Source organism: Geotrypetes seraphini, chromosome 5 (genome assembly GCF_902459505.1).
Source record: "Geotrypetes seraphini chromosome 5, aGeoSer1.1, whole genome shotgun sequence".
Lineage (NCBI taxonomy): Eukaryota > Metazoa > Chordata > Amphibia > Gymnophiona > Dermophiidae > Geotrypetes > Geotrypetes seraphini.
Window position 1 is genome coordinate 41015187 of NC_047088.1, and position 246138 is coordinate 41261324.

Here is a 246138-nt window from a genome sequence, read left to right on the forward strand (position 1 = left end):
TGTCCGGGCGTCCGGATGGCTTTTCAAAACCCGGCCCTTTGTCCGGGTTTTGAACAGCAGATCACTTTGGGAGGGGGCATCCACGGATGCGTGAATGCAACATGGTGATGTCATTGTGTCGCATCCACGCATGCGTGAGATGCCCTCCCGTCCAAGATGAGCAGGCTGGGGGGGATAGGGGTGAGGCTGGGGGCGGGGTGTGGGCATAATGGGGCGGGGATGGGTAGAGCTGGGCGGGTCTATGGGACTGGATTTTACATACGTAAAATCTGGTATCCCTACTTCCGAAGAGCAGTGAAAATTCTCCTGCTAAAAAATGCATTCAACAGACAGACTTCCTGTGTATTCTCCTCTTTATAACTGCTCATGTCCTTAACTTACATTGTGAATGTCTTGTAACCAGTTCTGAGCTTCTGGGAGGATGGGATAAAAATGTGAATAAATAAATAATAAATTCAGGTGCCTGCAGGAAGAGTCAAATGTGCATGTGTTAACCGTGCGCAAAAAATTGCTTTTAATTTTATTTTTTTTTTGGGGGGGGAGGTATTTCCGGGGCAGAGAGGGGGGCACTCCAGCACCAATCAGCACAGCTATATTAATGTGTGCTAACTGGTTAGCACAGAAATAGCATGTGACCCCTAACCGCCTACAAAATGAGTGGTGATAAGTGTACATGTGATAATTTTTTAAATATCTGTGCACTAGTGGCAACATTAGCACATCATTTAATACAGAAAAAGGGTATTTTTACTGCTGCTGCTGCTGTTGCAGTAAAAATGGCCTAGAAAACAGAAAAAAAGCCCACATAAGGATGCACTAAGGTCACTTTTTACTGCAGCTTAATAAAAGGATCACTTAGGGCTCCTTTTATCAAGGCGCGCTATGGGGGTTAGCGCGTCGGACATTTCATCACGCACTAACCCCCGTGGCAGCCTAAAATCCTAACACCTCGTCAATGGAGGCATTAGGTACTAGCGCGGCAGGCGGTTTAACGCACGGTATTCCGCGCATTAAACCGCTACCGCGCCTTTGTAAAAGGACTCCTTAGTGTCAAGAGTATTGTTTTTCTGTACTGCTAATTATTGAAATATGTAGCAACCCAGACCTATCAAGTTCTGGGTAGCTCTGCACAAATAGGATGCACAGAGTAAAGCAGCATAATCCAGTGTAATTTGCAAGAAATGTCCTACAGCTCAAAAAGCGTGCATCTGATCTTCAAGAAATGAGACAGTTCTCCAAAGCCTGTTGAAACACATCAACTAAACAGAGAAGAGAGACACCTGCTGGACAATTGAGATATCTACCTTTACAGATGATTCTGAACTGATTAAAATGTTCAGCTACTTTATTGCTGCTTATTGTGCATTGTATTGTATTCTATTTCACCAGTAACAAGAAAAAAAAAAATTAAAAATCTCCTTTTGAGTTATTCTCACACAGATTTAATTGACTTCCTACTAAATTTTAAAAAGGTTAAATATAATTCCCTGAGGTTTACTGCTTGCATGTTTTTAATCTCATGGTTTCTAATGTCACTGGATGCTCTCAGTAGAATCAAGCATGTCCACCTTAGATTTACCTTTCTGAAGGGCCCTTTTACTAAGCAGTGCAGAAAGTGGCCAGTGCATATACAGGACCCAGTGTTAGTTTGGGATGCCGCATGAAAAGATTACTGCAAATGTTGCTAGAGGGAGAAAGTTTCAAGTTTAATAGGTATTTGATACATTGCCCAATTGGATCACCTTCCAGGTGGATTATACATATAAGTACTTGTAAAATTACTTTAAAAAATAGAAGTTACATTATTTCAGAAGAGAGGAAAGAATAAGAAACAGTAGATCTTGTCAGACAAATCTGAACAATTTCTATGACTGGGTGACCAGAGAATTGGATAGAGGATGTGCGCTAGATGTGGTGTATTTAGATTTTAGCAAAGCCTTTGACACTGTTCCACACAGACATCTAATAAATAAACTGAGTGCCCTTGGGATGGGTCCCAAAGCGACAGGTTGGGTCAAGAACTGGTTGACTGGAAGGCGACAGAGGGTAGTGATCAATGGAGATCGCTCTGAGGAAAGGGATGTTCACTGGCATACCAAGGGTATGTGACACCCGAGGCCCATCATTTTTTGATACCCCCCCCATGTAAAAAAAAATTTTTTGTAATAACCATGAAATGGAATAAATGGTCAGAATAGAAACAGGCAGTGAAAATGTTCTTTTATTGAACCTCATTTATGTAACCATTATTCCAAACATAACATAACATAAATTATGTCTGAATTGTCATGACATCAGAAGTACATATGGAGTAGTTGCAGGTGATGCTTGGGACAGTTCTAATTGTGTTTCAAGTTTCAAGTTTTATTAGGTTTTTATATACCGCCTATCAAGGTTATCTAAGCGGTTTTACAATCAGGTACTCAAGCATTTTCCCTGTCTGTCCCGGTGGGCTCACAATCTATCTAACATACTTGGGGCTATGGAGGACTGAGTAACTTGCCCAGGGTCACAAGGAGCAGCGCAGGATTTGAACCCACAACTCCAGGGTGCTGAGGCTGAAGCTCCAGCCACTGCACCACACAGTTCAGTTTTATGTGTTTTTTTTTTAATAGAAGGGTTTTTATTTCTTTTTTGAAGGTTTTGTAGTCTGTGGTTGAGGTCAATAGGTTGTAGAGTTGGGGGTCGAGTATTGCAGCTTGAATGGCTAGGAGGTTATCGAACAGATTTTTTCTTTTGACATTTTTGGTTGGAGGGTGTGTGAATGGTGCGTGAGTTCTCCTATGTCTAGTTGAGGTGGATTGAATTATTTAGCTGAAGAAATTAGTTACCCCCCATTCCACACACATTAATTCTCTTCCATTTTTGTTCCCATTATATAAAAACACTGATAAGTTCCCAGAAAAAAAAACCACATTAAAATAAGAAGTGAAAACATAGGCCCGTACAGATGAATAGCCTAACTGGGTCAGACCAATGGTCCATCGTGCCCAGTAGCCCATTCTCATGGTAGCCAATCCAGGTCACTAGTACCTGGTCAAAACCCAAAGAGTAGCAACATTCCATGCTACCGATCCAGGGCAAGCAGACACTTCCCCCATGTCTTAATAACAGACTATGGACTTTTCCTCCAGCAATTTGTCCAAATCTTACTTAAAACCAGCTACGCTATCTGCTTTTACCATAACTTCTGGCCACTTCATTTTTAAGCTTAGATCTTTCCTTCCAAACAGAGTCCTTGCTAGATGTCAAATACAGCACAAGGTAACTTCACATGGACTTAGCTGTGCAGGAAATGTGAATCTCCCCATACACCCACCATATAGTGCAAAAATGTGCAAAGGTCTGGTTTTTTCTTTCGATCACTACATAGCCTAATGCCACACAAGCAGCGTTATTACAAACATATTCTGAAGGTCAATGCTAAGGTTAACAAAGTTTCCTTCCTTGGACCACAAGGAGATACTGACAAACCACTGGAAGAGATCCCAAAACAACTACCCAGGCACAACACCCAAAGACCCACTCAGTGTGTGAACCAGTTGAGTGAAGTGGACTAACTGAGGGGTGGAAATGGGCCTAGAGTTTGCTCAGCAGAATTTCCAATACCACCTTTTCCTCTCAACACATTGACAAGCTGCCACCACCACCACCACTAGGAACACCTCACCGGGTAGGCCAGCAATGCTTATAAACTTTATAAAACACATTATTATATTTTCTTATAAAGCACATATTTTAACTGAACTCTCTGACATCCTCAGCCTTGCCATTCACAAAAATAGAAGGAAGAAAAGTGCCCGTTTCCTGCTGTCTCATGTCCCCGGCCTATACAATATTTTTCTTCTGCAGACCCTTCAAAAGTCTGACCAAATCCTCATTTCACTTGCATTATAAAGTACTGAGGATGCCATCTCTCCCCAATCCCAGGTCCTAAAGTCTAAAACAGTAGCGCAAACTAGTGCTGCCCGATTCAGGAAAAAAAAAATTTCGATTCGATTCAGCCTATTGAATTGGTTTTTCGATTCGATTTTCCTGCCCAATTGGGTGTTTTTTTCAAACATCCTTGTGGGTTTATTATAGCTTTTTCACCCCCCTTTGGCTTCTCCTAACCACACTGGCGCTGTGGTGTAAATAAAATAAAGAAACAAAAAGGACTTTTCCTCTCTCTGTTAACTCCTAGCTCACGTTTGCGGTCTAACACCAGCTCTGGCAGGATACACATTTCAAATATGACATATTGTAATCACAAAACAGAAAATAAAATTAGTTTTTCTACCTTTTGTTGTCTGATTATTTTTCAAATTTTGTTGGTCCAAGGCTCTGGTTGTCTTCTGATAACTTGCTTGCCAGGGTCTCCTTCTTTCTTCTTTCTGCATGCTAACCATCCATCTGCCATCTCTGTCCTCCGCTTCCGTTTCCCTTCCCTCCCCAGGAGGTCCGGCATCTTTCCTTTTTTTCATCTCCCTCCACAGATCCACCTTTTCTTAACTACCCTTTCATCCGGCATCTCTCCCTCCTTCCCCACCACCCCAGGGTCCACATCTCTCCCTTTCTTTTCTCAACTACCCTATCCAGTATCTCTATCCCCCCTCCACACGATCCTTTGTGTCCAACTTCTCTCCCTTTCTGTTCCTTCCCTCCCTAAATCCCATGTTCCATCATGTTGCACCCCAGGCGGACCGCCCCCCCCAGCCTCCCCCTTGGTACACCACTGTGGATATTACCAGTGGTGTGCCTCAAGGTTCTGTTCTTGGGCCTATTCTTTTTAACATTTTTATAAACGATATTGCTGAAGGGCTGTTGAGTAAAATTTGCTTCTTTGCAGATGATACCAAAATCTGCAATAGAGCAGACATACCAGATGGTGTGAATAACATGGAGAAAGACCTGGCAAAGCTTGAAGAATGGTCTGAAATTTGGCAGCTAAAATTTAATGCTAAGAAATGCAAGGTCATCCATTTGGGCTGCAAAAACCTGAGGGAACAGTACAGTTAAGGGGGTGAATAACTCATGTGCATGACAGAAGAGCAGGACTTGGATGTGATTGTATGGGATGATCTTAAGGTGGCCAAACAGGTTGAAATGGTGACGGTGAAAGCTGGAAGGATGCTAGTTTGCATAGGGAGAGGTATGGTCAGTAGGAAAAAGGAGGTATAAGACCTTTTTTTTTCAGGGATATTTTTATAAGAAATTAAATAGTATTCTTACTAAATTTATTTGGCTGGGGAAAGCTGCGAGTATTGATTTAGTATCTTTACAAAAAACAATTACAGCGTGGGAGGGGTAAATTTTCCCAATTTTTATAGGTACCATCAAGCCTATATTATGCGTCAGGGTATGTATTGGATCCTCCCTGAGCTCATGGAAAATCTTCCAGACTGGTTATGGTTGGAATGGCAACTCTTGTCTCCATTGAGATTGTGTCATGTTTTGAGTATCATGTTACCTAGGTTGTATAAGGACAATAGAATTTTATTGGACACTTAGGAGACGTTAAAATTTATTAATAATTTAACATCTATTCCAATTCATAAATCCACTTGTCAGTCCCCTTTGGTTGAACTCCAAGATTCAAATTGGCAGGTATAAGATCATCTGGAAGCACTGGATGAAGGCGGTCATACGTACTCTAGATCACTGTTCTTCAACCGCTGGTCCGTGAACTGGTGCCGATCCGCAGAAAATTCCTGCCGGTCCGTGCAGGGCCGGCGGGATTGACAGCTGCAATTTCCTGCTGGTCCACACAGGGCTGGCAAGATCGACGAGCTGCAGGACCAGCAATATCATGGGGAGCCTCAGACAGTGGCTTTCTCCCCTCCCAGCAGCTGTTGGTACTTACCAGCCAGCGATTCACTAAGGCAGCCTTGGGGCTTTTGCTGAGTTGCAGCCGCCTCTGATGATGCAACTTCCTCTTTCCTCAGAGGCGGCGCTGACCCATCAAACGACACAAGGCTGCCTTAGTGAAACTCTGTGCTGGCAAGTACGGAGAGCTGCTAGGAGGGGAGAAAGCCACTGTTGGAGGCTGGGAAGCTGCTGGGCAAGGGAAAAAAAGGGGACAGCTGCTACTGGACCTGGAGGGAGGAAGAAGGAGAGATGCTGCTGGGAAGGGAGGAGGAAAAGGAATCTGGGAAGCTGCTGGACAAGAGAAAAAAAGGGAGAGCTGCTACTGGACCTGGAGGGAAGGAGAAGGAGAGATGCTTCTGGGAGGGGAGGAGGGAAAGGAATCTGGGAAGTTGCTGGACAAGGGAAAAAAAGGGAGAGCTGCTACTGGACCTGGAGGGAAGGAGAAGGAGAGATGCTGCTGGGTGGGGAGGAGGGAGAGGGAAGGGAAGAGAGTTACTGCTGGACATGGGGAGGAGGGACGGGAGAAAGAAAAAGGAAGGAAACAGCTGGCAGGGAGATTAGAGGAGGGGAGAGATAGGAATGAGAAAGTAGAGAGATGTGAAGGTTCATAGTCAAATGCACGCGGACAAGAAATGAAAACTCACTGCAGCTAGACTGGGGGGTCATGCTTCTTTGATAGGACCATCATGAAAGATTTGCAACAGTTCATGAGCTTTGAGATGAAGAAGAGTCCTGGGAGGTCCCAGAAGTCCATGCACTGCAACATCTTCTCGTGGAGGTCCTTTAAAAGCTGTCACAGCCTAGAAAGACCCCAGTTTTTCCAGAATCAATAGAGCTACTAGACCTCTGCACAGCACTGAGACAAATAAAAACCATAGCCAGCTTCAGTTTTTCAGATATCTGCACTTTAGATTGGTTGAATCAATAAATCTTTTATCACCACTTCCAAAATACTCAGAGCACGATTGCATATTTTTCTTTGGTCACAAATTCAAAGGGAACCATAGATAAAGCAGACCATTCAATGGTGTCACCATGATTCAGGACCTTTATTCTCCTCTTCCCCTTCCTCCCACCTCCATCCTAACTTCCTAGGCAGCTGTGGCTAAAATATATTACTGACACATTTCGAATCCACAGTAGCCCCCTGACCAGCTGGGTTTAAGCTCTCTGGTAACAAAAGAGGAAGCAGCATTGTAGGGAAAAAAAAAGGACATTTTTATAGGTTAACTCCGTAAAAACAGTAAGCCTTCTTTGCATGGTCTAGAACTGCACGTAAATAAAAGAGAAAAGCCACCAGGTGGCAGTGGATACAATGTAGCCATCTGTAAAGAAAAATGATAATAAAATACAGGCTGCAAACTTGCAACTACGTACATGCGATTGACCTCGGTACAACATGAATTAAGTTCCATGCCTCGAACTGCAGTACAATCACCCAAATAAAATATCTACTATAACAAAACGCTAAGCGCGCATGCGCACTCTTACCTGCATGATTAGTGATCCATAGGTCCCTGGCCGACAGGAGTGCACATGTGCGCTTAGCTGTGCCAGTGGCCACAAGACAAATTGAAAAGCGATGACCTCCCTGCTCTCCTCCTCGCGCAGTCCTCCATCCAAGAAATGCGGCCCTACCGACCAAAGTTTATTTTTAAGTTAAAAGCCGCTGCGGCGGTTCCTCTCACGAGTCGCACCTGCGTCGGAGAAGGCTTCCGACACAGGCGGCGATCGTGAGAGGAGCCGCCGCGGCACCTTTAAACTTAAAAATAAACTCCAACTAGGACAAGTTGAACAAGCTGTGGTATGTATCGAGGCTCAAACTAATCCTGCAGGCTATATCACGGGAAGGGAAGGGAAGGGGGGACAGCAACGGACTAAGGGAGCAGGCCAGAACGCGGGAAGGGAAAGAGGGGGGTAGGGGGAAATGCTGCTGCTGCTGCTGTACAGGGGACGTGGAAGGGAAGGGAAATACCGCTGCTGCTGCTGCTGCACAGAGAAGTGAAGGGGGAGGGAAATACTGCTGCTGTTGCTGCACAGGGAAGTGGGATGGGGGAGAGAAATGCTGCTGCATAGGGAAATGGAGGGGGAGGGAATGCTTTTGCGGCTGCTGCACAGGGGAAGTGGGGAGGAAAATGCTGTTGCTGCTGCACAGGGAAGTGGGGGGGAAATGCTGCTGCACAGGAAAATGGAGGGGAAGGGAATGCTGCTGCAGCTGCTGCACAGGGAAGTGGGGGAGAGGGAAATGCTGCTGCTGCACAGGGAAGTGGCATGGGGAAAATGCTGCTGCACAGGGAAATTGAGGGGGAGGGAATGCAGCTGTGGCTGCTGCACAGGGAAGTGGAGGTGGGGGGGAAAGAAATGCTGCATAGGTGGCAGGGAGAGAGACAGATGGAAAGAAAGACAGACAGCGGGAGGGAGACAGAAAGAAAGGAAGAAAGACACAGGGGCATGGAGACAAAAAGACAGATAGACAAAGGGAGGGATGAAATTAACAGCAATAAGAGAAGTAGGAGTACGACATGTGGCCTCAATCACAACCTTCATCAGGCAATTACACTGGCTCCCAATATCATCCCGAATAATTTTCAAAACGTCTTGTATCCTACATCATATTCTATACGGAAACTCAGCAGCCCCTCTCATCCAATTATCCTCTACTGTTTGGTCGACATCAAAAAGAATCCAACTAAACCTGCCATCCACAAAATACCTCCACTACAAGCGGATTTTCCACCCTATGCTAACTTATCTGGGTGTAAAAACTTGGAATGACCTACCAGAAGCAATCAGGAAAGAGACAAACTACACCACATTCAGAAAAAAACCTGAAGACCCACCTCTTTGACAATTAACTGTTTCAGCTTCTGTATTGCACCCCCTACTTCTAGGTCCCTCCTCTTGCTTCTCCATGTCCCACCCCTACTACTTTCCCACTTCCTCTTTGATCTGTCGCCTTGAGCTTGTATAGGTTTGTGCGACTCACAAATGGAAGATTAGATTAAATTAGAAAAAGGAAAATGTTTTGTATCGCTGCCGTACATCTGTGGGGCAGTCTTCCTGGGCATTTGAGATTGTGCTCTGAAGGGGGTCAGCTTTAAGAAATGATTTAAAACTCAATTGTTTGCCGATACCTATATGCAAGAGATATAATTGATTCCAAGCTGCTTTGGATATGTGCTTGTCACGTGTGCGCGGCCTGTGAATGGTGGTCACGTTCATGTACTTATTGTAATGTAGATGATGTGTGACGTCGTGTTCATCTATTTTACGGAATTTTATGGCTGTTTTAATACTGGAAACCGCCTACACTTAAGGCAATATATAAATGTATTAAATAAATAAATAAAGTTAGAGGGGTACAAGGCTGATGATGCACCTCAGGAGTTCAGTGTTCCATGTTTTAATGTTGCCTCTTTACCAGCTTTCCATCTCCTCCTCTCAGCCTCCCCATCCCTCCCACTCCTTCCCCAGCCTCTTTCCTTCTGTTGTCTCTCTTCCACTCCCTAGATACCCATTTCCACCTTCTGAACTCAGTTTCCCTACTCCTCTTATCTACTTTCCCTCCATCTTGACCTTCCACTAACATAACTGCATTTCCTGTTGCTCAGCAGAGGCAGCATTTGGAAACATCAGATGCCAGAATAGGCGTAGTTTGGAAGGGCATAGGGAAAAACGCAGAAATGCCAAGTTACCCAGTTCCAAGCTGGAGGAGACTTTTTAGCCTCTTTGAGAGTTCTTTCGACTCCTAACTCCTCTCACCTTGGGCCCTGCATCCTCTACATTCTATGCCATGTCTTGTCTGTCTAAGATAGACTGTAAGCTCTTCCGAGCGGGGACCGTCAATAAATGTCAAAATGTACAGCGCTGCGTACGCCTTTCAGCGCTATATAAGCGATAAGTAGTAGTAGTCGTCTGGGTTTTGAACGTATATCCCAAAGCAGTGTGGGATGTATAGAAGCTGGCCCTGCTCATTGAAATCAGTGTTGAAAGTCCCATAATGCACCATGATGGGCCAGTCAGACATCCAGGACTGCCCACTGCTCAATCTGAAAATGAGCAGTGGGAAGAGCAGCGTCTCTTCGTTCCATATGTTATAAATGCAGAAGACAAGCAGCCGCATCAGGAAAGGACACTGGTGTCCTCTAATGCTTTGCGTTCTATGTCACTGCACAGATCACATCCTCCAGAACCTGTCCCCAGTTGTGACATAGTAACATAGTAGATGACGGCAGATAAAGACCCGAATGGTCCATCCAGTCTGCCCAACCTGATTCAATTTAAAAAATTTTTTTTTTTTTTTTTTTTCTTCTTAGCTATTTCTGGGCGAGAATCCAAAGCTTTACCCGGTACTGTGCTTGGGTTCCAACTGCCGAAATCTCTGTTAAGACTTACTCCAGCCCATCTACACCCTCCCAGCCATTGAAGCCCTCCCCTGCCCATCTTCCTCCAAACGGCCATACACAGACACAGACCGTACAAGTCTGCCCAGTAACTGGCCTAGTTCAATCTTTAATATTATTTTCTGATTCTAAATCTTCTGTGTTCATCCCACGCTTCTTTGAACTCAGTCACAGTTTTACTCTCCACCACCTCTCTCGGGAGCGCATTCCAGGCATCCACCACCCTCTCCGTAAAGTAGAATTTCCTAACATTGCCCCTGAATCTACCACCCCTCAACCTCAAATTATGTCCTCTGGTTTTACCATTTTCCTTTCTCTGGAAAAGATTTTGTTCTACGTTAATACCCTTTAAGTATTTGAACGTCTGAATCATATCTCCCCTGTCTCTCCTTTCCTCTAGGGTATACATATTCAGGGCTTCCAGTCTCTCCTCATATGTCTTCTGGTGCAAGCCTCCTATCATTTTCGTCGCCCTCCTCTGGACCGCCTCAAGTCTTCTTACGTCTTTCGCCAGATACGGTCTCCAAAACTGAACACAATACTCCAAGTGGGGCCTCACCAATGACCTGTACAGGGGCATCAACACCTTATTTCTTCTACTGACTACGCCTCTCTTTATACAGCCCAGAATCCTTCTGGCAGCAGCCACTGCCTTGTCACACTGTTTTTTCGCCTTTAGATCTTCGGACACTATCACCCCAAGGTCCCTCTCCCCGTCCGTGCATATCAGCTTCTCTCCTCCCAGCATATACGGTTCCTTCCTATTATTAATCCCCAAATGCATTACTCTGCATTTCTTTGCATTGAATTTTAGTTGCCAGGCATTAGACCATTCCTCTAACTTTTGCAGATCCTTTTTCATATTTTCCACTCCCTCTTCGGTGTCTACTCTGTTACAAATCTTGGTATCATCTGCAAAAAGGCACACTTTTCCTTCTAACCCTTCAGCAATGTCACTTACATACATATTGAACAGGATTGGCCCCAGCACCGAACCCTGAGGGACTCCACTAGTCACCTTTCCTTCCTTCGAGCGACTTCCATTAACCACCACCCTCTGGCGTCTGTCCGACAGCCAGTTTCTGACCCAGTTCACCACTTTGGGTCCTAACTTCAGCCCTTCAAGTTTGTTCAACAGCCTCCTATGAGGAACTGTATCAAAGGCTTTGCTGAAATCCAAATAAATTACATCTAGCATATGTCCTCGATCCAGCTCTCTGGTCACCCAATCAAAAAATTCAATCAGGTTCGTTTGGCACGATTTACCTTTTGTAAAGCCATGTTGCCTCGGATCCTGTAACCCATTAGATTCAAGGAAATACACTATCCTTTCTTTCAGCAACACTTCCATTATTTTTCCAACAACTGAAGTGAGGCTCACCGGCCTGTAGTTTCCTGCTTCATCCCTGTGACCACTTTTATGAATAGGGACCACATCCGCTCTCCTCCAATCCCCAGGAATCACTCCCGTCTCCAGAGATTTGTTGAACAAGTCTTTAATAGGACTCGCCAGAACCTCTCTGAGTTCCCTTAGTATCCTGGGATGGATCCCGTCTGGTCCCATCGCTTTGTCCACCTTCAGTTTTTCAAGTTGCTCATAAACACCCTCCTCCGTGAACGGCGCAGAATCTACTCCATTTTCTCGTGTAACTTTGCCGGACAATCTCGGTCCTTCTCCAGGATTTTCTTCTGTGAACACAGAACAGAAGTATTTGTTTAGCACATTTGCTTTCTCCTCATCACTCTCCACATATTTGTTCCCAGCATCTTTTAGCCTAGCAATTCCATTTTTTATCTTCCTCCTTTCACTAATATATCTGAAAAAATTTTTATCTCCCTTTTTTACATTTTTAGCCATTTGTTCTTCCGCCTGTGCCTTCGCCAAACGTATCTCTCTCTTGGCTTCTTTCAGTTTCACCCTGTAGTCCTTTCTGCTCTCCTCTTCTTGGGTTTTTTTATATTTCATGAACGCCAACTCTTTCGCCTTTATTTTCTCAGCCACTAGGTTGGAGAACCAATTCGGCTTCCTTTTTCTTTTGTTTTTATTGATTTTCTTCACATAAAGGTCCGTAGCCATTTTTATCACTCCTTTCAGCTTAGACCACTGTCTTTCCACTTCTCTTATGTCCTCCCATCCTAACAGCTCTTTCTTCAGGTACTTTCCCATTGCATTAAAGTCCGTACGTTTGAAATCTAGGACTTTAAGTATCGTGCGGCCGCTCTCCACTTTAGCCGTTATATCAAACCAAACCGTTTGATGATCGCTACTACCCAGGTGAGCACCCACTCGAACATTAGAGATACTCTCTCCATTTGTGAGGACCAGATCCAATATCGCTTTTTCCCTTGTGGGTTCCGTCACCATTTGTCTGAGCAGAGCCTCTTGAAAGGCATCCACAATCTCCCTACTTCTTTCCGATTCCGCAGACGGAACATTCCAGTCCGCATCCGGCAGGTTGAAATCTCCCAACAGCAGAACCTCCTCTTTCCTTCCAAACTTTTGGATATCCACAATCAGATCCTTATCAATTTGCTGCGATTGAGTCGGAGGTCTGTAGACTACACCCACGTAGATAGAAGTTCCATCTTCTCTTTTCAGAGCAATCCATATCGCTTCTTCCTCTCCCCAGGTCCCTTGCATTTCGGTCGCTTGGATATTGATCTTTACTTAATACCAAGTCTACATATAAATGTCTATATATTTAAAATGCATGTTTCCATAGTTTCTACTTCCTATCACTCCAATTCTATATTTGAATCAGGATCATCAACCAGCTGATTCTTTCCTATCTCTGGCTCAGGTTTTCTTTTTTCAGTCAAAATTTTTCACTTAAATCCAAAATACAGGATAAAAAAGAAGTTACAGCACACTATCAAGCATTAAGAAATATTGCAAAGGTAAATACCAGGATATTGGAAAATAGGGGTCTTATAGTCCCTGTAATGAGATGAGAGGATGGTTTTCACACAAAAATAGGCTGGAAGATAATGGGTCACAGAAGATGGAAGGAGCTCAACATAGCCAGAAGGAGTGCCATGGCTGTTGCCAGCAACCTTTGCTTTAACTAAGGGGAAGTGTGTTTTCAGAATCCTCCTTAGTCACTACCTCTGAAGCAGCCCAAAACAGACAAAACAAGGCTACTGTGGGCTATCTTAAGTAAAAGTGTACTACACTTCCCCCTCCCCATTCATGGTTTCAACACTCGCAGTTTCACATATTTGCGATTTTTTTGGGAGGGGGTAAACCCCCCCCCCATAGTTTACCAAGTTCCCGCCTCCCTCCAGCCTTCCTCCCGGCATCCCAGCCTTACCTGGTGGTCTAGCGGACTTTCGGGGCAGGAGCGATCTTCCTACGCTCCTGCCCCGTGTAGATCGCCAATAGGAAATGGCTGCTGTGAGCTCCCGTCGTAGTCTCGAGAGACTACGGAAACTCACGGCAGTCATTTCCTATTGGCGATCTGCACGGGGCAGGAGCGTAGGAAGATCGCTCCTGCCCCGAAAGCCTGCTACACCACCAGGTAAGGCTGGGATGCCGGGGGGAAGGCGGGAGGGAAGTGGGGGTGGGTCAGAGCCGGACGAGAAGTTATTTGCAGTTTTTCTCAATTCGCGGTCCGGCTCTGCCCCTATCCCCCGCGAATACCGAGGGAGAAGTGTATACTTTATTTTCTGTGATCCACTATCTTCCTTCATCAATGAGAACAAAGGAGACATAACACAAGAAAAAATAAGAATATATATCAGCAATCAATTAAGATTCATAAATACATCTAAACTATAAGTGGACCTAACTTAAGCCCCTAAGCTCTTAGGGAAATTATGAGGTAATCTTGTCAAAAACAACCCCACTCCCACCCCCTTTTAATAAAACCACGCTACGGTTTTGTAAAAGGAGGGGGGTAAACGAGGCAGATCAAAAAGACAAACTCTTTCCCGTGCCAAGAGAACAAAAATTTTACATGTGCACCTTATAAAGAAAGGACCTCTCACTTTCAGTACCTTAAGTTTTGATTCAAGAAACATGCTCCTTCTTAATTGTGCGCAATGAGCCACATCCTGGAACATCTGAAATTTCTGACCACAAAAAAAAGAAAATCTTATTTCTGAAATAAGATTTCAGAACTTGACTAGGAGCATAGCCCTAGAGGAAATTATATCCACAGAAATGTCTTAAAATTAGAGCTATTTATATACCACTTATTATACTGTATATAGCATAAGTGGTTTACTTTCAGGGACTCAAGCATTTTCCCCTATCTGTCCCAGTGGGCTCACAATCTATCTAATGTACCTGGGGCAATGGGGGATTAAGGCCTAGATTCACTAACAATAGCGACTCAATCACTGTTGGCCAATTCTCTGGCTGATTTTCCAACAGCGATTGATTCACTATTAAGTTTGCATGCAAATCATTTGCACGGAGGTGCAAATCATTTGCAAGCAAACCCACCGACTCAATTGTTCAGTGAGCAATTGAGACATGCGCAGAGCCCTAACAGTAGTGACAGGGAAAGCAGCCTCCTGTCACTACTGTCAGTGCTTCTGCCTGGTTGTTGGTTATTTTTCTTTCTTTTTTTTTTTATGGCACAGATATTTTGTGTGTATTACACATGCAAAATATCTGTCCAATAAAAAAAAAAAGCAAAAAAAGCCTACCAACAGTGCCTCCCCCCTCCCGACAAAGCACCCCCTCCCTCCCTGACAAAGCGCCTCCTCCCTCCCTCCCCGACAAAGCGCCTCCTCCCTCCTCAAACCATAAAAAATGGCCCCCCCTGCGCCGAACCTAAGTATGGAAGGAGGGATGCACACTCCCTCTTGCCCCTCCCCATCCTGGTGTCCATACCTCTTCTATTGGGAGCAGGAGGAACTGCAAACATCTCCTGTTCCTCCGCCCGGCCTCCTATGCCACTGAAATTTTTTATTTCTTGTGGAGTGTTCATTGTCCGTTCCCACTGCTTTTTGTATGTTTTTGAACTCGTGGGTTCTTGTCCTGTTGGACTTTTGCTTTTTGGTTTGTTCCTGCAAAGGGCCCATAACTAAAGACCCAATCTGAAATTTGGATGCTTGATGTTTATCCATGGGACCTTGTTGTGGGGTACTTAATATTAGAGAGCCTTTCAAGTTTGCTCTCCTCATCTCCGTATTGAGTGGACTCACAGTTACCTGAAGAAAATAGAGCAGCTCTTCAAACTCATGTGGCTCCCTCAGTGCTCCAAGAGGCTTCCAAGGAGCCTGGCATGCTCCTTAGTACACACCCTGCAGCTGTGTCACATGCTGTAAGATGGTTCAGGTGCATAATGCACTGTCAGTAGTGACATCAGCAGTTGGGTAGCTCCCTCCAGTGCCAATATTTGGATGCTTTGATTTTAATAGTTCACTCATGACTCGAATGTCTCCTCCTATCTTTTTCTGCACTATAATTGAGGTTTTCCTGTGAGTTAAAGCTTGTCTATTTATTCTCTGCAGCAGAACATAACATAGAAACATGATGGCAGATAAAGGCCAAATGGCCCATCTAGTCTGCCCATCCGCAGTAACCATTATCTCTTTCTCTCTCCAAGAGATCCCACATGCCTATCCCAGGCCCTTCTGAATACAGACAGTCTCTGTCTTCACCACCTCTTCAGGGAGACTGTTCCATGCAACTACCACCCTTTCTGTAAAAAAGTACCTGATTGTAAAAACCGCTTAGATAACCTTGATAGGCGGTATATAAAATCCTAATAATAAACTATGGAATAATAAACTTAGATTACTCCGGAGCCTATCACCTCTTAACTTCATCCTATGCCATCTCGTTGCAGTTTCCTTTCAAATGAAAGAGACTCGACTCATGCGCATTTACATTACGTAGGTATTCAAACATCTCAATCATATCTGCCCTCTCCCGCCTTTCCTCCAAAGTATGAACATAAGCATTGCTATACTGGGACAGAACAAAGGTTCAAGTCCAGTATCCTGTTTCCAACAGCAACCAATCCAGGTCACAAACACGAGTGCCTAGCAAGATTCTAAAATAGTAAAACATTTTATGCTGCTTATTTTAGAAATAAACAGGGAATTTTTCCAAGTCAATCTTAATAATGGCTTATTGACTTTTCTCATAGGAAATTATCCAAACCTTTTTTTAAACCCTGCTAAGCTAGCTGCTTTTACCACATTCTCTGGCAATGAATTCCAGAGTTTAATTACACATTAGCACTGGGTCTTACTAAATCGCAGAAGAGCTTCTTACCATGGGCCGGCAAGGTAAATGCTCCAATGTTCATAGGAACTGAATGAGCATCAGAGCATGTACCTCACTGGCCCATGGTAAGAAGGTCTTCTGCGGTTTAGTAAAAGGATCCCTAAGTAAAGAAATATTTTCTCTGGTTTGTTTTAAAAATGTACAACTTGGTAGCTTCATTGCGTGTCCCTTAATCCTAGTATTTTTGGAAAGCATACACATGTGATTCACTTCTACCCGTTCCACTACAGAATGAAACCAGCATTTACTGTACATCAACAAGTAAGATTGCCATCTGAATCCATGAAATAAGAGCAGACTAATTTAGTCCTGATTTTACCCTATTGCATGTATGGACTTGAAGTTCTGACTATCTCATTGAATTTCGCAAAAAAATCTAAACTACAATTCCACACATGCAACAGAAAATGGGAAAATCAGCCATTTTCTGGCCATAGTGAGAGTGGCCTCAGCGTGCAGGAAAGACACACGTAAAGGCCTTGCTAAGACCACTTGTGCCGCGGCTCTAGTAGAAGGACTTCCTAGATTCTTAAAAGGGCACTCCTATGCTGTTCCTCACAGCTAAGGACTCTCTCTCACAAGACTGTCAGCTCTGCTTTCAGATTCTGAACCCATTTAACCCCTACAGTTCCAGCTTTCAGTAGTGACCACTGACCAGCACAGCCCACACTGATTTAAGGGTGCCTATTTTGTTAGCATTTGTTTATTTATAGACATATTTTTTTTCTAAATAGCACTTCCTTATTACAGTGTTACCATATGGCTCCAGAAAAAGGAGGACGGATTGAGACATCCGTGTTTTACTTTCATTGAAAGCGGTGGAAGTAAGGAGGACAGATAGAGACATCTGGGCTTTACTTCTATTGAAAGCAATGTAAGTAAAACCCAGATGTCTCAATCCGTCCTCCTTTTTCTGGAGCCATATGGTAACCCTAAATCCTAAACGCACCCCCCGCCCCTAACTGCCTCAAGGCCATTTTAAAGATGCAAAGGCTCCTAATACAAAAAAGTATTTTAAGCAAGGATTACAGAAATATAGAATTCTAAGACATGTGTTTGCTGGGGGGGGGGGGAAATATCAAAAGACATAACTAGGGAAGGATTGGTGTCTCAAAGAATGGATCTATTAGACTGCACGGTGCTGCACCGAGAGAGCTCCCTCTGCGGCTCTGCCTGTGCAACGCAAAGAGCTCCCGAGCTTCTACAGAAAAGGAGGAGGGAGAAAGAGAGAGAGAGGTTTGGGGCTGATTTCTCTCCATTAGCAGTGAGTCGTTGAAATCGCAGAAATGAGGGGAAAAAATACCAGAAAGGGGAAGGGACGACAAATCCGTCGCTTTATTTACATCTCGAGGAAACAGCAACTCAGTGAACGTCAGCAGGTAAATGCATTTATGTGTTACTGAGCTGTCCGTTCCGAAATGTTTATTTCCCACATCATAAGTGTGAGAGGAAAGAGTGAGTCCTGCTTAGCCCTGGGAAAATATTGAATATGCAGGATGAATGGTTCTAGTGCATGTTTGCTGGCGTGTGTTTTTGTATGTGGCATGCATCTCCGACAGTATATAATTCAAATTGGAGAACCTATTCTGAATGGGTTTTGGTGTGTTGTTTTTTTTTTAACTGTATAGGGCCTCTGCATGGCAGAGGGATAACTACCTCCATGTAAAGTAGAAGATATTCCTACAGATGTGCCTGGATCTGAAGGACAGATGGAAGGATGAGTGATTCCTGGACACATCATAATTCTCTCTCCGGGTATCACGGAGAAAATGTGAACTGACTCAGCATCCCTCTCTTGAAGAGCCCCTGCTGCCTCTGCACAGCCAGTGAGGCAGATGTGCGTTCGATGTTGAATTGAAGCTGATGTGCGAGCCAGGGTTTCCAATGGCCCTGCTCAGCCGACTGCCTGATCGCAGGGGCCCGGGAAATGGCAGTCACTTGGCTGACGAGCCCAACAGCGGCAGCAGCAGCATCAGCAGCAACGGCAACACCTCTCTTCCAGACTCCATCCTCAGGATCGCCCTCGTCGCCGCTCTCCTCTGCCTCTCCCTCTTTGGAAACGTAGTGCTCCTGATCGTATTCCATCGCAAGCCGCAGCTCCTGCAAGTAGCAAACCGGTTCATTTTCAACCTGCTGGTAGCAGATCTCCTGCAGACGGTCCTGGTGATGCCGTGCATTATTGTCACCTCCCTGCCTGGGATCTGGCCCTTGGGTTATCGGCTCTGCCAGGTTGTGGTGGTTCTGACGCACATCTTTGCTTTCACAGGGGTCAACACGATTACAGTGGTCTCCGTTGACAAATACCTGGCCATTATACATCCTTTATCATATCCTACTATGATGACACCCAAAAGGGGGAGCATATTGATCAGTTGCACCTGGTTTCTCAGTATCCTTCAGAGCACCCCTCCGCTATATGGCTGGGGAAAGATTGACTTTGACCAAGCCAGTCATTTTTGCACTGTATTTTGGGCTTCGAGTTATTCCTATACCATTCTGTGTGCTTTATTCTCCTTCATCTTACCAGCAAGTATTATGTTGGGGTGCTACGGGATGGTATTTCGTGCAGCCAGGAGGCAAAATGCGTTAGTACATCCTGTGCAAGTGATTGGATCTTCCCGACCTCCTGATGAATCCTCCAACCCAACTGAGAAAATAAGCCACCTGCGCCCACTATATCATTGTAAAGCTGCCAAGGTTATTTTCATTATCCTGGCATCCTACATCCTAAGCATGGGCCCCTACAGTATTCTTAGCATTGTGTCTTCAAGCGCTAAAGTAGTCGTTCCTCAGTGGATAACATCACTAGTTCTAATTCTGTTCTTTTTGCAGTGTTGTATCCACCCTTACATATATGGTTATATGCACAAAAGTTTGAAGAAAGAGTTCCTCTTGTTGCTGTATGGTTTTTTATGCAAGCAAGTGCATCCACAAAACTCAACTGCTGATAGCTACCTTATACTTACAGACGGGAGAATTTTCCCGTCTCACTTTTCAGTGCCAGCCGCGAAGTTCGTGGAAGAAGAGACCACTATATCCGTCATCACCGGGAAAAGCTCAAACAATTTAAAAGCGCGAGAGAACGGGAAGGAAAGCAGCCCTCATACTCTAACCCCTCAAAAGGAGCTTCATTTGCTAAGCAAAGTCCTGTAAAGAACTCAAGCGATTTATGTGAGGCTCGATCTTCCCCAAAGAGGAATTTATTTGCTTTGGTTTCTGTTATGATGTAAGAAGCAACCAGGGATAAGAAGTGGATAATTGACAGATGAGCTCTTATACCCATTTATGACGTCGGTCACGGATATACCAGCTTATCTGTCAACCAGATATCACAACATAACCTCTCTTTAAGATAAGTAACAAGAAAATATTGCACAAAACAAAGGTTTGTTCCGTCATCTTGTGGGGTTCAGCTAACAGGGAAAGTGCCCTCATGGTAGGACAACCTTCATTTCAGCACTTTCCTACCCAATATTCAGTATGCAGGTTATAATATTTATATGGCCAAAAGTGATCTCAGTGTCTCAACAGGATCTTGGTTGCATCAACTGTTGTATTTTTCTTATACTATAAACAAGGGCTACAGATTTTAGGATATTGCTTTTTATGTGTCTTTGGCTAGCTTGTTTTTGGAGGTGTAATATATCTGAATGGTAAAACCAGTTATGTGGAAACTAGATGAAAATTTGTAGTGAAATTTTATCCAATCCATTGAATCGTAAGTTTTCCTCATTTTTCATGTAGATATTATTACCTTAATTCAGCACATATATATGTAATCCTCTTCTGATTTGCTCTGTCTGAAGAAGCAAACAGTAAGAGAGGTTAAGCAATGGATCAGCAGCATAAGTATGTTAGGTGCCATACCAAAATTTGAAATATTGTGGAGTTATAGGACTCTGTTGGTGGAATATGAAATAAGTACTTTGATTGTAAGAGCATAGACATCTAGGTTTAAGAGGAACTGGTTTGACAGAACACCAACCTGTTTACAATGTCTAGAGTTTGACATTTTCTGATAAGGAAGTTAATAGGCAGCCAACACCTTCATCTTCATCTCTATCCTCCCCTCCCTCCCTCCCGACCCCATCTCAACATTTGAATCAAATAACATTTGTGAAATACAAGGGAAAACTGTTCAAAAATTAAAGACTCCATTAATAAAAATAGAGCTCCTAAATTTAGGAATTTAAGTTACATTCCTAAATGTGCCCATATGTAGCCAAACTTAGAAACCTAAGGGACCCCTTTTATTAAAGGGCATTAAGCCCTTAACACAGGGGTGTCAAAGTCCCTCCTCGAGGGCCACAATCCAGTCGGGTTTTCAGGATTTCCCCAATGAATATGCATGAGATCTATTTGCATGCACTGCTTTCATAGTATGCTAATAGATCTCATGCATATTCATTGGGGAATTCCTGAAAACCCGACTGGATTGCAGCCCTCAGGAGGGACTTTGACACTCCTCCCTTAACCCATGATTAAAGTGCAAAAGGAGGCTATTACACATACATACACCGTACATCATTTTGCAGTGTTTTTCCTTTTTCTACATGCTAAACCATGCATTATTTAAATGTTAAGAATTTTTCTCCGAGGGGCGTGGCATGGACACCGAAGCAGGAACCAGCTAGCGCATTATGATAAGCACATACGAACTGGCTATCGCTGAGTTAACACAGAAACACTTAGGCCTGGATTCCACGTCGTTCGTCACAAGTTGCGCGTGCAGATCTGTTTAACAAGCTACTGTAATCGGTATCAATATGTAATTGGCAATCAACACATCATAATTGATGTTATGCACACAACTCTCTAAGTGCAAAAGGGGCGTGGCCAGAGGAGGAGCATGGGCATTCCTAAACATTACATACGCTGTTATAAAATATGCCACCCAATCTGCGCAATACTTAGATCAGACATGGGCTGATCCATGTCTGATCGGGTTTTCAGGATTTCCCCAATGAATAGTGCATGCAAATAAATCTCATGCATATTCATTGGGGAAATCCCGATAACCCGATTGGATTCCGGCCCTCGAGGACCGGAGTTGCCCATGTCTGACGTAGATGCAGGTTCTTAGGTCTGGTTTTCATTGGCTAAATGGGTGCGCCCAAATGTTAGTCACATGTTCAGGCACTAAGAATGATTCTATATATGGCACGTACCTTTTATAGAATTGCACTAAGTGCCACCGTGGTCAGTGCCAAGTTTTCAGGCGCCATATATAGAATTGGGGGGTTAGTGCCTCCTAAATAGGAGACATTAATTTTCTGCAGGTACCATGCGCTAATGGAACATTAGCACACAACCTGCAAATTTATTAAGAAACAGCCCTAAAAAAAAGTGCCACATTAAGTCTGGGCTTAGCACATGGGGGAGTCCCACTTTTTAGCACGTTAAGGCCAGATTGTTCCGCACTCTAGTAAAAGAGCCCCTGCTGTTTTCAACTGAAACTTGTGCTCTTAAAGTTAGGTCTGCCATTCATTGCCTACAATTAGGAGCCTAATTTAGGTGCCAGATGCTGAAATTCCCTGCCCTAAATCTGTCCCTGTTGTTATCCACTTTTAGAATCCTAAATTTAGGAGCCTAGGGAAGCTAGTCGGCTGCTACTGTACAATTGCGCCCTGTGTAGGGTTGCCAGATTTTCCAATTGGAAAATCCAGACCACAAGACCTGGCCCTAGGCCCGCCCAGTTCCATCCATCCCTCCCTTTAAATGCCCTAGTCCCATAATCGATGGGAAGAGTGGCACTGGCTGTTTTAAAATCAATTTGATTTTATGTGATAAAACAAAGAAAGATGGTTTCTTGCGGGTAATTTTCCTATTCTCCCGCAAACATAACAAAATTTAAAACTGTCATAATTATTCCCAGTGGGTTAATGGGAGCTGCGTGGCTGCAATAGCGTTCCTGCCCAAACATATTTGCTCCTACTCAAAGCTAGTTTAAGCGTAAGGGTTGCTAGAGATGAGTCAAAGACGCATGTGTGCTTGATCCAATGGGCCCTTCCTGTAGAAGGGGACAGAGCAGAGGGAATTAAGATAACATGGATGGTGTCTCTTTTTCTGTATGCTCTAGACCAGTGGGTCCCAACCCTATTCTGGAGGGCCACCAGCCAGTCAGGTTTTCAGGATAGCCCTAATGAATATGCATGAAAGAGATTTGCATGCAATGAAGATAATAGGAGTACAGACTTGCCCCATGCATATTCATTAGGGCTATCCCAGGACAGGGTTGGGGACCACTGCTCTAGCCATCTATTACCAGTTGATGTTTTTTTTCTGATGTTTGGGTTTCCCTGATTTTTGCCCTTGAGAATCTAAAAAGAATTTGAATGAATCAAAGCTCTTAGCCACAGGTGTCAAAGTCGGTCCTCGAGGGCCGGAATCCAGTCGGGTTTTCAGGATTTCCCCAATGAATATGCATGAGATCTATGTGCATGCACTGCTTTCAATGCATATTCATTGGGGAAATCCTGAAAACCCGACTGGATTACGGCCGAGGAGGGACTTTGACACCCCTGCTCTTAGCGGTTAGAGCTACAGCCTCAGCACCCTGAGGTTGTGGGTTCAAATCCTGCACTGCTCCTTGTGACCCTGGTCAAGTCACTCAGTCCTCCATTGCCCCAGGTATGTTAGATAGATTGTGAGCCGACCGGGACCGATAGGGAAAATGCCTCTGATTGTAAACCGCCTAGATAACCTTGATAAGTGGTATATAAATACCTAAATAAATAAAATAAAATTCATAAATAAAGGGAGATGAGGTTCACAATAATGTAGCACTGGATATATTTCAGGCCATGCAATGTTTTCTCATTTTTCTTCTAAAACCTCTGTTCCAGCTTTCAACATGCCAATTTGTTCTCTTCAAAGAAGGTTTTGAATTAGAAATGCTTATTGGCAGAAGGATCAGTCACACAGGATCTCAAACCATTTTACCTCTAAGATTTTTTATTTTTAGCCCATCAGTTTTCTCCTCCTTTAGCCATCCAGCTGAAATGGAACCATGCATGCCACTGTGAGGCCCTTTTACTAAACTATTTAACCAACGTTTATTCCTTAACCACTTCATTTTTACCCCCTCCTTTATAAAGCCACGCTAGCGTTTTTAGTGCTGGCCACCGCGGTAACAGTTCTGGTGCTCATAGAATTCCTATGAGCATCTGAGCTGTTACCGCCGCAGCCGACACTAAAAAACGCTAGCGTGGCTTTGTAACACTAGCGCGGCTTTGTAAATGAGGGGGTTAAACACGAACATAATCCCAGTTAATACCTTTCGGGGGTTTTTTTACGCTGACTTATCATTTGCCCCACAAGTTTCTTTTCTCTTTGACAATTATGCACGATCAGAAACCTACTAGATGTCATGACATTTTCTACTCTTATTCTCACTTTATTAACAACCGAGTTAGACTATTACAACATAATATACGCAGAAATTTCACCGGGTCTTATATGCAAGCTTCAAATGCTACAAAATTGTGCTATTCAACTTCTTTGTTAATGTCAACAGATATTTACAACTATTTCCCCATTACTTAAAGAACATCACTGGCTTCCAATACAAGCTAGAGTTAAATGCAACATTTTTTCCTCACCTTCAAAGCTCTTCGATTAGGATCCCGACTACCTTACTTCCTTGACTATACCTTACACGCCATCCAGAATTCTACATTCATTAAACTATCACCGTTACCCCATCACCACCACGTTGTGGTCTTCCCATTTAGAATCCACAAGACATAGCAACTTTTTCTTTCAAGCTCCAGCCGTCTGGAATTCATTGCCTCTAATCAATTGTGGTGAAGCTGAACTTTAAAACAGCAATCAAGACCTGACTTTTTAACCAGATTTTTCATAATTAAGATGGAGGTTCCTTTAGGCAACAAAAAGATTCACTTACCCCCGATTCCGTGTCCGATTTGTGCCCGATTGCATGCAGGCCGACAAATTCACAAAAGGCCTGCATCCAAATGGGGATGATCGTTGACACGCCCCTCCATCCACCGTACGGATCACTATACAGCGATCCCAACGCATGCACAGACCATCTGTAGATAGTCTGCACATGTGTCTAAGAGCCGTCAAAGCTGCAAATTTTTTTTTTTAGTTTTACTAACCCAGCGAGCCTGTGGTTTTAACCTGCGGTTTAAAGCCATAGGCTCGCAGTGCAGGGAAGGGCAGAAAAGTCGGGGGCAGGAGAGATTCGGGGCAGAGCATGGCGGCAATTGGGGGCGGCAAGCAGGAGAGATTCGGGACAGAGAGATAAATATTTGGGGCAGCCGAGAGCAGGGCGTGCAGAGAGCAGGGCGGCAATGGAGCTGGAGAGTCGGAAAGGACGTTTGCGACTGGTCCCCAGCAGTCGCTTCTTGGGTTGATCGGCGGCCAGCCCAGTCGGTTTGCTAGATTTCTTTAGTGAATCGGGTGCCTGTCTACTTTGCATGCCGTTCCCCTCATTTGCATGCACGGTTCGGAATTGGATTGGCAGAGAGGTAAGTGAATCGGGCCGGAGTACAATCGGGTCGCAAAGGGGTCGCAAACCAATCGGTACACGATCGGTTTGCTTAGTGAATCTAGCCTTTAGTCAGCCGGGTTCTGTTTTCCCCTTCCCTTACTGTGTCTGTCTATTGAATGATATTTGACTGTAGCTTTCCTATCAAACAATTGTAGTTCTTTTCTATTTAAAAATGCCTCATTTTAGATTGTAAACCGCTGTGCTCTGGTTTTTACAATTAATAGCAGTATAGTAAGTACTACATAAATAAATAATGTATGCTTAACACAGCGTAAAATGGTATGTCGCGGGATGTGCTTACAAATGTGTACATATGCTAACCAAGCACTAAATAATATTTTAATTTGAGGTGGCCAGTCAGGGGACAAAAAGTGGGTGTTTCTGTGCTAAATGGCACATCTGCATTACTGCGTGACTCTTTGCCACCTACAAAATGGGTTTTAGCCAAAAGAAAGAGGGGATTTAAGTTTGAAACCTGTTACTTGGGGGAAGGGGAGAGAATCAATACAGAACAAAAGCAAAAACCCCTTATCCACCAAATAATAAACTTTTTTTTTAGAACTTGCTGCAAAATTGTTGACTTAGCAATAAACTATTGAATTTCAAATGTGCTCATGAATCCCTCAGCAGGGCGCCAAACAGCGATACGAAGTCGCTGACACAATGCGTAAGTTTTTAATTGCGTCATATTTAATTGAGCGCTACAGTTTCCGTAAATATATGATATTATTCATATGGCTCTACAGCATGTAAAAAAGCCACTTATCTGAACAATTGTGTCTCTCGGTTCCTCAGGAAGCCGAATGAAATAGCATTTTTTTAGGAAATTTTCTGTTGCTTTGGTGCAGTGCTTGAGTCCTCTGACTTTGATACTCCTGGTTGGAAAAAAAAACTCAGGCACTGCACCAAAACGACAGAAAGGTTTCTAAAAAATGCTATTTCATTCAGCTTCCTGAGGAGCCGAGAGACACAATTTTTCATGCTGTAAAGCAGTGGTCTCAAACTTGCGGCCCAGGAGCCACATGCAGCCCAGCAGGTACTATTTTGAGGCCCTCGGTATTATAAAGAATGATACTTTATGAAAAACTTGTGCCTTATGTGTCCGGCTGTCGTGTCCGGTGGTCGCATTCTGGACCGTTGCCCGCCTCATTGCTGTAACCTCAAGCAAATGCTTTCCTGCATCTGTGATTGTTCTCTCCACTCAATCTCACAATCACATACAGACGCAGGAAACGCTTGTGTGAGATTATAGCAGTGATGCGGACAACATTCCAGAATGTAAGGTAACCATTGGAGGTAGTGCAGCTTTTGCATGTGTCCGGTGCTAGAGGAGGTGAGAGCTGAAGGCGCTTGCGGACACAACCACCGGTTACTTAAGGCACAAGTTTTCCATAAAAAATCATTATTTATAATACTGAAGGCCTCAAAATAGTTGGTCCAAAATCTTGTCTCTTGCAGTTGATACTTTGATAGTTTTTCACTTTCTGCATGTTCCACTGCTTTCAGCTGTGTATAGCTGAAATTATCAAAAGCAATTAAGGAAAGATTTATAAACTATAGTTTATAAATATTTCCTTAATTGCTTCTAATTTCAGATAATCAGCACAACAAAGAAAAATGGGGAGACCCAATGATCCACAGTGAAAACAATCCACCGATGAAAACAAAAACAAAAAACTGTGGATACAGATGTTCTGGAGATAATTTATTATACACTGACATATAAAAACATGAAAATACAATGATAAAAAATACAGTGGTAAAAATCCAACCGGACCGTAATTTCAGATAATCCACATTTTGGATTTGTAGGTACTTACCTCATGCAAAGTTGTCATTTCTATAATAAGACATTAACTATTTTTTTCTGCAGCCTTCCAAGTACCTACAAATCCAAAATGTGGCCCTGCAAATGGTTTGAGTTTTGAAACCACTGCTGTAGAGCTATATGAATAATATCATATATTTATGAAATATAGAAACATGACGGCAGATAAAGGCCAAACGGCCCATCTAGCTGTAGTGCTCAATTAAATGTGATGCAATTAAAAACTTACTCATTGTGTCAGCGACTTCGTATTGCTGTTTGGCGCCCTGCTGAGGGATTCATGAGCACATTTGAAATTCAATAGTTTATTGCTAAGTCATCAATTTTGCAGCACGTTCTAAAGAAAAGTTTATTATTTGGTGGATAAGGGGGTTTTGCATTTGATCGAGAAAATGGGTGGCAGTAAGTGCTCATGCAGTAATTTTTAAAATATGGCCACACACCTATGACAACATTAGTGTTGATGCAAAAAAGAAAATCAGCCAGTAAAAATGGCCTTAGCTCATTTAAGGACACACTACTGACTACTGCATTGGCTGCCGATGGAGGCACATGTGAAGTTTAAGTTTGGTTGTTTTTGCTTTAAGGTACTATTCGGTTTAGCCCCTAAATATATAACTGACCTTTTCTCTTTCTCAGCCAACAGACATAAGAGAAGCTCACACTTGAACTTTGTTTCCCCTCCAGTTAGAGGATGTAAACTTAAAAGACATCATCAATACCTTTTCTCACATCAGGCAGCATTATGGGGTAAAGATCTAGATCAGGGGTGTCCAACCTTTTGGCTTCCCTGGGCCGCATTGGCAGAAAAAAATGTTTCTGGGGCCGCCCATACACGCAAACGCTGCAGCAAGACAGAGGAGGGAGCCAGCAAGACGGTGAACACCAGGGGGCAGCAGAGGAAAACACTGCATCGTCCTCGACCGGGGACGTACAAAATATTTCACGGGGCCACATGCGGCTCTCGGGCCGCAGGTTGATCACCCCTGATCTAGATCAATTGCTTACGCCTACTACGTATGGGGAATTTAGGAAACGCCTAAAAACATATCTGTTCCTGAAGTATTTAGGCAGCTGACTTGTACAATTCTTACTCCAAAATAACTGTTAATCAATACCTATTAATCACTAGCTCTTAACTCTGTTTATTTCATCATTGTAAACTGCATAGAATTTCACGGTCCTGCGGTATATAAACTGTTGTTATTATTATTATTACTAAGACCACTTTTTGCTGCAGCTTCGTAATTGCACCCCAATGACCCTTCTGCTGCAGATACCTGGGTGTATCGTATTTTCTATTTCTCTCCTCTTCTTCCCATCTGGCTATTGCAGCAAATGTGCTCCACAACCTACAGTGAAACCCATTTTCCCATGAGATTACTGGGAATGCATGCCCAAGGAATTCATCCATCAATGGTCCACCTGGATTTTGATTAGGAATTCTCTCTCTCTTCCTTTATCTTTCTCTCTCTTTCTCTTATCCCTCCTGCTTCTCTGTCTTCTTCTGTTCCTTTTCTAAGCAGTTCCAGATACTCTGGATCCTTTTCATTAATCTAGTTTTATTCAAATGATTGTAGATACAAATATTTGATACATGATTTTTATTATGATTCTATATGTTTGAACTGCTTTCTGTTTATAATTCCTATAATATTCAATAAAATCATTGAACTAAAAAAAAAAAAAAAAAAAAAGGAATGCCTCCAAAAAGGGGATCCTTGACCCTTTTATTATGTGGTAACCATTGCATAACTTTATTTTTAACTAATAAAGAGTTGTTTCTGTACAAGGTCGAAGAAGGACCTGGAATTTAGTGAAGAGAAATTCTTTATGCATAGGTCCAAAGAAAGGGAATGAAGGTAAGGATTAAGCTGCTCCGGCATTGTTGTGGAAGGAAGCTTGCATTATAAAGCACAACACAATCCTTTGCACACAAACTATCTTGTTTTTGTTGGATTGAATCTGACAATTTAAAAATACTTTAGTGTTGCACACAGAAAGTATATAATGTAAAAAAAAATGTAATTGGACAGATAAAAATGTATACATTAAGAAATGCAATATTTATATTTTTAATATGAATATAGATGTGATATATCTATAGTAATTTAATGTTCAAGCATGACATACTACATGTCACTAATAACTGATAGATCTACAGTATTTTAGGGATAGCTTTTTCCTTAATGTGAAGGAACTGTTCACTTTTATCCCTAAAAATGGTAGGGTATAATTTCTAGCATATAAAACTGTTTTGTATTAAAAAAAAGTTCCTGGATCTAAATATTAAAGTAGAGAAAATATGTGTATGCACATAGCAAATCTGTAATTTTTCTTATAAACCCTTTTTATACCTCATAACTGTGTAAACATTTGATTTTCTAGTGATTCTGTGTAGTAACCGAGCTGTTTGTATATTTTGTGCCAATTAAAAATTCTAAAGCTCTATCAGCATTATTGCCACCTACTTATCGGCTCATTGAGTTTAAAGGCCAAAGCATTCTGAATCTCACTTTCCATCCAGTTACATTATCTTGTAGTTATAAAAATGGAAAGGTTTTGGCAGAATAACAAACAAAACAGTTGTGCAGTTTCTCTATGCATTTAAATGATCTCCGCAACATGACCAGAAACTAAGGGCTCCTTTTATTAAGCTGCGATAGCATTTTTAGCGCACGCAGGATTTTAGCGCGTGCTAAACCCACACTACGTGGCTAGAACTAACGCCAGCTCAATGCTGGTGTTAAGGTCTAGCGCGTGTGGCATTTCAGCGCGTACTAAAACCGCTATTGCAGCTTAGTAAAAGGAGCCCTAAGTATTTCTACTCTGTACAGAGCATTGAAACTAATACTTGACTTTTCAGCAAATGTTGATAGCTGGTTTAATTTATACACCAAAATGTTTACAGACAAAAATGTGAAATGTAACAGCTTTATTTTATTTATTTATTTATTTATTTTTTTGGGGGGGGGGGTTGTTTGAAAGATTTGTGCCTTTTGTTAAGTTTTCCTTTTAGGACAAGTTGTGGCATCCCATGTAGAGAATGACACGGGGACAAATTTTTCTCCGCCCCACAGGTACTCATTTTCCCATCCCATCCCGAGTTCTTTTCCTGTCCTTACCCCATTCTTGCACACTCCATCCTCATCTGCACAAGCCTCAAACACTTTAAAATCATAAGTAGCAACATTCTAGAGCTCAGATTGTGATGTCATAATGCCTCATTCCACCAATGCCTAAGCTCCGTCCTCATCTGCACAAGCCTCAAACACTTTAAAATCATGTGTTCGAGGCTTGTGCGATTAAGGCAGAGCTTACAGGAATGGGGCAGGAACAGCGACAAAACTCATGGGGATGGGATGGGGAAATTGGGTTCCTGTGGGGACGGGTCCCTGTGTCATTCTCTAATCCCATGCTCATCAGAAGCACACTGAATATGGTGATTGTCTTTTCTTGAGCACTCTACTGGAGATATACTAATGATCATCAGTGTTTGCCCATCACAGCACAATACCAGTGCCTTGGTCTTAAACACTATAGCAAGGCTGCCCTATCAGTCATCAAAACCTGCTCCACTCTTTACAGCATAGTGGTTCCTTCTTGTTCAGTGTTAAAGCTTCTCCTGATTTACACTTTCAGATTATGTGATAATATTAGAAGATTCTGCATATGAGCATATTTTAGTATTAAGTCAGAAAAACAACAGGGAATGTGAAACATACCACAAAGGTATGTCAATACAGAAGTGAGAATTCAATATATATATCGACCAAAAACACTTCCCTTCAATGTGATACACTATGATTTGACTAAAGCTATTACATATGGTAGGATTAGCTCAGAGACACAGAGGGGTCATAACAGGGGATGAATCCCACCACCACCCAATCATTGCTTAGTCCTCCACACTTTTTTTTTAGCTTTTTTTTAATATATATATTTGAGGTCAGTTGAAAGTGAAAAATCTTCTTAAAAACTCCAAAATAGCATTCAAGAATTAATTTTAAAAAGTCACTTAGCGATATAATGGATCCTTGGTTCCATTATATCGCTAAGTGACTTTTTAAAATTAATTGTTGAATGCTATTCTGGAGTTTTTAAAAAGATTTTTCACTTTCAACTGACACAAATATATATAAAAAAAAGTTTTAAAAAGCTAAAAAAAAAAAAAAAGAGTGCGGAGGACTAAGCAATGATTGGGTGGCGATGGGATTCATCCCGTTATGACCCCTCTGTGTCTCTGAGCTAATCCTACCATATGTAATAGCTTTAGTCAAATCATAGTGTATCACATTGAAGGGAAGTGTTGTTGGTCAATATATTATAGTATTAAGACTTACCTCTTGAAATATGTAGATAATGTCAAATTTTATTATAAAACTTTGATTTTCAGGTTTATTCACCCCGGATATCATGCATTCATAAACATAAATAGTAACCAAGTATCAGATTATACCATATAGCTACTGTGACATAGGGTACATTCAGTTATTCAGAATGTTATGGAATTTCCCAAAATGTAATGGACTGAGCCAAATTGGCCTATTCTCTCTATTATACTGCTCTCAGTCTGTTGCTGCCCACAAACACTTCTCCCTCATCATTACTTTCTAATCCTTTTACAGAAAGAACCATTTTCTCAAGGCAACAGGGCAGCTTGTTATGGGGGGGGGGGGATAAGGGATAGGGACACAACCAATGGTTTACATACAGGTACTCAAGCATTTGTCCTCTCTGTCCCGGTGGGCTCACAATTTATCTGTTGTACCTGGAGCAGTGGAAGATTAAGTGACTTGCCCAGGGTTACAAGGATCAGCGCAGTCTGAATCCACAACCTCAGGGTGTTGAGGCTGTAGCTCTAACCACTGTGCCACACTCTCCTCCAGTCCAATATCAGAAGTGAGCCAAGTATAGAAGAATGAAGCCATTGTGACATCACTGATGAGGTTGGCTTTTATTGGTGGAATGAGGCATTATGACATCAGGGAAAGAGATTGGTCTTGTAGGTTCATAGACAACGGCGCGAAAGACAAAGGCGCGGCTGGACAATTGAGCTCTGCGCAGAGACGCGCACCGCTCTAAATTAGTTTTTAGGGGCTCCAACGGGGGATTTTGTTGGGGAACTCCCCCACTTTACTTAATAGACATCGCGCCGGCGTTAGGGGGGATTTGGGGGGTTGTAACCCTCCACATTTCAGACATTGGTCTGACCCAGTAAGGCTATTCTTTGAAATCCAGGCCCAAGTCTCAGCCCGCATGGTCCGCCACCAGTTAAAACTGAACATTACCACCTAAAACTACCTCTCCCCCCTCTTTATCTCAGTGGATAACATTCATCCTCCCTGTCTCATCAGCTCTGAGCCGCAAGGCCATCTTTGACATCCCTCACTCTCTCTCTCTGCATAAATCCAACAGACCACCTAAACATGTAATTTCTTTCACTATATCATCTCCAAAACTTAATCCCTCTCTGAGCACACTATCCACACCCTTATCACCTCTCGTCTAGACTACTGCAATTTGCTTCTCACAGGTCTTCCACGTACCCAACTCTCTCCCCTTCAATTTGCTCAAAAATTCTGCTGCATGACATATTCCACCACAGTTGCTAAGCTCACATTACCCCTCTCCTCAAGTCACTTTGTTGGCTCCCTATTCAGGGAAAAGTTTTAGAGTCAATTCAGCCTATTGAATCGGGGGGAGGGGGGAGGTTATTCGATTTTCCAGCACAATTGGGTGGGTTTTTTTAAGCATCCTGGCTGGTTCATTTTGTAGCCTTTTCACCCATCCCACCTTGCTTTGCTTACTCCAACCCCATGCCAGCGCTATGGTGTAAACAAAATAAATTAAAACAAGACTTTTCCTCTCTGTTAGGTCCTAGCTCATGCTTGGTCTAACACCAGCTCAGGTATATTGTAATCACAAAACAGAAAATAAAATTATTTTTCTACCTTCCACTGCCCTATCCATTGTTTTTTTCCCCACTGTCCAGCATCAATCTCTCTCCCTGCCTTGTGCCCTGGGTCAAACCTCTCTATTCCCCTCCATGCAGCATCTTTCCCTTCCTTCTCTCCTTTATCATGTGCAACATTTTTCTCTCTCTCCATGCACCATCTCTTCCATGCCCTCCCCTTCCTATGTCCAACACGTCTCCCTCTCTCTTCACCATGCATGTCTCCCTCCCCTCCCCCATATGCAGGATTTCTCCCTCTCGCCCATTTATACCTCTGTTTCATATCTCCTTTCCTCTTCTCCACCCCAATTCTTCCTCTCCCCTCATTATGTGACAGAGGTCTTCAAGGCTGTCCACCACTGCTGTTGCAGCTTTAGGATGCCTGGAAGTCTGTCAGGTCTCACCGGAGGTGGTGGTGGGGGGGGGGGTTGATTGGTCACAATCAGTAAGTGATTTTTTTCAGACAGTGAATCGATTCAGATCGGCAAATTGGGCAGCAGTACTGAATACGGTTCACACCACTTATTGACTTACAAGTGCACTCACTCTGCAGCTCCTCAATCTCTCTCCTCTCTCTCCCTATATTCCTCCCCCAGCAATTCTGGTCATTGGGCAATTTCTCTTATCTATACCTTTCTTCTCTACTGCCAACTCGACTATGTTACTTCTCTCTTGCTGCAACATACACCTGGAACAGACCACCTGAGTCAGTACCTGGCAGTATTCAAAACCCAGGCTCCAGGCTAAAAGCCCACTTTTTCGAGGTTGCTTTTATGTCTAAGAGGCTCCCTAACCACCTACTTGTCCTATATGCCTATTTGACTAGATTGTGAGCTCTACAGAGCAGGGACTGTCTCTTGCATGTTTTAACTTACAGTGCTGCGTATGTCTTAGCAGTGCTCTAGAAATAAGTAGCAGTAGTAGTCTCCTAGGTCAGAAAGTGCTCAGGTCTAGTGGCATTTTAGGGCAGTGGTCCCCCAACCCTGTCCTGGAGAACCACCAGGCCAATCGAGTTTTCAAGCTAGCCCTAATGACTATGCACAGAGTAGATTTGCACGCCTACCACTTCCATTATATGCAAATCTCTCTCATGCATATTCATTAGGGTTGGCCTGAAAACCCAATTGGCTAGGTAGTCCTTCCGGGGGGGTGGGGGGGGAGGAGGGGAACCACTGTTTTAGGGGAAAGGCTCTGCATCGGCAAAGACTTTCTTAATTAGCTGCAGGAATGTCCATATATTTATTACGGAGTATAAGGAAAGGTACGATATGGTATATACAGTAAAACCTTGAATTGCAAGTAACTTGGTTTGTAAGACAATCAAAACATTTGATTAAATTTTAACTTGATATACAAGCAATGTCTTGCAATACAAGTACATACAGTATACACACTTCACATCATCACAACTGAGCCGATGGTTGTTCTCTCTCCGAAGCTGCAAGAGTGTAGTGACTGTTCTAAATGAGCGAGGTCTTGCAATACAAGTACATACGGTATACACACGTCACATCATCACAACTGAGCCGATGGTTCTAAACGAGCGAAGTCTTGCAATATGAGTACGTATAATACTGTATTCAAGTTTTAGGGTTGTGGAATGAATTGTCTGAATTTCCATTATTTCCTATGGGGAAATGTGCTTTGATATACTAGTGTTTTGGATTACAAGCATGCTTCTGGAACGAATTATGCTCGCAAACCAAGGTTTGACTGTATTCTCAAGCACAGAGTGGAACAGTCATTTTACAAACATAGAAATGAATAAAATGAACATCAAGGACCCAGCAGCTTCCATATAGCTGTCAACACTTCCACACAAACGGTTCCACTTCCATGTGTAGCTGCCCCATTTTCCAAACCTATGCTGTCAAGTAGTGAGGTCACAATTTTGAAGGAGGAAATAAACTATTTTGAACTCTGTCACAGTTTTCCCTCCACCACCTCCCTTGGGAGCGCATTCCAGGCATCCACCGCCTTCTTCTTTACGGAGTGGGTGGTGGATGCCTGGAATGCGCTCCCGAGAGAGGTGGTGGAGAGGAAAACGGTGACAGATTTAAAAAAATGTGTGGGATGAATACAGAGGATCTAGAATCAGAAAATAATAGTAAATATTGAAGAACTAAGGCCAGTACTGGGCAGACTTGCATGGTCTGTGTTTGTATATGGCTGTTTGGGGGAGGATGGGCTGGGGAGGGCTTCAATGGCTGGAAGGGTATAGATGAACTGGAGTGACTTCAGTAGTTGGAACCTAAGAACAGTATTGGGCAGAGCTTTAGATTCTTGCCCAGAAATAGCTAAGAAGAAGGAAAAAAAACACTCCAACAAATTTTTAGATTGAATCAGGTTGGGCAGACTAGATGGATCATTCAGGTCTTTATCTGCCGTCATCTACTATGTTACTATGAAGTAAGGAAAATGACTCAATTGTTTGTGTAAAGCCCTGGTCAAACGGAGCTCTATTTAAAAAGTTGTGTGTGCCTTTTTGCTGGTATAAAAGCCATTGTATTAAATTCCAATGAAAATTGCAAGATTTAAAGAGAAAGATCACATACTAGATGATTGAATGTGCCCATACCAACATCCTATCACTAAATATGAAAATGTACACATGCGCACTGCTTTGTGATTCATTTTCATTTTTGTCATGCCAGATTGACCAAGTGTGTTCGTTTCTCACCAGTTTGGGCAAAGTTTTTTTTAATGTGACTTCAGTACTTTGTTCTTTTATATGAAACAGAGTCTTTTTGACCCCCGATGAAATGATTTTTTTTTTTTTTTTTTTTACTCTTTCAAAAAGTACAAAGATTAGGGGACACAATGAAGTTACAAGAAAATACTTTTAACACAAGTAAGAGGAAATCTTTTTTCACTCTGAGTAGTTAAGTACTGGAACTCGTTAACATATCTGGGTTAAAAAAAATTGACTGGATAAGTTCTTGGAGGAAAAGTCCACAGTCTGCATTGAGAGAGACATGGAGGAAGACATTGCTTGTCACGGAACCGGTAGCATGGAATGGTGCTATTTGGGTTTCTGCCAGGTACTTGTGACCTAGAATGGTTACTGTTGGAAACAGGATACTGGGCTAAATGGACCATTGGTCTGACCCACTATGGTTATTCTTATGTCCATAATATGTGCTCACATCCTGTATTTCTAGGCTACTTGAACTCCCCATTTAAAACTACTCTCCAGTATGTTATGATTTCACAGATCAGTCCATGTTGTTTAATACTTAGATTTATTAATGTGCACTACTACTTCAGCATATGTTAACAGTTATCACAGTTTAAATTTTACTGCAAGACCCATTTTAGGCAATGAAACCCAGTAACGATATATTAACAGGCTACTGCATTGGTGCCTATTAGAACTATCCCTCCCATTTAAAAAACTGTAGCGTAGTTTTTAGCACCAACCATGGCAGTAACAGCTCCAACGCGCATAGAATTCTTATCAGTATCAGAGCTGTCATTGCCGCCGAGGGCGCTAAAAAACATGCTATGATTTTGTAAAAGGGGGGGGTATTTTAGTAGCTCTGACTGTAAATGGTTCTTAAATTTCTTTAATGCTATGCATTTAAACACTAAAGAAATTAACTTTAGTTTGCAAATAGATTTTATTACACACAGAAAGCCTTTATGAACCAAATATTTTAAGGATTATGTATTTTAAAGTAACATATAGAACACACACCAACATTGTAAAATAAAACTGGAAAAAAGCAAACATTTATTTTTGGAAGATAGATGCCGACAATTATGGAGATATTATATTCTTAATATTCTGCGCAAATTAAGATATCCTTTTAACATCAACAATATTCAGAAATTTGAAAAAAAAAAAAAAAAAAAGCACATAGATAATATACAACTTGTTAACAAAACTAGCTTCTATTTTATTGAAAGAAAACCACATCATCTTTGTTTGGTATTTTATAACAACCTCTATACTGCATTCATTGAATTTACACTTCAAATAAAACAAAAATACAAATAAGGTGCAGGATATAATGTACAAATTTTAGTTTTAAATTTAAAAAAAAAAAAAATTCGCACTGTGTAAGCCTTATCAGAACTTATATATTCTGATATGGTTTGTAATTTCATGGCTATGTCAAGTAATAAAACTAGATGAAAACTCCACTAGAAAACTGCATGATCTTTTATAACATTTTGCCTCATTCATGACTCATAAATGATACTTAAATAAAGGGGAGCTTCCATTTTGATTAGCAATATCAGTATGTCCAGTATAAACCACAAATTCTCCCACAGTGTTTCATTTTGTATAAAATCTGTATTTTGTGCCATATCAGCATGTTGCTCAGCATTTGCAGGGGTTCATTAAATAGTATATAATCCATCCAACAGCAAAGCAGGTATATTATAGCTTTCCTTGAAACATGTCAGTCCACCTTCACAACACTGTAAATCCTGATTACAAACCAGTAACAGGCAAAAAAGCCGATGGTCCCTGAAACAAATAAGCATTTAAAAAAATTAATCTTTAACATTTTTCTCCTTCGTTTAGTTTTCTCAGGACCACTTCTGTCTTTTTCTGGCCAAAAAGTCAGCACTTATGATTTATGCTACTTAAAGATGTGTTAACACAATCAAGAATTAAATACCCAGATTACTAGAGGATATTTTTCAGTAGAAATTAAGCACAACCAGCCATTTTCATCCTACTTTTGAAGGCAAGACAGCATATGAGTGCCTATTACTTTTTGGTTACTTTATAATCACTCATTTATTTATAAATTTTTCTTTAATTACATACCACAGAATATCTGTGATAATACAGAAAATGAAAAATTACAATAAGAATATCATTACATGGAAATAGCAAAAGTATCTTTTAGTCTACAATAAGAGGCCTGACAATGAAGTTTGTGAACTCATCCTAGAAAAAGTGCTACATACCTCATTGCTGAATATCACTATGGTCACCTTCGAAGTATTACCCTTGGGAAGCTATACACTGATGCCAGTGCCTAGTCCACCCTTCAAAGCAATTTTGGAACTCTCTTTCTGGAATGCCCATCAGAGCTGTCGTCGTATTACCCGTGATGTTCTGAATATCATCAAAATGTCTTCCTTTCAATATTTCCTTTTTCTTCAGGTAAAGAAAAAAGTCATTGGGAGCTAGATCAGGTGAGTAAGGAGAGTGTTCCAATTCAGTTATTTGTTTTCAGGCTAAAAACTCCCTCATAGACAGTGCCATGTGAGCTGGTGCATTGTTGTGATGCAAGAACCATGAGTTGTTGGCGAAAAGTTCAGGTTATTTTCGTCTAACTTTTATATGCGACCTTTTCAGCACTTCCAAATAGTAAACTTGGTTAACTATCCATTTGGTACAAATTCATAATGAACAATCCCTCGATATAAAAAAAGGTTAGCAACATCGTTTTGACTCTTGATTTGGACTGGTGGAAGTTTTTGTGGTTATGGAAAATTGGCTGACTTCCATTATGCGCTTTGATGCTTTGTTTCAGGGTCGTATTGGTACATCCATGTTTCATCACCAATGATAACAGGGCCCAAAACATTGTCTTGCCTCTCCAAAAGGTCTTGGCAAACTGACTCTCCTTTGCTTTTGTTCATCAGTGAGCTCCTTCGGGCCCTTTTTTTTGCACATACCTTTCTCATGCCAAGATTTTCCCATTTCTCTATCGATGTTTACTTGGTCTGCTATGCTTCCCACAGTCAGCTGACAATTTTGGTGCACAATTACAATTTGACAAATTTTTGCAATGTTTTTGTCAGTTCTACTTGTTACTGGCCACTCTGACTTTTCTTTATCGGTGGCACTCTCCCCTCTCAGAAAAATGTTTAATCCATTTGTACAATGCCATTTTCTTCATGACATTATCTACATAAGCTTGGTATAACATGTTCCTGATTTCACATCCACTCTTGCCAAGTTTAACAAGAAATTTAATGTTTGTTCGTTGCTCTAATTCAAGCTCCGACATTCGAGTGGATACACAAAAACACTCAACAATAATAATGGACACCATTTAACAAGACACTGCCACACGTCAATACGAACAAAGCTGTGAGATACTGATATACCAAAGTTATGAAACCTTGAGTTGTTCGTACAGTGCTGCCAACATAAGCTTACGGAAGCAAGTTCGCAAACTTAATTGTCAGACCTCATAAGGAAATACAATCCAAGATGTGAAGGAAATAATATTAACAAAGAAAAAATAAAATAAAACGAACCATTCTTTTATACAGAACGTTTAGTGTTTTCAAGTAGATCAGTAAAACAAACTCCTACTTTGCATCTTGGATTTTATTTTTCAGAGTGTGAAAAAAGTAGATGGGTATGAAGACTATAAGGTATTATAAAATGCAAATACTGTGTGGCCACATTAATAGAATCAAATATATAAACCACCATTAACCAGAATGATACTGAAAGGATTTTATATATATAAGGGAACAAGCCTTTCAGTGTCATTCTGGTTAATGGTGGTTTATATTTTTGATTTAATTAAGAGGTAACCACTGGGTCTTTTTTAGTTTATTGTTGTGCCACATTTAATAGACCATAGCAACGAACTGAAGTTCTCAACACTGCACATACCAGGAACTGGCACCCCCCCCAAAAACGTTTCCTGTTATTTTAGGTTGTAATTTTTTTTCTTGTTTCCCACATACATCAACAACAGTGCACCCTCTTGTTGAAGGGTGTGAATTATGTATACACACTTACTTGATAGGGTATGCATGCATAATGGTTTGCATATGTACCGAGGGGGGGGAGGGTGCACTCTAGTTCAGATTTTGTATAGTGTGGCCAAAATTGCACATGCAAATCTGTGTGCATTAATGATTTGCATGCACAACTTAATTTGCACACACAACTTAGTTAACAAGCCAATCAGCACCAATTGCCATGTAACATGCAATTAATAGTACTAGTTAGAATTTACATTCACAACTTTCTAAATATATTCTATGAAGTAGCATGCACAAATTCTAGTGTGCAGATCTCAAAAGTGGGCATGGCATGTCAAGAGTGTTCCTAAATGTTAGGCACACTTATAGAATATGCCAATCCATACATAGCTTAGGTGCAGGCATTTAGGCCTGATTTTCATTGGCATAAATGCCCACACCTAAATGTTAGTCATGTGGTCACCTTCAAAGTACTTCTCCCTTGGTAAGCTATAAACCGACGCCAGCACCTAGTCCACATGATTCCATAAACTGCATCCAACTCCAGAGGCAGTTTATAAAGTCACACCAAGCATTGACCTTTTCGGCACCAATTTTTTAGCCAACCTATAAAGAATTTGGGACTATATGCACAAAGTGTTCTCTGTTCTAAAAGAGGGAACATTATCAGATATTTGATTCAAATGACAGCCCATCTGTATGACATACCAGCAACAATCTAATATCGTCAATGCTGAATACAGACTACAGCAATGATCCATGATTATCAATATGATGCAAAACAAACAACAGAAGCTATAATACTACCCGGAATCTATAGTGAATCCTTAATGCAACAGGCAAGTATGACAGTATTGCCATTCAATTAAGTCCCAGCAGCAAAAAAAGAGATCATATTCCAAAGGTAGACAGATCTCTAAAAAGTGAGGAAAAGGCCCTGACAACCAGACCACGGGTCACACTCCCAAGTCTTTAATGGGGGCATGGATATTATCACTGGTCCAAAAAAACCTATTTTCTTGAAATTAACTTTAAATTATTTTTTTTTGCTGTCAAAAAATATAGATTGGATACTACTAACATTGAAGAATCACAGGAACTGAAACACTTAACTTATACTCCCAACAGAGAGTCCGCTGTTTCACTCAGATTGGCTTCGTCAGGGATTTGTGTTTCTTAAGTGTTCATTCAAAGGCAAATATCCAAAATCAAACCTTTACCATCTTTAGAACTTGTATTATCTTGGCTGTTCGCCTTTCACTGTACTGACAGCAAAATAATTATTTAATTTTGAGAAAACAGTGAGGTTTTTCAGGACCAGTGATAATATTCATGACCCCATTAAAGACTTGGGGAGTGTCCCATGGTTTTAGTGTCTTGAGGTCATTTTCCTCACTTTTTAGAGATCTGTCTACCTTAGGAGTATGATCTCTTTTTTGCTGCTGGGACTTAATTGAATTGTAATACTTTCATACTTGCCCATACCAATATGATGCCCAATCCTTAATACACTAAAGTAATGCCACCACAAATATTCATGTTCTGCAGGTCCCTTGCTTCTTACATTTCCCTTTTTACCCATATCAAAATTTGCCATCAGCTTCATAAAACACATATTGAAAACAATAATCTTTAATACTGTATATAGTTTTAATGTGTGTATTTTTCAACCTGTTTCTCATGGTAAAAACAAATTGGAAAACTTGGCCAGCATATAAAAGACATTTAAAGAGAGCACTAGACCAGTGGTCTCAAACTTGCAGCTCAGGATTGTCCTCTCCACCTCACAATCGCATACAAATGCAGGAAAGCACTTGCATGAGGTTACAGCAGTGAGGCGTGCAATGTTCCAGAACGTAAGGTAACCATTGGAGGCAGTGCAGCTTGTGCGTGTGTCCGGTGCTGGAGGAGGCAAGCTGAAGGCGGTTGCAGACGTGACCGCTGGACACATAAGGCACAAGTTTTCCATAAAGAATCATTCTTTATAATACTGAGGGCCTCAAAATAGTTGATCCAAAATCTTGTCTCTTGCAGTTGATACTTTGATAGTTTTTCACTTTCTACATGTTGCACTGCTTTCAGCTGTGTATAGCTGAAATTATCAGAAGCAATTAAGATTTATAAACTATAGTTTATAAATATTTCCTTAATTGCTTCTGATAATTTCAGATTTCAGATAATCCACATTTTGGATTTGTAGATACTTATCTCATGCAAAGTTGTCATTTCTTTAATAAGACATTAACTATTTTTTCTGCGGCTCTCCAAGTACCTACAAATCCAAAATGTGGCCCTGCAAAGGGTTTGAGTTTGAGACCACTGCACTAGACCAATCTACTCTGCCCCAAACAAACCAAATTGTGCAATTCTGCATTCATAATCTGTTAATGCCTCAATTTCTCCAGTATATAACAGACACCCTGAAAATCAATCCTCAGTTCCAAAAGCTGACTGACTAGTCAAATATACTGGAGAGAAATTCAGTATGTTCTGAGGGCAAAAGACTCATTTTACTGAATCCAGCATATGTAGCCACATTAGCCAATCTTATATATATTTATGGCCTTTTAACCTATTTATTGGAAATCTTTGCATTAAAGATCAAGATGTACTAATTATTTACAGAAAGCAGCATTTCTTGTTATACCAACCTGATTAATTGCTTGACAATTAAAGATTTTAGACTCAGCAGTACTTGCTTATCCCACGCTTTCCACTCTTGCTTGGTTACAGTACCAACTGCTTCAATTTATCAAAATATCCACAATATTACCAGGTGTTGCTATGGAATGACTTGTAACTGGTGCTTTAAACAGCACTAACACATGATCACAAAGATCTGGTGCTAAAGACAAATAAAATGCTGAAGTAGCTACAGTTTTGTTCGTTATATATTTTATCATGAGTTCACGGAGCTTGTAATTAATGTTCTGATTTTATAGCTAGGTTTCCATACTATAATATCTCAAACAAACTTTTATCTGCTGTAAAAGCCACCACTCAGTCATGTTAAATATATTACAGCAGCCAACATTCAAAAACATTTTTAGTCATGCTAAATATTCTTTCTATGGATATAAAAGGCAGAAAAGGCAAGTGCCTAGGGGCAGCCAAACCACCACTGGCATGGCCCCATCCTTTTAGGGATCAAACCAAACAGGGTCTTTTTAGGTTTGCCACAGCTTGCAGATTTGCAGGGGGCAGTCAGAATTTCTGATGCCTAGGCATTCAGATGGTTAAGGGGCTCATTTTCAAAGCACTAAGAAACACAAAGTACCATAGGTTACTGTGGTACATTGTATCTAAATGCTTTGAAAATGAACCCCTAAATCTACCACTGACTGTGTGCAACAAGTCACTTAGGTCCTGATTTAATAAGGGTTTTCTTTTCCTTCTCTGTGTCAGTTGCGGGGCGGGGGGCTCTGTTGTAATTCCCAGCTCTACCACAGGCTTATTATGTTCATACTTTTTCACTGGGGCAGATTTACCGATAGGCATAGTAGGCAAGCATCTATGGTCAGCCACACAGGGTGTTGTGGCACACAGATCTTCATGGAGGAAAAGGCAACTGGATTTAACTCATGCTAAGTTTCATTCAGGTACTATAAGAATGCAAAAGAAATTGATAGGTAAACAAATATGCTAATGCATGTTACTTTATCACTGCAGAGATTCACCTAACATACCGTATTTGCCGGCGTATAAGACGACTGGGCGTATAAGACGACCCCCCAACTTTTACAGTTAAAATATAGAGTTTGTTATACACTCGCCATATAAGACTACCCCTTCTTCCGCACACCTTCTGCACAACAAATAAAACTTAAAAGAACATCAGAATTTATTTCAACAATTTTAATTAATTCACTAAAGCTGAATAGAACAATAAACCCATGGGAGCTGCCATGCTATTTGTTTTCTAAACTGTTAACCAAACTGAAACTGTCAATGATAGAAGGAAGATAACACATAGAGGGAGAGAGCAAGTGCCGGGCAAGTCCCTAGCAAGTTTGCTGGCATGACAGTTTCCCTTTAAAAGCCTTCAAAAGCCTCCTGTTCGCCCCCACAACTTCCTTAAGGGCTAGACTCCACACACGGCCGCATGTGCGAGAGACGTAGTAAAGAGAAAAGGGGTGGGGCCAGAGCGCCGCTGCTTCCCGCTGCGCAGGATGAAGGAGCTGGCACCCTTGTCACACTGATGTCCCGCCATGGCCCCGCTGATGTCCCGGCAGGTTTACTAGTACCGTAAGCACCGTAAGGAGGTAAGGAAGGAGATGTTAGGGCATGTAAAGTAAGGGCATGTAAACAGTACCCGGCGTATAAGACGACCCCCGACTTTGGGGAGGATTTTAAGGTACTGAAAAGTCGTCTTATACGCCGGCAAATACGGTACATAGTAATATAGTAAACGACAGCAGATAAAGACCCACATGGTCCATCTCAGTCTGCCCAACAGTTGTTTGTTTGGTTTTTTTCTTTGATATTCCAGCCACAGAAGTCTGCTTGGCACTGTCATTAGGTTCCAACTACTGGAATTGCTGTCCAAGCTCACTCCAGCCTTTCTAAACCAATCCAAATTATTGTAGTTCCTGCCGAAGCCCTCCCCAACTGTATAGTCATATACAGTATACTGATCGTGCAAGCCTGTTCAGTTCCGGTCCCAGTTCTTCAATTTATATCCTTCACTTTCTGATTAGAGATCCTGTGTTCGTCCCACACTTTTTAGAATTCTGCCACCTCCCTCAGGAGAGCATTCCAGACATCCACTACCCTCTCCATGAAAAAGAATTTCCTAATGTTACTCATAAGTGTACTGCCCCGTAACCTCAATTTATGCCCTCTAGTTTTACAATATTCCCTTCTCTGGAAACGATTTGGTTCTGTTTTAATACCTTTAAACCAGGGATCTCAAAGTCCCTTCTTGAGGGCCGCAATCCAGTCGGGTTTTCAGGATTTCCCCAATGAATATGCATTGAAAGCAGTGCATGCACATAGATCTCATGCATATTCATTAGGGAAATCCTGAAAACCCAACTGGATTGTGGTCCTCAAGGAGGGACTTTGAAACCCCTGCTTTAAACTATTTAAACATCTGTATCATATTTCTCCTGTCCCTCCTCTCCTCCAGAGTATACATATTCAGATCTTCCAGTCTCTTCTTGTATGTCTTTTGGCTCAAACTCCTTACCATTTTTGTCACCTTTCTCTGGACTGCTTCAAGTCTTCTTATATCCTTCGCCATATATGGTCTCCAGAACTGAACACAATACTCCAACGACTTTTACAGGGGCATCAATACCTCCTTTCTTCTGCTGGTTATGCCTCTCACTATATAGCCTAGCATCCTTCTGGCTACAGCCACCACTTTGTCAAACTGTTTCTTTGCTTTCAGATCCTCTGATAATATCACCCAATAGGTCCCTCTCCCTATCTGTGCATATCAGCCTCTCACCTTCCAGTACATATGGCTCCCTCGGATTTCTGCTTCCCAAATGCATCACTCTGCATGTCTTTGCAATTAATTTTAGTTGCCAGATATTACACCATTCTTCTAACTTTTGCAGATCCTTTTTCATGTTGTCCACTCTGTTACAAATCTTGGTATCATCCACAAAGAGGCAAACCTTACCTTCTAAACTTTCAGCAACGTCGCCCACAAACATATTGAACAGAATCCTCAGCACCAATCCTTGAGGCACTCCACTACTCACCTTTCCTTCCTCCGAGCGAATTCCATTAACCACCACCCCCTGGCATCTGTCCATCAACCAATTTCAAATCCAGTTCACTACTTTGGGTCCTAACTTCATCCTGTCAAGTTTATTCAAGGACCTCTTATAAGGAACTGTGTCAAAAGCTGGCTTTGCTAAAATCTAAGTAAATTACACCTAGCACTTAGCAAGTTTTCTGGTTACTCAGTCAAATAATTCTATCAGTTTAATTTGGCACAATTTATCTTTAGTAAAGCCATGCTGCCTTGGATATTGTAATCAATTTGATTCTAAGAAATTTACTATCCTTTCCTTCAGCAACCTAGGTATAAGTTGGCATACTCTTCGCTTTAACATAAAATACATGCTTTCATTAAATGCAGAATGTCCATATATATCACTCACAAAATTGAAAAAGACTAAATATATTCTTGAAATATATATTTCTAGAGCAGCCAACTGCAGTGATTTAGTTACTTTCATTTTGGAATCTGTTGTCAACAGATGTTACTGAGGTTTTTAAAAGTGAGCTTTCAGAATAAGGCTCATTAACAATTATTAACCAGGCAGAATGCATCACCACTTTTTATTTCTAGGAATGAGCAAGATGCAAAAGATCTCCTAATTCAGAGCTATCAAGTTCTTGTGAACCAGACAGCACAGTTACTTACCGTAACAGGTGTTATCCAGGGACAGCAGGCAGATATTCTTGACTGATGGGTGACGGCACCGATGGAGCCCCGGTACGGACAATTTTAGAGTGATTGCACTCTAAGAACTTTAGAAAGTTCTAGCTAGGCCGCACCGCGCGTGCGCGAGTGCCTTCCCGCCCGACAGAGGCGCGCGGTCCCCAGTTAGGATAAGCCAGCTAAGAAGCCAACCCGGGGAGGTGGGTGGGACGCAAGAATATCTGCCTGCTGTCCCTGGATAACACCTGTTACGGTAAGTAACTGTGCTTTATCCCAGGACAAGCAGGCAGCATATTCTTGACTGATGGGTGACCTCCAAGCTAACAAAAAGAGGGATGGAGGGAAGGTTGGCCATTAGGAAAACAAATTTTGTAAAACAGATTGGCCGAAGTGTCCATCCCGTCTGGAGAATGCATCCAGACAATAGTGAGATGTAAAAGTATGAACTGAGGACCAAGTAGCAGCCTTGCAGATTTCCTCAATAGGAGTGGAACGGAGGAAAGCTACAGACGCTGCCATAGCTCTAATCTTGTGGCCTGTGACAGAACCTTCCAGTGTCAGGCCCGACTGAGCATAACAGAAGGAAACGCAAGCGGCAAGCCAATTGGACAGGGTGCGTTTAGATACAGGATGACCCAACTTGTTAGGATCAAAGGACAAAAACAGTTGAGGAGATGATCTGTGAGGTTTGGTGCGATCAAGATAGTAAGCCAGAGCACGTTTACAATCCAAGGTATGCAAAGCCTGTTCACCTGGATTAGAATGAGGCTTTGGGAAAAAAACAGGTAGAACGATGGATTGGTTAAGATGAAACTCAGACACAACCTTAGGAAGGAATTTTGGATGTGTACGGAGAACGACCTTATCATGGTGAAAAACAGTGAAAGGTGGATCAGCCACCAGTGCATGGAGCTCACTGACCCTCCTGGCAGAAGTGAGAGCTATAAGAAAGACCACTTTCCAAGTTAGAAATTTAAAATGCGCTGTGGCCAAAGGTTCGAAAGGAGGCTTCATTAACGCAGAAAGAACCACATTAAGATCCCATACAACAGGAGGGGCCTTAAGAGGTGGCTTCACATTGAAAAGGCCCTTCATGAACCTTGAAACTAAGGGATGAGCTGAGAGGGGTTTTCCTTGAATCGGCTCATGGAAAGCTGCAATAGCACTAAGGTGGACCCTTATCGAAGAGGATTTAAGACCAGAGTCAGATAAGGACAACAGATAGTCCAACACCAGTCCCACTGCTGTAGACATGGGATTATGGTGATGTAACAGGCACCAGGAAGAAAACCGAGACCACTTTTGTTGGTAACATTGAAGAGTAGACGGTTTCCTGGAGGCATCAATAATAGAACGGACAGGCTGAGAAAGGAGAGCGTGAGCCGAAGTCAGCCCGAGAGATACCAAGCTGTCAGGTGCAGAGACTGTAAGTTGGGATGAAGCAGTGTTTGCTGATGCTGTGTAAGCAGTGAAGGAAACAGAGGAAGAGGTATGGGTTCCCTGGAACTGAGTTGAAGTAGAAGGGAAAACCAATGCTGTCTGGGCCACCGTGGAGCGATGAGAATCATGGTGGCTTGTTCCCTCTTGAGCTTGAATAAGGTGCGCAGCATGAGCGGAAGAGGAGGGAATGCATAAAGGAAGAGATTGGTCCAATCCAGGAGAAATGCATCGGGTTCCAGACGGTGAGGAGAGTAAAGTCTGGAGCAAAACAGGGGCAGTTGATGATTGTGGGGAGCTGCAAAAAGATCCACTTGAGGTGTGCCCCATTGGGAGAAAATGGACTGGAGAGTCGAGGGGTCGAGAGTCCATTCGTGAGGTTGAAGAATTCTGCTGAGATTGTCTGCTAAGCAATTCTGTTCCCCTTGGATGTAGACTGCCTTCAGGAATAAGTGACGAGCAGTCGCCCAGGTCCAAATCCTTAGAGCTTCCTGACATAAGGGATGGGATCCCGTCCCTCCCTGTTTGTTGATGTAGTACATTGCAACTTGGTTGTCTGTGCATATGAGAAGAACCTGAGGAAACAGGAGATGTTGGAAAGCTTTGAGGGCGTAAAACATCGCTCTGAGTTCCAGGAAATTGATGTGGTGTTTCTTTTCCTGTGTGGTCCAAAATCCCTGAGTTTGGAACTCGTTCAAGTGAGCTCCCCATGCATAGGGGGAGGAATCCGTGGTGATGACCAGTTGATGAGGAGGTAGATGGAACAGTAGACCTCTGGATAGATTTGATGATTTCAACCACCAAAGAAGCGACTGTCGAAGAGACGAGGTCACAGATAGGTGTTGTGAACAAGGATCCGTCGCTTGTGACCACTGAGTCGCTAGGGTCCATTGAGGAGTACGCAGGTGGAGACGTGCGAAGGGAGTGACATGTACTGTGGAGGCCATGTGTCCCAAGAGCACCATCATGTGATTCGCAGAGATGGAAGGTTGCTGGAACACCTGCTGACAGAGATGAAGGATGGTGTGAAGGCGGTTTGGAGGGAGAAAAGCCCTCATCTGAACAGTATCCAGAATGGCTCCAATGAATTGAAGTCGCTGAGTTGGAATGAGGTGCGACTTGGGTAGATTGATTTCGAACCCCAACAGTCGAAGGAAGTAAATGGTCTGATCCGTGGCTTTGTGAACGGACTGAGGAGAAGGAGCCTTGATGAGCCAGTCGTCCAGGTAAGGGAAGACTTGAAAGTTATGGGAGCGGAGATAAGCTGCGACCACAATCAGACATTTGGTGAATACCCTGGGCGAGGAGGCTAGGCCGAAGGGTAGCACCTTGTATTGGTAATGATGTTGGTTGACAAGAAAGCGAAGATATTGTCTGGACATCAGATGAATTGGAATGTGAGTATACGCCTCCTTGAGATCGAGGGAACATAGCCAGTCTTCCTGAGAGAGAAGAGGATATAGGGTGGCAAGAGATAACATCTTGAACTTCTCCTTGACCAGACATTTGTTGAGATCTCTGAGATCTAATATTGGTCTGAGATCTCCGGTCTTTTTGGGTACAAGAAAGTACCGGGAGTAAAATCCCAGGCCTTGCTGGTCCAGAGGAACTGGTTCGATGGCATTGAGAAGAAGGAGGGAGTGAACCTCCTGAGCGAGGAGGAGGGACTGAGCCTTGGTGGAAGCTGACTCTTTTGGCAGACTTACAGGTGGAGGAGTCTGAAAATTTAGGGAGTAGCCGTGGGCGATGATAGCAAGTACCCACTGGTCGGAGGTGATTGCTTCCCATCGAGATAGAAAAACTTGTAGTCGACCTCCTATGGGCTGAGGTAGAGGACACGAGGGAGGAAGACTGGCAATGTCCTGGAGAAAGGAGTCAAAAGGGCTGCGTCGACTTAGGTTGAGTAGCCGGTTTGACAGCAGGCTGCTGTTGTTGACGAGCCTGTTGTAGCTGCTGACGCTGTCTGCGAGGTTGAGGAGGATGAGGCTGAGCCGGTCGAGCAGAAAACCTCCTTTGATATGAAGGTTGTTGCCTGAATGGACGAGGAGGAGGAGGTTTCTTCTTGTTTTTCAACAAGGTGTCCCACCTAGTTTCATGGGCGGAGAGCTTTTGTGTGGTGGTATCCATGGACTCCCCAAACAGCTCATCCCCTAGGCAAGGAGCATTGGCAAGCTGGTCCTGATGGTTTACGTCCAGTTCTGAGGCCCGTAGCCATGCCAACCTTCTCATTGCTACAGAGATAGCAGTAGCTCGAGATGTCAGTTCAAAAGTATCATAAATAGAACGGACCATAAACTTCCTGAGTTGCAGAAGACTAGAGGTACATTGCTGAAAAGCAGAAAGTTTACGGTCCGGAATATACTTTTGAAAAGAGGTCACCTGTTGAATGAGGTGCTTCAGGTAAAACGAGAAGTGGAAAGCGTAATTACTTGAACGGTTGGCCAGCATGGCATTTTGGTAAAGACGCTTTCCAAATTTGTCCATGGCCTTTCCTTCCCTACCAGGAGAGACAGAGGCATACATACTGGCTCCTGCAGTCTTCTTTAGGGTTGACTCTACCAACAGGGATTCATGGGGAAGTTGGGGTTTGTCAAATCCAGGGATTGGAATCACTTTATATAGAGATTCTAGTTTTCTTGGGGCTCCTGGGATTGTCAAAGGAGTTTCAAGATTCTTATAAAAAGTTTCCCTCAAGATGTCATGGAGGGGTAACTTTAAAAACTCTTTAGGAGGTTGGTCAAAATCCAAGGCATCCAAAAATGCCTTGGATTTTTTAGAGTCAGACTCTAAAGGAATAGACAGGGTGTCTGACATCTCCTTTAAAAATTTTGTGAAGGAGGAGTGCTCTGGCTTAGCAGTAGTATCCTGCACCGATGGTTCCTCCTCATCAGATGTGTAATCCTCCTCGGTACCGAGGGGATCATCCGAATCGTCCCACAAGTCAGGGTCCCGTACCGATTGTAAACGGCCCTGGGAAAGTGGAGTCGATGTATCAGTATGTTTAGTCTTGCGTACCGATTTACCAGACCGAGTGGAGACGGTACCAGGGGAATGTAGTACGGTACGGGGTTCAGAGAACAGTACCGGTTCCGACCCCGTAGGAGTAGCACGCCGTTTTGGTTCTGCTGACAGAACAGGCATGGACAAAGATTTTTGTGGTGCCGAAACAGTCGATGCCAATAACAGAGGCTGTTCGACAGACGGCACCGAAGGCTCAGTCGGTACCGACACTGGAAGGTTCGGAGACAATAGAGCCGGGAGCAACTGTTGGAGTTGCTGCTTAAGCTGGACCTGGAGGATAGAGGCAATGCGCTCATCCAACGTTGGTCCCGATGGCACCGGTACCGGTTTTTTCTTGCTCGGTACCTTCGGTGCCGCTCGACGCTCGGGTGAAGTCGATGCCGATGAAGAGGCCGAGACTTCAATGGGAGCGGAGCGTTTACGGGGCCGGCGCTCAGTCTGCAGGACTTGGCTCACTGCATGCTCGACTGGCTGGCCTAGAACAGTAGGGGAAGGCTTCTTAGCCGGCTTACCTACAGGAGTTGACACCGACGATGGATTTGGCGGTGCTGAGGTAGTCGGAGTCGATTTGGAGGAAGTCGTCGACGTCGAAACCGGTGCAACTTCCATAGCGGTACCGAAAAGGATCCGCTGCTGAATTTGTCTATTTTTTAAAGTTCTTTTTTGTAAAGAACTACAGCGGGTGCAGGTTTCAGCCCTATGGTCCGGACCCAGACACTGGAGGCACCACTTGTGTGGGTCGGAAAGGGAGATAGGGCGTGCACACCGCTGACACTTTTTGAAACCCGGTGACGGGGGCATGAAGGGAAATACTGCTGTAGCAAAATCGAAGCCCGAGGCTTCGATGGTGCCAACAGGCCCCGCCGGGTCAGATTCGACAAAAAAATGAAAAATAAGAATTTTTTTTTTTTTTTTTTTACACAAAAGGTAAAAAAAGAAGGAAAGAAATAAAATATGAAGAGAAAATTACGCGCGAGCGGGAAGGCAAGTGAAACAGAAAAAAACTTCCAACAGCCGTTGGAAACACGCGTCTTCTTAGCTCCGCGGAATTAAGAAAACTGGGGACCGCGCGCCTCTGTCGGGCGGGAAGGCACTCGCGCACGCGCGGTGCGGCCTAGCTAGAACTTTCTAAAGTTCTTAGAGTGCAATCACTCTAAAATTGTCCGTACCGGGGCTCCGTCGGTGCCGTCACCCATCAGTCAAGAATATGCTGCCTGCTTGTCCTGGGATAATGGCCACTATTAGAGACAGGATGCTGGGTTCACTATACCACTGGTCTAACCCTGCATGGCACATTATCTGTCCTATGTATCTACTTCCAAGATGCATATGCAATAAAAGACCTTGTTAAACAAACACACCACAAGATAATTTGGATATCTGTATTTAATGCCTTTTAAAAGAGAAAAGCTGTCTCTTAAAGTGGTGTGTATCCACATTAGTGCTCATGGCGTTCCTTAGTTACTAAGGCACACAGCAATGTAACATACATCTATTTGCTTTTCTCGTACTAGAGCATTAAAGGAGCTGCATTTATTAGTGGCATGATTATTTCCAGCCCAGCAATGTGCCTTTTAGATTAAGAGCTCATTAGGGCATGAAAAATACTCTAAAGAAACTGTATGAGCAACAGCCATATGTGAATACATAACCTGACTGGACTTCCAAGCTTATTTTCCACTTTAAAACCGAAGTGCTGTGTGTGTCTAGTAGCGCTATAGAAATAATTAACAGTAGTAGTAGAACTTTCTGGTGCTCTTTCTGATGATAAATGGTGACTGAAGAAAATAGAGACATGTAATGTAAATTGACTGAGCATCTGTACATTGGTTTGTTGATTACATTGATTAATGCATTAGCTAAACTTGCCATTTAAAACAGCCAAGACACCCGAGCACTGGAGACTGACTAGTGCATATCAATTTCTGAAAAGGGTTCCAGGGCTGCACATTGGGAAGAATAACCCAAATCAGTTACCAGATGCTAGGATCTACCTTGGGGGTCAGTGCCCAAGAAAAAAAATCAGGGGGGGTTCCGGAGTTGGGGAAGTGGCCAAGGTGGCGGCACTTACTACGCATTTGTAAGATCGTTCTCATGGAGTTGTTGGTTAGGAATCTACAGCTTGGAAAAGAGACAGCTAAGGGGAGATATAATTGAAGTCTACAAAATCCCGAGTGCTGTAGAATGGGTACAAGTGGATCAAATTTTTACTCCGTTAAAAATTACAAAGACTTGGTGACAAAGTTTCAGGGTAATACTTTTAAAACCAATAGGTAGAAGTAATTTTTCACTCATAGTTAAGCTCTGGAATGCGTTTGCCAAAGATTGTGTTAAGAACAGTTAACCTAGCTAGTTTTATGAAAGGTTTAGATAGTTTCCTGAAGGAAAGTGGACATTTCTGGACTCTGCGACTTGCTGGAGTCATACTTGGGCTTCCAGAGATTAGTTGTGGTGGTGATGGAACCCTCAACTCTGGGTTTAAAGAATGTTCTGTCCTCATGTTTCCGGCTGTTCTTCTAGCAAACCTCAGGTCTGACCCAGCAGAGGCATTGCTTATGTTCTTATGCTTCCAGAGGATGTAATAGGGCAGAGTACGGTACTGGGGTTTAAGAAAGGATTGGACAATTTCCTGTTGGAAAAGGGGATAGAGGGGTATAGATAGAGGATTACTACACAGGTCCTGGACCTGTTGGGCCGCCGCGTGAGCGGACTGCTGGGCACGATGGACCTCAGGTCTGACCCAGCAGAGGCATTGCTTATGTTCTTATGTCTGTTATTGAGACAGATATGGGAGAAGACACTTCTTGCCTTGGATTGGTAGCATAGAATGTTGCTACTTTTGGGGGGATTTCTAGGCACTAGTGACCTGGACTGGCCACCATGAAGCTGGGCTACTGGGCTAGATGGCCATTGGTCTGACCCAGTAAGGCTATTCTTATGTAATCTGAGGTGAATGTATGAACCGAGGACCAAGTAGCAGCTTTGCATATTTCATCAATGGGGGTAGATCGAAGGAAAGCTACAGAAGCTGCCATAGCTCGAACTTTATGCCTCAGAGTAAGCACCGGTACATGTGGCTTCATCGCCGGTACCACAGGTGCTGCAAAACGTTCCAGAGAGGATGACTCTGATGACAAAGCACCTCTTGTCAATGGAACTAGTCGTTGCAGGGATTTACACTTGGGTTGCATGAATTGTCTCGATGCCTTCATGACCTGCGACCCTAGCTGGGAAGGTGGTGGCTTCTTAACCGGCTTACCAGAGGGAGCAATGGATTGCAACACCGGAATCGATCCTGGTGTCTCTGGTAGTGTAGATGTCTTCGACGTCAGGAACCTCGAAGTATACGGTGTCATCGGCGCATCCTCGTCCATGCTGACACCGAAGAGCTTCTCCTGCTGAGGAATGCAATTTTTTATACTGCACTTCTCGAGCGAGGAGCAGCGTTTATAAGATTGAACACAGTGTTCAGGCACCAGCTATGAGGGTCCGTTAAAGAAATAGAACACCGATTGCACTTTTTTAAATCCCGTCAGCGGGTGTGACATTGATGGGAACACCATCTCAGACAAATTAAACTCAATGGCTAAGGCGTGAATGAAGTCGCCGCCGGGAAAAAACCTGTGGATTGCTAAAAGAAAAAAAGTTTAAACCAGCCCCAAATTATTTTTCTACTATGTTTCTGTTTAGGCAGAAAGGTTATTTTAATTTTCATCTTGAATATCAACTCTCCACAGTCTTTTGTTTTTCTTTCTTTCTTTCTTTCTTTTTTTTTTTTAAATTTTCAGCCATGCTTTCAGTTTTGGCTGAAAATGGCCATGGCGTGCTATTACAAAGGTGCGCTGCTGAGCAGTACACTTAGTACAACATTTCAGCTTCCATCAAAAACACATGTGGGCTGTTTTTCATTGTCCCATTTGTCTCCTCTTCCCCAGGACTATCTTACAATCCCCTGGTGGTCTAGGGGTGTTGTTGGGACAGGAGTAATCCCTTTTTACTCCTGCCCATTCTGGCTTCATTTTCAAAATAGTTGCTGCAACTGAGGCTTTGCTCCTAGTCTGACTACACCACTAGACTACCAGAGATTGCATAGGTGTCGTGAAATGCAGTTATGTTCTTACACAAAAGTTTATCATGATAAATATAGTGATTAAAGTAAGTGCTTTTAAAACAAAATTTTAGCAAGAATTTAAGTCTGTAAATTTGGGATAAGATTCTTAGGAATTAGCCTCTCGGTAATGTTATGGCATCAACTGTCACTCCAAGTGTAGTGCAAGTGTAAAAGCACTATGGCTTTTAGTTTTAGTTTTCATTATCTACAATTCCAAAAATACAGACTGCTCAGAGATTGAGTCGGTCCAGATTTTCCAAATTCATAGACAGAATTATTATTATTTTTTTTTTAATTCTTTATTCATTTTTCATCTTACAAACAAATACATATATATTAAACATTTGTCAATAAATACATCATTTGAAATTCTATCATTTATGATACTAATAGATAAAAATTTTATCCCATCCCTCCTTCCCTTTCAGTCTTACATTCAATCAAATATATCACATCAATAATCTTTCCTAGTGATCTAATCATTTAATAAATTCAAATCCCCCCTCCCATCCCTTCTTCCTTAAATTCCTTAAGTTCCTGACATCTAGATTTTTGGACTTCTACTGTATTTTAATTTAAATAATGAAAGACCATATTTTATTATATTCTAGCTTGGATACTGTGGGTTTCACAGAAGAATGCAGACTACAAGCTCTGACAATCTCCAGCAGACCTCACTGGTTCACATTTACACAACTAAACTTGAATTTTCAGGAAGGGCCTTTGGTGCCTGAGCCAATCAAGGCCTTGGCCCCCTCCCAGTGCATCCCAGAATGCACTGGGAAAGGGAAGGCCCACAATTTTGTTTTGGGGTTTTTTTTTTTAATTCTTATTGATTTTCAAACTACAAATGTGCCATAAATGAATCACATATATGTGCATTGTATAATAAACGCAGCAAACTTTCAAATATTACTGCAATAAAGAAATTTCCCCCTCCCTCCCAGCTAATATACAAACAAATAAATCAAACCTTCATGAAACCATTCATAAAATCATAAAATTCCATTCCCTCCCCTTATCCCTTCCCCCACCCCCAGGATGTGTACATTTACTTGCTTATAAAATAAAATAAATTAAAGTATTCCTCTTTACAGTATTTAGTCAATGACTCCCACACCTCTATAAAATTCTTCAATCTTCCCTGTTGTATATGTATAACACAGGGATTCCCACCAGAATGTATAGTTCAACCTATCCCAGTTTTTCCAATTTCTTAAAATAAGATGCATGGCAACCCTTTGTTATTATTCATTGACAGTTGACTTTTGGTCTTCATAAGAGTACTAAATAAAATGGTATCATATGATAAAGCCACTGGATTCTCTAACATGTTATTTACTTGATCCCAAATAGACCTCCAAAACTGCAGAATCTAAAGTTCCAGCATCAAGATGACAATGCCAACATCTATTTGACTTGGAACTATCTAATTTATGTAAAGAACAGGGGTCCAGAAAGCTCTATGTAATAAGAAAATCCAAGTTTGTCTCATCTTATCCTCCAAGACCAAATTCGTGGCCATTGAGATGCAGTAATCTGATGCTTAATCTCAATGCTCCAAATGTCACGAAGACCAGTTTTTGGCCCACCATTTTGAAAAAGCAAGATTCTGGCAGGATGAAATGGACATCCCTCCTGCCGAGCTTGAATTTTAAGATATGGAGTGAGATTGGGGAGTTGTCAAGGGTCCCAGCATGGATGAGCTTGACCTTTTTAAGTTCAAGGGTGTTGAGGGGTGTGGTCTCTGTACTGGAGGGCACACGGGCTCAGGTCTGTTGGATGCACCTGATGCCTACCTCTTCCTGTTGGCATGCCCACCTCTTCAAACTGCAAGTCTTCCTCTTCCCAGTGCAACCTGGGATGCAGTGGGAGGGGCCTAAAGCACTCATTGGTTCAGGTACCAAAGGCTCCTCCCAAAAATTCAAGTTTGGTTATGTAAATGAGAACCAGTGAGGGCCACTGAAGATTGTTAGAGCTGTAATCTACATTCTTCTGTAAAACCCAGTGTCCAAGCCAGAATATAATAAAATATGGTCTTTCATTATTTAAATTATCTCCAAGTAAAATACAGTGCAAGTCCAAAAATCTAGATGCCACAGCTGTGCTCATTAAAAAAAAAACCAAACACAACTAAAAACAACCCAGCCCCTGCCCTCCCTGTTCAGCTGATCGGGGCAGGGGACTCTCTGATCAAGAGAATGACACAGTGGCTGTTACCCGCAGCTAGTCGCGGGTAACCTGCCGAAACAGTGGGAGAATAAAGTGGTCGCCATGGGTACAGGGACAAGGCCATTCACCGGTGAATGGCCTTGTCTCCGCAGTTAAGTGAGGGAATGTGCGTGGTCATCAATCACACAGTCCAGCAGCCCCCTCCCCCTCCTTCCTAACGATCGCCGCCATCTGGACATCTCCCTCACTCCCCTAGCGATTTTTTTATTTTCTTTGAACAAGCAGCCGGAGCCTTGAAGTTGCATGTGGCTGCAAGAAAATTCTCCTCAGATGCAACTGGAAACAGGAAGTTGCGTCAGAGAACTTTCCAGCAGCCACACGCAACTTCAAGGCTCCGTCTGCTTGTTCAAATAAAAACAAATCACCAGTGAAGGTAAGGGGAAAGGAGGGAGATACTCAGACTGCAGCGAACAGGAGGGAGAAGGCTGCTGGACAATGCGAAGGGTGCTGAAGGGGGGTGGGGGGGTGGAGAGGAACAGACGCTGAAGGGAAATGGGGAAGAGAGAGTAGAGAGAAGACAGAAATGGGGAAGAGAATGGGGAGAAGACACTGAAGGGAAATGGGGAAGAGAGAAAGGAACAGACAGAGAGAGGGAACTGGATGGAAGGAGGGGATAAAGAAAAAGAAGGCACATGCTGGATTGGGGAGACAGATACCAGATCTGAGGGTAAGAAAGGAGGAGAGACTAAAAAATACTTGGGGGAGGGAAGGGAAGAATGCAGATATGCCAGACTATGGGGGGAGCAGAGGGAAGAAGATGGGTACCATATCAATGGGGGGGTGGAGGGAGAGATGGAAGGGAGAGGCACAGTAACAGAGCATATGGAAGAGGCAGAGAGAAGGCAGACAGTAGATGGAAGGAATTGAAAGAGGAGAAGATGAGGAAAGCAGAAACCAGACAACAAAAGTAGAAAAAAATATTTCTATTTTTTTTTTTTTTTTGCTTTAGGATAAAGTAGTATAATAGTTGTGTTGATAAACATTTATAGACAAAGCCCTACCAGCTTAAGATCTCTTTTTTTAGTTCGGCAGCCAGAACTTTGATTTATAAAATGACAAGTGTATAGAATATTGCTTCTTTTTATACTTTAACAAAATAAGTTCAGTATAAAACTATTCGAGCTTGTGTGGATGGGATCAGGGCGGGGACAGAGCTCACAGGGACGAGACAGGAACCAAGCTCACGGGGACGGGGGTGAAGACAGGGACAAATTTTTTCCCCGTTTCATTCTCTGCCCTGATCAGCTGAACCGGCAAGACTCCCCAAAGTTGTGGCGGCTTTGGAGAGTCCTGCTAGCTCAGCTTATCAGGGATTCCCATGGCTCGATCAGCTGAACAGGCAGGCAGGGAGAGCAGGGGCTGATTTTTTTTTGTGGGCAGGCAGAAGGATCTGTGCTAGCAATTGCTCCTCTGATCAAGCACTAGGCACAGTTCCTCCCCCTTTTATCAGCGATGTTCTGCACAACTAGCATGCATATAATGTGCATGCTATTGTGCTGAGCATCTGTGGTGTTGGAGCTTTGTGCATCATATCCCAAGTGCATTATGTGAGGTGAGTGCTTAGGCAAATGCATTGCGTAGGATGTGTGCTTGGGTCTTGGTATGAATACCGTATTTTCACGCATATAACGCGCGCGTTATACGCGTTTTTACCTACCGCGCATACCCCTCGCGCGTTATACGCATGAGCGCGGTATACAAAATTTTTTTTACATAGTTCCCACCCCGCCCGACGCCCGATTCACCCCCCCCAGCAGGACCGCTCGCACTCCCACCCCAAACGACCGCTCGCACGCGCTCCCACCCGCACCCGCATCCACGATCGGAGCAAGAGGGAGCCCAAGCCCTCTTGCCCGGCCGACTCCCCAACTCCCCGACAATATCGGGCCAGGAGGGAGCCCAAACCCTCCTGGCCACGGCGACCCCCTACCCCCACCCCGCACTACATTACGGGCAGGAGGGATCCCAGGCCCTCCTGCCCTCCAACGACCCCCCCCCCCCCAGAACCTCTGACCGCCCCCCAGCCGACCCGCGACCCCCCTGGCCGACCCCCACGACACCCCCACCCCCCTTCCCCGTACCTTTGGTAGTTGGCCGGACAGACGGGAGCCAAACCCGCCTGTCCGGCAGGCAGCCAACGACGGAATGAGGCCGGATTGGCCCATCCGTCCCAAAGCTCCGCCTACTGGTGGGGCCTAAGGCGCGTGGGCCAATCAGAATAGGCCCTGGAGCCTTAGGTCCCACCTGGGGGCGCGGCCTGAGGCACATGGGCCCAACCCGACCACACGGAGAGTCGGGGCAGTGCACGGAAAGTCAGGGCGGGTGAACGGAGAGTCGGGACAGCGCACAGAGTCGGGGCAGTGCACGGAAAGTCAGGGCGGGTGAACGGAGAGTCGGGACAGCGCACGGAGAGGCGGGGCAGTGCACAGAAAGTCAGGGAGGGTGAACGGAGAGTCGGGACAGCGCACGGAGAGGCGGGGAGGGTGAACGGAGAGTCGGGACAGCGCACGGAGAGTCGGGGCAGTGCACGGAAAGTCAGGGAGGGTGAACGGAGAGTCGGGACAGCACACAGAGAGTCGGGGAGGGCGAAAGGAGAGTCGGGGTGGCCAGAGGAGAGTCGGGGCGGGCGAAAGGACAGTCGGGCTGCATGTGCGGTATACCCGTGAGCGCGGTATACAAAAGTTTTTGTACATAAAATCGTAGTTTCTGCGCGCTATACCCGTGTGCGCGTTTTACACGGGTGCGCGTTATCTGCGTGAAAATACGGTACACTCTTGGGATGAAATGACACCCTCTATTCTTCCAAGTAGTACAAAAAATTTCAGCCACTAAGATGATGTCTCTTCCAGCCCTTAACCTATTACAACAAGGATATGTTGTGGAAGGTAGTGTGAGGAAACCGAAACAAAGGGAAGGGTAAATAAAGAATCAGCTTTCCTCTATAACGCATACTAATTAATCTAAAAAGGGTGATTTTGGGGAAATCATAAAATAGCAGCCAGCTGTTACCTTAAGAGATTTCCAATTTGTGTATGTACTGTATGCCCTGCAAAAGTAGCTGTATAAATATTTTAGAAGATATGCAAGTTATAATGAAACTTTACTTACCAGTGAAAAGGAAAAAGATTAAGACCATGATCATAGTGTAACCGAAGTACAAAATGGTGCTAGCAGTGCCTGTGATCAGGAGCTTAGAAAAGAAGTAGTGGACTGCATAGATAAACAGATACACTGCAGTAAAGCTGCTGGTAAGGAATGATCTCCACCACCAATGATAATCCTGAAAGAGGTTAAACAGGACAAACAATTTAATTTCACATGAACAAAATCATAGCATTCTAAATATTACATTTATAAAACCTAAGTAGTCATTTTTGAGTAAACTGAACCAATAATCTTATAATCCAACTAGCCAATGGCCAAGAAACAGGGCAGATTGTATGTATGTGTGTGTGTGGGGGGGGGGGTTCTTTCACTGTCTACTACAGAACAGTTTTTGCTTGCAGGGATGTTGGTTCTCTCTCTCTCTCTCTTTTTATGAAGCACCTTACAATTTTTCCATTTATAATCATGAGAACATTTGGCTTGAGCATTTTTTTTTTTATTCACTAGTGCCATATCACAATGAAGTCAAGCAATCTAATACAATAATGTATCTAAAAAGTGGTGGACGCAAGTGCGACATCTCTGTTCAATGGATACATTTTACTGTTTAACCATAGGATGCCACTTGTCCCATGGCAATACTACTGACATGCTTTATCACAAGGAACGAACCTTGAATCTTATGGAACTGAAATGGATGTTTGAGCTCCAAACTATGGCTCCGGAGGGTTTGAATGAAACTACAGACTGGATGGCCCAAGTTGATAGTTGATCAGGCCTCCTCAGTAGATCATGTGATGCTATGATGTCATAATTGGGGAGGGTATTTTAGTGCTGGTTTAGAAGGCCGCGGCCATTTTTGAATGGCTGGTTATACTAGGAGAAGCTATGCTGTAATGTCCAGGTAAAATAAAAAATATAAAGTATATAAAAAAGATAAGGTAGTATTGGAATATGAGGAGAAGCTGTAATGTCCAGGTAAAATACAAAATATAAAGCATATGAAAAAGATAAAGTAGCATTAGAGAATTAGAATAATAGTGGGATTTTAATGCTTGTAGAGTAATTTCCTCTTTTGCTAACCTTTATGTTTTAGTTCCCGCGATCTTGAGAAAGTTTGGCGAAACGCATCAGGAAGGGGAATGGACTTTGAATAAGCTAAGTTTATTATTTATATTTATTTTTTTTTTTTTTTTTTTTTTTTTATAATCTTTATTCATTTTCTTTTGTTACAACAAGTGTTTCATATAAACTTATTAGATACTTAAATATATACACTTGATATACATACTTATCATCTTCAAGTTTAACATTTTTTTAGAAAATTAATTTTATACAAATTTTATAATATTATGCAGTAAATCTAGATTTATATAATTTCTTTCGAATGTAGTATTCCCCCTCCCTCCCTCCCTCCCATTCAATCAATAATATTTCAAAACAACTTTATTATAAATTCATTCAACATTGATATAGTGTGTAAATCAGAAATAAAATCCCATCTCATTTCCCTCTAATCAATTTTTATCTTGGGAAAAGTTAATTATTCATTACAAAATTCTGTTAATGGTCTCCATATCTTTTGAAATTTATTAATATATCCTTTTTGTGTTGCTATGGTAAGTTCCATTTTATATATATGACAAACAGAATTCCACCAGAAAGTGTAATTTAATCTGTCATGATTTTTCCAATTCAATGTGATTTGTTGTACTGCTATTCCAGTTAAAATGTATAATAATTTGTTATTATTTGATGTTATTTGACTTTTTGTTCTCATTGTTGTTCCAAATAATATAGTATCATATGTCAAGGCTACTGGGTTTTCTAACATCCTATTAATTTGAGGCCAAATTGATTTCCAGAATGTTAAGATGAATGGACAAAAGAATAGAAGATGGTCTAATGTCCCAATTTCAATATGACAGTGCCAGCATCTATTAGATTTAGAGCTATCAATTCTATGTAAACGTGTAGGGGTCCATAAAGCTCTATGTAAAAGAAAAAACCAAGTTTGTCTCATAGATGCTGACACCGTACATTTTAACCTCCAAGACCAAAGTCGTGGCCATTGAGATGCACTAATTTGGTGCTTTATCTCAATGCTCCAAATGTCTCTAAGACCATTTTTTGGTTTTTTATTTATATATCCAGATATTAATTTATACCACTGTGCAGCTTCATGTCCTATTGAATTTATCTGGAAACACAAGAATTCCAAGTTGTGATAATTAGTAAGATTTTTCCATTCAGGGAACCCTTCTTGAATGGATTGCTTCAATTGCAACCATCTAAAATATTGTGTTTTATTAAGATCAAATTTATGTTGCAATTGTGAAAACTCCAGCATTTTACCATTTTTTATTATGTCGTCTAGAATACGAATACCTGCTGTCATCCAGTTTTTCCAGATTATTTTGAAACCGCCTATTTTGATCTTGGGGTTTAACCAAATTGTTTGAGTTGTTGATTTATTAATTGGAATAGGAGTTAGATTACTTATATATCTTAAAGTTTTCCATGTATCCATGAATATTTTATGTTCTTTGTATAGCCTTGGCATTTTGATACTAACTACATGACTAAGACGTAATGGAAACATAAGTCTCCATTCTAGCCAAAACCATTCTGGGATATTTACAGTGGGCTCTGGGAGGATCCAATACATACCTTGACGTAAAATATAGGCTTGATGATACCTATAGAAGTTGGGAAAATTTACCCCTCCCTCCGCAATTGGTCTTTGTAATGACATTAAAGCAATTCTGGGGTTTTTCCCAAGCCAAATAAACTTTGTCAATATTTTATTTAATTTTTTATAAAAAGAATTTTGGAAGAAAATTGGTATCATTCCCATTTGGTAACAGACTACAGGTAATATCATCATTTTAACAGTTTGTATTCTTCCCCACCAAGATAAGTGTAAAGGGTTCCATTGCTCACACATCTCTGTTATTTTTTGTAATAAATTTTTTTCATTAATTTTCATTGTGTCGTCTATATTTTTTGTAATCCAAATTCCAAGATATTTAATAGCATCCTCCTTCCAAACAAAAGAGAATGATTTAAATAAACCTTTTGTACAATGTATATTTAATGGAAGTACTTCTGATTTGTTCCAGTTTATTTTATATCCTGAAAATTTTCCAAATTTTTCAATTAGTTCAAGTAAATGTGGAATGGTAGATTTTGGGTTCCTCAAATATAATAATAAATCATCAGCATAAGCTGATATTTTATATTCTTTATCTGAATGAGGTATACCTTGTATCTCCTTTATTTGTTGGATTGCTAATATTAAGGGTTCTAAAACTATATCAAACAGTAAAGGAGACAAAGGACAACCTTGTCTAACTCCTCTTTGTAGATTGAATTTTTCTGAAAACATATTATTAATGTATAATCTAGCAGAAGGGGAGCTATATAATGTTTGTATCATTTGAGTGAATCCAGGACCTATACCAAACCATTCCATTGCTTGATACATAAATGTCCATTCTATTCTATCAAAAGCCTTTTCTGCATCTAAAGATACAGCAAAAGTGGGCTCGTTCATTTTCTTTGTTAAGTATAACATATGGAATGCTAGTCTAGTGTTATGAGATGAATGTCTTTGAGCAACGAATCCTGTTTGAGACATGCTTATAATATGTGGGAGAGCTTTAGCCAATCTTAACGCAAGAATTTTTGCTAATAATTTTCCATCTACATTTATTAAAGAGATTGGTCTATAGTTCGATACCAAAGTGGGATCTTTATTTGGCTTTGGTAAAACTATTGTTAATGATTCTGCCATAGTGCCATTTGTACAACCTTTATTAAGTTGATATTGAATAAGATTTAATAAATAGGGTAATAAAAAGTTTTGAAATGTTTTATAAAATTCAACTGTATATCCATCACCACCTGGAGCGGATCCAACTCTAAGGGATTTCAAAGCTGTTTCTAATTCTTTTAGTGATATTGGTTCTTCCATACTTCGTTTTATATGTTCAGGAACCTTTGGACCCTCTAATAAATTTAAGAATTCTAAACCTTCCTTTTCTTTATTTAAATAAGTCTCGGAAGAATAAAGAGATTTATAGAATTTTAGAAATTGTTTTAAGATTGGATCAATTTGTGTGAGTGTTTCGCCATTTTCATCTTTTATAGCAATTATTTTTGTTTTCTTTTTTTTCACTTTTAGATAATTTGCCAGTATTCTTCCCGACTTATTTGAGTTTCCATAATACAGTGCCTGCTGTGCAAATAAATCTTTTCTTATCATTTTTGATGATATTTCATTGTATTTACATTTGAGTTTTAACAGTTTTTGTTGTATAGAATATTCCCATTTTTTTATTAGTTTTAATTCTAAATTTTTAATTTCTTTTTCTAAATTAGAGTATTGTTTTTTATTTTGTTTGTTAAGATAAGCTGAATAAGAAATGATTTGTCCTCTTATTGATGCTTTAAATGCATCCCATAATATTTCTCTAGAGATCTCATCTTTATCATTTATTTGAAAAAAATCTTTCATTTTTATTTGAAAATTTTCACAAAATATTGGATCAGCAAGCAATGCATTATCAAACTTCCATATTGGTCTATTTGTATTTTGATCTGTAATCTTAATTTCAATCCATACCCCACCATGATCAGATAAAATAATTGGATCAATGGCAGCTTTTGTTACTTGATGTGCTAGGTGTTTTGATATAAAAATATAATCTATTCTTGAAAAGGAATTGTGAACATGAGAACAGAATGAAAATTCCCGTCCATTAAAATGAAGTATTCGCCAAATATCTATTAAATCACAAGTTTGTATTAAATTATCTAATCCCATTGATTTCATATATCTACTTGGGTTTTTGTCCAATAGAGGATCCATAACAGCATTAAAATCCCCAGCTACTATTAGATTTGAAGTAGCCAGTGGCAATATCAGTTGTTGAAGAGTTTTAAAAAATTCATTTTGGTTCGAATTAGGGGCGTATATATTAATCAACGTCATGGTAGTATTTCCCAGATTCATTTCCACAATTATCCATCTTCCATTAATATCTGTTGCCTTTAATTTGAATGTAGCAGTACATTTTTTATTTACCAGAATAGCAACACCTGCTTTTTTCTTTGTAGCTGGTGAGAAAAAACAATGTTTGACCCAACCTCCTTGTAGTTTATTAGATTCAATATTTGAGAGGTGGGTCTCTTGTATAAAGCATAAATCCGCATTTTGCCTTTTTAAAAATAATAGAGCTTTTTTCCTTTTTATCATATGATTTAGACCATTAACATTTAAGGATATTATTTTAAGATCCATTTATGTATTTTTGATATATTTTCCTTAAAATTATATGAATTGTTTTTCTTAATTTTTTCCCCCAGTATTTAAAATATTTTTGAATGTACACTTTTTCTTTTTTTTCCCATTTTCCATTATATTTTCCCATTCCCTTCCCTCCCTTCCCTCCCTTCCCTCCCCATTTTAATATGACCACTTGGATACGCATTTTGAGGTTAGGTGTATATAACTCCTACCAGCTATTAAAATATATAACTTTATTTACTACTATTATTATTTATTTTATTTTATTTTATTTTATTTTTTTTTTTAATTATATTTCTCCATTTAGAGATGTTTTAATTTATTTTATTCCATTATAAATTCCCAATATATAATTTATTTTTTGAGTTTTTTATTATTATGTTTTGGTTTGTATTGTATAATAAAGTACTTGTTTTCTAACAGTAAGTTCTAAGTGGTGTCAAGAAATGTTTTCATTTTTAAATAATAAGTATAAATTATATTATTTCCCTTTTCTTTAAGGAAATTATTGCATATGACAACAATGTATATCACTTATTCAGTTATATATGAATTAATTCAAAATGATATATAATTATAATTGAAATATTATAACTTATATTTTTAAGGCTTAGGTATATGTTTGAAGGCAGTCACAAAGGATGAACAGATTTCTCCTCAGTCCAACCTTTAGGAGATTACCTTTAACTTTTTCCCTTCAAAATAATTATTAGTTACATTTTAGAATATCAAATCAAAGAGTAGGAAACTATTATGTCCAGAAGAGCATTCCTTTTCTTTTCTTTTCAGAGCAAGCTGTGGTAATAACATCTCTGAGTGTCTGTTACTGTCTTGGTCGTCGCCACAAATCGTATCTTGGTTTTGTAAAAAGGGTTTAACAAACAAATGACATTCCGGTAATATCAGGAAATTATTCTCAGTTTTCATAAACCTCCTGTCTTATTTTGCGTCTCAAGTTTTTCATGTCCATTGCTATTTCAGTCAATTTTCAATCTATATTCATTTCATTTCTTTGTCTTTGATCTAAACCTTCGTTTGTCTCATGTTCGTTCATATCTTGTCTCTCATCAGCATGGCAAGACTGCATGTTGGATCCTTTTGACATGGAATCAATTTCGTTGTTTAGAATATTCCTGTAGTTTAAATCACAGTTCTATGTTCTTCTATTTCCTTTCAGTTGGATTTGAAAGATCTGTTTCTGTATCGAACTTTACATTTGTATTCCATATTTAATCTTTATGTTTTATTATTTTAAACATAATTATAAATATAAACACAAATATATTGTTCGATAATAAGTTCTTATTTAAGAGGACATTGGCTGTTCACATTGATCGAGGAACTCTTGAAGTTTTGTAGGATCTGAAAAATTTTGAGTCTTGTTAGCAATGGTAATTTTCATTACTGCTGGATACAGAAGGCCATATCTAGCCCCTAGAGCTCGCAGTTGGGGTCTCATGTCCAGGAATTGTTTTCTTCGTAGTGCAGTCTCTTTTGCAAAGTCAGGAACAATGTGGATTCTTGCATCCTGACATTTTAGGTTTTTGTTTTCCTTTGCTAGCTGGCAGATTTCTACTGCTTGTTGGTGTCTCAAAAGTTTAAATATTAAAGTTCTTGGTCTTGATTGAAGGTTTTTATTTTGTGTTGGTATTCTGTGTGCTCTTTCTATTTCTAATGCAGATTTGAATTTTAAAGGTAGTATTTTAGGTAGAAATTGTTCCAGGAATGTTATAGGGTCATTTTTTTCTACCCCTTCCGGAATCCCGATGATCCTTAAATTATTCCTTCTTTCTCTATTTCGGCTGTCTTCCAAGTCTCTTTTAATTTCTTCAACTTCTTTCCATATTATTTTAGATTTTCTCATGTCTGTATTTAGTTGTTCTGTATTGTTTTCTAGATCATTTATTTTATTTTCAACTATATCAACTCTTTTGGTGAGAATTGCAGCATCTTCAATTGCTTTTTTTAGTTTTTTATTGCTGTCTAATACTATTTCTTTAATTTGTCTCAATTCTTCCATGACGTCAGGGTTTTCATCTGATGGCAACGGAACTTTTGAGGGTGTGTTATTTGGCTCTGGTTTTGATCTTTTATTGCTGCTACTAATACCGGAACCACTTGCTTCTGAATCATTTTTGTTTTGTTTTTTAGATGTCATCTTCTGTTATTCTTTTCTTCTCTTTATTACAGCTTATCTTCACTGTCTCTTGGTATCAGTTTCAATATTTTTCCTCTTATCTTTTTTGTTTTGAGTATTCTATTTATGATGAGTGGTTTTCTTTCAGGATTTGTTTCTATACTTTTTAAAAATTTTTCTTTTTCCAGCCTTTTTCCTTTTTCTTCTTTTCTCCTTTCTTAATTATCTGTCTCAATCTTTTATTAGAACAGGTTCAAAACTTTTATTTCAATATTCTTAGAGCAACTGTCAGTTATTTCTCTCAAGTTCTATTGCTGTGAGTAAAAAAAAAAAAAAAAAAATGTCAGTAGTTCTTTTCTCTTCCTTCAAGCCTTATCTCAGCTATGAAGGCAATAACTTTCAAATTAGCAACCTTTCTTTCTTTAATTTTTTAGATATTGCTGTTTAATCTTTTACAGATTTATTTTGTTAAATCTGTTAGTCACCTTTTTTTTTTTTTTTTGTTGACACTTTGCATCAGCGTTGAAAAATTCAGTACCGGTAATCCTTTTTTCCCTTGCTTTCCTCTTATGAGCCCAATCGCAGCCCCTACTAAGGAGAGCAGTATTCCTTCCAGTATTTTTGAAATATATGTATATATGTATATATCCGTTTCCAGCGCCTCTCAGTTTCCTCGATATTATTTTCCAGGTTAAAAACCGTTGGTCTTTTATTCTGTCATCTTTCTCACAGCCCAAGAAAAAAATCTTTTATATCGGACTGTTTTCAATTTCAGAAGAGGAGAGGAGATGATATTATATTATATTATATTAGTCATTCACAATTTTTTTTTTAATTTGGCAGCAAGGAAATAGTAAAAAAAAACCGTTGTTTTATAGCATACTTTACTTCATCTCCGGCAGAGGAGAGCTATTTTAAAACAGCTTATCTCCACAGCACGACAGGCACAGCCTCCTCATTTATTATTTATAAAGAGAAATTTTCAAGCTTGTTGTTAGTTAGCTCACCAGCAGTTTTCAACTCCGTCAATCTCCTGCTTTTACACCTCGCTTCTCAGACTTTAAAAACGGCACTTTCACTTTTGATTTTTCGTATTCAATCGTTTCTCCGTCTCTGATGAGGATGCAGATTTCAATTTATCACATCAAGATCATGGGAATTTAATTTTTTTTTGTAGTAAATTTCGCAAAATAAGCTTGTTTGTACGGAGCTTCGCCTTCACCCGACCGTCATCATTCGCGTCCAAGCCACGCCCCCTCATTATTATTTATATTTATATAAAATAATTGAAATAAGTAAATAGTTGGGAAATAGTACTTGGAATCATGAAGAATCCTACCACCTGTATCTACTAATAAGGGTGGATATCTGAATTCCTAAGATGTACTGTTGTAAAGAAACTGGACTAAGAAAGAATTTATAAAGCATTGATATATTATCTAGCGTTACTACACTATCTAAGTTGGAGTGAACTGTTTTATCACAAGGAGGCCATACTCATTTCATATTTGTGATATGACATCTAAATCCTATTTTGGATGTTTTGCAAAAAAAAAAAATCTAAAACTCCAGTGCCAAATAAGGTCATTTTTGAACCAGAAAAATACCTATGTTTTTGGTTTGAAAATCACCCAGTTTTAGATGTTTGTGTGTTCAGTGTGTCTAAGGGCCATTCTCAAACAAAAAAACATCCAAGGGAAAAACATGCAAAAACAAGCTATTAGGATGTCTGGGGGGCCAGCAGTCTTACTAGACTGGCCACACAGAAACCCCAGCACTGCAGTGAACTTCACATAAAAGATTCCAAGTACATATCACATCGTAACCTTTCAGTTTCAAAAATGAGCCTCGTTAAACTGCACACTTCAGTCACTAGGTGTCACTATGCATAGCAACCCTTAAGAAAGCTATATTTATTAGGTGCACCTTAGAGGAATATGTGCAAACAACTTGAAAAATATGCAAAACTAAATATACATTTCTTATATAACATATTAAATAGAACATTATAAATCCCCTTTAAGATCAGGGACACTGTGTGTGTGCTGCTGCTGCAGGGATTATGGGCACACTGTGTGAACAGGTTGCTTTGTCCAACAGTATTGATATAATCCTAGGGTTACCCCATTGTATACAAAACTTGTAGCTTTGATTTCCCCGATTGTATTTCCTAAAATAAATAAGACTACAAATGCCTGGATGCAATTGAATTCCGGACAGATCAATCCTGTCAGCCAAATCTGGACCAGCAGACAAAATACAGTATATGTTTTGAAGGAATGAAGTGTTCAACATAAGAGGGAATGGAGATTTGTATAACACCTTTCTGTGGCTTTGGTATTCAAAGCGGTGGGCACTGGAAGATTAAGCGACTTGCCCAGGGTCACAAGAAGCAGCACTAGGATTTGATCTCACAATCTCTGGGTGCAGAGGCAGAAGCTCTAGCAGTGAACCACACAAGGCAAGTCCCTAACCACAGAGCTTTCCCTTTCCATTCCCCCCCCCCCCACCCCACCCATAAAATCATCCCTTTTCCATCAGAACTCCAACATCCTGTTTTTCCCAACAGGAATACTTCCTCTGCCCACTTTTTCCCATTCAGATTCCCTCTGCTCACATTTCTCATCAGTCTCCCCCTTTCCACTTGCATATTGTTGTCCATCAGGCACTTCCTGATCCCCCTTCTCTGTATTTTCCCATAAAAGGAAACCCCTTTTCCTACATCACAGAGCTTCCTTCTCCCCACATCCTATCAGGTCCTGATTCTTCCTAAGGTTTTCCCTCTTTTTCAGGTATTCCGCCTCCTCATGCTGGTCTCTAACTGGGATTGCCGTCCTTTCCCTTAACCCTTCTACTCTGGACAAACTCTATTGCACCTCTCAATCACTAATGCAGGTTGCCACCATGCACTGCAGCTAGAAGAGCTCAGGGAGTGTGTCCAAGCAGGGAACGGCTCCCTGCTGAAGATGAAGAACTCTCAGCACCTATCTTAAGGTAGGCTGCTATCCTTTTCCTCCTGGCACTTGCTCTACAGGTCTGAGCAGGTAGGCCTGGCTCAGCAGCAACCCTCCAGATGTTTCTCCCATTTCTTCCTCCTGCTGCTGACCTTAACACAAACAGGAACTGCCGCAAGCTAACTAGCTCAAGCTGACACTTCTGCCTGCTCCTGCTGTGTCTAACTGCAATATGCTTTCTCTCCGTGTAGCACCATTCTGCCATACAAAAGAACATCCCACCGTGCTGGCCCTCACACCTAGGTAATTATTAAGTTGTATGCAAATTATGTATGTGCTGATGCATATGCACAGACCATGTAAACCCATAATTTCACAATTCCCTGAGGTATAACTAGAATTCACAGAAAATTTTACAACAAAGAAAATAAAAAACAAAGAAAAGACTGCAGAGTGAAATGTACAAGATGAAGAATCTTTATTAAAAGGTCTATACAAAATTGTAATCCGTAAAAATCATTAGGAGCCTTGCCGCAGCAGCAGTGAAGAGAGGCTCTTGGAAGGGAAAACATTTGAATCATACTTTATGGACTTAATTCCAATCTGTGTATGCACATGTGTAGAATCAATTCTCTAAGTGCTATTTTTCAGCAATTCCAATTTTCTGTGCTGCAGAAGCTGAAATTGCTTCTCCCCAAAAATGTATTGGTCTTTTTTTTCCTTTTTTTTGGGGGGGGAGGCTTCATTTCTCTTTGTTAACCATTTCTGAATAAGTCATTTTATCACAAGTTTTTCCTGCACCCCAAATTTTGACCCATTCTGTTAAGATTTCTGAGAATTATTTTGTCTCCCACCTCCCTGCTAAAGATGGACAGACATTCTCAAACTCTGATGTATAAACTTCTTTCCAACACAATTAGGTTGGAAAGAATAAAAAGATATTATCACCAACACATTATTTGCGTTTTAAAAGATACATTTGAATGCTAGCTTCTCTTTAATCTTCCACAATCTAGTGTGATTCAAATTCAAGCAAAGCTTCTTGTATCCTGGAAAGGAATGGACTCGGCACACAACACAGCCCACCAATCCTTGTACAGGGGGTTACCCGTATCCACGGTTTCAATTATCCACAGTTTACCACCGCTTGAGCTCTGAGCACTCCCATCCTGTGCTCCACCCAATTGCACACGCAGTATATTTTCTATAAACTTCAACAGCAGCGAGCAGCATCTCCTGCTTGCTGTTCATGCCAGACTCAACTTTCTTCCTGGTCTTGCCAACTGGATGTGACATCAGAAGAGGGAGTTCAGGCCATTTGAATGGTTGCTCGAATCATCTTGAAGACCTGGCCGCTGCTGGCTTCTAGCATTTTCACTGGTTGCAGTTTTCAACAAGTCAGTGGTGGGAATAGCAACTTGACTGTGCATCTTAATGCCCCTTGCTATTTTTAATTTTCATATATTCTTTTAGATTGTGTAGGGAATTATAATTTAAAAGCTGGCTTCAGAATGGTCCCAAAGCATAAGAGTACAGATGCTGGTAGTGCTTCTAAGCCTAAGAGAAGTCGTGATGTACTTTCTATTACTGAGAAAGTGAAAATTCTGAAATTAAACATTTTAAAAAACGCATGTGGAGATATGCCAGGTTGTATGGCAAGAATGAATCTTCCATTAGTGAAGCGATGAAGAACAAAGAAAAAAATTTATGCTAGTTTTTTTTGGGGGAGCACCACAAATTGCGACAGTTACGGCTGTAATGCATGTTAATGAAGGTAGAAAAAGCCTTAAATTTGTGGTTGGAAGATATGAATATTAAGAAGGAACCTGTTGACGTAAAACATATTACAGCAAAAAGCCTTAAGCATATATAAGGACTTTCAAAAGAAAGACAGAACTGAAGAGGAAACCAAGGGCAAGATTCAATAAGCAAACCGATCGTGTACCGATCGGTTGCGACCTTTTTGCGACCAGATTTCCCTCCACCTGATTCACTAACCTCTCCTGCGATCTGCTTCCAATCCATGCATGGAAATGAGGGGAAATGCATGCAAAGTAGACAGGGACGCGATTCACCAAACAAATTTTTGAAACCGACTGGGCTGGCCAATCAACCCAAGAAGTGACTGCTGGGGACCAATCAAAAATGTCTTTCCAACTCCAGCTCCATTGAAGCCCTGCTCTCTGCTGCCCCAAATTTCTCCTGCCTGCCACCCCGATGCTCTTCCCTGGATCTCTCCTGCCTGCTCTGCCCCGAATTGCCACCCTGCTCTTCCCCAATATCTCTCCTGCTCTTCCCCGATCTCTTCTGCCTGCTCTGCCCCAAATCGCCATCTTGCTCATCCCTTGTTTTCTCCTGCCTTTCCCCGTACTGCGAGCCCCTGGTTTTAACCTGCGGATTTAAAGCGGGTTAAAACCAAGGGCTCGCTGGACTACAAATAAGTTTTTTTAATAGTTGTGGCTCAGAGGGGGTCTTGACGCATGTGCTGACCATCTACAGATGGTCTCTACATGCGTGGGATTGCACACTAGCAATCTGTGTTGGCCAGTTGATGGCGTTCCTCCGATCACCCTCATTTGAATTTTTTCCATTAGTGAATTTGTCGGGCCTGTTAGGATCGTCCACGGAAGAAAGGTTAGTGAATCTAGCCCCAAGTCTTTTACAACAAGTAGAGGATGACTGCATAAGTTTAGGAACAGATTTAATCTCAAAAACATTAAAATCGTAGGAGAAGCTGCATTGGCCAATGAGAAAGCAGCTACCGTGTTTTCATCTGAGTTTTAAAAAATAATCAAGGAGGGAAATTATGATTCTAGGCAAGTTTTCAACTGTGATGAAAGAGGCCCGTTTTGGAAAAAATAATCAACAGGACCTATATACACAAAAGTGCAAAACAGGACCAGGATTTAAAGCATGGACAGATAGACTTGACACTAGTACTATGTGGCAATGCAGCTGGACATATGATAAAGTCTGGCATGGTTTACCATGCAAAGAATCCTCATGCTCTCAAGAACAAAATCAAAAAATTTCTGCCTGTCTTCACGGCAATGCTATTCACCGAACATGTCCACCAATGCTTCATTCCCGAAGTCAAGGAATATTTGGAGAAGGAAGGTTTGCTATAAAACGTTTTACCGATAACATAAAATGCACCTGGCCATACTCAGCACTGAGGATGAAAATAAAAACAACCTCATTGCTTCACCCAATCAACCTATCATTAGGTGTGTCAAGGCCTTGTACACTTGCCGGGTCTTCAAAATGATTCAAGAAGCCATTGAAGCTGACCCTAACTTTCAAGTCATGAACTGCTGGAAATCCTTCACTTTTATCAAAGTAGCGATGGATGAATTAAAGCCAGAAACAGTCTATGCATGCTGGAGGAATTTATGGACTGAAGCCATCCATGATTTCAAAGTCTTCCCAGGAATCAACAGAAAAGTAAAGAAGATCATCCAGACAGCAAGAGAAGTTGGTGGCAAGGGATTCATCGGCATGAAAGATGAAGAATGGAAGAACATCAAGAAGTGTTGATGAACGAGGAGTTGAAAGACCTAATCAAGTTATCTACAGAAGACGAGGAGGAAGAATAAGAAGAAACTGAACTAGAACCAGCAATGTGGACAATGAAAAAATTTGGCAAAGTGTTTCAGATGGCACAAAACTTAAAGGAAACATGGCATTAAAATTACATGTATGATAATGGAAGCCTTGGAACCGCTCCAGCAAATGTTTAATGAATTGAAAAGCAACAACACCCTATCACGATGTTATTTCATAAGTTTGAGGAAGAAAACGTTTCCACTACTGAAGATCCTCAGCCATGAGCAGCATCTGTGCCCGACGTTATCCAGCAATCATCGTCATCTACTTAGCCTTCTTCAGTTTCCAAAGATGATAACCCTTCTGACAGCATCCAGCCATCATCATTTTCATCTGCTCTGCCTTCTTTACCTTCCGAAGATGATCCTTCTCCTGTTTCATCAGAAAGTCAAAAAGCAATGCACATAGTGCCAGCATCAGTCTAAGCTTTAAATCCTGGGGCCTGTCAGAAAGTCCATAGTGAAGCACAGCGTCACAAGAATGGAGAATTTGGCGAATACCCACAAATGTGTAACATCATCATGTTTTTCATTGCGTATGCAGTGCTTTGATGGAAAAGCAGGTCGGTAATATCTTACTGTGTATAATTTATCAATTACTGTAAACTAATAGCGTTCAGTATTGTCTGTGGTTTCATTTAACTGTAGTAGGTCTTGGAACATATTATCCATGTGCACTGTGTCTTCAATGCAATTACATCATTCCTTCAGAAAATACAATTGAGCTTCCTTTCAAACACCCTTCTAGCTTAAATACAATTAGGCGTTACCTTGAAGAATAATGCTAAAAACACAGGGTGGTGAAAAACTTATCTAGGTGTTTTCCAGTTTAGACATATGTTCTCACAAAGCAACCTTGTCTTCCAAGCCCCTACTGCTATACACACTCAGGCGTGTTGCTGCTCCCATATTCTCTGCAATTATGAATTAAGTGTTTCAGCTATGCAATAACTATACTTTTATATGTTATATAAATGATACAAATAACTTACCTCCGCACACAGGTGAAAATAGCATAGCAAGATGGTGGCTTCTGAACATGTAATAAGAAGAATTATAAATACTAAGAACAGAAAACCAAACATGTAATACATCTGGTGAGACCTAAAATGAAACAACAATAAAAAAAAGGTTTCAAAAGTATTCTGTAATAAAACCTGAGCAGAAACAACGAAAAAAGCAACTTATGGATTTTAGAAAACCTAAAAGCCTCATTTACAAAGTCTCTCCTCAAAATTTGTCTATGGCAAACAAATAAAGCTTAAAAAAAAAATCTGGATATTAGTCTATCTACTCATTATTTCTGAAAGAAAATAGTGTTAAAGTTTAAGTGCATGTTCATATTTGTAAGCCCTGTAGAATTGGAGAAAGAATACTTATAGTGGTCATGTTCTGAAACATATCCGCATCGCCAGGAATTACCTGCACAGCAACCACTTCACCAGTATACAAAACAGCATGAAAACAAAAACTGTATAATCCCTCTCTGGCAGACAAGGGAACTATCTTTGCACTGAAATCTGTGCCATCATGGCTTCCAGCAGAACCTGAAAAAAACCCACCATCACAAAAATGGGAAATACATGTAAGCAAGCAGTCTCAGCCAAATACCCTAATGTAGTTTCCTCCACCAGCAGAGTGTGAATTAAAAGCTCCATGGATAGAATAAATGGCAGATTTCCATTCAGTGCAAATATTAGTACTTGAGATACAAAATTATATTTTGTGGGCTTGCAGATAAGCAGAATTTGAGCAACAAATCAGTGGCATCAAGGCAGAGAAATAAGTTCAGCTGATACTTTATGCTATAGAAGTAAGTTGGTTCATATCAGGATAACATTATTGACTCAAATAGATTTTTGGCATGCTAGAGAGGTACGAAGAAATTGGACACAATATCTTTCATTTAATCTTTCTTAAAGTGGTCCTGCAGCCAGCTGATATTTTACCTAGATAAAGAAATGCAACCTGAGACTTACCTGAACATCACCTATTACCCAATGCCCAGGAACTAGACTATGCGGGTTTCCCACTCTTTTGCAGTAGACTGCAATCTGTGATTTTGTTTCCTTAGGTCAAGCCCTTCTCTTTGAATGCTGACATAGTTACAGGCCTTTTTAAAATAGAGAAATCTACTGTTCAGCTAATCCTTGCTTTGCCTTAGATATCAGAAAACTGCCAGGAGAGAATGAGAATCTTCTGTAAGTAGTAAGTCATTTTGGCTATTAGCCCATATGATCAGAACACAGAAGTAAGGGAGACTAGATACAGAAATGAAAGCAACAATTAAGATGCCTTTGTGGTATTCTATGACTAGATTAGTTCTTGAAAAGTCAGTGGTCATGGGTAAACTTGCATCTTCTGAATTAAATAATTTTGAGATGATTTATTAAATTTACAGTCAATATCAGATCAATGTAGTTTTGTCACCAGCTACTCTATAGTCATAGCTAGCCTGCAAACAGGCTCTTTAATAATGAAATGAGCACTCCGGTGGATTCTTAAAAATCACTGAGCCATTCTTCAAGAGCAGTGTCAGCGATTGGTCCAGGGGTGTCGGAACAGTGAAAGCACTGTTAAAAGTGCATCTTGTGGCATGTATTTTGACTGTGGCTAATGAAAAAAATAAAAAAAATTACATGAAGAATCAAATTGGAATGGAACAGTATTTCCTAGCCTGCCGGGTATAGGTTGCCGATATATGGTATGAGACTAGGTTTTATCTTTTCTAATTTAAAGAATTTGAGTAATACAATTCATAGTATGTAAGAAGTTTACAGTGGTAGGTGTAGTAAGTTATTCACTGTTTTAGTACTTCAAATTGAGATTTTGTTTTAACAGCGTCCCCTCCTGATGAAGAGCCGAAACTCGAGTCGGGGGGTCATGGATACTGATTCGGCAGTTTAGTGCATACTTTTAATATTGATCAGTACTTTCAAGCACTTGCCACTTTATCACAACTGCAGCCCAACCCTTCAGTGAACCCAGATAAGTGGTTATTTTTAATCTTTATATGTCTATGGGTTGGACTAGGGACTATAAAGATGCAATGATGGTCCCTATCTAAACTGCAGTTTGGTGTTATAACTAAATTAATGGTTATATGGTCTGAGCGCTTTATATTCACTTTTGATAATTTTTATAAGAGCTGTGATTGTTATATAGTTTTGTAATTTTGGTCACACCATCAGAAGAGAAAGATAATTGGAAAAGGACATTGTGTGTGGGAAGATCGAAGAACTAGGCAAAGAGGGCATCCTGCCATCAGATGGCTGGACATGTTGAAAACAACTATGGGGATAATGCTGGAGGAGCTTACCGGACTAGCACAAAACCGATCTCTTTTTAGATCTGTTAACTCAACAAATCGCTAGGACTCGAACATCAGTCAATGGCACCTAACTAAGAAGTTTGTAGGAAACATTTTGCTAGCATTTTGGATGTATGGTATTATTCATACATCACCATACATCCAAAATGCTAGCAAAAAGACTCCTTTACAAGCAGCATGATTATTCCATTTATAAAAGTTTGGTATCAGGCTAAGTCTAAATAATATTCTAATATCGATAGAACTCCATTCTGCACTCCACTTTAATAATGCACTAACAGTAAATTAAGTTGTTTCACAAGACCTTTTTAGTATTATCTATTTAATGATGTTAAGCGTCTTTCAGGGTGTTCAGCTGTCAAATTTCTCACATCTATTTTCAAATGGTTAAGTTTAAATTTGAGTATTCAGTCCTGAACATTTCATAGGTTTCTGTATACCATTTTCTTCTTAAACACAGTCAACATAAGAGCTTTTCATTCCTTTCAGACTTTGAGCAACCATAGCAACAAAGTCATATCCGGCTTTATTTATTTATAAAATAAGCAGATATATACATTAAGTTGTTCATTTTGGGAATCAAAAATTTTTTCATTCCAGTTGAATATATTTACCTACTAATTCAACACGTTGTCAATACCATCATCGCATGGATTCTACTCAGGATAGGCATTAATTGCACACAGTTTTTAATTTCTTTGATATACTGTATATTTTTAAATGACCCTTTTAACAACTTTTGTATGACCTCAATTTATTGCACAACCCTTATGATCAAATAATATGTCATGATAAGGTTTTATTGTTAACTTATTAATTTTGTGTTTTTTTTAAATCTTTCTAAAAATTGATTTCTATACAAAAAAAAAACGTTTTGGTATTATTAAATATTTAGTGTAAAAATATTTCATTGTTAGTCTTCTTTTATATATCAGTTTTCAAACCATATTTGAAAAGAAAAGTTTTCATCAGGGTAGCTCCACTGCCATCGGGAGCTGCCCTAATGAGGAAGATGCCATCGGCCACCAAGGCAGGAGTCGGGCTGGAGTGGGAGACGGGCTCTGCTCCTGACGGTCCTCAGCAGTGCAACGCGCTTCCATATCGGGTGACACACCTAGCGTTGTCTCACCGCTCAGTGCAATGTTGAAAACTGCTTCCATCACTACAGCTCGAATCCAGCCACCTCCACAAGAAACCTCCAACTCTCGCCATACTTCAACAAACTCCACTGGCTACCAATCAATGCTCGCATTAGATTCAAAATATCATGCATTATGTACCACATCTTTTATGCAAGCTCAGCCACACCTCTCAAACCTCTTCACCAATTTTCGATCCAATTCAACCGGAAACATCAAGAAACTTCTTATCCTTCCATCCCCTAAAGGAATAAAATATAAGCGCACATTCAGCACACTAATCACCTACCTCGGCGCAAAAACCTAGAACAACCTCCTGACAGCAATCAAAACCAGCTATCGAATCGAATCCAGCTATCTCAAATTTTGGAAAAAACTGAAGACTCTTCTCTTCAGGGCAACACATTCCATTGACAATCAGTAACCTGCATGGACTGAGATTTCAATTTCTTCAATGTAAAATGCTTTGTTAATTTCTCCTCTCTACCTCAATTTTAGAAGACCTTCCACCCTCTCTCTCCTCTCCCAGTATCTTCTCCTCTCCCCCCTTCTCTTCTCTGTATTACTCGAATTGTACATCGCCACAAACCTACTTAGAAATAGGGCTCCTTTTACAAAGGTGCGTAAGGGCCTCAACACACGGAATAGCGCGCGCTAAAATGCTGCATGTGCTAAAAACGCTAGCGCACCTTTATAAAAGGAACCCATAGAGCGACTCACAAATTTTAGAAAGGATCTGGTGCACATCCTTGCCATCAGTCCCTACAATGAGGTATGTAATGTCTGCTAGCTGAAAAGTGATCTTTTTCAAATCATACAAGATGATCTGGCAGAGGATTAAACATGGATCCTAATGAACAATTTTCTACTTGTTTTCCAGTAGCTCAACAAATTCTATGCAGCAATATAGAATTGTAAAATGAACTGAAATTCCAAAAACTGCTTGACCCTTTTTACCAGCTTTCTGTGCCTGATGAATTTTTTTCTCAGAAGGAAAGCTGGCTCCCAGGGGAATGGACCTAGAGTCCTGAAGACATACAGCAGGCTGGCTTCCTAGGTTCACTTGAAGGTTTGCTCTGCAGAACTACAGTCTGACTCAGCAGATTCTGTGTCTTTTCCCAGGCAGAGGATCCCTAAGAATAGGGTCTCAGGGCACCAAAGCCTCAGACAAAAAAAAACCAAACAACTTAGGTTGAAAAGAAAAACAAACCTAAGCAGAGCAGATCAGAACACCTCTGCACAGTTCACTTTCAGAAGAAAAACTGAAAGGGAACACTGGCCTCCACCTCCATGTGGGAGGTGCTCAAAACTAAGTATTCACACTTCTGCCAAGTCCAATTTGCGGGAACAGATTGATCACCATACGTACAGACTCCTGAGTGGATGTAACAGAAATAGAATTATTATTCCCCAACCAACATGTCCTAGGTGTCTGTGGAAGGTCTTTGGAGGGTAGAACTAGATGCCATTAACTCAAATCATGTTCTGGATTCTTCTGTACTAATGTGATCAAAATAATTCTACTAAAGGATCTGGCTATTTGTCAAAACTCTAAATGAAAAATATGGTAGGAGTATTTGCAATTTAACGATTCCCAGACTAGACAGTTACTATGGAAATCTGGCAGACACCAATCAAAGCTATTTGATAGCTGATGCTGTATGTGTAAATAGGGTAAAAGAAGCTAAACTCTAATTTGGAGAAAGACATTGATTATGCTCAATCAGCTCATAAGAGGACAGGCAATGCTTCTACATTTACAAAAGCTGTGTGATGAAAGGAAAGCTAAATAGGTTGCATAAAGAGATAACTGAATTTTTGATAAAGAAAATTGATTGAAAAGGATTTTCACTAGAGAGTTGAAGGGAAACAAGCAGGACACTGGTGAGCATCATTTTCTCCTGCTGTTTCCTTCTAAAGTCAGAAGGGCCCCATTTTTGGGAATTTTAAAGAGAGACTAAGGATGGTATGCAGAACCATAGGTCTAGCCATCTGTGCTCAGAAGCAAACTGCAGAAAATGTCAATCACAGCATTTCCAACTCCTCCTCCTCCTCCACAGTCTCTGCTGCCCACTTCAGTTCATGCCAAAGCTGGCAAAAGTCTTATAGAAGGAGGGATACAGGGAACTTCCTATAACCAGATGTCTGATCTGCTCAGATGAAGTTAAAACAATCAGTGAAGAAACAGTAATATAATTAAAACATTAACAAGCCTCTGAGTCAAATTTCTGCAAACAATAATAAGCTTTTACTTATTATGACAGGAGTTGCCATTCAGCAGATTACATTTAATTGGAAAAATTGGAATAGATTAAATTATAGTTTTTGGTGGAATTCATTATGTCAAATGTATAAGATGGAAAGAATGTTAGCCTTGCAGAAAGGTAATTTTAATAACTTTCAGGAGGTTTGGAGGCCATTAATAGAATATTGTAATGAGTAATTATTGGATTATCATTTTTCCCTAATAGGTATAATTGCAAAGTATGGGGGGGTGGGATTTCTGATTTGATATTTAATGATTAGATTAATAGGACAGAATATATAATATATTATATGATATATGTACTATATATGAATTAGTAGGGTTGGGAAGAAGGGTTTAAATATTATGATTTAAGTTAAATTGATAGAGAATCAAGTGATATTGTATAAGTTTAAATGTTATTTTATAATACACTTGTTGTAAGATGTAAAATGAATAAAGAAAAGAAAAAAAGAAAAAACAAGCCTCTGAGAGGAACAATAAATCCAAGGAAACAAACAACATGAACATTTATGGAGGTCAACCGTTCTTCCCTTGTAAACCTACATACAATCTCTTCCTACTACAACAAACTGACTGACAGTGAGATCTTAGCTATAGAGTTAACCATGAATCCTGAGTCAGAAAGTAGGTTTTCAGAAGGAATTGCTGGGCAGGGGGGGGTTCAGCATACCATCCCTATCTACTGGAAAAGATATTATCAAGGTACGAACCTAATCTCTTTTTCCAGTGCAATATGGATGGCATGCTGAACCATAGCGACATACCTAAGCAGTCCACAAGCCCTAGCCTGTTCAACATATTGAGGACCCAAAGCAGCAACATCCTCCTATGCTGCTATGTCCACCCTGCAGAACTTGGTGAAGGAATGGAGGGAGGTTCAGGTTGCTGATCTACAAATCTCCTCAGGTGGAATTGCCTGAGTGTCTGCCCAAGAGGAGGCCACTCCACTTTTAAAATGTGCTTTCAATGTACTAGGCGATTGTTTGCCACAGCCAATGTATGCAGAGGATATTGCTCTATGAATCCATCTAGAGATGGTGGCCTTGGAAGAGGGTGTGCCTCATTTTGCCACCGAGAGATGAAACTCATTCGTCGCCTCCAGGAAATGCAAGAGAACTCTCTGAATGTCCAAAATCCTTAAGGCCTTGTCTTTCTTCATGGACCCTGTGGGATGAAATGCTGGTAGTCTAACCTCTTGGTTGACATGAAATGCCAAGATGATCTTTAATAAGAAGGAGGGAACCATATTTAAAGTCATTCCCACTTCCGTGATTCTGAGGAATGGCTTTCTGCACAACAGTGCCTGCAATTCTGAGACTCTCCTATAGCAGATGTAATTGCAACCAAGAACACTGCTTTGACTGATAGATCCATGAGGGAGGCTTCCTGTAAGGGCTCATATATGGAGCCCTGCTGAGTCTTTCCAATACTATATTAAAATTCCTTAATGGAAATGGAACTTGAGCTGGCAGTCCTAGTCTAAGGGCACCTTTCAAGAACCTATGTCCAGATGGGCCGCTAGCAAAGCTCTCTTCTCTCAATCCAGAAAGCACGACAGCCCTGCTACTTTAAGGGACACCACTAATCCTTTGTTAGAGCCCTCTTTAAGGCATGCCAGAACCAACAAGTTTGGAGCTTTGCCCAGCTCCAACTTTTCTCTATTGCACCAGTGCTGAAACATCTCCCAAGCCTTGGCATATGCTTCTTGGATCTAATGAGAGCTGCAATGACTACTTCTGAATATCCTTTCTGGACAAACGCTGTGCGCACAAGAGCCATGCCATAAGACCAAAGCATCCCGGATCTTCTAGGGCAATCGGACCCTGCACGAGCAAGTCTGGGTGCACCTGAAGTCTGAGACTTTGCCCCTTCTGTAGGCGTTGGATATCCACATACCACGGGTGCCTGGGCCAATCTGGTGCTATGAAGACTACTGTTCCCAGGTGATTTGCTATTCAGCAGATCACTCGGCCTATCATGGGCCAGGGTGGGAACACATACAGTAAACTGGTCTCTGGCCATGGTTGAACCAATGCGTCTAGCCTTGCACTTCTGAGTTTACATTTTCAGCTGAATAACAAAGTTGCCTTTTTGTTCTTTGCAGTTGTTTTGAGGTCAAATGTTGGACAACCCCATCGTCTCACAATGGCCTGGAACGTATTCAGGGACAATGAGATGAAGGAATGTCACACTCGGGGGAAAGGGAGAAGGCAGAGTAAAAAGTTGAACTCATGGAAGGAGAGAGAGAAGTGTTGGTGGGGGAGGAAATGAGGACTGGAGGAGAGGAAGCCTGCAGGAGGCAGAGAGAAAAATGTTGAATTGGTGGAATGGAGGGAGACATGTTGGATGTGGCAGTAGAGGGAGTGGGAGAGAGGCACACTGGATCTCTCTCTCTTTCCCCACTCTCTTTGTAGCAAGGGAGGGAATGAAAGAAGGGCAGTGAGAGAGGGAGACACGCTGCCAATGGGGGTGGAGGAGAGAGGAAGAAAAGTTGGACTCATGGAGGGACAAAGAAAGATGTTGGTTGGGGTATGGAATGAAGTAAAGAGGAGAGGAAGCATGCAGGAGGCAGAAAGAAAGAAATATTGGATGCACAGTCAGAAGGAAGTGTAACCAGAGACTCATGAAATCAACAGACAACAAAGGTAGGAAAAATGATTTTGATTTTCGATTTAGTAATCAAAATGTGTCAGTTTTGAGAATTTATATATTTTGCACTATATTTGTCTATTTTTCTATAGTTGTTACTGAAGTAACATTGCATTTTTTTTCCATAATCTTTATTCATTTTTACATCTTACAACAAGTGTATCAATAAATTGACAATTGAAATTAAGTACATCACTTGAATTTCTTTCATATTTAACATAATACATAACATAATACATAATACATTTTTCATATTTAACATAATACATAATACATAAAATTTAACCCCTTCCCTCCCACCCTTACCATAACATATGTCTAATATATAAATATGAGAAAATGAATGCTGCCATATTAGGGAATAATGAAAATTTTAAATTAATTTGGGGCTCATTGACATCCTTTGTAGAATCTCTATAGTTATGGTTTGTCATAAGATAATATGCACATCCGGGGGGGAGGGATGGGAGGTAAATAAGGTTGGAAAATGGTTGGAAAAGTTTTGGTAGGTGAAGGGAGGGTATTAATAAGTATGAAGTTTTCAGAATTTTAAGTAATCTATATACAGTCAAACCTTGGTTTGCGAGTAACCCGGTTTGCAAGTGTTTTGCAAGACAAGCAAAACACTCAGCAAACTTTTGACTCGCAAACTGAGTGTTGACTCGATTTGCGAGCACCCCCCCCCCCCCTGATAACCGGCATCGCTCCCCCTCTCCCCCCCGCTCGCAAAGGCCCCCCCGCTCCAACTGGCACCCCCCCGAACAACTTAAACTTACCCCCACCCCCCGGTCTGGCACCGGCACGCAGGCACAAATCGTGCTGGTGCCTAGAAGATCTTCCGGCTTCTAGCTGCCTTGAGCATGCATCTGCGCATGCTCAAGGACTTCTAATTTTCCCTCTCACCAAGATTCTAAAATCTTATGGAAGAACTGGATTATTGCAGGTATTCGAACTCTGAATGATGTTATTTCAGATGGTAAACTGCTTGAATTTTCACAGCTGCAGCATAGATTTGGTCTTAATAAATCACAAGGTTTTAAATGGTTGCAGCTGAAGCAGGCTATTCAGGTGGGGTTCCCTGAATGGAAAACATTGAATAATCAGTATAGTCTAGAGTTCCTATGCTTTCAAGTGGACTTCCTGGGACATCAAGCCGCATTGTGGTATAAATTAATATCTGGATATATGATTAAAAAACCAAAAAACGGTCTTAGAGACATTTGGAGCATTGAGATTAAGCAGCAAATTTCTGCATCTCAATGGCCACGAATTTGGTCTTGGAGAATGAGATGTACATTATCAGCATCTATGAGGCAAACTTGGTTCTTTTTGTTGCATAGAGCATTTTGGACCCCTGTTCGTTTACAAAAATTAGATAGCTCTAAGTCTAATAAATGCTGGCATTGTAATCTGGAAGCGGGGACACTTGATCATTTAATTTACCATTGTCCCTGTATAAGATTATTTTGGAATTCAATTTGGACTCAAGTAAATTGTCTATTAGAAAACCATGTTGCATTATCCTATGATACCATTCTATTTGGCATGGCTATGAGGAAAAAAAGTCAAATATCAGCACATAATAACAAACTATTATTAATCTTGACTGGGGTTGCTATTCAGCATATCACCAATAACTGGAAAAATTATACTAATCTTAATTATACATTTTGGTAGAATTCGGTATGCCATATTTTTAAGATGGAAAGAGCAATTGCAATACAGAAAGGAAACTATAATAATTTTATAAAGATCTGGGGGCCACTGGAACGATATTGTAAGGAGTAAACATCATTTTCCTTGGATGAATATATGCACACATTGGGGGGTGGGAGGGAGTTTTTCTGGAAATTTCACTATATTATGTGTTTATATTGTATTTATGATATAATTGATTATAATATTTGAAAGAAGATGGGTGGGACGGGATATAATTTTTATGTTTGTAGAATTATATGAGAATTACAAGTGTTATTATTGTTACTAATGATATATTCCTGTACGCTTGCTGTAAGTTTTCAAAATGAATAAAGAATTTTTTTTAAAAAAAAAAACCAAAACTTATTGTATGTTTAAAAAAAATGAAAAAAAAAACCCCAAACATTGCATATTTTAAAGTCATCTGCCTTGACTTTTTTGGAAAAAGCCCCCAAATATAAGTAATAATTAACATTTTCTCTGCATACAGTGTGCTTTGTGGATTTTTTATTTTGTGATTACCAGAATGTATTAAGATTATATTGTGTGTATATGAAAAATGGATAGAAGAAATTGCACTACAATAAGTACCATTATTATGGTGGTAGGGTCAGGATCGGAGCTTGGGCGGGTCTGAGATGGAGCATAGGGTGGGTCTGGGGCAGAGCTTGGGTAGGGGTACTCGGTTGATATTAGACTTAGGGGGTACTTGGCTTGAAGAAGTTGAGAAACACTGTCCTAAGGTACAAGTATACTGGGCGCAGTTATGTGAAGACACAACATGTAAAACTGTCATGAAAGTTATGCTGGTCTGTCTTTTGAATCAGCTCTTAAGAGGGGCAATGACAGAAGTAAACTAAACTAACAGGACATTGTACAGCTGAAAGAAAGACACTGGCAGCAGCATGGAAGTAAAGATGTCCCAGATGAAGAAATTTATAGTAAAATATGACATGCCCATACTAAGGGTTCCTTTTACGAAGCCCCGGTAGCGGCTTTAACCCGCATGACTTTTAATCACGCGCTACCCTTGTGCTAGCCAAAAAACTACCGCTTGCTCAAGAGGAGGCGGTAGTGGCTAGCGCAGCCAGCGGTTTAGCGCATGTTATTACACGCGTTAAACCGCTACCGGAGCTTCTTAAAAAGAGTCCTAAATCAGCAGCTAAAGCAATGAAATAGAAAAAGATAGTCAATTTTAACAAAATATGGCAATATGGTATGAAAAAAATATATCTAAGGACTATTTGGTACAGGAAAGGAGAGGGGATTCCCTGAATAATAAAAAATGTTATGTTGCATTGATTGTAACATTTAAACTTGTGAGCACTGAAGAAACCACCACTGTGCATCACATTCTGTGGCACTAATTCAAAACATAAAGAGTTAAAAAAATTAATCCATCCCTGGTTTATTAGCTATGTATTACAGTTATTATCAAATCACCTCAAATATTCAAATCCAATGTTAACAGCAAATGTTTGTTAACCAAGTTTCAAAACAGAAATAAATGTAATCAAATGCTTACCAGATGCTGTTCAGAATGAAAAACAGCTGAATAAAAATACAACCAAAAGGCAAGATTCCTCCCATGATGATACCCGGAAAGGATTTTGTGAACAAAGACTGCTCTGGAATCTGACGAGGAATCTGGTTCGTACGAACTGGATGTTCAATAGGCTTAAAAAGAAATTAGTGTCAAACCACACTTATACCAAGCAAGAAAAGCAGAAATAGTAAATACAAAGTTTTATAATCTGTGCAGAAACAAATTGATTACAACGCAAAAGCACAGTTACTTACCTGTAACAGGTGTTATCCAAGGATAACAGGCAGATATTCTCACATGTAGGTGACATCATCCAAGGAGCCCAGTACAGACAGTGCAAAAGTGTACTGTCACTTTAAAAATGAAGTTTCAAGAATGCCTGCACTGCACATGTGCTGGTGCCTTCTTCCCCAACGTCGACAGCTCAGTACTAGAGAATGACACGGGGAAAAAATCTGTCCCCGTCACCGCCCCGTTACCGGCCCACCATCCTCTGCACCGCCCCGTCACCGCCGTTCCCTTCACCGCCCCGTCACCGTCACCGCCATCCCTTTCACCGCCCCGTCACCGCCACTGCCATCCCATTCACCGCCCCGTCACCGTCCCCGCTGCATCCATATAAGCCTTAGTACTGTAATATTTAGCTTATTCCTTTCTTATAAATCAAAGTTCCTGCTGCTGAACTAGAGAAAGAGATGTTCAGCTGGCAGGGCTTTGTTTATAAATTTTTATCAACACAACTAATATACTATTTTATCCTAAAGCAAAAAATAAATAAATAAATATAATTTTTTTTTCTACCTTTGTTGTCTGGTTTCTGCTTTCCACATCTTATCATTGAATTCCTTCCATCCACTGTGTGTCTTCTCTCTGCGTCTTCCATTTGCTGTTACTGTGCCTCTCCCTTAAACCCCCCCCCCCCCCCAATTGGTCTAGCACCCATCTTCTTCCCTCCGCTCCCGCATAGTCTGGCATCTGTCTTCTTCCCACTCTGTCTTCCACATTTCCCTTCGGGGTCTGTTCCTCTCCACCCTCCTTCAATGTCTGTCCTATTCCTTTCCACCACCACCCTTCCCTCCCTCCTTTACCATCTGTTCCTTTCTACTACCCTTCAGCTCCTCTCACGTGGCTTATCTATCTACCTTCCTCCCTCTTATTTTCATGGCACGTTACAATATAATTTGTGCAAGCCACTGGAGCCTGCGAGCTCGGTCCCTGTCCCATCCCCACAAACCATCTCGCTTCTGTGCTCCTATTTTCTCCATTTCTAATATCTCCCCTATGTATCTGTCATTGCCCCCCCTGTGTCCATATACCATCCCCCTTTATGTCTCTGTCCCTATGCCCCATGCACATAATTTCCCCTCTTTCTGTTACCTTCCTGTGTCCAGATTTCCCCTATCTTCCTCTTCCATACCAGTGTGTCTCTTCTTTTCAACCCCATCTAGCTTTTTTCCCTCTTTCTTCCCCCCCCCCCTGCTTCTAGCATCTGGCTCACCTGCCAGTCCTTCCCTTTCTTTCCTGCTGTGGGTTTTTCTTTCCGACTTCATCCCCTTGGCCCAGAATCCTTTTCCCTTTCACTCCCTCCTTCCAATTTGAGCCGGGAACACTAGCGATCGCACGGTCCCCGCAGCTCACACCCGCCTGCCCAATCGATTCTAGTGTTTAGCCAGCTCTCTCCCTTCTCCTCACCTTAGTTTGTAGATTTTCTTTTTCGGCTACCCGCACGCGCGGCTGCTCAGTGTTCAATCTTCTGCTCTGCTGCAACTTCCTGTTTCCGGTTGCGTCAGAGCAGAAGATTGAACACTGAGCAGCCGCGCGTGCGCGACTCTCTGATAGCGTGCGGGTTGCCGAAAAAGAAAATCTACAAACTAAGGTGAGGAGAAGGGAGAGAGCTGGCTAAACACTAGAATCGATTGGGCAGGCGGGTGTGAGCTGCGGGGACCGCGCGATCCTTCATGCCTCACTGCGGGGACTGCTAGTTTTCTTCCCCGTTTTCGGCGGGTGACCCGCGGCTAAAATGCGGTGGCCGCGGGTAAACCGCCACCGTGTCATTCTCTACTCAGTACAAAAGCTAAGAAGCCAACTAGTGGAAGTGGGAGGGTTGTGAGACTATCTGCTTGCTGTCCTCAAGATAACACCTGTTACAGGTAAGTACAGTATATACTCAAATATAAACAGAGATTTTTCTGTTTATATTTGAGTCTACACTTGAGTACTTTAATAAATAGTATTTAAAAAATATCAAAATTTAAACCTACCGGGAGTCTGGCTGTGGGGAATGGAGTAGAGGGTCAGGGGCAGGTTTAACATGCAAGACAGGCAGCTGATTCCTCCTGATGGTGGCTGTGGCAGTTGTCCATGCTATTTGCCGGCCACTGGGAGGAGGGGGGAAAGTGAGGAGTCAGTGGGGCTTTTGGATTGCGATCAGTCCTGCCTTCGATACCGCTAAATCGGTTGGCAATGATGAAGCCAGGTGCCGCATGGGCTTTCCCTCTTGCCAAGTCACAATAGGCCCTGCAGGTCTCGATCCCGCCCACCTCTGAAGTTGCTTCCTGATTTTGAGGGGCGTGATTGAGACCGGCAGAGCCTATAGCGATTTGGCAAGAGGAAAGGTATGTAGAACTGCTTGGCCAAACTGACTATCCCATCTGGAATAATTCTCCGAATGATTCTCCGAACAGTAGTGGAATCTAAATGTATGAATTAAGGATCTGGTGGGTGCTTTACAGAAGTCCTCAATGGAAATGTTTCATAAATGAGCTACTGAAGTCACCACTGCCCTTACTTTATGTGCAGTGATTTGACCTTCCAGTGTCAACCCAGCCTGAGTGTAGCAAAAGGAGATACAATCCACCAGCTATGTGGAGATGGTTCTCTTGGTGACAGGAAATCCAAGCTATTAGGATCAAATGAGAGGAACAGCTGAATGGAAGTCCTGTGAGGTTTAGTGCCATCCAAATAAGTGAGAGCATGTTTACAGTCCAATGTGTGAAGTGCAATTTCACCAGGGTGAGAATGTGGTCTTGAACTGGTTCAGATGAAATTCTGAGATGACTTTTGGTAGGAACTTCAGATAAGTGTGAAAAACCACCCTATCGTGACAGAATGTTGTATAAAGTGGGTTATATTGTGTATGTTAATCTGTAACCCATTCTGGGATTGTTGCTGAGAATGGGATAGAAAAGGAATTAAATAAATAAATCTAACACAAGCGCTTGAAGTTCACTGACTCGGCACGTAGATGTGATGCAGATGAGGAAGACTACTTTACAAGTTAGAAACTTGAGAAATCCGACAATGGTTCAAATGGAGGCTTAATTAGAATGTAAAGTACACATTAAGATCCCAAGCAACTGGAGGCTTGATTGGTGGTTTGGTATGAAACAGGCCTTTCATGAATTTGGAAACTAAAGGATGTACTGACAATGTCTTTTTATCCAGAAGTGTATGAAAATCTGTAATAACACTGAGATATACTCTAACTGAAGTAATCTTGAGACCAGAGTTTGAGATATGTAAGAGGTAGTCCAGAACTGATGGGAGAGGACAAGTTATTGGGTCCAGCGAGCGGAGACTACACCAGAAATGAGTCCACTTAAAGCAACAACAGCTTTCTGTAGAAGTTTTTCTAGAAGCTTCAATAATGGCTGACACTGATGCAGAAAGTGATGAAGCATCCAGTTGTTGAGAGAAAGATACCATGATGTGAAAGTTAGCGAATGTAGATTGGGATGAAAAGAGCCCTTGCTCTGTTAGTAGCGTTGGAAAGATCTGAAGCGTGATGGTGTCTCATACACTGGACTGTAGGAGAAGCAAAAACCATGGCTGACACAGCCACCAAGGCGCTATTAGAATCATAGTTGCCTGCACTTGGCAAAATCTGAATAAGGTCTTCCCAATTAGAGGTTGCCTGCAGTTGGTGAAATTTGAATAAGGTCTTCCCAAATAGAGATATTGGAGGGAAAGCATATAGAAATTTGTCTCCCCAGTCCAGAAAGAAGGCATCGAACTCTACACAATTGCAAGTGTAGATTCTGGAACAGAAGACTGGAAGTTTGTGATTGTGAGTGGATGCGACGAAATCTACTTCTGGAGTTCTCAAAGTTTTGAATATCTGACGTAACACATTTGAATTGAGTGACCACTCATGAGGTTGTAGGAGTCTATTCAACTTGTCTGCTAAGCCATTGTTTTCCTAAAAGAAAAACCACTTTCAGAAATATGTTGTGAGGAATCGCCCAAGACCAAATTCTGATTGCTTTTAGCACAGTGGATGAGATCCTATGCCTCCCTGTTTGTTCACTTAATACATGGCTACCTTCCAAGACAATCTTGGAATGTGTGTAGAGCATTGAAAATTACTTAGTGCTTGATAAACTTGATATTGAGGGATTTCTGCTGAGGTTTCCAGCTGCCTTGAGTTTGGAGGCCATCAAGATGGGCTCCCCAACCGAGCATGGAAGCATCTGTTGTCAATATCTTTTGATGTGGCGGAATGTGGAAGAGGTAGTCTTTGGACAGATTTGTTGGTGCTAACCACCACTGAAGGGATTGACGAAGTGCTGGGGTCACTTGCAATCTTTGGGATAGTATATCTGTGGCTTGAGACCATTATGTCAAAAGTGCCATGAGATGTAAATGGGCAAACAGAATTATGTGAACTGCAGATGCCATGTGACCTAGAAGACACATCATTTGATGTGCAGTAATGCATTGGAGAAGAGACCTTCTGGCAGATGTGAATCAGTAGATGTGAATCAGTGTGTTGAGACTGTTGTGGTAGTAAAGCACATGCTTGAGTAGTATCTAGAAGCGCTCCAGTGAATTTTAGAATCTGAGTGGGTTGTAAATTGAGACCTCATAATTGACTGCAAATCCAATATTGTTGAATTCATAGCCTGGTGAGCTTGAGGTGTTGGGGCCTTGATAAACCAGTCATCAGTAGGGGAGCACATGAAATCTACATCAGTGAAGGATTGCAGCAACTACCACTAAGCACTTTGTGAATACTCTAGGTGCGGATGCTAGTCCAAATGTGAGTACTTTGTACTGGAAGTGACATGTTCCCATTTGAAAGCGAAGATATTTCCTGTGGGCTGGGAGGATGGGTATGTAAGTGTAGGCTTCTTTGATATATAGAGAGCAGAGCCAGTCATTTATCTCCAAGAGCAGTAATAGGGTTCCAAGAGAGACCATATGAAACTTTTCCTTCACCAAGTATTTGTTGAGTCTTTTTCGGTACGAGGTATTTGTCCAGTCTTTTTCAGCATGAGGGAATATTTGGAGTAGAACCCCCAGCGCCTCTCCTGCAGAGGTATATGTTCGATGGCATTGAGATAGAGAAGGGCTGAGAGCTCTTGTTGAAGGAGGGTGGTCTGATGGGAGTTGAAAGAATAGTTTCTCAGAGGATGGTTGGGAGGTCTTGTTTATAGATGAAGGTTGCAACCATGTCTCACTACTTGTAAGACCCAGTGATCTGATGTTATAAGTGTCCAACGATAGTAAAAGTGAGTGAGATGACTCCCTATAGGAAGAGATTGAGGAATTGGCTGTATTACACTGGCTAAACTCTCTTGGATGAAGTAAAAAAGATTGTTGAGACTTCTGCTGTGTTTGAAGTTGAGACTTTTGAGTTCTTTGTTGTCTCTGAGGCCTATACGGTGGAGCTCTGGAAGATGTTGATTATGGTATATAGCTTCATTTGGGGTAATCGGAGGTGCATTTTGGATTAAAGAACTTCTTAGTAGTTTGAGACATAAATGACTTTGAAGATGATAATGTCATTGAGTTTTCATGCCTCTATTTTTTGAGTGGCCTTTTCAATCTTGTCCCCAAAGAGTTCCTCTCCTAGGCATAGTATATTTGCCAGTCTTCCTTGGACATTAGCATCCAAATCTGATACTCGTAACTATACCTGCCTTCTCACTGCAACAGAAATTGCTGATGCTCATGAGGTTATATCAAAGACATAAAAAACAGTGTTTGATGTATGTTCTAGTTTCCAGAAGATCATTAGAAATGTAATGAAAAGCATGCAACTGATCATCAGAAATATATTGTTCATAATATGCCAGCTTTTGAACCAGTGACTTCATATAGAAAGTCATATAGAAGTTGTAACAGTGTATTCTGTTGGTTAGCATGGTGTTCTGTAAGTCTTCGCTCAAATTAATCTAGGGTTCTTCCCTCTCTGCCAGTAGGAGTGCTGGCATATGTCCTGGAACTGCTGGCCTTCCTCAATGCTGACTCTACAAGAAGGGACTCATATTAGTTGAGGTTTATCGAACCCTGGGCAAGATTGCACCCTATTATAGTATATCCAACTTACATGGCGACACAGGCCTTATAAGAGGTGTTTCCTAATTTTTAAACATAGCATCCTTCATTAAATGGTGAAAAGGAAGTAGAAAATGATATGGTGATAAAATTTGTCACTGTCCCCTCGATAACTGTAGGAAACCATCCCATGTCATTCTTTAGTGTTTATCTCAACTTCAGTCCTTTTACATCAGCATTCTTCAATGCAAGGCTTGAGTGTTGGTGGATGTGCCCATTCATACTCTGATTCTTCCCTCTCTCCTTAAAGAATGCCATATGGGGATGGTTTCCTGTGGTTATCTGCCGGGACAGAGACAATGATAAATTCTGTCACCTTGTCATTCTCTAAGATGGGCAACTCTTTATAATCTAGTGCCTCAAAGAGTTCTGCCCTAAGCTCAGACTCCATTTTTAATCGGTAGAGCTTGCCTCATCTGCCTCATCAATTTTGTGAATGATAGACTCTCAGATGGTGACCTTCTGCATGATGGAAGTGGAGATGGATTTGATGGAATTCCATAAGATTCCTCAGCAGAAAAGTCTGTACAGTCAAAGGTAGAATAAGGAGATAATTGGATCATAATCCTCAATGTCTGTCTTGGTAAGCAAAAATGTCGAGAGTAATCATGATCGAGGAGAGTAATCATGAGAGTGTCAAGCCTGACGTCAAGGAGAATGGCCATGAGAGTGTCAAGCCTGACATCAAGGAGAATGGCCATAAGAGCATCAAGCCTGTCATTGAGAAGAATGCTATTGAGATTACTGTGTATGGTGCTCTGCGGTGTCAGTCCACTGAGTGCCTTGATCTGAAGAGCTCTGATGCTTTGATTATTCGGCTCTCTTAGACTTCAATCATTGACTCCATGGAGACAGATGGTAAAACAGTGTTGCTTGGATTGAGCTGGTACCACATGTGTTGAAGCAGGCACCTGAGGTGCTTGGGCTTGTAAGGTACCAGCCAATTCCCTCTGAACTAACTCCTTTGGTCTTGTATATACGGCATTGGTAGAGATTGGCACAGATGGTGCAGTGTGTGGTGTATCAAGGCATTGGAGACCTTGATGAGAAGGCATGCCCCAAACGTGACAACTTGAAGAGAATGTGATTTTATCTCAGTGTGTCAATGCCTGAGATCATCAATGGAGTAGACACTTGAGAAGAGATCGAATTATGAATGGAGGGGGAGGAATGCTTATGCATTTTAGCTGACTCCACCAACAGAGATGGCACCAACAATGCAGATATGGCATGCAGTATCAATGGGTGCACTGGTACCAACGCTGAACTAGGATGAATGGTATCCTAGATGTGCTTGAAGACTACCTAAAGAGTTTCTCAAACTGGAGTTGACGAGCCTTAAGTTACCTCTTTTGAATTTTAGAGCAGCGCATGCAGGAATCCAGTAGGTGTTCAGGAACAAGGCACTGGAAACACCAGTTGTGTGGATCGGTTACTGAGATGGTCCTGTTGCACCGAGTGAACCGCTTGAAGCCACTAGAAGGCTTGGACATTAAGGGAAAAATAACCAATTCAAAATCAAAGGACTCATTTGTCCTGGGAAGACAAGTAAAAGTTAATCTGAAAAACGATCGATGCTCCTGACCTGGAAACAGATTAAAATGAGCCCAAAGGCGAAACTCAGTAAAAATTCAACAAACATTTATTGGAATGCAGAAAACAGCAATAAAATGAAAATAATGAAGAAAAAAGCAAAAAGAACTGGGAAGACACTACAAAACAGTTTGGTGAGCTGAATCAAGAAACATAGCTTCTTAGCTCTGTGGAAAACTGAGAACTGATGGTCCTGCAAGCTGACGTCAGGTGAGAAGGCACCAGCGCATGTAGATTACAGGCCGTCTCACAACTTTTTAGGTTTTTTAAAGTGACAGTACACTTTTGCACTGTCTGTACCAGGCTTCATGGATGACATCACCCACATGTGAGAATATGCTGCCTGCTTGCCCTAAGATAAACACAAAATGTATATATAAAATTACATCCAGTGTTCATGCTGCATGTCTAGCACTAATGTTAGAACAAGTCTGAAACCATATGGTTTAGAAGTTTGTGAGTCATGCTTGGTTCAGTATATTGCTAAATTTTGTATGACCTAATCCAGAAAATAAAATAAATAAAATCTTGCTAGATCTACCTGCTACATAAAACCAGAGAAATACAGAAGCATGCAACTTCAAATGACTTACCAGAATTGTGTGCAAGCTTGGCCATCATTAGTTGTACAATAAGATTTCTTGATTTTGTGGTGGGAATCACCACAACTACCCATCCAGGTGCCAAGACCAGTTTTGCATTTAAAAACTACCCCTGGATACAAGAGGCCCGTGTAGACTAAAAATAGCTGGGAAATAGAATCTGATCTAAATATGTTAAGTACTGTATCTTTATGTAAACCGGGTCAAGCTTCCATTTTGGAAGAAGATTTGGTATATAAATCTAAGGATTAGATTAAAGACAGAGTTCACCCCAAGACCTTTTGCACCACCTGGCTGATTTTACTAACCACCCAGCTAACTTAACAATAAATTTTTATAATCCTGCACAGTACTTTGCCGCCCCTAAAACAGCTACTCCTTCATGCTACCCAGTTGCAAACATTTGGGGGGAGAAAACTGAAAGATCTGAAAGTCCGATGTATACACACTATTCTTACCACCACCCAAAATACCTCCATTTAATCCAGCTACGAATACGCATGCCGTAACACACCATATATATATTTTTTTTCTTGGTTAAATAATAAAAAAAGAGAAAAATGGAGACAAAGACCACATGGTCTATCCAGCCTATCCATCCATGCCATTTAACATCCCTTCTGCTCTCTTACCAATATTATGTACTTATCCCCAACCTTTCTTGCCTAAGTAAATTGGTATTTATCTGGATAAATGGCTTTTAAAAACATTCTTCTGTATGCAGAAGGAGCCAAGTTATGTGTGAACATGAAGCACTAAGCATACGTGAAGATCTGCTTGTTGTACAGAACAAAAGCAGTGCTAAGAAAATCCATCCAAAAGCATAGGTCTGAACTGCCATATCAATAGCCCATAAGCTTTCATTTCAAAATATATCTGAATTTTTAATTCTCATTTAGGTCACTTCATTTTCTCACATTTAAAAAAACAACACATTCCTCTAAATGTATACCAAAAAATGAACTACAACAAGATGTCAAAATCTTTTAATCTGACACATCAAGGAAATATTGGTGCTGTGGCAGCATTTGAACAAACAAACAACTGTAAAGGATTCTGACTAAATGGAAGAAGATTAGAAAAAATGATCACCTGGATGCCAGAGTGTTGATTCACTTTTTGATGGAGTCATTTATTTCTTATCAAAAAATAATGACAGCAATTTACAGAAAAGGGTTTTTCAGCACAAAAAATGTGCAAGGTCTACTTCCAATAGCAAGGTTAAAAAAACAGCTACAGTTTAAAATAATGGGCCGGATTAAACAGCTTCAGCCCAGTGCTGGGAAGGGGGTGAAGGGAAGATAAATCAAGTGCTACTCTAGCTAATGCACTGAAAAATCAAAAGAAAAACAGAGGAACTATAAATATATAAAAAGTAAAGTATTGAACTAGATACAAATATGAAAATGAAGTTAATGTAGATATTAAATGTAGGTGGACAAGCACAATTAGGTTCCTAAGCTTTCAGGAATTTTTTTGCATATTTTAGGATTTTTTTCCCATTTCAGGAGCAATGAAAGATTAGGTTCTTACCTTGCTAATCTTTTTTCTAATAGAAGACAGAAGCCTGTACAGTAGCTGCTGCTTTCCATTAATCACAAATCTGCAGAAGGTTGTCACTCAAACTCTGAATTTCTCCCCTTCTGCAGTGGAGAACAGTTCCCTCTTCAGTTGGTACCAAAGCTCAGATATCATCCGCTGCCCTTGAAGGGTCCTGCAGGTCCCCGAGACCCCCAGGTCCTCATCAGGTGACAAATCATCCAGGAACACATTGTCCTCCCAGGAAATACACAGCTGCTTAGGCGGGGTGGAGGCAGTGGAGGGGGCGGAGGAAGCGCTGGTGCCGACGAGGCCAAAGCCACTGAAGAGGAGATAGGGTGGTCACCAGCCATGTGCATGAAATACGCCTTGTACATGGCGAGAATAAAATCCAGGGAAAAATCTATAGGTGGGACAGAATCATGCTCCCCAGCAGAGGAAGAGGCCTGCAAGACCTGTTTCTGCCTCTCCAATCTAAGCAGGAGCTCCTGAGAAGACTCAGTCAAAATGGCGGAGTTTCCCCGCCAAAGAAGAAAAGCCCCCCAAAAAAGGCATCACCGAGGCTAAGGGAACTGAAGAGGCCTGAAAAAGCAAAGCTGCAATAAGGGAATCCCCAGAAAAGCCCAAAGCACCGGTAAGGGAATCCCCAGTACCTTCGGCAGAAAGGGAAGCCCAGTTTTTCTCCCCTCTCCGCCCCAGCCATGACAGCTGGGGAATCTCCAGGACTGTTGGCGGTTAGGGAACTTTGGGCCTCTCAATGCACCCTTTGCAGCTGTCAGGGAAACCCTTGAGCCGGCCAGCTCCGAAGTTAGGAAGGATTCCCCTTCCGGCTGTGAACAAAAACAAAGGCTAACCGCATTAAGCCTTCAGCGGGAACACACTAAGCACTTCTTCGGCTTGCAAGAAGTGCTCATTGTTAACCGCAAGGCAGGCTAAATGAAACCGACAGCTGAATGGGACAAAAAAAAAAATATGAATGAACACAGTCCCTGCAAACCAGCACAGAAAGAAATGTACTGCCTCAGGTCTGGGGGGTTTGTTTTGTTTTAGAAACTTTAAATTAAAAGGAGCAGACCCCACAGGCACTCAAAACTGTAGTCTCTCCCTAACCATGGCAAGGCATACAGTTGAGGCTCCTCTAAAGAAAAATGGGGAGGTGGAGGAAATGGGAAGGGGGGAAGACTCAACTACCTGAGTGTGACACCCCTTGAGGTGGTAATGGTCCCATGGGACTCCAGCTCAATCTGACCAGAAAATAGGGGTAGATAAAAAGGCCACTGCTTAACCCTGCCAAGGCCTAAAAAGACTACACAGGCTTACCACTCCACCTGGTGGAGACTGAGAACAGACTATGAAGGACTATGAGGGACTGCACAGCTGTACTATAAGAATTTAGTGTGAGGGACAGTATTAAGCTTTACAATTCAACACTAAAAAAAGCTAGGAAGAACTTCTTCGGAGACAAGATCTCTAAATCCAACAACCAGATCAGTGCACTATTTAACATCTGGCGCTCCTTAACTACAAAAAAAGACCCACCCTTGCTCCCACTGTCCATATCAGCTGATGCCCTTGCAATCTTCTTTAATGAAAAGGTTACCACCCTAAGACGCTCCTTCCCACCCACAGTCTCCTACAACTCCCTGGTCTCTACTGACCCCAACCCTACCTTACCTGTCTCCACCCCCATTCCAGCCGACAGATCCTGGACTGTCTTCGAACTCGTTTCTGAATTGCAAGTCCAAACTTTGCCTCAAACTAAAAACTTGCAAGTGCACCCTGGACCCTTTCCCCTCCTACCTATTCGAGAACACCTCTACACAGGCTATCGCCTCCCTCACCGAACTTATAAATTCAGCCCTAACATCGGGCCTCTTCTCCTCCGACATGGGACATATTTCATTGGCCCCTCTATTGAAAAAGGCCGACCTTGACCCTTCCATACCATCAAATTACCGCCCAATAGCAAATATCCCCCTCCTAACCAAGTTATTAGAATCCATCATATCCACTCAACTTTCATCCTACCTAGAAAGATTCTCTATCCTCCTACCCCACCAGTTCGACTTCAGACCCAACTTCAGCACCGAATCCCTTCTGGCCTCACTAATCTCTAAGGTGCAACAACTCCATTCTCGCAACAAATTCGCTGTTCTCCTACAATTCGACCTCTCCGCAGCTTTCGACGTCGTCCATCACGATATCCTTATCTTCCAACTCTCCGAAATAGGCATAAGCTCCACAGTCCTAGATTGGTTCTCGAAATTCCTACGCTTCCGCTCCTACACCGTTAACTTAAACGGTACTTCATCCCCCCCCCCTGGAAACTGAAATGCGGAGTCCCGCAAGGCTCCCCCCTCTCTCCTATCCTTTTCAACATCTACATGTCCTCTCTGAAACTCCTTCATCTATCCCCCCTGGAAACTCTCTACACCTACGCCGATGACATCCTCATCCTCCTCGAGACCGACTCGAACCTCTCGAACCTCGCTGAGAACATATCCACTTGTATTACGAATCTCCAATCCTGGGCCCAATCTGTCCAAATGAAACTGAACGAGTCCAAAACAAAACTACTTTGGCTCGGCCCAACATTAGATCATTTACCCACCTCCATCCCTTTACCTTCTGGACCCACTCTTCAGCTTGAGTTTTCAAGCAAAGTCCTAGGCATCGTCATAGACTCCTCTCTCTCCTTCAACGATCACCTCAACTCTTTGATAAAAAAATGCTTCTTTTGCCTTCATATGTTGAGGAAGGTGAGATCCTGCTTTCATCATTCTCAATTTACCGTCCTCGTTCAATCTACTATCCTCTCTAGACTGGATTACTGCAATTCCATCTATATAAGCCTTACTAAGAAAAACCTCCATAGACTTCAGCTAATTCAGAACGATCATGTCTCCCCACTCTTCTCCAAGCTTCACTGGCTCCCAGTATACTCCAGAGTCCTCTTTAAATGTGCCTGCTTAGCCTTCAAGATCCTACATGGCATCCTACCTCCCGTTATCCCACTCTTTTGGAATTCCTCAAAACCACACTTCACCAGACACTCCCAAAAACTGAAACTATCATTCCCCTCTATAAAAGGTATATCCCGCGCAGGAAAACTTGGAACATCTCTCCCCTTTAGAACCACAGAACTCTGGAACAACCTCTCATCCCCACTCAGAAACGCAAGCTCCTTCCAATCCTTCCGCAAACACTTGAAAACGTGGCTCTTTGCAAAAATCTAATCACATCCCATTCTCCAGTATTCTGTCCCTCTCTTTCCTCTTAGTCCCTCTCCTTTATCCCTTATTGTAGTTCCTTTCCTCTTAACTCTGTAAACCGTGCCGAGCTCTGCGCTTGCGGAGATGGCGCGGTATACAAACCTAAGGTTTAGTTTAGTTTAGTTTCTCAGTCTCCACCTGCTGGCAGAGGAGTGTCAACCCATCTGTCTGTGCCGATCTGGAGGGACGATAAAGAAAGGTCTTTACAGCTGCAGTAAAACTAGCCTTAATGCACAGGAAAAATCCATGCAATGACACACACTAAGGTCACTTTATCACAGCTTAGTAAAGGGATCCCTAAGTGAAATATTGCTCAGTATATGGCAATACAGTTTGAAGCATGCATAAATCTAGAATTAAACAGATAGGTCAATTTTGAATTTATGTATACATAAACTATCCTCTACAGTTTTGTTTAGGTTAAGGCCAAAGCCATTTTATTTCAAATCCACAAACCTGAATTAAAATACAAAATTACAATCACACACTACAAGAGTCAGTATCTCTGATTCTAATTTTAACTCATTAAACTTAGCTTATGTTTAAAAGCAAGTGGCTGCTTTGATCTGATTTTTTCTTGTACTGAATCCAAGACCTTACAACTGATGTACTAGACTGCAGCATTATTTCACAAAACAAGCCATTATATAAAACAAACATTGAAAATTTTGTTTTGTGTATTTTTCACCCAAGACCCCTTCACAAATAATTCTGCAAAATATTAAAAAGTTGTGTGAAAATAGTAATTTTTTATAACCAGGTTTGTTATGGAATTCATTAGATCTGTAGCAAATTTATACAGAAAGAAGGCTGCTAGACTGAGGAAATCATGTGAATTATCCCTTCAGCCATTTTTGTTCTAATTTCAATGCAGTCTGGACATCTCTCAGCTATGAATGATGCCAATTTATATTCCAAGAACACAAGTACAATTTTTTTTTAATTAAGTATGGAATAATCTAAAGCAGTCCTATAGTTTATTTTCAATGAATGAGCAACATAAGCCTTACATATGTAAATTAAATATATACCCGTTGCTTGAATCCAAAGTATGCCCCAATGAACGTTAATGGTACTGAAATTCCAAACCACATTGACAAGATAGCAACCAGAGTACCAAAAGGAATGGCAGCAGATGACTTTTCATTCCAAAGGATAAGATTCATAACAAAGAAATCCATAAAGATAACACTAAGAAGAAAAAAAGAGTTAATTAATGGATTAAGACAATATCAGCTATATTATCCAATTTACTGTTAAAAACTCTCAGGAAATTCATTAAGAGCACAATGATATTCTTGCACTGGAAGAATAGGGTAGTGATAATGTTATCACTATATCTGTGATGAGGTCTGCACCCCTCTGCTGTTTATGCCTCTCTCAGATATTTTCTGCAGTAGTCTAGAGTGCCTCTAGGGCACATGTGTCAAACACAAGGCCCACGGGCCGAATCCGGCCCACCTGGCCTTTTTATGTGGCCTGTGGCAATGTTCCCAATCTTCCCCTTTGAGCCGGCGTGTCCTCTCCTCCGTGCCGGTTCGACGCTGCCACACCAGAAAGTCCGCCTGCCTCGGCAGTGCTGTTCATGGCTCCCCCTCCTGCCCTCCATCCACCGCAATCCACTCGGGCGGAAACAGGAAGTTGCACGTCACTGGAGACAGACCACGGCAGGCAAAAAGCAGGAGGAGGAGCCACGCACAGCACTCCCGAATCGCTGAGGCCGGCAGATTCCCCGGCCCAGCAGAGACATCGGACCGGTGCCGGAGGGAAAGGCACGACGGGCTGTGAAGAGAGCGAGATGAAGGGAGAGAGGTTGGACCTGGGGCAGTGTAGAGAAAGAGGGAAAACCGTTGGGAAGAGAAAGGGAGAAATTTTGGACCTGGGGGGAGAGAGGCAGGCAAAGAGGGGGAGAGATGGGATGGGGGCAGTTGGGAAGAGAAAGGTATAGAAGTTGAATCTGGAGATGGAAGGGGATGGAGAAATGTTAGGCCTGAGGGTAGAAGGGAGAGAGAGATGCAGCATCTTTTTTTTTCCTTCCATCTCATTGTTCAGCATCAAGGAGGGAGGGAAGAACAACAGAAAAGAGACGGAGGAAAATGTTGGACCGAGAGGAGGAGAGATAGAAGGAAACAGGAGGTTGGGAAAGGAGTGAGATGGGAAATGGGAGAGCTACAGAATAAGAGAAGATGGAAAATTGATAGGTAGCTGAAAATTTAAAAAGAAGAAGGATGAGAAAGAGGGCGAGATTTGAGTGGACAGAAGCAGAAAAGAAAAAAGGAGAAAAGTTGAAAGGGAAAAATCAATATGTTGGAGACAGGAACCTGGAGCAAGAGAGAAGATTAAAAAAAATGGACAGCAGACACTGGAAAGAGAATTAGAAGATAGACAAAATCAGAAAGAGAAACTGGGACCAAAAGCAAAACAACCAGACAACAAAAGGTAGAAAAAATAATTTTCTATTTTGTGATTACAATATGTCAGATTTGAAATATGTATCCTGCCAGAGCTGGTGTTAGACAGCAAACGTGAATTAGGACCTATAAGAGAGGAAAAGCCTTTTTTATTTATTCTGTAGCCAGCATGGGGTTGGAGAGGTTGCATCCCTATACTTCTACTAAGACTAACCCCCTCCTTTGCTGGCGCACAGCGTGGGGTTTGGCGCCAGCGATTGATCCGACGTTCACAGAAGTCCTATGAGCATCGGAGCTGCCACCGGCACTGGGGTCCACATTGCGCGTCAGCAAAGGAGGGGGCAAGTATCGTAATAAAAAATCCGGCCCACGACTTAGCCTGCGTTTTAGATTTCGGCCCCTTATGTGATTTGAGTTTGACACACCTGCTCTAGGGGAAGCAAAAAATGGTTTTAAAAGTATAGCAAGGTCCAGAACAGAACTACAAAGCTTGAAAATCATAGCTTTTAATACCTATGTCATTTCCAATGAAGAAAAGACATGGTAGGTGGCAAGCAGCCAAAAAAAATTGCTTTCTACGTTGTATTACACCACACAACAAAGGTATATGAGAATGTGAACTCTCAGGCCTTGAGCATGCGCACATGCTCAAGACCCAGCACAGGAGGCAGATCTTCGGGCACTGGCAGGACTTGCTGGTGCCGGTGCGGAGGCTACACTGAAGTAAGAAGAGGGTTCGGGTGGGTTGGGGGACCTCCGGTCGCGGCGGGGGGTGCCCGATGGCGGCGGGGGGTGCCGGATCGCGGGGGGGAGGGTGCCGGTTAGCGGGGGGGGGGGCTCGCAAATCGAGGCGCGCTCGATTTCCGAGGTGCCGATTTTGCGAATGTTTTGCTCATCTTGCAAAACATTCGCAAACTGGTGCACTCGTAAACCGAGGTACCACTGTATTAACATATACCAGGCTCTGCACCCAGCCCCCCCCTGCCAGGCTCTGCACCCTGTCCCCCCTCTCCTAATTGTAATGCAATTTTTTTCCTTTCATTATTCATATACACACAGCAGATATAAATTCTCAAAACTGACACATTTTGATCACTAAATTGAAAATAAAATAATTTTTCCTACCTTTGTTGTGTGGTGATTTAATTAGTTTCTGGTTGGACTTCCTTCCGACTATGCATCCAACATTTCTTTCACAATCCAGCCCCATCCCCTTTGGGTCCAGGTGTCTATCACTTTTCCCTCTGCTTACCCTCCCCAGATCCAGTGTCAGTTCTCCTTTCTACCTACCACCACCTTTGTTCCAGGTCTCCCTCTCTCACCTCCTCTGTTATGATCTTGCATCTCTCTGTTCTTACTCAGGGTCTCTCCCCCTCCATCTCTTCTGTCTGCACCTCCCATAGTCCAGCATCTGCCTCCTGTCTTTCCCCTTTGGTCCAGGCCTCTTCTTTCTCTCTCCCTGATCCAGAATCTTTCTACCTCTCTGCAGTCTCTCTCTCTCTCTCTTCCCTCTATATACCCTCAAGTCCAACATCTGCCCCCCTCTCTTCTGCCTCCCCTTTGCTTCAGGTTTCCTTCTCTCTCTATCTTCCTTCTGCTAACATTTTGAGTCCTCCCCTCTCTCCCCCTCTCTAGTCCAGCATCTGCCCTGTCTTCAAATCTATTTCCCGCCACTCCTCAAGGTCCTTCTCTTTCTCCCCCCCCCCCCGTGTCCAGATCCAGCATCCTGCCGGGGCCCTCATGATGGGCGGGGCCATACCTTCGCTGCTTCCTGCGAGGTCACTGTCTCCGGCTCCCAGACAGTGCTGGGATGAGTGGCAGAAGCCCTCACAGTAGAGGGCTGCAGCTTTTGCCCGGGTCCGAATGCATGCTACAGATTTGGCAGGCTCTCATCGCCTCCCCAGCAGTTGCTCTTTCTTGCTTGCTACCTGGGGCAGGAGATCGGGGGAGACCCAGCCCTCCTTTTCTGTTGAGAAGTCGTTTTCTGCACTGTGACCGCCGCTGAGCTAATTATGACAGCCTGCAGAGTGAACCTAGCAGGCTGCCATTGGCCTCCGAAGCACATTTCCTCTACCGCGGTCTAGCCCCTTCTCTGACGTCAGGGGCGGGACCACGGCAAAGGCAACGTGCTTCGGAGGCCAATGGCAGCCTGCTAGGTTCACTCTGCAGGCTGTTGTAATTAGCTCAGCGGCTGTCACAGTGTGGAAGACGACCTCTCTCACTGGGTGCGGGAAGCAGCTTGGAGGTAAGGCCCCGCCTGTCACGAGCCTAACTAGCTTTAAAGGGGGGAATCTGGAGGATGCTGTTGGGGAAGCCAAGAAGACAGCTGGGTGCTCACCGACACTAGGGAGAGCTGTATTGGGTGCGGGCTTTTAAAAAGGTACAACGGGGTGGGAGTGGGGTGTTTAAAAAAAAAAAAAAAAAAGGTATCTTCGTTGCATAAGACGCACTGACATTTCCACCCACTTTTGGGTGGAAAAAAGTGTTTGAGTGTGTGTATATGTAAAGGTTGCAGAGGTAGGAGCATATTTGAGGAGCAGGAGTACACAGGATTGCTTCATTGCTAGTGGGGAAATTACACATATGGCGGTCAATGCAATAGGTATGTAACCTACAGTCCAGTGTGGATTTTTTTTTTTTTTTTTCAGAATGACAGTGGGGAAGAGGTCAGCATAGCTGGATAAACAGATCTGTAATAATGAGTATGCTGGCAACTAAAAGCTACAACACTAAAGATTGAAGACAGTCAGTGATACCTACCAGAGAAAAGGCAGAACAGAAATTAATGTATGTGCCTGATGAAATGCAATGCTGTTTACAGAACACATGAAACCAATGGTCATCAAAAGTTTCAGGATCCTTCTTGAGTGAAATGGTATGATGGCTGTGTTAGTCCACTTTCCAAGGTAATATCACCTTATTTCCTTTGTTTTTTGTTTTATTTCTTTATATTACCTAGGATCCTTCTTGAAGTGGTAGATTAAGCAAAAAGGATGTGCTGAATAAGAGCAGTACAAAAAAGAAGGAAGGAAACCTATTCTGGACTTAGGAATGGAAGGGGTTGTGCCAAGGTATAGGCTGGAAAATGGGTGGATTCAATTTGATGTATAATTTATTACATTTACAAGTAAGAGGGAAAAATTTGGAATAATTGGGGGTGATTCAAGGATGATTGCAAAATGTTTGCTTCTTAAGCTATGTATCTGAAGCATATTGTATTTTTGTGTTTGCAAAAATTATAAATTTTTTTTTTTTAAAGGTTGCAGAGATGGCCCACTGCAAGATCAGGTGTACTCTGCCAATCTTACAGCATCACGTCTGCTTATTGATTGCTCTGCAGGGAACAGAAAGGCAAAGTGAAAAAGGGCATTATATAAAAGGAAGCAAAGATAGAAAAAAAATGTACTAACCCAGGACAAAGAAGAGCAGTCAGTAACACATTCGTTTTCCACTTTTCTCCTCCAAATGCTGAGAAGTAAACAAAAATTATAAGGATAAATGTATTTCATCTGAAAAGGTAGTATTGTGTCAAGGATAAAAATAAGGGTCAGGATGCCCACAGAAAATAATTACTAAGGATCAAATTGGCATTTTGGTAGAGAGGAAGGCAAGATTGCTAGTAGATTATGATTGCTGTAGATTGCTAGTAATTATGATTTCTAATTTGAAAACAAATGCCTAATATAACTGGCTGCTATCTTTAATGCTCTGATGCATTAAAAACAAAACAAAGCTCTCTCATATCCTTTGTTTTTGTAGCACTGCATTAACTTCAACAGTACAAGAAATTATACTCAAGACCATCAATACATAATTTAAGAAATATAATTTTTCCAGCAACTTCTTACAGCTTCTGTGGACTTGCAGCTCAACTGGAACACAACTGAAGCTCAAGGTTAATGAGCTACCGAGCAGTGTTTCCACATTTTTATTACCCACTCTCTCCTCTTGTTCAGCTCAGCTACTCTGCTGCAGTGACAAGCTCTTGGCCTTTACATATAGAGATGCAGGAGTTCAGGCCTCAAATACCAAACACACCAGGTTTTCAGGATATTCCTAACAAATATGCAAGAGATAAAGTACAATTACGTACCGTAACAGATGTTATCCAGGGGCAGGAGGCAGATATTCTCACATGTGGGTGACATCAACCATGGAGCCCCAGTATGGACAGCTTTAAAAGTGCATTGCCACTTTTAAGAACTCAAGAAAGCTTACAAACTGCCTACACTGAGCAAGCGTGAGTGCCTTCCTGCTCGCAGCTCCTCAGTTCCGTAAGCAAGCTAAGAATCCAACCAGGGGAGGTGGGTGGATTGTGAGAATATCTGCTTGCTGTCCCTAGATAACACCTGTTACGATAAGTAACTGTGCTTTATCCCAGGACAAGCAGGCAGCATATTCTCAGATGTGGGACTCCCTAGCTTACTATAATGTGATGGGGGGAGTGTTGGTCATTAAGACAATAAATTTTGCAATACTGCTTGACCGAAGTGACCCTCCCATTTGGAACTGAGTTCCTGACAGTAGTGAGATGTGAATGTATGAGCTGAGAAACAAGTAGCAGCTTTACATATTTCATCAATAGGAGTTGACCCTGGGCAAGTCACTTAATCCTCCATAGCCCCAGGTACGTTAGATAGATTGTGAGCCCACCAGGACAGATAGGGAAAATGCTTGAGTACCTGATTGTAAAAACCGCTTAGATAACCTTGATAGGCGGTATATAAAATCCTAATAAACTTGAAACTTGATACAGCATCATGATGATGAAAAGTAGACAAAGTGGAAAACCCCATCCACTTCTGCTGGTAACACTGCTGCAAGAAATTACAGACAGGTAAGCCTCACTTCAGCCTCACTTCAAAATGGTAGAAATGATTATAAAAAATAAAATTGTGGAACACATAGACAAACATGATTTAATGAGACAGAGTCAACATGGGTTCAGCCGAGGGAGATCTTGTCTCACCAATTTGCTTGACTTCTTTGAAGGTGTGAATAAACATGTGGATAAAGGTGAGCCGGTTGATATAGTTTATTTAGATTTTCAGAAAGCTTTTGATAAAGTTCCTCACGAGAGGCTCCTGAGAAAATTAAAGTGTCATGGGATAGGTGGCAAAGTTCAGTTGTGGCTTAGGAATTGGTTATTGCATAGAAAACAGAGGGTAGGGTTAAATGGTCATTTTTCTCAATGGAGACGAGTAAACAGTGGAGTGCCACAGGGATCTGTACTGGGATTGATGCTATTTAACTTATTTATAAATGATCTAGAAATTGGAACGACGAGTGAGGTGATTAAATTTGCTGATGACACTAAACTGTTCAAAGTTGTTGAAACGCATGCGGATTGTGGAAAAACTGCAGGCGGACCTTAGGAAATTGGAAGACTGAGCGTCCAAATGGCAGATGAAATTTAATGTGGACAAATGCAAAGTTATTCACATTGGGAAGAATAACCTGAATCACAGTTATCAGATGCTAGGGTCCACCTTGGGAGTTAATGCCCAAGAAAAGGATCTGGGTGTCATTGTAGACAATACGATGAAACCTTCCACCCAATCTGCAGAGGCAGCCAAAAAAGCAAACAGGATGCTGGGAATTATTTAAAAAGGGATGGTTAACAAGACTAAGAATGTCACAATGCCCCTGTATCGATCCATGGTGCGACCTCATCTGGAGTATTGCGTTCAATTCTGATCTCCTTATTTCAAGAAAGATATAGTGGTGCTAGAAAAGGTTCAAAGAAGAGCGACCAAGATGGTAAAGGGGGTGGAACTCCTCTCGTATGAGGAAAAACAAACAGTTAGGGCTCTTCAGCTTGGAAAAAAGAAGGCTGTTTGAATTCTTTATTCATTTTTGCACATTACAACAAGTGTAGCAGATAAACTCATATGAACTTATAAATACACACTTGATTAATTCTCATATAACACTTTAAGTATAACATTTCATTACAAATTAATATTCTATAATATTTTGAATATTATGTAATAAACCTAATATTTAAACTATTCTTATTAAATAGAAAATCCTCCCCTCCCTCCCATCACAATATTACATACAAGTACCATTACAATGAAACTATTGATATAATCATATATTATGAAATACTCTAGGAAAAGAGAAGGCTGAAGAGAGACATGATTGAAGTCTACAAAATCCTGACTGGAGTAGAATGGGTATAAGTGAGTTGATTTTTCACTCCGACTCCGTCAAAAATTACAAAGACTAGGAGACACTCGAAGTTATAGGGAAATACCTTTAAAACCAATAGGAGGAAATTTTTTTCACTCAGAGAATAGTTAAGCTCTGGAACGCATTGCCAGAGGATGTGGTAAGAGCGGATAGCGTAGCTGGTTTTAAGAAAGGTTTGGACAAGTTCCTGGAGGAAAAGTCCATTGTCTGTTATTGAGAAAGACATGAGGGAAGCCACTGCTTGTCCTGTATTGGTAGCATGGAATGTTGCTACTCCTTGGATTTTAGCCAGGTACTAGTGACCTGGATTGGCCACCGTGGGAACGGGCTACTGGGCTTGATGGACCATTGGTCTGACCCAGTAAGGCTATTCTTATGTTCTAACTTAGTAAATGACGGCAGATAAAGACCCGAACGGTCCATCCAGTCTGCCCATAAGTTACACTCATAAATAAATACATGATTAGATTAACTTATCTCTTCTTTGATATTTCTGGGCCGTAGACTGTAAAGTCTGATATTGTCTTAGGTTCCAAATGCTGAAGTTGCCGTCCAAGCTCACTCCAGCCTATCCAACCATACCGTTGTTTTCAGGACATCTACTGTAAAGTCTGGCTAATAACATCCTCCTGTTCCATATTAGTGGAGTTCACATTGATGTCCATCCCAGCCCATCCTACACCGAATCACCATATATGGAACACAGACTGTGCAGATCTGTCCAATACCGGCCTTAGTTCTTTACTTTACATCCTTCATTTTCTAATTAGAGATCCTCTATTTTTATCCCATGCTTTTTTGAATTCCATCACCGTTTTCCTCTCCATCACTTCCCTCGGGAGGGCATTCAGGCATCTACCACCCTTTCCGTGAAGAAGAATTTCCTAACATTGCTCCTAGTCTTCCTCCCTGTAACCTCAAATAAAGTCCTCTAGTTTTACCATTTTTTCCCTCTAGAAAATATTTGTTTCTATATTAATGCCTTTCAAGTATTCAAACGTCTGTATAATATCTTCCCTGTCCCTCCTCTCCTCCAGAGTATACATATTTAGGTCTTCCAGTCTCTTTTCATACTTCTGTTGGTTCAAACCTCTTACAATTTTCGTCACCTTCCTCTGGACTGCTTCAAGTTTTTTTATATCCTTTGCCAGATACAGCCTCCAAAACTGAACACAATACTCCAAGTGCGGCCTCACCAACGATCTATACATGAAGCCGTCCACGCAATGTGTGGCGGCGGCGAAAAGAGCAAACAGAATGTTAGGAATGATTAAGAGGATCATGAACAGATCAGAGAATGTTATCATGCCACTGTACCAGACCATGGCATGCCCCCTCCTGGAGTACTACGTCCAGCACTGGTCGCCATACATGAAGAAGTACACGGTACTTCTCGAAAGGGTCCAGAGAAGAGCAACTAAAATGGTTAAGGGCCTGGAGGAGTTGCCGTACAGTGAGAGATTAGAGAAACTGGGCCTCTTCACCCTTGAAAAGAGGAGATAGAGGGGACATGATCGAAACATTCAAGATAATGAAGGGAATAGACTTAGTAGATAAAGACAGGTTGTTCACCCTCTACAAGGTAGGGAAAACGAGAGGGCATTCTCTAAAGTTAAAAGGGGATAGATTCCGTACAAACGTAAGGAAGTTCTTCTTCACCCAGAGAGTGGTGGAAAACTGGAATGCTCTTCCGGAAGCTGTTATAGGGGAAAACACTCTCCAGGGATTCAAGACAAAATTAGACAAGTTCCTGCTAAACCAGAATGTACGCAGGTAAGGCTAGACTCAGTTAGGGCACTGGTGTTTGACCTAAGGGCCGCCGCAGGAGCGGACTGCTGGGCACGATGGTCCACTGATCTGACCCAGCAGCGGCAATTCTTATGTTCTTATCAACACTTCCCCTCTGCTGGTTACTCCTCTTTCTATACAGCCTAGCATCCTTCTGGCTGCAGCCACCATGTTAAGATGCCTTTATATCCTCAAACAATCACCCCAAGATCCCTCTTTCCATCTGTCTTTATTAGCCTTTCACCTCCCAGCATATACGGTTCCCTCGGATTTCTATCCCCCAAATGCATCACTCTGCACTTCTTCACATTGAATTTTAGTTGTCAGATGCTAGACCATTCTTCTAACTTTTGCAGATCCTTTTTCATGTTTTCCACTCCCTCCGGGGTATCCACTCTGTTACAAATCTTGGTATCATCCGCAAAAAGGATAACCTTACCTTCTAACCCTTCAGCAATGTCACTCACAAACATATTGAACAGAACTGGTCTCTCTGAGCGACTGCCATTTACCACTACCCTCTGGCATCTGTCCGTCAACCAGTTTCTAATCCAGTTCACCAGTTTGGGCCCTAACTTCAGCCCACGGAGTTTAAGAGCCTCCTATGAGGAACCGTGTCAAAGGCTTTGCTGAAATCTAAGTAAATTACATCTAGCGCACGTCCTTGATCCAATTATCTGGTCACTCAGTCAAATAATTCAATCAGATTCATTTGGCATGATTTACCTTAAGTAAACCCATGTTGCCTCGGATCTTTTAATCCATTAGATTCTAAGAATTTCACTATCCTTTCCTTCAGCAAAGTTTCCATTATTTTTCAAATAACCAAAGTGAGGCTTACCAGCCTGTAGTTTCCCGCTTCATCTCTACAACCACTTTTGTGAAAAGGGATCATATCCACTCTTCTCCAGTCCCAGATAGTTTTCATGACGCTTCTAAAATATGTCTAACAGAATGAGAAAGATAAAACTCAGTCCATGTCAACCCGAGAGGTACCAAGCTGTCAGGTGTAAAACCTGTAGATTGAGAAGCAGAAGAGATGGAAAAGTCTGAAGAGGCATTGGTTTCTTGATACTGAGCTGAGATAGAAGGGAGAACCAAGGATGCCTGGGCCACCAAAATTATGGTGGCCAATTCCTGATTGAGCTTGACAAGAGTCTCAAAGATGAAAGGGATTGGAGTAAACGCATAAAGAAACTTGTGTGTCCAATCCAAAAGAAATGCATCAGGTTCCAGATGTTGGTGAGAATACTGCCTGGAGCAAAATTGAGGCAACTTGTGATTGTGGGGGGACACAAATAGGTCTATCTGAGGAGTACACCCAAAGAGAGAATATGTGATGCAGAACTGCAGAATTGAGTGTCCACGTGTGTGGCTGAAGAAACCTGCTGAATCCATCTGCAAGAGAATACTGCTTTCAAAATTATATTGCAAGCAATCGCCCAGTTCCAAGTCTTCTGGGCCTCCCGACAAAGAAGGGAAGAATCTCTGCCTCCTTGCTTGTTTATGTAATACATTGCAACTTGAACATCCATGTGGGTTAGGCTGACGTAGTTAGTCACAATGTGCTGAAATGTTTCAAGAGTATCGTAGATTGCTGAGTTCCAAAAGATATAGATAGAAAAACGGTTCTAGTAGACTAGCAACTTTGAGTGCAAAGACCGTCCAGATAAACCCCACAAACATAGGAGGACAAGTGCGTAGTCAGAACCTTCTGATGTGGAGGTGTGTGGAACAAAAAATCCCTAGAAAGCAAGGAAGAGCTCATCCACCACTTCAGAGATTGTCAAAGTGTAATGTGTTGAGACAAAGGGTCGCGAGCTTGAGACTGCCGACAGGCAAGAGTCTATTGAGGAGTCTTGAGATGAAGTCTCATAAATGGAGTAACATGCACCATGGAAGCCATGTGACCTAGGAGTACCATCAGATGACTGGCCAAGATTGATGAGAGAAGATAAGTCTGCTCACAAAGATGAGTCAAATTTTGTTGTCTGCTGAGGGAGAAACACTCTGCAATAAAAGGTGTGTAGCAGAGCACCGATAAATCTCAGATTTTTAGAAGGTCGAAGTTGGGATTTGGGAAAAAAGATTTCGAATCCCCACTGCTGAAAGAAGAGAATTGTGAACAGCGAAGACCCATTGTGTCTGTAACACTGCTGCCACTACAACAAGGCCCTTGATGAATACTCTGGAAGAGGATGCAAGGCCAAAAGGCAGGACTCTATATTGATAATGGCATTGTGCTATCTGAAATCTGAGTAATTTCCAGAAGGTCGTAAGCACTGGAATATGAGAAGAAAACTTCTTTTCAGATCTAGGGAGTATAGCCAGTCGTTGCGATCTGAGGGAATATAAAGTTATCAAAGGCAACACATGAAATGTTTCCCCCCCAGTGGAAATTTGTTCAGGCCCCTAAGGTCTAAAATTGGCCGTATACCTCCCTTCCCTTTTGGGATGAGGAAATACCAGAAGTAAAAACCCTGGTTCCTCTGCAAAGGTGAAACTTTTCTTTGAGAAGAAGTGATACCATCTCCTGAAGAAGAAGAGACGACTTGAACAGAGACTCTCTTGAAGATCTGGAGGCATAGTGATTAAGTGAAGAGAAAGTCATTCTCAAGAGAGAAAGTGCTTTCCTTTGTAGCATGGAGAGACGGGGAGCAGCTGCTCTGAAATATCACATTACCTGACTCTTCTGCGATTGGAGTGCTCCTACTAACATCGAAGTGCCACAGAACCATCAGGCACTGTGGAAGACACACTTTGACCATCGGGTCCTCAGCCTGGCAGTGAAGTACGCGCTCACTCCTGTGGTGTGCAGACGCAGGGTGTGGCCAAAGGGGCGTGCCCTAAGGGGCAGATCTGGCCCCTTGAGCAACCTTGGAGCCACGAGGAGCCACTGGATAGCAGAACTGGGAGATGTTACTTTTTCACTTTTATATAATTTTTTTCTCTATGGGTAAACATGAGGGTAAGACCCAGGTGTCGACCCCAATAACATCTGGTCTCTTGGATAAACATTTAATTATGACTGACTCATCAAAGTTTAAGAGTAACATTTATGAATCTATATCAGAAGCGTCTTTGAGCTCTCCTGAACATACCCTTCCTCTCCTTCTGGATCTTCCTGGAAGCTTGGGGCCAGAGATTGGGTCCAGACTGCTCCATTTGAAGCCTCAGATCCTCAGCTTGTTTTGAAGCTTGTATTTACTAATATGCTAGTGATGTATCTGATGATAATACCCAGGAAGTTACCTTAAAAGATTTATGGCCATTGAATATGAGAATGGAGGTTATGTTGAAATCAATAACTAATCAGGTGCAAGTTTTTTAGGATCTAAAGAGCCAGCGTATGTTCCTAAGTCCCCTGTCACAGGAGAAGCATCTACAGAAAACAAGGGATCATTAAAATGATTATCGGGATGTGCCAAATGCATTTGGGGCCTTATCGGCAGCCACAACTTTGTTAGGTTGTAAAATGAGTTTGGTAGCACGTAAGTGTATTTTGCAATTTGGAATGTCTACAGACCCACCCACATATTGGCACTGGCACAATTTGCTTCATCAATTGGCCTGTTGTGAGGCTGTTAATAAGAGGTTGTTGATAAGCTGGATAATGTGGATTCCAATCTGACAAGTTTAGATAAACGAATGTTAGTTGTAGAGAAACAGGCTAACTTTCAATTCTTTGCCACATCAGCAAGTAAAGACTGAGTATTCACCTAAAGATAGAAATGATAGAAAATCAGGCACGAGCTAGAAACCTGCGTCTAGTGAATTTTCCTCAAACCCATTTAACATCTCCTGAAATACTCTTTCAATGATATCTCAAGGAGATATTGGGTTTGCAGAACGCAGACACTATGATTTTTTTTTTTGCATTTATATTATATTCATCAAAAGAAGAAATCTACAACAGAACAGGGAATGGATCAGCTGGTAAATGTGGATTTAAATTTAACTCATTTCCTTGAAAATTCCCAGGACCTGATCCAGATGAGGGCTACATTGTTGGTTATTTGTTTAAAAGAAATTGATAAAACTTTGATAATGAAGCTCTTTTTCAAAAGTAAAGATTTAAAGTTTTGTGGAGATAAAATTTTGATTTTTTCCTGATGTAGCACAAGGCTACACAGCTCAGAAAAAAAGCCTCTTTGGCTTTAAGAACCAGAGTTGTGCAGTTAGGGGCAACCTTTTTCTTAAAATTCCCATGTAAGTGTCTTGTTCATTTGCATGACAAAGATTCTGTTTTTGGGGACCCACTGCAGCTAGAGTCATTTCTTCAAGTAAATCAGAAGTAAATCTGTACCTGTATAAATTTGGTTTTTGCAGGGTGATATTGGGGTAAAATATTGTTAATTTGTGTTTAAATAGTAGGGGGGGGGGTTATATATCTCTTTCCTCCAGAATTTACTTCTATATATTTCTTAAGAAAATGAAGTGCTTTTTCTCAATATAGTGGGCTAGATTGATTGACCTGAGATAGAATGTAAACATATAATTGTATGTTATGAATAATTGTTTCCTTGTATCCATATCCTGACTGTGTTATTTGCACTGTTAAAAGAGTTATTCAAAATATATATATATATATATTTTTTTTTTTTAAGATGTAGTGGCTTCCTCCTCCCCTACAGCTACTCCCAAACCTCTGGGCTTTTAGAATCAAAAAGACGATGGAGTAAAAGTGTGGCAAATGTTTATTAAGGAACAGATGTAAGGAAAAAGACAAAGTAAATGGTTGTCTTCTAGAAGGTACTGTATAAACATTGATGGAACAGTAGAAGACATGTTGCAAAAAAAAAAAAAAAAAAAAAAAACCCAAAAAACCACCTAGATGATCCTGCTTTGAGGATAAAATAGTGGAAGGTTCTAATATGGCGGGAATCTAACTTACAAGCTCTACACCCCTTTCATGTCTAATTGTATCGAAACAGGAAAGAGCCACCTTACAGGCTCTATTGCCCTATGGTGGAATTCTGAAGCAGTTGCAATTCGTTTGATGCATGTCAAGTTGCTTGCTGAATACCATGTGGAGGAATCTAACTTTACAGACTACGCCCATGTTAGATTCCTCTTTAGACCATGGATAAGCGTATCCAACCCAATACATTCTAGGTAGGGGAAAGGATTGAGAGATATGATGAAATTACTGTAGATATTGAGAAGGAAGGTATCCATCAAAAGAAGGCAATTTCCGAACAAGATGCTTCACATAGCAGGAGATATAGAAATTGTGATTTGGAACTCTGCGGGCCAAGTGCACATGGAATATGGCTTGCATCTGACAGCCATCCACTGCAAATGAGGCATGAATCTATAACATCCTGCCCTGCCCATCTATGTGGTTTTCTTTCAAAAATGAAGCTGGCAAGCATAAAAAGTAACTTTAAAATCAAATCTGCAAAAATCCAAAATGGCCACTGAAGGTCTGTTTAAACTAAAAATAGCCCGTGAAAACCACAGAGAACCATTAAAAAATGGCAATTTTTAGGGGTGGGGGCATAGGTCATGCAGGAAACCCAATTAAAAACCTCTTTTTAAAGACCCCCCCAAAATCTCTGATTCATGCTGTCAGCTGATACTCACAGAAACATGTGCTGACAGGAAAATACTGCATCAAAACCACACTCTCAAAAAAGTTTTCAGCATAGTAGACACAAAAACCATGTGAACCTACAGAGCTATCCGCAAGTGTGCCCTGAATCCCCGAGGTTGGGGCAAGCAAGGATTAACAAGCATCTGCTATAAAGGTAATGGCTGTGGAAATTACCCCGAGGTAGGAAAAAGCCTCATATCCCCTCCTCCATCCAGTCAACTGAATAAAGTTGCAGATAAATAGGAGGCTTAGTTGGGGTGGATGTAATCACTAGCATAAAAAACCTCCTCGCGTAATGTTACACTAAGCATAAACCTTATGCAATACAATATAATTCTCTAATTGCCCACAATATCTTGGGAGACTAAGGAATACTCAGTAGCTAATGTTTAATAAACCCCGCTAGAGCAGTATTCATTGTATTCATTTCTCATATTGGCTTAGGTGTGTTGTGCTATATTAGCAGGGAAATACTGCAGACAGAGTTGAAACAGCTCACAGGGAGATTCTCTGCTTCAACTTGCTGGAAAGCTGAACTTTGAATCTTCTGACTGCCCCTCCAGCCCGACATCCATGGCTTGTTGACTCTGCCACCCTTGAACATGTCACGCAGCATACCTAGCGGAGGAATGCAGTCTGGCTCTGATCCCAGGAACGCTTCCACAGAACCACGCAGCCTGCACTTGACCCACTAGCAGACAAACCTGAAGTGAGCTAGCTCCCAAGGGAATGTTCCCTGAGCCCTGATCTGATGTGCAGACTGTCCAGAGGGCTTACTGACAAGCACGGAACCCTCCAGAAACAGGACTTTTCTCAAAGATCTGAGGATCTCTCGCAGTCGGAGCTGTCCCCGTAGGGAACTTCCACAGCAAGAGGGCAAAAACCACAAAAACAAAGATTGAAATTATACAAAATAAAAAACAAGCAGAAAAGCCAAGCTTCTACAGCCTGGCTTGTAGAAAGAAAGATTGAGGTTACAGGGAGAGTGATGAGGTAAGAGGCGAGGGGTTTAAGTCTGAAGTTTGAGGCTTCCTACAAAGTCCTGGCTGGTAGACAAATAACCCGCTGGTCCTAGAATAAAGTGGGATTGTACAAGAATGTGTGCTAACGATTAGCACACACTGAATGGTACGTTAGATAGATTGTGAGCCCACCGGGACAGAGAGGGAAAATGCTTGAGTACCTGATTGTAAAAACCGCTTAGATAACCTTGATAGGCGGTATATAAAAATCCTAATAAACTTGAAACTTGAATGCCATGCAGACCGTCAAATTCCTATGGGCTGCATGACATTTAGCATGCACTACTCATTAGTGTGCCTTAGTAAAACAACCACACATTGAAGTAGAATATACGTTTGGATTTCAATCATCATTTTTTTTCGATACTTTCAATTAAAGCACTTTGCTTTAACTTCCCAAAATCAAAGATACTTCATTCATAAACCATACAATTTGGGAAACACCGTTTGAAAAACAAACCAACAAAATTTACATACAAAGCACTGAAAGAAGATCTGAATCTTGATTTAAAACAAGTATGGACAGTTGGCACAAAAACCTTCAACAGTCAATTATATGGTTTGACATGGCATCAAATATGATGGTCACATTTAAATGTTCAATTTTTCTTAATAAAATAAGCATTCAATATTAACATTATGTTGAGAATTTATCTTCATTCTCAAATACTGCATAAATTAAATCAAAGTGAAGCTCATTACTGCTGGCAAGGATGTTCAACTATTGGAACTTTTAACCATATATGGTGGAAATGCAGTGAAATGCAAAAAGTTTGGGAAAAGATTCACAATATGTTGTCATAATTTTAAAGATTCTTTTTTTCTTCAGATAGAACTCTGGGCCCCTTTTATCAAGCTGTGCTGGAGGTTTTAAGCGCGAGCCAGCACAGTAAATGCTCTGATGCTCATAGAATTACTATGAGCATCATAAGAACAAAAGAATAGCCTTACTGGGTCAGACCAATGGTCCATCAAGCCCAGTAGCCCGTTCTCACGGTGGCCAATCCAGGTCACTAGTACCTGGCCAAAACCCAAGGAGTAGCAATATTCCATGCTACTGATCCAGGGCAAGCAGTGGCTTCCCCCATGTCTTTCTCAATACCAGACTATGGACTTTCCCTCCAGGAACTTATCCAAACCTTTCTTAAAATCAGCTATGCTGTCCGCTCTTACCACATCCTCTGACAACGCGTTCCAGAGCTTAACTATTCTCCGAGTGAAAAAAATTTCCTCCTATTGGTTTTAAAAGTATTTCCCTATAACTTCATCGAGTGTCCCCTGGTCTTTGTAATTTTAGACAGAGTGAAAAATCGATCCACTTGTACCCGTTCTACTCCACTCAGGATTGTAGACTTCAATCATATCTCCCCTCAGCCATCTCTTTTCTAAGCTGAAGAGCCCTAACCGTTTTAGTCTTTCTGCATACGGTTGGAATTCCATCCCCTTTACCATCTTGGTCGCTCTTCTTTGAACCTTTTCTAGTGCCACTATATCTTTCTTGAGATAAGGAGTCCAGAATTAAATGCAATACTCCAGATAAGGTCGCACCATGGAGCAATACAGGGACATTATAGCATTCTTAGTCTTGTTAGCCATCCCTTTTTTAATAATTCCTAGCATCCTGTTTGCTTTTTTGGCTGCCGCCGCACATTGAATGAAAGATTTCATCGTATTGTCTACAATGACACCCAGATCCTTTTCTTGGGCACTAACTCCCAAGGTGGACACTAGCATCCGATAACTGTGATTCAGGTTATTCTTCCCAATATGCATCACTTTGCATTTGTCCACATAAAATTTCATCTGCCATTTGGACGCCCAGTCTTCCAATTTCCTAAGGTCCGCCTGCAGTTTTTCACAATCCGCATGCGTTTCAACAACTTTGAACAGTTTAGTGTCATCAGCAAATTTAATCACCTCACTCATCGTTCCAATTTCTAGATCATTTATAAATAAGTTAAATAGCATCGGTCCCAGTACAGACCCCTGTGGCACTCCACTGTTTACTCGTCTCCATTGAGAAAAATGACCATTTAACCCTACTCTCTGCTTTCTATCCAATAACCAATTCCTAATCCACAACTGAACTTTGTCACCTATCCCATGACACTTTAATTTTCTCAGGAGCCTCTCGTGAGGAACTTTATCAAAAGCTTTCTGAAAATCTAAATACACTATGGGCTCCTTTTATGCAGCCGCATTAGCAGTTTACCGCGCGTAATAGCTAATTTGCCGGCCGCGCTAGCCGCTACCGCCTCCTCTTGTGCAAGCGGTAGTTTTTTGGCTAGCGCGGGGATTAGCGCGTGCTAAATGCTCTAAAAACTCTAGCGCAGCTTCATAAAAGGAGCCCTATATCAACCGGCTCACCTTTATCTACATGTTTATTCATACCTTCAAAGAAGTCAAGCAAATTGGTGAGACACTATCTCCCTCGGCTAAACCCATGCTGACTCCATCTCATTAAATCATGTATGTCTACGTGTTCCACAATTTTATTTTTTTATATTTGTTTCTACCATTTTGCCCGGCATTGAAGTGAGGCTTACCGGACTGTAATGTCCCAGATTTTCCCTGGAGCCCTATTTAAAAATCAGCGTAACATTGGCCACCCTCCAATCTTCAGGTACTACAGATTATTTTAGCAGCAGGTTACAGATCCTGGCGATTTATCACTTTTTAACTTGTCGATTTGGCTAAGTACATCTTCCAGATTCACAGAGATTTCTTTCAGTTCCTCCGCATCATCACCTTTGAAAGCCATTTCCAGTTCAGGTAGATCTCTTACATCTTCTTTTGTAAAGACCAAAGAAAAGAATTCATTTAGTCTTTCCGCTATGGCCTTATCCTCCCTGAGCGCCCCTTTTGCTCCTTGATCATCCAACGGTCCCACAGGTTCCCTCATAGGTTTTCTGCTTCTGATGTACCTAAAAAAATTGCTATGAGTTTTTGCTCCTTTTGCAAATTTCTCTTCATATTCTTTCTTAGCTCCCTTTATCAATGCTTTGCATCCAACTTGCCAATGCTTGTGTTTCTTCTTATTTTCTTCATTCGGATCCTTTTTCCATTCTTTAAAAGATTGTTTTTGTCTCTAATAGCCTCTTTCACTTCACCTTTTAACCAAGATGGCTCTCGTTTCCTCTTCTTTCCACCTTTGCTGATACGTAGAATACATCTGGTCTGGGCTTTCACGATGGTATTTTTAAATAACATCCACGCCTGGTTTACAGTCCTAACCTTTGCAACTGATCTTTTTAGCTTCTTTTTAACCATTTTCCTCATTTTATCATAATGGCTGCACTTTTCAAGGCTGCATTGTTTGTTCCCCTGATGAGCCAAACATTGGTGAAACAAGGTCGCTTGTTGGGAAGATTGGAGATGATGTGACAGCGTTGGAGCTCAAGTCGTCTTTTGTCAGCTAAGTCCTTGAACATGCCTCCGGGTGACTTTGCCCTTTTCTAAACCAGAGCTGTTCTGTGAGGGAGTTTTTTGTCAGTGAAAGTATCAAAAGCAGTTTTGATTTGTAACTTTTGGTTCTATATTGATACATTAGTCTGAGGCTTTTTCTCCCTCTTTTTGTGTACATGTTGGGTTTGAAGAGGAGGCTACTTCGGTGCAACGATCACACATTTTGACTCATTATATGAACATATTATATGTTGTGCGTCCTCGTATAATTTGTCAAGTAAATTGAAATCACCCATTATTACAGTGTTGCCCATTTCTCCATCTTTCCTGATCTCTGAAAACATTTCTTCATCTAACTGCTCATTTTGTCCCGGGGGACGGTAGTATAACCCTACCTTTATATTCCTTCCCTTCATACATGGAATTTCTATCCTTAAGGATTCCACACTCCTATCTATGTCATGCAGAATTTTTATTTGATTGGATTCAATTCCCTCTTTAACATATAGCACCCCCCCCACGCCAATTTGATCTACTCTAGCCTTGCAATATAATTTGTACCCAGGTAACATAGTGTCCTATTGATTGCCCTCCTTCAACCAGGTCTCCGGGATGCCTATTATATCTATCTCATCATTCAGTGCTATATACTCTAACTCTCTTATTTTATTTTTTAGGCTTTTAGCATTTGTATACATCACATCAAATTGTATTTTTTTCCTTGCAACTACAGTCTGCTGAGAAGACAGGGAAAATTTGATTCTTTTACGCTGCCTTCCTCTTAAACCCTCCTTGCTTTCTTTCACCATTATTGGAACCTCTCTACCAGGACTCCCTAAATATGCTGTTTCAATAGTATCCTCCAAAGATACCTCACACCGAACCATCCGCTCCAGAGCACTTACCTCACCAGCCCGTACTAAAAACCTCTAGCACAGCTTGAAAAAAATGGGGGGGGGGGGAGTTGTTAGGTTAGGGTGATTTACTTCAGTTTTCTAAGAAATTCTCAATTTTAATTAAATCTTTGTAACTAACAACCTGTTGTACTAAGTGTCGAGCAGTTCCAGGTCAAGAAAGGATACAGCAGACATGGAAATTATTAATGATGGAAAAATTAATTTATGCTTTGTGTGGTAAAATTGTTTATTTGAAAAAGAAAAACATGGAACCCTGTATCATACCTAAAAAGAACACAGAATAAGTGACCTTATTCTTTTCATAATGCATTTATATTTTAAATCTATATATATATAAAATCGGAGGTATGTATGTGTGTGTGTATGTGTGTATGTGCCGCGATCACGCAAAAACGGCTTGACCGATTTGAACGAAACTTGGTATGCAGATCCCTCACTACCTGGGATGATATGTTCTGGGGGTCTCGCGGCCTACTTGCACACATGGGCGGAGCTACAAACAGAAAATCAGATTTCACCCATTCATGTCAATGGAAAAAATGTAAAAAGCTGCCATTCTCACAGTAATTCAAAAACGGCTTGACCGATTTGAACGAAACTTGGTATGCAGATCCCTCACTACCTGGGGTGATATGTTCTGGGGGTCTCGCGGCCCACTTGCACATGTGGGCGGAGCTACAAACAGAAAATCAGATTTCACCCATTCATGTCAATGGAAAAAATGTAAAAAGCTGCCATTCTCACAGTAATTCAAAAACGGCTTGACCGATTTGAACGAAACTTGGTATGCAGATCCCTCACTACCTGGGGTGATATGTTCTGGGGGTCTCGCGTCCCTCCTGCACACGTGGGCGGAGCTACAAACAGAAAATCATATTTCACCCATTCATGTCAATGGAAAAAATGTAAAAAGCTGCCATTCTCACAGTAATTCAAAAACGGCTTGACCGATTTGAACGAAACTTGGTATGCAGATCCCTCACTACCTGGGGTGATATGTTCTGGGGGTCTCGCAGCCCTCCTGCACACGTGGCCGGAGCTACAAACAGAAAATCAGATTTCACCCATTCATGTCAATGGAAAAAATGTAAGAAGCTGCCTTTCTCCCTGTAATTCAAAAACGGCTTGACCGATTTGAACGAAACTTGGGATGCAGATCCCTCACTACCTGGGGTGATATGTTCTGGGGGTCTCGCGGCCCACATGCACACGTGTGCGGAGCTACAAACAGAAAATCAGATTTCACCCATTCATGTCAATGGAAAAAATGTAAAAAAACTGCCACTCTCACAGTAATTCAAAAACAGCTTGACCGATTTGAACGAAACTTGGTATGCAGATCCCTCACTACCTGGGGTGATATGTTCTGGGGGTCTCACGGCCTACCTGCACACGTGGGAAGGGTGGGTTCACCCAAGAATGTATATGTTCTTGCTCCTGGAGGTGAAACTAAAAATGTTGTTTATAATCAATTTTTGTGTTAGTTGAATTGTATTCATTTTGTCAAATATTTCACATTATACTTTGAATATTTTTCTTTTTATAAAGCTGTAACAAAATTATTTCATTCACCACTATAAAGTATCTTTATTTAAATCCATTTACAGTGTTATTGCTATAATTAAATACCCGTGCAACGCCGGGGCATCAGCTAGTTATACATATGTAAACTTCATATATACATTTTAAATTGCATTATCATCTGTTGTACCTGAATATATGGATGAATTAGTTATTTGTTAATTTGAAAATGTAATAAAACATTTTGCTATAAGAGAACATGAGCCAAAAGGAGCAACCCCCCCCCCCCCCCAACCCAACAAAACCCTACTACTACTAAGGCCACCCAATTGTCTTAAAATGTTCACATTATCTACTGAAAAAAAACTTCCAATGGACATGGTCAGCAACTAGTTTACTTACTCTTATACATCCTGGCAGACACATAGCCAGCAGGCGTTCCCAGCAACACCCACAATACAACCGCACATGTCATTAAAGCTCCTCGATTGGCAGGGGAAAGGAAGCCGAGGCAGGCTAAAACTTGAGACATGAAATATTCAGTTATTACTTTAATGTCATCATTTATGTATACTTAAAAAAAGCATCTGTTTTTTGTCTTAATTTTAAACAGATAACAAAATAGGTTTCTTTAGAGAAGAGAAAGAACTCATAATTCACAATTTCACAAAACTGTTGAAGCCTATCCTTTATGAAAGAATTACTCAGAGTCCAACTAAGCAAAATGGCAACACAATACACTTCTTTAGTAGGGTTGTACATCGATTTAACATTTTTAATTGCACCATTAATTGCATAAAGAACCCCCTGTATAGTGCAATATAGAGATATCAGATTAACTTCTCAAAATTGACGTATTCAATTAAACTAAAAATAAAAGCATTTATCTTAACTTTGTTGTCTTGTGATTTTCTTTCTAATCTTCTCATATCCTGACTCTGGTTCTGCTTTCCTGTGCTCTCGGCATACTTCTGTGCAGCACTACTAGCAAATCATCAGGGGAATGGGGTCAGCGACATTAGTAGCTTACTTGGGGGGATGGGGGACAGCAACACCAGAAGCTCATTGGGGGAGAATAGCGGCACCAGCAGCTTACTGGGGAGGATGGGGGGACTGGGGCACCAGCAGCTCACTGGGGGGAATGGGGGCAGCAGTACTACCAGCAGCACTAGCAGCTCTCTGGAGGAAAGGAGACCAGATGTTGTGGTAAAGGGTAGTCAGGGGGATTAGACCTGCTGGGACCCAGAGCAGAAATTAAGGAGGGTATCCCTAAATTCCTTTCCTCCTGGCCCCTCCCCAATTTCTCCAACCACCAAAGCCCTTCCTTTAGGTATCTCTCTCTCCCTCCCCACCACCCCTGGGTTCACCATCTTTCCCCAACTGCCCTCCCATCCAGCATCTCTCCCTTCTTCCTCCTCTTTCTATACCTCCCACTACTCCCACCAACTCTCCTTTCCAGCATCTCTCCTTTCCTCCTCCTCCTTCCCTCCCTACCATCCCCAGGTCTACCATCCTCTTCCTAAACACCCTCCCATCCAGCATTTCACCCTTCCTTCTCTTCTAGGAACATTAGGGGGGGGTCAAGCAGGGCAGCTCTGGGGTAGGGGGGTAGCTGCGGACGGGATGTCCTTTTCCTCTTCCTCCCCCCCACTTGGTCCAAAGTTACCCCCTTGCTCACTGTTTAAAACTTAAGAGGATCGCCAGTGTGGCAGCTGTTGTCCAAGTGTTGTGCAAGCACCCAACACAAAGACAATAGCTGAGCCCATATAAATAAAACCAAAAGAGACCTTTGCAGCTGAGCTGGGATTTTTTGGGTTTTATTTTAATGGGTTCAGCTATTGTGCTGTGTTGTGTGCTTAAAAATCAGAAGGAATGCCTACTCCCTCCTGTCACAGTCCAGCCCCCCCAACACCCCCATACCTTTTACAGAAGACCCAGGTAGGAGGTATTCTTCAAAATAGCAGGTCTTCCCCTTTCCGGGATGCACTTGGATGGACCTAAGGCCTGAATGGCTCAGGCGCTTAAGGCCCCATCTAGTGCATCTCAGGATGTATCAGGCATGGGCTTATGGCCCTGCCTGATTCAGGTACCTAAGTCCTCTCCCAAGGGAGGGACCTTAGGAGCCTGAGCCAATCAGACTCCTCCCAGTACATCTCAGAATGCACTGGAAAGGGGAAAGCCTGCTATTTTCAAGAGGCGTGTCTGCTGGCAGGAGGGAGTGGGCATCCCTCCTGATGAGTCTTCTAAAAAAAGGTATGGAGGATGGGTTGGGGGTCATGTGGCCAGATGGGTGGGGCACAGAGGCAGGAGGGATTGTCAGGAGGTTCAAGAAGCTGGGCCAGATTTTTTTTTTGGGGGGGGGGATAGAGATTTGGGGAGCTTGGCCAGATTTGGGGGAGATTCAGGGAGCTGGGCCTGGTTGGGGGGGTTATCCACATGGAGGGAGGGAGGAATCGGGGGCTCTCCCTGCCAGCTGAGCTGATTGCGGTAGGGGAATCCGGCAAGACTCCTCCAAAGCCACTAGGAGGGATAGGAGTTAGGGGAGGGAGCAGTTGTGCCTAGCGTTCGCTATTCTGAGCAAGCGCCAGGCCAAGTTCCTCCCCACTTTTACCATCAATTATCTGCACAATAGAGTGCATATAATTTCATGCTATCACTAGTTTATTGTTTTTTTTATTTATTTATTTATCATTTTCATATTAACAATTCAAGTATAAACTTGTACAGATAGCAATATAGGTACAGAATGGTACATTAACAACAAATAAAATTGAAAAGAAAAGATGTCCCCTTATTGCTCTAGTCCTCAATAAATGAGATCCAAAAGGTGGATAGCGGAATAATAGAAAGAAAATACAATAACTGAAGATTAAAGAACGAATCGGGTTGATATCCAATTGACATATACACCTCAATAACTTAGTTAATTAGGGCATTAAATTATAGCTTTATCTTTCTCCAATCGCGACGTTGAAAGGAAAGCAGTCAATTGGAAAGGTTTTTGTGAGGAATAATGAATCACACATTTGCATGGATAACGTAAGAAAAAGGATGCCCCTAGTGCCAAAACCCCAGGCTTAAGTAAAAGAAATTCCTTCCTTCGTCTTTGGGTATCTCTAGCTAAATCTGGGTACATTTTTACTTTTAAACCCATAAATTCTTTCTGCATATGTTTAAAGAAATGTTTCATAAGTCAATTTTTATCAGGGGCTATAGCCATCGTCAATAATAATGTAGCAGGTGTAATCAGTTCCGTATCGTAAAGTTCAAGTAGCGCTGTTACATTCATGTCAGGAACTGTACGTTGCTGTCGTTGGGTCTGTGATTTTCCCAGAAGATAGTATACTTGAGATAAAGGAGGTAGTAACTCCCTCAGAAATTTCCAAAACTTCCAGGAAATATCTCTTCAATAATTCCCTTGAGTGTATAATGCACTCCTAGGGAAATTAATCAATCTAATATTATTAGAGCAGGGTATATTTTCCAAAGACTCCAATTTTCTTCGCAAGTTAATATTATCCTTTATCAATGTTTCTTGGATACTTTTAGAGGATTGTATTTCTTGATTCATATTAAACAAAGAAGTTTTAGAGTCTAACATTTCCATTTGTAAGACCTTAATATCTGTCTCTTGAACTTTCATTTTTCCTTCCAAATGCTGAAACTGTGGATTAATTAATGTAGGCAGAGTAGCCACCAGGTCCCAAATTGAGTCTAAAGTTACCTCCTGGGGCTTCTGTACTGGCGGCAGGCAAATTGTAGGCTGAAAAACCCCTCTAATTTCAGGCTTTCCCTCCAAGTCGTTCCCTTGGGTCTTCTCGCCTCCATGCAAGTTCCCAACTTTGGAGACCAATTCTGGACCACCCACAGACGACAGGGTGTCCAACTCAGCTCGATTTTCCTCGGTGTCTCCGGCCTCCTGGACTTGCTGCAGCTGCTGAATCCCTTCAGGCTGCTCCGTCTGTGGCGAGCGGGTGCTCCGAGGGCGTGGGGGCAGAGCCCTAGTATCGGGGCTCAGTATAGTATCCAATCCCAAGGAGATCGCCGCCGATCCGCTCGCTCACAGCGTCAACAGCGGGGGCACCTCTGATGGTGGCAGTGAGGCGGCTTGCATCTGACGTAAGAGATCCTCTATATTGCCGAAGTTAGCCACAGGAGAGCTCCGCAAGGCCCCAGCAGAGCTCTTCCCCCTCCATTTCGGCATCGCTGAAAACACAGGTAATTTAGCTGCTGGTAAAATTGTGCAGAGAGCTCCCAGTCGTGCTTCACAACCCGATCAGGTAGCGGCCATTTTGGATCCGAGTATCACTAGTTAAAAAAAAGATTGTTCCCACCACAGTATTTTTTACCTGTGGTGTAGGAGCTTTGAATATCAAGGCCCACGTTAATCACATTTTTAAAATGTTTTTACAGTGTTAACCAATTAACGTGTTAATCACGCTATTAACATGTTAAATGTTCAGCTCTATTCTTTAGACACTAAAGGAAAAAAATGTGTCACGTTAAATTTCTATAATTATTTTTTGTCTTGTTTTAGTTCCTTCCTGCAATTTTAGAGTTATGGAACTGTTTTGTTTTGCATTAACCTGAAAGAGACAGGCAGCTTTCCACTAGTTTTGTATCTTCTTTCAACTTACTTAGCCCAGTCATTGCAGTGAGTATCCTTGGCTGGCCTGAATTAAGCCATCATTTGACCTAATAATTTGAGCTTTATGGCAATTTTTAAACTATTCAGCAAAGATACATTTTAATAATGTTGGTCAATACATATTTTTCATAATAATGAAATTTTTAAAATTTTGAGTTGTTGACTGAGACAATGAGAGATGAGGTAAGAAAAAAGTGAAAGTTTAATCAGTCTCAACCTCTGAAGAGCAAATTATATCATATAAATAAGATGGAGAAAAGACACACTGCTATCAGAAAAACAGGCAAAATGGAGACAGATGTGGGTGGGGGTGGAGAAGGGATCTTTCAAATTCATAGACTGGGTTAGTTGGAAGTTGGCCACCCTACCTGGTATTTTTGTTGTTTTGGATCCAATAGTTTGGTAGGGGTGGACAGGTTTGGACTATGTTGGCTTGTGATTTTCATTGGATTTTTTAAAAAATTGCCATGTCTTGTTAGTTTCCTTCACTAACGATTAGGATCTAACATGGCTGCCATTCCACAGGCAGTGGGACCAGAGGTCCCAATACTGAAGTAGGAGCACCTTCATAAGGTCTTAAAGGAGACCTCTCCTCTCATTGCTGTTTCTGAAGTCAGAAAAAGCTCACTGCAAAAAAGGAATCAGCAGAGCAGCACCAGCATGTCTGACCACATGGCTGGTGCAAGCAGATCTGACATGCTTCTCTAGATCTGACTATTTCTGTGACCCTTTACCTGGTTAGATATGGAGTGGGGAGTTTTCTTTAGTTTTATTACCCTGCTAAGGGAATACAACCCAATCATTCATGATAGTGCAGTTTGACGCTAATAAAAAGTATAAATACTCCTGAGTGCACATGACTGTGCTAGAGATTTAATTAACACAGATCCAACTGAATTCACAAGAGCAAGGTTTTGGGTTGTTTTATTTTGTTTTTTTGTCTTCCAGCTCAATAAGAACAGATACTGGAATCTGGTATCATGAACCTTCAATTTGTAACTATCCAATAATTTTATTCTCCACTTTATGTCCCCTTTCATTGCAGCGGCCATCCTTTCTTAAAGACCAGGAAAACAAGGGCCCTGAACCAGGCCAATAGGTGCTGTCATTGCATGATAATAGGGGTTTTCTGAGGCTGTGAAATACCTACCTCTGCATCATTCCAGCATCAGCTCACGCAGATAATAGAATATCCCAGATCTTCTGCATAGCAGTGAACAGCACTACTACCAAGCTGACACTAGATATCTACAATTTTATATAGTATTTGCTGTAACATTTCTAAGCTTGTGTATTAAATTAGAACAAGAGTTGCCATACTGGGAAAGACCAAAGGTCCAACAAGCCCAGTATCCTGTTTCCACTAAACACTTGATAAAACGATAAGAGCTGTAGGATACTGGGAAGTATCAGTACAAAAATGACAACCTTCCCTTAAAAGGTCCTTAATTCAAATACAATATAATATGTAATCCTGATTTTATTTTTATTGATTGGGTTTGTTTTTTTTACAGTATTACATATTTAGGATTTTGTAATCTATCCTGCAAGCTTACTTAGCCAAAAGACTATGCAATAAAAGTGTTCTAAAATTAAATTAAGTTATAAATGTGACTTACATAGTGTAATAAATGTCATGATGAAAATTTGTGTTCCTTGGCCCAAAAAGACTGATAGCAGCATTCCCTTTTTTGGAGGTCTAAATATATCTCCATGTACCAGCTTCCAACCAAACTCTTCTTGGGCATCTTCCTATGTATAGAAATTAAGCAACAGTTAAGTACACACAAACCAAATAAACAAAGAACAGAGGCATGAAGGTAACACTGGAATCATTATTAGTATCTGATGGTTACCTCATGATAGAATCCTTATTGATTCAAAAAGTTCAGTGTAATTTTACTAAGAATGCACTAACCTCTACCAATATTATAATTAAAACAATACTTACACAAAACAAAATATTGTTTATATAAAGAGGGACTCTCAGAAAATCCATTCACCTATTATGCAACCAGTAAAGTAAAGTTGCTACTTTTTCATTCAGTGGTACTCTGTTGTGATGGACAGTGTGCTCCATAAAAAGTAATTAGTGCTAACTAAAAAATATACTAGAATGTCATGACACAAAATTTTGTCCAGGTCTTCTTCAGGTCTACCCAAAAGTAGTAAAAGATTTCAGGGAAATCAAACCACACAAATAAACCTACCTATCATTGAATCGGGACGTCCTCTGTGTTGTAGATGACAAATTAAAATCTTGCCTGTTTGAATTCCTAGTCCATGGAACATATCCAACACAGATATAGAAGTGGCCAACAGGCAAAGTGGTCAGCTCGGCTCATCCGTTTCCCCTATTTTATAGCCTGTTTTTGCTATTTTTGAGCCATTATAGGGCATCTAAATACTATTCTCAACGCATTTTACCTGGATATTTGGTGGAAGTCTGAAGGGGATTGCGGCTAAATCGACAAGGAGGGACAAGGAGCAGCCGCAGGGCAGAGAGACCAAAATGGCAGAACACGTGTCTCCTCTGAGCCCTTCCATCAGCTCCGCATGGACCTCAGAGAATGTATTGGAGGTTCAGACTGCAGTGGAAGAAGCTTTAGACAAGAAACTTCAACAGTTGCAGGACAAAATCGAATTTACCCAAGAGCGTCTTGACTGAATGGGCTTAGAAATAGATGCCCATTTGACACACACGGAGGGCCTTGAAGCTACAATAGAATCAACATTACAGGACCAGAAGAGACTTCACTAATGAGTCATCTTTATAGAACAGAAGCTGGATGACTTGTAAAAAAGGTCTCGCAGAAACAATTTGCATTTGATCGGCATTCTCGGAGTCGGTTAAAGACTCAAAGCTACAGGGAGATTTTGGAGGCCTTGTTTGACCAATTGTTACAGCCTGATGCCAACCTTGGTCCTCTAAAATTGGAGCATGCACACAGATTGGGCTCACGTACAGACTGGATAGGTCATTTGGCCTTTATCTGCAATCATGTTTCTATTCAGATGCCAAAACTCAGCCACAAGTTGTGATTGTCTCGGTGTTCAATGTTCTACATAAGCAAGTCCAAGAACAGAACCTTGAAGAACACCACTGGTAACATCCCTTTCCTCAGAACGATCTCCATTAAACACTATCCTCTATCATCTTCCACTCAACTAGTTCTTGACCTAGCCCGTCACTTTGGGGCCCATCCCGAGGGCACTCAGTTTATTTATTAGACGTCTGTGAGGAACACTGTCAAAGGCTTTGCTAAAATCTAATTACACCACATCTAGCGCACTCCCTCTACCCAGCAAAAAAGGGTGCTTTAAAAAAATATACATTTCTAATTTTGGAAAGCCAAAACAGTACTCCTTAACCTCTCTCAAATCTCATGGTTTGCCAATGGTGTTTGACAGGATGACCTAGCATAAGCAGTGGCCTAGAGGTTAGAGCAGCTGCCTAAGCACCCTGAGGTTTTGAGTTCAATTCCTACTGCAGCCATCGTGACTCTGAGCTAGTCATTTAACACTTTATTGCTTAATGTAAACCACTTTGATTGTGTAAACCACACAGAAAAAGTGGTATATCAAGTCCCATCCCCCCTTACTAAAGGCAATCTAATTGCCTTGTTTAAAGTCACCTGAATACAAGTGAGTTTGGCAATCAAAGCTACAAAACAGTACTTACAGATGAATCAATCTGGTTGTATCTTGCAATATCTTTATGAAGAGTTCTCAACATGATCATGGCAACCATGCCTGATAAGAACAGGACAATTACAAGTGAATTCATGATGCTGCAAAAAGAAAAAAAAGAAATGCAACCTTTTAGTTGTTAATGGTTTACTTGAGTGATACTATACATTACAAGAATCACCTTATGACTTCAAACAAATCTAAAATAATTACTATAATTAGAAATGTATGCACAAATTTCAGTCTACCTGCCTTCATTTTTCACTGTTTCTATAGCTTGGGACAAGTACATAGGATCTCAAAGGGTGTGAAAGGGAGAGTAGATAGCATAGATAGGTAGACTAGATAGGCCATATGGTCTTTATCTTCCTTCATTTTTCTGATTTTTGTGGCTTTGTGGGTTCTTAATATCTTAATTCCAGGCTGCTGCTGTTCTTATACGTGACAAAGGTATCAAGTTCATGCACTTCTTGGCTACTTGCTATTTGTATTTGCCCATACTAACACACATTGCCAAGTGAAAATGGAAGATGCCTCAGTTCCTTCTTACTCAGTGTGCCTCCATTATGTTCCAATTTAGAAAAAACAACAACATTCAATCTCATAGCAATATAGTTAATCCAATCCAATTTTAGTCTTACATACCGGGTCATTCCCCCCCAGAGGGAATCGAACCAGTTAACAAAAGTTTACTCAAAATAATATTAGGGAACAATAGTTGGACAGGAAAGTTCATCTATCAACATCTCTTATTTGTCATCTAAAAATTTATTGAACAGATATGTTTTCAGAGTTTTCTAAAACATGGCAAAGAGGAAAGAAGTCTGATTTCTGAAGGAAGATCATTCCAGATTTTCACCATGGTAAATGCAAGAGAATGGGAAAGTCTACTTAAAGTTTGAATCCCTCTAGTAGAAGGGAATACTAGTTTAAATTTATGTATGCCTCTAGTAGAAAGAAGTCGATAAGAGTTGCAAGAAAGGGGAAATAATGGAGGAAAGACTCCATATAGACTCTTAAATACTACATTGGCACATTGGAACTGAACCCTCCAATATATCGGGAGCCAATGCAACGCCCTCAGTAATGGGGTAACATGATAGTATCTGTTAAACATTTTCATCACAACTTCATCTCATGAAACATTATCTTTGTTAATCTTCTTTCTTGTAAATCCACACTCTGTTCCTGGACAAGTGGGTTATGCATCCCATGTCACGAGACTGCTTGTAGGAAGCTTAATTTACATAATTTTCAGGTCCTCCCCTCTTACCTCTGGTCTGCCTCCAGTTAGTTCAAAAGCAGACAGTAGAGGATACAGACAAAAGGAAACTCTCCAACAAACAAGTTTAATCTACTCATAACATGAAATTTTAGAATGATCATAAACAATGTAAACAGGTTAGCAAACAGTATAAACCTGAAAGGAACTGTGCTATAAGGAGCCGGCACTATCAGAAGGGGGCGCTACAACTACGTACCCTCAAGGCAAAGTGCACAACATGTTCAGATTGTACTCTTAGAAAAGCCTCTAGTGGAATGAGCCTTCACTGAAATAGAGGCCGTTTCTCAATTGAAACATAGGTGGAAGAAATAGTCATGCAGATCCACCTGGAAATGGTGACTTTGAAGCTGGCCTGTTTATACGGGCAGGACTCACTAGCATGAGCAAGTAGTTGGACATGCGAAACTCATTTGTGACTTCCAAGTACTTCAACAAAAGTCTGCGCACCTCCAAAGACTTCAAAACACAGTCATGCTTGCTCAATCCAGAGGGAGAAAGGATGGGCATCCGCACCTCCTGAATGATGTGGAAACTAGAGACCACCTTCAGGATAAAGGAGGGAACAGTGCGCAGAAGTACACAGGAGTATGTAATCCGAAGAAAATGATCCCTGCAGGTCAAAGCCTGAAGTACGGAGACCCTGCACGCTGAAGTGATGGCTACCAGGAAAACCATCTTGACAGTAAGATCCATTAAGGACACCTGGTCTAGAGGCTCATAGGGCAGACGCGCAAGTACCCAGAGAACCAGATTGAGATTCCAAGTCAGACTCTGGGATGGGTTCTATGGCCGAAATATCCAGCAACCTTCGAATATTGGCCTTTGCATAGGCCAACTTGTCTGGTCTCCCAACCAGGGAGTCCAGAAAGAGCTCTAAAATGGGCCGGCTTAAAACTCAAGCTTGTAACTGTCCTGAAGAATATCCAGGTCCAGCGATCAGAGGTGATGGTCATCCACTCCTCCAGGAAGGCCAAGAGCCGTCCCCTGATATGTGGAGGACTGGCTAGGGACCTGGCGTCATAATTGTTTCTTTGGGTAAGACACAGAGTGGCCTCCCGAAGACTGAGAACACCTGGTTCCACCAAGCCACTGTTTGGTTGGCTGACAGGATCTCTGACCCAAGAAGCATCCATAGTACTGATGGGAACATCTGGAGGAACAAAAGCTAGAATGTTTTTGTTTCAAGCTCTGCCCATAAGGGTGGGTAGAAAAGTGCTTGATTGGGTTCAGAGGGCACTTTGGCAGTTTATTTTTTTTGGGGGGAACCCCCAGAATCTACCTTTATCTTGGCACCTTTGGGGGTACCGCATTTACAAAATTATCAAGCTGCTCAACTACGAATGCTGATGAGTGGCAGGCACAGGATTGTAAATCATGGGTAGTCGTTGAGCAGGCAGGCCTCAGTCCCGACACTTTACTTTGTCTCCCTTGGATTCACCCAGGTGGGCCTAAATGGAGGGAACTGGAATCAGTCCATTTGATCCTTCGGATCTGGCGGGACACTCGGGCACTCTTATTATAAAGGCGAACCTATTCTTGCTTTACCCCACTGCTTTTTAATAGGGAATTTGGCCCAGGGAGGGAGAGAAACATGTTTGCTACTTGGAAGAAACTGGAATGTGTGGGACAGTTTTGGGATCTGGCTGGGAAAACTGTTAAGGGGTTTGGAGAATTGCAGGACCAATATGGCTTGGACCCTAGGGACCTTTATCCTTATCTCCAAGACAAGCATATCTAAAGCTCTGGGATGCTAGGAGATTTATTACAGGAGAAAACTAGGTTTGAGCGTCTCCTGGGTCTCGCCCTACAGAAGGGGGCTATCTCTGGGATTTATCAACATTTATCTGCTAGGTGGGGACCCCATCTCCCATATATGATTACGTGGGAGCAGGACTTGGGTAAAACCTTGTCCCTGGAAGACTGGACTGCCACTTGGTGTCATACAAAGTCTTTGGGTCTAGCCACGGTTATTGTGGAAAATAGGTTTAAAGTATTGATGCGGTAGTACTACCGTATTTTCATGCATATAACGCGCGCGTTATACGTGTTTTTACAAACCGTGCATAACCTTGCGCGGTATACGCGTGAGCGCGTTGTACAAAATTTTTTTTACATAGTTCCCCCCCCCCCCCGACGTCCGATTCACCCCCCCCCCCGCAGGACCGCTCGCACCCCCACCCCGAAGGACCGCTCGCACGCACCCGCACCCCCACCCCGAAGGACCGCTCGCACGCACTCCCACCCGCACCCGCACCCCCACCCTGAAGGACCGCTCGCACGCACTCCCGCCCTCTTGCCCCAGCCAACCGCGGCACCCCCGACACGATCGGGGCAAAAGGGAGCCCAAGCCCTCTTGCCCCGCCGACTCCCCAACTCCCCGACAATATCGGGCCAGGAGGGAGCCCAAACCCTTCTGGCCACGGCGACCCCCTACCCCCACCCCGCACTACATTACGGGCAGGAGGGATCCCAGGCCCTCCTGCCCTCGACGCAAACCCCCTCCCCCCAACGACCGCCCCCCCAAGAACCTCCGACCGCCCCCCCCAGCCGACCAGCGACCCCCCTGGCCTACTCCCATGACACCCCCACCCCCCCTTCCCCGTACCTTTGTGTAGTTGGCCGGACAGACGGGAGCCAAACCCACCTGTCCGGCAGGCAGCCAACGACGGAATGAGGCCGGATTGGCCCATCCGTCCCAAAGCTCCGCCTACTGGTGGGGCCTAAGGCGCCTGGGCCAATCAGAATAGGTCCGGGAGCCTTAGGTCCCTCCTGGGGGCGGGGCCTTGGGCACATGGTCAGGTTGGGCCCATGTGCCTCAGGCTCCGCCCCCAGGAGGGACCCAAGTCTCCCGGGCCTATTCTGATTGGCCCAGGTGCCTTAGGCCCCACCAGTAGGCGGAGCTTTGGGACGGATGGGCCAATCCGGCCTCATTCCGTCGTTGGCTGCCTGCCGGACAGGCGGGTTTGGCTCCCGTCTGTCCGGCCAACTACACAAAGGTACGTGGAAGGGGGGTGGGGGTGTCGTGGGGGTCGGCCAGGGGGGGACGCGGGTCGGCTGGGGGGGCGGTCGGAGGTTCTTGGGGGGGGGCGGGCGTTGGGGGGGGGGGGGTTTGCGTCGAGGGCAGGAGGGCCTGGGATCCCTCCTGCCCGTAATGTAGTGCGGGATGGGGGTAGGGGGTCGCCGTGGCCAGGAGGGTTTGGGCTCCCTCCTGGCCCGATATTGTCGGGGAGTTGGGGAGTCGGCGGGGCAAGAGGGCTTGGGCTCCCTTTTGCCCCGATCGTGTCGGGGGGGGCAAGAGGGCTTGAGCTCCCTCTTGCCCCGATCGTGTCGGGGGGTGCCGCGGTTGGCTGGGGCAAGAGGGCTTGAGCTCCCTCTTGCCCCGATCGTGTCGGGGGTGCCGCGGTTGGCTGGGGCAAGAGGGCTTGAGCTCCCTCTTGCCCCGATCGTGTCGGGGAGTCGGGGGGGCAAGAAGGCTTGACGTTAGAGAAAGGGCGAACCACTGGAAGAGGAAGCAGCGCAGGCGCAGGGCTCACGGAAGGGCCGGGACCGCCAAGAGAAAGCAGCAGGACACCGCTTCTGCATGATGGGGGGGGGGTCGGGAGGCTGTGGGGGTGCGAACGGTCCTTCAGGGTGCGGGTGCGGGTGGGAGTGCGTGCGAGCGGTCCTTCGGTGTGGGGGTGCGAGCGGTCCTGCGTTGGGGTGAATCGGACGTCGGGGGGGGGCATCAGGTTTTCAGGGTGGGGACAGGACTTCAAGGGGGAGAGGAGAGTCGGGGTGGCCAGAAGAGAGTCGGGGTGGGTGAAAGGAGAGTCGGGCAGCATGCGCGGTATACGGGTGTGCGTGGTATATAAAAATTTCTGTACATAAATTTGTGTTTTCCGCGCGCTATACCCGTGTGCGCGTTTTACACGGGTGCGCGTTATCTACGTGAAAATACGGTATATCCTAGTTCGCTTTACGAAATGGGGACGGAGAAGTGGTGGGGATGTGGGGAAAGAGGGACTTATTTCCATACGTGGTGGACATCCTGCTGTGCAGGGGTTTTGGAGCAAAGTATTTGAACGTCTATCTTCCATATTGGGAAAGGCGAGTTGAACCTCAGCCTGCACTGGTGTTTCTTCATCATTTTCCTCCCAACATTGTTATGGAAAAAGAAATATTCTGCAAGCTGCTGCTGACTGCAGCTCAGTTGGTATTAGCTGCCTGCTGGAAGCTAGCTCAGTTCCCAGAATATAATTTGGTGCTTTAAAAGATGGATGATTGGTATATTCTATCGTAATTCCACAGAAAGTTTGGTAAAGCATATGTGTATGAATATAGGAAAGTGAAAAGACTAATAAACCCAAACATTATGTTTAAAAAGAGGGGGGGAAAATATTGCACAAGATTCTTTAAAAGTGTATAATAATATTGGAAAGAAGAGAAGACCTCAGTATTGGGGGACTGCACCAAATCAAGCCTAGCAGTAAACAACATGGACAAACAACTCATGTAATTTTCTTCATAACAGATGAAGCCTAAAAGAGTTTGCCCAAGTGGTATACTGGTATATTCTATATCACCTTACTGCCTGCAAATATCACAGAATGGGGCTATTTGCCCAAGTCTGGCACTGTTTCGAACAGTGGAAACAACTTCATGGTATTTGAAGTTTATGCTGGGGGGGGGGGGGGGGGGTATCATTTGAATGTTTTCCAGCAGGGAGTGCTGCAGAACCACTGTACTCCTGTGAATATTGGTACTGTGTAAGTAGTCTAATGTGTAATTTGACTTTATGCTTTTGGTTTTCTTAAATAAAAATTGTCAATTAAAAAACAAAAACAAAACAAAACTATGTATTGCCAGATCTCACCAGGCACATTTATTTATTTAAAAAAACAACAACTTTATACCCCAACTATCCTTAGGTGGTTTACATAATAAAACATACATACAATGGGAAAAAAAAAACCAAACACTTTAAAATGACAATATATCAAAGAAAGCCTAGATTAATAAATTGCTATATAGAGACTCAAGGATTTCTCGTGTAGAAAAATCAAGACTGAACAAATGTGTTTGAATGCTGCTTTGAACTTAGCTTAAGATGGTTTTGCATGTAAAAGATTGACTCAGAGTTGCATAAAATGGGTGACAAAAAAACAAACCGCCGAATGAGTAGAATCTAACTGGACTTGAGAATGTGTGAGAAGGAAAAAAAATCATTTGAAGAGCAGAGGCGACAGGTTGGCTTATATGGAAATCGGTAAAGAGGACAGATATAATGGAATCCCTTAAAAAAAATGTCACCCCTGTGAAGCATGAGAATCAAATATAAAACAAAACTGCACAGGCAGCCAATGGTATTGTACTTATTTGTTACTCTATTGTATGTTTTAATATTATGCTTGTAGGAAACAAACTAATCCCACATCAGCCATCCCTTCAAATACTAACACCAACCAACAAAATCCCAACCCCACTACATTTTAAAAATAAATAAATAAATAGAAAAGGAGTAAAACACAATCTGACTTATAAGCACAACATAGGAGTAAACTGCCACATTTTGAATACATTTTAAACGTATGATAGAATACTGTGGAAGACCAGCTAGTCCAACATTACAGTAATCACATGAAAGTCTCAACAAATCCTAATTTACTGTTTTACTACCAGCAGTAATAAGTTGTGTTATCTAGCTAAAAATTCTTTATTGACCTGCCCTCCAGAAACTCTAAACTCTGATATATTGCTGCTATTGACAGTACCGTTCAACAAAAACTTCCACAGCTTAACTATTTGCTGCCCAAAAGGTGAACGATAGATCTACCTGTTCAAATTTCCTTTTCTCAACTCTTGCCAGACCAGTCCAGACAAATGAGTTCTGCCACTTGTCAGAGAAAATGAACTCGAAGTTCAGTCCCCTTAGAGGGGGCCAGTTCTGCCTTAAGCTTCTCAGTAATCTATGTCAAAGCTAAGACAACCGAAGTTTGGGGTTTCCAACCACCACCAAACTTGAATTTCACTATCACTAATCCAGGAGTGAGAATTCCATACACTATGGTATGGCAGAAATTTTAAAACCAGTCCTCGGGGTCCAGCTGGTTAGGTATGCCTGAAGAATGGAGTGAAAACCCTTGCACTATGGAAGCCACTATCTTCAGAATAGGCTAGAACATACTTGCTGTTGACTTTCTAAGTCTGTTAAGAGCCCTTGAGCATCAATGATTCTATGAATAGGTTCTGGATTGGTCTGGCAGGACTCAAGGAAAGAAATTAACAGACAAGTCCAAATTATAACTTCCTTATTACCTTTGAAAGAGCAATCCAGATAAGTGGATATATCAAAGTTCTACCCAGACTGGGCAAAAGTAAACCACAATAGCATTCAGGACTCCCATATCCTGAATAGGAGACCTCCAAGACTTGCATAACATTTAAGATCCTTTCTTTAATGCATAAAGCTATTCATGATGGGAAACGATTACCTGGTTGCTTTAACCATTCTCTAAACTCCTACTTGTCTTCACTTAGGAATGATCAAAAACTTGTCCCCCACCCATTATGTGCAAAATTGGAATCTACTCACAATAACATATTCTTTTTCTTCACTCCTTTCCTTTGGAATTCCTTAACCCATTCACTGAGATCTGAAAGTTATTCTTTCAATTTCCATTCAGCTCTGAAAACCTAATTTTATCACATCACATTTGAAGATAGATTCTCTTGTCTTCTGCTTCTGAATGAATGAGCTTGGGTAGGGAATAGATAACCCACAGCACTGCAAATTATTTGAATGATTCTTAAGTGGATTTTTTTGTATGATTCTAATTGTATTCCTTCCTTACTTTTATGACCATTATTTTAATAAGTTTTTGGAAACCACTTTGATTTGTCCTTAAAAAAAACACCCCACTACAGTAAGCTTTAATAAATGATCTGCTGAGGCATAAAGACAAGGGAGCGACTGGAGGTCGCCATCATCCTCTGAAAAGATAAAATTCTAACTCTGAGGGTTCACCAGCCCTCTAGGATTTGCCAGCTCTTGCTGGTGTGGTCTGAGGTGATCATTTCACTCACTCCTTGATCATGGAGGTCAGCTATGTTAGCCACCTCAGCGGATACCCCCGAGGTGTCCTGAGGAAGCAGAGGGATGGAAAGAGATGCGGATGTGATGGCAAGCATTGTTCGTCTGTGTTCCGGGGTTCCCATCTGTGAGCAGAAACAGACTGGACTCCAGCGGGGGGGAGAGAGGGGAAGAACTTCTGTGGTGGAACCACAGGCATGGACTTATTAACTAAGTATGCCTGATACAGCATATTCACAAATTCCACGGGGGGAGGGTGAAATCCCCCGCGGCAAGGGCCACTCTATGCACCTCAGATTTAGAGTGCTTAAATGATTTATGACTCTGTAACTAGCAATGAATATTAGCTACTATCTAGTTGGGCATTCGTTATATCAAACAGCATAAACCCAACAATTAAAGATTAATGATCTTCTTGATCCTCATCTGGCTTTGCAGTTTTTCAACAAATTGAAGTTGCTTAACACTTCAGCCACATATAAAATAGAAAAATATAGGATCCAATGACGAATGTGGCTGAAGCATTAAGCCTACAAAGCCAGCTGAGGATCAAGAAGATCATTAATCTTTAATTGTTGGGTTTATATTGAAAGAGGATAGAGGATTTATGAGACTGCACTTTTGTTTCACCGAAACACCACCATCACCCTTTTGAGGGTCTCCTGGCGCAATTTTCGCAGCGTGTGAAGTAGTAGATCCAAGAAGGACCTCTTCAGAGGTGGAAGGCACCAAATCCGTACACAGCTCGCCTCCCTTGCAGGCCGCAGCGCAAATGAAACATGACTGCGAATCTGACAGCCATCCACCGCAATCGAGGCATAAATCCATGCCATCATGTCCTGAGGAGGCCATCTGAGAAGTTTGGAGCACAAACGAAGCTCCTAAGTGCAAAAAATATACTTTTAAAAAGTTTTGAAAAAAATCCAAGATGGCCATTGCAGGTGCCGATTTTGCCCTAAAATAGCCAGGGAAAAATCACATGAATCCCTGGAAAACAGTGATTTAAAAAAAAAAAAATTTAGAGTGGGGGAGGAGGGTTACAGCATGCAGGGAAACCACTCAGAAACCCTTTTTAAGGGACCCCCAAAATCGCTAAACCAGGCAGGCAAGCAGCTTCTCACTGTGCTCTGTGCGGTAAGGAAGAAATGGCAGGCAATACTGAAACAGCATGCAGGGAGATCTCAAGCCTCAGGAAGCTGGAAAACTGGATTTCAAGTCTTCTGATTGCCTCAACTGCCCAGTCACCTTACAACACCTCCAGGTTACTCAGAGAAGGTATGCAGTCCGGTCCCGATCCCGGGCACGCCTCCAAAGAACTGCGCAGCCTGCGCTCCACCCACTAGTGAACGAACCTGGGGTGAGCTAGCTCCTGATCCCAGAGCCCCGATTTGACATGCAGGCTGTCTGGGGGGCTTACTGCAGTGGCAGGTAACCCCCCAGAGGCAGACTTTAGACCAAAGTTTGCGATCTCCTGCTGCAAGGATGTCCCCGCAGGGTATTTCCACAGCACAAGGGCAAACTCGCGAAAAAGGACAAAATAATACACTAAATTTCAGAAATGAAACACGAGCAGAAGATATGAGCTCCTACAGCATGGCTTGTAAGAATACAAAACTGATGTCCAGGGAGCATGCGCCAGCAGGTGAGAGCAAGGGGTGGAGCTGAAAATTCTATCAAGTGAAGTTCCTACAGACCTTGGCTGGCCAAGGTACGTAAAACCCATCTGTCCCCAGCATAAAGGGGGATTGTACAAGAATAGATTTTGTGTTTCAGGTTGGACCCACCCTTTATTGAAATGGTGTGAAGACCTGAATTGAACTGTTCATATGCAATCACACAATATCAGAGTTGAAAGTTTTTTTCAGAATGAACCACAATTCTAAAGGGCAACTTAAGAGATCGATTAGCAGTTACAAGAAATATCTAGTTTAAGTTATTGCTGCTCAAGGAAGCATCACCAGTTACAGAATGAAGGAATGATGTTTACCTACAAGGAGATTCATTACTAAATCCAAATGTTGAATTTTAAAAATGCACAACAGAATATGTTTTCTTGTCCAAGTTACTTATTTAGTTTCTCTCTATCTTGTCAGGGTTTAGATAAGGACGTAATCACAAACTAAGTCAAAATACATACATCCTACAATATTCACAACATCTCTTAGCACTATAAGTCCACAGCTACACAGTTTGTAACAACCATGCCTAGAGTCATTAATTCTCTGTGAAACAAGTCTCATGTCAGTGCTGTCAGATGACTTCAATTTTAGTGAGTTGTTTGTCATCAAAGAAACAATTATTTCCTGTGTACCTGTTCCATACCACTCATGATTTATAAACTGCCATCTGAAATCAATGCTAATATTTTATCTAATCTAATCTAATCCTTAGGTTTGTATACCGCATCATCTCCACGTTCGTAGAGCTCGACGCGGTTTACAGTAGGAGAAATAGGAAGGAACTACAACAGAGGGTTAGAGGTAGAAGTGTGAAGAAAATTTAGAGGACTTGGGATGCCAAGATATAAGAGTTTCCTTGATTCCTAAATTGGAGGGAGACTTACATTTAAAAAAGTTAACGTTCAAGTGTGAAGGATGTGCTCAACAGAATGTCATTCGATGAATAACAAAGTTAGTTGGTGTTGTTGTACAAAAGACAAATCAGAGTGCTCAACATGCTGCTCAATTAAAGAGCATGGAGCCTAAATAGCTTACCTAAACCACTGAATGTTTGTGTGTGGCATAGTCTCCAAAATATAATCCCATCTGGAAGCCCACTTAATGTTGTTGTTTTTCTAAAATCAAGGACAAATAAAAAGGTCAAATAAGTTGAAAGCAAAACTTTTTTTTTTTATTTATGTTTTCAATTTATACAATCAAGATAAAACTTATACAGAAAGATGATTCATGAAAAGAAAATTGTCGAAAGAGAATTAAACAAGTAATTAAAAATAACCTAACATAAATCTTCTCAAGTCCTCAAATGGATCTAAGGTGTACCGTATTTTCGCGGATATAACGCGCACCATTGTAAAACGCGCACAGGGGTATAGCGCGCAGAAATCACGATGATATGTACAAAAACTTTTCTATACCGCGCTCAGGCATATAACGCGCATGCTGCCCGACTCTCCTCTGGCCACCCCGACTCTCCTTTCGCCCTCCCCGACTCTCATCTGGTTGCCCCGACTCACCCTGACTTTCGGTGCACTGCCCCGACTCTCCTCTGGTTGCCCCGACTCACCGTTCACCCGCCCTGACTTTCGGTGCACTGCCCCGCCTCTCCGTGCCTGTCCCCCTTGAAGTCCTGTCCCCCCTTGAAGGTCTGCCTGTCCCCCCTTGAAGTCCTGTCCCCCTTGAAGGTCTGCCTGTCCCCCTTGAAGATCTGCCTGTCCCCCCTTGAAGTCCTGTCCCCATCCTGAAAGCCTGATGCCCCCCCTCGACGTCCGATTCTTCTCCCCCCTCGGCAGGACCACTCGCACCCCCACCCCGAAGGACCGCCGACTCCCCGACAATATTGGGCCAGGAGGGAGCCCAAATCCTCCTGGCCACGGCGACCCCCTAACCCCACCCCGCACTACATTACGGGCAGGAGGGATCCCAGGCCCTCCTGCCCTCGACGCAAACCCCCTCCCCCCAACGACCGCCCCCCCCCAAGAACCTCCGCCCGTCCCCCAGCCGACCCGCGACCCCCCTGGCCGACCCCCACGACACCCCCACCCGCCTTCCCCGTACTTTGTGTAGTTGGGCCAGAAGGGAGCCCAAACCCTCCTGGCCACGGCGACCCCCTAACCCCACCCCGCACTACATTACGGGCAGGAGGGATCCCAGGCCCTCCTGCCCTCGACGCAAACCCCCCTCCCTCCAACGACCGCCCCCCCCCCCCAAGAACCTCCGACCGACCCGCGACCCCCCTGGCCGACCCCCCCACCCCCCTTCCCCGTACCTTTGGAAGTTGGCCGGACAGACGGGAGCCAAACCCGCCTGTCCGGCAGGCAGCCAACGAAGGAATGAGGCCGGATTGGCCCACGCGCCTTAGGCCCCACCAGTAGGCGGAGCTTTAGGACGGATGGGCCAATCCGGCCTCATTCCTTCGTTGGCTGCCTGCCGGACAGGCGGGTTTGGCTCCCGTCTGTCCGGCCAACTTCCAAAGGTACGGGGAAGGGGGGTGGGGGGGTCGGCCAGGGGGGTCGCGGGTCGGTCGGAGGTTCTTGGGGGGGGGGGGCGGTCGTTGGAGGGAGGGGGGTTTGCGTCGAGGGCAGGAGGGCCTGGGATCCCTCCTGCCCGTAATGTAGTGCGGGGTGGGGTTAGGGGGTCGCCGTGGCCAGGAGGGTTTGGGCTCCCTTCTGGCCCAACTACACAAAGTACGGGGAAGGCGGGTGGGGGTGTCGTGGGGGTCGGCCAGGGGGGTCGCGGGTCGGCTGGGGGACGGGCGGAGGTTCTTGGGGGGGGGCGGTCGTTGGGGGGAGGGGGTTTGCGTCGAGGGCAGGAGGGCCTGGGATCCCTCCTGCCCGTAATGTAGTGCGGGGTGGGGTTAGGGGGTCGCCGTGGCCAGGAGGGTTTGGGCTCCCTCCTGGCCCGATATTGTTGGGGAGTCGGCGGTCCTTCGGGGTGAGGGTGCGAGTGGTCCTGCCGGGGGGGGGGGGATGTATCGGACGTCGGGGAGTCGGCCGGGCAAGAGGGCTTGGGCTCCCTCTTGCTCCGATCGTGGATGCGGGTGCGGGTGGGAGCGCGTGCGAGCGGTCGTTCGGGGTGGGGGTGCGAACGGTCCTGCTGGGGGGGGTGAATCGGGCGTCGGGCGGGGTGGGAACTATGTTTAAAAACTTTTGTATACCGCGCTCAGGCATATAACGCGCGAGGGGTATGCGCGGTACGTAAAATCACGTATAACGCGCGCGTTATATCCGCGAAAATACGGTAAATCAAATGCGAGTACATCAAAAAGAAACAATCTTTATAGAATCATAAGCTATCAGAGAGTAAGGACCTCTAATCTATTTAGCATTCTCCTTCTCTAATCGGGACAAGGACAGGAAGGTCGTCAGTTGGGGAGGATCAAAAAAGACATACTTCTGAGTTTTATAATGAATTACACATTTACAAGGATGTCTAAGGAAAAAAGTTGCCCCTAGGGCCAGAACACCAGGTTTTAACAAAAGAAATTCTCTTCTACGCTTTTGAGTCTCCCTTGCCAAGTCTGGAAACATTTGTATCTTATAACCAAGAAATTCTTTTTGTCTATGTTTATAGAACATTCTCATTAACCAACTCTTATCAGGGGTAAGTGCAAGCGTTAAAAGTAAATTAGATGGAACAGACATTTCTCTATCAGATAAATCTAATACAGCTGAAATGTTTATAGGGTCTTGATTTATTACTTGTTGGGTATCTCGAGTCTTAGTCGGTAAATAATACACTTGCGTAATAGGTGGTAATGCAGACTCAGGTATTTCCAATATTTCTTGAAGACATCGTTTCAACATATCTTTAGGTGTTACCATAGAAACATTTGGAAAGTTAATCAATCTTAAGCTATTATTCCTAGAAAAGTTCTCCAAAGAGAAAGCAAATCTATTTTAATTAAACTAATATATTAATTAATTCTATAGCACTAAGAACTGAGGGGTAGATTCACTAACCTTACCAATCATGTCCCGACCAGTTTGCAACCTCAACCCAATTCACTAACCTTCTGGCTGTTACGATCCGCACATGCAAATGAGGAGAAATGCATGCATAAGTAGGAAAGCAGCAATTCACTAAACCAACAAAGGAACACTGATTGTTTTTGGATCAGTTAGCCCAATCGACTGCTGAGGACCAGTCGCTCATGTCCCTGCCGACTCTCCTGCTCTTTGCCGCCCTTCCCTGCAGTGCGAGCCTGTGTTTTAAACCCGCAGTTTTAACCCACGGTTTAAAAAGGGGCTGCACTATGGCGTGTTCTGCTGTTCCAGTCTTAAGGAGAGAGATGGGACTTGTGAGAAATGATTTCTTGGCCGGGGTGCTTTCGGATCTGTGTAGCATTAAAAATGTCTGCGGTGCCAGGCGTTCTGACTCCAAAGTCTGTGGGACTGGCTTAGCTTATCCCGGGCATTCACTCGGCGCTTGGATCCTGCCCAGGCTGTTGCATGCCTCTAGCTCCTATTCCCTGCCCCAGGCTCTTCAGCTCCCCCTGTTTAGTTTCTCGATCCCCCCTGCCTTCCTCACTTATGCTGAGAGCAAGCACTTGCGCAGGCCATCTACAGGCAAAGAAGATGGTCTGTACTTGCGTTAGGATCGCTCTGGGGGTCGGTGTGGGGCATGCCTCCAATTGCATTAATTTGCATGAGGAGGTGTAGTGAATCGGTCGCCAGGGAAGACACAGCCAGGGATCGCCCAAAAAAGGTGAGCTTAGTGAATCTAGCCCTATGCAAGGTGGTTTACAACAATAGATACGTGGGCCAACTTTTGAAGGCTCATGTGTTAATGCAATAGACAAGAAAAAGTATCACTTTGTAAAACCTTCAACAATTATCTACTCACAAACCAGACACCTTTGAAATGCAGCATTAAAAACTATATAGTCCTTTATGTGATTTATTTGGATTAGTGCTATTTAATAAAAGTGTTATATTTCTGGATTTCATTGACTCACAAGCACTGTGGAATCATCCAACAAAAGATACAAAAACTTCACTTTTAAGCACTTTGTGCTTTTGGAGCTTTAAAAGTGATTTAATGATCTGAAGGTATGTCCCTTACAGACATTAATTTTTTTTAAATAAGCAGTAAAACTATTTATACACATATTAGCTATGCGAATCATAGTAAATTTATTGTTTGTTAAATTAGCAGGTCATCTGATCACAGTAGTAACAGGCAATGGAAGTTATATTAAAAACATTCAGGAAGAAACATGCAGGCAAATGCTGGATACAATAGCCCCTCTATGCTACCGCAACACAAGAACCACCAAACCCTCGCCTTGGTTTACTGAAAACCTAATAGCTGGAAACAATCTTGTTGAAGATTTGAGAGGCAATGGCAAAAATGCAACCTATCAGAACACAAAACAGCCTGGTGGGTTGCAATCAAATATAAGAATTGCCGCTGCTGGGTCAGACCAGTGGTCCATCATGCCCAGCAGTCTGTTCACGCGGCAGCCCCCAGGTCAAAGACCAGTGTTCTAAACGAGTCCAGCCTCACCTGTATACATTCCAGTTTAACAGGAACTTGTCCAACTTTGTCTTGAATCCCTAGAGGGTGTTTTCCCTTATAGCAGACTCTGGAAGAGCATTCCAGTTTTCTACCACTCTCTGGGTGAAGAAGAACTTTCTTACGTTTGTAAGGAATCTATCCCCTTTCAACTTTAGAGAGTGCCCTCTTGTTCTCTCTACCTTGGAGAGGGTGAACAATCTGTCTTTATCTGCTAAGTCTATTCCTTTCAGTATTTTGAATGTTTCGATCATGTCCCCTCTCAGTCTCCTCTTTTCAAGGGAGAAGAGGCCCAGTTTCTCCAATCTCTCACTGTACAGCAATTCAATTATCACTGAAACCAAAAATCCCACATGCTCGCAAAATAGAAAACAAAAATTTTGATATCAAAAAACTATTTAGTCTAATACGCACCATAACTACACCTCCAAAATTAGGTCTATCCAACATTAATTCTCAGCCAAATGCCAAATACTGCCCGACAACTTCTTAAATAAGATCAAAAATGTACAAATTGAGGTTGATAAGATAACCTTTATCACTAACACCAAAATACACACTACTTACTACATAAGGCGTATGGGGACACATTAAGAGATCTCAATCTGCATACTTTGGAGAAAAGGCGAGAGAGGGGAGATATGATAGACATGTTTAAATACCTACGTGATGTAAATGTGCATGAATCGAGTCTCTTTCATTTGAAAGGAAGTTCTGGAATGAGGGCATAAATGAAGTTAAGAGGTGATTGGCTCAGGAATAATCGGAAATACAGAAAGGGTGGTAGTTGCGTGGAACAGTGTCCCGGAAGAGATGGTGGAGACAGAGACTGTGTCTGAATTCAAGAAAGCCTGGGATAGGCACATGGGATCTCTTAGAGAGGAAGAGATAATGGTTACTGCGGATGGGCAGACTGGATGGGCCATTTTGCCTTTATCTGCCATCATGTTTCTATGTTATTCCTAAGGACAACAGACCCCTGTATAGGCTGATCTAATTTAGAATACCTTCAAGCCTCCCAGCTAAAAAACCTATCCACTCGCAGCAGTATCCTTCACAAATGCCCCACTTGTTTCTTTGCAGATGCCCCAAATCAAATCGTATCCTGGCTAACCAAACTCCTAAACAACATACTATAGCATGGCAACTAACCACATCAAATGGGCCATATTGCCCTCACCCCTATCCCCAAAACCAAGATCTCTCAAATCTTTCAAATGACAGACTCATCTTTGGCATCCCTATATTTATTAAACTTCTAGAAGTGCATGTCTGCAAACAACTCTCAGCTTATATTGAAAAATTCTCCTACATCCATCCCTCACAACACAGCACAGAACTTCTTCTATTAACCTTAACCACCAAAATCAAACAAATCTTAAGTATGGGACACCAGACAGTTCTACTCCAAATTGATATATCAGCCACCTTTAACTCAGTCAACCACCACCTACGTTTAACCAAACTAAATAAAATAGGCATTGAAGACACTGTTCTAAGCTGGTTCAAGATTTCCTACCACACTTTCAAAATGTTTTTTGTTGGTGGCGATATATCGACGTGTTTATGATTTGGACTGGGTCAGAAACGGATTTGGTGTTGTTTGTCAATAACCACAATCATCATCATCCATCTATTCGTTTTGAAGCACATTGGGATACTCATACTGTAAATTTTGTGGACGTAAAGGTGCAGTGGGGGAATTTTTGTCAAGCCTACTGATATGCAATACTTTTTACATTTTACCAGTATGCACCCCATTCATTCTCGCACCAGTATCCTTTTTCCTCAACTGATACACTATCGCCGCGTTTGGTCATCAACAGCAGTGTATACATAGATCGACGGAGCTGGTTGATCGCTTTGCAGCTAGGGACTATCCAGACAGAATCCTCAAGAAGGCCACTAGAAGAGCACACTTTAATCATAGAGAGCAATTACTGCAATATAAATCCAGAAAGAAGGAGGACGAATTTTGTCCTCAAATACAATATGATTACTCCACAGATAGTGTGATTCTTCAAGAAAAATCTACATATTTTGTCTACTGTATCTGCTTTTAACATGTCTTTTTTGTTTCCTTATAAAAGTAATTCCAATTTATGTGATATATTATACCCTGCTGTTGTTGGTAGAGATTGGGAACAGAGGAGGGTGGCTTATGGTAGACATTCTAAATGTGGATATTGCTCTGTGATGTAATGATTGACATTACAGAATTCAGGGATCCTAACTCTGATCAAGTTTTACGGCTTAGATCTATTATGTCCTGCACCTCTGCAAATGTAATCTATGCCTTGATGTATCCTTGCAATTCAACATACATCAAGCAGACGTCTTGTCTACTGAAGACTCGCCTCATTGAGCACAGACATTATATATCCCAAAGGAAGATCAATGAACCTCTTGCAGAACACTGTCTTGCTTGAGATCATGTGTTTGCTGATCTTAAATGCTGTGTGCTTGAATAACTCCATATTGACCGACATAGGGGTGACATTAGGCGTAGACTGCACCAGCAAGAACAGCGGCTGATTTTTACTTTTCAAACTATTTTTCCTAGTGGCTTGAATACAGCCCTTGAATGGCGCAAGTTTTGGTAATTTGGCCCCCATCCAGCAGAACTCTGTTGCCACTGGAAACAGGGTACTCCCACTGGGATTTGAATCTTTTCAGCTGGGGCTTTCTTCATATGGACACAGTCTGGAATTTGACATAACAACCTGAGAAAAGTGGCCATTTTTTTTGTTAACTGCTGTTTTTTTAAGACTTGTTTCCTCTTTGTCCCTTTGAACGTATCACTCTGCAATCTGCTTTAAGTGAAGACTTGAATACTGCCCTACCAAGTGAAGTTTTTTCTGACCAATGACTGATGTATACCTGCTGTATAAGCCAATACCTTATTAAGTCTGTCATTCACAGCATGGTATTAGCTCCTTTGGAGCATTAATGAAGTCTTTTTATCCACTTGTGAGTTTGTAGTGATTCTGCATCCTCTCTTTAGCAGTAGAAGAACAGTACTCTTCTGTATATTGAACATAGAAATATGATAGCAGATAAAGGCCAATTGGCTCATCTAGTCTGCCCATCTGCAGTAACCATTATCTCTTTCTCTCTCCAAGATATCCCATGTGCCTAACCCAGGCCCCTTTTGAATTCAGACACAGTCTCTATCTCCACCAATTCTGGGACACTATTCCACTCATCTACCACCCTTTCTGTAAAAAAGTATTTCCTTAGATTACTCCAAAGCCCATCACCTCTTAACTTCATCCTATGCCCTTTCATTGCAAAGTTTCCTTTCAAATGAAAGAGACTTGACTCATGCAAATTTACATTACATAGATATTTAAACGTCTTTATCATATCTCCCCTCTCCCATCTTTCCTCCAAAGTATACAGTTTGAGATCTTTAAGTCTGTCCCCCCATACACCTTATGATGAAAGCCACACATTAGTAGCCTTCCTCTGGATCGACTCCATCCTTTTTATATCTTTTTGAAGGAGCAGCCTCCAGAATTGTACACAATATTCTAAATGAGGTCTCACTAAAGTCTTATACAGGGGCATCAATACTTCCTTTTCCCTACTGGCCATACCTCTCCCTATGCAACCCTACCCACAGAAGCTATGAAAAATGGGTTTTAAAATGTTTTCCAAGCCACCCCCGAAGTTGAACAATGGAGTTACTCACAGACACCGGTGCCTTCTGCCTGTCAGCATTTTTCAGCAGCTGAATGGAGAAACAAGGACTTTTATTGCCTCAGAGCAGCTCCAAATGCCCAGGAATGGAGATCTTCAAACTGCCAGCCAGCCAGAGACCGACTCCAAACTCTGTCCTCACAGATCTTCTGCCACGCGGCCGAAGAAAGGCAGCCTGCGCCTTGAAACCCGAGTGAGTTTCTATCCAGACACACTCAGCCTGCACTAGAAACCTGTGACTGTGGGGTCACTTGCCAGCAAACTCCACAGGAGAGAACCCGGGTACTTCCAGAAGGTGGCACACAACACACTGGCTTCACAGATCCATCCAAGTGTCTCTGTGAAGCTGCAGTCCGGCTCTGCAGGACTGCATCCTTTTCTCCGACAGAGGACCACTGAGGAGGGATCTCTAGGCACCAACAAATTAGGTTTAAGCAAACTTTAATTGAAAAAAATAAGAAACAGAACCAGAGCAACAGCAAGAGACTTCTACCCAGACTGCCTGCAGAAATTGAAACTGATTTTAGCACTAGGGAATGTGCACCATGTGTCCTACAATACCCGGACTGCAATTTGGGATTGAACACCTAGCGCATGGAATCCGGAAGGGACATAATAGAATATGCCTTTAGCTGTCTTTTAAAATTTTTCAAAGATCATTCTTTTTGTAATGCCAAAGGCAGACTATTCCATAATGTTGGTGCCAGATAAAAGAAAACACAGTCCCTCATAGACGCAAGGTGTGTTCTAGAAATATATAACATAGATCACTGAATGATAACAGAATGATTAAGAAGTTTACCAAGGACAAGTAACATTGCTATTTAAATTGGAGCCTCCATACCTTTCCGCTTTGGTAATCTATAAGCAATTACCAGTACAGTCAAACCTCGGTTTGCGAGTAACGCTGTTTGCAAGTGTTTTGCAAGACGAGCAAAACACTCAAGCACACTGTGCCTCGCAAACTGAGTGTTGACTCGATTTGTGAGCCCCCCCCCAGCATCACCTGCGAACGCCCCCTCCCCCTCCCCCCCGAGAACCGGCATCGCCCACCTGCCCAAACCCAAACTCTTACTCCGATCTGGCACAAGCACACAGCACCAACCCACAGGACGTGCCAGTGCCTGCAGATCCTGCCTCTTGCCACTGGGCTAGGCCTTGAGCATCTGTGCATGCTCAAGGCCTTCTGGCAAGAGAGCAGGACCCAGCCTTGAGCATGCACAGATGCTCAAGGCCCAGCCCAGCGGCAAGAAGCAGGATCTGCAGGCACCGGCAGGTCCTGTGGGTTGGTGTTACGTGCCGGTGCCAGATCGGGGTAAGAGTTTGGGTGCAGGCGGGCGATACCAGTTCTTGGGGAGGAGGGGGGGCGCGTTCGCGGACGGATGCTGGTTCTCTGGGGGTTGGAGGTTGGAAGCGTGCCAGTGGCCTTGAGGTCTTTTGGGGGATGGGGTGGGGTGGGATGGAAGCGAGCAGCACCGGTGGCCCTGGGGGGGGGGGGGGAACGAATTAAGCGAGTTTCCCTTACTTCCTATGGGGAAACTCGCTTTGATATACGAGCATTTTGGTTTACGAGCATGCTTCTGGAACGAATTATGCTCACAAACCAAGGTTCCACTGTATTTTAAAATTTATTCTGTTATTTCATGGATAACCAATGAAATCTTTAAAATAGTGGAGTAATGTTCTCTAAAATGAACTCTACTTAATAAATGAATAGCTACATTTTGAAGGGATTGCAGTTTTTAAATTTTGTTTGTATGTGACTATAAAGTTATGGACATATATTTTTAATAAACAATTTTGTTGTACCTTATGCAAGAGGAAGCTCATCCAATAGATTATGTGAATACTGCCATCTACTGGTAATATGTAAAACTACCAGAAGGAAAAATAACCACTAATAAAGTGCACATCTCCTTACAATTATCTCATTTTTGAATTACATGTCACCTCCATCATAAAATCTTAATTTTACTTTTCAGATTCAAATTAAAGATACAAATAAAGATTGCTTGATCAAGGGCAGGGCATTAAGATAGTAATATAAAGAGACCACACAAATACAAAGTATTACACTCAGGAGGAACTTGTAGGTACAAGTATGAAACTCTTTTCTGCCAGCCACCAATCAGATGCTCCTTAACTCATCTCTAAAATGATCAGGATACCCTTTAAGGTGTCACTAATGTATGTGGCATTGGAATTCTATTTAGAAAGTTTTATACAATATGGCATGTTAAAAGTTTATCTTGTATGAACAGAATGTCTTTGTGCAGAAGGGCTATGGATTTGGTATACCACCTTTCTGTGTTACAACCAAAGTGGTTTTATTTATTATATGCAGGCACTTAGAAGGCAATGCTATAACTAGGAACTACAAAATTTGACACCTAGATGGTGCACAATTAGTGCTAATTCTATAATAGCATTTGGGCACCCAGATTCCTTTTTATGATACTGGTTGTCAACTTCAAATTCTTGGTTGTAACTGGAAAAATCCTATCAACAGGAAAATTGGGCAAAGCAGGGTGATGTCAAAAGGACAAAGACTGGCCTCTCTACAAAGGCAGAACAACAGCCACTCTAAACAAAAGGCAGATTCTTCCCCTGCACAGATCAGGAAGTAGCAACACTATACTAAACAAGAGGATGAAGGAAGCTGTGCCACATACATCAGGAGTTAGAAGCAGCAACATGTTTGAGCAGAAGATATGTAAATATATTCATCATTCCCTCTTTCCGAATAGATCCACAGTGCCTCTTCCTTGCCCTGCAATTGTGTGGCTTTAATATGATCTTTAACATATAACGCTATTCTCCCTCCTTATCCTACCCTGTCTTATGTTGGATTCAGGTCACTTTGGAAACAGGATACTGGACTTGATGGACCATCAGTATGTCCCGGTATGAAGAAAAAAAAAAATATATTGATATTTGTATACAATTTCCCTTTTTTTTTTTTTTTAACTCTATTCATTTTCAATCTTACATCAAGTGTACATACATCATGACAATAAAATTAAACATATCACTTGACAATCTTTCTATTTTATCTTATAAAACATAAAATTACCACCCTCCCCTCCCATCATTCCCTCTATTATTTTCCCAATATGAATACTAATATATAAACCTCCCCCATCCTAACATTAGACGGTGTATATTTCATTAGAAAATGGTATCTACTCATTACAATAAGAAGTTAATGGCTCCCAAATTTTAATAAAATTATTATAATTCCCTTGTTGTATAGCTATTGTTCTTTCCATTTTATAGATGTGACATAATGAGTTCCACCAGAAATTATAATTGGGTCTACTGTAATTTTTCCAATTACTTGTGATATGCTGAATAGCGACTCCTTTCATTATCAATAAAAGTTTATTGCTATTTGGCTCTTTTTCCTCATTGACATACCAAATATTACTGTATCATAAGATAATGCCACATGCTTTTCCAATAAACAATTTACTTGATCCCAAATTGAGTTCCAAAAGGCTAAGATAAAGGGACAATAAAACAAAAGATGATCTAAAGTCCCTACTTCAAGATTACAATGCCAACATCTATTAGACTTTGAACTATTTAACTTTTGTAGTCTAACTGGGGTCCAACACGCTCATAGATGCAGACATTGTACATCTCATCCTCCAAGACCAAATTTGTGGCCATTTAGATGCTGAAATTTGATGCTTAATCTCAATGCTCCAAATATCCCTAAGGCCATTTTTGGGCTTCTTTTTAACAGATTCACTTATAATTTTATACCACTGTATGGCCTGGTGTCCCAGAAAGTCCGCCTGAAAGCATAAAAATTCCAGACTATATTGCGTATTAAGATTTTTTCCATTCAGGGAACCCTACCTGAATGGCCTGCTTCATTTGCAGCCATCTAAAACTTTGTGATTTATTAAAACCATATTTATGTTGCAACTGTGAAAAATCAAGCAGTTTACCATTTAAAATAACATCATTTAAAGTCCGAATTCCTGCAATTATCTAATGCTTCCAGACGATCTTAAATCCGCCAATTTGAATCTTGGGGTTTAGTCATATGGTTTGATTTGTTGATTACCTAATAGGAATAGTTGTTAAATTGCTGACAAATCGTAAGGTTTTCCATGTGTCCATTAAAATTCTATTATCTTTATACAATCTAGGCATCTCGATACTAAGAACATGACAAAGATGTAGAGGAAACATGAGCCGCCATTCCAAATATAACCAATCTGGGGTGTTTTCAATGAGCTCAGGGAGGACCCAATACATACCCTGGTGTAAAATATAGGCTTGATGGTACCTATAAAAGTTTGGAATATTTACCCCACCCTCCTTAATTGGTTTTTGTAAGGATACTAGAGCAATTCTAGGAGTTTTACCTAGCCAAATAAATTTTGTCAGAATAGAATTAAATTTTTTATAAAAAGACCCCTGAAAAAAAACTGGAATCATACCCATTTGATAACAAACTACAGGCAATATCATCATTTTAACAGTTTGAACTCTCCCCCACCAAGACAAATGCAAAGGATTCCATTGCTAACACATCTGTTACCTTTTTTAATAAAAAAATTTCATTTTCTTTCACAGTGTCATATAGTGTGTTTTTAATCCAAATACCTAAATATTTTAATCCATCTTCCTTCCATACAAATGAGAATGTATCAAACAAACTCTTTGTACAATGTACATTAAGTGGAAGAATTTCAGATTTACTCCAATTTATTTTATATCCTGAAAATTTTCCAAATTTCTCTATCAATTCTAACAAACATGGAATGGTTGTTCTTGGATTTCTCAAATGAAGTAGTATATCATCTGCATATGCAGAGACCTTAAATTCCCATTCTTTACGAGGAATACCCTGTATCCCCTTTGCTTGTTGAATAGCTAATAGTAACGGTTCTAACACAATATCAAAGAGCAAAGGAGACAATGGACATCCTTGCCTAACTCCCCTATGCAGATTAAAAGTTCTGATAAATTATTATTAATATATAATCTTGCCATAGGGGAGCTATACAAAGTTTGAATCATTTGTATAAATCCCGAACCTATACAAAACCAATCCAATGCCTGATACATGAATGTTCATTCCACTCTATCAAAAGCTTTCTCTGCATCTAAAGATACAGAAAAAGCCGGATCATTCATGTCTTTTGTTAAATATAACGTGTGAAAAACCAATCTGGTATTACTAGAAGAATGTCTGTTCGCAACAAATCCAGTTTGATGCATATCAATGATAAAAGGGAGAGCCTTAGCCAACCGCATTGCCAATGCTTTAGCTAATAATTTTCCATCCACATTAATTAATGAAATAGGCCTGTAATTTGAAACCAAAGTGGGATCTTTATTTGGCTTTGGCAAAACAATAGTCAAGGATTCTGACATAGTACCGGTAATGCAACCTTTACTTAGTTGAGACTGATATAAATTTAATAATTGGGGTAATAGAGAAGTTTGAAATGATTTATAAAATTCTACTGTAAAACCATCCCCACCTGGAGCGGATCCAACTCTAAGAGACTTCAATGCTGTTTATAATTCTTTTAATGATATAGGCTCTTCTAAACTTTTTTTAATGTATTCAGGAATTTTCGGACCATCAATAAGTTTTAAAAATTCCAAACCATCTTGTTTTTTATCAGCATAAGACTCGGAAGAATACAAATCTTTATAAAAGTTTAAAAATTGACTTAAAATATTTCCGATCTTCAAATTCGCCTGCCTCTGCTTTAAAACCTTGATTGGATCATCCCCGATATACCTGTCACGTCACTTTGTGTTCCCAGGCTCTAACCGAACAAGCAATGCCCACCTGTTTGCCTTCCCCTCGCCAAAGGGATGTATTTACAAAAGATTCCTGGACAAAACCCTCTCTTTTCAAGCTGGCAAATGGAATGATTTTCTTACCACCCTCATCTCTCTTGCCCCATCCTACCTATCCTTCAGAAAATCTCTCAAAGCTTACCTCTTTGATAAATTTCTCTAACCCCATCCTTCCTTCCTTTCCTCTCCTTCCTCACCTATATACCTCTTCTTCCCTGGATCTTACTATCCCTCATTCTGCATTCCCTTGTAACTGTATATATTTCTTTCTCTCCTCTCTTCATCCTTCCAAATTATTTTAGATCAATGTAGTCTTGTTAGAATGTTTATTTCTTATTTTTCCTCTATCTCTATTTTTACTTCTTTGTTATTCTCCAGGTACTTTAGTTAGATTGTGAGCCTTCGGGACAGTAAGGGAATTTCTAAGTACCTATCTTACTTTTTAATTATAATTGTTACTGTTACTGATTACTTTACCCTGGTTAATCTGACTCTGCATCTTCACTGTAAATGTACAGTCTCTTCTCCTGTAAACCGCTCTGAACTGTTTTATGGTATTGCGGTATACAAAAATAAAGTTATTATTATTATTATTATTATTATGTATATTTCCTTTTTCATCCTTTATTGCTATAATTTTTGTTCTTCTTTTCTTTAAGATAATTTGCCAGTAATCTTCCCGCCTTATTTGAATTTCCATAATAAAAGGTTTGCTGGGAAAATAAATCTTTCCTTATTAATTTTGAAGATAACTCATTATATTTACCCTTTGCTTTTAAAAGAGCCTCAAAGTGTCTTGTTCCCATTTACCAACTAATTTAGATTCCAAATGTTTAATTTATTTTTCCAAATTAGAAAATTGTTTTCCAAGTTGTTTTTTAACATTGCAGAATATGAAATAATATTACCTCTTATAGTAGCTTTAAATGCGTCCCATAATATTTCTCTGCTAATATCTTCTGAAGTATTTATTTGAAAAAATTCAATTATCTTCAATTTAAACTCTTCAAGAAAAATTGAATCCGCAACCAATGTATTATCAAATCTCCATATTGATCTACTTTTATCCTTTTCATCAAATTTAAAATCAATCCACACCCTTCCATGATCAGATAAAATAATTGGATCAATGGAAGCTTGTGTCACTTGTTGTAGTGAGTTTGATACAAAAATATAATCTATTCTTGAAAAAGATTTATGAACTTGTGAACAAAAAGAAAATTCCTGATCATTAAAATGAAGTATTCGCCATATATTTTTCAAATTACAAGATTGTACCAAATTATCTAACCCTAATGATTTTATATTTTTACTTGGTTTTTATCCATAAAAGGATCCATTAAAGCATTAAAATCTCCAGCTACAACTAAATTAGAAGCAGCTAGTGGGAGTAATAACTGTTGTATATTATTTAAAAATTCAATTTGAATCGAATTAGGGGCATAAACATTAAATAAAGCCAAGGTATTATTTCCCATGCTCATTTCTACATTAATCCACCTTTCTAAGGGATCAAAATCTATCATTTGAAAAGAAGCTGAACATTTTTTACTTATTAAGATGGCCACCCCTGCTTTTTTCCCAACTGCAGGGGCATAAAAACAATGCTTCACCCAATCCCCTTCAAGTTTCTTTGATTCTGTAGCCGAAAGATGCGTCTCTTGTATATAATATATGTCAGCCCTTTGTTTTTTCGAGAATGCAAGCATTTTATTCCTCTTTACTGGGTGATTAAGGCCATTAACGTTAAGTAAAAAGATTTTAACCTCCATTTTTTATATTAATTGTAATATAACTCTTCCAATTATCATAGAATAAAGTCAATATTAAATATGAATATACACCATTTTCCATATTATTTCATTTTTTATGATACACCTCATCAATTCATCATTATATCCTTTACTACCTCCCTTCCCACCCTTACCCTCCCCAAATAATGACAATGAAGACTTGGAACCGCACATATAAGATCAGATAAATCAAGATAAATCCCCAACAGACCACAAATATAAATCAATTTTGTATTAAATCATTCAAAGTTATATTAATCTTATTTGTAATATAATCTAAAGCCACAATCAATAAACCCTTAACAATTATTACCATTTTACTTTCAATCAATGGTGAAGATTATATCTATTTAAATAAAATAAGATCAGCCCCTAGGAAATATCTCAAACATAACTATTCAATTATCAACAAAATTAATATTGAAATATATTTTAACAGTTTTAAAAAGTAAAATTTATTATTTTATATAATATTATTTCCATAAATAATATTCATTGTTTATTTAACCTGGTAAATTCATTTATATTATTTTATCATAAATAAATATATTAATTCAATATTTGATCCACTTCATTCAAGAGAACAAAATAAAATTATTATGAGCTGAATACCCCTAAAAATAAAATGCAATATAAATTTAATTACTTAAGAAAAATATATCCTACATCATTAAAAATTTCATTCAAGATCTTTTCCATGTAAACAATGAACCTGAGGTTACTGGAAGCAAGCAAATAAATATGCAATAACCTATCCTTTGTCAATTCAAATAACTCTACAACTAGTTGCCATTCCTCTTTAAACTCAAAATATTCAGTCAAGGGATCACCGTTCAGAATTTCTCAGTTTTGCAGAGGATCTTCCAAAGCCAACCGTCTTCTTATGAGATTTTCCAGTTACATAACTCAGTGTTGCAAAGCAATCTTACATGTCTTTATAGCTCCCATAAAATTACATCTTCAAATTGATAGGAACTTCTCCCTCTTTGCTTTCAAATACTCTCATATAGTTGTTTATTCATTCATGCGACAGACAACATTGATCACATTCCACTTTGGAGATAGCTTGATATGTTTGGCATAATTGGCATAGCGTAGTGTATTATATGTAACATCATAGCTGCATGTGAAAGTCAGGAGAACTTCGTACAGCAGCTGGTAGTTTCAATGGCAACCAATCGCACATCCTCCTCCACTCTCTCTTCACTATCTCGCAACTTTTACCACCATCGATGGATCTGGTCTGTGCAGTCAGGGCTAGCCCCAATCATGTCAATCACAGTCGCAGGACAGATATTAGCTACACTCACAGAGTAAGAACTCCTTAGCCATTCCAGTCACAACTGCTGTTAGCTATATTCACAGGGACAAAGTCCATAGGTCCTGTAAGCTGGTCATAGCCATGGAACCAGCACTAGCTATGTTTTCACAGAGTCCAAACCTCTAGCTGCTGATGAAGAGAGTAGATGAACTACTTCCAAGTAGCTTCCGCTTAACCTTAAGTTGAGTGTTACTTCATTGCTGCAGACTCTGTTTGGAAAGCGATATTGTAGGATCTGAACCCTTAGTTCCTCTACAATCTCAGTAGATTTTTATCTGAACCATTTTCCTTTGCAGAAATCTAGTAGAAAACATAGCAGCAGGAAAACAGCACCACGAGACTTTATTCCATACAAGTTAAAATCAACCTGTTATTCTTCCTTGAACTTCGCAACTGCCTTCACTTAATGTAGAATTGTTTACATTTTCTTTCTTCTTTCAACTCTTCTTAAATATCATTTGTAATCCTCTGACCGAAACTCCTAGGATCACATAAAGATTGACATATTGCATTCTAGATTTTACAATACATTCCACTACCTTCAGGTTTCCATTCCATAGCCAACATTCTTTAACCGTTATTAATCAAATGTATAAATATAAATAAACTGCCATCATATTTTATAGTAATCGAAGATCAAAGAGAGACAAAAATAAAATAAACTATATCATTGAGCATGTCATTACACATTCATTGGCTGTTCCCGTTGACACAAATATATTTTTAGTTTTTCAGGATCGTCAAAGCTAAATGATTTATTATCCACCGTTACCTTCATAATAGCTGGATAAATTAAACCATATTTAGCTCCAATTTCTCTTAAATTCGGTCTTAAATCCAGAAATTGTTTCCTCCTTTCTGCTGTAGATTTTGCAAATTCTGGCACTATGTGGATTCTTGCATCTTAACATTGCAGATTTTGATTTTCTTTTGCCAGACGTATAATCTCTAGTGCATGTTGATATCGTAAAAGTTTAAAGATTAGCGGGCGGGGACCAACAAATTTATCCGGTCTTCTCATTGGCACTCAATTTCTACGGGAAACTTTGTTTTTATGGGCAGGACTTTCGGGAGAAAATTCTCCAAAAAGGAAATCAGATTCCCCTTCTCTACCCCTTCCAGTAAGCCTAATATTCTTAAATTACTCCTTCTAATTTTGTTCAAGCAATCCTCCAGCTCCTTAGGTAAGCATTGCGATTTTCTCTCTATCTATTTTGAACTGCTTCTTTTCAATTTCAAAACTCTCCACGTTCTTTTCCAGTTGGTTTACTTTAATTTCCAATACCTCAGTTCTCTTGTTTAGCACAGATACTTCCTCTTGTAAATCGTTTAGCTTTTTTGAGTTCATCGGCACAATTTCTTTAATCTCTTTGATTTCCTTAAGTATTTTCTCATCGCACTTACATTCCTTTGATGGCGTTACCGGTTCGGGTTTCGACCTTTTAACACTACCCGCATTAGACATCGCAGATTCAGCTTTACTTTGCTTTTCTGAGGCCATATTACCTTTTATCCTCTGTTTAAATGGCACTTTTAATTTTTTTTCCTATATTATTTTATTTTAAAATGTCTGTAACAGCAGGAGCTCTTTCTTTATCCGATCATTCGCGTGCACCACCAAGACACGCCCCCTACAATTTTACTTTTGACTATAGATTGATATAACATTCAGGATCTTACATCTGTTTACAATTAATGAAAAACACTCCTACTTTCATGCTATGACAGCTCCAACCTGTCGAAAAAGTTTGCATTCTAAAAGGTCAAAGTTCCTTGCTGTGCATTACATAGAATGCTCATTTTAATACTAATGAACTCCTTGTAATGCATTTGCATAAGATTCTTGGTGGCTGCTACCATGGTCGATAAAAGCTTCCGAGAGCCTCTTTATGCATTGGAGGCTGAACTAACACACAAGATAAACTGGCTATAACCAGCATTACTCAAAAAGTATGCATTTGACCATCTGCCCTTTTGGGAGTAACAAACCATAGCAGAGAAACTTAATGAATTCTTTGTTTCTGTCTTTCCTAAAGAAATGATATTCAGAGACAGCGATTTGGAGGAACTATTTGCTATCTGAAGAAGTCTCCTCATGACATCACAAATGACCTACAACACTTTCAGAGGTCTTTTCAAAATATATTAAAACCATTAAGATCCCATACAAAATATTAGCTTTGATTTGTTTTGCAAAAATAAAACTTACACTTACCTCAAATTTTACAGAGTATGTGTAAATCAAATCCACTTTATTGGAAAAAGTTCCAGGGATTTCCATAGGGGGACCACCACAATTTAAATGATCTTTATCAGTATGTTTATAGCTAAAGACAGACAAAAAATATTACTCCCATTAGATATAAATACTGTATATACACATACACACTCACATTTTCAATGAAATGTGTATAATTGTTGATTAAATTGTCTAATTAATCCCTGAAATATTTGGAATTTTGTTTTCCCAAAAACTTGGATAAACTGTATAATTATGTTTTGGGTTTACTGAAAGATACCAGAATACTGTGTGAGCACTGGCAACATTTACCACTTTCTTTGTGGGGGTAAGATGAACTTGTTGAAAATGATTTTGTTACCAAAGTGGATGCATAGCACTTACCCTTGACTTTCCACCTTGTGGGCCTACAGCAATGAAATAAAGTCATTAGGAAATTGTTATGGGGCTCTAAAACTCCTAGAGCACCTTTGAAACAATTGCAATTATCTAGAGAGGAGGGCAGTATAGATTACCGAACCTTAAAGTTTACAACATGGCTCGTTATTTGAGATTTGTACAAAACTGGATTTTTGCAACTTCAACTTGTGATGCTGAATTTAAGTTAATTTGTTTGCATTTGCATGCAAAGGCTAGCAAATTACATCCATCTTTAAAAAGTAATCTCTTGGTCAAATCAGCCAGATGGACTTGGGAATAATTTTCACCTTCATGCACATTGCTCCCCTACTTACCTATTACTGGTGATGCTGACTTTCCACCTAGTTGCCTGGATAATAGAGTTATTTACTGTAACAGGTGTAATCCAGAGACAGCAGGCAAATATTCTCACATATGGGTGACATCATCCACAGATTCCCGGTTCGGACAGCTGCAAAAGTGCATTGGCACTTTAATAACTTTAGAAAGTTAGCAACTGACCGCACTGCGCATGCGCAAGTACTTTCCCGCCCAATGTAGGCACGCAGCTCCTCAGTTCAGTAAGCCAGCTAAGAAGCCAACCAGGGGAGGTGGGTGGGTTGTGAGATTATCTGCCTGCTGTGCCTGGATAACACCTGTAACTGTGCTTTATTCCAGGACAAGCAGGCAGCATATTCTCACATATGGATGACCTCCAAGCTAACCAGAATGGGATGGGGGGAAGGTGGGCCTTTAAGAAAACAAATTTTGCAACATTGCTTGGCCGAAGTGCCCATAAGAACATAAGAACATAAGCAATGCCTCTCCTGGGTCAGACCTGAGGTCCATCATGCCCAGAAGTCCGCTCACGCGGCGGCACAACAGGTCCAGGACCTGTGCAGTAATCCTCTATTTATACCCTTCTATCCCCTTTTCCAGCAGGAAATTGTCCAATCCTTTCTTAAACCCCAGTACTGTACTCTGCCCTATTACGCCCTCTGGAAGCGCATTCCAGTAGTCCACCACTCTTTGGGTAAAGAAGAACTTCCTAGCATTCGTTTTGAATCTGTCCCCTTTCAACTTTTCCGAGTGCCCTCTTGTTCTTTTATTTTTAGAAAGTTTGAAGAATCTGTCCCTCTCTACTCTCTCTATGCCCTTCATGATCTTATAAGTCTCTATCATATCCCCTCTAAGTCTCCTCTTCTCCAGGGAAAAGAGACCCAGTTTCTCCAATCTCTCAGCGTATGAAAGGTTTTCCATCCCTTTTATCAGACGTGTCGCTCTCCTCTGAACCCTCTCGAGTAACGCCATATCCTTCTTAAGGTACGGCGACCAATATTGGACGCAGTATTCCAGATGCGGACGCACCATCGCCCGATACAACGGCAGGATAACTTCTTTTGTCCTGGTTGTAATACCCTTCTTGATTATACCTAGCATTCTATTTGCTTTCTTAGCGGCTGCTGCGCACTGTGCCGTCGGCTTCATTGTCATGTCCACCATTACCCCCAAGTCCCTTTCTTGGGTACTCTCATTCAATAACATCCCTCCCATCGTATAGTTGTACCTTGGGTTTCTGCTTCCCACATGCAATACTTTACATTTCTCAACGTTGAACTTCATCTGCCATCTCGCCGCCCATTCCCCCAGTTTGTTCAAGTCCCTTTGCAATTCTTCGCATTCCTCTTTAGTTCCAGCTCCACTAAATATTTTTGTATCGTCCGCAAATTTTATTATCTCACATTTCGTCCCTGTTTCTAGATCATTTATGAATATATTAAATAGCAGCGGCCCGAGCACCGAGCCCTGCGGAACACCACTCGTGACCCTCATCCAGTCCGAGTAGTGGCCCTTCACTCCTACCCTCTGTTTCCTACCTGCCAACCAGTTTCTAATCCATATATGTACGTCTCCATCCACCCCATGATTCTTCAGTTTCCGGAGTAGACGTTCGTGAGGCACCTTGTCAAAGGCTTTTTGGAAATCAAGGTATATGATGTCTATGGGGTCTCCCCTGTCCATCCTTTTGTTAATTCCTTCGAAGAAGTGCAATAAGTTAGTTAGGCACGATCTCCCCCTGCAGAAACCATGTTGGCTTGTTTTCAGAAGTTCGTTTCTATCCAAATGTTCATCGATGTTTTCTTTTATCAGTGCTTCCGCCATTTTCCCCGGAACCGAGGTCAGACTCACCGGTCTGTAGTTTCCCGGGTCACCTCTTGATCCCTTTTTAAAGATGGGCGTGACGTTGGCTATCTTCCAATCCTCCGGGATCATGCCTGTTTTCAAGGATAGGTTGCAAATTTGCTGCAGTAGTTCAGCTATCTCCTCCTTTAATTCTTTCAAAACCCTTGGATGGATTCCATCCGGACCAGGGGATTTGTCAGTTTTAAGTTTTTCTATCTGCCTGTGTACATCATCAAGGCTCACTTCCATGGATGTTAATTTTTCTGCTTGATTTCCATTGAAGATTTGCTCAGGTTCCGGTATGTTGGTTGTGTCTTCGTTTGTAAATACAGACGAAAAGAACATGTTAAGTCTTTCCGCGACTTCTTTCTCCTCCTTCACCGCTCCCTTCCTGTCTCCTTCGTCCAGCGGTCCCACCTCCTCCCTAGCTGGCTGTTTCCCTTTAACATATCTGAAGAACGGTTTGAAATTTTGTGCCTCCCTGGCTAGCCTCTCTTCGTACTCTCTTTTGGCTTTTCGAACCACACTGTGACATTCTTTTTGATACTTCCTATGCTCTTTCCAGTTCTCCTCAGTTTTGTCCTTCTTCCATTTCTTGAATGAATTTTTCTTATTGGCTATCGCTTCCTTCACTATTTTAGTCATCCATACCGGGTATTTTGTTCGACTCTTTTTGCACCCCTTTCTGAATCTGGGGATGTACAGATTTTGGAAAAAGATTCCAGATAGTAACAAGAGGTGAAAGTATGAAAAGAGGACCAAGTAGCAGCTTTACAAATCTCATCAATAGGGGTAGAGCGGAGAAAAGCTACTGAAGCAGCCATAACTCAAACTTTATGGGCTGTGACTCAACTCCCCAGTTGTAGAACAGCCTGAGCATAGCAGAACGAGATGCACGCAGCCAACCAATTGGAAATTGTTCTCTTGGAAACAGGATGACCCAACTTGTTAGGATCAAAGGAGACAAAAAGTTGAGCAGATGTTCTATGCAACTTTGTCCTGTTTAGATAGTAGGCCAATGCCCGCTTACAATCCAAAGTGTGAAGAGCAGTTTCTCCTGAATGAGAATGAGGCTTAAGGGGAAAAAATTGATTAAAATGAAATTCAGTGACGACCTTAGGAAGGATCTTCGTATGAGTACGAAGCACAACCTTGTCATGGTGGAACACTGTAAATAGAGGGTCCACCACTAGCGCTTGAAGTTCACTTACTCTTCTGGAAGACACGAGAGAAATGAGAAAGACAACTTTCCAAGTAAGGTATTTGAGATGAGCTGTAGACATTGGTTCAAATGGAGGCTTCATTAACTTAGCAAGAACCACATTGATGTCCCAAACCATTGGAGGTGGTTTGACATTGAAAAGTTCTTTCATGAATCTGGAGATAAGAGGATAAGCAGTAAGAGGTTTAACATCCACTGGTTGATGAAAGGCAGTGATAGCACTGAGATAGACTCTAATAGATATGGATTTGAGGCCTGTCAGACAAATGAAGGAGATAATCCAAAACTGAGGAAACAGAAATGGATTTCGGATCCTGATGATAAAGGAGACACCAAGCAGAAAAATGAGTCCATTTTTGATGATAACATTGCTGAGTGTCCTGTTTTCTAGAAACTTCCAATATGAGTCTGACAGGCTGAGAAAGGTGAAGATCAGCTGAGCTCAGCCCGAGAGGTACCAAGCTGTCAGGTGTAAAGACTGAAGGTTGGGATGTAGAAGAGAACCGTGACTCTGCATGAGAAGAGATGGAAAAATTGGCAGAGTTATTGGCTCCTTGATACTGAGTTGAAGTAGAAGGGAGAACCAAGGCTGTCTGGGCAACCAAGGAGCTATAAAAGTATCATAGTGGCCGGCTCCTGCTTGGCTTTGACAAGTGTCTTGAGAATGAGAGGGATGGGTGGAAACGCATAGAGAAACTTGTGCATCCAATCCAAAAGAAAAGCGTCTGCCTCCAGACGATGAGGAGAGTACAGTTTGGAGCAGAACTGGGGCAACTTGTTGTTGTGGGGGACGCAAACAAATCCACTTTAGGAGTCCCCCAATGAGAAAAAAATGGGATTGAGAACTGCAGAGTTGAGCATCCATTCGTGAGGTTGAAGAATTCTCTGCCAAGAAATTCTATTCCTCCTAAATATAGATTGCTTTGAGAAAAATGTTGCGAGCAATTGCCCAAAGCCAGATCTTCTGAGCCTCCAGACAGAGAAGGAGAGAACCTGTCCATCCTGAGAGGTGGTGCTACATGAAAAAAAATCCTTTATAAATCTAGGAATGAGAAGATGAGCAGTAATAAATGTACCCGCCACAGGCTAAGAAAGGCAGGAATATGAGTAAGATGGACAAGTACAAGAAGTGAAGGAGAGAAGTCAAAATCAGAGAAAAAAACAGAGAGATGACTTCAGATTCTAATTAGGAATAAGATACCCAGCAGAAAAAAGGAGTCCTTTGATGCTGGTAACACCACGGGGAGGGCCTGTGTTTTGAAACTGTTAATATCAATGCAATAGGCAGAGAGAGGAGGAACAGCTGAACACAGCCCGAGAAACACTAAATCATCAGGTTGAAACCAAACCTTGACTATGTGTAAGAATAGATGGAAAGATTGGCAGAGGCATTGGTTTGACAAAGTTGTCTGGGCCACCTAGGAGCTATCTGAATTAAGGTGGCATATCTCCCGCTGGATTTGAAAAGAAGCGGAAGCCTGGGAGATATCTGAAACTTGTTCGTCCAATTCAGGAGAACAATGTCCCCTTCTAGAAGATGAGGCATATAAGCCTAGAGTGAAAACAGAGTAGCTGATCATTGAGGAAAGACAAAAGGAAATCTACTTGTGGAGTCTTTCATATAAAGGAGATGGAATGGAGAATTGCTGACTCAACAGACCATAGTAACATAGTAGATGACGGCAGATAAAGACCCGAATGGTCCATCCAGTCTGCCCAACCTGAGGTTGAAAAATTATTTCTGAGCGAGTGTGTCAGAAGAAAAATACACTCCCTTGAATGTAAACAGCCTTGAGAAAACTCTGTGAGGAAGTGCCCAATTCCAAATCTTTCAAGGCTTTCGTTAGTTAAGGAGAAAAAACTCTGCTCCACTTGGCTAGTTTATATAGCCTATTTCTACTTGATTGTCTTTACGGACTAGAAAGTATTTAGAGACTTTAAATGCAAAGATTATACCAAAGAGCTCAGGAAGGATAGAGTGAGTAACCCGTGAATAGTGCTGACTGATGGGAAAGTGTTTGAAAGAACCAGCACCATAGTGAGTGTCGAAGAGACGAGATGACTGGAACATGGTGTGAGAAAGTGTTTATCACCTACTAGCATTGTGAAGGCATGGCCCATGAAGGTATACGTAGATGAAGCCTTGCAAAGAAAGTCACGTGGACTTGGAGACTATGTACTTTATGCTGAGAGTAGTAAAGTTGGCCCCTAAAAAGGGCAAATGTAAATAAAGTGTTCAAGCCATGTTGAGTAAGGAACACCCTGAGGTAAAAGAGTTAGATAAAAACAGAAGAATCCTTGGTTTAATTCCAATCTACTTCTTCTCAAACATCAGCTCCGTTCTTTTGAGCATAAATGGTACTCCAATCTCACTTTCTTCAATTTTCAAAAATACAAAGAACACTCACAACACTATAAAACTTCAAAGGACTCAGGCACTGCACACTGCAAATAAATATAAAAAGCTTATCCTTCCAGCTTCCTGATGTAGCTTAGCAAACACAGACTGTGTTGGAGCCGTAAACTGACCTTTACAGATAAATGGTCTACTGTTAAACAGATTTTGTAGAGCCATAACATTTGCCACTCCAGTAGAAGCAAGAATCCTTGCTCCATGCAATGTGTTATGATTAAAATTCAAGCACCTTTCCAGCAACGTTGTACCACTGCTGTGGCGCCGTGCTGAAGAGCTTATGAGCACATTTAAATATTTAAAAGCCTTTAAATGTTACATTATGATATTATTTGAGAAACTTGCCCAGTATTGATGAGAGGGGGGTCTTTTGTGTTTTGTTCTATTTTGAAAAATGGATGTATGGCAGAAAGTGAAGGAGAGAAAAACAGCAAATGGATAAGGTGGCCCTGGATACACAGTTAAGAGCACAGACAGAAGGAAGTGCAACCAGAGACTGGGAAAATGGTTTGAAAAAACAAAATCACCAGACAACAAAAGGTAGGGGGAAATGATTTTATATTCAATTTAGTGATTGAATTGTGTCAGTTTTCAGAATTTACATCTGTTGTCTATATTTTTGCACTGTTCAGGAAGAAATGCATTTGTTTCTATTTCTCTGGGGTTATACTGCATGCAGAGTCTTGCATCTTAGGGTTTCATTTGTATATATTAGTTATGGAACTCTCTCCCTTTGTACTTAAGATTAGAACAAGATTTGCAAACTTTTAAAAAGAACTTAAAGTGTTTTCTTTTTAAAGAAGCCTTTAACTGACAGTTCTCTTTTATAATAATATCAGTTAATTTCTTGTACAATAATATCAGTTAACTTCTTTTCCCTTAAATATAAACCATTATACTCATTCTTATGACCTTTTTTGGTCTTTTTATTTTCCTTCTTTATCTCCCTAATGTGTTTCCCTTTTATGTATTCTTTTAACAAATATTGTATTTCTTCCCCGTTTTCCCACTGTTTCTAGTTTTCTTCTTGTCCTAAGGATGTAACCCTTGTACGTTTAGTAGAATATCATGTATAAGTTAGTTTTGGTTTTTTTTTAATTCTGTTTTTATTTTTGTAAAACGCTTTGAAATTGGAAAAGCATTTAATCAAACAATTTAATAAACTTGAAACTTGAAACTACTTTTAGTTTGCTGTTCCATATTTGCATAGGGCAGGGGTGCCCACACTTTCTTGGCTTGCGAGCTACTTTTAAAATGACCAAGTCAAAATGAACTACCAACAATAAACTTTTTTAAAAACACAAAGCACACTGTACACAGAGAAAGTGTTAATTATAATTTATATTTGGGGTTTTTTGAGGTCAAGGCAGATGACTTTAAAATATGCAATGTCGCCTCAGTAACAACTATATAAAAATAGGCAAATATACCCCCTCCCCTTTTACTAACTGCGCAGGGAGCTGCGCTGAATGCCCTGCACTGCTCCCAATGCTCACAGGCTCCCTGCGCCAAAAAACGCTATTGCGGTTTAGTAAAAAGGGGGCTGTAATGCAAAATATAGACAGCAGATATAAATTCTCAAAACAGACACATTTTGATTACTAAATTGAAAATAAAATAATTTTTCCTACCTTTGTTGTCTGGTGATTTCATGAGTCTCTGGTTGTACTTCCTTCTGACTGTGCATCCAATCTTTCTTTCTTTCTTCCTCCTACATGCTTCCTCTCCTCCAGACCTCATTTCATTCCACAACCAACATCTCTCTGTCCCTCAATGAGTTCAACTTTTTCTTTCGCTCTCCCTGCCCCATGACACACTCCATTCCCTCCCCCAACTTTTTCTTTCTCCCTGCCCCATCCTTTCTTTCTCTCTCTCTGCACCTTTCTTTCTTTCTCTCTCACTGACCCCTTTCTTTTGATTTCTCTTTCCCTGCCCCCCTTTCTTCTGTCTTTCTTTCTCTCTTCCTGTCCCCTTCTGTCTTTCTTTCTCTCTCCCTGCCCCCCAAGCCACCACCGCCGATATCTCCCTGCTTCCCCAACGCCGCAAAAGCCAGGCCCTCACCAGGCCCACAAGTCGTCCCCCCTGACATCAGAGAGGAAGTTCCGGGCCAGACAGACAGTGATTGATGTCGGGGGAGGGGAGGGGGGAAGGTAGGCTTGTGGGTCCAGAGCTAGCGCCAGGCTTTTGCAGCGTCGGGGAAGCAGGGAGAATGCAAAGTCAACGTGGGTCTATTGCGGATAGCGGGATGGGCTCCATGATCGACTCGCATTACCCTTGCGATCGACCTTTTGGCCACCCTTGGCATAGGGGTTATCTTTATTCTGAAAATGTGATCAAGGCCAGATATTCTGGTAGGAATGAATATGGAGAAGCATACAGCGTGCTCTGTGTAGCTTAATTTTGTGGTTAACCATTATGTTTTCTTAATAAGATTATATTGTGTGTATATACGAAAAATGAATGGAAAAACTGGTATTACAATTAGTATTATTATGGGGGTGGGGTCTGGGACGGAGCTTGGGCTCCCCCCCCAAAAAAAAATAGTGTTCTGCTGCCTATGCCCAGAATGACTAATTGAATAAAGTTGGGATTAAGTATGGTAGCATCTATGAGGTGATAATAACCAGGCGAATTGCTGAAATGGTGTCTCAGGGTGAGGAAGGATCTATACTGAACAAAGTGGTATGCTTTCATTTTATACGTGTTAACATTTCCTAAAATAAACACACATACAAATTAGAGCACAACTTGGGGTTGTAGACTATAAAAACACTATACAAAGGTCCCCTTTTAAATGGGATTAGCCACCGTTACCGTCTTCTTGAAAATCTCAGAAAAAAAAAAAAAAAGAAAAGAAAAAGGGAGTCAGCAACAGAGTTGTGAACAAAAGCCAACAATGATTTTATAGGAATGCAGTTTTGGAACCAATACCAATTTCTAACTTAATAAATTATCTGTAAAATCATGGTAGCAGGACACATTTTACCTTTTTGGAACAAGCTTTGCAGCAACCAGTCGTGCACCAGGCCAATTTTCACCAGACCCGCTATGATAAGTGATAGTAATGTCAACATGGTTGAAGAGATAGAACGTATTTTTCTTGTTAAACTCAGACTGAAATAAAAAAATTAAGATGTCATTTTACTGTATTTTTTCAAACCCAGTCTAATACAGAATTTAAGGGCAATTGCCTAATAAGGAGGTGGAATATAAAGAAAATAAAGATTAACAGTACCTAGTAAAGTTTATGTGTACATACACATACATGTATGTATTTTGGGGGGTGGGGAGCTCACTTCCCAAAAAAGCAGCAATATTTCAATTCTAAAGACAACAAACCATATGCTTCCTCATCCTTTAACTCTGTACTTATATTTACATGCTGAATGCATATGTAAGTTAAATACTATCACTTGCGCGCATTACTTACAGCATTAGATGGGCATTAAATAGTATTCTACAACTGTTGTTGGTTCTTTGATATACCTTGAGCTTGTTTTGCTAGCTTTTGTGCTTTTTTCTGTTTTTCTTATTGAGCTCAATAAAATATATTTGAACATACTGCAAGTCCTGTTGATTTTTTGTTTTTTCTATAGAGGTTAGTGCCAACTTGTCTTATCCTGGAAACACAATTTTAATTGCAACACCTGCATAATTTTAGCAAAATCTACTCTAAACCAGAATGGCTCATGACATTGAGCAGGCACATACAAAAGATTCTTGGACAATAAAGCAATCTCAATGTCACTCAATACATAATCTGATAAATTAAACAAAAGGAGTCATTTCAATGCTGAGCTCTTGTATTGGGCCTCCTTTGAGCTGGATCCTGTTCCTTTACCTGCTCCTGCATGTTTTGTGGTTTCCAACTTCCTTGGTATTTCCGTCAACCTTTGGATCAAAATTCTCCAGATTTTTCACTCCCTTCACTTGAGGACTCAGATGTTAACTCCATCCATACCATCTTTTTCCCATCTTGCCCTTGGGATTTTACCTTCAGTCTCATCCATATATACATATTCCCTTCACTATAATCCTTTTGGACTCTGTAATTTTTTCAACTTTGTACTCTGATAAATTTTAAAAAAGAGTTGCAATCTTCATATTGAACTCTGAGCAATTTATCAAAATCCCTATAATCTCTCATTTTGGGTTTTCTCTTCCAATTTCGGCAGCACCCCAGCTGCGTTATCCTGGTGGAGCCCGGACTGGCCCAAGCACCCATGATAAGCAGATTTGGTTTGTCATCTCGTGGCAGATCCTAATTTCTCCTTATTAGATGTATCTTTGGTATTATGCTAATAACATATCTGTTTGAGTACAGTGCTGTTCAACGTGCAGATTTTTAAACTGTTTCATGGTAGTCCTAGTAAATTTCAATTTGCTGTTTTCCTCATTTATTGTATTTGTTTATATTTGGTCATTTTTCTATTGCTATGCTGTTAACAAACCATAAGTTCTTTATATTAAACTGTGCCTGTTATTAACTGCCTTAGGTGGATCTCTTTATAAAGGCGTTTAATAAATCTCAATTAATACACCTCTAATTTGATTTTATTTTATTTTATTTCTTATATACCGCTATACCGTGAGGTTCAAAGCGGTTTACAATGAAGATAGATTAAAGATACATTAAAATAAAATTAATAAAAATGGTACTTTGGATTTCCCTAGCTTTCCCGAAGGCTCACAATCTAGCTAAAGTACCTGAGAAAACAATAAATAAAAATAAAACAAATGAAATAAAATAAATTCTAATCAGACAATAGGATCTGATATTAGAAGTTCTGAGCCAGTTCTCTTTGGGCTGTTTTCTGTATAATTAGTTATAGCCCAAAACCTGTATCGTAAACTTGTACTGAAATTATGGCAGATCCAGTGTAAATGATAACCTGTTAACTGTATACTATGTATGTTTAACATGTAACCCATTCTGAGCTCTTTGGGGAAAACAGGATAGAAAGCGAATTAAATAAATAAATAAAATGTAGACTTTCTGATAAAGCAATATTGCAAAATATTACAATATTGTAACTCCTTGCAGAGATAGAAAATATGCAGAATGTCTTAATGCATCAAAATTAAAAACATTATTTTTTTTTTTTTTTTTAATAAGTATGATTAAAACATGCTAACACAAAACCTAACACCATGTTTCAAACTCATGCCTGCTTTAGGGGTATAAAATGGTAGATGAATTCTATTTTGAATTCTATTTACCCCCTCCCCCATATATAATAACAAATAATACCCCAAATTGAATCATGATAGCAGCAAAAACAAGCTGTTGAAGATATAGGGCTCCTTTTACAAAGGTGCGCTAGCAATTTTAACGCATGCACTGGATTAGCGCGTGCTAGCTGAAAATCTACTGCCTGCTCAAAAGGAGGCGGTAGCGGCTAGCACACATGGCAATTTAGCGCGCGCTATTCTGCACGTTAAGGCCCTAGCGCGCCTTTGTAAAAGGAGCCTATCCTATATAATAATACCCTTAGTGCTCATGCACACTTCAATTTTCGTAGCTCCGTGGCCGGCAGAGATATTGTAAAGCATGCGGCACATGCGCATTAGGCGCATGACGATTTCCTTTGAGTGGCTGTTTAACCTAATCCAGCAACGGTTACTGTGTGCCAGTTGCCCTTCCCAACACTATGTGTGATTTAAAAAAAAAAAAAAAGTAGGTTGGGGCACGATAATTGACAGGGAGAGAGATTGAAAGGAAAAAAAAAAAACACAGGACACCGACAGACTGACACACTGAAAGAGAGGTAGGTGGGAATGAAAGACACACACAGAAGGACAGGGGGCCAAACAGACAGCGGACAAGGACAGAGACAGCAAAAAAAGAAAGACAGACAGAAAGCGGCCGAGAGAGAAAGAAAGAAAGACACACACATCTATTCTAGCACCCGTTAATGTAATGGGCTTAAAGACTAGTAAATTAATATTTATGTATAATCTGTATATACAGTCATGTGAAAAAATTAGGACACCCTATGAAATATTCAGTTCTTTCTTAAGAAAGTTCATATATCGATGTCTAATCTTTTTTATTTATTTATCTCTAGAAAAGAAAGTGATATAATTGCAGATAAACAACAAATATTTTCCTTGATTTACTCATAAAACAAAATATATCCACAAAATGTGTGTTCTAACTGAGGAATAAATTAGGACGCCCTCACATATCCCCCCCACTTAAAGTGGCTCAAATCACACACTGGTGTATCACAGGTGAACATGATTAGAACATCGTTACTCAGCATTTTGAAGGAGGTTTGCCCTACTTAAACCTCAGACATTTAGTTTGGTGTGCTCGTTCATTCTCACCGCAGCAGTCATACCATGGTGAGTCTGAAGCCTTCAGAAAGAAGATTGTAGCAGCTTATAAGTCTGATAAGGGATTTTAAAAGATCTTGAAAGAATCTGACATTAGCCATTCCACAGTCCGGAAAATAGTGTACAAATGAAGGACTTTCCAAACAACTGTCAACATGCCCAGGTTTGGGCATCCAAGCAAGTTAACCTCCAGAGCAGACCGCAAGATGCTAAAAGAAGTCTCCAAAAACCCTAAAATGTCATCACAGGACCTACAGCAGGCTCTTGCTACTGTTGATGTGAAAGTACATGCCTCTACAATCAGAGAGAGACTGCACAAATTTAACTTGCATGGGAGGTGTGCAAGGAGGAAACCTTTGCTCTTTAAGAGAAACATCAAGGCGAGACAAGTTTGCCAGCGAGAACGTAGACAAACACCAGGACTTCTGGAATAGTGCTCTATGGACAGATGTCTAAAACTGAATTATTTGGACACCAGAAAAGAGGACATGATTGGTGTACACCAAATACAGCATTCCAGGAAGAGAACCTCATACCAACTGTGAAGCATGGAGGTGGAAGTGTCCTGGTATGGTGATGCTTTGCTGCAGCAGGACCTGGCCATCTCACCATCATAGAATCCACCTCAGGATTTTTTTTTAATTTACTTTATTTGAACAGACCCTACAGCTCTCTAAGCCATAAGCCTTGCTAGTATCAGTGGCAAGGCTTACAGCTGAGGCACCTCTACAGAAAAAAAAAATTCAGAAAGGTGGTGGGAGGGACTAAACCCATCCAGTGTGGCACCCCCGAAAGGGTCCCACCAAGCTCAGTCTGGCACTAGAGATGGGTACCAGAAGGCCACTAAACAAATTCCAACAGCCCTACACTAAACCAGGGAAGATTGCACAAGCTTACCACCTCCACCTACTGGAGACTGGGAGCAGACTGAGTGTACTTGGGACTGCACAGCCCACTTGTACTACAGCCAAAAGTTTATGTCTCAGTCTCCACCTGCTGGTCATGGCGAGCTATTTCCAATCAGTGAGCTCTGCCAGTCAGGAGAGATGCTTAAGAAGCACATATTAGAATATTTTATAATTTCTTGGTTTTCTTAGTAAGCCTAAAGGTGTTAGCTTTGTGCTTAATTAATGCTCCAGTGATCCCAAGATTTTAGTATGTAGGTAACAGTTCTATAAACTGAGACCCCTGGGTTTTGCAAGGTGGCAATGTCTCTGAAAAACAACAAGAGATATTATTTGGCCCAAAGCAAGCAGGAAACCAGAAGGTGAGCAGGAGATTGCTAATACAAGGCAGGGGCCCGAGTAACACCTTCCATCCTAGTAACATTCTGGAAGATTAGCACTAAAGCCTAAAGAGAAGGCTTTATTCCCGCAACTATCTTTTCCAATATTTTGCGCCATTCTCCTTCAGAAGATATTTCAGCACTGAACTGTTAAGATTCAAGCAGCTGTATTCCACATCTATTTGGGCTTCCTGGCCTTAAGGAAACTGCTTCATTTTTAAGAGTACATTTTGTTGTGCATGTGCCCTGGGTACATTACAAGAGAAATGTGATATTCACCCTAACTGAATAAAAATTACTGATTACTGCACATAAACCAGCCTTTAAAGAGTTTTTTTTAACATCTTCATTTCTTTCCATGTCAGACTGACATCTTTAGACTAGGCAATTTTGATGAAGTTCTATTAACTGATTTATCAGTTCGCTTTATATCTGAAATTTTCCCTTACAAATTTTCTCAAATGGAAAAAGAAAAGGAAATGCAAGAACTGCATTTGGATTTCTTCTCTTTCCTATCTCAGTGTCCTTTTCTGCTATCACACTCTACCTACCATCTTTACACTAAATTCATCTGTTACGAATCCTTTTGAATAAGACTGTGGGTTATTTCAGCTTTTTCTGTAGTGGATGAACAATGTCATTATAGCTTTTCTCAACCTCTTATGTCAAAGAATCTCCTGATCCTAAAGTTAACAAATACTTTCTCCCAAAATGCTCAAGTAGAACTTTTATATTTTTTTAATAAATTATTTTTACATCAAAAAGATTAGAAATTGCAAGCAATGCAAAAACAAGAATAATTATGAATCTGTACAAAAGCATCAAGTCCACATCATGAGGAAGCCCCTAACCAAAATTTAAAAAAAGTTGCCATTAGTCAATTATGAACCCACTATACAATTCTCAACCAGACAAATTAAACAAATATAAAATTCACTAAACCACTTTAGGGGTAAGGGATCCAAGAAAATATATTTAGTTTCTTTAAATGTAACAAGACACTGACAGGAGAAAGTAGCCTCTACTACTTAAATCCTTGGCTTCAGCTGTAGCTACATCAGAAAACATTTGCAAAGCCTGTCCACAGAATGTTTCTCAGAATAAATAGCACGGAGCCCCGATGCGGAAGTCTCGCAAGCAGACTTGCTTGTAGAAACTAGAAGATAGAGGATTGGCTGTATTTGGAGTGGCGTCTCTATTTTTCCTTTAAATTTAGTTCATGTTCCTAGTATTAAAATGCCGAGAAGGTATAAGGATAACAGAATTTTATCTGATACATGGAAAACATTGAGATACATTAGTAACTTAACATCTATTCCAATTAGTAAATCAACGAATCATTCTTTATGGATAAACTCCAAGATTCAAATTGGCGGATCTAAAATCTTATGGAAGAACTGGGTTATTGCAGGTATTCAAACTCTGAATGATGTTATTTCAGATGGTAAACTGCTTGAATTTTCACAGCTGCAGCATAGATTTGGTCTTAATAAATCATAAAGTTTTAAATGGTTGCAGCTGAAGCAGGCTATTCAGGTGGGGTTCCCTGAATGGAAAATATTGAATAATCAGTATAGTCTAGAGTTCCTATGCTTTCAAGCGGACTTCCTGGGACATCAAGCTGCATTGTGGTATAAATTAATATATGGATATATGATTAAAAACCCAAAAAACGGTCTTAGAGACATTTGGAGCATTGAGATTAAGCAGCAAATTTCTGCATCTCAATGGCCACGAATTTGGTCTTGGAGAATGAGATGTACAGTATCAGCATCTATGAGGCAAACTTGGTTCTTTTTGTTGCATAGAGCATTTTGGACCCCTGTTCGTTTACAAAAGTTAGATAGCTCTAAGTCTAATAAATACTGGCATTGTAATCTGGAAGCGGGGACACTTGATCATTTGATTTACCATTGTCCCTGTATAAGATTATTTTGGAATTCAATTTGGACTCAAGTAAATTGTCTATTAGAAAACTATGTTGCATTATCCTATGATACTATTCTGTTTGGCATGGCTATGAGGAAAAAAAGTCAAATATCAGCACATAATAACAAACTATTATTAATCTTGACTGGGGTTGCTATTCAGCATATCATCAATAACTAGAAAAATTATACTAATCTTAAATATACATTTTGGTGGAATTCGGTATGCCATATTTTTAAGATGGAAAGAGCAATTGCAATACAGAAAGGGAACTATAATAATTTTATAAAGATCTGGGGGCCATTGGAACGATATTGTAAAGAGTAAACATCATTTTCCTTGGATGAATGTATGTACACATTGGGGGGTGGGAGGGAGTTTTTTCTGGAAATTTCACTATATTATGTGTTTATATTATATTTATGATATAATTGATTATAATATTTGAAAGAAGGTGGGTGGGACGGGATATAATTTTTATGTTTGTAGAATTATATGAGAATTACAAGTGTTATTGTTGTTACTAATGATATATTCCTGTACGCTTGCTGTAAGTTTTCAAAATGAATAAAGAATATAAAAAAAAAAAAAAGAAGTTTCGAGTAAGCCGTACCGCGCATGCGCGCGTGCCTTCCTGCCCAGCACAGGGCGCGTCTCCTCAGTTCAGATAGCTAGCAGAGAAGCCAACCAGGGGAGGTGGGTAGGTTGTGAGAATAGCTGCATGCTGTCCCTGGATAACACCCGTTACGGTAAGTAACTGTGCTTTATCCCAGGATAAGCAGGCAGCCTATTCTCACATATGGGTGACCTCCAAGCTAACCAGAATGGGATGGTGGGAGTGTTGGCAATTTAGGAGAATAAATTTTTAATACTGTTTGGCCAAACTGTCCATCCTGTACGGAGAAAACATCCAGACAATAGTGAGAAGTGAAAGTATAAACCGAGGACCAAGTAGCAGCCTTGCAAATTTTCTCAATAGGTGTAGATCTCAGGAAAGCTACTGAAGCTGCCATTGCTCTGACCTTATGGGCTGTGACTCTACTTTGTAGGGGTAATCCAGCCTGGGCATAGCAAAAAGAGATGCAAGCAGCCATCCAGTTGGAGATGGTACGCTTAGAGATAGGATGTCCCAACTTATTTGAATCGAAAGAGACAAAAAGTTGAGGAGCAGATCTATGTGGTTTGGTACATTCCAAATAGAAGGCCAAAGCACGTTTACAGTCCAGAGTATGACGAGCTGATTCTCCAGGATGAGAATGAGGCTTTGGAAAGAACACTGGAAGAACAATGGATTGGTTGAGATGAAATTCCGAAACCACTTTAGGTAGGAATTTAGGATGAGTACAGAGAACCATCTTGTCATGATAGAACACAGTGAAAGGTGGGTCAGCAACTAAAGCTTGTAGCTCACTGATTCTTCGAGCAGAAGTGAAGGTAATGAGAAACACCACTTTCCAAGTGAGATACTTCAGATGAGCCGTAGACATTGGTTCAAATGGAGGCTTCATCAATTGAGTAAGAACAACATTGAGGTCCCAAACCACTGGAGGTGGTTTGAGAGGAGGTTTGATATTGGCAAAAGGTAGTCTAAAACAGAAGATAAGGAGGAATGTTGAGGCTCCTTATTTTGAGAAAAACACCACATAAAAAATCTAGTCCATTTTTTGTGAAAGCATTGTCTAGTGGTAGGCTTCCTAGAAGCCTCTAAAATGTCTCTTACAGATTGAGAAAACTGAAGAAGAGTTATGTTGAGAGGTACCAAGCTGTCAGGTGCAGAGACTGCAGGTTGGGATGAAGCAAAGATCCTTGACTCTTTGTGAGCAGAGATGGAAAAACTGGTAGAAGGGATGGCTCCCTGCTGCTGAGTTGAAGTAGAAGGGAGTACCAAGGTTGCCTCGGCCACCGAGGAGCAATCAGAATCATGGTGGCATGGTCGTTCTTCAACTTGACAAGAATCTTGAGAATGAGAGGGAATGCATACAGGAAGAGATTCATCCATTCCAGAAGAAAAGCATCTGCCTCGAGGCGATGAGAATAGATCATGGAGCAGAACTGAGGTAGTTTGTTGTTGTGGGGAGCTGCAAAGAGATCTATCTGAGGTGTTCCCCACTGTGAAAAAAATGTGTTGAAGAGGCGAGGAAAGGAGTGTCCATTCGTGAGGTTGCAGAAGACAACTCAAGTTGTCTGCCAAGCAATTTTTCGCCCCTTGGATGTAAACAGCTTTGAGGAAGGTGTTGTGGCGGATTGCCCAGTCCCAAACTTTCAGAGCTTCTTGACAAAGGAAGGAAGATCCCATCCCTCCCTATTTGTTGACATAGTACATGGCGACTTGGTTGTCCGTCCAAATGAGGACTACTTGGTCTTGAAAATGTTGAAAAGCTTTGAGAGCCTTGAAAATCGCTCTGAGTTCCAACAGATTGATGTGACACTGACGATCTGTACTGGTCCAGTGGCCTTGAGTACGGAGATCATCAAGATGAGTGCCCCAAGCGTAGGTCGAGGAATCTGTTGTGAGGACCTTCTGATGAGGGGGCATTTGAAACAGCAAGCCTCTGGAGAGATTGGAAGAGAGCATCCACCAGCGGAGAGACTGTCTCAATGAAGGAGTGACTGCAATGTGTCAAGAAAGTGAGTCGCAAACCTGCGTCCACTGAGATTCCAGGGTCCACTGAGAAATTCTGAGGAATTCTGAGGTGAAATCTGGCAAAAGGAGTCACGTGTACTGTGGAGGCCATGTGACCCAGAAGTACCATCATGTGTCTCGCTGATATGGAGGAGCGGGAAGACATTGTATGACAGAGTTGAAGGAGAGCTTCCAGACGTTGTTGCGGAAGGAATGCTCTGAGTTGGATAGTATCCAGAACAGCTCCGATGAAATGTAGATTCTGAGAGGGTTGAAGCTGGGATTTGGGAAAGTTGATTTCGAATCCCAAACTCTGTAGGAACCACATAGTCCGCTGGGTCGCTACAATAACCCCTTGAGATGTTGAATCTTTGATGAGCTAGTCGTCCAGGTAGGGAAATACCTGAAGACCATGGTTTCTGAGAGCTGCGGCTACCACTACCAGGCACTTGGTGAACACTCTGGGAGATGAAGCCAGGCCAAAGGGTAGCACTCTGTATTGATAATGCAGATTCCCCACCCAAAACCTGAGATATTGATGGGAGGCCGGATGAATGGGAATATGAGTATAAGCCTCCTTGAGATCCAGAGAGCATAACCAGTCATTCTGATCTAGGCGGGGATAAAGGGACGCCAGGGATAGATAATATGCAAAAGTTTTCTTTGACTAAAAATTTGTTGAGAGCCCTGAGATCCAGAATGGGCCGCAGATCGCCCGTCTTCTTCGGAAGAAGGAAGTAACGGGAGTAAAACCTCCTGTTCTACTGTTCCAAAGGAACTGGTTCGATGGCATGGAAACGAAGAAGAGCTTGAGCTTCCTGAAGAAGAAGGGTGGTCTGGGATGGACTGGAAGGATACTCTCTTGGAGGAAGCTCTGGTGGAATCTGATTGAAATGAAGAGAGTATCCTTCCCTGATGATTGACAGCACCCAGAGGTCGGATGTTATTGTCTCCCATCGAAGGTAAAAACGATAGAGACGACCTCCAATAGGGGGAAGATAATTCAGAGACAGAACGGTAGAGGTTATGCTCTGTTTTAAACAGTCAAAAAGGCTGCGTAGCCTTAGGTACAGCAGCAGGTTGAGGTTTCTGTTGCTTCCGAGTCTGCTGTTTCTTGAGAGGAGGGCGAGTATAAGGAGCCGCTCTTGGAGCAAAACGCCTCTGGTAAATAGGAGGAAGGCGTGCAGGCTTGGCAGGAGCTGGCTTTGGCTTAGGTCTGACTATAAAAGCAAAAGTTTTTCATATTCAGACAATTTCTTGGTGGCTGCCTCAATAGATTCATCAAAGAGGTCATTGCCTGCACAAGGAACATTAGCCAAGCGGTCCTGAAGATTAGGATCCATATCAATGGTACGAAGCCAGGCAAGGCGGCGCATTGCTACAGAACAAGCAGCCACTCGGGCAGACATCTCAAAGGCATCATAAGACGACTGAAGTAGATGTAATCTGAGTTGTGATAGAGAAGCGATGACTTCCTGAAATTCAAAGTGCTTTTGAGTGTCTAAATAGGTAAAAAATTTAGGCAAAACAAAATAAGAGCAATGAAATGGAAATTATAATTGAAGACTTTAGAGGACATCATGGCATTTTGATAGATGTGTCGTCCAAATTTGTCCATAGTTTTCCCTTCCCTTCCAGGAGGAACAGTAGCATAAACCTTGGAAGGATGGGATCTTTTTAAAGAAGACTCCACAAGTAGGGATTGGTGAGAACTGTGAATTCTCAAATCCTTTACAATGGAGAGTTTTATATCTGGAGTCCAATTTGCCTAGAACAGCTGGAATTGCATAAGGAGTTTCCAGGCATCTGGTAAAAGTCTGAGATAAAAGCTTGTGAAGAGGAAGCTTAAATGACTCTGCCAGAGGTTGAGGAAGATGCATGACTTTGAGATATTCCTTAGAGTATTTGGAACCAGCATCCAATTGAAGGTCTAAGTCAACAGCCATCTGACGAAGAAAAGATGAGAAAGAAAGATAGCTGATCCACCAATACCTTGTCTTGAGAAGGACTCGAAGTCATCGAGGCAGCCTGGGTCGAAGATGATGCTTCGGCATGAAAAAAGGCATCAAAAGAACATGGAGACTTGGACGAAGCAATCGAAACTGCCGAGTCATCGAGGTGCGGAAATGGGAACCTTGATCGAGGAGTCGGTGGTCTAGTAGAACTTGAAGGTGTCAATCGAGGCTTAGTCGAAGAAGGGCGTTCTTTGGAAGAAGAGGTATGCCTGGAAGTATGCCTCGAGGAAGGCCTCGATCGTCTGAGAATGATGCTTGGAAGCAGATCTTGAGGATCGAGGAGACTTTGCCCCGGAGATAGATGCAGTCGAAGCCACCAGGGAATGGATAGGGCTGGAAGATGTGGATCGAAGCTCCAGAGGCTTGATGGAGGAACCTCGATGCACTCCCAAAGACTCTGCTCCTTCTACAGAGTGTGAGGATTCCTGTTGAGGCACTTACAAAGAATCTGCTCCTTGCTTTATGTGCATAGATGCCAGACCAGACACTCGCAGAGACTCTGCTCCCTGCATAGAGTGTGTAGGCTCAGACTGAGGCATAGGAAGAGGCTCGACCTTGCGGGAGTCTGCAGAATGCCCAGGCTGGATTAGAGTAACAAACTTCGGTCCCATTTTAGTAAGGAACTGAATGAACTGTTTCTCTAACATGGTCTGGAAAGAAGACGGCAAGGATGGATCCGCGTCTGAAACTGGACCACCTGCTTTGGCTGGAGGTTCCAGAGAGGCCATGGAAATGTGTTTCGACTTGGAAGTCGGCTGAGCTATCTGACCTGAGGATACAGCAGACGTCGTCGAGGAAAGAGCCGCTGCAAACGAAGAAGGTCTGACGAGGCTTGAGGTCAAAGCAGTGGAGGCAGGAGGACCCTCGGTCGAAGGCAAGTCTGAGGTCGGCTTCGGAGTCGAGGACGAGGTCGAATCCATCCCGAATAGCTTCTCCACTGAAAGTAGACGACGTTTAAGAGCTCGGGGTTGAAGAGTAACACAGTGCTCGCACAACTTCAGGTGATGGCCCAAGGCACTTGAGGCACCTACTGTGTGGGTCCGTGAGAGAAATCGCACACTGACACTGGCTACACTTCTTGAAGCCTGTTGTTGGCCGGGACATAGGAGGAAAAACAGCCGCCGCAAAGTCGAAGCCTCTGGACTGCCGGCAGCCAAACGGAAGAAAGAAATTTTTTTTTTAAGTAGAAATAAAAGAATAAAAGAAAAAATAAAACACAGTGATTCGTGAAGAAAAAGAACACGAATCGCGGTGAGAGAAGGCACGAAGTAACAAAGTTAAACGCAGAGAGTCAAAGATGGCTTCTCAGCTCCGCGGAAAACTGAGAACTGAGGAGATGCGCCCTGTGCTGGGCGGGAAGGCACTCGCGCATGCGCAGTGCGGCTGACTTGAAACTTCTAGTTTCTACAAGCAAGTCTGCTTGCAAGGCTTCCGCATCGGCGCTCGGTCGATGACGTCACCCTTATGTGAGAATAGGCTGCCTGCTTGTCCTGGGATAAAAGATTTTAAGACAATCTCTTTTTGTTCTTCTGTCTGAAAACATCAATAACATAGCTCTATCATGATTCCAAACAAATTGAAAGATCTAGACTATCAGGATATGTAATCAAGTCAAAGGCCCCTTCCTTGTTAATTTCTTTAGTTCTTCTAGGCAAATATGTAACAGAGAATCTGGGTTATCCAATTTTAACATCTTTAAAATACATCTTCAATAACCACAGGAAATCATCCCCATGTCATTCTTTAAAGAGAGAGGGAAGAATCAGAGTATGAATGGACACAACCACTGACCCTCAAGCCTTGCATTAACGAATGCTGGTGTAGAAGGACTGAGGTTGAGATAGACACTAAAGAATGACAAGGGATGGTTACTTTTGGCAATCTACAGGGACAGTGACAAATTCTGTCATTGTGTCATTCTCTAATCCTGAGGAGCTAAATAGTGAATTAAGGGAAATTTTAATATCCTCAATTTTTTTGCCCCATATTTATTCTCTAAAGCTTCTAAAGTCTGGAATGAATGGTCAAACTTATCTTAACTGAAGATTACCCATCTTGGAATTAGCTGTCAATTAGCTGTTAACTGTTTGATAGCTTGAATCTTAAATTCATATTCTGCCAGCTCCTCAGAGGAAATCTCTGTACGAGGTTATATTTACAAAGTCGAGACAACATTCCTTCTGCGATAGTCTTCATTCTAGTCACTGCTTTCAATACATCATCCAAAGTTACAGTCTGAGCGGTTTTTTAACAATAGACTTATCAGAACTTTCAGAATGTAATAAAGAAACAAATGACTATTTAACCAAGGAAGGCAGATTAAAGGAAAGTTCAGTCCTCAATAAAGAAACAGGAGGAATATTTGTTACAGGACCATCTATTTCTAGAAGGCTTTTCTTGTATAACCAGGTAGCAATAAGCTTTTCCATGTCACATCTGAAATTATGTAGATTCTTGACTGGCTGACGCTGCTTTAACACAAGTTTCAGAATCACTTGTTTTAAACAGTTCAATTTCTAAATATTTACATCTTTACCAAGAACTAACCAACTATGACCACTTACATTGATAATGCAAGCATCTTTAGCACGGCCATCTGTAGTAACAAAACAGCCTATTGGAAATCCTGGATTACAATATTGGTGCCCATCTTCCATATCATAACACCACGTCACAGGCATGTTATCAATGATCCTGCAAAAGAAAACAAAAATACAACCAAACACTTTGACCATACAGCTATATAAATGATTCTTACATACAAAAAGATTAAAATGTTATACTAGAAGGGAAACATGTATGCAAATCCTGTAAGAATGTATCAGCATCTTGATTAAAAGGCCATGGTTGAGTCGCGTGATGTGCTGAGCAGAGCAAGATGTGTCTTGCTTGAGCTCTGGAGCCCCGGGTCCTGTCCCACTTTATCGAGTCTCTAACTCGGCTGCATTCTCGTGGAGAGGGATTGAGTGTTGTATGGACAAGTTTATCCAGCACATTAGCCCAGCGATGAGTGGGGAAACCACCCGTAAGGACAAAGAAAAGAACAAGCAATCGCAAAAACCTGATCCAAAATTGTGGCAGCGGAATCGGGCTCCACGCTCATGCTTTCCTCTGAACAACTTGAGGTGCTTTCAGCATCGGTGATGCACGCCCTGGATTCTTGATTCGAACAAATGGATGCCCGATTTGTACAACTGGACTCCTGTTTTGAGCAGTCAGGGCAGCTCTCCACTATAGAAAATTTACTAACTGAAACAACTAGACGCATGGGAGAGCTGGTGTCCAGGGTGGAGTTGGTCAAGGACACGTCCACCTCATCGGTAGTGGATCTAGTCATCCTCCGGGAGCAATTGCAGCGTCAACATCAGGCTGAGAAGCTTGATGATATGGAAAATTGCTCCCGGAGAGACAACTTGTGAGTGATGGGCTTGCCTGAGTCCATTTCGGATACTCGTTTAATTTCCTCTCTTGAGTCTTGGTTCCAGGCTGAACTTCCATTGCCAGCGGGCATGGGGCCGGTGCACCTGGAATTATCGCACCACCTGGGCCAGTAGCTGGACGACCGCACATACGCACGAGTGGTGATCATTAAAGTTCACAATTATGCTCACAAAGCGGAGCTAATGAGCCAATACAAGTTGAAGAAAAATACCTTATGCTATGAGGGGGAGACAATCCATTTATTCCAGGACTACTCCCCTTGTCTACACAAATGGCAGTGGCGATTCTCCCCGATGTGCTCAGAGCTATATGACAGAAAACAACGCTTCATGCTGCTATACTCAGCACTCCTAAAGATCTGGACAGGCACCAGGTGGAAGATCTATGGCACCGTGGATACTGCTCGGGCTTACTTGAATAAGTTGCCCCAGGAGCCTTGACATCTCCCTGATGGTACTTTAATGCAGCAGGTCACACTGGGGACAGCTAGTTGTAGTCTTTACTAGCTATGAGTTGTATGGACACTGCTTAATCATGATTAACTCTGCTCCCTCCATATGTGGATAATGTTGTATGATTTTCCTTGAGGTTATTAGCACTCCTCTCTGTTTTCTGGGGGGTAGATGCCAGTGGAATGACTGTGTGGGGTCGGGGGGGGGGGTGAATGTGACTTGGATGACTGGGGTATTGTATGTCTGGGGAGCACTGTGTGTATGGGGGTGGGGGCGCATGCTTGAAGGTGTTGGGTGCGCGGCCACAGACTGCTTGTCTGTTAAGTGCTCCGTGGCTTGTGGAGGTGCCATTTTTCTTGTATCTCTGGGCCATGGCGACCTGTATACCACGTGGTCTTTCTCAACTTGTTTTCAGCTTGGAAATCGGCAGGCTTGATCGCACAAGGTGCATGTTGCTCCCTATTCTCTCTTTTAGTGGGGGAGGTGCCAGACTGCTAGACCCTCGAGCTCCGCTGCGGGACTCGATCACTTTAGTGGAGGGGGGGTTCTAGTGCTGCACAATCTGGCGGCTCCTTCTTGTCCTGGGCCACTGTACCTCTCGGAATTTTTTTTTTTTTTTTTTTTAACTTTTTATTTATAGAATTTTCATTCTTTCAATACATGAATCACATATTATAAAATGTATAATAAAATAAATATGTATGTACAAATTCATATCATAGATATTCATCCCTTTCCCCTATTAATTGTTTTTCCATTTTTCTTTCATATTAATATCTATATTTCCCACCCTAACCCTATATTACTATTATCAATGTGTTAAGATATCTGATCTCTAGAATAATTAGTCAATGGATCCCATATTTTCTTAAAATTTTTAATATTTCCTTGTTGTAAAGCCAAAATTTTCTCCATTTTGTAAATGTGACATACCGAGTTCCACCAGAATGTATAATTTAGTTTGGTAAAATCTTTCCAATTTTGTGTGATTTGCTGCATGGCAACTCCTGTCAATATTAAAAGTAATTTATTATTATTTGCTGATATTGGACTCTGTGTTCTCCTTGCAGTACCGAATAATATGGTATCATATGAGAGTCCTACGTGATTTTCTAGTAATATATTTATTTGGGGCCAAATTAAATTCCAAAAAGCTTTTATACAGGGACAAAAAAAAATTAAATGATCCAATGTCCCTACTTCTATTTTACAATGCCAACATCTATTAGATCTAGTATTATCTATCTTTTGCAAGCGCGTCGGGGTCCATAACACTCTATGTAATAAAAATAACCATGTTTGACTCATAGATGCTGACTTTGTTAATCTTAATCTCCAGGACCAGAATTTTGGCCATTGAGATGCAGAAATTGTCTGTCCAATCTCAATGCTCCAAATATCCCTAATTCCAGTTTTCTTTTTTTTATTTAGAAATCCATTTATTAATTTATACCATTTTGCGGTTTGGTGACCCAAGAAATCCGTCTGGAAACATAAAACTTGCAAACTATATTGAGTATTGAGAATTTTCCATTCAGGGAACCCTACCTGAATGGCTTGCTTCAATTGCATCCATTTAAAAAATTGTGTTTTATTTAGTCTAAATTTATTTTGCAATTGTGAAAAACTAAGCAAGGAACCTTCTGATATGACATCATTTAATGTTCTTATTCCTGCAGTTATCCATTGTTTCCAGACGATTTTAAATCCGCCAATTCTGATCCTGGAGTTTACCCATATTGATTGATTTAGGGATTTAGCAATTGGTTCTGGTGTCAGATTATTTATGTATCTTAATGTTTTCCAAGTATCTAATAAGATTCTGTGTTCTTTGTATCTTATAGGCATTGATATAGAAATTAAGTGTTCTGGATTTAAAGGGAACAGGAGCCGCCATTCTAAATACAGCCAATCTGGTACATTTTCTAAGAGATCTGGGAGGATCCAATACATACCCTGTCTTAAAATATAGGCTTGATGATACCTATAAAAATTTGGAAAATTTACCCCCCCTTCCATAATTGGTCTTTGTAATGATACTAAAGCGATTCTTGGTCTTTTCCCACACCAAACAAATTTTGTAAGAATATTGTTAAGTTTTTTATAAAATGACCCCTGAAAAAATATTGGAATCATACTCATTTGGTAACAAACCACAGGCAATATCATCATTTTAATTGTTTGAATTCTTCCCCACCAAGAAAGATGTAATGGATTCCATTGCTCACACATTTCTGTTATTTTTTTTCAATAAAAGTTTTTCATTCTCTTTGACTGTGTCTTCAATTGTATTTTTGATCATAATTCCTAAGTATTTTATTCCATCCTCTTTCCAAATAAATGAATATGGATCAAATAATCCTTTGGTACAATGAACATTAATTGGGAGGATTTCAGATTTATTCCAATTAATTTTATATCCAGAAAATGTACCGTATTTTTCTATTAAATTAAGCATACATGGAATAGTAATTTCCGGTTCTCTTAAATATAATAATATATCATCTGCATATGCAGATAATTTAAATTCAAAACTGGTAAATGAGATTCCCTTTATTTCCCTAGTTTTTTTTATTGCAATTAATAAAGGTTCTAGGACAACATCAAAAAGTAATGGAGACAAAGGGCATCCTTGTCTAACTCCCCTATGCAAGTTGAATTTAGTTGATAAATTATTGTTAATATATAATCTTGCTCCAGGAGAGCTATACAATGTCTGAATCATTTTAATAAAACCGGATCCTATACCAAACCAATGTAAAGCTTGATATATAAAATTCCATTCCACTCTATCAAAAGCTTTTTCTGCATCTAAAGAAATTAAAAAAACTGGATCATTTATATTTTTTGCTAAATTTAATGAGTGGAATGCAAGTCTAGTATTGTCTGATGAATGTCTTTTAGCAATAAATCCTGTTTGATGTACATCAATAATGAAAGGAAGAGCTTTTGCCAATCTTAATGCTAATACTTTAGCCATTAATTTATTATCCACATTTAATAATGAAATAGGCCTGTAATTTGAAACCAGAGTAGGATCTTTGTTTGGTTTTGGTAAGACTATAATTATCGATTCTGCCATAGTACCAGATATATTTTCATTCTTTATTTGATATTGAAACAAATTTAACAGATATGGTAATATGATATTTTGGAATGATTTATAAAATTCAACAGTATAACCATCTCCACCTGGAGCGGATCCAACTCTAAGAGACTTCAATGCTGTTTCTATTTCTTTTAAAGATATAGGTTCTTCTAAACTTCCTTTTATATGATCCGGAATATTCGGTCCAATAAAAGAATTTAAGAAAGTTAATCCGTCTTGTTCTTTATTTTTATAAGAATTAGAAGTGTATAATTCCTTGTAAAAATCAAGAAATTGTGTTATAATATCTTTTGTGTTGGTATGTGTGTTACCTTGTATATCTTTAATTGCAATAATCTTAGATTTTCTTTTCTTTGCTTTAAGAAAATTTGCTAATAATTTTCCTGCTTTATTTGAATTGCCATAATATTGTACTTGTTTATTGAAAATATCTTTCCTCACAATTTGAGAAGAAATCTCATTATATTTAACTTTTACTTTTAACAACTCTTGTAATGTATTGTTTTTCCCATTTTGTAATTAATTTATTTTCTAAAATTTTTATTTGTTTTTCCATATCTTCATATTGTTTTTTAAGTTGTTTTTTAATAAAAGCTGAATATGAAATTATATTTCCTCTCATTGTTGCTTTAAAAGCATCCCATAAAATTTCTATATTAATGTCATCAGAAGTATTAAATTGAAAGAATTCTTGCATTTTTGCTTTAAGATCTTCTAAGAATTTCGAGTCTGCTAATAAATCATTATTAAATCTCCATATTGTATTAAATTGATCATTATTGTAATTCTGAAGGTTAATCCACACACCAGCATGGTCTGAAATTATAATGGGATCAATTACTGCTTTTGATACATGCTGCGCTATGTTATTATTTACAAATATATAATCAATTCTTGAAAAAGATTTATGGACTTGAGAACAAAAAGAATATTCCCGATCATTAAAATGAAGGATACGCCATATATCTATTAAATTACAAGATTGTATTAAATTATCTAGTCCTAAAGATTTTATGATTTTACTTGGTTTTTTGTCTATAATTGGATCCATTACAGCATTGAAATCTCCAGCTACTACTAAGTTAGAAGTAGCCAGTGGTAGTAATATCTGTTGAATTTGATTGAAAAACTCCTTTTGATTTGAATTAGGAGCATAAAGATTAAATAAATCAAGGGTTGTACTTCCCAAATCCATTTTAATATGTACCCATCTTCCTGAAGGATCAAAATTTATTAATTTAAAGTTTGCAGTGCATTTCTTATTTATCAGGATCGCTACCCCAGCCTTTTTTCCTAAAGCAGGTGAATAGAAACATTTTGATATCCAACCCCCTGTTAACTTCCTAGATTCATTATCTGAGAGATGAGTCTCTTGTATAAAGTATATATCGGCGTTTTGCTTATGGAGAAATCCTAATAATTTGTTTCTTTTGATAGGATGATTTAAACCATTGACATTAATTGTATATATTTTAATATCCATTTAAAATTTTAGAACTATTTTGATTTAAATGTAATATAAGTTTTACGATCAGATATCCATACATTGTAACAATATAATTTCCCATTCCCATTTCCCCTCTCCTCCCATCCCACCCTCCCTCCCCCCTAATTAATAGCAGTGCACACTTGGCAACACACATATTAGATCGGTATCAAAAAACACTCCCTGAAAGTCCAAATCTGTTAAGATTCACAAATAAGTCATATATATTATAGTAGTTTTAAAGATAATTAATATTTTCCTTGACATTTCATATTTCTATAAATCCAGTTGAGATTTTATGTTAATATAGACTTTAAATTAATTTATTATTCTATTATTCAATACACTCTTATTTTAATCTAAATCTAATAAATCATATAATATAGATTATATTTTAAGTTCCCTTCTATGGTTCCTGTATATCAAATTATATGTTCCATTACTATTTTTGACCTTAATTTAAATCTTATGTAAATATATTTAATTTTATAAATTTAAAAATATCACATTGTATAATCATATTATACTTATATATATTAAAATGAAATAATCTTTCATTATATCAAACCCAATCATATACTGTTTTCTATAATATTAATCTTTAAAAACATGAAAAGATTAAAAGATATATAAGGTATAGGTTAAGTATGCGACAAAAAAAAAAAAAAAAATTATATTCCAGAGCTCCCCCCCTTCAAACGCAGAAGTCTCTTTTATTCTTATATCGTGCTCTTTATTTACTAATATTTAATGTTCAGTACTTCCTTCTTCGTAGAAAATCATTCCTTCTTCTTTCACCGCCTCTTTGTATTTTTATATCCAGTTCAATATTCTTATCACATTTTGTTGTATTCCAGGTGATTTCTATTTTTCTTCGTCGTTCAATTTTAAGATATAAGTTGGTCTTTGTTTCTGTTCCATTCATATTTTATTTTAATAGTTTGTTATACAGCGAAGTAATTCTTTAATATCCATTCGAGAAATAACATCTCCTATTTATAATTCCTCTTTCCGGTTTCGTGAAGTCTTCTTATTCGCAGATTCTTTCGCATTAATGTCTGGGATTTGTAGTATTTGTAGTATTAAAGAATAGTAAAGATGTTGAAATACTGATTATCTTTTCAATTTGCTTGAGGGGTTAAATTAGTCACATGCATATAGTTCAAATAGTCTTACTGCTATTTTAAAGGAAGGAAGCTCCATCCTACAATCAATTCGCATACAGTTTTTCCTAATATTAAAAATTATAATTGAGATCAATAGAATTCAGCTGATGCCTTAACTGTTTCATTCCATTATGGAATACTTAGCCAGGCCATATCATTAGCATAAAGAACGTTGAAGTGTAATTTTGAATAAGGTTAAAAACATTCTAAATCGTTGCTATGGGTAAACAATATTATTTTAATAAGTGTATATCATAAAATAAAATAAAAGTTTTTCCAGTTAAAATAATATAACATATAATAAAGAGAAATTAAGGTGACATTGGTAATTCTTGGCTTTGTATAAATTTTTGTAGCTCTTCTGCATTGTCAAAAGTTAAAGTTTTATCTGCAATAGTTACTTTCATATTAGCCGGGTATACTATACCAAACTTTGCTCCCATTTCTCTTAGTTGTGGTCTCAAGTCCAGGAGCTTTTTTCTTTTGATCGCCGTACTTTTTGCAAAGTCTGGAACAAAATGAATGCGGGCATCTTGAAATTGTAATCTTTTATTTTGTTTTGCAAGTTGAAAAATTTCTATAACCTGCTGGTGGCGCAACAGTTTAAAGATCAGTGGCCTCGGTCCTTGATACCTTCCTGATCTTTTTGTAGGCACTCTATGTGCTCTTTCAATCTCTATGGGGTACTTGGTTTTTAGAGGAAGTAGTTTAGGTAGTAAATTTTCTATAAATGCCACCGGATTTCCTTTCTCTGCTCCTTCCGGGAGACCAATCAGACGAATATTACTCCTTCTTTCACGATTCGATTGATCCTCCAACTCTTTAGTAAGTAAATCAATTTTCTTTTTTTCATTTATGTTGTTAGAAATTTCTTTTTCAGCTGTTATTAATCTTTCTTCCATGTCATTGCACTTTAACTCCATTAAATCCATTTTTTTATTTAACGTGGATACATCTTCAGTTAAATTGTTAACTTTTTTAGTAAGAAGTAAAAGCATTTCTTTGATTTCTTTCAATTCTTTCATTACTTCTGGATCTCCTGTTTTTGATCCTATTTCTTGTTCAGGCTTTGCTCTCTTGCTGCTTCCCGAGACCGCAAAAATCATTTTTATTTTGTTTTCCTGAAGCCATCGCGTTTTTTTCTTTATTTATCATTAAATAATTCTTAAATCTCCACTTTTAGTAACTTTTTTTTTTCTTTCAAGGACTTTTTTTCAGGGAGCTCTTCTGTTAGCCGACCTTCCTCATGCGTGTCCAAGCCACGCCCCTCCTCTCTCGGAATTTTTGCTTTTCCTTTTTTGTTTCCCTTTTATGGGGTTGCTCTCTTTCCCAAACCCAGAGGTGCTTGCGAGCATGTTACTTGTATATGGCTGGCTAGTTAATGTATGTGGTGCTTGTCCTCTGGGCTGAATGGATAGGTGAAGCTTCTTAGGATGGCTCTGAGACCGGGTGGGTGGGGGGGCAGGGCTGGAGCCCTGTCCACATCGGGCATGACTTCTTCATTCCGGTCCACCTAGGTGGAGCAGAGTGAGCTAAATTGGGTTTGTCAGGGGCTGAAGAAGGGACACGTTTTTTTGGGGGGGGCGATGGGTTTGGTTTTGAGATGGGGGAGAGAAGGATGGGATGGTGGGGATGGGGGGTGAAAGGTTTAGCTTTGGGTGAGTACTATATTCACTGTTCTGGATTTGTTTCCTTTTCATACAGCTTGTCTTGTATCTTTTGGCACAAGGCTATTTGGGTGCCCATTTTTCATTCTCTGCCAGTGTCTTGGGTTTTGTGATAAGAATACTCCCGACTTGCCTACCCTATATCTTATTCATATATTCTTCTTGGTGTGGGCTGGGAGCCCAGAGGATGATAACTGTTAACCTCAATGATTTCAGTGTTTGTATTTTTAACTGCTGTTTTGTATTTACTGCTGTTTTGTATTTTTTGATTAACTGCTGTGAACCACCTAGAACTCCCTGAGTATGGCGGTATACAAAAATAAAATTATTATTATTATTTGTACTGTAGTTTTCTTTTTCTGATTTCTGGGCATAACTTAAACTGACGAGGAATATGTTGAAAATCCTTACCTGGAATGTAACCGGCATCACCTCCCCAATTAAAAGATCCAAGATCCTCTCCCAGCTGAAACGGAGGTTTGCTGATATTGCCTGTATCCAGGAAACCAATTTGACATTCTCAGAGATCCTGCCTGTACCGAGAGCAGATGCAAAGAGGCAGGCAGACCTCCGGGCTGTGAATGCATGGTTGAGGAGATGGTGCCAGGAGGAAGGCTTCCACTTTGTGAGGAACTGGACGTCCTTCTGGGGAAAGAGTAAGCTCTACCGGCGGGACGGCCTGCACCTGAGCACAGCGGAAACTAGTCTACTGGCAGCCAATGTGAGGAAGGAGATCGAGAGGGCTTTAAACTGAGGAGAGGGGGAAAGCCGAAAGCTGATCTGATGTTGACGCTATCGGACAACAGTATCCAGAACAGATGCTGAACGGGCTGACTGCAAGGAGGAAGTAGAGAGACCGGTGGATCTTATGATCAGACAGCGAGGGAAACATCAGGTAAGGGGAGCTTGCTGGGAGGAGACTAAGGGGCATGGAGACACAAGGGGACTGGGTGGCACGAGGGCAAAAGCTGAGGGCAATATAGAGGTGCCACAAGGCGAGGGGGATCAAATGGAGGCTCAAGGGATGATAGCCCAGGAGGGGGCCGGTAGGGCTAGAAAACCCAGAGGAAAAGCGGGGAAGTGGGGTGGCGGGAATGTGGGGAAACCGAAAGCTACGAGGGTAAAGCCTGAGGGCAAAGCAGAAGCACAGGGAACAGGAGAACTGCCCGAAATTCAAGGGGAGGTGGCCCAGGTAAATACAGAGGTGGAGGAAAAACGACGGGACCTGCGGTGCTTATATGCAAATGCAAGAAGCCTCATGGCCAAGATGGGTGAACTAGAGGTCGTGGCCAAGGGGGAGGACCTGGGATGAGGAGAGAGGTGCTGGGATGTAACACAGGTATAGAAAGCAAACCAGGTAATAAGTATAGAAACCCAACCAGGTAGTGCATGTGCAAGACCAGAGGGTTAGGACTTCGATGGGAAGATAGGACTCAATGGGAAAACCAAGGTGGCAAGGGGGCCCCTTCTGGTGATTCAGACAGGTCGTGACCTGTTTAGGGCCGCCGCGGAAGCGGACTGCTGGGCAGGATGGACCTATGGTCTGACCCGGCGGAGGCACTGCTTATGTTCTTATGTTCTTATGACTGCAGCTGAGTAAGCAAAATTGGCTACAGCTTGGGTGGGCTAGGTATTTTCCTCCTCTAATCTGCAGAAAAAAGGAGGTGTTGCAGTTCTCATTAAGAAAGGGTTTCTGGGACAAGTTGTGCAGTTGCAGTGTGATGCCTATGGGAGATGCGTGTTACTGAGGGTGCAGATGCCGCATCTAACCTTTCTTCTATTAGCCATTTATGCCCTTAATAACTACAAGAATGCGTTTTTTCAGCAACCGACTCAAACTATCACCAATTCTGCTGACTTGCCCATGGTACTCACGGGCGATTTCAACCAAGTGCTAGACCCAAGCCTTGATCGCTGCCTCCAAGGGCTTGGTATTAGGCCGCAGAAAGGGTAAGCCCTTCTCTGCGACACTTGAGAGGTCATGGACCCTTGGCGCCTATTGAACCCGTCTGCTCAAGACTACACGCACCTCTCTAGAGCACACATTACTATGTCGCACATTAACTACATTTTGCTCTCTCCTTCTCTGTTCCAGAAGAGCCAATTGAAGTGTCAGACCATGCGATCTCCTGGGTGGAACTAGAACGTCCTTCAGCAGTGCAGGGTGCCTTTCATTGGCATTTCCCTGCTTATTTGTACACCAATACACACTTTCAGGATTATCTCCTGAAGAAATGTGAGGACTTTAGTCAGGCTACTACAACTTTGTACTGGGATACTCTCAAGGCGGTCAGCATAAGAAAATTGGGTCAAGATAAGAAAATTGGGTCATTAGGGCATAGACAGGGGGTGGGTAAGCAGAGTGGGCAGACTTGATGGGCTGTAGCCCTTTTCTGCTGTCATCTTCTATGTTTCTATTACGTGGCGACATCTTGCAGATTGATAATGGTATTGTTACACTGGAACAGCAGCTTCACAAGGCAAAGGCTACTTATATTCGTACTCCCTTTCGAGCCGCCAAGGAGGCTTACTTGTCTACCCAAACTGCATTGAATACGCTTCTTCATGAGCGGACCAAGAAATATCTTCTTTACAGATGCTACAATTTCTAGAGGCATGGTAACCACTCAAGGAAATTGTTAGCTCGAGTTGCTAATACCTGGCAGGGCTCTCGTTATATTTTTGGGCTCAGGGATGGTCAGGGGACTCTCTGCCATAAATCTCAGGAAATTATTGACATTTTCTATAAATTTTTAGTGACGTATGCCTCCCCTGACACTTCTGCTATGGGACCCTCTCTCGCAGATTATTTAGCAGACTTTTCTTTTCCCAAGTTCACGCCGGATCACGTGGCAGTCCTGAATGGTCCTTTAACAGCAAGACAATTGCAGAAAAGTCTAAAATCTTTGAGTAATGCGACACATCTGGCCGGGATGGGTACTCATCCCAATTTTATAAGATGCTTATGCCACAATTATGCGCCCCACTCCTGTCCCATTTTGACCAGGTTATTCTTGAGGGGCGCTTCCTGAAGGAGTCCAATGTGGACCTGATTTCCTTGATCCCCAAGCCAGGTAAAGACTTTCAGGTCCCATGCTCACACTGCCCTATATCTCTCTTGAATGTTGATATCAAACTCCTGGCGTGTATACTGGCGGACTGGCTATCCCTATTTTATCTACACTGATCTGCCTGGAATAGGTGCCGGCAGTCCAAGGCTAATGTCCGTAAAGTACTAGTATCTGTTTCCGTTGTCAATCCACAGCTACATCCACGGTTTTGGCCTGTTTGGACACTGAAAAGTTTGCTGGGATTATCTTTTCAACTTGCTCAACTATATGGGTCTGACAGGTATTCGGCAGCTCTCCATGCTTTATATCATTAACCTACAGCGCAATTGTTGGTGAATGAGGTGCTCTGCCTCTTTTTCTATAGGACGAGGTATTCGCCAGGGCTGCCCGCTCTCCCCATTGTTATTTGTTTTGTACTTGGAACCCCTGTTACATACCCTCATGTTAAATGATGCGGTCTCGGGAGTCCTGGTGGGGGGGGGGGAGTGTGGTTAAAGTCTTGGCCTTCGTGGATGACCTCTTGCTGGTCTTAACGCAACCGCTGATTTCGTTGAAAGCCATGTTGGGCGTGATCAATTAATTTTCTCTCTACTCTGGTTTCCAGTTTGGGCAGAAGACGCTATAAAGTACTTAGGTATCTGGATTCCGAAAGATATATCCCATTTATACACAATGAATGTGCACGCTCCACCTACAATTATGGAAAATAAATTACAGATCTGGTGAGCATATCCCTCTCCCTGTTGGGGGAAAATTGCTCTATACAATATAATAATAATAATAATAATAATAACAGCTTATATACCGCAATACCGTGAAGTTCTATGCGGTTTACAAAGATTAAGCAAAGGTACATAATTGGATTGGACTTTAAGAGGGGAGGAAGAAAGAGGGTTAATAGGACAGGAAATCCATTTTTGAGGAGAGAGTGATTTAATAGAACAAGTTAATCGCTATAGAGGGGAGAGAGAAGAGGATCAGTTGTCTAGATACTTTAGGAACAGGTGTGTTTTCAGACGTTTCCTAAATTCCTCATAAGTAGTGGGCGAAAGCAATTGTTCTAGGTCTTTACCCCATGATGCTGCTTGGTGCGAGAGAAGATGTTCATGTTTACAACCTTTCACTGGGGGGGGGGGGAAACGAAGTTGGAATGTGAGCTTCTCTTGTGTTTGTTGGCTGAGAAGATGAAAAGGTCAGTTATATATTTAGGGGCAAGTCCGTGTAGTGCTTTGAAGCAGAAGCAGGCAAATTTAAACTTTACGCGCGCCTCCATTCGACAATAACTTCTGGAAGCTTCACCATAAGGTTCTGCATCTATTCCAGCCTTGGCTGCAGAACTTACAAATAAATCCATCCTCCTCTGCTAGGTCATCTCTCTGGCACTCCCCTCTAAGCTGTTTGTTTTCTGCAGCCTTGCTGCAAACTTCTAGTTTACTCTGCTCGTGATTTTATTTCTCAATTCCTAGTCTTTTATTTTGTTCAGTACCACAGGTATTGCCCAAGTGCTATGTATTCACTCTGGGGGAGTGATCCTTCAGCGGGAGATCGCCGACTTTTCCTTAAAGATTGTCTGCTTCTGGGGGTGCACTGTTAGCAGAACCTGCAATAAGCCCTCAAGTTTCAAGTTTATTAAAATTTTGATATACCGACCATCACAAGTATTTGGTCGGTTTACAATAGTATGAAATACAATTTGTAGAAATAAAAAATAAAAAAAACTGAGGGATTAAGATTGATACAAAGACTTAATACAAAGGGTATGAGACATAAAGGAAAAGAGGGTAGGGTCTCCAGATCAGGAGTCATCTCACCCCAGGTTCATCCAATGAGGGGTAGAGCACAAGCTGCTGCGGTCCCATGGAGGTTCACCGGGATCGGGACCGGACCGCGTATCTTCCCTAAATCCCCTGAGGGGTCCTGGTGGTCGTGATCTGATGTGGCAGAGAAGGTGAGGCGGTCAGAAGACCTCAAAATCCAGTTTTATCAAGTTTCAAGTTTAATAAAATTTTGATTTGATCACAAAATCTTACTTCAATGCGATTTACAAAAAATGTTGCAAATTAGGGTGACATAAACAAATAACATTTTACTAGACAATGATTTACATAACTACATACCAACCAAACACAAGAAAAAATAAAAAGGATTAAATACAATTATAAAGTAAATATAACAGGGGTAGAAATTTGAAACAAAAAGAAGGGTAAAAGATTACCTGATCGATTTTACTTATAGCTCTTTCTAAAGAAAAGAAAGTCTAGGAGAATTTTAAAATGTATATAGCTTAATTAAAAGGTTCCTTAAAAAAGCCTAACTTTTTAATAGGTTTTTAAATTTGCCAAGTGATTTTTCACCCCTTATGTTAGCTGGGAGAGAATTCCAGATTTGAGGTGCTGTGACAGAAAAGATCGTATTTCTCCTGGAGTAAATGACTTTTAGTGACGGGATTAGGAGGAGATATTTCTATTCCGATCTTAAAGATCCTTATAGGAGTATAGGGAATTAAAACATTTTTTCTAAACGCAGGGGCTTTATTTATTAAAAATTTTATGAGAAAGTAGGGCTATTTTGTATGAGATTCGTTGGTTAACAGGAAGCCAGTATTTTTCCTTTAAAAGGGGAGTCACATGATCAAATTTTATTTTTTAGTGATTATTTTTATTGCTGTGTTTTGTATGATTTGTATTCTGCGCGTTTCTTTAAGAGTAATTCCCTTATATAAAGCTTTGCAATAGTCAATTTTTGCTATGACTAAGGAGTGCATTAAGATATTTAAAGATGCTTCATCCAGAAAAGTAGCTAATGATCTAATCAGCCTAAGCCTACAGAAACAGTTCCTCATCAGTGAATTTATTTGGTCATGGTAGCTCAGTTTCTGGTCTATAAAGATTCCAAGGATCTTAACCTTGGTGACTTCTTTGATTGTACTGTTATTTATAGTAATACTAGCTCCTATTTTTTGGCCTTCCCTGCATGGGAAGAGCATGACCTCTGTTTTATCAGCTCCTGAGGTACTGCACTGTGCTTGCACTGTGTATTGCTGGTTGCCATTGAAATGTATTGCAGCACATGTCTCTGAGATGTCCGTGTGCCTCTGAGTTTCGCAATTTTAGAGGGTGCTGAAATCGGGATTTTAGGTGGTTTCCCTGCGTGCCCTGGTCCCAACCCCACCCCCACCTGTAAAATCATAAAATTGCTGTTTTTTGCGGTTCCCTGCGTTTTTCCCAGGCCGTTTTTAAGGCAAATCAGCACTCATGGTAGCCATTTTCTTTAAAGGTTTCAAAAGGGGTCATGTGATATCGAGCCGCTGAGCAGACGTCGGAGAGGTAAGCTCCCGCGGCCTCTTGCCTTTCTTTTAATAACCCAGCCGATTGGCGCCTCTTCTGCTCTCCCTACTCTACCGGGAGCTGTGTTGGATAGAGAAGAACATGTGGGCAGCCGTTGTGCAGCTTAATGACCTCCAGACTGCCTCGCCAGGAGAGAGACAGGGGCCGGGCCGGGGACTCCAAGATGGCGGAGGGTTAGTCCTCTTCTTCGCTGGGCTGTTAACTCTGCTTGGGTGGTCACGGAGGTAAAATCACTCCTGGAGGGCTCACGAACGGCTAAGTTACAGCCATTAGTTGACAAGTTGGACTCCGTGGACACGCGGCTGGAATCGCTGCAGGGAGAATTTGCTACTTACCAGACCCGCTTAGCCACCATGGAGGATCAGGTTTAGCAGAATGATGGGGAGCATCAGCGTCTTTGTGCTCGGGTTTCGGCACTTGAAGATAAGATTGAGGACATGGAGAATCAATCATGGCGGGGTAATCTTCGCCTGGTTGGTCTCCCAGAGTCAATTAAGGATGGTAAGCTCCATTCTTTTTTGGAAACCTGGATTTCCCGCACCCTGACCTTTCCGCCCACTCATGGTCTGTTACGGATTGAACGGGCCTATCGACTGGGCCCTCTAGGGGAGCCAGAGCCAGACCCCGTACAGTCATCTTGAAGTTGCTAAATTCAGCCCATTAGCAGGCCATTCTCCAGGCCATCAGATCCTCAGGCCCGCTGGTTCATGACAAGGTGAAGATCCTATGCTTCCAAGACTACTCCCCTGCCTTGCAAAAGAAACGCAAGGAATTCACGCCTGCTTGCACTTTGCTCTTCCGGAAGAGAGTTCAATTTGCCCTTTTGTATCCGGCCCGGCTACGGATTCAACACGTGGGTCGCATGCACTTTTTTACGGCGGCTCCAGAAGCACTTATCTTTGCCCAGGACCTCCCGGACCGAGTGGATGATCCATCGCAACAGGTAGCGTCTTTTTGATGATGGTGTCTTAGATGACGCTGTAGTGGACTATTGTATGCGTTGTGGCTTCTTTGAGGGGCCCGGGGCTGTTTTTTGTGGCCCCCTGGCTTTCTGGGAGGGATTTCGGGGGGTCGCTATTGGTGGGTTCTTGGTATCGGAAGGAGGGCTGCCCTTGAAGTCTTGTGTAGCATTGTTCCCCTTTCTTATGATTTGGTTGGGCAACGGTCCAGTATTGCTATTTTTATTTGGAGGGGAGGCGGGAGGAACTTCTCCAGACCTCTAGACCTTGGGAAGGTCGTGTTTGATGAGGGTGAATGGTATAGTGGGGGGTGGAAGGGGGGAAGGGATTGGGAGGGTTTTGGTAGACAGTTTTTTAGGGTTTTGGAGGGGGATTATTTTTTATTTTTCGCGTTGCTCTCGGTCGACCCACCTGCCTTCAGGTACATATATAGGAGGACTCCAAGGCCTTTGGGTATTTGGTTGGAGGGGGAATCCCAGGCTGGGGGGGACCCTTCTTCTCCTCTTCCTCAACAGTATTTTCACCTTTTTAGAGCCTATGCATTGCTTGTCCCATAGCACCCCCACATTTTATATCATGGAATGTTAATGGGGTGACTTCTCCAGTTAAACGTCAGAAAATTCTGCGTGCCCTCAATTGTCAGAAAGCTGGCGTAGCGTTTTTGCAAGAAACTCACCTCTCAGATCTGGAACAAATTCCAAAGGTGGTGGGTGGGACACCAATTGAGGGACACCGCGGTACACCGCAAAGCAGGAATTTGGATTTTGATTCGCAAAGGGGTTTCCTTTACAGTTCAACAACAATGGACGGACACGGATGGTCGCTATATCATAGCCCAGGTGGTCCTGAACCGTCAGGAGCTGGTTCTGTGTAATGTGTATGCACCCAATACGTATGAGCCATCCTTTTACGCAGCTTTAATATCTAAATTGAGCCAATTTCTTGATACTCCTCTTGTTATTGGGGTGATTTTAATTTGGTATATGATCATTCCATTGATAAATCCCACCCACTGCCCCATGATAGAGTCCACTTGAAGAGGGGACTTCCATTACTGTACTCTGCTTTGGAAGTTTTGGACATTACACCGGGGGATAAGGATTTTACACACTTGTCTAAGGCGCACGCCTCTCTTTCTAGAATCGATTATTGGCAAGTCTCCCGGTCCATTTTCTCCCGGATAGAGTCGGCTGATATCAGCTCCTTTGATGTGTCTGATCATGCCATGATTACTGTTACTATTCGTTTGGGGGAAGGTCTCCCTGGCTCTTCTCGCTGGCGATTCCCTTGTCACCTTTACCATGATGTCAATGTTTCATGAATTTTTGCTTCGGAAATGGAAGGATTATAGGCACAACACCTGGAACATCAGGGCACTTCTATTTTATTCTGGGAAGCGGCTAAGGCGGTGTTACGGGGTGAAATATTGTCCTATACTTGTCACCAGCGTAGGGCGCGAAGATCGGGAGATTTTGCATCTGGAATCCCAGGTTAGCCAGTTTCGCTGTTTGTATGGTCAGTAGCCCTCTTCAACTCTTAAGTCTCAGTTACTGACTCTCAACAGGCTCTTCAGGAGTTACTTCATGCTCAAGCAGTGAAGTCCTGGCTTATTATCGATATCAATTCTACCGCTTACGGTAATTAAGCAAAGTTATTTTTGGCAGGACAATCCTTCAAGCAAGGGGCCCCTCTAATATCTTAGAGTTATACACGTCAGGAGGCCAGATGGCCCGGACAGATACGGAGATTAATGCTATTTTTTAAAATATTATAAATCTCTTTATACCACCTCACCGGATTGATGAAGGCAATGGATTCCTGGATGGTCTCTCTCTGCCGCAATTGTCCACCTCCGATTTAGCTGTTCTTAATCAACCATTTACAGAGGACGAGGTGCGAGTGGTTATCCGCGGCGGGCAATTGTTGAAAGACCCGGGTCCGGATGGCTTCCAGATGGAATTCTATAAGTTAGCATGTGACTTAATAGTTCCCACCCTCACGGCGTCCTTTAATTCGCTGGCGGCCTCGCTTATGACAGCGCAATCAGTCTTATTAAAACCGCATAAAGGCCCGGCGCACTCGTCCTCTTATCGATCCATCTCTCTTTTGAATGTTGCTAAACTGTTTGCAAAATTTTGGCCAATCGCCTGGCCCGTTATTTGCCACAGTTAATTGCTTCGCCTCAAGATGGTTTTTGTACGAGGCCGTACAAGCACTCGAACATAAGAGCCATACTGGCTACGCTGGAATATGTTGAGCGGATGCAGATTCCATCACTTGTCGTCAGCTTTGATGCCGAAAAAGCTTTTGACCGGGCATCATGGCAGTTCCTCTTTGCGGTCTTGAACAAATATGGTTTGTGTGTTTTTTTTCCAGGAGGCCATTACGGGTTCTTTATCATTCGCCTCAAGCTTTTGTGTAGGCCAATGGGCTCGCTCGGCATCATTGCCGATTAGTCGCGGAACGAGGCAGGGCTGCCCTCTATCCCCTTTACTTTTTTGCTTTGTCCTTGGACCCTTTGCTTAGGGATATTTTAAATAATGGGTCTATCAAGGGGATCCGGATAGGCACGGCTGAATTTAAATTATCAGCCTTCGCGGACGATCTTCTGGTCCATCTCTCGGATCCGGTAGTATCCTTGGCTAATCTAATGGATACTTTTCAAGAATATGGGGCTTACTCTGGCTTTAAGTTGAACCTTGACAAATCTTTGGCAATGCCCTCGCAGCTCCGCAATTCTTGCCCAGGTCAGTTTCCTTTACAATGGTCTTCTACTTCTTTCCGGTATCTTGGTATCGTCTTGACTCCCGGGCGTCGACTCTGTACCGCAGTAATGTTGAGCCTTTGTTTCGCGTTACTGAGAAGCTTTTGTCCCGTTGGGCTTCATTCCCCCTTTCCTTATATGGGAGAGTATAGCTGTTTAGTATTAGTATATTTAGTATATTTAGTATATTCATAGGGGACTTGACCTGGGGGCTTCAGGGTAAAGTAGCACTGTTCGCCGATGATGCCAAACTGTGTAACATAGTAAGTGAAAGCAACCTACAGGATAGTATGACACAAGATCTGATCACGTTAGAAAACTGGTCCTCGACATGGCAGCTAGGCTTCAACGCTAAAAAATGTAAGGTCATGCATCTCGGCAGAGGAAATCCATGCAGAACATACTCCTTGAATGGAGAAGAAACGCTAGCTAGGACCTCAGAGGAACGGGACTTGGGGGTAATCATCAGTGCAGACATGAAGGCTGCCAAACAAGTAGAGAATGGCCTCGTCAAAGGCAAGGCAAATGATGGGATGTATCAATAGAAGCTTCGTCAGCCGTAACCTGAAGTCATAATGCCACTCTATAGAACCATGGTGAGACCCCATCTGGAATACTGTGTGCAATTCTGGAGGCCACATTACCGGAAAGATGTGCTTCGAGCTGAGTCGGTCCAGAGGATGGCCACTAGGATGGTTTTGGGGCTCAAGGGTCTCTCATACGAAGAAAGACTGGGCAAACTGCAGCTCTATACCCCTAGAGGAGCGCAGGGAAAGGGGTGACATGATTGAGACATTTAAGTACGTCACGGGTCGTGTCGAGGTGGAAAACGATATATTCTTTCCCAAAGGACCCTCGGTCACAAGGGGGCACCCGCTCAAACTCAGAGGAGGGAAATTTTAGTGGTGGCACCAGGAAGTATTTCTTCACAGAAAGGGTGGTAGATCACTGGAACAGACTTCCGGAGCAGGTGATCAAGGCCCACTAGCGTGCTCGACTTTAAGAATAAATGGGACATCCACGTGGGATCCCTACGAGGGTCGACGTTAAGGAACAGGTCATTAGCATTCAGACTTAATGGGGTGGGTCAATAGAGTGGGCAGACTTGATGGGCTATGGCCCTTTTCTGCCGTCATCTTTCTATGTTTCTATGTTTCTAAGTATGTCCTTGTTTCGTCAATGGTTATATGTCCTGCAGCTCCTTCCGTTGTGGCTCTTGAAGAAGGATATTCGGCGGCTGTACTCCTTGATCTCCCGGTTCTGTTGGAATGAGAAGAAGCCGAAGATGGTGTTTAAGTTAATGGTGGGAGCGTGGCGGAACGGGGGGATTGGGTCTTCCTGATTTTCAGGCTTATACTTGGCATGTTTGATGCCATTATTTGGGGGACTGATTCTTGGATCATCAAGACTACACTCCCAAGCAACTGGAGACAGCTTTGTTTGCTCCCTGGAGTCTCCTTTTTCTCTCCTTCATACATCTCAACGTCATCTCCCCGGATGTTTTTAAACGTAGTTTACTGTTGCGTTCCTTGCGGGATATCTGGTCGTTTTTGGTAGGGGCAATGGGGTGGCAACCCTCAGGTGACTGATTACCTGCCTATCCAGGGTAATCGGCAGTTCTCCCTGGGTCTGACACTGTCAGTTTCTGGAAACTCAGCGCTCAAGGGTTTATTCTTTTGCATCATGCTTTAAGGGCGGACGGCACACTATTGTCATGGGAGGAGTTTCGGACTCGGTGCCACTTATCCTTGGGAGATTTTTTGGCTTTTCAGCAATTGAAGCATTATATTCAATTGCAGGATCGGGTTAGATTGACTTTCCCAATTGAGGCCCGTTTTCAGGAGATGTTACAACCTTTCTTAGAAGATGGCTTCACCGTCTCTGGGTTGCATAATGTTGTTTAAAGTCTAACTCCGCCTCCTAGTAGGGGGGTGTTGCATAAAAAGTGGTGTGCCGACTTGGGCATTCCCCCAGCTTCCTTGGATTTGGCGGCTCTGATTCACCTGATACCGAGCATTTCGGTTAATGCTGACCTGCGGGAATGTTAATTTCGGGTGCTCCATCAGGCATACTATACACAGAGCCAGCTCTACCATTCCGGGTTTGTGCCATCACCTGACTGCCAGAAATGTACTTATCACGCCCATTCCTTTATCCATGCCTTTTGTTTGTGTCCACATGTTAAGCGTTTTTGGAGGCAGGTGGTCCACTATGTGAAGGCTCTTTTTGATTGTACCATACCGTTGTCCGCAGCAGGCCTCCTGCTGGATAAGTATGAAGCTTTTCGGCTTCCTCTGCAAAGACAGAGGCAGTTTATGCGGCGGGTTGGAGTTTTGGGTAAAAATATAATCCTGTTGGTGTGGACCACGGCGGTGGCTCCCTCCTATTGGGCCTGGAGAAATAGACTTCATTTATTGTTGCTTTTGGAGCAGAGAGAAGCTATAACCAGTTATAAGTTAAAAGAATACAGTGAGCTGCTGCTAGGCTATAGAAAGGAGAGGTATTGCTGGACAGGAGAGAAGGGAAGAGAGAAGGGGTACTGCTGGACAGAAGGGAGGTAAAAGGGGGAAGAGGTGCCATTAGACCTCGAGAGAGGGAGGGAAAGGAAAGGTACTACACACTGGAGGGAGGGTGAGATGGTGCCTGGGGAGAAAGCATGTTGGGTTGGGGGGTAGGAAGGAGGGATGCCACTCGAGGGAAGAGGCAAGGACAGAGAGAGAAAGCGTGCAGGAGGCAGAAAGTGTTAGACATAGAGAGGGCGAGATGGATGGGGAGGAAAGAAAGGAGGGAAGGAGAAATGTTTAGGGTAGTGTTTTTTCAATCCCAAAGATTAATGCAAGGCAGAAAGTGAAGACGAAGAGAAAAACAGTCAATGGACAAGAAGGCCCTGTAAACATACTTAAAAGCACAGAAAAATAAAGTCACCAGACAACAAAGGTAGGGAAAATGATTTAATTTTCAATAAAGTGATTGAAATGCGTCAGTTAAGAACATAAGGAGAAATTAGGTTCTTACCTGCTAATTTACTTTCTTTTAGCTTCTCCAGACACGGATATATATCTCATCATGAACAGCAGGTGGAGACAAACAAAACTGTGGAATAGTATATAAGAGGTACCTTCCCCTATTCCTATCAGTCTGCCGAATAGCCAAGCAGAACTAAGAACTTGAAACAGAAATAAACATACTCCAAACAGGAGCAATAACTAATATACCCAAATGCTGTTGGAAAATGCAGAGGAGAGATTCCCCCACAGCTCGCCAGCTAAGCCAGCCGAGCCACAGCCACTGCTCTTCAATTCTCCCTGGCCCTAGAAAAATACTAGAACCCACAGCAAAATCCAAAACCTGCCCACGCAATAGCAACAACACGACGACAATAGACAGGGTGGGGACCTCTACCTGTCTGGAGAAGATAAAAGAAAGTAAATTAGCAGGTAAGAACCTAATTTCTCCTTCTTTAGCACTCTCCAGACCAGTAGAGGTTAATCTTATAAGCGGGAAGTACCAAAGCAGTTCCCATCATGGGTGGAACCCCCGAAGGGCCGACACCAGAACATACTCACCGACCGCTGTGTCCCGACGCACCCTGAACGCCCTACCGGTAGTGTCTGACAAAGGAATGCAAGGAAGACCAACTGCAGCCACTGGAGGCCCTAGCGAAGATTCAGACCAGGAAGCTGTCTGACCCCTAGTGGAATGAGCCTGGAGAAATTCTGGCACAGGCTTCTTCAGAAGATAAGCGGAAGTAATAGGCTCCTTGATCCAGCGCGCAATAGTAGCCTTAGAAGCACCATCCCCCTGACGAGGGTCCTCTGCACATAAGAGCAAAGAACCCAACCGACATCTAACTTGCGCAACTGCTTCTGCTCAGAAAGCATTGTTACTTACCGTAACAGTTGTTATCCGGACAGCAGGCAGCTATTACTCACTAGTGGGTGATGTCATCCGACAGAGCCCCCGATACGGACATCTTGCAAGCATGTCTTGCTTGAAGAAACTCAGAAGTTTCGAGATGCCCACACCGCGCATGCGCCAGTAGGCCTTCCCGCCCGATGGTCCGGGCGTGTCTCCTCAGTTCAGGTAGCTAGCAGAGAAGCGCCAACCCAGGGGAGGTGGGTGGGAGTGAGAATAGCTGCCTGCTGTCCCTGGATAACAACTGTTACGGTAAGTAACATTGCTTTACTCCCAAGGACAAGCATGGCAGGTATTCTCACTAGCGGGTGACCTCCAAGCTAACCTCAATGGGATGGTGGGAGAGTTGGCAACTTAGGAGAATAAATTTTGTAACACTGTTTGGCCAAACTGTCCATCCCTTCTGGAGAAAATATCCAGACAATAATGAGAGGTGAATGTATGAACCCGAGGACCAAGTGGCAGCCTTACAAATCTCCTCAATCGGTGTCGATCTGAGGAAGGCTACCGAGGCTGCCATTGCTCTGACCTTATGGGCTGTGACCTTACAGGAAAGGGGTAATCCAGCCTGGGCATAGCAGAAAGAGATACAAGCCGCCATCCAGTTGGAGATGGTGCGCTTCGATACAGGTCGTCCCAACTTGCTTGGATCAAAGGAGACGAAAAGTTGAGGAACAGTTCTGTGTGGTTTAGTGCGATCCAGGTAGAACGCCAAAGCACGTTTACAGTCCAGAGTATGAAGAGCTGATTCTCCAGGATGAGAATGAGGCTTTGGAAAAAACACTGGAAGTACAATAGATTGGTTGAGATGAAATTCAGAAACCACTTTAGGTAGGAATTTCGGATGAGTGCGGAGAACCACCTTGTCATGATGGAATACAGTGAAAGGTGGGTCAGCCACCAAGGCCTGAAGCTCACTGACCCTGCGAGCAGATGTGAGGGCCACCAGAAAAACCACTTTCCAAGTGAGAAACTTTAGTGGAGCCTTTCTCAGAGGCTCAAAAGGAGGTTTCATAAGCTGAGAAAGGACAACATTGAGGTCCCAAACCACTGGAGGCGGTTTGAGAGGAGGATTGACATGAAAAAGTCCTTTCATAAATCTGGAAACCACAGGATGAGAGGAGAGAGGTTTCCCATGTAGAGGCTGATGAAAAGCCGCAATAGCACTCAGGTGGACTCGTATAGATTGTCGACTTGAGACCAGACTGAGACAGGTGTAGAAGATAGTCCAATACAGAGGATTAGAGAGGCTCGCTGAGGCTCCTTAGAATTGGAAACACACCAAGAAGAAAATCTAGTCCACTTCTGGGAGTAGCATTGACGAGTAGCGGGCTTCCTGGAAGCCTCCAAGACATCCCTCACCGCCTGGGAAAACTGGTGAGGGGTTACGTTGAGAGGAACCAAGCTGTCAGGTGGAGAGACTGCAGGTTGGGATGAAGCAGTGAACCTTGATGTTGAGTAAGAAGTGAAGGAAACACTGGAAGAAGCACCGGCTCCCTGCTGCTGAGTTGAAGTAGAAGGGAGAACCAAGGTTGTCTGGGCCACTGAGGAGCAATCAGAATCATGGTGGCATGGTCTGATCTCAACTTGACCAGAGTCTTTTGAATGAGAGGAAATGGAGGAAACGCATACAGGAAGCGATTCCCCCAATCCAGTAGAAAGGCATCTGCCTCGAGGTGATGAGGAGTGTAAATCCTGGAGCAAAACTGAGGCAGTTTGAAGTTGTGGGCAGTGTTCCCTCTAAGCGGGCGGGTGTTGTGAGCAAACTTTTTTCACTGTGAGCTAAAAATATCGGGCGCCAGCAAGTTATGAGCCAAATAAATATGTTGCTTTCTACCACAGAACTTCCTTACATTTGTATGGAATCTATCCCCTTTCAACTTTAGAGAGTGCCCTCTCGTTCTCCCTGCCTTAGCTACTAAGTCTATTCCCTTCAGTACCTTGAATGTTTCTATCATGTCCCCTCTCAATCTCCTCTGCTCAAGGGAGAAGAGGCCCAGTTTCTCTAATCTTTCGCTGTACGGCAACTCCTCCAGCCCCTTAACCATTTTAGTTGCTCTTCTCTGGATCCTTTCGAGTAGTACCGTGTCCTTCTTAAAGTACCAGTGCTGGACGCAGTACTCCAGGTGAGGGCGTACCATGGCCCGGTACAGCAGCATGATAACCTTCTCTGTCTCTTCAGTCCAGCATCTGCCCCTTCCATTCACTGTCTGTCTTTCCCTGCCATCTCTCCTCCTGCCCCCTCCCCCCCCCCCCCCCAATTTGGTCTAGCATCCATCATCTTCCTTCTGTTCCCCTCATGGTCTGGCATCTCTATCCTTCCCTCCCCCCTGTGGTTTTTAGCATATCTCTCTTCTCATTTCCTCCACTCAGATCTGATCATTCTCTGCTCTCTCTTCCCTTTTCTTCTCTGGTCTTCCTTCTCTATTTTCTGCCTCCATCTAAATTAAATTCTTTCTTACTATTTAGTCCCGTTTCCCTCTTTTCACTGTGTCTACACACAGCTTGTCACCCCTTTCCCTCACCCCTCCATTATCTTACTATTTTCTTCCCCCTTTATTTATCTCCTCCTTCCATCCAGTATGTGTTCTTTCCCCACTTCCATTCAGCATCTGCTCTCCCTTCTCAACTGACATCCATCTGCCTTCTGCTCTCTCTCCCTTCTTCTCACTTCCATCATCTGTCCCCTTCTCTCTCTCTCTCATCTCCTCCATTCCATCATCTGCCCCTTCTCTCTCTCTCTCTCTCTCCCCCCCCCCAACTTCCATCATCTGCCCCCCTTCCCCTCACCTTTGTGGGTCACTTTCTTTCCCCTGAGGGTGGCTCATGTCACAGGGGAAGCTTTGGCCGAGCAGAACCGCTTGATTGACAGTGGAACTTACTTGATTGATGTCGATGCTGGGGCCCGTTGCCGTTTGAAGGAAAAAAAAAAAGGTGGAAAAAGGAACCTGTAAAGGCGAGAGGAAGGGAAACCTCCAGGACAGCTGCTTTTTGCCCTCCTTCAGCGGCCCAAGAGTTCAGACAGCAGCGGCAGCTCTGTATGCTTTTAACTTCGGCACAGAGCTGCCCCTAATCAATAGTTTAGCGCGGTTTCATGAGGCAGCCTCGGGGCCTTTGATAGCCGGCCCGCTTCGATGATGCGATGTGGGCCGGCCTAGCAAAGGCCCCGAGGCTGCCTTATGAAACCGCGCTAAACTATTGATTAGGGGCAGCTCTGTGCCGAAGTTAAAAGCATACACAGCTGCCGCTGCTGGTCTGGAGGTGCGGAGACAAGGCAGGAGGCAAACGCGGTGGAAGGCAGGAGTCCCGGCACAGCGACTGCAACAGGAAGTTGCAAGTCAGCTGACGCCGGCCTTTCGTTGCGGCGGGGACCGAATCCTTCGCGGACCGGCAAGATTTTGTTTGCGGACCGGCGGTTGAAGAACTGTGCTCTACACTGTGTGCGCTGTGACGAGAAACTTGTGCGCTGCGAGGTAATATTTTGTGCGTCAGCGCACCCCAGCGCAGCTTAGCGGGAACACTGGTTGGGGAGCCGCAAATAGGTCTATCTGAGGCGTCCCCCATTCTGCAAAGATCTGATGAAGAGGATTGGAATGGAGAGTCCATTCGTGAGGTTGTAGAAGATGACTCAAGTTGTCTGCCAAAACATTGTCCTTCCCCTGAATGTAGACAGCTTTGAGGAAGGTGTTGTGGCGGACCCGCCCAATCCCAGACTCTGAGAGCTTCCTGGCAGAGGGGGGCCGACCCTGTGCCCCCCTGCTTGTTGACATAATACATGGCGACCTGGTTGTCTGTTCGAATGAGGACCACCATGTCGTGAAGCAGATGTTGAAAAGCTTGAAGAGCATTGAAGATGGCTCTGAGCGCCAGAAGATTGATTTGATGGAGACGGTCCGCACTGGTCCAGAATCCCTGAGTGCGAAGACCATCCAGATGTGCTCCCCAGGCATAGGTCGAGGAATCGGTTGTGAGAACCTTCTGATGGGGAGGAGTGTGAAACAGCAAACCTCTGGATAGATTCGAAGAGGTCATCCACCAAAGTAGAGACTGCCGAAGAGCAGGAGCGACGATGATGTGTCGAGTCAAACGGATCCGACACCTGAGACCATTGAGACGCCAGGGTCCACTGAGGAATCCTGAGATGGAGTCTGGCAAACGGCGTCACATGAACCGTAGAGGCCATGTGGCCCAGGAGGGTCATCATGTGTCTCGCTGAGATGGAACTGGCGAGAAGACACAGACTGGCAGAGATGAAGAAGAGTATCCAGGCGCTGAGGCGGAAGGAATGCCCGAAGCTGAATGGTGTCCAGGACCGCCCCGATGAAGGGAAGAGACTGGGTCGGTTGTAGATGAGATTTGGGAAAGTTGATCTCGAATCCCAAACTCTGCAGGAACAAAATTGTGGACAGGGTCGCCGAGATGACCCCTGAGGCCGAGGGAGCCTTGATCAGCCAGTCGTCGAGGTAGGGAAACACCTGAAGACCTTGGTTCCTGAGTGCTGCGGCCACCACCACCAGACACTTCGTGAAGACTCTGGGGGATGAAGACAGGCCCGAATGGAAGCACTCGATACTGTAGATGGAGCCGTCCCACCCGAAATCTGAGGAACTTGCGAGAGGCCGGATGAATGGGAATGTGAGTGTAGGCCTCCTTGAGATCCAGAGAGCATAACCAGTCATCCTGCTCGAGGAGGGGGTAGAGAGAAGCAAGTGTCAGCATGCGAAACCTCTCCTTGACTAGGAATTTGTTGAGGACCCTGAGGTCCAAAATGGGTCGCAGGTCGCCCGTCTTCTTTGGAACAAGGAAGTACCGGGAGTAAAACTCCTGGTTCAATTGGTCCGTAGGGACCGGCTCTACGGCACGAAGCCGGAGCAAAGCCTGAGCTTCCTGAAGAAGAAGGGCGGTCTGAGTCAAGTTGGAAGGATACTCTCTTGGAGGGTGGTCCGTAGGGACCCGATGGAAATGGAGAGAGTATCCTTCCCTGACGATAGTAAGGACCCAAAGGTCGGATGTTATGGCCTCCCAGCGATGATAAAAATGATGGAGGTGCCCTCCGATGGGAAAAACAGGGGGAGGCAGAACGAGGTTGGTTATGCCCTCGACAAAACAGTCAAAAAGGCTGAGTGGCTTTAGGGACAGGCAGGCGATTGAGACTTCGGCTGACCCTTCTGAGGAGGCTGTCGCTTCGCCGGTTGCCTCGCAGGTGGAGTTTGCCTCGGTTGATAACGCCGCTGATAAATCAATGGTGGACGAGAGGATCGAGACTGTTGAGGCTTAGGCTTCGGCTTAAGAATAGACTGGAAGGACTTTTCATGATCAGACAATTTCTTCGTGACTGTCTCGATGGATTCGTCAAAAAGATCCGCCCCCGCACACGGGACGTTCGCCAGGCAGTCCTGAAGATTGGGGTCCATGTCAATGGTCCGCAACCAGGCCAACCGACGCATCGCTACCGAGCAGGCCGCCGCTCGGGCGGAGAGCTCGAACGCATCATAGGCAGATTGCATCAACTGAAGTCGAAGTTGGGACAGCGAAGCAACCACTTCCTCAAACTCAAACCGAGCCTGGGTCTCGATGTATGGTGTGAATTTCCGAAGCACAGGCAGAAAAAATTCCAAGTAGGCTGCCAAAGTGGAAATTGTAATTCAGGACTCGGGACGTCATCATACAATTCTGATAGATGCGTCGACCAAACTTATCCATGGTTCTGCCCCTCGCGGCCCGGAGGCACTGAAGCATAGACCTGGCCAGGATGAGACCGCTTGAGCGAGGATTCGACCAGGAGGGACTGGTGAGAAAGCTGAGGACCCTCGAAGCCCTTATGATGCACCGTGCGGTACCGAGCATCCAATTTTCCAGGGACCGCAGGGATAGAGTAAGGAGACTCGAAGCACCTCATGAAAGTTTGGTCGAGGAGCTTGTGCAGAGGAAGGCGCAAGGACTCGGCCGGAGGACGAGGCAAGTGCATGGTATCAAGGTACTCCTTGGAGTATCGAGACCCAGCATCGAGGGTAATGTCCATGTCATCCGCCATCTGTCTGAGGAATGAGGAAAAAGACAGCTGGTCCGCCGTGGCCGGTTTACGAGAAGGACTGGAAGAAGACGAGGCTTCGGGTTCCACAGAGGCTTGTGAGCAACAAGGCGAGTAGAAAACCTCGGGGTCCTCGAGCTCCGGATCTGGAGGTGGAGACCCAGCCGAAGCAGCATACCCCATCCGAGGCAACTTCTTCTGAGGCGAGACGGTCGAGTGTCGAGAGAATGCCTCGAAGAGTGTCTGGATCGATGCCCCTCTCGATGCCTGGAAGGGGATCGAGCCCGTCTGTGAGAAACCTGGTCAGACGCCTCAAGGAACAGATCGGACTCGATGCCGTTGATCGCAGAGGCGGAAGAGTCGAAGCCTCCCCCGACGACGCCCAAGCTTGATAGGGGGTTCGGAAGAACTCGTCCTGCTTCCTGCTATGCCCAGGACTGGGAGGCCTCGAAGGTGGATGCCACACTGTGTCATGGGGCGGGGGTAATAGGTTCCAAGGGAGGCAAGTCGCTAAGCGAAGCTTTCCTCGAGGGAATAGGCTCCAAAGGAGGCATATCACTAAGGACGGCCTTCCTCGAGGGAATCGGTTCCAAATGGAGGCATAGCACCAACCGAGGACCTCCTCGAGGACCCGGACACCGCACGCCGCTCCTCCTCGCCGAGCAACGAGGTCATGCGGCGCCGGCGGAGGAGGAGGGGGCGGTCCGCCCCTCGGAACCGGAAGGTCACCCTGGATCGAGGCAATCAGCCGGGGTCCCATGGTGTGCATGAGTTCCACAAACTGAGCCTCCAGAAGGGACTTCAACGAAGCCGATATGGAGGGATCCGCACCAAAAGGTGGGCCCTTCCGCACGGTCCTCCGCGCTCTTTCGGTGTCGCATGCTTCAGCTTGCCAGCCTTCGGCACTTTAAGCACCACCGGTGGAACTGTAGGAGTCGATACCTGCTCCGAGGAGACGGAGGAAGGCACCGGCGCCGAAGTCGAGGCCGAAACCGGCGTGAACGATGCCGGTTTCAGGAGGCCCGAAGCAGCCGGGGAGGCAGCGGGCTTCGCCGATGGAGTCGAAGCACCATGTCGATGTCGATGTCGAAGCTGAAGGATCCAACGATAGCTTCCATCTTGAACATGGACTCCCACAGCAGACAGCGGCGCTTAAACACTCTCGCCGTCAAAGTGGAGCAAGGCCGGCACGATTTCGGGGAAGTGATCCGGTCCCAGACACTGTAAGCAGCGTCGATGAGGGTCTGTGAGCGAAATCGCGCGCTGGCACTTGCTACACTTTTTAAAACCGGTAATCGGCTGGGACATAGGCCGGAAAAGTTCCGCCGCAAGGTCGAAGGCGCGGGGCCTCAGCCACGCGGCCGACCCGGTGTCGGAAGAAAAAAATTTTATTTTATTTTATTTTAAATGATAACAAAGAAAGAAACAAATGCACAGGAGAGCCAAAAGAACTCAACCCGCGGCAAAACAGAAGGCAAAAAACGAGATTCAATGGGCACGAAATTGAAGAAAGACTTCTCAGCTCCGCGGAAGAAAAGAACTGAGGAGACACGCCCGGACCATCGGGCGGGAAGGCACTGGCGCATGCGCGGTGCGGGCATCTCGAAACTTCTGAGTTTCTTCAAGCAAGACATGCTTGCAAGATGTCCGTATCGGGGCTCTGTCGGATGACATCACCCACTAGTGAGAATACCTGCCTGCTTGTCCTGGGATAAGAGCCCTCCCGATTACCCAACAGGAGGACCACTGCCTGATTGACATGAAAAGGAGAAACTACCTTTGGCAGAAAAAAAGGAGCAGGCCTCAAAACAACCTGCTCCCTAGAAAACTCCAAGAAGGGAGCCCTACAAGAGAAAGCCTGCAGCTCAGAAACATGCCTATCTAAAGTAATGGCCACCAAGAAGACCACTTTAAGAGTAAGGTCCTTCAAAGAGCAGTTGCCCAACGGTTCAAAAGGAGGGCGCACTAGCACTGACAGAACCAGATTCAGATCCCAAGATGGTAAAGAGGGTCATAAGGGAGGCTTGAGCAATTTGGCCGCCCACAAGAAGCGAATCACATCAGGAATGGCAGTCGAACGCTGACCTTTCAACAACCCATGAAAGGCTGACAAGGCTGCAAGCTGAACCCGGAGAGACCAAGCCAGTCCCCTATCCAGGCCATCCTGCAAGAACTCTAAGATGTTAGGCAGGGAAGCATGAAAAGAGACCACCCACGCACATCACACCACTCCTCAAATAGATGCCAAACCCTCACATAAGCCCGAGAGGTGGAAAGCCTCCGGGACCCCAAGAGAGTTGAGATCATTTTATCTGAATACCATTTCTTACCTAGGCGACCCTTTTCAAGAGCCAAGCCGTAAGACATAAGGGATCCGGATTGAACATTGGAATGGTTCCCTGCGTCAGAAGGTTGTCCAAGAGAGGCAGAGGAAGAGGATCCGCCACCAGATGCCTCACCAGATCCGCGTACCACAGACATCGAGGTCAATCCGGAGCCACCAGAACCACAAGACCCAGATGGTGAATGATGCGGGGAACTCTGCCCACTAATGGCCACGGAGGGAACACATACAACAGCCCCTCCGTTGACCATGGTTGAACCAGAGCATCCAGACCCTCGGCCTGACCGTCTCTGCAACGACTGAAGAAGCGGGGCAGTTTGGCGTTGACACTCGGGGCCATCAGGTCCATCAGGGGCTGACCCCATGACTGCACTATCAACTGAAAGGCCACAGGGCTTAGACACCACTCTCCGGGATCCAGCACGTGACGACTGAGGAAGTCTGTCTGAACATTCTCCACTCCGGCTATGTGGGAGGCCGAGATGTCCTGAAGGTGGGACTCTGCCCAGACCATGAGCAGAGCCGCCTCCTGCGCTACCTGAGTGCTCTTGGTGCCTCCCTGACGATTGACGTAAGCCACCGCCGTGGCATTGTCTGACAGAACTCAAACTGACTTGCTCGAAAAGAAGGAGCAGAAGGCTAACAGCGCCAGACAGATGGCTCTGGTCTCCAACACATTGATCGACCAGGACCAGATGCCCTGAGCTGAGTGACGGAGACACTGAGCTCCCCAACCGAGGAGACTGGCATCTGTGAGAAGCACCATCCACTGTGGTTGGTCCAGACTCGTCCCTTGAACAAGATGAGAGGTCTGGAGCCACCAGCGAAGACTGCAGTGCACCAAGCCTCGCAGAGGAACAGGGAGATCCAAACTGTGCTTCTGGGGCAACCACCTCCGGAGCACAGCAAACTGAAGAGGACGCATGAGGGCTCGTGCCCTCCTTACTACATCTAGGGAAGCCACCATCGACCCCCAAGACCTGGAGGAAATCCTGCGCCCGAGGACACCGGGACACCATAAGGAGGCAAATCTGAGATTGCAATTTGCTTACCCGGGCCTCTGGAAGGAAGACCATCCCCAAGTAGGTGTCGAACAGAACCCCAAGGTACTCCAGATACTGAGATGGGACCAACCAACTCTTGGAAAGGATGACCACCAATCCCAGCGACTGGAGAAACTCCTCCATCCGAGCCGTAACCCAGGTGCTCTCTGTCAGTTTAATAAAATGTAAGGATGGTCGCACCCCCCACAATGTTAGGTTGGAGGTTAGCCCCCAAAATGTCAGTTTCGGTTAGTTGCCCCCACCAATGTATGGTGGTAGGGGTTAAGTGAAATGCGCACTGACCAACGCCAGGTCCCAGGTTCAGTTCCCTCACCGATGACCTCACCAGGTAGTAGAATAAGAAGGCACAGCCAGGGGTGATTATATAAAGAATATATTATAGAAATAGGCTTACAGAAAAGTAATATTTATAAGCATTACAATTAAGCAGAGAGCATTACACTTAAGCAGAGAGCAAAGCAGTCTCACTGCCTTACAGAATCCAGAAGGAAGCGTGAAGTTTCAGGGAAAGGCAGAGAGAGAGAGGGGGATGGGTGATGTTTCGTGTTCCATAGATAAAGAGAAGGATAGACAGAGAGATAGAGAGAGCTCAAGAGAGAACCAGAGTGCCAAGCCAAGAGCCAAGAGATAGCTAGATAGAAAGAGAGAGAGAGAGGGCCAAGACCCCTCTCCTGATAGCTTGATAGGAAAAGAGACACCTATTGATAGAACAGAGAGCAGGCTTTTATACCTTGGAATCTTATTCTGAATAGAGAAAATATTGTATCTCCCAGTATCTTTCTGTTTAGAATTTGTAAACTGTTTGAGACAATGGTTAATTTAATTGACAAAGGAGGGTGTAATACCTGCAAGCATGGTGATGGGATTAGGTCTCTGGCTTCTTTGTTTCTTGATCTGTGCACTTGGACCTAAGCACCCTTTTAATCAGACATTAACACCTTTTAGCTAGTCATGATTCAATCAGGGAAACTTAAAACCATATCAGGGAAACTTAACACAGTCTCCCTGCACTAAGGGTCTATCTGTCTTCCCATTGCCAGAGCCAGATTGATATAATCTCCCATAGGCCTCTAGGCTGACACTCTCCTGCAACAACTTCGCCTGAATCAACCAGTCGTCCAGGTAGGGATGCACCAGAATGCCCTCTGACCGCAAAGCAGCCGCGACGATCATCATCACCTTGGTGAACATCCGGGGAGCCATGGCCAGGCCAAAGGGAAGCGCACAGAACCGATAATGCTGACCTTAAGATTGCAAAACGAAGGAAGAGCTGAAGGGAGGCCGAATGGGAACATGCAAGTAGGCCTCCATCAGATCGAGAGAAGTCAGGAACTCCCCCGACTGAACAGCCAGAATGACAGACCACAGTGTTTCCATGTGAAAAAAAGGAATTCTGAGAGCCCGGTTGACCCCTGTTAAATCTAGGATGGGCCGAAAAGTCCCCTCCTTCTTGGACACTACAAAGTAAATCAAGCACCTACCGGTGCCGCACTCCTGAGGGGGCACTGGAACAACTGCTCCGAGATCTAGCAAGCATTGAAGGGTCTGGCGAAAGGCCTGTGTCTTCCATGCCGCCTGACACAGAAAGGCTAGAAAATGATCTGGCAGAGAGCGGGCAAACTCCAGAGCATAACCATTCCGCACCACCTCCAGGACCCACTGATCGGACGTGATCTCGGCCCACTTGGGGAAAAAATTTGCAAAGCCAGGCACCCTCCCAAGGGGTGCCAGCAAAAAGTCATTGTGCAGGACGGGCATCAAAGGAAACCGGCAAAGGGATTCCCAGCCCTACAATGGGCCCCCTAAAAGGAATGCAATGCGCTGATAAAACCGACCCCAGGAAAACCCAAAGCCTGGCAAGTACCAGCCCCACACCCAGGGCGATATGTGCGGAACTCCCGCAGAAGACCGCTGGCAGTGCCACCCTGAGACACCGGGCGGGCACAGTCCTCAGGCACCTCATCAAGGCACCTTAGAGTCTTTCAGAGTCTGAACCAACTTATCTAAGTCCTCTCAAAACAAAAAAGACCCCGAAAGGGAAATTTGGTAAGCTTAGTTTTGGGTGCAGCACCCGCACGACCAAGCGCAAAACCACACGATGTGTCACACGGACACTCCAAAAGCCATAGACTTGGCTGATGTCTGCACCAAGTCATAGAGACAACTGAGAGGAACGATGCAGCCATCTCAATCTAGCCACCTCCTGATCCACCAAGGACCAGTCATCAGACTCGCGATCCAGGACACGCTCGACCCACTGAAACATGGCGCAAACCACCAGCCCCCCACATATAGCTGCCTAGACCCCCAAGGCAGAGACATCAAAATTCTGCTTAAGAATGGTCTCCCAACTTACACTCCTTAGAGTCCCATAAGGCAGAACCGCCCTCAACTGGCACGGTATGCCGCTTAGCAATCGATGAGACCACCGCATCCACCACTGGCGACTTTAAAGTAGCCCTATCCCCCTCCGGGATGGGATACAAACGAGCCATGGCGCGCATTTCACTGCGCCAGTACAAAATCCCGAATATCTCAATGCAGAGGAAAAGAGCGGGAAACAGTACGGATCCCCCTAAGACTAGGGTCCCCCACATGCGAGGTCTTCGGTGGCACTCCTTCAAAACACAGCACTAATGAGACCTGCTGAATCAGATCTGGGAGCTCACCCCTCTGAAAAAGGTGCACCACAGACGCCTCGTCGCCAGAGGGTGGGAAACGCAACGCCCCACTGCCAGCAGCCATCCCCTCGGGAGGATCCTGGAATTCCTAAAAAGGGTACAGGTCCTCATTTAGGCCAACATGCTCCTCTGACCACCAATCCACAACCCAAGCCACCCGCGGGCACTTGGACAAGGGAAGAGGGGACACCAAAGGAGAAGAGAGAGGCAAAGCCACATGGGTGCTTTCTGAAAATTTAGATGTACTATATAAACCGGCTCATCTTTATTCACATGTTTATTCACACCTTCAAAGAAGTCAAGCAAATTTGTGAGAAAAGATCTCCCTCGGCTGAACCCGTACTGACTCCGTCTCATTAAATCATGTTTGTCTACGTATTCTATAATTTTAAATTTTATATTCGTTTCTACCATTTTGCCCTTTTTAAAAATCAGCGTAACATTGGCCACCCTCCAATCTTCGAGTACTACAGACAATTTTAGCGACAGTTTACAGATCACTAACAGCAAATCAGCAATTTCATTTTTGAGTTCTTTTAATACCCTGGGATGTATACCATCCAGTCCTAGTGATTTATCACTTTTTAACTTGTCGATTTGGCTCAGTACATCTTCCAGATTCACTGAGATTTTTCAGTTCTTCCGCATCATCACCCTTGAAAAACCATTTCCAGTTCAGCTCTTACATCTTCTTCCGTAAAGACTAAAGCAAAGAATTCATTCAGTCTTTCCACTATGGCCTTATCATCCCTGAGCGGCCCTTTCGCTCCTTGATCATCCAACAGTCCCACAGATTCCCTTCACAGGTTTTCTGCTTCCGATGTACCTAAAAAAACTGCTATGAGTTTTTGCCTCTTTTGCAAGTTTCTCTTCATATTCTTTCTTAGCTGTCTTTATCAATGCTTTGCATTTAACTTGCCAGTGCTTGTGTTTCTTCTTATTTTCTTTATTCGGATCTTTTTTCCATTCTTTAAAGGATGTTCTTTTGGCTCTTTAACAGTTAAAGGAAAAATTTATAAAAACTTTACCTCATGAAAAAATTGTCATTTCTTTAATAAGATACTAACTATTTTTTCTGCGGCCCTCAAAGTACCTACAAATCCAAAATGTGGCCCTGCAAAGGGTTTGAGTTTGAGACCACTGCTCTAACCTCTGCTGCGTGTAGCTACTTACTTAATTTATAACAAATTTTGTCACTGCCTGTGTTCTCTCTCTGGGCATCTCATCTCACCCAATAACTGTGCAGTGATAGTGGAAACATAATTTTCCTCTAGTACATGCCTGATTTCAGGGGGGGAGGGGGGTAAAATTTCAAAACTGTTTTCTCTTGTCTCGCAGACTGTTGTTATCATGTTCTTGTGTTGACTGTTTTGTTTCTCAAGACTGTATTGTTCTTTGTTCTGCTTAATAAAGATGACAGACAAAAAAAAAGTCATGGTTCATTAAGGGATCCTTTTACAAAGCCACGCTAGCGGTTTAACGCGCATAATAGTGCGTGCTAAACCACTAGCTGCTACTGCCTCCCCTTGAGCAGGCAGTAGTTTTTTGGGCCAGCACAGGGGTTAGCGCTTGATGAAAAGTCGCTAACGCCGGCTTCATAAAAGGAGCCCTAAATTATACTAAATTCCATTAGTTTTCCATTGCCCTTTTACAAACTCAAACACACCAGCTCACCAGTGATGCTGATAATTTAGTTGCATTCCTTTCTTCAAGAAATTCAGCTTGTCATTATCCTCTTTCACTGCAGGGTTATAGGATTTGTAACAGGTTGGTTTACAGACGACTTCTTTGCCAAACTTAAACTATAAGTAAAAAGGGGGGAAAAATAAACAAACAAATCAGTTTACTCCCAAGAGTGTAAGACACAAAAACATATCAGTGAAGAAAATAAATTTGTCTTTAGAACATTTTATTCTACTATTTTAAAGTAACATTTAAAACAATGTCTTGCAAATGGTGAAATTTGCTCTTACTGCTAGCTTCCTGCCCCTTGGGAGCCACAAAGAGCCTAGACGAGCCAACCTGGGAAAATGATAAGTGCTTAATGACTTTAGGGCTCCTTTTACAAAGCCGCATTAGAGCCTTAACGCGTGGAATAGCTAGCCGTTACTACCTCCTTTTGAGCAGGCGGTAGATGTGTGCTATCCCATTGGTTTCTGGATTCATCTGCTGCTGTTGCTAAGGAAATTGATCTGTTAATCAGTTTTCTCTATCTCTGCCTGCTAGTAGATGTGTGCTATCCCATTGGTCCTCTGGATTCATCTGCTGCTGTTGCTAAGGAAATTGATTTTGAAATTATTCTTTAAAAATAAAGAGGCTAAATTTTCTTGCTGCAGCATTTGCTCAAAGCGTGGGCAGTGGATCCTATGCGCCTCTTGCAAATGACCCAGATGTGTTCCCTCTGACGTCACGACGTCAGAGGGAACGCTTCCAGATCAAGCCGCAGGAGGCGCGTGGGAAGCCCCTGCCCACGGCTTTAAGCAAACGCTGCAGCAAGATGGAGGAGGGAGCAGGCAGGATGGTAAACACCCACAGCACAGAAGGGAGGGAGAAGGGTGTGTTAGGACTTGAGAGGGAGGGCGCTGCACGCGGCTTTCAGCAAAATAAATGACTAGCAGTGAGGAGGGAAGCCAGCCTGAAGGTAAACACCCAGGGCACAGAATGGAGGGAGGGAGAAGGGCATGTTGGAATTTGAAAGGGAGGCGCTGCCCGCGGGCTTTCAGCAAAAATTACTACTAGCAGTGAGGAGGGAGCCAGCCTGAAGGTAAACACCAGGGGCACAGAAGGGAGGAGGGAGAAGGGCGTGAGACTTGAGAGGGAGGGAGCACAGACTTAAGAAAAATGATGGAAGGAGGGAGGTGCATGAACTTAGGACACAGAATGAAGGGAAAGATAGAGGGAAGCATGAGCCATAAGATGGAAGAATGGAGGGAAGTGAGGGAAGAGATGCAGAGATGAGGGAGATAATAGAAAGGGAGAATTGGATGTCTGAGAGAGGGAAAGAAATGGTGCAATTGGGGAGATAAAGAAGAGGAGAACTGTTGGGCAGAGAGTGAGGAGGGACGGAGACAGAGAGAGAATTATTGGACATGGTTGGTGGGAGAGGAGTGAGATAGAGATGCATGGGGCACAGAGAGAAGGGGAGAGAACATGTGGGGCCGAGGAAGCCTCCTGGACTTTTTTTTTTGGGGGGGGTACTAAAAGGAAGTGCAGTTTGGGCAATGGGGGGAGAGTTATGGGACCAGAAACAGAGTGAGAGAGAGATGGGTGGGGCAATGGTCTGAAGGGAGAGAAGTTGGACTTGGTGTGGGAAGAGAGAAAGAGATTCTTGTTGGGAAGAGAAAGAAGAAATGGTGGACCTGGGGAAGGAGGCAGGCAGGGGGAGAGATGGGGGCAGTTGGGAAGAGAAGGAGAGAAGTTGGATCTGGGGATGGGTGGGAGGGAGAAATGTTAGGCCTGTGGATGGAAGGCAGAGAGATGCAGCATCTCTCTGTTTTTTTTCTTCATTTCATTGTTCGCATCAAGGGGGGAGAGAAGAAAAAAAAAACAGAAAAGAGAGGGAGCAAAATGTTATTGGACCATGGAGATAGAGGAGGAGAGATGGAACCATGGAAGGGCAGGAAGGAAGAGAGCTGGGATAAGTTGATGCTAGGGGATGGAAAGAAAGGGGCAGGGAAGTTATAGCCTGACCAGTGGATTCTGAAAGTGATGAGCCATGTGGATGAGGTCAAAAGGAAGATGACAAGATGAGAGAGAGAGCGTTAGTACAGTGGTAGAAATGTGGTAATAGGGAGTAGATAGAAGGGAATAGGATGCTGGGAAAGGAGTGAGATGGGAAAATGGGAGAGTTAGGGACTGAAAGAAGATGGAGAATTGAGAGGTAGCTGAACATTTAAAAAGAAAAAGGGAAGAGTGGGAAAGGAGTGAGAATGGGAAAATGGGAGAAACTAGGGGACTGAGAGAAGATGGAGAATTGAGAGGTAGCTGAACATTTAAAAAGAAGAAGGGTGAGAGAGGAAGGCAAGATTTGAGTGGACAGAGGCAGAAAAGAAAAAGTTAAGAAAGCTGAAAGGGAAAAATCAATACGTTGGAGACAGGCATAAGAAGGAAATGGAACGAGAGAAGAGGAGAAAAAAAATGGACAGCAAACACTGGAAAGAGATTTAGTTGAAGATTACTGCTTTTTTGGGTTCCCTGCCACAGTGTCCCTTTAATGAAGTTTATTATTAGATACGTACATCTTCTATATTAATGATTGCAAATTTGGGACCTAATCAACCTTTTTTTTGCTCATCAGCTAGTGTTAGTGTTGTTTGGCCCCAGAAAAAATTTTTTGGGCCATTGCGGCCCAGGGAAGCCAAAAGGTTGGACACCCCTGAGATAAAAAGAGGGTAAATATGATAAATAGAAATTCCTCCTTTACCAGTATATTCAGGGTTCTGGGACACTGATCCCCAGAGCTATATGTATAGTGCTAGCCAGCTGCTTAGAGAAATTTTCTATCTGCTCCCACCAAACTATTAATCTAAGAGAATACAAGCAGTATTCTCCCTATTTCAAACTGCTACTTTCCCCTTCTCACTCCAACTGCTTGCTTTCTTTTCTCTATAGTTTCTCAAGCAAAAAAACCCCATACCTCTGAATCTTTCAAAACAGCCAATAGTAGCTCTCTATTCTTGGCAGTGGGAGGAGTCTATATATGGTACAGACAGTTTCCCTGTTGTTATGACAGAGGCCTGTTTGCCAAATTTTTGCATTTTGAAAGATTCAGGAACACAAAAATCTCCCTCCTCACATCCTTCAAAGTGCAAGCAGCCTCAGAATTTGGATTTCAAGTTTCACTAAAATCACTGCACCAGTCCTGCACCAACCTTGTAGGGTGAAGATGCTATTCTTTCTCCAAAGAGAACCTGTCCAAGATTTTCAGATGGTCGTTGTTCCTTCTCATCAGAACAGAAATCAAATCTGCAAAGCAAAATCCACTCTTTAGTACGTGAATGTTCCAATATGAAAATGAGATAGCAGCTAGTATTAAAATCCTATACAGCATTCTACAATGAATGTATATAAGTTACCACATGTACCATATTGGACTTCAGCTCATTCTTATCTATGAAGGAATTAATTCAAAATTTATCACATTATAAAAAAAGTCATACTTACACATTATATTCATACGGTAGAACTGATTCTACAGAGTCCAGTCTATTTACAAATAGTTCAATTTGTGACTAAAAAAAAACAAAAATAAAAAAATAACAGTTATCAACAGTTAATTTTTTTTCTATAATACAGGAAATGGTATACCAAAATCCAAATATACAAGAATGGAAGATTAGGTTCCTACCTTTGGTAATCTTCTTTCTGTTAATCCCCAATGGATTCTGTACACAAGGTGTTTCATCTCAACCCAAGATCCAAGTCTTTAAGAAAACCACACACTTTTTTCTTCTGCTCCTCCCACTTAGCTAAGAAATACAGAGAGCCCCCTAAAGCTACATCCAAAAGCAACTGTATAGCACTGGAACAAAACATTGATATAAAAGGGGGCACGGGGAATCACCCTGTTACACAACAGCATTCCGTTCTGCTCTAGAAGAAAGATGTAGAATTAATAAACAGAGAACATGAAAACAGGCAAGAACATGGTAGCAAGATGGAACCAACCTGCCGCGTGCAACGAGTACAACTGGAAAACGTACCTCCAATAAAGATATGTACCCGCATATACAGAACAATTGCTTACAGCCAGTCTTGTTGGCCTGGAAGGTACTGAGGCCTGAAAGGAGAAATATCCAAAAGCAGAAAGATGCAAGATATACACAAGAGACAGAGTAAACAGAGGGCGGGTCATACAGAATCCATCAGGCACTAACAGAAAGAAGAAGATTACCAAAGGTAAGAACCTAATCATCCATTCTGTTATATCCCCTCCAAATTCTATATGCAAAGTGATATGCCAAAGCAAAGGCAATGACTAGGGTGGAACAGAAGGGTCTGGCCGCAACACCGATGCCCCAAAAGTGGCAGTGGACCAAGCCACCACATCCACTCTGTAAAACCAGGCAAAGGTATGAAGAAACAACCACTCTACAAATCTCAGCCAGACGAATCAGCAAAACTCTGCCCATGAAGTGGCGACACCTCCTGTCGAGTGAGCTTTAAGATAATCAGTGGCTGCTTATCAGCTGCAATGTAAGTTGATGAAATGGCCATGCAGTTCCATCTTGAAATAGAAGCCTTGGACGTCTGCCTACCTCGTCAGGAGAAACAGATAGACAAAAATTATTAGTCCTCTTTAATTAGTGGAGCAAGACTCTTTGCACATCCAGTTTCTGCAAAATGCAAGCTTCTGCTCCGACCCTGTGGAGTGAAAGACAGGTAGCTGAACTTCCTGGGTGACATGAAAATCTGAAATCACCTCCAGTAGAAAATAAGGAACTTGTACGGAGAGAAATCCCCACCTCCATAAATTGGAAAAAGGATCCTCTGCAGCTTAGAAATATGCCTTACTGAAACAATTGCCACAAAGAAAACCATCTAGACCAGTGGTCTTAAACATGTGACCCACGGGCCAAATGCGGCCCCCCAGGGACTATTTTGCAGCCCGCAATCTGTCCTCTCCACAAGTTTTCCAACTGCGGCTCGCCCTAAAGCAGGGGTCCCCAATCTGCTTCCCTTCCGTCTCACTGACCTCCCCCCAAGCCACCGCAATCGGGGAACAGGCCAGCGCCGAGGTCTTAGCTCTCCCTGCTTATCTTCCCCAGCTTGGAGCCGACCAATTCTCGCCACCCGACGTCAATTCTAACGTCGGGGAAGAAGTTCCGGGCCAGTCAATCGCTGCCTAGCTGGCCCGGAAACTTCCTCCCTCAACGTCTAGAATTGACGTCGGGTGACGAGAATTGGTCGGCCCTGCGCTGGGGAAGATAAGCAGGGAGAGCTAAGACCTCGGCGCTGGCCTGTTCCACGATTGCGGCGGGTGACAGCCTGTTCCCCAATGGTGGTGGCTTGGGGGAGGGCAGGGAGAAATAAAGAAGGGGGGAACAGGTAGACAGAAAGAAAGGAGACGGGACACAGACAGAAAGGGGCATGGAGAGATGAAAAGACAGAAAGAAAGGGTGGGCATGGAGAAAGAAAGAAAGAAAGGGGGCACGGAGAGAGAGAGAAAGCCAGACATATAGAAAGAAAGGGGGTATGGAGAGAGAGAGAAAGAAAGAAAGAAAGAAAGAAGTCCATACTTCAAGGCAGGGTGAAAGAAATAAAAAGTTGGGGGATAGAAGGAGACAGATGCCAGACCAGGGGGAAAGGAAGGAAGGAAGGAGGGAGAGAGAGAAAGGAAAGAAAGATGTCAGACCATGGAAATAGGGACGGGAGAAGAGAGAGATAGAAGGGAAAGTAAGACATGGAAACATAGATTTTGAAAGAAAGCAGAAAAATTGAATATTAAGTTAATGCCAAAGATGGATGCAAGGCAGAAAATGAAGACGGAGAAAAAAACAGTCAAAGGACAAGAAGGCCCTGGAAACAGTTAAAAGCACAGAAAAATAAAGTCACCAGCCAACAAAGGTAAGGAAAATGATTTTATTTTCAATATAGTGATTGAAATGTGTCAATTTGAGAAAGGAAAGATATTAAACTTTAAATGTGTGGGCTGCAGAAAAAAATAGGGTACTTGGAGGGCTGCAGAAAAAAAATAGTTAATGACAACTTTGCATGAGGTAAAACTCTTTACAGTTTATAAATCTTTCCTTTAACTGTTAAAGGAAAGATTTATAAACTAAAAGAGGTTTTACCTCATGCAAAGTTGTCATTTCTTTAATAAGACATTAACTATTTTTTCTGTGGCCCTCCAAGTACCTACAAATCCAAAATGTGGCCCCACTAAGAGTTTGAGTTTGAGACCACTGATCTAGACCATAAGGTCCATAAAGAGATGCAGCCTTGAGAGGCTCAAAAGGGACTTCTGCAAGCTGTCTCAGCACAAAATTAAGATTCCATGGAGGGAAAGGGTGTTGCAGGGGATGTTGAAAAAGAAGTACGGTGAGTCCCCCGAGTAATCTGACCACATATGGATGAGACTTAAGCAAACTAGAACCGCAGTGTGCCCTATAACAGGAAAAGCCTGCCACCTGCACCGCTAGGACTTTCTCTAGGCTGGCCCGAAGAAAAGAGAGAAACCACAGGAATAGGAGCCCTCAAAGATTCCATCTGGTCCCTAGCACACCGTTGCTGGAAATCCTGCCAAGCCTTGGCATAAGCCGTCATAGTAAAAGGTTTCTTGGACCTCTAAAGAGTGGGCAATGACTGTTAGAATAGCCCCACTGAATAGCCCTGCACTCAAGAGCCAAGCCCGTAAGATTAAAGCACTGGGGGGGTCTCCATGGGAACCGGCCCCTGCGTGAACTGGTCATGATGACAAGGGGGCCTGAGCTTTTCAACTTGTTGAAGACGTACCGGATCCGCATACCTGGGATGGAGAGGCCAGTCCAGTGTCACTAGGAGCACCTGACCCGGATGAGTCGCAATCCTGTGGATGACCCAGCCCGCCAAAGAGGAAATATATAAAGGAGGTCTTAAGTCAGCCAGGGCTGAACCAACGCGTCTAGTCCTAAACTTCCTGGCTCTGTTCTGTGCCTGAAGAAGCACTTGACTTTTGAGTTTTGGATGAAGTCATCAGGGCTACCATTGGTGTGCCCCAACATCGTACACAAAGAAGAAACATTCTCTGCGCAAGTGTCCAATTTCCAGGGTCCAGGACTTGGCGACTGAGAGTCAGTTTAATCTGCCACTCTGGCCACTTGCACCGTAGAGAGACAGCCTGCAGGTGCAGCGCCCACCCAAACATCATCCAAGCCTTTCGACTCAATGTGAGCACTCCTGGTGCCTCCCTGTCGATTCACGTACGCAACAGCTGTGGCATTGTTCAGATGCCACTGCTGCGGTATTGTCAGAAAAACACCTTTACCACTCTCTTTCTAGGATGTTTTGAAGAGCTTGAAGTGCCAAGCGTATGCTCGAAGCTCCATCCGGTTGATGAACCAACCCTTTTGATAGCAGTCCACAGGTCCTAAATGGAGTAATCCCACAATGAGCACCCCAGACAGACTGGCTGTGGTCACGAGTGTAATTCACTCCGGGACTTGAAGAGGTATGCCCCAAGCCAAAGTGTCTCTCTAAATCAACCAGCTTAGACTGCTTCATGCTGGCTCCATCCAGGGAAGGGGCATTTGAAGAAAATGACACCAAGGAGACCACAGGGAGAAGATTGCCACACCAGTGCCATTGTAGTTTAGTTTAATGCAAGCCCCAAACATCTCTGAACAAAACCCCTTTCCTTCCCTTTCCCACCTACTTGCCCAGGACTTTAACTCTGAACCCTTTCCATACATATATAAAAGTGTTCAAATGCACTGTACAGCAGTAATACTATCCGAAACATAAGTCTATATTAATAACCAAGTTTGCAACTCCTCTCAACTGCCTCACTCTGTCATCCAACTTTCACCCATATGTATGTATAAACAACCACATCTGTAACTCCTCTGGTACGTTCCACTCCATGTATGTTAATTTGCAACAAAACAACAAGGCAAGCGGTCCACCAAAGAATCCAACGTGGAAGAAAAGAAGATCAGCAGACAATAAGGAGATTCAAATCAGGTTTATTTAAGGTGCTCCCTGGAACCATGCCTGATGCATTTCGCCAAACAAGGCTGGTCAATGCTAACAAAAAACCATGTCTTTCATACACACTGGACACAGAACCACCCTCACCCAGTATGGAATAAGTAATCACAAACTAAACCCCCCCCCCCTACTTTTTACAAAAGCACGGAAGAGGTTTTTAGCACCGGCTGGAGGGCTGAATGTTCTGCGCTGTTCTGACAATCATAGGAATTCTGTGCCCATCAGAGCAGTGCAGAGCATTCAGCATGCTGGCTTGTGTTACAAACCGAAGGAATGGTTACAGTTTAGGGAGTGAAGAAACAGTGGTGCATATCCCCCAATTACTGAACAAAATATAAAGATAGCAGATGTAAAGTTGAAAAAAGAGAAATAACAAATGACTTTACAAATTAACAACTAAAAATGAAACAAAAAAAATGGAAAATAAGATAATACCATTTTATTTGGACTAATTACATTTTTTTAATTAGCTTTCAGAGGTCAAACCCTCTTTCCTTAGGTCAGTAAAGTATACTATTGTTACAGTATCCTGTCCTGATCTGAGGAAGGAGAATTTGGTCTCTGAAAGTTAGTCATAAAATATATTAAAATTAATCCAATAAAATGATCACCATATTTCCATTTTCTATTTCTAAACATTTATCAACACAGCTATAATACTTACTTTATGCTAAAGCAAAAAATACAGAATTTTTTCTACCTTTGTCAAGTTTATGCTTTCCTCATCTTCTTGTCATTCTCTTTCTTCCATCCACTGTTGGCCCCCTTCCATCTCTCTTTCCCTCCCCCTGTGGTTTTTTAGCATCTCTCTCTTCTCATTTCCTCCGTTCAGATCTAATATCTCTGTCTCCTTCACCGTTCTCTGGCATCTCTCTCTCCCCTTTCCTTTTTTTCTCTGGTCTTCCTTCTTTATTTTCTGCCTCCGTCTAAATTTAATTCTTTCTTACTATGCAGTCCTCAGTTTCCCTCTTTCCACTGTGTCTACCCACAGCATTGCCACCCCTTTCCTTCACCCCTCCACTATCTCACTAACTCTATCTTCTTCCCCCATTCTGCATATGTCCTTTTTCTTTATCCCTCCTTCCATCCAGTATGTGTTCTCTTTCTCCACTTCCATTCAGCATTTGCTCTCCCTTCTCCCCACTTCCATCATCTGCCCTCTTCTCTTGCCTCCTTCTCCCCACTTCCATCATCTGCCCCCTTTTCTCAATCTCTCCATCCACCACAGGCCCATCTCTCTCCCTTCCTCTCACCTTTCTTTCCGATTTTGGCAACAAGATTGGCAATACCCCCCCTCCCCCCACAATGCAACTCAAGATTGGCAATGGACCCCCCCCCCGGCACTAAAGATCGGAAATGCCCCCCACCCTCAAGATCAGTAACAGGCCTCCTCCTCCCCGGGCATCAACAGCACATCAGATCGGCAACGCAGTGCTCAGCCCTAAAGCTTCCCCTCTAACGCAGCTTCCTGTTTCCACCCAGGCAGTGCAAGTCAGAGGGAAGCTTTGGACCAATTTGCCGATCTGATGTGCTGTTGCTTCCCGGGAAGGAGGAGGCCTGAGCTGATCTTGAGTGCCGGGGGGCCCGTTGCTGATCTTGAGTGGGGACCAATGCTGCCCATCGTCGTTTGGGGAAAATTTTTTTTAAAAAAAAAAAGCTCTCTCTTTGCCCTCCTTCAGCGGGCCCCCTAACAATTTTGGCCCTAGGCACGTGCCTACTGGGCCTATCCTTTAATTCGGCCCTGCTCAAATACTCTTTGAACAGTCCAATCTTCAGGATCTTTGGGCTGCCAGACAGACAGATCCCAACCAAAACCTCTGCTCCCCCTCCCGGAACCTCTTCACATGACGGGGTGAGAAAACGCATCCTTCACCCCATTACCTCAAGAGCTCTTTCTCAGGGCACATAAAGTCTGCACTTAAACCTCTAACAGGGTCAGAAGGTAAGCACGCTCCCAGGGAGACAGACCCCGAGCTCTGAAGACGGCACTCAGCAGGGTGGCTCCACAAATCCACCCAAAGCTTGTCCTGTGAAGCTGCAGTCCGACTCCACAGATACTGCTTCCTTACCCAGGCAGACAACCACTCCAAAAGGGATCTAAAGCCAAAGCTGCTGAGAAAAAGACAAACTTAAGTGCAAAAATAAGAAAAAGAAGCACAGCAGATCAGCAGTACTTCTGCACGGTTCACTTGCAGAAATGAAAACTGCAGGTGGCTTTGCATTCCTCAGCCAAGTGGAAGAAGCAGAAGAAAAAAGTGTGTGGTTTTCTGCAAGACCCGGTATGCGGGTTGACATGAAACACCTTGCATATAGAATCTGGAGGGGATGAAACAGAACAATGCTTCACTAGTTTCTCAATTTTCAAGACAGAAACACACACAAATGAAGACCAACAGCCCATCTGATCTGCCTATTTTCCCTTCCTGCTACAATAATTTACAACACCCTCCTGACCTCTAGTTTTATTTTCACATCCTTATAAATAAATAGCCTCTGTGCTTATACCATAATTTCTTGCACTTCATTAATTTCCAACATGCCCCTTCTAGCACAGAAACATTATTTAATAGGCAATTGAGTAGATGGTACAGACTCCAGAAGAGGTGATGGAGGTAAAAAAAAAAAAAAAAGTTAAATGGAGGAAGCCTAAGCCTTGAACCATCCCCCATCCCACTAGCCCAAATCCAGCACTCTTCCTTCTTTTGGCACAACTCAGATACTGTTCTACCTATCCCCAGCTCAATCCTAACATTCTGTGCCCATCCCTATTTCCCTTCCTATTTTTCAACTTATGGGCATTCTCTTCCATTCAACTATGTAGTTTTCCTTTCTGAATCCATGCACTCTTTGTAATGAACCCTTGTCATAGTGTATCGTAAACTGTGTGCTGTGGCACCGCAAATTCCAGGTGTACTGTGATACCCCCAGCAAGGGGGAAAGGCGCCGGCAGACTGCCTACAGGACGTGCCTCTCGCGGCAAGAGGCACGTTTCTGTAGGCAGTTAGCTGGCACTGGCACATCTCCTCCTCACCAGCGCTTCTTCTTTTTTGTAGCACACACACCCCACTGGTGGCTCAGGGCCCTGTCTGGAAGGCCTTCACACATGCACATGACGTCAACATGATAACGTCATGTCAACATCCACATATTTCCGGATACCCTCCAGCTATAGCACAATGTTTAGTGCAAGCGGTCTCAAACACGCGGCCATAGGCCGCATGCGGCCCCCCCCAGGGACTATTTTGCGGCACCACAATCTGTCCTCTCCACTTCACAAGTTTTCCGAATTGTGGACGAGGACAATCGCGTACAGACCGCAAGTGCTGTAAATGACTTGCGTCGGAAGGATAATGTCAGCAATGCCTTCCTGGTGGCGCTGTGCTTCTCCCAGTCTCAGCCTCCCTCCGCCCGCTTTGGCTTGGCGTCTCTAGGAGTCCCAATTTTTTTGGAATTAAAAGTTAGGACCAGTTGATTAGAAGTTTTGTGAGGCCTGGTGCAATCCAAGTAATGAGTAAAGAGTCGTGTACAGTCCAATATATGGAAGCACATGCTGCACTAGGGTGAGAAAGTGATCTTGGGAAGATGATAGTTTAGAACCATGGACTGGCCTCAAATGAAATTCAAAGATCAAAGACTTTAGAAGAGTGTGAATAACTATCTTAATGTGGCTGAATATCGTGGAAGGTAGATTTGACAAATGTTTGAAGTTCAGTGACTCGGCGAGCAGATGTGAAAGATATGAGGAACACTACTGTCGAAGAGAGAGGGGTTCAAATGGAGGCTTCATCAAAGTGGAAAGTACCATATTGAGGTCCCAAGAGGGTTTGGTAAGGTAGAGGCCTTTCAGGAGTCCAGATACCTAAGGATGTATAGACAACGGGTTTTTGTCCAGTGGCGTATGGAAAGCACCAACAGTATTGACATGCACTTTGATTGAAGTAGTTATATGATCACAGTTGAAAACGTGTCCAGATCCAATCGAAGAGGACAAGTAATCAGTCTAATGAATGGGTTTAAACACCAGACTGTGAAGCAAAAACACCTGAATCGATAGCAACACTATATGAAAGGTCTTCTGGAAGCTGCAAAGATAACTTAACACTGATGCAGAGTGTGGGAAAACATTTACTTGTTGAGAGATACTATGTTGTGAATGCTAATGAAAGTAGAATGTACCAGCAACATTGGAAAATTTTGGAGTGTTATGGATTCCCTTATGGAAGAATGGGAACCAATGGATGACTTGGCTACTACCATGGTGGCATGATAACTGTGGTGGCATTTTGCTGGCAAAGTCTGAGCAGAGTCTTCTGGACTAGCGAAATTGGAATGAAAACATAAAGAAACTTGCCTTTCCAGTTGAGAAAGAAGGCATCTGGCTCCAGAAGGCATCTGCACTCCTGCAGCCAGAGCTGTCCCAAAAATGGGATCCTCTGCAACACCAAAAAGCCTCAAAGTTAGCAAAAAAAGACCAAATTTAATTGAAAATAAACACAAAAAAGCAAACAAGATAAGCTACCATCTCGCTTGTAGTGAGACAACTGAGGAATTAGAGGACAGCCCAGAGGGATGGGAAGCGGAGCAAAAGAATGCTAATGAGACTCTCTACAAGAATTCTCATGAGAAGGGATTGACTAACCACAAGTTCAAGAATAGTGTGTATTACACTAGAAAATGGTTGCCGTGCCTAGGGCATCATTCATGCCCCAACTATACTACTAGACCACCAGGAACTGTGAAGTAATCTTTGAGGGGGCTACTCTGTCTTTTTTTTATACTTCAATTCCAAGTAATACAGTTATAATGTTGCACAATAGTTTAGATGCTAAATAGAGTCCTCCAAATAAATGCTTTGGATACATTTTAACAGAAATGTAATCTGGAATTAAAGTAGGAATTTGTTTTTCTTTGGCTTTATGTCTGATATTACTCTAAGTGTAGCGCAAAGTCCGTCACTACACTACTGTGGCTTTTAGTTTTCATTTTTGTTCACTTCAGTCCATAAGTGTGGAGGCTGTTTTGCTTAAAGATAAAATATGGTCTTTCGTTATTTAAATTGTTATTTATATTCTGGCTTGGATACTATTGATTTAGCAAAGGATAAAGACTGCAAGCTGATAATCACCCCCTCCTCCTCCTCCACACACAATGTTCAGGGACTAGTGTTCACATTCACACAACCAATTTTTCTGTTTGGCTTCAACTTCTACCAAAACCTGATAATGAATTTCAATTAGAAAGCTTTCAGACAGTTTCAGTCTGCCTCCACCAGTTGCCCATGTTGTGTCGATTTGAGATCAGCACTGTTCTCTTGATTTAAACTACTTACAGTTTCAGTCTGTCTCCACCAGTTGCCCATGTTGTGTCAATTTGAGATCAGCACTGTACTCTTGATTTGAACTACCTACAGTATGTTCCTTGTTCTCTTATTTAAGACAACAGGAACACACGGAAATTAAGAGTGAATTTGCTCCTTGGTTTACTTCACTGTTCAACAGTGCATTAGGTGTGGCATTATAAAACCGGAACAAACACGCACACAGAGTGCAACAAAAAACATATGGAAGCTGCTCCTATTACTGAACAATTGCTGGCATATCAGTGTAGACTAATCTTGTCGGGGGGGAAAAAAGAGTCACATTTATAACAAACAGGGGAGAACAAGAAAACTCAAATTAAGATCTCACTAACGCTTCCCTTGTGAGTAACCTTTATTATCACAGGTAAAATTTTGATTGAAAGCTTTCTGAGAGCAAGGTAGATGCTTGTACCTGAATGTCAACTCGAGTTATCGTTGAAAAGTTGCGAACATTCAAATCAGACAGGAGTCTAAGATCTCATACCCATGCCCTCTCCTTTTTTAAAAGAGAGCTGCACAACCACTGTCTATTCCACACTATGAAGTTTTACCAACTCTCTTTCTTCTTACCTTACAGTTTTCTGGTTTCTCCTGGACATCGGGCTCGCAAAAACTTATAGGCGCCAAACCCGGAAGATAAAAACCGCAACAGAGCTGGACACAGAGCGCAAGCAACACCAAAGAACTACAAACACGGATCCCCAAGAACAGGTTCATAATTCTTGCAGCACAGCGGACCAAGCAACAACTAACAAACCAAGCCGAGGACTCCTCGGTCACAAGGAAATTAAAACAGACAATTGGAAAAAAAAAAAAAAAAAGAAGAAGGCTACCAACACTCCACTCTTATCTAAGATAAGACTAGAGACGAGTCACATAGCGCTCAACAGAAACAGGCGCGCATTCAGATGATCCAACTGCGCATGTATCTAAACGTACACGGATGTCCGGGACTACGTGTGCATTGGCGCAATCAGCTACCCTAACTGCGCATGTAACAGGAGACACTCACGCCTTCTCTTTCTCTAGTGGAGGAAGGTGGATTACGTTTACGCTTGCCTATTTTCTTGGCCCTTAGACATAACGTGACCATTTTTTTTCATCAAAACGGGACATCAATTAATTGTCAGCCCCGCCACCAATCCCGCCCTAGCCCCGCCCCCAATCTCTTCCATTCATTTTTCATGTACACATAATATCTTATTAATTCATAGTAGTAACCATAAAATTTAAAAAAAAACACAAAGCACACTAAACGCAGAGAAAATGTTAATTATTATTTATGTCTGGGAGGTTTTCAAAGATGGCAAGGCAGATGACTTTAAAATATGCAATGTCACCTCAGTAACTATAGAAAAATAGACAAATATAGAGCAAAATATAGACAGCTGATATAAATTCTCAAAACTGACACATTTTGATCACTAAATTGAAAATAAAATCATTTTTCCTACCTTTGCTGTGTAGTGATTTCATGAGTCTCTGGTTGCATTTCCTTCTGACTGTGCATCCTTTCTTTCATTTCTTTCTGCATGCAGGCCCAACAATTGTCCCTTTCTATTCCTTCCTATGTCCTTAGTGCCCCCCAGTGCTTCCTTCCTATGTCCTTAGTGCCCCGGTGTCTCCTTCCCATGTCCTTAGTGCCCCCAGTGCTCCTTCCTATGTCCCCCTCACTGCCTTCCAGCCTTTGTCCCACCCCTCCCCCAAAACCAGCCAGACTACCTACCTCCCTCCCTGCCGCGCTAAAGCCAGCCTACCTGCCTCCCTCCCTTCCTCCAGCACCGAAGCCTGCCTCCCACCCCCTGGACCAGCCCCCACTGCTGCTACCTAACCGCCGAAGCCTGTCCTACTGCCACTTCAAACCCCCACCACCACCACCCCTCCTGGTCAGCCAACGCTGCCGCCCGCCACAACTAAAGAGAAGGAAGGTCCAGGCGCCGGCCCACAAATCTTCTTCCCAACATCAGAATGCTAGGAATGATAAAGAAGGGGATCACAAACAGATCGGAGAAGGTTATCATGCCGCTGTACCGGGCTATGGTGCGCCCTCACCTGGAGTACTGCATCCAGCACTGGGTCTCCATACATGAAGAAGGACACAGTACTACTCGAAAGGGTCCAGAGAAGAGCAACTAAGATGGTTAAAGGGCTGGAAGAGTTGCCATACAGCAAAAGATTAGAGAAACTGGGCCTCTTCTCCCTCGAACAGAGGAGATTGAGAGGGGACATGATCTAAACATTCAAGGTACTGAAAGGAATAGACTTGGTAGATAAGGACATGTTGATCTCCCTCTCCAAGGTAGGAAGAACAAGAGGGCACTCTCTAAAATTGAAAGGGGATAGATTCCGTACGAACATAAGGAAGATCTTCTTCACCCAGAGAGTGGTGGAAAACTGGAACGCTCTTCCGGTAGTCTGTCATAGGGGAGTACACCCTCCAGGAATTCAAGACAAAGTTAGACAAGTTCCTGCTGAACCAGAATGTACGCAGGTAGGGCTAGTCTCAGTTTGTTCGCTGGTCTTTGACCAGAGGGCCGCCACGTGAGTGGACTGCTGGGCACGATGGACCACTGGTCTGACCCAGCAGCGGCAATTCTTATGTTCTTATGAATTAATGTCGGGAAGAAGGTTTTGTGGGCCAGTGTCTGGACCTTCCTTTTCTTTACTTGCAGCTGGCGGCAGCGTCGCAGACCGAGGGGGGGGTTTGAAGCGGCAGTAAGCCAGGCTTCGGGGGGCCGGTCCAAGGGGGACAAGCTTTGGCGCTGGAGGGAGGGAGGCAGGTAGGATGGCTTTGGCGTGGCAGGGAGGGAGGGGAAGCGATCGCCTGTCCCATTGTTCCCACACACATCTTCAAGACGCTGTCCCTGAAAAATGGGACATTTCGGCATTTCCTAAACTGTGCGTGGGGACAACGGGACTGGGAGATCTAAAAACAGGGACAATCCCATTCAAAATGGGACGTATGGTCACCTTACATAGACAGGGCTGGTAGTGAAGTGTATTGAATTTTAAAGTGTTTTTGAAGAAGTGTTTCTAAGCTGAGTCCGACGATTATGCGGATGAGAACAATTAGGGCGAAGGTACAACCCTGATATTTTCTGGTATATTGTATATCTCATTTTAGATCATAATTTTAATTTCATTTATTATTTTTGTTTCAGAAAGCGCCTAAATTTCCTGAATTAAGATTTTCTCTCAGCAGTTGTGGGTAGTACCTAGAAGAACATAAGAACTACTATTACTACTATTTATCATTTCTATAGCGCTGAAAGGCGTACACAGCGCTGTACATTTAACATACAATAGACAGTCCGTGCTCAAAATAGCTTACAATCTAATTTTGACAGACAGGACATCTCAGGGTTGGGGAGATTATGGTAGAGGAAATGATACAGTGGATATAGGTATCTGACAGAAAAGAGTGGGAGTTAAAGCAGTTTAAAAAAAGTGGGCTTTTAGCTTGAATTTGAATACTACTAGAGATGGAGCATGACATATTGATTAAGGCAGCCTGTTCCAGGCATACGGTGTGGCAAGAAACAAGGGACAGAGTCTAGAGTTGCAGTGGAGGAGGAGCATAGGGGGAGATAAGTAAAGAGAGATATTGGGGGGGCTTTAGAGTGAATGCACTTGTAAATCAGTAAGAGGAGTTTGAACTGTATTCGGAAATGGATGGGGAGCCAATTAGTGACTTGAGGAGAAGGGTAATGTGAGGATAACGGCTCTCACAGAATATGAGTCGTGCAGCAGCATTTTGAACGGATTGAAGAGGTGAGAGATGGGTGCATGGGAGACCTGAGAGAAGTATGTTGCAGTAGTCTAAGCGTGAGGTGATGAGCTTGTGGATAAGGGTTATGGTAGTGTCCTTCAGAGAGGAGAGGACGGATTTGGTAATATTATAAGGAGGAAGTGACAGGTATTGGCGGTTTGTTGGATCTGAGCAGAGAGGGGAGAGAGAGGAGTCAAAGATCACCCCAAGGTTGCAAACTGACAATTCAAGGAGAAGGATAGTGTTATCCACAGAAATAGAGAATGGTGAGACGGGGAGGTGAGTTTAGGTGGAAAGATAAAATAAGAATTGCCATACTGGGACAAACCGAAGGTCCATCAAGCCCATTATCCTGTTTCCAACAGTGGCCAACCCAGGTCCCAAGTACCTAGCTAGATCCCAAGTAGCAAAACAGATTCTATGCTGCTTATCCTAGGAATAAAAGGATTTCCCCAAGCCATCTCAATAATGGCCTATGGACTTCTCTTTTAGGGAATTATCCAAACCTTTTTTAAACCCCACTAAGTTAACTGATTTCACCACTTTCTCCAGCATTGAATTCCAGTTTAATTATACGTTGTGTGAAGAAATATTTTCTTTGGTTTGTTTTAAATCTACTACTTACTAGCTTCATCGCATGTCCCCTAGTCTTAGTATTTTTGTAAAGAGTGAACAAGCAATTCACATCTACCCTTTCCACTCCACTCATTATTTTATAGACCTCTAACATATCACCCCTGAAACATCTCTTCTCCAAGCTGAAGAGTACTAGCCTCTTTAGCCTTTCCTCAAAGGGAAGTCGTCCCATCCCTTTTATAATTTTTGTCGCCCTTCTCTGTACCTTTTCTAATTCCGCTATAGCTTTTGAGATACAGCAACCAGAACTGCATACACTATCCGAGGTGTAGCCGTACCATACAGCGATACAAGGGCATTATAACATTTTCATCTTTGGTTTTCATTCCTTTCCTAATAATTCCTAACATTCTATTTGTTTTCTTAGCAACAGCCGCACATGGAGCTGAGAGTTTCAACATATTCTCAACAATGACACCTAGATCCTTTTCCTGGGCAGTGACTCCTAACACAGAACCCAGCATCACATAGCTATAGTTCGGGTTCCTCTTTCCCACATGCATCACTTTGTACTTGTCACATTAAACATCAGCCATTTTGACATCTAGTCTTCCAGTCACACAAGGTCCTCTTGCAATTTTTTCACAATCCTCTTATGATTTTACAGCTTTAAACAACTTTGTGTCATCAGCAAATTTAATTATCTCACTAGTTATTCCCCATCTCTAGATCAGCACAAATCCCTGGGGAACCCACTATTTACTTGTCCCCCACACAAAAGGAATAAATTTACATTACATACGTTTTTAGTTTATGTTTAGTTCACCATTTGTTATTTAAACAAATGAATAACCATATCACAAATTCAAAGGATCTCATGAAAGGAGAGGAAAAAGCCTCAGACTCCTACCTGCCATTGCTCATCAGCTTTCAAGCAGGCTATACTTAGAGCTGCCTCATTGGCTTAAAAAAAACTCCTTCTCATCGAGTTCCTCAAACTTTCTCCATTCATTAAAATTTCAATTTATTTTATAATTTTTTAGGTTTATATAACCAACCAATAACATTTAAACTATAACGCCTGGGAGCTAAACTTCAACCACTCCAACTTCCAAAAGCTTAAACTAATCTAACAGCTGTGTTCGGGAGTGACCAGAAAAATCACTTCCTGCTAATGTAATAGAAACTGCGTGCGGATGTGTGTTAGCAAGAAACGTGCATATTATCCTAAAACTAAAGCACTTATCTCTTTGCACTGCAATTCTAAGCTGGCGTGAATTTTCTTCCACTATACGCAACCTCCTCTGGTAATGACTCCATACTGCTGTTAAGATGGCAAGTCTGCTTAACCCAAAGCCAACGATGGCCAGGCAGTGTTTCACTATGCTGCGTCAGGGCATTAAGGCTGCTCTGCAACAAATACAACGAAAAGCAGACATATTTGTGAAAATCCAAACTTAAACAATGTCATTTACTGCCTCTTATACAAAGCCATGCAAGCGGCTGCCGCGCGGCAACAGCCCCTAAGTCCTTTAAATCTCTATGGGCTTCGGGGCCGTTAGCGCAGGGCAACCGCAGCTAACGCAGCTTTATAAAAGAGGCCGTTACACTTCCCTTCATTTACGGAGCAAATAACATTTATATCGGCACATAACTCCATGCTCACAGGCTAGCAACAGTGGCTGTCTCCAGGTCAGTTTTTGAACACGTCGGCGTCTGACATCACACACATGCTCCGGGCGTAAATTCATATCAAGGGTTTTGGAGTGTTGGATAATTAGTCCCTTGAGTTTGTGATTGTGGAGTAAACCCCACTATTACCCATTCTCCATTGAGAATATTTACCATTTAAACCCATTCTCTGTTTTCTGTCTTTCAACCAGTTCTCAATCCATAAAAGGACATTACCCTCCTATCCCAATGACTTTCTAATTTCCTCATGAAGTTATTCATGAGGTACTTTGTCAAATGCCTTTTGAAAATCCAAATATACAATATCAACCGGTTCACCTTTAGCCACTTATTCATTCACCCCTTCAAATAAATGCGAGTACATTGGTGAGGTAAGATTTCCTTTGACAAAATCCATGCTTGTATATGTTCTTTCATTATGTTCTATATAATAGTCTCTACCATTTTGCCCGACACCAACATCAGACTCACCGGTCTATAATTTCCCAGATCACCTCTGGAACCCTTTTAAAAACTCAGCGTCACGTTGGCCACACTCCTGTCTTCTGGTACTATGCTGGTTTTTATAGAAAAATTACAAATTACTAACAATAGCTTTGCAAGTTAATTTTTCAATTCTATTAGCATTCTGAAATGTATATACCATCTGGTCCAGGTGATTTGCTACTGTTCAGTTTGTCAAATTGACCTATTAAATCATCCAGTGTTATATAGATTTGTACAAGTTTCTCTGATTCATTAGAATTGAATATAGTTTTTGGCACTGGTGGTTCAGCACTTTTTAGTCTATGTATGTTTTATTTAAAAAAAAATTTATTACAAAAATAATTTGATCAACAACATTTACATAACAGAAGATTAGGTTCTTACCTTTGGTAATAATTCTGTTAGCTCCACAGAAAAGCAAATTAATTAAAATCAATCTAAATGTGGAGGATAATGTCTAAGAGCACTACTAAAGGGATCATAAAGGCTTTCACCCTTAATTTGCGTGGTGATGGTTTTCTTTCGTCGACACAACCTCCACAATACTTATTACTCTATTGTAGCTAATTATGTACTTCAGTTAAATAATTTATCTTACCTTTTATCAAAGCTTTTTAGACTAATAAATTAATTCATTTTTAATTTTCTTGATTTTCTTCTTTTTAAAACTTTTTTTTATACTTTTTTTTTAAAGATTTTTTAAATTGTATTTTTATTTTAACCAACCCTTAATTTATATCGGGATAGAGTAGTAAGTATTGTGGAGGTTGTGTCGACGAAAGAAAACCATCACCACGCAAATTAAGGGTGAAAGCCTTTATGATCCCTTTAGTGGTGCTCTGAGACATTATCCTCCACATTTAGATTGATCTTCATTAATTTGCTTTTCTGCGGAGCTTATGAGATTTGGCAAATTGATTTTTCACTTAATCATTTTGTTAGACCATGATGGATTTTGTATGCAAGGTATTTCCATCTCAATCTGTGAACTGGATCTTGCAGAAAATCACACACTTTAGACTTCCAGCGGAAGCATGGGGCTGTGAGCAGGGCGAGCTTGTGGCTCCAGTACGCCCGCTACAAATCTGCACATTGCTCAGCATTTTTTACCTCGGCTCTTTATGTTGTCGAGCGGGGGAGTGCAGTCGGGTTCTGATGGAGCGTTTTTGCGGCTCTCTGGGTGATGGCCGCTTGCCTGACTAAGATGGACCGTGAGTGGAGGAAGCAGCCTGAAACCAAGATGGCGGCGCACCTGACTCCTGTCTCGCCTGAGACCCCCCAGCTCTCTCTGGGTCGCGGAGGTTACTGCCGAAGTGCAGGCCACGCTGGAGGGCACGCTGGGTGACAAGCTTCAGTGCATCTTGGATAAGCTTGACACCTTGGACCAGCGGTTTGCCACACTAACATCGGAAGTTCGGGAGACACAGCAGCGGGTCAGCTCTGCTGAAGGCATGGTGCAGAGGCTCACGCAGGACCAGGCCGGGCACGCCACCTCTCTGGCAGCACTTAAGGCCAGAGTGGAAGACCTCGAGAATCGGTCCCGCTGGAACAACCTGAGGTTTGTGGGCTTGCACGAATCCCTGGTGGTCACTGATCTGGGGAACTTTCTGGAGAAGTGGTTGGTGGAGTCCTTGACTATTCCGCAGAAATCGGGCCCTCTATTCACTGAGCGGGCGCATCGCATAGGGTCCCGGAGGGATGGCGTGGATCGGCCACAGGTGATTATCTGCCGCCCTGCTCAACTATCACCATAAGATTGAGGTACTTCAGGCCCTGTACCAGGGGAAGAAACTACTCTACAACAACAAACCGGTCCTGTGTTTCCAGGATTACTCAGCAGAGGTCTCTCAGGCTCGGCACAAGTTTTCTCCTCTTTGTTCCAGTCTCATCCGTCGCAGTGTTCCCTTCTATCTTCAATACCCTGCATGTTTGCGGGTGATGCATGCCGGCTGGGCACACCATTTTGACTCTCCGGAAGCTGCCCAGCAGTTCATGGAGGAAAAGTTCCCAGAGGTTGCCCCGTGATCTTCTGAATGTCTTGCTCGGAGGAGTTGGATGTGCAGGGAGCTCACTCCTCTTGCTTCTGGCTCTGTGCGAGTTGTGCTGTCTCCCCTGTGGGACTTCACCCATTGACTTTGGTATTTCTCTGGGTTCCCTGGGAGTGGACTTTGATGCCAGTTCTTTCCCTTCTGGGCTTTTGCTTTCTGGTTTTTGTTTTCATCTGCTGTGTTGGGGAGGGGGATGGTTGCTTGCTCTGCGACAGTGTGGGTGTGAGTGGGTGACGAGTGGGACTGGAAAAGGATGCTATGGGGCCTATCTGTGGTGGATTTGCGTGTGTGAGAGCGTTCGTGCAGGGTGGGGGTTTGGGCACGGGCCAGTTGTGTGGTTGGAATGCGTCTAGTCAGTTTGATGGGGGAACGGGGTTGGGGTAGCAGCCTCACTTGCCTTGTGGTCTTGGCCCCTTGCAAATTTTTTTTTTTTTTTTTTAAACCCGCAGTTTTCTAATCTTCATTTTGTTTCTTCGGGTGCCAGTATAGAGGTGTTCTCTGAGGCTGGGGTACTTTGGGGGGGGGCCTGTAGTGGGCGTACCTTGCTTTCTGGAAGTGGCACCCCTAGGGGTGTGGTACAGGGTTTGGCTAGGGTTGGTGGGGGCTGGGGAGGGTGGGGGGAGTTGGGGGGAAGTGGGGAGGGGGTGGTTTTGTTGGGGGATGGGGTCTTCCTTGGTTCAGACAGGTGGGGGGTTGGGGGTTTTCTGGGTGAGCGGTTGGAGGGGTGGTGGCTGGGACACTCCTCTGGCTTTATGCTATGGGACATTCTGTATCTGCTCTTGGCTCTTTTTTTAGTCTTTCCCGGAACATAACCTGATTTTTTGGAATGTGGGGGGGGATCCACTCGCCTATTAAGAGGTATAAAATATTACAATCGTCGAATCGTAGGAGAGCCTCCATCGCTTTTCTACAGGAGACCCAGTTATCTTCTGTGGAGCATGCTAAGCTCTTGGTGGGTGGGTGAACATTTTGAGGCTCCGGCTCTGGGGGGGGGGAAGGGAGGCATGGTGATTCTCTTTTGCAAGGGCCTTCACCTGCAAACTCACAAGGTTCTTCGGGATCCTGAGGGATGGTATCTTATTGCTTCTGTTTCTCTTAACCATAAGCCCTTACTTTTTTGTAATCTTTATGCTCCTAATAATCCTTCTGCCAAATTTTTTCAGAAGTTGCGTAACCTCTTGTTGCAGTTTGGAGATATTCCTCTGATTCTCGGTGGTTATTTTAATGAGGTTCCTGATCCACGGATGAATCGTTCTTCTTCTGTGGGACGGGAGACACTCAGGGCCTACACTGGGGCTCTGCTGTTGGCTTCTTCTTTGAGCCTGCTAGACGTTTGGAGGGTTTTACACCCGGTGGAGCAAGAGTATTCGCATCTTTCTCGGGCCCATGTGATGCTCTCTCAAATTGATCTTATCCTCCTTTCCCGGGATCTCCTTCCTGTGGTTCAGGAAGCACTACTGGGCCCCAATGAAATCTCGGATCATTCTTGGGTGAGCCTGCATTGGCTTTGGAAGTCACCTCGGGAGGTTGGTATTCCATGGAAATTCCCTTGCCATTTATATAGTAACGCCCACTTTCATGACTTTTTGCTGGCCAAATGGGGGGATTTCCAATGTACTAATCAGGCACATAGAGAGGATCCTATCCACTATTGGGAGACAGCGAAGGCCGTGCTGCGTGGGGAAATTGTGGCATTTGTGGCCTTCGAGGCTAAAACGCGTCATAGAGCGATTCTTGCATTGGAACATGGGGTTCAGACTCTGAGGTGACGTTTCGCCATCACCGCTACAAGACGCAGCTTTTGGAGACGCAGCAGGAATTGAATGAGCTCTTGCATCGGGGGGGCTCAGCGGTCTAGGGAGCACTATAAATTTCAGCTTTTTCAGTTTGCTAATAAGAGTAGCAGGATGTTGGCGCGTTTAGCTCTCCCTATCGCAGGTCCACAGGTGTCACAGCTTTGCATGATGCATGGGGAGTACTGGATCATAAGACTGAGGATATTAGTCGTATTCTGCGGGACTTTTTCGCTGACTTGTATGCCTCTCCGGGCCCGGATCTTCATGAAGGAGGAGTCTATTTGGACAGCTTGGATTTGCCCCGTCTCTCTGTTGGTGACTCTGCAATGTTGGAGCGCTCTATAGAGGCGGAGGAGGTGGAGTGGATGATTCGTGCTAGTCTGTTGGGCAAGTCTCCAGGGACCGACGGCTACCGCAGTGAATTTTATAAGTTGCTAGTCGCTGAGATCGCTCCGTTGTTGTCTGAAATCTTCAATTTAAATGTGGCTATGGGCTTTTTGCCTCGTTATTTGAACTTAGCTCAGATCATTGTTCTTCCTAAGACGGGCAGGGACTCAACCCTGCTGGAATCCTATAGATCCATATCCCTGCTGAATTTTGAGACAAAATTGATGGCTAAGGTGCTGGCGAATCGATTGGCCCGAGTGCTGCCTTCCCTGGTGTCGGAACAGCAGGTGAGTTTTGTGCATGATCGGCTGGCTTCTAAGAACCTTCGCCGTATTTTGTTGGCTCTGGAGAAAGCTGATTGGATGGTACCCCCACCTTACTTGTGAGCTTGCCGCCAAAAAGGCTTTTGACCGGGTGAGGTGGGGGTTTCTCTTTGCTACGTTGCGGGGCGTATGGGCTGGGTCCCTTTTCTTTAATGCTATTTTGGTATTATATAGTGATCCAGCGGTGCGGATTTCGGTGAACGGTGGCTTTTCGACCCCCTTTCCAATTCATAGGGGCACTCGTTCAGGGCTGTCCCCTATCGCCCTTGTTGTTTGCGCTATATTTAGATCCTTGATAAGGGAGCTGCTATCTAACATTGACATCAGTGGCCTTCAGCTGGTGCCACATCATTTTAAGGATTGCGGCCTTTGCCAATGATTCTTTTGGTCTTTTTGACTGACCCTCACCGCTCTTTGTCTACTCTTTTGGAGAGTGTTCGGGAGTATGGGGATTTTTCTGGGTTCACCTTGGAATTTGAAGAAATCGGAGGCTTTAGCCTCCACTGAGGTGTCTTTGGCGATCTTGGGGGGAGACCCTTTCCGTTGCAGTGGGCTGATTCCTCTTTTAGCTATTTGGGCATCCAATTGTCCATGGATGTTCGGGAGCTTTATCGGTTGAATGTCTCTCACTTGCTTTCCACTACTGGTTCCATCCTGCCTCTCTCCTTCATGGGGAAAGTGCATCTTTTTCGGATGGTTTTGT

At 42.4% G+C, this 246138-nt stretch overlaps 2 protein-coding genes across 2 annotated transcripts; one reads left to right on the plus strand and one right to left on the minus strand.

Annotated features, from left to right (window-relative positions):
* Positions 1 to 18378: 18378 nt before the first annotated feature.
* On the plus strand, positions 18379 to 27777 carry GPR101 (G protein-coupled receptor 101; the record flags this gene model as incomplete). Its single annotated transcript, XM_033946839.1, has 2 exons — positions 18379 to 19638; positions 27733 to 27777. Coding segments are annotated over exons 1-2 (1305 nt in total), but the record flags the coding sequence as incomplete, so codon positions are not given.
* An 8721-nt stretch (positions 27778 to 36498) lies between these two features.
* On the minus strand, positions 36499 to 235268 carry LOC117360557 (transmembrane 9 superfamily member 2-like). Its single transcript, XM_033944480.1, has 17 exons — positions 234929 to 235268; positions 224476 to 224543; positions 224184 to 224277; positions 220987 to 221114; positions 184380 to 184509; positions 170611 to 170738; positions 161383 to 161494; positions 142041 to 142120; positions 130965 to 131073; positions 128902 to 129034; positions 123037 to 123156; positions 105601 to 105658; positions 100811 to 100970; positions 86414 to 86565; positions 74795 to 74906; positions 59799 to 59970; positions 36499 to 37273 (listed from the first exon to the last, which is right to left on the minus strand). Exons 1-17 carry the CDS (start codon positions 235073 to 235075, stop codon positions 37206 to 37208), a joined length of 1971 nt encoding a protein of 656 aa, XP_033800371.1. The 5' UTR covers positions 235076 to 235268; the 3' UTR covers positions 36499 to 37205.
* Between the last annotated feature and the right edge of the window lie 10870 nt (positions 235269 to 246138).

What these genes read in the sequence shown, in the direction of transcription:
- LOC117360557 (XM_033944480.1), bottom strand. Translation starts at nt 235,075, where the DNA reads ATGAACCTGTTCTTGGGGATCCGTGTTTGTAGTTCTTTGGTGTTGCTT. An exon ending in AGAAACCAGAAAACTGTAAG is followed by an intron (nt 224,544 to 234,928) that starts GTAAGAAGAAAG and finishes GTTTTTTTTTAG; the next exon opens with TCACAAATTGAACTATTTGT. An exon ending in CATACTCTGTAAAATTTGAG is followed by an intron (nt 142,121 to 161,382) that starts GTAAGTGTAAGT and finishes CCTTGATTTTAG; the next exon opens with AAAAACAACAACATTAAGTG.